General features: G+C 46.1%; 2 protein-coding genes and 3 long non-coding RNA genes across 8 annotated transcripts; 2 read left to right on the top strand and 3 right to left on the bottom strand.

The window, feature by feature from the left end:
* Positions 1-30,678: 30,678 nt before the first annotated feature.
* ADRA1D (adrenoceptor alpha 1D) lies at positions 30,679-90,227 on the top strand. The gene is made up of 2 exons (XM_083756651.1): positions 30,679-32,984; positions 86,141-90,227. Exons 1-2 carry the CDS (start codon positions 32,024-32,026, stop codon positions 86,713-86,715), a joined length of 1,536 nt encoding a protein of 511 aa, XP_083612777.1. The 5' UTR covers positions 30,679-32,023; the 3' UTR covers positions 86,716-90,227.
* A 171-nt stretch (positions 90,228-90,398) lies between these two features.
* On the bottom strand, positions 90,399-92,441 carry LOC310852909. Its single transcript, XR_014568423.1, has 2 exons — positions 92,379-92,441; positions 90,399-91,999 (listed from the first exon to the last, which is right to left on the bottom strand). It is a non-coding gene; the product is annotated as an uncharacterized lncRNA (long non-coding RNA).
* On the top strand, positions 92,371-94,295 carry LOC310852906. Its single transcript, XR_014568420.1, has 2 exons — positions 92,371-92,443; positions 92,887-94,295. It is a non-coding gene; the product is annotated as an uncharacterized lncRNA (long non-coding RNA).
* Positions 94,296-107,729: 13,434 nt separating this feature from the next.
* Positions 107,730-151,853, bottom strand: SMOX (spermine oxidase). Of its 4 annotated transcripts, none has more exons than XM_083756615.1 (7): positions 151,619-151,853; positions 125,168-125,402; positions 117,541-117,767; positions 112,791-112,946; positions 111,708-112,410; positions 109,577-109,737; positions 107,730-108,267 (listed from the first exon to the last, which is right to left on the bottom strand). In XM_083756615.1, the coding sequence occupies exons 2-7, from the start codon at positions 125,373-125,375 to the stop codon at positions 108,130-108,132; spliced, it is 1,593 nt and encodes a 530-aa protein (XP_083612741.1). In that variant the 5' UTR covers positions 125,376-125,402; positions 151,619-151,853; the 3' UTR covers positions 107,730-108,129. The 4 variants fall into 4 exon arrangements, with proteins under 4 accessions (XP_083612741.1, XP_083612739.1, XP_083612742.1 ...); XM_083756613.1 differs by having other exon boundaries at positions 112,791-112,964; positions 151,619-151,837; XM_083756616.1 differs by having other exon boundaries at positions 112,791-112,968; positions 151,619-151,811.
* LOC310852978 lies at positions 108,554-109,541 on the bottom strand. Its single transcript, XR_014568502.1, has 2 exons — positions 109,175-109,541; positions 108,554-109,144 (listed from the first exon to the last, which is right to left on the bottom strand). It is a non-coding gene; the product is annotated as an uncharacterized lncRNA (long non-coding RNA).
* Positions 151,854-218,110: the final 66,257 nt, after the last annotated feature.

The following is a 218,110-nucleotide window of genomic DNA, read 5'->3' on the forward strand; positions in this document are numbered from 1 at the left end:
CTTCACTGGCTGGTAGCAGATCTCCAGGGTTTTAGACAGGGGGCATCCTGGACCTACCAGGGGATGCTGGAGATTGGAGAAGGGATCTTCATCATTATGGACTCTCAGCTGTCCATAGAGGCGCAGGTCAATTCTGTGTCCAGGGCAGCTGTCTACCAGCTCCATCTGGTAGGCAGGCTGAGACCCTTCCTGCCCACAGACTACCTCTCCAGACTGGTGTATGCCCTGGCTATCTTCCGCTTGGACTACTGCAATGCGCTCTACGTGGAGCTACCTTTGAAGGTGACCTGGAAACTACAACTAATCCAGAATGCGGCAGCTAGACTGGTGCCCGGGAGTGGCTGCCGAGACCATTTAACACCAGTCCTGAAAGTCCTACATTGGCTCCCAGTACGTTTCCAAGCACAATTCAAAACACCGTTCCAAAACAAAATTATTGATATGCATAGACCAAGTTTGTAAAGGAGTGGAAAAATTATTGTAAGATTGTTCGGGGGGCCAAAGTAACTAATATATATAACACAAAGACAAGTTCAAAATATATTAAAGTATGTCGCGTTGTGGTGTAGGGAAGTCACAAAAATAGAATGAGATAGACACAGAATGGAAAATGGGAATTTTATCAATGTAATAATTTACACAGTATATTCTGTTTCCCTTAGAGCACATATTCCATGTTATAAAATTAAATGAAATAAAGATTTAAAAAAGAAAATATAGTCCCGTCAAACTTAGTACTCATGAATATGAATAATGGCTCTATACATCCTTATCCCATCCTAATACATTATAAATATTGTATTACATATAGTCTGGTCTTTTTCCTGAAATTTTTAGTTCTTTTTACATACTCTTTTTAGCCTCCATTTTTCAACTGCATCTACCTGTCTTTATCTATCTTTGATCAGCACTGCTAAGTTTGCATAATCAAAACATTGCAAACACAATTCAGATGCAAATCATCACCATCGAGTTTATTTATACATTGCTTCCCCTCAAAATTGTTCAAAGCAGCACACAAGAATGGCAAGCAAATCATCAATATATGGATACCAGAAAAGTTTCAGAATATCAAACACATTTCTTCAATATAAATTTTATACCCACATTAGCGAGCTAGAAAAAACCAAAAACCAAAAACCATTAACCCAGACCTTTGAAAATGCTTAAAAAACCAAAATATTTTAGGGGTATTCTTTTCTGCTACAAACTACGTTTTAATACATTTTGGGGTACCATGATGGTGCCTGCATCCCTAAATCAGTTTTTGTTTGGAAAAGCCATGGAGAAAATCTCTGTCTCTCCCCACGGCATTTTACATTGGCAGAGACAAAAAGGACCCCAAGGGCAGAAATCAATAGACAGAAACCTGCTTTCCTATCTGTATGTAGTGTTTCTTTATATTTGAGGTTGATTCAACAAAAAATGATGTTCCAGGCATATTTGACTCAATGGTACTTTTAAAAGAGAGAATTGGCTAGATGCTGATAACATCTACAAGAAGAGTATGATGTGGACACGCCCTGCGGTGTCTTCTCTATGGTCAGAAACTGTTCACATTAACTTTGTTTTGGAAAAAGCTTTGTTGTCTGCAGATGTTCATGTACTTTTAAATTATATCCCTGCAGAGATTTGGATGGTGAAGGTGGATCCTGCAAGCTCTTAGGGTTGCAAACAGCCTTAAGGCTTTGGTCAACTAACTTTTGCTCAGAGTAGACCCCTAGAAATGAATGGCCATGGCTAATTTAGACCTATTAGTTTCAGTGGGTCTACTGGGTAATTTCTCCTTCCCACCTCAAAATGCACTCAGAGTAGACCCACTAACATTGTTACTAGCTCTTAATTCACACTAGCTCTTAATTCTGAATTCCTTGTATTACTTTACAAAACCCTGAACAACCTAGGCCCAGAGGACTTTAAGGACCACCTAAACCATTATACCCCAGCTCTATCACTGCGATCATCTGCAAGAGCATTGTTGGTGGTCCCCTAAGTTGGCAAGGCTCTTCTGTGATTTAGTTGTGATTCCTGAATTGCAGGGGTTTGGACTGAATGGTCAACACTACAGTTCTATGATTCTATGATCTAACAGTAACAAGAAGCTGAGTCTTTAGTGTCATCATCCTGCACCTACAGCAATAGAAATTCCACAGGTGCCTTCTGCTTGAACCTTTAAATATCTGCTTTAAAAAAAATTATATGCCACCAAACTTAGGCAGCAATTAAGAAAACCTATTTTCATATTGATTTATGATCTCTGAGTCTAAATTTTCTCATGGTCTTTATTGTATATACAGTGGTACCTCGGGTTACATACGCTTCGGGTTACATACGCTTCAGGTTACAGATTCTGCTAACCCAGAAATAGTACCTTGGGTTAAGAACTTTGCTTCAGGAAGAGAACAGAAATCGTGCTCCGGCGGCGCGGCAGCAGCAGGAGGCCCCATTGGCTAAAGTGGTGCTTCAGGTTAAGAACAGTTTCAGGTTAAGTACAGACCTCCAGAACAAATTAAGTACTTAACCTGAGGTACCACTGTAGATGCTGTTGTAAATTGCTATGATTTTTTTTTTAAAAAAAACATGAATAGCAGTATACAAATGTTTTTTGAAATAAATAATAATTTGACCACAGGATAAGGTGAAATAAGACATATGAAATATAATGCACCATTTGATGTTGAAACCATCCATTTACACATCAGAGAAGTACTCTTGAGAGGACTCAAGTGAGGACATAGAGGACTTTTTCTCAGCAATCCGGGTGAGACACATTTTCTTTAGCAAAGCAGGATTTTCTTTGGAGACAAGTGATTATCCATAAAAGTTGGCCACGTGGAAATATCCTGACCTCAGAAGCTGGAGGTTAAGCTGTCCTCTCGGTCAGACTGACACAAGTTACTGGGGGGAAATTCAGACTCAGTGCTTTGCCTAGGGCAGCAGAAAATTCATCTCAGGTCTTGACAGACACTTAAATAAGTCTTGTTATCAACTGGAGACGCAGCTTGGGAGTAAAGAAAGCTCACAGCCTACCTGCAGTTTCTCCTCTTCCCTCACCCATTATTCCTTTTTAAAAACGCTTTATTCCCATCTAGAGATGGGCGCGTATGGAGAGAGATAAGCTGAATCTCATTGAATGGACATGTCGTTCCAAGGGCTAGAGAAGACCAGGAGCCTTCATCAGCCTTGATCAGCTTTCAGTGGTTGCCGCCATCAGCAGGGCTGAAAATGGCCTTCACCTTTCCAGATGAGTGCAGATTAGACCACCTGGCCTCAAGCTTTCAAATATCTTCCTCTGCTTCTCAGTAAGCTTTTATACGCCCGTTTTATCAAACAGTGTGTTAATCTGTACTCTTTTTCCACAAATGAAAAAAGGAGAGGACCGGGCAGGTCAAGCATCTTCATACATCAGGCAACACATGATCTGTATGGTTTGGCAACAGGAATTTCTCCTTTCTGGGGAGAAAAAATAGACACAACCATTTTTCTCCCAGTTTCTTTTCTTCCAGAAATTAAGGAAAGGGTCAAGTGCATCCAGTTTATGAACCAATTTTTGCAAAATAGGTAGGACAACAGGTGTCATCATTTGGGCGACCTCCTAAAGTTTTAACATCCATATTTCAATTATTAGCAGTGTGTTGTTGTTGTTGTTGTTGTTGTTGTTGTTGTTTGTGTGTGTGTGTGTGTGTGTGTGAGAGAGAGAGAGAGAGAGAGAGAGAGAGAGAGAGAGAGAGAGCGCTTAGGAAACTTGCAGCTTCTTCTTTTTTAAAAAACTTTTTTTAATTCAAAATTAAAACAAATCATATTATCCAGAAACATATCATCCTTATTCCCCCCCCTTTTTCCTCCCTCCCCCCACCCTCCCACACAAAACCCACTCACCCCCCGGCTTCCCTCAGTTCCAGTCTTTGATTTCTCTAAGAATGCTGTTTTCTGCATGTTACACAGTTGTATAGCTGATTATCATCAATAAAAAAAGTTTGTGAATGTTTATTCAAAGCCAGCCAAGGAGTCCAGTTCGCTTTGTTGCGTCTTCAAATACTTTGTAAAGGGTTCCCGTTCATCTTTAAAGTCACAGTTATCCTTGTCCCTTAGCTTATATGTCAGTTTTGCCAGTTCTGCATAGTCCATCAATTTTTCTTGCCATGATTTTGTAGTTGGGGTTTCTTCAGTCTTCCATCCTTGTGCTATTAGAACTCACACGGCCATTGGAAACTTGCAGCTTTTGATACATCTGGGGAACTATTTTATCGAAGAAATTCAATAAAACAATTCACACTCCTAAAGGCAGCCCCACTCAAAGTATCAGCTTGAGTCTGGCTTGAACACCTTTCTAGAATTATTTCCTTGTTAGGCAAGACTATCCCATATAATCACATGTCTCAAAGAACAGTTGCAGGTGCAAATAACTGTTTTATAATTTGTGTGTGTGTCAGTTGCAGGTGCAAATAACTGTTTTATAATTTGTGTGTGTGTTGTGTGTGTGTCATCGTCCCCCAATAATCCTGGGAACTGTAGTTTGATGAGATTGCTGATCATTTTGCTAGAGTTCCCAGCCATCCTACAGTTCCCTTTAGAGGAGAAAGGGCAATAGCAAATACACCACTTTTGTTCTGCAGTGTGGCTATGTCCATATACATCTAACTTTTTCATTTCTCTTTTCGCTGTGAGCATTTCATTCATGGTATGTGTGTGTGTGCCTTTAGCCATTCACAAAAATCAGGCTCACAGGAAGGGCAAAGTCCCCAAGCACAACTTGAACTCAAAAAGTGCATTTAGAATGCAAAGTTTCACTCTGTGCTTTCTTTCTTTCTCTCTTCCTTCCTTCCTTCCTTTTTTTTTTTTATCCCTCTGGACTTCCTTTCCCTCTGCCTTGCGGCTATTCATTACAATGGCTGACACAATTGCTTTCTTACTAGGATGCCCAGTGTGTGTAAATGAAATAAACAACTGTCGGCATGGCAAAGAACTCTCTCTTCAGCTTTTTTTTTTTAAGCCGGAATAATAACTTCCAAAGCTACACCCCAATTTTGGAATTTGCTAGGAAAAGAAAAGAGTTGGTGGGAGGGGAAGCAAGGATAAGACCAGGGCAGTTTTTTTCAATCTCCCAGGTGGGCACCATTGCCATTATAAGGGAGCAAGGAAGGTGTTCATGGTGAGTTCCGGTACCTCTTTTTCTAGAAAAATAGCACAGGATAAGATCCAAAAAATGTCCTTATTTTATTTACAATAACTTGGGGTGGTTTACAAGAGTAACACTGCTACACATACACACACACACACACAGAGAGAGAGAGAGAGAGAGAGAGAGAGAGAGAGAGAGAGAGAGAGAGAAATATAAACCAGCAAAGAAAACCAATGTATTAAAAAAGACAAAATGAAAAACCTTGCCAGCAGCACCAGGAAATAATTTCAACAGAGTTTGGACATTAAATTTAAAACAGGCTTCCTCAACCTGGGCCCTCCAGATGTTGTTGTTGTTTTTTGGCCTACAGCTCCCATGATCCCTAGCTAGCAGGACCAGTGGTCAGGGATGATGAGAATTGTAGTCTCAAAACATCTGGAGGGCCGAGGTTGAGGAAGCCTGGTTTGAAAGGTCTGGGAGGAGGAGGTTTTTACCTGACACTGCAAAGATCATATGTTGGGTAACTCTCTGTAGAGGATATTGTTAAACTGTGGAACTCTCTCCCACAGGAGGCAACCTAGATGGCTTCAGAAGAAGGTTAGACTACTCACCACGAAGCCTGTGCTGTCTCTTCACACTTGGAGACAGCAGTGCTTCTGGATATCAGTTGCTGGAAACTACAGGAAGGGGAGAAGGCTCCTGTGAAAATAACTTACAAAAATGTATCATTCTAAAAGGAACTAGTTGCCAAAATAAATGCAATATGTCAAAACAGCAAACAAACAAAAATGCATTTGGGGGGAGAAAATCACGCTAAAATGCTCACAAATTTTCATCCGTATTTCTTAAATGCAAATTTCTGCAGAAATGTGGATTTAGGATTTGAAAATAGAGAACCAAAATGGGCCTATGTATTTCAATAACTGACCTTCAGTTTCATTTTCTTCCCTGTCATCCTTCCGAATCTTAATTTTCCATCACTCCAAGTTGAAATCGGTACATAAGACTCCCCTAATTACTATTTGCAGCTCCCTCTCTTTTCTCTCTCTCGCTCTCTTTAATTATATCTCGTTGCTTCCTGGTTCCATCTTGGAAGCAGCAATGGGATTATCCAACCACCCTGGGAGAGAAAAGGCAGAGGGGAAACATGATGCTAGCTGCCTTTGCCAGCTAATTTATGGACTTAAAAAAAGCAGAAGCAGCAAAAACTTTTGGACGCTTAACTAAATTGAAGCATTTCAGGTTCATTTAACCCTAATCCACCAGAAAAGAAAGCCAGACCTCTCAATTTTCCGCTGGGTAGTGGCTGTTAAGTGGTGTTTAGAGAATTTATTGCTGAACTAAGCATTTCTCCCAGGCTGTAACTCAGAGGGAAGCAGTGTTAAAGGGTGCCCCAAAGTGCCCAAACCCCAACTCTTTGGGGCGGGGTCTGAGATCTTCAGAAAGTTCCATGTATATAGATATAGAGGCATTAATTTGTTCACATGAAGTTGGCAGGTAGTCTACAACTAACAGGACAATCCTGGCCAGCATAGTGTAGGGTGCTGGACTAGGAAATAGGAGGCCAGAATTCAAATTCCCACTTGGCCATGGGCTCTTCACTGTCTCTCAGCCTAACCTACCTCACAGGGTTGTTGCGAGGATTCAGGGAAAGAGCCATGCGTGTCACCTCAAGGTCTTCGGAGAAAAGGTGGGATCTAAATATAAAAACAAATAAGCACAAATGAAACGCTCCTAAGGAAGTCCTATTGAATTCAGTGGGGCTTATTCCCAATTTAGTGTTAGAATTGCAGCCTACGTCATTCAGAGTAGACCCATTGTGATTCATGGGTTTGAGTTACAGATAGGTAGCCGTGTTGGTCTGCCATAGTCAAAACAAAACAAAATTCCTTCCAGTAGCACCTTAAAGACCAACTAAGTCAGTTCTTGGTATGAGCTTTCGTATGCATGCACACTTCTTCAGATACACTGAAGAACATGGGTTTGAGTTAGTCATGACCATGAAGAACATGGGTTTGAGTTAGTCATGACCATGAATTTCAGTGGGTTGACTCTGATTTAGTTGGATACAACCCCACGTTTATGCAAATTCATGTTGTAGGCCTTCATATATCTATCAATGCCCCTGTCTGGGAGCACTGAATTCAATGTGACCTACTTCCTAGTAGACACTGCTACCCATGTGCTGTTCATCAGTTACCAATCCTGTCCTATCTTCCCTCAGGTCAAGACTGGGGCATGCAAAGTCTGCACAGAGGTGTTGGGTCTTGAAGAGCATGGGTCAAGCAAGATTAGTGCAGAAGTCCAGTCTAAGGGCTCGTCCACAGTTCTGTTTGTCCCATGGCTGGAAAGCAGGGGTCTGAGCAGTTTTCCACTTGCCCCATGCTTTCTAGCCATGGGACTGAGAAGTTTAGCCTTTATCCTTCCACTTCCTCCATGGAAACCCATTTAATGCTAAATCAGAACAAACAGCAATTTGTGGAAAACCCAACTGCCATTTGTTCCGATTCCCTGGGGGAAAGCAGCTGGGTATTTGGAAGTGTGGATGAGCTCTAGGGTTATTCTAGAAGTCCCATCTAAATAGCAGTCAGCCTGGCAAACGAGTGCTGAACAGGACCCTGGAGAGCTCCCTGTAAGCCAGGTTAACCAAAACTCTCCAAGAGACGGGTAGGGCCTCAAGACCGTCTTTCTTGTTGGGTTTTAATAACATCACAAGGCCAAAATGGGAGTCCTCATTACTACATACTGCAGTGTAATACTTCTCAATTACAATCATTCATAAAGTCCTGGGAGAACTTCCACAAAATGGACAGCATTTAACCCCTGAAAGACAGCCCCTCAAAGGCACAAGCCATTCAGTTTGTGGAATATATGTTCCTTCTCATCTGTGTATCTCAAACCACACTACATTATCAACAAAGGCCCTCCTCAATCTGTCCAATCCATATTGAATGAATTACTCCAAAGAACAGAGTGTCCTGTTAAATCTCAAAAAGATCAACTGCTTTCATCCATCCCTGCTCATGAAAAGTCTGGAAGTCTCTCAGAAAAATACTCAGGCTGTGTATTAGATCCAACTAAATCCCGGATCCTGAACTGAATTGGGCTGGTGGCCTGTTGACATATTATAATAATATATGTCTGTGGAAATGGGGTTATTGGTTTGTTTTGCTTTTGTTTTGTTTTATAATGTATTTTGTGTTTTGTATTTTTATGTTATGAACCACCCTGTGATTTTTGGGTGAAGGGTGGTATACAAATTTAATACCTGATGGTGATGATTTGGCCAAATTAGGTTGAAGCAGGCCCGTTTCCCCCTCTTTACTTAAGAGTAAGCCCTGTTGCACTCAATGATCTTACTCAGTGCTTTTTTTTCCTGGGGGTACTCAAGGGTACACAGTACATGCACCCTTTTCCTAGAAGGAAAACACTGGTTAAAAGTGTGGCACACAATGTAACAACTTCATGGTGAGTACCCGCACCCTTTTTTTCTAGAAAAAGCACTGATCATACTTCTGAGTAGACCTGCACAGGATTGCACTGTTTTCAAATGGGAGAGAGGATGACACTTTCTGCCCTTGCAATTATTGAATAACTGGGAGACAGGAAGCCTTGCAGAATTACAAACCATCTATTGCCTTTGCCTATTCTTTGGGGGAAAGTTTATATTGGGGGAGAGAAAGGGTTAATAGGTTGACCAATAAGAAAACCCGGAGGCGGAGCCTACCTGTTTTTAAGGCTCAGCCCAGAGGTTTTGATAGTTAGTTCAGTTGTTTCTTGTGGGGGGAGATAGAGAAGTCAGAGTGAGTTAGAGACAGGGACAAGACTGAATAGAGTGACAGTGTTTCGAATATATTTTAAAACTTGTTTGTGTTTGAAATAAACTTTAATCTTCATTGTTAACTCTACCTGACTTCACTGGGGAGCCCTGGGTTCCCCCCCCCCCGCAAAATTGGTGGCAGTGGAAGAATAAAGTAGTGGTGTACAGGTCAATAGTCTGTGAAATGACTGGGGACTCGGTACAAGTGCCACAGCATCCAACAATCTGCAAACCATCCAACAATTTCTCAGTGGCTCCCTCCTCCCACCCATCTTCCTGCTTTATACCTGCATCAGGATGAACCTTTTTGACAGCTCAGGTGCTTGCTTGAAATTCAGCTCTTGCTTGGCAGACTCCTGTAAAAATCCCCAGCTAATCCCATTTCCCCTTCTGCCCTGATGCAGAAGTACCACATAGGAGGGCATGTCTTGGGGGCGGGATGACGAGTAAATGGTCTCATGGCTCATTGACAGATACTATAAAAACATGGAAGTTTCCCCTGGAGACTTTAGAAAGGAAGACACCCTCTGATGAGAAAATAAATGAAAAGACGATTGTACAGCATATGCATTTAAAAAAAAAAAAAAGCAGGAAACCCTGCTTTTGTAGCCATGTCCATAATAATGAAATAAGTTTGCAAATACAATTTTTTTAAAGACTCTGTGGGTTTTCTTTAAAAAAAAAAGCTTTTGTTAAGTATTGTCAGAGGTCACTACTGCTTTACACTAGGAGCCTGTTCATGTATAGCAAGTGTGGGGGCTTTCAGGCCTAGGGGATGAAGGTGGACCTCCAATGCCTCTCTGTCTGGCCCTCTGAACTCTTCCCAGGCCAGCCCCTCCACTGCCCTTGCATTGCATCCTGAGTGCTTTTGCCAGGCTGGAAGGTGTCCTTGAGGTCATGCCTTTTGCTTCTTATGATGGAGGGTGGTTAGAGGTGTGTGACAGTGGAAACTCACCCACTGTACAAAGCCAACATTTGTACCTGTTGCTCTTCCCATGTTTGCTTCTGGCCCTGCGCACCACAGACAGGTGGACCTTGGAAAGCTGCCCAGAAGAGAATATGAACCTTCCCCGCCCTTTATGGGGGACAGACAGAGAAACAGAAGTGCTGGCGAGTTTTGTTTTTTAAAAGCCCCACTCCCAGAGCTGAGGTTTTCTGTGGGTGTTCAGAAGACCCAAATGCCTTTTTTCTTGGGGGAGGGGAACCCCTAAGGATAATGTGTTTGAGTGTGTGCAATGTATTTTCCCTTTTCAAAGAAAACATTTAACTGTTCCAGAAAGTGCAGGGCCTCTGAGAATGGACTCTGCCTTTCAAAACCCCTAGCCAGCATGACCAATGGTCAGGGATGATGGAAATTGTAGTCCAGCAATATCTGGCAAGCTCCACTTTGGCTACCTCCACCCTGTTCTAACCACTACACCCCAGTACTACTCCAGGCAAGTCAACCATATTCCTGCCTCCTGATGGCTGGGTTTCCTTACCCATGCAAGCAGCTACATAGAAATTAATATATGCCACTCATGTTGGCAGGATCCATTCCTTTGGCTTCCATGATCATTTGTTTTAATCCTGCATGGCGCTGTCTAGACGCCCTTGGCACAGGCCTGATTCCTTCCAGCGTGTGTTTGGTTTGGGTCACGCCAGTTAAAATAAAAGCGGTTACCTTATTATCCAAACAACTCTTAATTGTTAAAGTGCAGCGGTGATAGCAAGCCTGAAAAATATTGACTTGAATTCTTTTCCCTGTTTTTAAAAGGATTAAAAGGCTCAGATGAACTTGACCGCTCATCCATTTTAAGAATAAGAGACTTAGCACCAAGCTTAAACCTTATTTTCAAACCCTCCAGGTGGCTTTAGACAAACCCCCCAAACCAGGGCATCTGTTCGCCAACTCAGGACCCGAAAACTGGCAGCTTTCCCCCATTGGCTAGGGGCTTTGTGGCCTGGTCAAAAAAACAAAAGCTGTGCTTCTAGATCTGACCAATCCCGAAGCTTTATACTGCAAACCAATCACAGGGGCTCAAGGAGGCCACCCCTCTTTTCTGCAGCAACTTCCATTAAACAAATGTCCCCCAACTGTGTAAATAAGAGCGGTGGCAGGGATGTGTTTCCTTTCCAAAATGCTGCCAAATATTCAAATGTCATTGGATGGCTCTGTGCCGAAACACCTGAGGGGAAAAGGTTTAACACGGCAAGCCCGGAATTTTGCATTATTGGTGCTAAGCTCTATGAGATGATGGACCTTCAGGCTGTGTAGCAACAGAGGCTGCTCTCCTTTAGTTCCTCCCCAGCTGCAACAAATGTCACAGCCTTAAAAAAAAAACTCCAAATGAGGCTCGTTGTCACTGCAGGCTGCTGTTAAGTTCAAGGCCAAACTAAATTTTAGAGACTCTGCTAGTCCTGGCAGACTTCTTTTTCATTGCATCTTTATCTATTGACTCCCACCCCACCCCCCGGGGCTTATGAGCTCATTAGTGGCTGTAAACTTTAACAGTTGCCTATATTTGTTTCAGCGGAGTTCTAATGTAGTATACTGCCTTGGTGTTTTATGCTTTAAGACAGATAAAAAGAAAGCACTTCTTCAATCAGTGCATAGTGAAGTTATGGATCTTGCTCCCACAGGAGACCATTATAGCCACCAACTTGGAGGCTTTTAGAAGAGGGTTGGATAAATTGATGGAAGAGAGGGCCATCATTGGCTACTAGCCACAATGGCTCTGCTCTGCTCCACAGCTGGGGGAAGAAATGCTTCTGAATACCAGTTGCTGGAAATACCAGTTGCTGGAAGTTGCTGGGTTCCTGTGGGTATCTGGTTTGCCACTGTGAGAACAGGATGCTAGATATGTTCATAAATAAAATAAATATGTGCTCTGAGAGAGCATCTGTGAGAACAGGATGCTAGATTAGATGGGCCCTTGGCATGATCCAGCTGGTTATTCTATGGTGGTATAGACATATGCTCATGAATAAAATAAATACAGTGGTACTTCGGGTTACAGACACTTCAGGTTAAAGACTCCACTAACCCAGAAATAGTACCTCAGGTAAATAACTTTGCTTCAGGATGAGAACAGAAACCGTGCAGCGGCAGCGGGAGGCCCCATTAGCTAAAGTGGTACCTCAGGTTAAGAACAGTTTCAGGTTAAGAACGGACCTCCAGAACGAATTAAGTTCTTAACTCAAGGTATCACTGCGATTTCTGTTCTCATCCTGAAGCAAAGTTCTTAACCCGAGGTAATATTTCTGGGTTAGCGGAGTCTGTAACCTGAAGCATCTGTAACCTGAAGTGTCTTTAACCTGAGGTACCACTGTATTGGATTAAGATGGGCCACTGCCCTGATCCAGCCAGGCTGTTTTTATACACTTAGTATTTGTGTTGGTATAGCTAATTCAAGGGATGCGGGTGGCGCTGTGGGTTAAACCACAGAGCCTAGACTTGCTGATCAAAAGGTCAGTGGTTTGAATCCCCGCGACGGGGTGAGCTCCCGTTGCTCGGTCCCTGCTCCTGCCAACCTAGCAGTTCGAAAAGCACATCAAAGTGAAAGTAGATAAATAGGTACCGCTCCGGTGGGAAGGTAAACAGCATTTCCGTGCGCTGCTCTGGTTCGCCAGAAGCGGCTTAGTCATGCTGGCCACATGACCTGGAAGCTGTACGCCGGCTCCCTCGGCCAATAAAGCAAGATGAGCGCCGCAACCCCAGAGTCGGGCACGACTGGACCTAATGGTCAGGGGTCCCTTTACTTTTACTATTGTTGTGTTGATGTGAGCTTCTTGCAAGAGCTTTTGCCCGTACAGCTGAGCTCTTTTCTTCCTTTCCCTCCATCCTGCCAATGCTGTATGTTGTTACCTGTCTTCTCGCCAATGCTTTCCATGACTCATTTGGAGAGTAAGGCTTTGTCAGGTTGACTCATTAGCTCTCAGGATCCTTATCGGTTGGAGATTAAAAAGATTGATTCAAATAACGGGTATGTGGGGGGGGGGGATGACTCGCTAATGACTTCACATGTCAACTCGGGTAACGGATAGTAAACAACACAGGCAAGCAATCCCAGCCGCACACTTGGGTACAGAACGTCTGCCAAAGCGCGCGTTTCTCCATCGATGCATTTTGGCTGGCAGAGTCCTGCCTCTCTTCTCTCTTGAATGGCGTATAGACCAATCAGATAACTTTGAGAAAAGCTTAAACATAAGAAGAACTTGCTGGATGGCAACTGGCATTCAGAAGCATTGTTGTCTCTAACTGGAGGCAGAGCACAGCCATCCATAGCCTTCTCCTCCTCCATGAATTTGTATATTCCTCTTTTAAAGTCACTCAAGTTGATGGCCATCACAGCCACCTGTTGGAATGGGTTCATAGAGCAAATGGAGGATTCTTTTTTTACTATTACATTTTCTATTTTACAACTTAAAATACTCCTTTTACATCCTTAAGGGATCAAGGCAAAGACGTCCCTTCTTCTCTTTCCATGGTTCATTTTGTGTATCATGAATCCCTGCATATTTTACAAAAACTATACCATTCAGTATTCCATTATTGCATCCATCAAAACCTATTTACATTGTTGAATTTATCTTAACACTCCCGGCGTTTTCAGCTGTACACAGTTATTTCCCATATATTCAATAAACATTTTCCAAACTTCTCTAAACGTATGTTCTTCTTGTTCTCTTATTCTATATGGTGTTTTTTTTAAAAAAAATTATTAATATTATAATGACAAAAAATATCCCACAAACAAAAATTCAAATCATAAATCTTAACTCAATTGACTTCCCTCCACTCCCCCTCCTGGTTTCACTCTATGCTTATTCATGCTCGTCCATAAAACCTTATAATCTTAACAATCCCATTTTAAAACCTTATTCATCTTAATACAAGTGACTTTTACAAGTTCTGCTAATGTAGAAGTCTATACACAACACTTGAAAAATAGGCATTAAACATTTCCATTTTAAAAAACACACACATGCTCACACATGGATTTTAGCCTGAGCAAGGCTCCGTGGGGAACAGCACATTCTGCCCCAAACCAGAGCTAGAGAGACTATGGTTTCCAGTCTGACAGGTCCTTTGGCACAGAGACCCTTTCTAACTTTGCACACTGTCGATTGACTATGTCTTTGCTGCCACAAAACCGACCCCTGAGTACCTGGCCTGCAGATGTAAACATGCCACCACCCTCGGCTTAAAATAATGAACAGAGTCTGCTGCCTTTGATCCTGCTGATTTTCGAAGCAAGCAGTTGGATTGGCATTCAGGCCCAATGATGCCTTTGAAACTGGGGCAATGAAGCCGTTGGGGAGAGGATTCCGCTGGCATGGGGGGCAGAGGTGGGCAGGCCTTGTTGATGCTGCCTCTCGCACCTGCAGGCACGTCTGGCTCTCATCGGAGCAAGCTGCCCGTCGGTGGGGCTGCCAGGCATGCCGGAGGAGAGGGCAGAATCTGAGCCCTGCCGGTGATTTTGAGTCAAACTGCCAGCAGCTGTGGGAGGCTGATTGCCGGCTGATACATTTGATTGCTCAGAAGGGGAAGAAAGCCACGGTTTGAAAGGAGACTGTAGCAGTGGACGAGCCCTTTGCTCCGCCATTCTGCCACTGTTTACCTTCATGCGGCGCTGTCCATTATTTCCCTTCAGGTGGCTAATCGCTCTGATCAAGAAGCCGAGAGATTCTCTCTTCCCGATTTGTCAATTCCACTCTGCTGGAAGCGATGTGCGAGGCTTTTTAAACATTGTCTTGGCTCACAGGTTCTGTGCAGCTTCCCTTATCAGAGGGCCTCCAGCTGAGCGAGCTCTTCATCTGAGTAGGAACATCAGAAGAGCTCTAATGCCAGTGTGGTGTAGTGGTTAAGAGCGGTAGACTCGTAATCTGGGGAACCGGGTCCGCGTCTTCGCTCCTCCACATGCAGCTTTTGGGTGACCTTGGGCCAGTCACACTTCTTTGAAGTCTCTCAGCCCCACTCACCTCACAGAGTGTTTGTTGTGGAGGAGGAAGGGAAAGGAGAATGTTAGCCGCTTTGAGACTCCCTAGGGTAGTGATAAAGCGGGATATCAAATCCAAACTCTTCTTCTTCTTCTTCTAATGGTCCCTGGTCTAGGAAGGGCTATGGCTCAGTGGCAGAGCAGAAGGTCCCAGGTTCAATCCCCGAGGAATCTCCAGGTAGGACTGGGAAGATTCCCAGCCTGAAAAGCTGGAGAGATGCTGCCAGTCAGGGTGGACAACACTGAGTTAGCTTCCTACTCCACCAACAGGAAAGGCACTTGTGAATCAAGGACCTACCACCTGCTTGGGGATAAATAAGACACAAGGACACATGTATTTTAGGTTAATGGGCTAAATGAGGCCACAACTTTATTGATTACAGCATGTGAGTGGTATTAGCTTAGGCATTAGATCATATGATCTATACATGACTCAACCCCGTCCAGCAGCAAGTCATTTTAAGGGTTAACGACCAGTGGGAGGAGCCTGTTGATGCAAATAAAACTGAAAGCTTCCCCCTGATGTCACTGGGGGACGTGCCATAGCCCTAGCCACCAGCAGGGCATCGGGCAGGATCCACGACCGCCAGATCCCTTTAATGAAATACCCAAAATGTGAGGGATAGGTTATGATCATGACCTGCCCTCCAACACAGCACACATATTCCAATGCCTAACTGCCAATACCCAAAAAGTTGTGGTGGTTTGCTATGAGGTAGGTGAAAAACCAAGGTCCTTATAGTTAAAGGTATGGTTTTCCCAGTAGTGGTGTATGGAAGTGAGAGCTGCACCATAAAGAAGGCTGAACGCCGAAGAATTAATGCTTTTGAATTATGGTGCTGGAGGAGACCCTTGAGAGTCCCATGGACTGCAAGAAGATCAAACCTACCCATTCTGAAGGAAATCAGCCCTTATTGCTCACTGGAAGGACAGATCCTGAAGCTGAAGCTCAGACCCTGATGTTGGGAAAGATGGAGGGCACAAGGAGAAGGGACGACAGAGGACGAGATGGTGGGACAGTGTTCTCGAAGCTACCAGCATGAGTTTCACTAAACTGTGGGAGGCAGTGGAAGACAGGAGTGCCTGGCGTGCTCTGGTCCAGGGGGTCACGAAGAGTCGGACACGACTAAACGACTAAACAACAACAGGCGAAAAACCAAGAGGCCGAAGCCAATTAGCCAAATGTATAAAAATTCCTACCAGGCTCCTTGGACAACCAAGGCAACCAACCAAGGTCCATAGCAATGTCAACCATAACGATAAAGGGAGGGTTGGGTGGGTGCCCCAACAAAAATCCGGAGGAAAGTGAGGGCGCAGTGCTGCCATGGCCGCTTAGGTGTGGCTAAACCTCGCCCCCGAGCCAGGCCGATTGGCTGGCGGTGGGGGCACGGTGCGGTAGCTGGAATGGCTGGTGTAGGGGGCTAGGAATGCCCCCCCTGCCAACACGGGATCCAGCTCCCGCTCACAACGCTTCCCCTCTGGAAGGAGGAGAAGTCTTGATAAAACGAGAAGGAGCATCTCCACCCCTATTGTTCAACCCGGACACTGAGGTCCAGCTCCGAGGGCCTTCTGATAGTTCCCTCATTGTGAGAAGTAAAGTTACAGGGAACCAGGCAGAGGGCCTTCTCAGTAGTGGCGCCCTCCCTGTGGAATGCCCTCCCATCAGATGTCAAGGAAATGAACAACTATCAGACTTTTAGAAGACAGTTTTAGGGAAGTTTTTAATGTTGGATGTTTTACTGTGCTTAATGTTTTTAGCTTGTTGGAAGCCACTCAGAGTGGCTGGGGCAACCCATTCAGATGGGCGGCATATCAATATATTATTATCATAGAACTAAAGAGTGGGAAGGGACCTGGCGGTCATCTATTCCTACCCCCTACTGGTGGGCTGGAGGATGTGTGTGTTGAAACTAGTCTACTGTACAAGGGTGAAACTCACACTCATTGAAGGATCAACATCAGAAATGCCTTATTTGGACTATTTATTATTTAAGAAATGCAGTAATTATATTAAATCATCACTCCCCGAACTTAAGAGCAAGGGAAGTCACCCAAAAGATATATAATTTGGCATTGAATAATTGGCTTTTTTATTCTATGATCATTTGGAATGTTTTCTTGTGGTTTTTATTGGATTGTTAAAATGGAAATTTAATTTTAAAAAATTATTAAAAAGAAAAAGGAACTTACACTCATTGTTCCACCCACTTCTTTCTTCTGGTACTGCCCACTACTGGCCCCTGGCCCCTAGAAGGTTGCCCAGAAGGAAATGTGGCCCTCAGGCAGAATAAATTCCCCCAGCCCTCCTGTAACCCTTTCCTCCCCATTGTTACCCTGACAAAAATCCCCTCCTGCAAAATGCCCTTAGCCCAAAGAATGTGCTGGGACTAATAGCAGCTGGCAGGGAAGGGTTAAGCCCTCCCTCCTCGCTCGCTGTGATCCCAATGAGAATCTTCTCCCTGTAGCTGTTTGATTTTTATTTTATTGCGTGTATTGAAATTGCTCTCCCATCATTCAGGCCATACGCAGTTTGGCCTTTCAAAATGCTAAGCTGGGTCTCTGCTGGCACATGGATTGGGGAACTGCTCTGCCCCAACCACACCATCTCCATGGCAAAGCTCCTTCTTTCACTCCCTAACACCCTCACATAGGGCTGGGAATGCACCTTGTCTGTCTGAAACTCTGGAGAGCTGCTGCCAGCCTGAGTTGACAGTACTGAGTTACATGGACCCAACAGTCTCACTTAGCGGAAGGCAACTGCCGATGTTCCACGGCTGCTTCATAGGCTCAGAAGGTGAAGACAGCAATTTGCAATCCAGTTAAAGCAGAAAACCTCAGATTTAAGCTGCTCTAATCCATTCCGCAGTGTTGGGAGAAGTAAATTCCTGAGCTGACATCATGTTTGATGGCGTTTGATGACAAAGTACAAATTGCCTAAAAAACAATCACTCCTGTCGACATCCCGCAGTTCTGTGTTCCGTTCCTTACATGAAGCATATGGAGACTTCAGATGGTGGCCATTTGATCAAATGCATATGAGATGCAAATACAAACATAAAGCAATGGGCTGGAAAAGGGAAGGAACTGACCCAGCCTAAAATTAAACCAAGCAATCACTCACTATACATTCGCACTTCTGTCTCAAGAGCAAAAACAGGATGGAATGCCCCAGAAATACTTTTAATGAAGGTAAACTAGAACATGTTTTTTTAAACAAAGAAGAAGAAAAATCCTGCATATGAATTTGTGCAAAAGATTGTTTCAAGGCTAGTCTTTTGAGGTGTCTAAAAATATAACTGCAAATTTACATAGGCAGGTGGTTTATAGTAAGTCTGACACCTGATCCATCTTTATGCCGAGTCAGATCTTGAGCCATCTTTAACCCAGGTTAGACCCCCTGTTCCATCTTGATGCTGAGTCAGACTAGCTGAGACTTTTCTGGGTGAGCTTGCGTGAGCTCCTGGAGGCTGAGAGGGAGGGTGTGTCAGAAGGAAAGTGAAATGATATTGATTCATATTTTTTAGTAACTTTGTATTAATACAACTTTTTTATATGTAACTGTGGTGTTTTTTTTAATACAGTGGTACTGTCAGGGACGAACCAGAGGTCTCAAGTTCCCCAGAGGGAGGGGGAGGCCTGGGAGTGGAAGGTAATGACATTTGGTCCTGCTAGCTGAGGATGGTGGGAGTTGTAGTCCAAAAACAGCTGGAGACGCAAGTTTGGGATGTTTAATCCATACAATCAAACACCTTAACAGCAAATAAGGGAGGCAATGAGGAGAGAGCAGTTGGAATAAGCCCAGAAAGGGCTGGGGAGATGGAAAGTTCACAGGGAATGCAGGGGTTAAGCTCAGGCTCAGAATCAGGGGGGGAATTTACGACCGCCCTCGAGAAGCGTGTGGTAAAGAGAAGGGCGGAACAACGGGCAGGAGACTTCACCATTTTATGAGCTGTTGGAGTGGCAAACGTAGGCCTCAGCAGAGATCTGAACTGAGTGACTCTGATGGATGAACGATGTGCTAATGACCCATTGTAAATATTGTAAATAAAGACTATAAAATTTGCTCCCTTGGCATCTGTGGTGAAGACATCTGTGGTGAAGAGAGACGCCCACAGCTCTGATAGGTACCTTGGCTGTCAAAAGGCTTAGCTCCCGAACAAATCAGCTCCTGAACGCTGCAAACCTGAAAGTGTGTGTTCTGGTTTGTGAACGTTTTTTGGAAGCCATATGTCTGGCATGGCTTCTGTGGCTTCCGACTGAGTGCAGGAAGCTCCTGCAGCCAATCAGAAGCCACGCTTGGTTTTTGAACAGTTCCAGGAGTTGAACAGACTCCCAGAACAGATTAAGTTTGACAACCAAAGTACCATTGTATTTTGTTTAAGTTGTCTGTTGCTGCTTCTTTTGCGTACTCTGCTTCGAGATATTTTAAAATATATTTAGCAGTATAGAAATTCAATCATCAGCAATCAATAATAAGGACCAATGATGTTAAGGAATGCAGGTGATGGGTTAATTCCATTAGAGAAGAAAGAGCTGACTCATTCTGACTCATTCCTGAGATGCACCTGGCTGAATCTCATGACTTTCCTACCAGTCTTACGGAGCAGGTGAGGCGGGTAACTTTGGGTATAAAAGGGCTCAGATTACAGCATTGGTTGTGGGTTGTTGGAAATGGGTCACTGGTCATTAGCAGGAAGGAGCTGATCATTGCAGAACTGTGGAGATGCCTGAACACTTTGAGAAGAGCTCATCTTCGAAGAAGAATCCAAGAATTGCCAGCCTTCAGGACTTGGAGAATTCTAACCTGCTGCCGGACTCCGTGCAAATTGACTTAAAACTTGTGTGTGGACTTTGTTCAGCAAGGACTCTGAAGTACAGATATCCCTCTGGAACCTGCATAAAGTGTGTAAATATAGAGTTTGTGTTCTATGTGTGCTAAGTAAAGCAACTCTGCTTTAGAAAACTGTTTTGTGTTGGTGAGCTTAACAGCTTTACTGATTTACAGGGTGAAGATTAACACACTCCCCAACAAATTATCCATTTAATTACTGAGTTTGGAGGAGCCATCGGTCTACCTCTGCATAAAGCAATTTCCTACAACAGGCGTAACCAATGTGGTGCCCTCCTGAAGTTGTTGAACTCCTTCTCCTCAGCCCTAGCCAGCATGGCCATTAGTCAACAGCAAACACCTTCCTGCTTAGAAGGATCCAGTGGGCAGGGCAGGACAAGAAGTTTCTTCACAGAGAAGCTGCCTGCAGTTCAGAGGCTCACCACACAGGGCAGCCATACACAGACCCCACACACATTATACTTTTGTTTAAAAAGGGTTCAGCACTGGCAGCTGTTGGAAGAACCTCTGCTGTCCTTAGGAGCTCTCCGTGGTCCTGCAGGACAATTATCCGCTGAACAATCAAAAGGGAAGGTTCAATCCACAGCATTGCTGGGGAAGCCTCTCTATTGGAAGCCTCCCAATCAGTAATGACATGGGATGAGGAACCTATACAGATGCTGTTGGGGTCAGTACCAAATTTATGCACTGTAGCTTAGTGATCCAGTTATGAATCTATATGACTACAAATAGCTAAATTTCAAGTTTTACATACTGGTTAAAAAAGAGAGAGAGACTTATTAAAATAAGAATGTTTTGGCTGCTTTGTTTGTTTTTGTCTTGCCCATGGATAAATATTGTTGGCATCTGTCTGTCTCGAGAGAGAATGGAGTGCATCTCCAGGGGTGAAATCAAACCTCTGGAGAATCACAGCACCTGCTGTGACTGCAGAGGCCGATAACTTGCAACCACTGCCTCCTGCACAAGCCTGGGAAGTGTGCATGGAAGTCCTGAGCTGCCCAGACAACAAGACCACTATGGGCCTCACTTGATGGGGTCCAAATAAAAGCAGAACAATGCGTTTGGCACCAGCTTGGCTGCAGGAGTTGCCGAAACGAGGGGTACAAGATGCCACCCGACCATTTTAGGGACTTCCTATCCATTTTAGTTTACTCCTTATCCTTTTCTTCTCCCAAAGATGCCCCACAGTGCAGTGGGTATGGATGAAAGCATGCAAATATAAAACTTTATTTCTATTTTCATTGTCCTTTCTGTTAGAATAATATAGTTTCTGTTAAAGCTATAAAAAAAAAAGGTAAAGGATCCCTGACAGTTAAGTCCAGTTGCAGACGACTCTGGGGTTGTGGCACTCATCTTGCTTTACAGGCTGAGGGAACTGGCGTTTGTCCACAGTTTTTCCGGGTCATGTGCCCAGAATGACTGAGCCGCTTCTGGCGAAACCAGAGCAGCACACAGAAACGCTGTTTGCCTTCCCTCCAGAGTGGTACCTATTTATCTACTTGCATTTTTGGCGTGCTTTCAAACTGCTAGGTTGGCAGAAGCAGGGACCGAGCAACGGGAGCTCACCCCGTCGTGGGGATTCAAACCGCCAACGTTCTGATCGGCAAGCCCAAGAGCCTCAGTGGTTTAGCCCACAGCTATTAAAGCTATTAAGCCCCAAATATGTAATAGCTTAGGTCCCCTCAGTTGGTGTTTATCCAACCCAGGTTGACAACAACACCTGTAATCCTTAGCTATAAGCCATGATGATTGGGGCTCATAGGAATTTAACAACTGGGGGCCCACAGCTTCCCTACCCCCGCTAGAAGCCCTCAGGACAACTGTGTTCTGGGCTAGGTTATTCTAACTCGCCTCTTTCCTCCCAGCAAGGCATCCCTTGAAGCATTTGTCACTCGGTGCTGACCAAGTCATTCGTCCTTCCCCACCTCTCACCAGCTGGGGTTGAAAAGGCCCTTGGGAAAGCATTGCACTCCCGACATCCTGGTGTCAATGGTCCTCTGTGGCTTTTGGACCAGTTCCATTTGCATCCAGCTGGGCCAGGCACACCGCAGAGCCATTGCAGGCCAAGTGACTCTGACCTGGCATGCCATTCAGACTTCTGTTCTCCTGCCCCCTCAAAAATGTCACTTCTGCAAAAACCCAAGTTTCAGATTCTGAAATCCCACCACCACCCCACACACAAAGAAAACCCACAAAAGTTTATGCAAAGTAAATGCATAATCCATTATTTTGGATTTGCATTGTGTCTTTTAGAGATGGCAGTCAAGAATATCTCGGCTCGCACACAAGGTTTAGCAGGGGCACATGATTCATGGTGCGGGTACCCTCTGGCAAGAAGCATTAATATGAGTACTTAAAATTCTTTAAGTGGGCTGGTGCTAAATGCAACCCCAAGGGGACAGTCCTGGAGCCCCAGGCAAAAAAAAAAATAAAGATGCCTGAAGAAGAAGAAGAAGAAGAAGAAGAAGAAGAAGAAGAAGAAGAAGAAGAAGAAGCAGCTCTGTTAGTTGGTTCAGCCTCAATCTGTGGGAAAAGCAGCTGTTTGTGTAAACAAGGCTCAAGATTAAATGCCTAGCCATTTTCATTGCAATCTGTTGTTATGAAGACTTGCAGCCAGATATAAACTGTCAGGGGCTTGAGATGCAAAAGAGAAGGGAAGGTGGTCCCGGGTGTCTGAAGACAGAAGGCACTCCTAGAAACATGGAGATAGGCAGTGTGCAACACACACACACACACTAAAGGCTTCCCTTGATGTTGGATGGGTAAGGGATGGTGGCAAATTCTGCCCCACTTGGAATCTGGGTCAAACTGGGTCCCAATTGGGGGAGGGCAAAATGATTCCAATCCCAACTCTGAGATCAGACCTAACACGGTTTGAGCATATTCCAGAAGTCCCATTTATAATAGAAGATCTTTAATGGTTGAGCTTGCACTCCCTCTGATGGGCTTCTCTGGATAGAGCTGGACTATCTCTGAAGTGTGGGAGGAAGAAGAAGAAGAGGAGGAGGAGGAGGAGGAGGAGGAGGAGGAGGAGGAGGAGTTTGGATTTGAGCCCCACTTTATCACTACCGTAAGGAGTCTCAAAGCGGCTAACATTCTCCTTTCCCTTCCTCCCCCACAACAAACACTCTGTGAGGTGAGTGGGGCTGAGAGACTTCAGAGAAGTGTGACTAGCCCAAGGTCACCCAGCAGCTGCATGTGGAGGAGCGGAGACGCGAACCCGGTTCACCAGATTACAAGTCTACCACTCTTAACCACTACACCACACTGGGAATGTTCAGGGAGGCAGGAGAAGATATATTGTTTAATGATATCCTTCCTAAATTGCGTTAGCAAGTTCTATGTCTTAGCAGAGTTTAAACATTCCCCTTTAAACGCACAGCGGTTTGCTTGTTGCAGGTTCGTCTGAAACTCTCTATATAAGATTCCTGGTAAGATCCCTTCTTGTCCCTCTTAAAAAGAATATACACGGCAACCTTATTCAAGTGAATATAAAAGTAGTTTACTCACATTCATTCAGTTCACAGTTAGATCACTGAAGGCAGACTTGGGTTACAAAAGTATATATACATGTGGAACTATCCCATAAGGGAGTTAGTCCCAAGTGACTGAATACAGGCAGTCACTTCTGATCACACATAGAGAAAAACAAAATTGAGAAGAGAGGAAAGCAAAAGAACATGTGCTCACCTACCAAGATCAGGCCACACCCACAGCAAGTCACATGCAGAGCGAGTCTCTGAACCCAGCTCAGGAGGAAACAGGAAGTTCTCTCCTAGCTGCTACAAAGCATACCCTAGCATGTCCATTCTGGGAATGTTGCACTTGACTGCTATGTGTTTCACATCCCACATGAAGGATCAGGAACATCACTTGGGGGTGCACCTGTTGCCCTATTTGTCACTGGTGGCACAAGTGGCTTCAGTGGTTAGTAATAATAATAATAATAATTTATTAGTTATACCCCGCCCATCTGGCTGAGTTTCCCCAGCCACTCTGGGCGGCTCCCAATCAAGTATTAAAAACAATACAGCGTTAAATGTTAAAAACTTCCCTGAACAGGGCTGCCTTCAGATGTCTTTTAAAGATTGGATAGCTGCTTATTTCCTTCACATCTGAAGGGATGGTGTTCCACAGGGTGGGCGCCACTACCGAGAAGGCCCTCTGAGGGAACTGCCAGAATGCCCTCGGCGCTGGATCTCAGTGTCCGGGCTGAACGATGGGGGTGGAGACGCTCCTTCAGGTATACAGGACCAAGGCCATTTAGGGCTTTAAAGGTCAGCACCAACACTTTGAATTGTGCTCGGAAACGTACTGGGAGCCAATGCAGATCTCTCAGAACCAGTGTTATGTGGTCCCGGCGGCCACTCCCAGTCATCAGTCTAGCTGCCGCATTCTGGATTAATTGCAGTTTCTGGGTCACCTTCAAAGGTAGCCCCACGTAGAGCACGTTGCAGTAGTCCAAGCAGGAGATAACTAGAGCATGCACCACTCTGGCGAGACAGTTCACGGGCAGGTAGGGTCTTAGCCTGCATACCAGGTGGAGCTGGTAGACAGCTGCCCTGGACCCAGAGTTAACCTGTGCCTCCATGGACAGCTGTGAGTCCAAAATGACTCCCAGGTTGCGCATCTGGTCCTTCAGGAGCACAGTTACCCCATTCAGGACCAGGGAATCCCCCACACCCGCCTGCCCCCTGTCCCCCCAAAACAGTACTTCTGTCTTGTCAGGATTCAACCTCAATCTGTTAGCCGCCATCCATCCTCCAACCGCCTCCAGGCACTCTCACAGGACCTTCACCGCCTTCACTGGTTCTGATTTAAAGGAGAGTTAGGAGTCCCTTCTGGCAGTGACATGACAGCTTTGGCCATTCCTGGATTGGGATAGTCTAGCTACCATAGTCCAAGCATTAGTAATCTCCAGAATTGGATTACTACAATGTAGTCTAACTTCCCTGAACATTGGTTTGGGAGATGTAGCTAATGCAGAATGTCACAGTGATTCTTCTGAAGTGGACACCCTGTCAATAGGAGACAGCTATTGCACTGGCTGCTGATAGGCTACTGGGCCAAGTTTAAGGACTTGAATGAGACCTTGGGGTCATAGTGGACATTTTGGTGGGCATGCCATCCCAGTGTACAGCAAGTGTGAAAATAGCAAATTTGGAAAGGAATGGAAAATAAAACTGCCAACATCATACAGTAATATCGTTGTACAAATCGATGGCATAACTGTATTCAGAGTACCCAGTTCTGGGTACCTCAGCTCAGAAAGGATATTGTCGTGTTGCAAAAGATTCAGTAAAAGGCAACCTTTTCTGATCACAGGGATGGACAAAAGGCTGCAGCATTTGGGACTTTTCCATATACAGTGGTACCTCAGGTTACAGACGCCTCAGGTTATAGACGCTTCGGGTTACAGATGCTTCAGGTTACAGACGCTTCAGGTTACAGACACCGCTAACCCAGAAATAATGCTTCAGGTTAAGAACTTTGCTTCAGGATGAGAACAGAAATCATGCAGTGGCAGCAGGAGGCCCCATTAGCTAAAGTGGTACCTCAGGTTAAGAACAGTTTCAGGTTAAGAACGGACCTCCGGAACAAATTAAGTTCTTAACCTGAGGTACCACTGTATAGAAAAAGCAAGGAAGAGGTGACATGACAGACGTTTATAAAATTATACATGGCATGGAAAAATTGGATAGAGAAAAGCTTTCCCCTCCCCCCCCAGTGGCGTAGCATGGGTTGTCAGCACCCGGGGCAAGGCAAGTAATTTGTGCCCCCTAACCCGTGGATTTGCGCCCCCTAACCCTAACCCCCAGATGTTGCGCCCGGTGCGGCCGGACCCCCCTGCACCCCCCACGCTACGCCACTCCCCCCCCCATAAGTCTAGGACTTGTGGATGTCCAATGAAGCTGAATGTTGGAAGATTCAAGACAGAGAAGAGAAAGTACTTTGTCACACATCACATAGTTGAACTATGGAACTCGCTTCTGCAGGAAGCAGTGATGGCCACCAACTTGGATGCCTTTAAAAGAGGAGTAGGCAAATTCGTGGAGAAGACTATCAAGGGCTACTAGCCACAATGGCTGTTCTCTACCTCCATCGTCAGAGGCAGCAGTGCTTCCAAATGTCAGTTGCTGGAAACCACAGGAGGGGAGAGGGCTCTTGTGCTTGGATCCTGCTCACTGTGAGAACAGGATGCTGGACTAGATGGGCCATGAGTCTGATCCATAAGACTCTTCTTATGTTCTTATGCCCCTGACTTTGATCCATGTGGGAGACACTCCTTGTAGTGTCATATGTTCCTGAGGTCTGTCTTACGTCCCCTGAGACCAGGGTCTTGATTGTGGTGGCACCTGCCATGTGGAATATGCTCCCAATGAACTTCAGATAGGTGCATGCAGTATTTGCATTGTGGTGCCTGCTTAAAACTCACCCTTTGCATGAAGGGTGACCCAGCTATTGTTGTTGTTGTTGTTTAGTCATTTAGTCGTGTCCGACTACTCGTGACCCCCTGGACCAGAGCATGCCAGGCACTCCTGTCTTCCACTGCCTCCCGCAGTTTGGTCAAACTCATGTTCGTAGCTTCGAGAACACTGTCCAACCATCTCGTCCTCTGTCGTCCCCTTCTCCTTGTGCCCTCCATCTTTCCCAACATCAGGGTCTTTTCCAGGGAGTCTTCTCTTCTCATGAGGTGGCCAAAGTCTTGGAGCCTCAGCTTCAGGATCTGTCCTTCCAGTGAGCACTCAGGGCTGATTTCCTTCAGAATGGAGAGGTTTGATCTTCTTGCAGTCCATGGGACTCTCAAGAGTCTCCTCTAGCACCATAATTCAAAAGCATCAATTCTTTGGCAATCAGCCTTCTTTATGGTCCAGCTCTCACTTCCATACATCACTACTGGGTAAACCATAGCTTTAACTATACGGGCCTTTGTTGGCAAGGTAATGTCTCTGCTTTTTAAGATGCTGTCTAGGTTTGTCATTGCTTTCCTCCCAAGAAGCAGGGACCCAGCTATATTGATGTATAAATCCGATCTACTGATTTATGGAGCCTTTTGTACTTGTTTTATTAAAGAAATTTTATTATTGATTCTACGCTATTCACAGCCATGATACTTTTTCTTAATCCTGGCACACCAGGCCCAGAGAGCATTCCAAGTTCTGTTTCCACTGAAGCCCAGATTAGACTGCGGATCTTAGTCTGGAATTCAGGCTAAGTGGAATTAGTGTATTCTGGGATCCAAAAAGTCTTTCCAGAAGGGAACCCAGCAATACTTAGGATGGGCGCTCTGGGGAGAAAGAAGATGGAGGTTTTGCTAGCTGGAAAGAAAATCCTCACTAGATGCCAGGGTTTAAAACAGCATGTGCAAGCCACAATATTGTCATAAAATGCCAGGCCCAAGACACAGCAAAGCGAAAACGCAACGCGGAGAGTTGCTCACAGCAAAGCAGTATCAAATGTGGCTTTTAATATTTTGTTGACAAAAAAAAAAGTACCTCAACATTCTGAAAGTCACATGAATTCTTTGTCAGGGCTTAAAGCAACTGGAACAGTCCCAAGGGCTTTGTTCACCCCACCACTCCCACCCCACACCAGCAGATTTGGAAAGAAAAGATACACAAATCATTAATCTACTTCTAAATGGTTTACAAGACATGCTGCAAAACCAGGCTTTTGAGTTTCCATGCAGCTTCCTTCTTAAGCAAAAACACACATAAACACACTATAAAAAAACCACCTTGGTGTTTGATAGAACCAGCCCTCATCTCTTTGCCATAGGGTGCCTATGAGAACTGACTTCAGGAAAGGGAGAATGGAGGCCACAGTCCCTTCTGGACTACCTTCCAGAGACCACATGACACTGGCGGGTGGGGCCAGGGGCAAAAGTGGGTGGAGCAATTGATGCAATTGATGTATCGCAGGCTGATTTCTACACCCACACCCCTCTGTATCAAAGGAAGCAAGAAGCATTACCAGGGTCCCAGGCAGCCAACGCCTTCAAAGAGGCTGCAGAGCAGGGCCACTAGGTGATGTGGCTGGGGAGAGTCCCAAAGGCCAGGTGGTGAGGCTTAGGGGGCCACATTGATCCCCCCAGGCTTGAGGTTTCCCACACCGTGTTGGAGCATGAAGACATCAGACAGAGAAAGTTGGCAAAGTGCCCAGAATATTTAGATTGGTGCTTAGATTGGTCTCAACTAAGGCCAGGGCCTTTTCAGTACTGGCCCCGACTTGGTGGAACGCTCTGTCACAAGAGACTAGGGCCCTGCGGGACTTGACATCTTTCCGCAGGGCCTGCAAGACAGACAGGACCTTTGGTTTGGACTCAGTCTGACCTTTATGTTTCCCTCCCCTTACAGTTTTGATCTATGGGCTACTTTTAAAATGAGGCTGCATTTTGAATTGAATTTTAACCTGTATTTTAAATTGGGTCCCCCCCCCTTATGTTTCTATTGAAATTTTATTGGTGTTAGCTGCCCTGAGCCTGGCTCTGGCTGGGGAGGGTGGGGTATAATAAAATTTATTATTATTTCATCACCTGCTGCAATATGTGGGCTATTAGGTACAGTGGTACCTCGGGATAAGTACTTAATTCGTTCTGGAGATCCGTTCTTAACCTGAACCTGTTCTTAACCTGAAGCACCACTTTAGCTAATGGGGCCTCTTGCTGCCACCGTGCGATTTCTGTTATCATCCTGAAGCAAAGTTCTTAACCTGAGGTACTATTTCTGGGTTAGCGGAGTCTGTAACCTGAAGCGTATGTAACCTGAAGCGTATATAACCTGAGGTACCACTGTAATGTTAACAGTGCATAGAAGTGTAAGGCCTAACTGGTTGTCCGAGTGCAAAACTGATGGTTTATAGGTCTTTTTTATTTGGTAATGCTGGTGGGGGCTGATGGGACTTGGGAGACTAACAAGTGGAGAACCACAAATGTTCTCCAACCCTTCAGCAGTGAGAGAGGAGTGGGTGACCAGGCAGATGAGTGCTCCCTTCCTTCCCATGAAATCTCACAAGCAGTTAGTTGCCTGATCCATGGAAATGTGTGTTGCCCTGGTTGGTTGGTCGGCATTTGCCTGTCTTGGGAGGCAATGGAGGAGTGAAGTCAAACTGTTGGAAGGTTGCAGCTCCTGCTGAGGCTACAGAGACCAATACAGGAGAGACATGTTTTGTTGCAGCTGGGGCAAAGAAAGGCGACTGGTTTTGCTGCTGCAGATGCACCATGACGTTTCTTCTCTCTTCGGTCTTCACAGCGGTCATTCCTCCTCCAGCCACTGCTATGGATGCACTGTCTGTCTGTCTCCTGACTGTCTGTCTCCAGGCACTGTGGCCGTCTGCAAGGGATTCCCACATGGTGGTGTTGATGCTGCCAGCCTTCACGTCATGTTCGCAAACATATTTGTAGCTGGTGTGCCACGATTTGATTCCCCACCACCCTATACAATTTAACATATGCTTTTTTAGCCTTTCCTGTGCAACTGCACTAATTACTGAGGGGGAATATTGCTTTTGTGCAGCGTCACAGCTGACATTAAGCATATGACAAAATCTATATCAATTAGCAAAAAAAAAAAAAAAAAGAATGCCTTTTAGCAAAGCACAGCTCTCATTTGTTTAAATTTGCAGCTCCAAACTGAGAGAGTGTTCCACCATTTGGTCTGATGCACAGAAAAACAAGTTGAGAAACTTATCAAACTGGTGGGGACCTGGCTTCAAATCTCCACTTAAGCCATGGAACTCACTTGGATGACCTCAGCCACTTTCTCTCCCCCTAACCTACCTCACAGGGTTGTTGTGAGCATAAAATGGGGAGGAAGAGAACCTTTCCTTTGGAGGAAAGTTGGGATATAAATAAAATAAAAGCAAGTGCCAAAAATTTGAAAAGTGTCTAGCTATGAGGCACCCTTTGAGTTTGAGTCAAATGCTCCTTCTGGCCTCCCCAACCCAGATTGGTCTTGGGACTAGATCAGTGGCGTAGCGTGGGGGGTGCAGGGGGGGCCGGCCGCACCGGGCGCAACATCTGGGGGGGGCACTCGCACTCGCAGCTCTCTGCCCCTACTAAAATCCATGGGTTAGGGGGCACAAATTACTTGCCTTGCCCCGGGTGCTGACAACCCACGCTATGCCACTGGACTAGATGACTTGGGTCTCCAAGCACTCCATCCAACTCTAGGGGTCCTTCAAGTGGAGGAAGAGCAAGATATAAATAAAATGAAATATGTTTACATGGAAATAAGATCCATTGATCACAATGAGTCATTGCACAGGGTATAAGAAAATGTTTGGGCAATGTGGGGCGCAGACCTCTGTGTGGTCACCATCACATTGCAATCCTTTGTCACATTGAAATCTGAATCGCAGGCTAAAGTCAGTTGAAGGAGAGGGTCAGAAACTCCCAGGTAAACAAGCAAACCAGCCGTTCGTGACTCTCCAGCGCATGTTCACACGACCATCTGGATGCCCCGGGAACAGCCTGCAACGGTGGGTTTGGCATCAAGCAGAACCCACGTACAAGATCTGCCTTTGGACATGCACTTACGCCTTTAAAAATATATATATATTGTAAGCACAGGAGCTGCAAGGCTTAAACCTGCCGGCTTCCTCCCTCGTAAAGCAAATCAAACAGGTTGCAGGGAGCCCTGCCGAGGTGATCATCCCAGAATAACGGCTTCTCTAATAAACACCGAGGGCTTTGCAAGGGACCAGAAGCGCATTATCGTTAGCGGCAGCGCCGTCGACGACCAGCCCTTTGCTGCTCTCTAGCGTCTCTCGGTCGCCTCGCCCAGGAAATGGAAATCCTTCAATGAAGCTATTTTCGGTATATAAATATATATATATATCTTTAAGGGCCTCCCTCCCACCCACCACCCACCACCCAGCGCGTTATCCCACCGCCCCCGCGCGCTCCGTCCCTCTTTTTTAAAAATTAAGAGGAGTCTTTCCTTTGCCTCCCTCCCGCCTCTCCTGCGCGCGGTTGGCCACCCATCCTCGCTGCCAAACTTGCAGAGCCAACCCCTCCGGCCACCCTACGCCGGCAGAAGGATGCCACAAGCCCTCTAGGAGGAGTTGAGGAAGGCGACTTGCTGGATTTCGCTGCTGCTGCTGCGCCGTAGATCTCGCTGCAGAGAGAGAGGGAGAGGGAGAGAGATTGACAACCCGGGAGACGCCGAGCGCACGAAGCTCCCCAGCGCAAAGTTTGCGCGCCCGGACGCAGCCTACTTTTGCTCCTCTGGCTCCCCAACCGTCACTTCTCTCCCGCTCCGATTGGAGGGGGCTCGGATTTAGCTGCAGAGGCACCGGCGGCGTCTTCCCCGCCGTTCCCCTTTTCTCTCCCTCCGCGCTCCTGCGTCGCATCCTCTGGACCGACAAGCTGGAAGGATGTCCGGGAAACTGTCAAGCAGCCGGGTCTGGACACTGACGACGACGCGACGCTTGCGCCCAGCTCGGTCCTTCTTCCCAAAGCCTCCGCAGCCAACGCATCTTCCTGGATGAAGGACCCTCGATGGGGAAAACAAGCGGGGGGCCGAAAGGAGTTATTTAAAGGAGTAATTTGCTGCCTTCTCACCCCCGGTCCCAATTTTCTGTTTTATTTTTTATTCCTACCCCCCACCCCCGCGTACAGGGGTTGTTGCTGCTCAGCCTTTTTACAAGGGACTTTTGCAAACGCGCGCGTGCGTTGGAGAGGTGCAAGGAGGAACGTCAAATACTTTTTTATCTTATTACTGAGTGGAGGAGGTGGCTGAGGACGAAGGGGACAGCTCAGGGGCCACACACACAAACACACCTGATGGACAGAGAGGTGAGAGGGGGAAGGGAGGGAGGGAGGTGAAAGAGGTAGCCCGCGCAGCATTGCCGGGGGAGGAGGGAGAGAGAAAGCGGGTTCCTTGAGATCCAGCACCTTTGCAAGATGATTTTGCTGCTCATGTGTGTGTGCAAGAAGTGAGAAGAGTAGGGACACAACAGCATCCCTGGTGGCGTGCAGTGACGTGGATAGAGGTCCACCTTTGCAGGAAACGATGGTGTAAAAAAAAAAAAAGGATTGCAGAGGAGGAGAGATATAAGGGGGAGGAAACTCCTCGTGTGCAAAAAGAGAGACTTTTTTCTCTCTCTTGGGAGTGTGGAGTTCAAAATCATTATAGGTGATTCTGGGGATGGTACCAGGGAGAGAGTGAGCCATGCCTGTTGCTCATCTCCTAGGCACCTCCATCACGCTCAACCCATCTCCCATGGAGACCGGCCCCTTTTGAAAAAGAATGACTTTCCCTGACCGGATTAATGCCAGCTTGAATGGGAACCACACGGGAGAAGAAGCCGAGGGGGTCAACGGGTCCTGGGCAGGGGGGGATGTTGACCCCGACAACAGCACCTCCTTGGCACTGAGGTTGACCTTGCAGTCGGTGGGCGTGGGGGTCTTCCTTGCCCTCTTCATCCTCTCGGCCATTGTGGGCAATATCCTGGTCATCCTCTCGGTGGCCTGCAACCGTCAATTGCAGACAGTGACCAACTACTTTATCATCAACTTGGCCATTGCTGACCTGCTGCTCAGCACCACTGTCCTGCCCTTCTCAGCCACCTTGGAAGTTTTGGACCTGTGGATCTTTGGCCGCATCTTCTGCGACATCTGGGCGGCGGTAGACGTCCTCTGCTGTACCGCCTCCATCATGAGCCTGTGCATCATCTCTGTGGATCGGTACATTGGGGTCAAATACTCGCTCAAGTACCCCACCATTATGACTGAGAAGAAGGCGGTCATCATCCTAGTGGTGGTCTGGCTCTCTTCCATGGTCATCTCCATTGGGCCCCTCTTGGGCTGGAAGGAGGAGCCGCCCGAAAACGACGAAACCTGCAGCATCACGATGGAGCCGGGCTACGCCATCTTCTCTTCGCTCTTCTCCTTCTACCTGCCGCTCATGGTCATCCTGGTGATGTACTTCAACATCTACGTGGTGGCAAGGAGGACCACCAAGAGCTTGGAGGCCGGGGTCAAGAAAGAGCGTGGGAAGTCCATGGAAGTGGTGCTCAGGATCCACTGCCGCAGTGTCCTCGAGGACTCCCTGGCCGCCAGCACCAAGGGCAAAGGGCACACCTTCAGGAGCTCTCTCTCAGTGCGCCTCTTGAAGTTCTCCAGGGAGAAGAAAGCGGCCAAAACTCTTGCGATCGTTGTCGGGGTTTTCATCCTCTGCTGGCTGCCTTTCTTTTTCGTGCTGTCTTTCGGTAAGTGAGGCACCTTGACTTCTCTTGTGCGATGTTCACGAGATGTGAGTTCTCTTTTACATGACATCTGTCTTCTCCTCTTACATTGCATCTGTCTTCACTTTTATATTTTTATATGTGGTATGTTTCAATGGTCCTGACTTTATAGATAGATATTTTAAAGTATGTTGCTTACTGTTACATCTTATTTATGATACTTAAAAAAATAAATGTTTTATTGTACATTGCCCTGAGCTCCTTTAGAGGAAGGGTGATCCAGCAATGTGATTAATAAATTATGAATTCCAGTTGCTCCTCAAGGGTGAACTTTACAACCTTGTTAAGTCTACTTTTCTAGGTTCCCTTAGAAATAAAATAGGCTGGCAGTGGGGATAACTATCAGCCATTGTGGGCCATCCAGTAAACCTTGAATCCCATTAGATACTCTGGATAGCTTATTATAATCATTAAATTTTGGGCTTGCCACTCCACCTGTCCAATTAAGCCAGCAGTGGCCTCCCTTGCAGGACTGTTGTTGTTGTGACCCCACAGAATATAGTTGCTCAGAGGCTAGATGAGAAGAGGACAATTCTTTAATTGATTTCCTTATTTGAAACAGTTCTGTCCACCTGCAAGTGAGAAAACACAATCATCACCAAGACCCAACTGCTTGTATATAAAAAAAGTATGTTGATATCCCATAGTAACAGTGTCCCACATGGACATAAATAATCGTACAAAGTTATATAGAATTTTCTCATGTTGCAATGAGCCACACAAGCAGAAAAGTAGCCATACTACGGAATACTGGTACTTGTCAACTAATTGACTGAAAATGCAAATTTTAAACCATGCTTATCATATGGCTCAGTGGTATCCAAACACTCACTGCCAATCTCATCCGAGGCACTTCATTGGAGAATCAGACCCATTAGTCCACTGAGCTCAGCAATGTCTATATTAGAAAGAAGAGGTTCTCTGGGCTTTCAGGTAGGCAGCCTTTGCCAGTCCTACCCGGAGATGCCAGGGACTGAATCTGGCTCTGCCACTGAGCCACAGTCAGCCCCAAACGAAAGCAGCTGCCTTACCCCATGTCAGACCATTGGTACACCTAGCTGGCTGGCAGTGGCTCTCCAAGGCTTCCCACTAGGAGGTGCTGGGGACTGAACCAGGAACCTTCTGCATGCAAAGCACCAAACTACCACCCTTCCCCTAATCTGCCTGGCAGGGTCTTGCTACAGATAGGAGGCGGTGCTCTTTTTCAAAGCACTGCTCAGCATCCGGTGATTCATTCTCATTTGAAAGCAAGAAGCACCCATCAAATTTGCACGGGAGCTGAAGCCCCTTGATGTTGACTACTCCAAGGACTGTGGTGGAATGGGGAGTGGAGAATACCCAGCAGTTTGCTGTCCCATGTGGCTGCACTGCACATTGGAAGGTGCTTCTCCCAATATCCTTTGCAGCCATGCAAAGGATGCCGGGACACCAGGCATTCAGCTGCATGGAAATCCAAGAGAGGTGCCCAGGCATCTTCTTTGCAAAGGCAGGCATCGCTCAGATTGCAGCCAGATTCCTGGTACCTTCGACCGATATCACTGCCTCCCCTGTGAAATATGACAATGAGACTTTCCCTCTTCATTCTGATTCAGGGCAGTCTTTCCAAAGTCACCTGGTACAGACAGGCTGTTGATTTGTTAGTCTCACCCATGCTACAAAGCTAAAACAGTTGGTTTCCACCATCAGGAGGATGCCTCCCCAAAGTGTGATGGGAGCCACAGACCCTGCCAGGCAAAGCCTACCTATTGCACCCCTGCCCCACCCAAGGGAGCCCATTGGTAGCTAAACGGAATCTCTGTGCTCAAAGTCAACAGTGGAAAACAACAGTGAAACATTAGCCCCTACTAATATGTTTCCTAATGGCATATGCCTGTGTTTGGACTCAGAACTCCTCCAAGCAACCTGCTTACTGAGCCAGCATCCTTCATGCAGAGATGAGACTCTCTCTAGTCTTTATTGCACATTGGTTCTGATATGTTAGTGGGGAGGTTATATGACAAGTGTCCATTCTGTATTCATCCCACTTTGCTTTTGAAGTGGTGGTTTCTATTAATCATTTGTTTAGCTCACACTTTTCCTTGTCTCTTTCCTCACTGCAAAAAAAGAAAAGTCTGCTTTTGTTTTGTTTTCAAAGTGGATTTCTTGAGCCAGGGTAACAGAGCACTTCAATCCAATCTACCAAAATTTCCTGGTATGTTTTTGAGAATTATTTTGCTCATAGAATTATGGCATTCTGAAGGCAGCCTAGATAGAGGACTGGACCAGAGAGAGAGACAAGGGACTTTCCCAAGGCCACGAAGTGAATGTGAGACAAAGGTGGAGTCTGACTCAAACACAAGCAAATCTCCCCTTCAGAAAAGAGACATGCCTATCCCAATATTTTCTGCAATCGCACAGTTTGACATGCTAAAAATGCTCCTCTTCACTCCGCCATCAGAAAGTCAATCACTGCAGATCCAAAAATAAATTTAGGAGGCTGGCAGGATCATTACCTTATTCCATCCCACTGACTGCTATGATGCTAATAGGGAGCTTCCATGCTTAGAAGCAGTCTACCCTAGAATGCTTTTATTTATCTCTTTGCTTTCAAGCATATTCAACACCTTTTCATATCAGTTTCAAAAGGATCTTGCAAACTAAAGCTGTGCGCACACTCCTTTTTGCTTTGTATCCAGTATGCTGCCACTGCTGGTTTAGGAACCGGGGTACACATGAACAATAGCCACAATCCATATCTATTCTGTATATATCCTACTGTTTCTTAGGAAATGCTGTTCTTTGATGCATTTTTTCTGTGCAAATGGAGGAAAAGAGCAAGCTAGCTGGGGAAGGGCTGTAGCTCAGTACCTCTCTGCTGCAAGGAATCCTGTAAGAACTGTAGGAGCAGACTGGGAGAAACTCTCTCTTCATTTTTTTTTTTTTACTTTTTTTGTATGCTAAATTCTAACCCTCAGGATTCGTGGATAAGCAAAGAGGAAGCAATTATTCATCGTGTCCACAGATGATAGAAAAATATGCAATGGTTTTAAAATTATAAAAAGGGGATGATTGGATTAAACTAGAGAGGAGACGACTGTCTAGCCCGTCAATCCACTGCTCCCTGTGTCCGGTTTGGCAGAGATGGATTTAGGACAGCGCGGCCGGTTCTGCCACACTGGGTGCCAAGCCTAGGGGGCACTTCAGGAGATCACAACTATGACATAGTGAATGGAGCAGAACAGAAGATGAGAGGCATGGAGGGGCTCCGAATTTTGGGCTTTTACAGGACATTGCTGAAATTTGAAGTCCAAAGTCCGCCCCTCATGAGGAACCTATGGCTCTTCCCATGTTGCTCAACTCCAGCTCCCATCAACCCCAGCCAGCATGGCCAAGCATGATGGCAGCTGTAGTCCAACAATATTGGGAGGACCACTGATTCCCCATCCCTGGTCTAGGCTGACCGGGGGCTCCTTACGCGGAGTCTTTCCTAGCCCTACATGGTGAAGCCCAGGATCAAACCTGGGACATGGAAAGCTGATGCACCACCACAGAGCTATGGCCTCTCCCCATTGTTTGTAGGAGTGGATAATTGCCTCCAATCTAACCATGGTTTGCAAAATTTACCCACGGCTGCACTTTAGACATAGGAATCTGCTTCATACCAAGGAAGGTTGTTCGTTTATCTTGCCCAGTGTTAGCTGAACTGACTGGCAGCATCTTCCCAGGGTTCTCTTCCATGAATTTGTCCAATCCTCTTTTAAAAGCCATCTGGATTGGGGGTCATCACTGCCTCCTACAGAATTGGGTTCCATAGTTTAATTATGTGCTGCATAGCTGTGGTGCTCTGTCGTTTCCTGCTCAAGGTCTGTCCTGCAGCAAGTTGTTCCTGGGCACCAACCCAGCCTAGATGGCCATTGAGGTCCCTTCCACCTCTACAATTTTATGATTCAGTGAATCCCAGCGTGCGGAGGAGCCACAGTGCGCAGCTCCCCCCACCTGATGAGTCCACCTGATGAGTCTCATGAGACCAGGGCCCTGCAGGATCTGATTTCTTTCTGCAGGGCCTGCAAGACAGAGTTGTTCCGCCTGGCCTTTGGCTTGGAATCAACTTGATCCTGTTCCCCTCTTTCCTTTTTCCTTTCTCCTCCTGTGATGGAACTCCTATTTGGGGACTTCCCTGGCTTTTTTCTGGCCCACGTAGGACCAGTCTGGATAGTTGGCCTTGGTGAAGATTTGACGTTTTCATCCCCCAAAAGTTTTTGATTTGAGTTTCTACTGAAAGGAGGCTGCATTTTAATGTATTTTAATCTTGCTTTTAAGTTGTATTTTAATCAATTGTTTTTATACCTGGTGTTAGCTGCCCTGAGCCCGGTCTTGGCTGGGGAGGGCAGGATAGAAATAAAAATTATTATCATTATTATGATGATGATGATGATGATGATGATGATGATGATGCACCTTGGCATGTGTTATCCCCAGGAAAGGAGCTGGGTTGCAAAATCTCCTACATAACACCGTCCTCGTCAACAACTAGGCTGAGCTATTTGGAGAGCTTGCAGAATCTTTTCTGGTGCCTTCTGTGGAAAGTTTGAAATGCCACCTGTGAAGGTTGCTTTTTGCTTTGATGGGTATCTGTAACAGGAGCTGCTTCCCTCCCAACCCCACAGATTCTCTGCTCCCCAGAGTAATGATGCAGTCATCAAGAAGTACCTGTGCAATTAATCAAGACAAGTTTGCCTGGCTAATGAGGCAATTTGGAAGAGCTGTTTGTTCAACAAGGGAGAAATGGCTGATTAGTTGGTGGTCTCCTTTTCCTCCCTGCCTTGGGGGTTAAAGACTTCTGCCTTTGCACCGCCATAAGGGGCACTCAGCATTCCTGTGAAATGACATACTGTATGCAAAAATTATCATTTAGATTTACCCTGATTTTAGTCCCATAATGAGCAGGTTGCCTATGCTTGTGGACTTTGTGCAGATCTCATTCTCACACTTCTGTCTGATTCCACTTATTGCTATCAACCTTCCAAGAAGTCTGCTAGCCTCTAAAAGGGGCATATTTTTAGCCTGGCTGCTTATAAGCTATTTGGAAAGGCTAAAGAAAGAGTGAATCTATACTTAACTCAGATGATGGGGGATAGAATTTTGGAACATGCCATATCAAATGGCAGGTGGGTACTGATTGATTGATTGATTGATTGATTGATTGATTGATTTTTAAAGAACTTGGCTTCTAAAAAGCTAGCACCTAAACCTTTATCCTTGGTGTTCTAGTTATCTGCATGCAGGGAGTTTTCTGCATTCAGAAATGGAACTCAGCTGCATTCTGAACTGGCATAGTCCACAGAATTCATCCACTTCAGTCGGCTACCTAATGTGAGGAAGGACCATGACTCAATGGTGGAGCATGTACCATAAATGCAGAATGCACTGATTCAATCCCCAACATCACTCTCCTCTTTACCAGGATAAGCATACCCAGATCCTTCAACCGCTCCTCATAAGGCTCGTTTTCCAGGCCCTCCTCTGCACACAACCCAGCTTGTCTACATCCTTCTTAAATTGTGGCGCCCAGATCTGGGCACAGTATTCCAGGTGTGGTCTGATCAAAGCAGAATAGAGCTGGACTATTACTTCCCTTGATCTAGACGCTAGACTTCGGTTGATGCAGCCTAGAATAGCATGAGCTTTTTCTGCTGCTGCATTTGGTTCTTCCTGCCTAAGTGCAGAACTTCACATTTGTCCCTATAGTTAGGGATAGGGGTGGCGCTGTGGGCATAGGACTTGCCGATCAGAAGGTCAGCGGTTCGAATCCCCTTGACAGGGTGAGCTCCTGTTGCTCAGTCCCTGCTGCTGCCAACCTAGCAGTTCGAAAGCATGTCAAAGTGCAAGTAGATAAATAGGTACCACTCCAGCGGGAAGGTAAACTGTGTTTCTGTGTGCTGCTCTGGTTCACCAGAAGCAGCTTAGTCATGCTGGCCACATGACCCGGAAGCTGTACGCCAGCTCCCTTGGCCAATAAAGCGAAATGAGCGCTGTAACCCCAGAGTCGGCCACGACTGGACCTAATGGTCAGGGATCCCTTTACCTTTATAATGTATAGTTGACCTATTTTGTTGTTTAGTCGTTTAGTCGTGTCCGACTCTTCGTGACCCCCTGGACCAGAGCACGCCAGGCACTCCTGTCTTCCACTGCCTCCCGCAGTTTGGTCAAACTCATGTTCGTAGCTTCGAGAACACTGTCCAACTGTCTTGTCCTCTGACGTCCCCTTCTCCTTGTGCCCTCCATCTGTCCCAACATCAGGGTCTTTTCCAGGGGGTCTTCTCTTCTCATGAAGTGGCCAAAGTATTGGAGCCTCAGCTTCAGGATCTGTCCTTCCAGTGAGCACTCAGGGCTGATTTCCTTCAGAATGGAGAGGTTTGATCTTCTTGCAGTCCTATACATTACAAAGAAAAGGTGGCAAAATGAGTTGCTAGAATTCTGGACTGTGTGATTTCAGAATACAAAAGGGTTGATGATGATGATTATACAGTGGTACCTCTGGTTACATACTTAATTCGTTCCGGAGCTCCGTTCTTAACCTGAAACTGTTCTTAACCTGAAGCACCACTTTAGCTAATGGGGCTTCCCGCTGCTGCCGCACCGCCGGAGCACGATTTCCGTTCTCATCCTGAAGCAAATTTCTTAACCCGAGGTACTATTTCTGGGTTAGCAGAGTCTGTAACCTGAAGCGTCGGTAACCTGAAGCGTCTGTAACCCAAGGTACCACTGTACTGCCCTATACCCACAGGTCTCAGGGCAGTTCATAAGATAAAATGACACAGGATGGCTCATAATATTGCATCACCCGCTGCCTGTTGCACAGTTTTTCTACATGCAAGGGAGCTTCTTTTTCCATTTGAGGAGTCAGGGGGTGGATGGAGGAGACAGATGACAACATTTATATGGCAGGCGCATCTTAAGCAGATGTCAGTGTCAATGGGATGCTCCTTAATTATGCAGATGGGCGTACTTAAATTCCTAGAAACCCTTGTAAATCTCTGATGAAGCCATAAGGTAGCCCGTTCCCTTCTCTCAAGACGGGCAGAGTGTCCTACCTGGGCATGGACCAGGAGCGAGTGCAGCAAGCCAAACATCTGGTAACTTGTAAGCTTTTAATTGAAAAGGAAAGAAAGAAGCTGGGGAATCTTTATTGCTCCATTTCACGTTCCCTGGGACATATTTAACGGGGACATTTTTATCAGATAGAATAAGAGATAAAAAGTGACTAGGCTATTTTTATACAGTCCGGCGGAGCGGACATGACTCAGCATTTACCTATCTGGAATAAGGATTAAAGGATCTGAGTTGGTGGAAATGAAGAGGCCACAGTTGGCTGGAAAACCAAACAGCGAGAGAATTGGAAGTGGTCCAGTCGCTTGTGCCCCAGGTTCTCTAGGGCTTTTCTGTCTCTGCATCAGCCTGATAGCTGGATGGCCAGGAAATGCCAGCTCAGCAAGGATCAGGTAATGCAAGCGGCCCGATAAGATTTGTCCTGGTCCTATAAAACATCTGGCATTGGCATAGTTGCTCTGATCTCAGGGAGCATGTGTGGAGGTTTAAGTTAAGGCCAGCAGACATGGGCCCCGCTCCATGTATTCTTCATGTGCCTCCTCCATGGGAGGTCCAGAGGGTGGCAACACAAGAACAGGGCCTTATCTGCAGTGGCTCCCCATTTGTGGAATGCTCTCCCCAGAGAGGTTCATTATACACCTTTAGGCGCCAGGAGAAAACATTCCTCTTTAACCTGGTCTTTGACTGATTGAAATGCAATGCCCTTGGGAAGGCAAGGTATACTGGGTTGTTTTTGTTTTATTGTTGTTTATTGTTTTTTATCATGTATTTTGTGTTTTTATGTTCTGATTTTATGCTGTAGCCAACCGGAGACCTCCGGGTTAGGGTTGTATACAAATTTAAATATAGTGGACCCTCGGCTTACCCAAGGGTAACGTAAACTCCGGGTTGTGAAAGCGTCAAACCCGGAAGTATTTTTCCGGGTTTCGCCGCTCGTGCATGTGCAGAAGCGCTAAACCGCACCGTGCGCATGCGCAGAAGTGATCCTCCAGTTGCGAATTCCTCGGGATGCGGCCGGACATCCGGAACGAATCCTCTTCACAACCAGAGATACCACTGTAACAATAACAACAATAACAGCATTCAGTGAACATGTCAGCAAAAACATGGGGTTTTTTCTCATTCTCTCTCTCTCTCATTCACTCTCCCTGCGATGAACTAGCCAGGCCATCAGCTTACTGTTCAGGATTAATGCTGCTTATCTTTTCTAATATTACTTGTGGATGGCTTAGAGAAGGGGTTAAGGGCCATGACTCAGCGACAGAACATCTGCCTTGCATGCAGAAGCCCCAGGGGCAATCTCTGGCACCCCCAAGCAGGGCTGAGAGTGAACGCTGCCAGACACCATGTAGAGCTGCTGCTGGCCAGTGTTGACAATACTAAGGTAGATGGACCTGTGATCTGACTTGCTGTGATGCAGCTTCTTGTGTTGCAGGAGATCTCACTGTCGTTGAGTGTTCTAGATGCATGTTAAGAAAAGATGCCTGATAGGGCATCGTAGACGAGGGTGCAAGTTCTCCTCCCCCCCAGATCACTGTACTAAGTGTCTTCCACGAGTCTTCTGAAGCAGGGAGCCACCTGTACACATAGAAGCTTCAAAGCATGGGACTGCTTTGAAAGAGGGTTCGACAAGCTCTTGGAGGAGCTAATGGCTATTAACCCTGATCGATAAGTTCTGCCTCCACTGTCGGAAGTAGCTTCTTTCTTCTTTGGCGATCACTCGTAGCTGAGTAAGATTGTCTTCCATGAACACAGTCTTAACAGTGATTCCGTAAGTGACTGTGGAGGCCAATTCTGGATCCACACGTCCTTCCACAGTGGGGACATAGGTTTCTGGGTGGGAGTTGATCACGGTGTGGATTTGCCAAGCGTGCCTTCCTCTTAGGACGTTTCTCCCTTTTATCCTGAGTTCAAGTGTCTTCAAAGCCCATGACACCTTTGGTAAAGACTGTTCTCCAACTGAAGCACTCGCAGGCCAGTGTTTCCCAGTTGTCGGTGTTTATACTACATGTTATGTACTGAAATCCTCACCCTGGGCCAGCAGGGGGATACTGTAGATAGTTTTCACTCAGGTCCACATGTGCAAATAAGGAATTGAAAGTGACGTTCAGTGATTGGATAGTTACAGAAAGTTGTTACTGTTGCCTTGTAGTTGAGCTCTATATAAGCAAGTTGGCTGAACCCTTCCAATTCAGTTCATTTCTGGCCTGTGAATAAACAAGAGCTGTCTGAAGAATCGCTGTGTCGTCTGATATGTTCACCCACAACTTAACACTACATTTTTTTTTAGATTTGCCTTGAGAGAGTCTTTAAACCTCTTTTGTTGACCACCAGCATTACACTTTCCAATTTTAAGTTTGGAATAGAGTAGTTGCTTTGGAAGACGATGATCCACACAACATGACCAGTCCAACGAAGTTGATGTTGAAGTTTGAGGTAGCATGCTCCTGAGCACCAGTGGCTGGAAACAACAGGGGGCGGGAGAGCTTCTGTTGCAGTTGGGTCCTGTTTGCAGACTTCCCATAACAGGTATCTGGTTGGCCACCGTGAGAACAGAATGCTGGACTAGATGGGCTATTGGCCTGATCCAGCAGCTGTCATCTTGTGCTCTGATTACGTCACCCCATGCGTCAGGGAGCAAAGACTGTCTGTGCTTAAAACAACAAAAGCATCATGGCACTTTTGAAAATAAACAGAATTTATTTGTTGTTCTGCCGGCAGCTGAAGACCTCCTTATTGCAATAGACTTTGAGGAACTGACTGCTTTTAATGAAAGGGCTGGGGCTGTCCTTTTTTTATTGTAATTATCCGCAATATCGCATAGACTAATAGAATCATAGAGCTGGAAGTGACCACGAGGGTCATCTAGTCCAGCCCCCTGCAATGCAGGAATCTTTTTGCCCAATGCGGGGCTCAAACCTGCAACCCTGGGGTTAAGAGTCTCCAGCTCTACCAACTGAACCATCCCTGATGCGCTGACCCAACACAAGGTGGGTTAATGTTCTTTTAGGTGGGGAGGTGCAGCTGGTGAAATCCAGCTTCTGATTCCGCCATTGTTTACCTGTCCAGTATTCCCTTTGTGTGTGTTTTTAATTGACTCTGCTGGAACAAATAGAATTATCCAACACACTAATTTATTCCCACCACCTTCAGGAATGAAAAGAAAGGGGGCCGGGATGATAAACAGGAAAGCTTCTGAGCCACTCAAGTGATGGTGCCTGTAGAGTTTTAATTGTGAAGCTGTTCCCTGGAGTGGATATATATTCTCTCTCTTAAAGCCCAGCATTGTTGCAGAAATAGATGGACTCAGAAGGGCTAAGCAGCCTGAATTTACAGCCTGCCAGCTGAAAGGGGACTTTTATTTGATGGAGGTATTGTGCCCAAAGAAATATAGCTTGCCATCAAAGCCATTTGTTGTCCTGCACTTTGGAAATGGAATGTCCCCCTTTAAAATGTTTTAACACTGAGCCATCCACTCTGGAAGGGAGTAATTAAATTATATTTGGGGACTATTGCATGGTATATTAATTCCTGATTATACCCCGGCAAGCCGAGAAATAGCAAAAGTTGGTTGGAAAGCTTTGGATCAGAAGGAAGTTGCTTAAGGCACATATGATAAGGCAGGCTTATTTAGACATGCCTTTTCCTAAGCATGGAAAGCTTCCCCAACCCAGTGCCCTCTGGTCTGAGACAGCACAGCCTCGTTGCAGTCAAAAACATCTGGAGGGAACCTGATTAGAGATCTTTAGCCTTTTGGTTTAAGTCATCGAGGATGCTCTAAGGCAGACTGGATTTTCTTGGTAAAGGTAAAGGGACCCCTGACCATTAGGTCCAGTCGTGGGGTTGCAGCGCTCATCTCGCTTTATTGGACGAGGGAGCCGGCGTACAGCTTCCAGGTCATGTGGCCAGCATAACTAAGCCGCTTCTGGCGAACCAGAGCAGCGCACAGAAACGCCGTTTACCTTCCCACCGGAGTACTTGCACTTTTATGTGCTTTAGAACTGCTAGGTTGGCAGGAGCAGGGACTGAGCAACGGGAGTTCACCCCATCGCAGGGATTTGAACCGCCAACCTTCTGATCAGCAAGTCCTAGGCTCTGTGGTTTAACCCACAGCGCCACCCGTGTCCCAATATCTTCTTGGTATTTCCCCCCTTTTTCTCCCCCTTAAAATGACAACCACACAAACAGTCTTGTAAAAAGAAAAAACAGGATAACATTTACTCAGAATACTTGCTGAAGAGAAACAGATACAGCAGATTTGTTCAGGCAGCCTTAAAATGGTAATTCGGTTGCAAAGACATACAGTACTGTACTTAAGTCTAGTTAGAAATGGTGTCTGAGCTTGGAACTCAAATATGTAGATATTCTCATGTTGCTTGCAGAAGAGGAAGAGGGTGTTCCCAAGCAGGTTGGACCTAACAGTGCTGGATTTAGGTTTGACGAGGCCCTGAGCTACTGAAGGTAAAGGGGCCCTTACTATGTCCAGCGCTGTCCTTTGTCAACAACAAATTGTCGCTTTTTTGTGTGTTGAATATATGCTATATGGTAATTTATGGACCTAATAGGTATCTCAAGCCATTTGCACCTGCAGAATGTAGGCACCTGTATATAGAAATGAGCAAACCAGTGATATTTTAGGGAGCAGGCTAGCAGGCAGGGCCCATTACTTACATCACAGGAGCCTACACAATACAAAACACTGTTGCTGTAGGTAGGTTTTATTTTATTTGTTTTTTTATCTTATATTTCGGAAATGTACATCCAGTTTTTTTCCTTTAATTTTTTTGGGGGCCCCCAAGAGAGTGGGCCCCTAAGCTATAGCTTGTTTAGCTTATACGTAAATCCAGCAATGCACCTACACCCTTCTCCTGTCGAGACACAGCAGGAGTGTCTCTCACTGGGGATCATTCAGAGGGAAATCCCCAGGTGTCAAAAAAGGCTGTCTATATATGCCACTACTGCGGCCCTTGTTTTGTTAGCCCCAAAATGGAAAACGAGCAAGGTCCCAGCCAAAGAAGAATGGCAACTTAAACTGATGGAATATGTGCAGCTTGCTGATCTAATTTATAGAATAAGAGGAAAAGGAGAGTATACATTTAAAGAAGACTGGGAAATGTTTATTGAGTATATGGGTGAAAATTGTGTATGTTTGAAAACGTTGGCAGCTTTAAGATAAATTCAACTGTGTAAATAAGTTTTGATGGATGTAAAAATAGAATACTGTACTGAATGACTTAGTAGGGATTTAAGGCATGCAAACTGAACCATGGAAAGAGAAGGGAAGTCACTGATATTTTTAGGTTGTTTAAATTAATATTCTAAAATGTAAAATAGAAAAACTTAATAAAAAATATACAAAAAGAAAGAAAGATATGTTACAGGCCGATCTGAAAATGATGCTCGTTCCTCCCCCATTCCATGCAGACCAGCTGACCGGACTAGCAGCCAAGTTGAGCAGCAGAGGATCTGTTTTGCATGTAGTAGATCCCAGTTTTGGTTCCTGGCATCTCCAGGTACAGCCAGAAGTGACCCTGCTCTAAAACCCTGGAGAGCCAGTCAGTGCAGACAATGCTTAGCTAGAAGGAACAATGCTCTGACTTGTACTAAGGCAGCTTCCTGCTTTCCAGTGCATCTGATTTCAATCCTGGTGACAGGACAGCATTTCCCATCACACCTGACAGCAAGACGCTTGATCAGAGGCCATGCAGTGCATGCAAAGCTCTGGCTCTCCAGTTCCTCCCTACCGTTTCCCACCTGTCCCCCCAGCATCTCCCATCTGAGGCAAGCATCTCATTCTGTCTAATGGTAGGGCCGGCCCTTCCAATGATTCTATGGTGCTTCCATGGGTAGGGAAGATTGAGGGCGGTCCACGGACACCAATAACATCCCCCTCATCCACATGCTCAGCCAAAACTTGGGAAAGAGGGAGATACACAATAATCATTTGCCGCACTTCCCAGTTGTTACAATTTTATTCCATCTTTCCTAATAAACGCCCTGTGAGGAAGGTCAGGTCGCGAAAGATGATGACCGCCTCATGAACATGCTGTAAGCTTTGTGGCTGAGTGCCGATTTAAATTTGGAGATAATCCGGCACTCTCCAACCTCCCCCAGCAGCTGGCAGTCCCCTTAGAAGGTTCCTGTCCTTTGCCCCCTGTTCCCCAGATCGCAGTTCTACCAATCCAAAGGCTGCCACTGCGAAACAGAGAAAGCTGCATTTCATAATGCCCGGTAATTTATTGGCGCAGCAAAGGGCAGGCATGACTCGACTGGAGGAAACGGTTCTTTAATGCTAATCCTTATGGATAGCTCTCTCTGTCGATGCCGTCTTTCACTAATACGTTTGGTCGAAAGCCAGAGAGCTGTAGCCCTCCAACAGTAACACCCACATGCCTGCGCACACAATATCCCGCTGGCAGGTAGCAAAATAGAAAAAGGCTTTTCTTCTGTCTTCCGTGCCCTTCAAGAATTCTCAACTTTGCAACAGAGACAAGCGGACTCTTGGAATAATGCATCTTGCAGAGCATTCTGGTTAACAGGATGAGGAAATCCAGGGAGCCAGAGGGTGCTGGGAATGGGACTTGGGAAGTCAAGATGGTTAATGACCCCATCTTCCTTTTCTCCACTGGAAGCGGGCGGAGACGTTGGTTCTCTTCACTGTGCCTCAGTTTTCCCTATCTGTAAAATGGCAAAAACGTTGCATGCTCCTTGGTGCACGGTGTAGGAATCCCAGTGAGAATAATCCAAAGCTGGCACATTAGGGCCACCTCACTGCTATGCCCTCTCCCCACACCAATCCACATCGCTCACAGTGTGTTAGATGTGTGCCAGGTCAGACCTTTGGACTTGAGTGCAGGGGAAACTTGGAGTCATGTTCAGATAGCTTCAGGTCATGTTCTTCCACCCTAACCTACCTCATAAGGTTGTTGTGATGGAAAAGGGAGACAACCCATGCACCCTGTTCTGAGGTCCTTAGATGAGGGTTGGGCTATGAATGCACTTTTTATGCCTATGGTAAATACTGACTGATAGGTTTTCATTCAATATATTCATCTAGAGGTTTCTGGGCAAGCTCTGGGTACCACATGCTGGTGGTGGATGGGGCCATAGGCAAAAGTGGTTGGACCAATGGATGTGACTTTTACCTTTAAACCCGCCATTTTCTTCTGCTGTTGTACAACCTGCCTCCTTTTTTTGCTCCCCTGCCCTGATTTCATGCAAGTCCAGTTTTGGGAGGATGCCCTACAAACCCTCCAATGGGGGGCTGCGTGATGACAGCCTTACATTGCATGTGCGTGTTGTTACAAATATATATACAGTCATACCTTGGTAGTCGAATGGAATCCGTTCCGGAAGTCCATTCAACTTCCCAAACGTCTGGAACCAAACAGCCAATCAGATGCCGTGGAAGCCATCCCAGACTTTCGGCTTCCGAAAATCGTTTGAAAACCGGAACACTCGCTTCCAGGTTTCGATTGTTCAGGAGCTGATTTGTTTGGGAGCCAAGGCATTGTAGATCCAAGGTACGACAGGAGAGAGAGAGAGAGAGAAAGAGAGAGAGACAGAGCTTTTTTTCTTTAAAAAAAAATGTTTAGGGGTACTCTCATTTTCCTACTCATATTCAAATAAAGCCCCTCCATGAGGCCAAACTTAGATTCACAAAATTTTTAGGGGTATGCATACCCTTGTGTCCCCCCAGAAAACACACACACACACACACACACACACACACACACACATACATACATGTTGGCTGCCACCCCACTATCTGCAAGAGACTGTCATAGCTTTAAGAAATATGATTTATTCACATATTTATACCTTCAGTCTGCATGGAGGGGGTCCAGATCTTATAGCATGGTCATTTCAAGACAGGTTTGTCCCCCACAGCAGTGCCGATCTGGAGTCCAAGGCATCTCCTTCAGCCAACCTGCCCAAGATGGAGCTCTCCTTTTATTCCCTCCCTTCTTCCCAGTCTTTCTTCCTCCTCCTTCTTCCCAGCACACCTTGCTTAAGAGTCTCTTTTCCTGTCACCTGGCAACCTTCCAAATTCCCAGTCCCTGCTCACATCTCAGTACTCTCCCATTGCCAATGGCCCTCAATGTCCCTTTATTGTTTCTTAATAGCTTGGCCAAGTCATTTTGCATAGGCTATCCCAGGAATTCCTCTGCAGCTTGTATTTCACATCCCAAATGATCAAAATCCTACCATTTATTAATTTCTAGGGCTTGGGGGCAGGGGTTCCTCTTCAAATCTGTAACACCGTATATGCACACACATATACAAACATTACACTGCCAACCGTCCTGTGATGCTCAGGTGAAGGGCCAAATATAAAATTAATAAACCAAGTTTTAAAATAATACATATACACAGACAGGTGATAGTCACATATCCCTCTGTCTTTCTTTTATATATATATATATATAATTTTTTATTAACAATTTCCACATAACAAATTATCAAATCAAATCATCTTCCTTATTTCCCTGCTTTTTCCCTCCCCCTCCCTGACGAACCCTCCCTCCCCCGCCCAAGACTTCCCTCAGCTCCTTTCTCAACTCATGTTGTTCTCTGCATACTGTAAAATTGTATACATCCTTTTATTATCTATCTACTATATTAACCCTTAATAAATGTGTGTATGTTTATTCGAAACCTGCCAAGGAGTCCAGTTCATTTTGTTGTCTTTTTAAATAATTTGTAAAAAGTTCCCATTCTTTTTTGAAGTCACAGTTGTTCTTATCTCGCAGTTTGTATGTCAGTTTCGCCAGTTCTGCATAGCTCATCAATTTCTCTTGCCACTGTTCCTTTGTTGGGGTTTCCTCATTTTCCCATCCTTGTGCTATCAAGACTCTTGTCGCTGTCGCAGCATACATAAATAAATTCTTTATTTTCCTTGGCAGGTCTTGTCCTACAATCCCTAACAAAAACGATTCTGGTTTTTTTACAAATGTCATTTTAAACATTTTCTTCAATTCATTATATATCATTTCCCAGAATTTTTTTAATTTCTCTGCATTCCCACCACATATGGTAAAAGGTCCCTTCCTTTTCTTTACCTTTCCAACATATGTTTGACCCGGTTTTATACATTCTTTCTATCTGTACTGGTGTGATACACCATCTGTACATCATTTTCATGTAGTTTTCTTTCAAAAGAGAAGAGTCTGTACATTTTAAATCTATTTTCCACATTTTTTCCCAATCTTCAAGCAAGCAAGAGGCATTATTGCAGTTTGGGGACATATTCCAGGCAGGCAAAAGCACCCAGGGATGTCACAGAGCAGGGCGGGGGGGGGTGGCAGAGGATGGCCTAGGGAGGCTCTGGGGGGTGTTGATAATGACCGCTCCCCACATTAAATGGGGGGCGCCCTTTGCGTGGCCACGCACAGCCCCCTGGACCCTGTGTGGCACCATTAGCACAGGCTTGGCTTCACCTTCCCCAGGTGGGATACCTGGAGGTCTCTGCCTACCTCAGCCAGTTGCCCAATTCCCGCCAAAGTGATCAGGCCAGGAAGGGGGAGGGACCATCCTGCCCACACAATAGGGGGAGGATCTCACCTGGGAATCGACAGTTGGCCCCCACCCTACCCACCCTCAGTTAAGACTTCTTTTGCAGGTTAACCTCTTCTCCACAGGTACGTGGGCGCTGCTACGTCAAGGGCGCTGTTGAAGGGCCAGAAAGGAATTCTCCTGCATTGGCAGGTTTGCCTTTCCCGTAGCAAAATGTCACAACTTTGGCGGTATCAGGCCTTGGGTGGAATCCTTTAGTCTATCTTCCTTATATGGGGGTGGCCGTGTAGCGGTTACCCACACCCCCCTCCTCTTTGTAGCGGCGATACCAGTGTTCCCCATTAAAGGGGTTGTTTTATGGAGAGGCTTTGGCCGTACGCCTAGAGGTTGTCATTGCTCTCCCCTGCAACGGCGGCATAACGGGGGTGGGCTCTCTCTGATTGAACATATGTTCTCCAGAGCCAGCCCGTTCCCCACACACACTCTGGATAACCCTGATGTTCCTCAGATCCCCGGCGGCGAACTGGGAGGGATAAACGCCCAATGCCTGAGCCAAGGTCTACCCACATCTGAAACATTATACAGTCATACCTCATGTTACGTTTGATTCAGGTTGTGCGTTTTCAGGTTACCTCTGTTAGAGTTCAGAACTTAACGGGTTAAGTTGTTCTGAGTAAATGCCTCCCATTCTGACGTAAGGATTCGAAGGTGGGAGGAGTTTTCTCTGTTCCTCTTTGTCTTTGAGGGAAAAGGACGCAGTTTGCTATGGCTGCGAGAAGCCCAGGAGGGTATTTCTGAGAAATGTCGCAATAAAGAACTGTTAATGACAAACCAGTACTTTGTGTGTTTGTCTGAAGCTAAGCGACAGCTTTGCCGCTGTGTTTTACTCTGCAAGGCGTGACGCGACGGAGAGAATTGCCGCAGCTGAGAGGAAGCGCGCCGGACCGCTATAAACTGCAACTTAATTGGGGTCGTAAACCAATTAAGCCTAATTAATCCTAATAACCTCCGGGTTTCACCGCGCGCATGCGCAGACGTGCAAAATGACGTCACGTGCATGCGCAGATGCAGGTTGCGTTCTTTGCAGGTTGCAAATGGGCCTCCGGAACGGATCCCGTTTGCAACCAGAGGTACCACTGTAATGTTGTGGCCAATTTTAATCCAATATTCCGTTGTCTTGAGTCGTTATTCCACACGGGGGCCGCCCAGGGTTTGGGGGACTCTGCCTGTCCACGCAAATAGGCCTGGAGAGCTGCATTTGGACCCAGGGTTCTGCTCCACTGCTCTGGGACAATCTGCTTTAGCCAGGTTCCCTGAGCTCTTTGGTATTTCTGCTCGCGGGGTCTTTTTCCGAGAGAATTATCGTACGGCTTAAGAGGGTGGCTGGCAAGCGGAGCAGGCACAGCGCCAGCCCACTTCGATAACAAGACCGGACGGGATGTTTTGGAAAGTGCCTCCTTTGCATTACCGTTTTTAGCCTTTGATCTGCTTTCCCATTGGAAATATGATGCTTTTTCAGAGGGAGGGTTGCTGGCTTTGGGTCAGAATGCGGAGACAAAGGAGAGTCGTTCCTTTCAGCCGTACGGGGCATTGCTCGTCGTTCAAGAGCTGTGAGTCAGAAATAAGAATAGAAACGTCTTTAAATTTTGAAGGCTTTTCTAAAAAGAAAAAGAAAAAGAAAAAGGGATTGACCGACCCAATATGTTTTATTCAAATGCATTTAATTGCACAGAGCAGCTAGTGGTTCTGAGTATGTGCCATCCAGAACTAGGTGGGCACAGAGTAGGAATGGGGAAATGGATCGGACCACCTTATTACTGGTGCTTGCAAAGACCCCCGCACTGTCCTTTGAAGCCCTGGCAATCACCAAAGAGTCGGGGCTTCAAAGCACCTTTGCAGGCTCCACTTATCAGCTGGTCTGCAAGGTCTGCAACTCCCTCTGGGGCCCAGCTGTGACTTTACTTGCCCCATATATGACATCAGGCATAGGGCAGGTGGACAGGGCTGGGCCAAAGTGGCCTGGTGACCCTGATTTGGCCAGAGGTTCCCCACCCCTGGCGCAGCACAGCACAGATACTCTCCCCCAACCAATCACCCCATGAGCTATGGGGTGGCTCTAAAGGTTTGACTATACTGGGGTTGACATATTTCAAAAAGTAATAACCAGCACACCCCAAAGGTTGTTGAGCCTTTACATAAATGCCAAAAATCGCTTTGAAATCCCATATGGCAACCCTAACTGTGCATGACTTTCATGTTTGTGTGTGACCCCTTGGACCCACGTAAGATAATGGATTTCTGCATATTCTTTCTTGTACACGTTACTTAGCTAGAGAACTGTATCGCAAAATTTGTGCAGATTTCAAAGGGTGGCTGTGTTTCAGTTTGCATTTTCTTTTGAATTGTTACGTTCACCTTCAGACGTGAACTGCACCAAATTTCTCCTCCATCATCCTGATCTGGGAATGGGTGAGGGTGTCGGTTTCATTTTCTTTGAGTTTCTCATTTTTCCTGTCCATATGCCACATTTCCATAACAGTTTGCAGGAGGCCTCTTCCATCGGCAACCTGATCCTTTCAGCTTAGGTTATGAGTTGGGTGCCTATAGTCTAGTTCTGATTTGGGCTGGTCTATCCTGCTTCAGACTGCAGCTGATGTGACTGGATGCTTGTGTGTGTGTGTGCTCACGTGCAAATAGAATTCTAGCATTTTACAGAAGAGAGTTCTAATCTCGCCTTCTCCTTGACCTGCTAGCTTTCTACTTGCAAGGAATTACAGAATCTACCACAAGCGCCACAAGTACACATGCACACTCAGGGCAAGAGATGTGCATGCATGTGCAAAGCCCCCATACAGTCTGACTGAGTTCAGAAACAGGAGATAGAGCAGTGCTTGATCCTCAGCCTTTCACAGTCCTGTGGAAGGGAGTAGAAGCAGCTGCTGACATTTGCAGACCAAACATGCCCAATTAGAGTGTCAAGGAAAGTTCTCAAAACTTGTAATTACAATTGCCCAGGTGCGACTGGCCCCAATCAAAATACGCTTTATGTTTTCCAACCTTTCAAATGTCAAGACCAGTGATCAAGGTCAAAAAATCTTCTGGTTTGGGGTTTTGAAATTGCTTCAGATTTTTTCTCAGAGATAGCATTCTCCCCGAAGCCCTTTCTTATGCCAGAATTGAGGAGAGGAAGAATGTGCCGATAGGAGACTCGTATCTAAGGATAACTGGCAGGCAAAAGTCAATCTCAGCCCACGGCTGTGTGCAATCCTTGCATAGCTAGGAGAGGTGAGATAATCTGACTCAGTCTCTTAGACTGGTGTGGTCAGCTGTCCAGACTAGATGATAGCAGCAGAATCCAAAGCCCAGGTCTTAGCAAAAGAGGAGAGCTCTGAATCTTCTTAGAAAACGTAGCTCCGTTTGCTTTCGTAAGCAAACTTTGCTGGCCGTTTTTCTCCTGGGTCAAATTTCAGTTCCTCATTTGTTAAGTTCAATGTGCTCAATTTCTGCATCCGTTTGCAATGTTTTTATATGAGAAGAACTTTCACGAAAATGCGTTCATTTCCTTGTCTATTTCTCTCAACTGAAAATGCACTTTGGATACACTTTTGACCAGTGCTTTTTTTCCTAGGGGGACACAGGGGGACGCATGCCCCTAAACATTTTGTGAATCTTCCTACTTTTGTCCATTTACTGTATTTATTTTTCCTGATTTGAACTATAAAATGGTGATTTTCTTGAGTCAAAATGAGAGCACCCCATAAGTGTTTGGGTTTTTTTAGAAAAGAAAAGAAAAAGTACTTCTTTTGATTAACAAATGTATTTTTGCACACATCCTTTGGTTGGATAACTGCACCGCAAAATTCAGAGAAGAGTGAACTTCACATATTGATTTGGGGAGTGTGGGTCTTTCTCCCTAATTCTCCCTCTGCCCTGAGCCAACTTCAGGGGGGTGAAGGGAGTGCAGGAGAAGGAACAAAGCCTAAGGAAAGGAGCTGAACATCTGGTCTGATGACTCGAAATGGTTCCCTACCTGCTGTTCTAAGAATATAAGAAGAACCCTACTGGTTGAGATACAAGGTCTACCTCAGGGGTCAGCAAACTTTTTCAGCAGGGGGCTGGTCCACTGTCCCTCAGACCTTGTGGGGGGCCAGACTATATTTTGGGGGGGAAGTGAATGAATTCCTATGCCCCACAAATAGCCCAGAGATGCATTGTAAATAAAAGGACACATTCTACTCATGTAAATACATGCTGATTACCAGACCATCCATGGGCCGGATTTAGAAGGCGATTGGGCCGGATCTGGCCCCCGGGCCTTAGGTTGCCTACCCATGAGATACAAGGTCTACCTCAGGGGTCAGCAAACTTTTTCAGCAGGGGGCCGTCCACTGTCCCTCAGACCTTGTGGGGGGCCGGACTATATTTTGAAGGAGGAAATGAACGAATTCTTATGCCCCACAAATAACCCAGAGATGGATTTTAAATAAAAGCACACATTCTACTCATGTAAAAACATGCTGATTCCTGCACCATCTGCAGGCCAGAATTAGAAGGCCCCTGGGCCTTAGTTTGCCTACCCTTGTCTACCTAGTCCTGCATCCTGGATCGAGGCAGATGCCGCCAGAAAGTTCACATGCAGGAAATGAAAAGAGCAGGGAACTCACCATGAACTTCACCCTGGCTCTCTTAGAATGGCAATGGCGCCCAACTGAGATGGGCCAGAGCTGAGCTCCAGTGAGCTCTGGCTTAAAAAGGAAAAGCCCTGGGAGAGGGTCTTTGACTCCCTGTGACCCCAGGCAAGTACAGTACAGGGTATATTGCATGCAAAGACAGATTGCACAGAACGGTGATCTACTCCCCCTCCACAGATTTATCGAGTCATTTAAAAAGCTGCCCCCATAGCAAGCATCACAACATTTTGCGGCCTTGATGTCTACAAACTAAAGCTTAGTTGAATCGATAAGTGTCCTTGTAGAAACAGAGGAATCTGCATTAGACCGAGTCCATCTAGTTAGGGTTGCCATATTCCCAAAAGTAAAAACCCGGACAGAGTTGTTGAGCTTTTTTTTGGGGGGGGGGGACATCTTTTCATTTGATTTGATCTGTTTTATTTTTCAAGAATTTTTTTTTTTTATAAAAAATAGCCCTACTTCTTGTTGTATGTCCGGGTTTTCCCGGACATTTTGCTGATTCAGCAAAAATTCGCCCGGACGCCATTTTTCTGAGTGACTCCAAGACGTATCTGGATATATATTGAGCATTGCTTTCTGCTTGGTGACCTTCAGGTGTTGTTGAACTAGACCATTGGGCCGGGCGGGGGGGTGTGGTATCCACAGCATATGGGGGGGGCAGGTTGCTGCAGGTTACCTATCATGAGCCACACCACAGCCTTTCCTAACCTTCATATGGTCCTTTGCACTACAACTCCCATCAGCCCCAGCAAATCCAGTCATTGTAGCCTAAAGCAGCTGGGGAAGAAGGCTAGTCCATGCTGCATGGCATTCTGCAGGCACTTACCGGTATTTATTTCTTGCATTTTATATCCCACTTTTTCCTCCAAGTTGCTCCAGGCGGCATACATGGTATATTCCTCCACCCTCCTCATTTAATCGCCACAACAAACAACCCTGTGAGGTAGGTTAGGCTGAAAGGCAGTGAGCAGCTGAAGGTCACTTTGTGAGCTTCTTTGCCCAGTGGAAAATCGAACCTTGGCCTCCCAGGGTCCTAGCCTGACACTCTAACCACTGTGCTTCTTAATGCTATACTTTCCTAGCAAAATGTGATGTGAGCAATGGCCCTCCTTTTGACTGTCCCGATTCGCTTTTCCGTCCTACTTTGTGGAGCAAATGGAATATTTCCTTTGAGCCACACTCTGCCCTGATTCACAGAGTGTGACCCCACACTTCTCTTTTCTTTACACTCCCCCCACCTCCAAATGCCTTTTCGTCGTTCCCTATTAGGAAATGTGTACCAAAAGCTCTCTCTCCTTTCCTCTGCCCTTTCCGGAACCTCTTCCAGGGCTGCGAAGCAACATCCTTTTCCGAGAGCCTTTTGCAACCAGAACTGCTCGTGGCATCCGCGTGTGGGCTGTGTCATAAATTTATATAATGGCATCAGATCTGCTGCTTCACATTCAGTCCTTTTTGCTAACAATATGCTTGCCTTTTCCATTGCTGTAGCAGATGGCTTTGATGTCGTGCTCCCCCCCCCCCGCCCACCAGCCTCTTCAACCCTTTCCTTGGCAGCTATTCAGGAAAAGGACTTAGAATGGGAGCCCATTCTTACACTGGCGCTGCCCGCCGGGTCCAGCTGAAACGCTTAAGCTCTGCAGTTGGAGTTGATATTCCTCCACAGGCCCAAAGTTGCTTTCATACCCTCTTGGTGAATAGATCCCCTGGCCAGTTCTCCTGGCCCTTGATCACAAGCTCAACGTGAGTCAATAATGTGATGCAGCAGGAAAAGGAAATGCTATTCTAGGCTGCATCAACAGAAGTCTAGTGTCCAGATCAAGGGAAGTAATAATAGTCCCACTCTATTCTGCCTTGGTCAGAACACACCTGGAATACTTTGTCCAATTCTGGGTACCACAATTGCAGAAGTGTGCAGAGGAAGGTGATCAAGGTGATCAAGGGGCTGGAAGCCAAGCCATGTGAGGAATGGTTGAAGGAGTTGTGTATGTTTAGCCTGGATAAGAGGAGACTCCCATGGACTGCAAGAAGATCAAACCTATCCATTCTTAAGGAAATCAGCCCTGAGTGATCACTGGAAGGACAGATCCTGAAGCTGAGGCTCCAAGACTTGGGCCACCTCATGAGAAGAGAAGAATCCCTGGAAAAGACCCTGATGCTGGGAAAGATGGAGGGCACAAGGAGGAGGGGATGACAGAGGACGAGAGGGTTGGACAGTGTTCCTGAAGCTACCAGCATGAGTTTGACCAAACTGCGGGAGGCAGTTGGACACGACTAAACAGCAAACAACAACAAGAGGAGACTGAGAGGAGATATGATAGCCATCTTCAAATATCTCAAGGGCTGTCACGAGGAAGACGGAATAAGCTTGTTTTTCCTGCTCTGGAAGGTAGGACTTGAACTCAAGTTACAAGAAAGGAGATTCCGTCTCAACATCAGGATTAACTTTCTGATGGTAAGAGCTGTTTGACAGTGGAACTCCTAGCGAATAATCAGACCTAACTGGTGTCACAATTGACTGCCTAGTGTCCTGAGCTACAGATTGACTATGAAATCAAGGAAGCTGTAGCTTCAGGGCCCCAATCCCACCTAGTCCATGTTGCTTAAAAAAATTGGGTCTAGCCAATCTGATTTGAGTCAAATGGATCAATTTTTTCTCATCTTCATTTCTACTACCCCAACGTTAGAACGTCTGTTGCACAGCTGCTGCCAAGACTATCAGTTGGCCAGTCTGCAGAAGAGTGTCTAAATTCTTCCTGCACCTTGTCTCTTGGTAGGAAGTGAATAAGTCTCTGGAAATGAATAAGTTGCTCCAAAACCAGGAAAAAAAATGGTATTGTGTAAAATTTTCTTTGTGCAGTATGTAGTAGCTTCTCATACAACTTACCTTCTTTGGGCATGAACTTGATTTGCTCAGAAGTGATGCCATTGTCCAGACAGACAATTTGTACCTTTAAGAATGATGGACAGTGATCTTCATATGGGAAAAAAATGGAATTTTGGAACACATTGAAGTATAAGGCAATCTCCCCCCCAACCTGGTGCCTGCTTTTGGATTACATCTCCCATCAGCTTCCAGTCAGCACAGGGTTGGCATAGGCTTTCATCAACTAGAGTCAAATGAAGGCCACAAAAGCTTTTGCCACAATTAAAACACCAGTCTATTAGTATTAGTATTCATATTTGTATTCATATTTGTATCGGTCATATTTGTACCGAGTGGTACCTCGGGTCACAGACGCTTCAGGTTACAGACTCCGCTAACCCAGAAATAGTACCTCGGGTTAAGAACTTTGCTTCAGGATGAGAACAGAAATTGTGCTCCGGTGGCGCGGCGGCAGCAGCAGGAGGCCCCATTAGCTAAAGTGGTGCTTTAGGTTAAGAACAGTTTCAGGTTAAATTAAGTTCTTAACCCGAGGTACCACTGTATTATTAATTGGCTATCCATCTGACTGGGTTGCCTATTTTCACCAGAGAAAAGTTGGAGGGAATGGAATAGGGTGTCCCTATTTACACCAGAGAAATGTTGGAGGGTATGCAGTCTGCTATCTGGCAGTCTGCTGTTCAAAGGAACCTCTGTTTCAGAGCTTTCTGTTCTAAGTTGAGCTTAAAAATGAAGTAGGAGAGGAAGCGAAGACCTTGATGCTGCTTTTCAGCAGTTGGCAGGTGGAGACAGACTGCATGTCTATTTAAATTATAGTCATTATTGCACCTATACACATAAATGCAAATTTTAACCAAATCTGTGTTCTCATTCTGGATCATCTTCTTCTCTCTTGCATAACGCATTGGCCCATCCAATGTTCTGTGCACTGGGAAAATTAGGACAGGTAAAAGAACGTGGGGCTTGTTTTGTTTTTTGCCCGCACATAGGATTTGCCATCATAAATGTAGCGGTGATCTCTTACTGGAACAGCTTTAAATTCTTGGAGCATGATTCACGCAACAAGCTTGCTGCTTGCTAGTGAATACCGGCACATTTTTCCTGGGGGAAAAAGGCACTGGGTATGGGAATTATGCCATACGGGCACACATACGCACATTTGCTGTTTACTTGAGGACCCCAAATTGCTCACTTTGTGTGGGTGCCTCATTCCTTTGAGTCAAGTTCCTTAATAGGGCCTAACGTTTTTTTCTGATGAGTGGCCTTCTCTGAGTTCAGCCTTATTAAAATAGCCCTGTCAATCAAGGGAAGAAATATGAAAACACAAGGCGCAGAGGCCTTTTAAAGCTGTCGACGTCTCCATAGGAAATCTCCCGATTTCTGCTTTTTGGGGCAGACGGAAGATTTAAAGATCGCTCTGTTTTGATGTTGTGGCTCCAAGAAGCCATTTAGGGTGAGTCATCGCCTCGCCTTTCCCCAATGGATGCGATCGCCATGGTGACTGGGTCAAATGACACAGGGAAACAGTAATTGGGGAGAAAGTCCTATTTCATTCATTTGTGCCATTTGTGCCTTGCTAGGTGTCACTGTTGAGTGGACGTTGACAGAAATCTTCTCCTAAGGCGAGGGGTAGAAAACGTACTTGGTTGAAGGTGCCCCGAAGGTAGATTTGGGGGTAGAGGGAAACCCCAAACCTCCCATCTAAGACCTGTTTTATCATGCTACATAGTCTTATCTCTGCTGTGTTTCCCTAAGCCCTGGGGCTGACCTGCCTTAGGTGGCATCTACTCATGATGCAGCATGAGATGGTGTGGGCCTAACATGGATACCATGAACAGACAATCCTACTTCAGATGGAGGTGGTTGCATTTGCACAAAGGCTTCCTCCAAGGAGAAAACTAGCAGACCCTCCTGTTGTCCCTGTTATCCAGGGACAGTCCCGGATTTACAGAAGCCATCCCAGTTTCTGATTTGATCCCAGAATGTCCCGCTTTTCCTTAGAACACAAGGAACACAGGGAACACAAGGAACACAACCTCAGAACACAACTGGCTTGTCTGCCCTGTGCCTGCGATGGCAATGGTTTGAAAGAAGCCATTAGCCTCTTGGACCCATGTGGAATCCACAGTCGCCCACACTTCCAATTGAATGTGGCAGATAATATCAGCATGTCGGTGGGTGATTGCAAAGGAAAGGAAAGCCCCCATCCAATTGGCTGCCAAACTAAAGCTCTTTCAAGAAATGTTCTTGACAAGCAGTCCAACCTTATACCTCTGCAACCATTTGCCTCATTGTTATTTGAGGTCCTTCCAGATTTTCGGGATTGGGTTTCCCCTTTGGGTTAACCTGAAAATGCCAAACGGGGAACCTTTATCTCCCCTTTTAAAAATATTACTTTTCAAAGTGCAGCCATTGTTCTACCTCCTTAGTGGCTGGCAGTCGCATGAAGGTTGTTCATTCAGTCTGTGAGTGTGTTTCAACTCCTTCTTTTTTTTTAAAGGAAAGGAAAAGGAAAGATAATTGCAGGTCCCTGCATTTTTCGAGGGGAAATATTTTACATCGTGCAGACGACCTGTATGACAGCCTGCAGAAAGATGGCGGACTGGAGATTAGTCTGTGTTTGCTAAGTTGCACTCTGTCTTAATTACAGACACCACACGAGACACATAATGAGAAATTCAAGGGGAAATTCAAGGCTTAATCAAGCAGAGGACAGCATGTCAAATAAGAGAACTGGGATCGGATTTGCTCTGTCAACCTTGCTTTGGTGACCTGGATGAGGAAATTTTCAGATTGCCAGGGCTGAGCAGGTTCCGCGGTTCCTCAGAAACGCAGAAAGAGTTCGGGATGTGATATTGAGCATGGAACTCAACTTTGTGAGAATCTCAGCTTTCGATTAAAAAACCAATAATAGTCTAGCTCTTACGGATGCAAATATTGGCTTGAAGGTGTGTGGGCGACCTCAGCTGAAATCCCCAAAGCCAGGAGGTGGCCAGATAAGATTTCAAATGACTGAAGAGGGATGGGTCTTCATTATTCACAGCCCATTCCTGGGATTAGCAAAAAGTAGTATAAATTATCAGGGCTCTCGCTCAATTGGAGACATCTCAGTTAATGAAGCAGATTAGTATTAATAGATTCATTAAGCGATGGCATTTGCATAAATTGGTTATGCAATTTATGCATAAACACTGGTTCTGAAGTGGGGGGATAAATTGCATAATATACTGATTCTGAAGCAGAGGAGCAGACTTTGTTTCATGTACAGAGAGTGAGAGAGATATCATAGCACAAGCAGTTTTTACAAACACTTCTATATTAAAGAATTTCAATTGTTTTAAAAAAATACATTGCCTGATTCAACCTCCAATTCTACGTGTTTCCTTAGTTGCTCATTCTAGCAATGCAATCCCATACAAACTTACTCAGAAGTAAGTCCCACTGGGTCCCATGAGTTTTGTTCCCATATCAGTATCCACACCCACTTCCCTCTCCCCACAGGAACCAAGCCAGATGCTGCTTTTATCCCCTGAGTCCATTCTCCCTCTGAGGGAGGTGGTGACACCAAATTGGGCCTTCTCAGTGGTGGCTCCCCATTTGTGGAATGCTCACCCCAGAGAAGCATGTTTGGCACCCTCATTGTCAGGTTTTAGGTGGCAGGCGAAAATGTGTTTATTCACACAGGGCTTTGATTTTTTTTAATTGGGAGGGTAGTTAGTTGTGTCAGCGGCCTTTGTTGCACTCATCCTTTAAGTAAGGTGGGTAGGATTTGTCTTCTTAATCATATTTTTGGAGGAGTATTTCAGCTCCTGTTTCTTGCTGGTTTTGGATCTGGTTTTAATGTCTTTGTTATTTACATGTTTAATTGTGGAAATCACTTTGAAGCACCTTAGCGCAAGAAGGCAACAAATAAATATTTCTGATAAAAAGGTAAAGGGACCCCTGACCATTAGGTCTAGTCATGGCTGACTCTGGGGTTGCGGTGCTCATCTCGCTTTACTGGCCGAGGGAGCCGGCGTACAGTTTCCAGGTCATGTGGGCAGCATGACCAAGTCGCTTCAGGCGAACCTGAGCAGCGCACCGAAACGCCATTTACCTTCCCGCCGGAGTGGTACCCATTTATCTACTTGCACTTTGATGTGCTTTCGAACTGCTAGGTTGGCAGGAGCTAGGACTGAGCAATGGGAGCTCACCCCATTGTGGGGATTCGAACCGCCAACCTTCTGATCAGCAAGCCCTAGGCTCTGTGGTTTAACCCACAGCGCCACCCACATTAATATTTCTTATATTATTAATAAATAGTCCACACTGAACTCAAAGGGACTTTGTATGACTAGACACACGTATGATTGCGATCCTATAAAATATGCAAGATGGCATAAACCTCAGAATTGTCTATTCAAAGGAAGATGCTATTGGGCATCTGTGTTCAGTGTGCTTAACTCAAGCTGCACTGTGCAAACATGCTCAACGAATTCAACAGAGGGGGCATCCAATACTAGGATCGTTGCCTCTTGTTCATATTGCAGGAGCTCTTCCAGAATAAATGGAAAATGCATCATGAACCAGAGTTTTCCCACATTTGTTGTTAAGGCAAAATTTTGTGTCTATATTGGAGACAGCAAGAAGCAGCATCCAATAAGCTGTTTTAAATCCCAGCATAATGCATGTTAAGCTGCTCTGTGGAAATTTATTTTCCTTACCGTAACAAATGAAAATGGTTCCGTTTCAGAATAAGGAGCTATAATGGCCATTAGCTATTACAGAGCTTCCCATCTCAAAAATAAAATAAAATGATGTGTCTCTGCTAGATATTCTTGTCGCAGTCAGCCAGGGGAAGGGAACCTCTGACATGTGGGTCAAATTAGACCTGACACACCCAATGTTGTATGTGAGGTTGTGTTGGACAGATATGTCAGTGTTTGAAAAAGGTTCTGACCTCCTTTTTACTCCTTTGCCTAGTCCTCAGACCTTAGTTGGCACAAAAGAGTCTTTGAGAAAGAGCGTTCTTGCAGAGTATTGCTGCTTTTATTCTTAAAAAGTCTTCTTCTTCAACCATGACCAACAGCTTTGTCCAGAGATCCAGTGTGGTGTAGTAGTTAAGAGTGGTGGACTCGTAATCTGGTGAACCGGGTTTGATTCCCCACTCCTCCACATGCAGCTGCTGGGTGACCTTGGGCCAGTCACACTTTTCTGAAGTCTCTCAGCCTCACTCACCTCACAGAGTGTTTGTTGTGGGGGAGGAAGGGAAAGGAGATTGTTAGCTGCTTCGAGACTCCTTAGGGTAGTGATAAAGTGGGATATCAAATCCAAACTCTTCTTCTTCTTTATACATATCAAACGCAACCAGCTTTCTACCATCCAACCAACCCACACGCAACACTAACATTGACCACTCTATACATAAAGGTACTATTTGGTGAATGGTAGCATGAGTCATTGTAGGCCGCTGACTCATGCTTACGTAGTTCTTTTAACATTAAAGAAACAGCGGCCAATTTTTAGCTGTGACGAGATAGAGATACAGCTGCACAGGAGGCCCTGAAGTGTGATCAGCAAGCATGGCGATCAGCACTGATCAGCTGATTCCACAGCAAGCCCTGGCAGAATCACAGAGTTATAGAATTGGAAGGGACCCAAGGATCATCCATTCCAATCCCCAGCAAGGCAGGAATCTCAGCTAAAGCGTCCATGCCAGATGGCCATTCAACCTCTGCTTAAAAACCTCAAATGAAGGAGAGTCCACCACCTCCTGAGGGAGTCTGTTCCACTGTCAAACAGCTCTTACGGTCAGAAAGTTCTTCCTGATGTTGAGTCGCAATCTCCTGTCTTGCAACCAGGTCCCAGAATGAAGGTTTGCTATTATTATTATTATTATTATTATTATTATTATTATTATTATTAATACCCTGCCCATCTGACTGGGTTTCCCCAGCAACTGTGGGCGGCTTCCAACCAAATATTAAAAATAATACCGCGTCAGACATTGAAAACTTCCCTAAACAAGGCCGCCTTCATTTGTCTTTTAAAAGTAAAATAGTTGTTTATTGCCTTGACATCTGCTGGGAGGGCGTTCCAAGGGCAGGCACCACTACCGAGAAGGCCCTCTGCCTGGTTCCCTGTAACCTCACTTCTTGCAGTGAGGGAACCGCCAGAAGGCCCTCGGCACTGGACCTCAGTTTCTGGGTTGATTGATGGGGGTGGAGACGCTCCTTCAGATATATTGGGCCGAGGCCATTTAGGGCTTTAAAGGTCAGCACCAACACTTTGAATTGTGCTCGGAAACGTACTGGGAGCCAATGAAGATCTTTCAGGACCGGTGTTATATCATCTCCCAATCACCAGTCTCACTGCCGCATTCTGGACACTCTTCTGCTGGTTACCCACATTTTCAGAACTTATTTTCAACGGAACTGTTTGTAGGTTGTTCAAAGTGGCCAGATCCCAGGCTGAGAAGTTCAGCTTCCCACCCACCTCATCCCACACGAGGCATAATTGAAAAAGGAGCATGCCAAGCATCGCCATATGTCAGATGTGATGTTTGTTCAGGAGAGCAAAGTGGTGCTGAAGACCAGGGATGGATTAACCGCAGAACACACTAGAGGCAGCTCTCTCACCAAGCCTTCTGTATCCTTTATTTCCACTGATTTTGGTTGGTAGGAGCTGCTTCCCAGAATCATAGAAGGTACCCCAAGAGTCATCGAGTCCAACCCTCTGTGATGCAGGAATCTCAGCTAAAGCATCCATGACAGATGGCCACCCAACCTCTGCTGAAAAACCTCCAAGGAAGGAGAGTCCACCTCCTTCCTAGGAAATCCGTTCCACTGTCATTTCTCAAAGGTCTTGCTTCTGAGAGCATTCTCACCATTTGCCGATGCTGGAATGCTATTTTTGTGCTTCTAATTACAAGGCTCCCTTTTCTGGGTATCAAATCCAGCCAATCAGCAATCGTGCAATAACTTGTTTTATGAGCTGAATTTATACGTCCGCCTCTGAGTTCGCTGTGTGGTTCACCAAGTAATTAAAATGCAATCTAAAACAATGAAAAAAAACTATTAAAACTAAAAATACAGTTAAAACACAGATTTTAAAACGAAGAGGGCCATAAAACCTAACTTAAAAAGAAAAGAATCCACTGGCAATGTTTGCTTAAGAGAATGAGAGTCCTCTGGATCGTGGCCTAACTACTCAAGCATTCTGCTCTCACATTGGCCAACCAATGCCCCAAGGGGGGAACCCAAAAGCAGGAACTGAGTTCAGGAACACCCTCCTCTCCAGCAGTTTCCAGAAACTGGTATTCAGAAGCATTAATGCCTCTGGTGGGTTGAGCAGATGAGACTGAGAGGGGGTCCAATGGTCAAGAATGCAGCTTTCTCACCCTTAGATCCCCAGATTGTGTTTCAATTTCTGAGAATGGAGTTCAGAGATGACTTAACCTGAGGAGAAAACAGCAAAGACCTGATGAAGAGAGCACAGCAGAAGTTATATTTTCTGAGAATCCTCCAGAAAAACAATCTCTCAAAGAACCTGTTGATGGCATTTTACCATTGTACTGTTGAGAGTGTATTAATTTATGGTCTCTGTGTGTGGTTTGGGGAAAAACGGTCAGGGGAAAAACAATGCTGTCCAGGGTTGTAAAGACTGCAGAGAGAATAATTGGGTGCACTCTTCCCACCTTGGGTCAAATATAAGCTTCCAGGTGCCATAAGAAAGCTGCAGAGATAGCGCAGGATAGTGCGCACCCCGGAAATGATCTCTTTCAGCTTCTGCCTTCGGGAAGAAGGTCCAGGGTTATAAAGACTAGGACTAGCCGCCTGAGAAACAGCTTCTATCCAAATGCGATTTTGGTTTTAAACGCAGTGTAAGGTAGTCTCTATGGGAGTATATTGTATTTAATTACGGGGTATCAGAGTTTTTAGGGGGCTGGGGACGTGGGTAGCACTGTGGGTTAAACCACAGAGCCTAGGACTTGCCGATCAGAAGGTCGGCGGTTCGAATCCCCGCAATGGGGTGAGCTCCCGTTGCTCGGTCCCAGCTCCTGCCAACCTAGCAGTTCAAAAGCACATCAAAGTGCAAGTAGATAAATAGGTACAGCTCCAGCGGGAAGGTAAACGGCGTTTCGGTGCGCTGCTCTGGTTTGCCAGAAGTGGCTTAGTCATGCTGGTCACATGACCTGGAAGCTGTCTGTGGACAAACGCTGGCTCCCTCGGCCAATAAAGCTAGATGAGCGCTGGAACCCCAGAGTTGGTCACGACTGGACCTAATGGTCAGGGGTCCCTTTACCCTTTATCTTTTTAACCAGGCTGGGATAGCAGGCTTGTTGGTTTTTGAATGTCTGATGTCGATTTTTTCAATTTCATTGTTCTGTATGGGACAATGACAATTAAAGATTATCGTATCGTGTCAGATGTTGAACTACAACTCCCATCACCCCTAGCTAGCAAGGTCAGAGCTCAGGGATGATGGGAGTTGTAGGCCAACAACATCTGGGGACCCACAGGTTGAGAACTGCTGCTATAGAGGGAAGTGAGGGGCGATGGGGCTCATCAACCTGGGAAAATAGCCCATCAAAGAGAAAGAAAACTCTGATCCTAAACCTCCTCTGCCTTGTTGGAGATCTTCCGGAGAAGAAACGGCTGAGGAGTAAACCCGACACAAATCTGGAGTGGAGCTCCTAAGACACTTGGGTGGCTCCTTGTACAGCTCCTTCCAGCAACTCGTGCAGCCAAGCAGGTGCCCAATGTCTTGCTCTACTTTCCTTTGGACCACATCAGCCAGACCAAGAGCGGGGTCTTGTTGTCTGGGCAGGCCAGGGCCTCCATACACACTGCCCAGGCTTGCACCTCGAGAAGGTTGCAGCAGAAGTGGGAGACACCCGTGACTCTTCACCAGCCAGACCCAGCTCTGCCTCTTGGCCTCCTTCATCTACTGCTTCATCTTCTGCCCCTGATCCTGGTCTTCTGTCTGCCACAGACTCTCCCAGCTCACTGAGCCCTGTTATCTCTTCAGCTTCTGACAACTCCTCTTCCCAGTCTTCTCCCACCGCAAAAACCCAGGCTCTTATGCTTCTTCCCTTGGTGGTTCCCCAGCTGGTTCCTCTCACCTTTCCTCTGTGTCCAGCCAGTCCATGACTCCTGGCTACTTACAGCAAATGCAAATAATGATGATGATGATGATGATGATGATGATGATAATTTATTTCTACCCTGCCCATCTGGCTACTCTGGGCAACTTCCAACTGAATACTAAAAACAATACAGTGTCAGACATTAAAAACTTTCCTAAACAGGGCCACCTTCAGTTGTCTTTTAAAAGTAAAATAGTTGTTTATTGCCTTGACATCTGCTGGGAGGGCGTTCCAAGGGCAGGCGCCACTACCGAGAAGGCCTTCTGCCTGGTTCCCTGTAACCTCATTTCTCACAGGGAGGGAACTGTCAGAAGGCCTTCGGAGCTGGACCTCAATGTCCAGGCTGAACGATGGGGGTGGAGATGCTCCTTCAGGTATACTGGGCCGAGGCCGTTTAGGGCTTTAAAGGTCAGCACCAACACTTTGAATTGTGCTCGGAAACATACTGAGAGCCAATGAAGGTCTTTCAGGACCGGTGTTATATGGTCTCAGTGGCTACTCCCAGCTCTGGCCTCACCTGTCACATTGCACTTGCTTAGGTGTTGCTTAGGTGTTGCTGTTTTCCTAACCTTGGAAGGATGCCTGGCAGTCAAAGGTGAACATCAATAGCCACCACAAATAGCTGGTGCATTGGCAGGTGATATCCTTCAGGGCACTGGGACAGCAGATGGACTGGCCTGTAAAACCATTGATTTCAGCAACGCTGATCTAGATTTCACGTGACAATGACAGCATTCAAACACTTCAGCCTATCAGGATACTCGCTTACTGACCTTCAGGTGCACCATGCCTCCCCACCTTGAAAAAGGAAATTTGAAGGAAAACTTGATGGTGAAACTGATTTGCAACTGCAAATCTACAGTCATACCTCGGGTTACAGACAGTTCAGGGTGTGTTTTTTTGGGTTACGGACCACCAAACCCCGGAAGTACCAGAACGGGTTACTTCTGGGTTTCGGCAGTCGTGCATGTGCAGAAGCACTAAATCGTGCTTTGCACATGTGCAAAAGCACCAAATGGCAACCCGCGCGTGTGCAGATGCACTGCTGCAGGTTGCGGATGCTGTGGGTTGCGAACGTGCATCCCGCACGGATCACGTTCGCAACCTGAGCGTCTATGGTAATGAGGTCAACTCTTTGCAAGGTTGTCTTAATGTTCCATCAATTTTGCCCAGGAAACTTTGGTGATTGAGCTGCTGGAAAGTGAGCCCAGAAGGTCGGCCCACATTAGAGCCTATCGCCCAAAGTGTGATGGATGGGTTTTTTTCCCCTAGGGCATTTTAGGGCCGTGTCCTGCTAAGAAGTGGGCAGCATTGGATGCCAGCATCCTCTCCCCAAGACTGAACCCCCTCCTTTGGGCAGAGCTGCAGGCAGGACATGTGTGTTTTGGCCCTCTTCCCATGCTCATGGAGAACACACATCGGGGAGCCTGCCAGGAATGAGCTGATAGTGGCGGCGGCAGTGGTGACTGTGCAAGGGGTCACTGGGAGAGGTATCTCAAGAAAGATACACAGCTTCCCTTGGCTGAAACAGGGAACAGAGTGTTCCCTGCAGGGACTCGGCCCGGATTCCTCCAGCCTGAGCAACTGAGCAGCTTCCAAAAATGCTATTATTGGTCCCCGATGGTCAACGGGACTTTTAAGCAAAGTTTTGTGGCAGTGATAAGTCCTGGTGCTCAAGAGGAGATGGTGGATACATTATTGGGGGAGGGGCAGGTCATCTCCCTATTTTTTTAGACCTACATTTACCAGCTGCTACCCCTATCTCCAATAACCTGTCCTTTTAGGACAAACTTAGGCTAGAAACTCAGACTGTGTACTTACCATACTTTTAAAGCACCCAACTGCCCCCAAAGAATTGTGGGAACTGCAGTTTTCTGGGAGCTGTAGTTTGGCGAGGGGCAAACTGCAGTTCCCAGGATGCTTTGGGGGAAGTCACACCCTTTAAATGCTGAAAAGGTCTTGTCCTCAGGAAATTCTTCCTAATGTTTAACCTGAATCTCCTTTCTGGTAACTTGAATCCATCAGTTCAGGTCCTACCCTCCAGAGCAGGAGAACGCAAGCTTGCTCCATCTTCCATGTGACAGCCCTTGAGATATTAGAAGAGTACTATCATATCTGCTCTCAGACTCCCTTTTTCCAGGCTAAACATACCCAGCTCCTTCAACCGTTCCTCATAAGGCTTCATTTTCCAGACTCTTGATCATCCTGGTTGCCTTCCTCTGCACACATTCCAGCTTGTCACCATCCTTCTTAAATTGTGGTACCCAGAATTGGACACAGTGTTCCGGATGTGGTCTGATCAAGGCTCAATAGAGTGGTACTATTATTTCCCTTGAACTGGACACTAGACTTCTGTTGAAGCAGCCTAGAATTGCATTACTTGTTTGCTTCTTTGCTTGCTTGTTTGCTTCTTTGCTGCTGCATCACACTGGTGACTTTTGTGAATGCCCTGGGAGCTACTGAGTGGCCACACTGATGCTCACGGGCACCGCTTTGGAGACCCTCTTCCAGGTCTCAGGCCCATGTCTTCCCTAGCTCTTCTTTGAACCAGAGGTTCCAGCAATAGAGCCCGAGTCCTTGTTGACTGCAAAGCATGTTCTCTGCTCCTGAGAGCTGACCTCCTTTACTGGCCCGGCCAACTTGCTGGCTGAGTTTGGCACTGGTCTGGGCCAAGGTTGCAAATGCATCAAAGAGCATCACATGAAACAAGGAGGCGCCAAACGAGAGGGAGACAAAGGGAGACATGGCCAAACAATCCCAGAGGAAGTTGTTCATTGTGTACGAAAGCAGAGATCCGTCTCATAGAAGTTTGAAAACAAAGCCTGTTCTGTCTCCCCCTTGGCAGAAGGTAGCCAGCAGGACCATTCAGAGCGTCCTAGTTTTACCCCCTCCCCACACTTTCTCCCCTCCCCACCAATGAAAGAAAAATGGAGCAGCCCTTCTCAAGCTGCTAAACATCTCAGATCAGATCTTTCCACGGAACACTTCCAAGGAAACTAGTTCGCCGGGCTGGGTTCTCTAGGTGGGAAGGAAGATCAACCAAGGACGTGGAGAGAAGGAGATGCCCCTGCCCCTCCCACCCTGTCATCAAAAATTATGGGAAATTATGTGCATTTTTTCACACGGAATCAGCTGGCGAAAAGCTGGGGACTTGGCAAGTCAAGTGTGTTCTTTTTGGCAAGCGCCCCAGCCAAGCCTGAAAAGGGACAGTGTGGGAGCTGTCTCAGCTGGGAGCTGCAAAGAACTCCACCCTCTGGCCACATGGTTCCCTCTTTTGGGGGGCTTCTGTTTTTGCTTTGTGGATCTGGAAGAGGAAGACTTGTCTTCTCCTGTCCTCGGTCCACTCATTCTCTGACTTCCTTGGTGGGTTGGCTGGTTGCGGTTGTGCTAGGCCCGGGGGTAACCCGAGCAACGCAGTCCAGGATCCAGTCCCGAATCAAAGGGTTCTGCAAGGAGTCAGTCCGACAGGGCCAAGGCAGGACACGAGGCAGGAAACCAGGCAAGGACAGGCACAGGCAGGTTCTAGCATACAGCAATGTTGCTCCTGCAACCTGGGGCGGGGTCCAGCAGCCTTTTATCTCTGTCGGGGTAACGGCCGGTCCTGATCCCCCAGCAATTCACCTCCCTGTCTCACCCAAAAGCGAGCACTCCTCCTGTGAGTTCTCAGGTCTCTACTTCTCTCTGACCTGAGTCTCTGCAGCTTGGGAGATGTCGGTGGGTTACTAGACCCAGAGGCCGCCTCAGCCTCCCCTGACCCAACCGGTAGTGGAGCAGCTGTAAGTGATGGCCCAGCTGGAGGCAATCAGGTAATCCCCACATCTGGAGCCAGGGCAGGCTCAGGCCCCTGACTCGGCTCAGCTGGTGCTTGTTGCAGGGGAATCTGTGCAGAGTGGGACTCTTCAGGATCAGACCCCAGACTTGGTTCAGATGATGCCTGAGGCAAAGGATCCAGTATGGACTGAGACTCCTCTGGCTCCGAGTCCGAGCCCAAGTCCCAGGCCATCGCACCGCCTCTCGTCCAATGTCCTGCTCTGACAACTGTGGTCCAGCAGATGCCCTGGGGAAGACTGCAAGCAGAACTGAGTGCAACAACCCTCTTCCCACCTGCAGTCACCAGCAACGGGAGATTTGGAGGAATTTACTGCCTCCAGCGATAAATGCACTGCCTCTGACTTGGTCTTCGACCTCCAAAACCACTTGCAGCAACTCAGAACGGAAATAAAATGGGAATAAGCAGAATGCCATAAGTCAGATCAATGAAACAGACAGAAATATCAGCGTAGAAAGGCTTTTGATTCTGCCGCCCCAAGACATCCCAGGGGCCAGAGGATACATAGAATCATAGCACTGTAGAGTGGATGGGACCCCGAGCTCCATCTTCCTTGTGGCAGCCCTTTAGATATCTGAAGATATCTGAAGATGACTATCCTATCTCCTCTCAGTTTCCTCTTTCCCTGGCTGAACATACTCAACTCCCTCAACCGTTCCTCATAAGGCTTGGTTTCCAGACGCTTGACCAGGGGTAGGCAACCTAAGGCCCATGTGCTGGATGCAGCCCAATCGCCTTCTCTATCCGGCCCATGGACGGTCTGGGAATCAGCTGTTTTTACATGAGTAGAATGTGTCATTTTATTTAAAATGCATCTCTGGGTTATTTGTGGGACCTGCCTGGTGTTTTTACATGAGTAGAATGTGTGCTTTTATTTAAAATGCATCTCTGAGTTATTTGTGGGGCATAGGAATTCATTCCCCCCCCCAAAAAAAAAATATAGTCCAGCCCACCACATGGTCTGAGCGATGGTGGACTGGCCCACGGCTGAAAAGGCTGACCCCTGCCCTTGACCATCTTGGTGCATAGACTAATGCATTTGTTCCCCAGGGGAGGGCGCTGTTGTGCTATGGAGGCTTCCCATAGGCAGCTGATTGGCTGCTATGAGAACAGGCTAATTCCAGGGTTCTTCCTATATTCATTCTTCCCAGAGAAATTTGGCTGAACGCTGCTGAAAATATGAATTTGACGTCCCCTTGGTCTGATCTGGCAAGACTCCCCTCACAGTTTTATCAGGGTTCTGCTGAATTCTGCAAATATTTTGGGGTTGAAAGAGGAGGGGCTTCAGGAGACACAAAATGTTCCCTGAGAAATGGAGTTGCCGTAATTAACCTGTGCTTTTACGTTTTGCTGTTCTCAAGCAGTGGGTTTTTGTTGCTGCTGCTATATTAGTTTTATTTTATTTTTATTTATTGAATTTATATACCACCCTATGCCCGGGGATCTCAGGGCGGTTGTCCAGCAAATCAACAAATAATACACAAGTTTGCTTCATACACCCAATTTTGTAAGCCATTTCTTCTCCCCTTGGTAGAGTTCTGTGCATTATTTTCACGAACATGGGCATTTTTCTCGCAGTTTGGGGTGGAAGAACTGCATCATCGCAGCAGTGGGGAATTGTCAGTTTCAAAGGATAGCCAGCCATGCTTCGGTTTGCATGCTGATTGAGAGAGGGCACATGCCGGATTAGTCTGTGTCAAAACCGATTGATTCATATTAATCGAACCAGAGAGTGTGCAGTTTTCCCCGCAAGCTTCTCTTTTCGCTGGGGATATAGAAAAACGCTTCCTGCTAAAGAGCAAAAGGTGACCCTGGAAAAACTGATGGCAAATCATCCATCCAGACAACTCATAAAAGGGCAAATGCAACGGATGCTCAATCTGTTCAGTTGGAGACTTGGAAAAATAGTTCCGTGATGGCCGAACCTCTCCCAAGACTATTCTGTGTTTGTTTTTCCAGCTTCCAAGTTTCTCCCCTCCCTCTGGTTTTCTAAGAATGTGAACTTGGAGGTTAACCCCTGACCTGCACCAAGTTTCTTGAATTTTGCAGATCTGACTTGGCTGCAAAAAAAAAATGAGAGGAAAATTCGGCTCCAAGCTCCCGTATTATCATGGTCACTTCGGCGCTGTGCTAAAATCACCATTATTCATACCATGCCATCAGAGCATGCAGCAAACATCTGCATTATACATTTAAAGCACCATGGTGCTGCTTCAAACATCCAAGGCTTCCCCAAAAGAATTCTGGGAGCTGTCATTTTTAAGGGTGAGGAGAGTTGTTAGATCCTCTGCTCTCCTGACAGAGCTACAGTTCCCAGAGCTCCCTGAGAAAAGGGATGGACTGGTAAACCCTAGCTCTGGAGGGGGGAATTGGGTCTCTTTTATATATATAATAATAATTTTTATTGAGTTTTCCATATTTAGTCACATTTTATTACCTAAATCTATAACCTTAAACATTGCTCAAACAGAGCATCAACCTCCTTCCCTCCCTCTTTCTGACTTCCAAACATCTTTAAATAAATTCTTAGCATTTCTATAACCACTTTTTTACCTTCTATCTTCTTTTAACATTTCACCTCGTTATATGTAAAACAGCTCCTTATTTTCACATTACGAAACATTTCAACTCAAACCTACAAACGTTTTCAAATGTTATCAATTTTCTTTCATGTAAAATATAAATTTGCTCCATTTGGTTTAAAACATTTTGTCGCGCCGCTTCCAGATCTTCCCCGACAGCTTTGCCAACTCTACGTATTCCACCATCTTTGTTTGCCATTCTTCCAATGTAGGAAGTTCCTGCAGCGTCCATTTCTGGGCCAGAAGTATCCTTGCAGCCATTGTGGCATACATAAACATATTTACATCTTCTTTAAAAAAAAAATCCTCTCCAATTAAACCTATCAAAAATGCCTCTGGTTTTTTGTTGAAATCATATTTTAAAACCGTTTTTTAAATTCATAATATATTGTATCCCAGAAGGCTTTGACCTTGGTACAAGTCCACCAGCAATGACAAACCTAGACAGCACCTTAAAAAGCAGAGACAGCACCTTGCCAACAAAGGGCCATACAGTTAAAGCTATAGTTTTCCCAGTAGTGATGTATGAAAGTGAGAGCTGGACCATAAAGAAGGCTGATCACCGAAGAATTGATGCTTTTGAATGATGGTGCTGGAGGAGACTCTTGAGAGTCCCATGGACTGCAAGAAGATCAAACCTCTCCATTCTGAAGGAAATCAGCCCTGAGTGCTCACTGGAAGGACAGATCCTGAAGCTGAGGCTCCAGTACTTTGGCCACCTCATGAGAAGAGAAGACTCCCTGGAAAAGACCCTGGTGCTGGGAAAGATGGAGGGCCCAAGGAGAAGGGGACGACAGAGGATGAGGTGGTTGGATAGTGTTCTCGAAGTTATGAACATGAGTTTGACCAAACTGTGGGAGGCAGTGTAAAACAGGAGTGCCTGGCGTGCTCTGGTCCAGGGGGTCACGAGTAGTCGGACACGACTAAACAACTAAACAACAACAACAAACAACAAGTCCACCACATATGAAGGAAATTCCCTGGAGGGGGAATAGGGTCTCTGAGTAACTCTTGGCACCTCGAATCCTGACACCTTCACTCCACAACCTGCTCAGCCTTCTTGGCTGAAATGTAGGGAACATGGATCATGTAACAGCAGCAAGGTCTGAAGGTCAAGTCCTGACATGCTCTTGCTACAAGGGGTGGCAGCTGGCAGTACCCGACCTTCGATAAGCACCACCTGGTTTTGCAATTGCAATTTGCTGGAAACAGGTGGGGAAAAGAGAGGAAGAAAACCTGTTTCTCAGACCCAACACACGGCAAGTAACTGAGGGAGGCACAGCAAAGAGGGAACTTCACCACCATGCTTTTTCATTTTTCTAATTTTTTTTTTATGCTGCCATTCTGGAGACTCAAAGCAGAAGGCATAAAAGCAGAACGTAATCATTCTTTAAAAAAAAAAAATAAGAAAGAAAGCCAGCCATAAAATGTCACAATAAAAGCATCAAGAGCAGAAACGCAATTAACTAAAAGGAGAGGCATCAATCACGGGCTGCTTAGAGGCAGTCTAAACAAAACAAGGAAAGTCTCATGACCTCCAAGATGTGGCAGGCCAGGCCGAGACTGAAGCTGACTGAGAGGGGGAAAGGAGTCTGCTTGCTGAAGATGCTTCTATATGCATCATCCATGCTCACACGTACGCGCATGCTGACGCTGTCATAAAGTTTGGTCTCTGTGGCATTTCAGCTGGGCTGGATCGTTCGCGCATGCCAGCTCAGGGATCACCCACACTTCCGTTCCTCCAGCTGCCTTCAAATGCTCTTTAGAATCACAGAATCATAGAGCTGCAAGGGACCACGAGGGTTATCTAGTCCGACCCCCTGCAATGCAGGAATCCGAGATTAAGAGTCTCATGCTCTGCTGGCTGAGCCATAGTGCTCAGTCAGAGCAAACAATTCAGGTTTCCTCCAGATTGTTTTCTCCTGCTCTGGAGAGTAGGATTCGAACCAATGGCTTCAAGTTACAAGAAAGAAGGTTTTTCTTTTCTCTTCTTTTTTAATTTTTTGTTAGGAATTTCAACATAACAATTTATCAAAAAACATATCATTCTCATTTCCCCCCCCCATTTTTCCCTCCCCCTCCCCAAAAAAGAAAAACACCAACCCAACCCAGACTACCCTCGGCTTCTCTCTCTGGTTTTTCAGCACATGTTATTCTCTGCATATTATAAAATTGTAAAGATCCTTAATTTATCTATCTATATGTTACCAATAATAAATTTGTGTATGTTTATTCAAAACCTGCCAGGGAGTCCAATTCAGTTTGTTGTTTCTTTAAGTACTTTGTAAAAGCTTCCCATTCTTCTTTAAAGTCACAGTTGTCCTTATCACACTGTTTATGTGTCAATTCCGCCAATTCCGCGTAGTCCATCAGTTTCCCTTGCCACAGTTCTTTTGTCAGGATTTCTTTGTTCTTCCATCCTTGTGCTATTAAGACTCTTGCCGTCGTTGTCGCATACATGAAAATGTTTTTCAATTTCCTTGGCAGGTCTTTTCCTACAATCCATAACAAAAATGCTTCAGGCTTTTTTACAAATGTTAACTGGAACATCTTCTTCACCTCATTGTATATCATTTCCCAGAATTTTTTAAACTTTACTACAATCCTACCACATATGGTAAAAAGTCCCTTGCATTTCCAACATATATTTGAACCAGTTTTATACATTCTTCCTATCTGCACTGGTGTTATAAACCATCTACACATCATTTTCATGTAGTTTTCTTTCAACAAAGAGCAGTCTGCAAATTTTAAATCCGTTTTCCACAATCTTTCCCAATCTTCAAACATTATATTATGACCTATATCTTGTGCCCTCAAGAAAGGAGGTTAAGACTAAACATCAGGAAGGTCTTCCTGACAGTAAGAGCTGTTCAACAGTGGAACAGGCTCCCTCGGAAGGTTGTGGACTCCCATTCCTTGGAGGTTTTTAAACAGATGTTGGATAGCCATCTTTGAGGGATGTTCTTGCTGAGATTCCTGCATTGCAGGGGGTTAGAATAGAGGACCTTTGGGGTCCCTTCCAACTCTTCAATTCTATGATTCTGTGATTCTATTATCAAATGCTCTACTCCTGAGCTGTGCTTTGCATTTCATATTGCAAGGGGCGGATGTCTCTGAAGGACAGGGGCTGGCAAGGTTATGCTGGGGCCAAACCACAAGCCCCAGAGAGCTTGATTGAGCCCCTGCTCATCCACCTCGTAAGCCCCTCGCGACCAGCATGCGACTGTCCTGTATGTGACCAGGCCATTCAGCTCAGCTCACTTAGCAGATAATAAATATCACCGGCCCCTGTTTTGCCAAAAGACATTTTAATCTGCGGAAGAGCTTAACGGCTCTCTCGGGCCTACGCAGGAGAAGGGCCAATTTCTCCTCCGGTGCAAATTCATTTACTGGGAGCTGGGGGTTGCTTTAAGGATGAACGTGGCCCCAGGGATGAATGGAGCCAAGAATAGCTGCTCGCATCTCTAAGCCTGCGGTGTTCAGCTGGGAAGCCGATCGGTGCATTTCGTCACACGCTAGTAATTCATCAGCCAGCAGCCCGATTCACGGACAGCGAGGCGAACACACGTCCCTGCACAACCAAACTTCCTTCTCCAGCCACGTCGGGGAGGTAGAGAATGAATCAATCTCAGTTTGGTCACGTATCAGGAACGTTGAGCAGAACGCTAGGAAGACTCGTTGTAAGTTACTTCCGGTGGCTAAGAGTAGAGGAAGCCAAAAGGGAGTTTTGACTTGAAGCAGAGAAGCCCATTCATTGTTTCATAAAATCATAAAATCGTTGTAGAATTGCAGAGTTGGAAGGGGCAACGAGGGTCTTCTAGTCCAGCCCACTGCAATGCATGGATCTTTTGCCCAATGTGGGGCTTAAACCCACAACCCTGAAATTGAGGGTCTACCAAGTGAGCTACTCTCAAGCCCTGGGGTCTCCAGGTTTGCTTGGCTCCCTCCAAGTGGTAGGTGCAGGGTTCAAATCTCCAGTCATCTGGATAACTCAGTAGACTCGTAATCTGGTGAACCGGGTTCGCGTCCCCGCTCCTCCATATGCAGCTGCTGGGTGACCTTGGGCTAGTCCATGGGTAAGCAAACTAAGGCCCGGGGGCTGGATCTGGCCCAATCGCCTTCTAAATCTGGCCCGTGGATGGTCCGGGAATCAGTGTGCTTTTTCATGAGTAGAATGTGTCCTTTTATTTAAAATGCATCTCGGGTTATTTGGGGGGCATAGGAATTCGTTCATCCCTCCCCCCCAAAATATATATATACGAAATATATACGAAAGCATATATATATATATATATATAGTCCATCCCCCCCACAAGGTCTGAGGGACATTGGACCAGTCCCCTGCTGAAAAAGTTTGCTGACCCCTGGGCTAGTCACACTTCTCTGAAGTCTCTCAGCCTCACTCACCTCACAGAGTGTTTGTTGTGGGGGAGGAAGGGAAAAGGAGATTGTTAGCTGCTTTGAGACTTCTTAGGGTAGTGATAAAGCGGGGTATCAAATCCAAACTCTTCTTCTTCTTCTAACTATATGCTGTATTTGATGTTTATGGTCTGTAGAATCGTAGATTTGGAAGGGACCACGAGGCTCATCTAGTTCAACCCTCTGTGATGCAGGAATATTTTGCCCGACATGGGACTCAAATCCAGGACCCTGACATTAAGAGTCTCATACTTCACTGACTCAGCTATCCAGGGAGACTTAAAAGGCAAACAACAAAGCTAGGACCATTTCCTAATACTGGAAAGAAGGGAGACAGTAACACGTCATTCATTTTTTGCATTTATAACCCACTTTTTCCTCACATGCACATACAAAGACACACCTACCTTCCTCTCGATGCAGTCAAGCAGTATTCATGGGAACATCCCAGTCAAGCATCTCAAGGCAACACCGCAGCATAGGTACCAACTCCCTGGGGCCTTGGGTGCCCAAGCACCCACAAAATTCCCCATGAAGAGGCCTGTCACCCACAAATTTTGGTGCCAGGGCCGTGCACGCTGCAATGCACCCACAACCCCAGACACCTTCCGTCGTGGGGCCCAGATGGCACTCCTGCTTCCCAGACAGGCCAACGGGTTCAAGGAGGGCACAGGGCAGGGCAAGGGAGGGCTGCAGGCTGGGTAGGGTCCCCAGAGGCAGGCAGAGAGCACTGGAGCTGTGCACCCATCAATCTTTTCTGTGTCAAACTCAGGCGGCTGCCTGCGTTCCTAACTCTGGTGCAGGTGCCATTCAAGCAGGTACCAAAAAGGGAGAGAGAGGGGGCTATATTGGGCACACATTTGCATTGTATTTGCATGCCCCAATTTATATGCACAGAGGCAAAAGAGTTAGAAACAGTTGCTGAAATTGAAGTTGAAGTGCAATCGGTCTGCTGCCCAGGTGTTAAAGTCTTGGTGGGCACCTCTTCTCGGGTCCCCGAACTCTCTGGTCTTTGACAAGGCAGCCCCTTAAAGAGAGGACCCTGCTGAACAGAGGAATGCCCTCCATAAAGCAGGAACACCCAAATGAAAATGAATGTTGTGGATAAGCACAGTTGCTGCTATCGGCCTGAGGATGAATTGCATATATCATAGCCTCTATCTCTTCCCTCCTTCCGAGCCGAGGTCTAGAAAATCTGGCCGGCTTGTCTGTTTTCCAAATGCTTCTCACAGTCCCTTTCTCCCCACCAAAGGGGCAGAGGAAGCCATGTAGAATCAAGCTACTCTCCTGCTGGAATAAACCACTGCTGATTGGGAAATCAGGGTGGACCGGTACAGCCCAAAGTGTTAAGTTGTGGGTAAACATATCAGACGACACAGCGATTCTTCAGACAGCTCTTGTTTATTCACAGGCCTGAACAGAACACAACTGAAGGGTTCAGCCAACCTGCTTATATAGAGCTCAACTACAAAGCAACAGTAACAACTTTCTGTAACTATCCAATCCCTGAATGTCACTTTCAATTCCTTATTTGCATATGCAGACCTGAGTGAAAACTATCTACAGTATCCCCCTGCTGGCCCAGGGTGAGAACTTCAGTACATAACACAAAGCATCTAATTTGGTCAATAAAGACCACAACTGTCCTTCCTCGCTCCAGAAATATTGGTAATATTTTTTTTTTATGTCTCCCAGGGAAATAGCTCTCTGGTGGTCCACCTCTTATATCTGTGGGCCCCCAACCATGGACTTGCTCGACGATGGCAGGGATCAGCTGTGAGCCACCATTTTTACCTTTCCCATAATGCCCTGGAGTGGTGCTACCTCAGGGGCATTGTGGGAAATCCAAAAGGGTGGCTCGCAGACCCGGGGCAGGTGTCAGTGCCTGTGGGCCTTGCCTGAGGATGTTGGACCTGCTTTGCGGGATAAAAAATAAATAGTATTTATTTTTAAATACTATACTATTTTTAAATAGTATAGAGCTGGAAGGGCCTATGAGGGCCATCTAGTCCAACCCCTTGTGATGCAGGAATCTTTTGCCCAGCGTGGCGCTTGAACACAGGGATTCTGAGTCTCTACTGACAGAGCTATCATTGCCCGGAGGAACTTTCAGTCTTAAATTTGCCACACCGCAGGGGCAATGAGGGGAAGGGAAGAAGGTTAAGGGGGGGTTGTTTATTCACAGAACGGTTGGCTTTTGAGGAGGGAGTTGAAGGGGGAGAGCGAAAAAAGAGCATCACCAAGGTATTTTGGGAGTCGGTTCCAGGCTGCTCCAGAATGCAAGTCTGGTGATAAACAAATGCCCTTCCAAAAGGGACTCCAGGCTTGCCAATTGCGGTACAAGAAACCTCTCAAAGATTCTGGCTGCATCCTTGCCTGGGATTCCAGAATAATAGCTCGGCTGTTTTGTTTAAAAGTGTGTGAGAGTGAGCATAACACGTGACCTTCTCTTTTGCGGAATGTGTGAAACAGCATGACAATTTAATAAACAACACAGATTAATCATAGAATCCTAGAGTTGGAAGGTACCCAGTGGTCATCTAGTCCAACCCCCTGAAATGCAGGAATCTCAACCAGATCATCCATGACAGATGGCCATCCAACCTCTGCTTAAAAAGGAGAGTCCACCACCACTCCTGGAAGTCTGTTCCGCTGCCGAAAAGCTCTTACTGTCAGAAAGTTTTTTGCCAAACTTTTGGTCGGAATCTCCTTTCTTGCAACTTAAAGCCCTTGATTCGAGTCCTACCCTCCAGAGCAGGAAAAAGCAAACATGCCACTGAGATATTTGAAGATGGCTCTCAAATCTCCTCTCAGACTCCTTTTTTTCCAGGCTAAACATCTTTCCAAACTAAAATCTCTTGTTAGAAGGGGCATCCATCTTCAATGTTTCTTTTCATTCCCTGGTACGGTTAACAACATACCAGCTCCAAAATAGCTCCAACTTTTATGCAAGGGTGTGCTTTTACTCACAGCCTTACTGGTTAATATTTGCTGTTTAAAATCAGCAAATCACGAAGCTCCCGGCTCTATCATGCAGCAGTGACTACATTATTGCTTGAGCACTGGTCCACAGCATTTGATATTTTCGTTTACATACATTCATTCAAAATAAGATGGGTTTATGAAGCAATTCTATATCCTCCCATCACGCTGACGAAGAATTCTACGAAACAGTAGTCTATATCCGGAATCACTGTTCAGTGTTGGACATCATATTTGCTGAATACACAAAGCTTCACAGCTTGTCTTTCATCGTACAAAGTCTGGTACCTCGCTTCATTTAAAGATTTTCAGAGACTTTGAGACTAAAGATTTCATTTTGGACTTGTTATGGTTTGAAGGAATTCTATAAAAGATTGCTTATTGCGCATGTGCATGGTCATCATGTTGCCTAGACATTGCCTAGACAATCCCTGAAGGGAGCAGGCTTGAAGTCACCACCCTATCACCTGGGATAGCTCAGTGGGTGGAGCATGAGACTCTCAATCTCAGGGATGTGGATTCGAATCCCACATTGGGCGTAAAGATTCCTGCATTGCAGGGGGTTGGACTGGATGATCCTCGTGGTCCCAACTCTGCAATTCTGTGATTCAGTGACTTCAAGCCTGCTGAACCGGTGCTTTGAAGTCCTGAGGACCGTTGCCTGATGTCACTGTGATGGCAGATGCTTGGCCAGAGAGTTTCCCCATCAACCTTTCATTGGGCCAGCAAGGTGTAAGGAAGTTAAGGATTTGGCTCACCCACCAGATCCTGTTCATTTCTGGCACGTAGACAACCCTGAGCTGGAGAGCCGAAAGGTCTGGCTCTGTATACATCATTTTCCTGTGTTTGGTTTGTCAATGCAACTCACAAGAGCTTGAAGCCTGTATTCAGGGTCTACTTATGTTCTTGTGAATGAATATATCACTTGCCCTGAAATCTTGTAGCTTCTGAAAGTGAAGCCCACAGTTCAGACTCCGCAGATTCAGGAGCCCCACAATGTTGCTGGGTGTTTTTTTTCCCTCCCCTCTGCAAACAGGTCCCGGAAGCTCCTTTTCTCAGCCAGCAAACTATGGGTCTGTATTGTGAGATGGTGTTTTCTGTTCTCGCTTTCAGGATTCCGATGTTTCCTTGCCCGCGATGCCAAGCGCTCCCCTCGGAGCTGTTTTGACACCGGGGTTTAGCACCAGTGCCTTGGAAGCGCATGCTATTTACCCATAATACAAATTAACACCGCAGTCACGCAGCGTCATGATTCATCTAAAATTAAAAAACAGTCAGGCTGAGTCAGAGAGTTATTCTTAGAGTTCCCTGGGCAATAGCCACAGAGCCCGGGCAGAGTGCAGGAGAGCCATCTGCTGGACAGAGATGGGCAACGCCACGTGCCGGAACTCCGAGAGGGTTAATGGGGGATTAATGGGGACAAATGGGGATTAATAGACAAGAGAGGATTTGATGCTTGCACAAGAAAGCCTCTTCCAATTATCCAAGAACATCATGCCACAATCAAAGGACTGGCCCTGCTGGCTTCTCAGCCGTTCCGCTTTCTATTTCTGAAGGCAAAACTCCAGGAATGGATAATGGCATTAGGGCGAGCGCTCATTATCACTTTGGGGAGAAGAATCTCGCCTTGAGGTTTCGGCCAAGGCTGGGTTGACACACGAACACCCAGACACAATCCATTCCCAGTAATAACCTAGACCAGGCTTCCCCAACCTGGTGCCCTCCAGATGCGTCAGACTTCCTGCATTTCAGGGGGCTGGATTAGATCACCCTTGGCATCCGTTCCAACTCTACATTGGCGTTTTTTCTTTTTGTTTTTCACATGTATTTTGTATTTTTATATTGTGATTTTATGTTGTAACCGCCCTGAGACCTGCGGGTATAGGATGGTATACAAATTGTTGTTGTTTTCTGTGACTCTACAGACCCCATCTACCCCAGCCTGGGGCCATGCTAAAGTGTACTGATACGATACGATACGATACGATACGATACGAAATGAATCTTTATTGTCATTGTCCCATACAGAACAACGAAACTGAAAAATCTACATCAGACATTCAAAAACCAACAAGCCTGCTATCCCAGCTATCCCAGCCTGGTTAGCCCCCTAAAAACTCTGATACCCCATAATTAAATACAATATGTTCCCATAGAGACTACCTTACAATGCGTTTAAAACCAAAATCGCATTTGGATAGAAACTGTTCCTCAGGCAGCTAGTCCTAGTCTTTATAACCCTGTACCTTCTTCCAGAAGGCAGAAGCTGAAAGAGATCATTTCCGGGGTGTGCACTATCCTGCGCTATCTCTGCAGCTTGCTTATGGTACCTGGAAGCATAGATTTGATCCATGAGGTTTGGAGACGCCAGTCTAGAGTCAACAAATTTAGGCTGCAATCCTAATCTCGCTTATTCTGAAGTAAACCCCACTGAAATTTTGCATGGGGTTGAACCCTGGGCATCCTGTCCAACAGTTCTATGAACCCAAGTGGGACTTACTTCTGAGTAGGGATGCTTAGGGTTGCCCTGTAATTTATTAGATCCCCTTTAGACTCTGGGACAGGTGAAAAAAATCAGGCCCTGGTTTGACATCCCTGACATGAATCAGGGCCTGGAGATTTCGGTCTCTGCATCCCTGGAGACGGAGTCCTCTTGGTTCCCTGTGTATAATAATAATAATAACAACAACAACAACAACAACAATAATAATTTATTTATACCCTGCCCATCTGGCTGGGCTTCCCCAGCCACCCTGGGCGGCTTCCAACAAAATATTAAAATACCGTAATGCATCAAAACATTCAAAGCTTCCCTAAAGAGGGCTGCCTTCAGATGTCTTCTAAAAGTATGGCAGTTATTTTTCTCTTTGACATCTGGTGGGAGGGTGTTCCACAGGGCAGGTGCCACTACCGAGAAGGCCCTCTGCCTGGTTCCCTGTAACTTGGCTTCTCACAGTGAGGGAACCGCCAGAAGGCTCTCAGCGCTGGACCTCAGTGTACAGGTAGAACGATGGGGGTGGAGACGCTCCTTCAAATGACATTATGATCTAGAGGTGAGGGGAAGGGCTTGGAGGGGGCTCCATTTCTGGTGAAGAAGCAGGGGCTGGCCCCCATGGGTGCCATTGCATGAGCAATCCCTCCAGAAACATTAAGAATCACAGGAATGCAGTACCGGATATATGTATAAGCTAAAAAAGCTATAGCTTAGGGCCCCACTCTCTTGGGGACCCCCCCCAAAAAAAAAATTAAAGGGGGAAAAGACTGGATGCACATTTCAAAAATATAAGATAAGAAACAAATAAAATAAAACCTACATACAGCAACAGTGTTTTGTGTTGTGTAGGCTCCTATGATATAAGTAATAGGCCCCGTCTGCTAGCCTGCTCCCTAGAATATCACTGGTTTGCTCATTTCTATATATAGTGTGCCTACATTCTACATGTCAGGATGCGGGTGGTGCTGCGGTCTAAACCACTGAGCCTAGGGCTTGCCGATCAGAAGGTCAGCGGTTCGAATCCCCGTGACGGGGTGAGCTCCTGTTGCTCGGTCCCTGCTCCTGCCAGCCTAGCAGTTCGAAAGCACGTCAAAGTGCAAGTAGATAAATAGGTACCACTCCAGCGGGAAGGTGAACAGCGTTTCCATGCGCTGCTCTGGTTTGCCAGAAGTGGCTTAGTCATGCTGGCCACATGACCCGGAAGCTGTCTGCGGACAAATATCAGCTCCCTCGGCTAGTAAAGCAAAATGAGCTCCACAACCCCAGAGTATTTAACTCAAAGTCGGTTTGCTAAGATGTATAAGACTGAATCAGATCAAGTGCTGGAGATGCAAAGAGATGGAGGGAACCTTCTTTCCGATGTAGTGGACTTGTAAAAGGGTAAAAGAGTATTGGGAAATGATCCATAATGAATTGAAAAAAATGTTTAAATGTACTTTCTCAAAAAAATTCAGAGTCTTTTCTGTTGGGGATAGTTCAGACTGAAATTCCCAGGTGTCAAAAAAGGTTATTTATGTGTGCTATTACTGCAGCCCATGTTTTGTTAGCCCCAAAATGGAAAACGAGCGAGGTCCCAACCAAAGAAGAATGGCAACTTAAGTTGACAGAATAGGCACAACTCACAAACTTAACATATAGAATAAGAGAACAAGAAGAACATATGTTTAAAAAAGATTGGAAAGTGTTTATAGAATATGTGGGAAATAATTGTGTACAGCTGAAAACGCTGGCAGCGTTAAGATGAATTCAACAGTGTAAATACCGGTAAGTTTTGAGGGTTGCAATAAGTTAGATTCAATGTTTGATGTGTAGGGGAGAGGGTTCAAACCCTTTCTGAACCATACAGCACACTGTTTGGCCATGGGCCCCCAGAAGACGAGGCCAGGTGCTCTCGCACAGTGACAGGTGAAACAGATTTTGCTGCAGCATGGATCACTCCAGTTTAGGGTCCTAGCCACCCAGCCATGCCCTCTTGCAGGATATTCCATTTTCTTCAGACACGCTTCCATTTTCCAACAGTCCCCAACACGCTTCCATTTTCCAACAGTCCCCTCCCCAACAGTCAGCACTCCATAGTCACTGAGCATGTGCAGTCTGCAAAGGGATGCAATGTGATCCTTCTGTAAACTTAGGGTTTTCCTGAGCCAAGTGAAACCTTCCACTTCTGCATGAACTGTTCTGGCTCTGCAGGGTCAGCAATTACCCTCCAGACATGACTGTTGGTTGGATGTAGTAATAATAATTATAATAGGGAATAATAATGTTTAGGGAAGCTTTTAATGCTTAACAGACTATTGTATTTTAATATTTTGTTGGAAGCCGCCCAGAGTGGCTGGGGAAACCTAGCCAGATGGGCGGGGTATAAATAATAAATTATTATTATTATTATTATTATTATTATTATTATTATTATTCCCATCTGATTGGGTTGCCACTCAGGGCGGCTCCCAACAAAATACTAAAAACACAATAAAACATCAAACATTAAAAACATCCCTACACAGGGCTGCCTACAGATGTCTAGAAGGGATATTTAGATTCCAGCATTGCTGGGGTTGGACTAGAGGACCATTGGGGTCCCTTCCAACACTACAATTCTACAATTGTATAATTCTAATATTATGTGATGCTAAGAGGGATAGAACTACCTAAACTGTATAAAAATTTATTCATGTGTGTGACTATAGTGGCAAGAATGTTACTTCCCCCAAAATGGAAAGAAGACATCTTAGCAAAGGAAGAATGGATACAAAAACTTACAGAATATGCAGAAATAGCGAAATTTACCAGAAGAATAAGAAATCAAGAGAACAAACTTTTTTATAAAAGAATGGAAATGGTTTATTGAATATTTACAGATAAATTGTAAACAGATAAAAACACTGACAGGATTACTGTAATAACTCGCAACTAAGTAAGGTTATTCCTGCCAACCTAGCAGTTCGAAAGCATATCAAAGTGCAAGTAGATAAATAGATACTGCTCCGGCGGGAAAGTAAACGGCGTTAGTCATGCTGGCCACAAGACCTGAAAGCTGTATGCCGGCTCCCTCGGCCAATAAAGCGAGATGAGCGCCGCAACCCCAGAGTCGGCCACAACTGGACCTAATGGTCAGGGGTCCCTTTACCCTTACCTTTACATAAGATTATATGTTTAAAGAAGATAAGTAAATGAGTAAGTTAAGTTAATTTAGATAATGCAAAAGATATTAGAAATAAATTTAAGGAACCACAGAAAGAGGAGGAAGGAAGTCAAAGACCATTTTTTGCTTTACTGTTTTGTAATTAATATTGTGTTTATCAATATTTTCATTTGTTTTTGTTTTCTTTTTTGGTGTATCAAAAAAAGTATGTCAAAATGACTGTAAAATCAGTGAAAAGTATATATCTGAAAAGCATAATTAAAATGTAAGAGATCAAAATATTCCGTGATGCTAAGGTCCGTGGTCTGACACTGCAGTGCCATTCTTATGTTCTTGCCTTGTTTTCTCTCCCATCTCCCGCCCAGGTTCCTTCTTCCCTTCCCTGAAGCCCTCAGGGACTCTCTTCAAAGTCATCTTCTGGTTGGGCTACTTCAACAGCTGCGTCAACCCCATCATCTACCCTTGCTCGAGCAAAGAGTTCAAGAGGGCTTTCACCCGCCTCCTCAAGTGCCAGTGCCGGAGGAGGAGAAGGCCCATTTGGAGGGTCTACGACAACCACTGGCGAGGGGCCTCCATGAACGGGTCAGGCCAAGACTCCGAGAGGGAGCCCAGGTCCAGGATCTCCACACTCAACGGCTCCTTCATGTTGAACTCGGGCACCTTGGAAAGAGCCAGCAAACGGAGGACTCTGAACTTCAAGAGGTGGAGACTCTTTTCCCCTTTCCAGAAGCCCTCCACCCAGCTGAAGGAAAAAATGAACAGCCTCTCACAGAAAATCCGGGGCAGCTCCCTCAAAGGGGGCGGCGTGGCCTCATACAAGACAGAGGTGGAGTCGGTCTCCATTGGGATCCCCAATGAGTTCATGGAGTGCGTTGAGTACCACATGTATGACGATTTGACGGACTCCGAGTCCTGCGGACTTAAGGAGACGGATATTTAATTGCCAGCAGGGATCTCGGCCCTTTGGGGTTCTGTTTTCTTTTGTCGGTGTCTCTCGCGCGGTGGTTGGCTGTCAAAGGGAGGGGGCAGGTAGACTCAAGTGGGTGCCCTGGGAGCCGAGTGCGGGAGCCCAAGCTTTGAGTACAGAAGGCCCCATGCTCTGTCCCAAGCCATCTCCCGTCCAAGAAGGGTCTCAGGTAGCAAAAACTGAGGAAGAAAATGTTTCCTCCGCCAGATACCTTGGAGAGCCTCTGCCTGGCCATGTAGGCTATACTGATTCAGTTGTGTCTGACTCAGGATAAGGTAGATTATAAACTGTTTGATTTGAACCCGGTCCTTTCCCTCAGCCGTCATCAAACTTGGAATCTGCAAGAAGAGAAGTTGCCACCCGTTCCTTCCACCGGGCAAAGTCCACCAGAATGAAAGGTGGTTGGCAAATGCCCGATTTAAAGCCCAGGTGTGGGGTGCCCCATTTTGTACTGGTGCTCAGAATATTGCGGTCGAATCCACCATGGATCTGGATGGGACCCTTCAAGGTCTACATGGGCAAGTCCAGCTCAATGGACTCCAGTGAGTGTTAGCCTAGTCCATGGAAGAAGTGTTTGTCAGCACAGGAGACAGAGCAGTGAGAAGTATCTGTTTCTCTTATAGGCAAGGGGGTGGTCTTGGTGGGGTGGGAAACCCTTTTTAATCTGTGCCCCCCCAATACTTGGCACCAGGGAAACCCCAAGTATTTGCCTAGAAACCCCGAAATGCATAAATTAATGGCACAAGTCAATAGACGGGTTTTGGGGGGGGGGGTTACATAAAATTGCCCAACTGTTACTCTTTATTCTGAGCTCTTGGTTGCAGAAAACTGCAATTTTGGGCCATGTGGAGTGAAATATACTCAGAGAGTGGATTTCATGCTCTTTATTCAGCTCATAGTGGAAGGGAGGAATGGAAGTTCCCCCAGGATGTCTGCTTTATATACATTATTTACACAATGGGCCCCACGTGATTGGCTAATTCCGGGATTCACCTGTAGGCCAATCAGGCTGCGGATTCACTTCCACCTGGAGCTGGATTGGGTGGCTCCTGTGGACCAATCAGACTGCTGCATTCTGGATCCTATTGTTCTAGGACCAATCGGACTGCTGCATTCTGAATCCTATTGTTCTAGGGCCAATCAGACTGCTGCATTCTGAATCCTATTGTTCTAGGACCAATCAGACTGCTGCATTTTGGATCCTATTCAACTCAGTACATAACATGGAAGCAGGAGAGGTAAGGGCATGTGACCTCAGGCAAGAGGGGGAAAGAGGGTAGCCAATCAGAGAGCTCACAGAAGCTCCACCCCTTGATCCAGAGGGGAGGAGGAACAGAGTCTTAACACAGAATATCTCTTATATGTCGTTGTTTCGAGGGAGAAAGCAAGACGGAGGGAATATCTGCTTGGAGTGCAACTTTCTGAGGGACACAAATGCGGCCCCCAAGGCCTCCCTATCAGGCCCTTGGAACACTCTCCTGGCCACGCCCTCTCCTTAGGCCATGCCCCTCACTGTCCCTGCTTTGCATCCTGAGTGTTTCTGCTTGGCTCAAGTGTGCCCTTGAATTCTGACGATGCCTTTTGCTTCTCTGGATGGAAGATGGAGAGCAATGTGTGTTTGTGTGAATGTGCGGAAACATGCCTACTGTACAAATGTAGCATTTGCATTCATTGCTCCGCCCATCTCTGCCTCTGACTCCGCCCACTGCCAGCGTGCAGCCCTCAGAAAGCTACCCAGCTGGGAAGGCGGCCCTCTGTATGAAAAAGGTTGTCCACCCCTGGTTTAGAGAACAGGAGATGTCCCCATTTTCGAAATTTATTCCTGCAACAAAGTGGTCCAGAAGCTTGCTTTCTAATTGGAGTTTTGAAGAACCCAAATCTGATGTTCTTTAGATTTAAAATAAATGCCGAAAACAGCAGAAATCCTAAAAGCAGATCAAATGTAACTTAGCTGTGAAGTGAGGTCAAGTCAGTACAGTGGTACCTTGGCTTATAAACACCTTGGGTTACAAACACTTCAGGTTACAGACTCCGCTAACCCGGAAGTAGTACCTCAGGTTAAGAACTTTACCTCAGGATTAGAACAGAAATTGTGCTCCGGCGGTGCAGTGGCAGCGGGAGGCTCCATTAGCTAAAGTAGTATCTCAGGTTAAGAATAGTTTCAGGTTAAGAACGGACCTCCGGAACAAATTAAGTTCGTAACCAAAGGTACCACTGTATTACAACAGGGACCTTTTTTTAAAAAAACCAAGGATAAAGACCAGGTCTCCTTAATCCGTTTGGGGAGATTGTCAGCTTCACCAGTGGACTCATTCACACGGCAAGGAGAATTTAACCACCTCCCCTGGATCCCACAATTTGCAAACTACCCAGTATTTCCAATTTGGTTAGGGGAATGTGATAAAATTCACTTTGCCACAATGACTGGGTGTGGCAGACAACCAGACCTCCACATGAGTCCACATTGCTATGACGGTCTGTTTGTATGGAGGCCCAAATGACTATGAGTTGATGACGGTCACTCAACGGTGAGGGGAAATCACTCCGCATATGCTCATGTGTGGAAAGCAATCCCCACCCCACCCAACTGCCAGAAATCTTATTTAGCCAGCTTGGCGCCTCTCGTTGCCCGCATGCTTTCAAGTGACTCTTTGTGGTCATAAGGACTAGAAACTAAGCAAAAATGAAAGCAGAGGTTCGGTGGAAGCACAAGTTCATGCTCAGCACCCAGAATTCTGAGAGTGTTTAGATTTGCACAAAACGGAAGCATCGACCAAAGAAGGAAAAACTGGTAGGACTTGCAAAGGTTGATTCAACCTCTAAACTGAGGTTTACAGTTGCGTTTCAAAGGTAGCAACTGTGATTTTACAGTGAGAAAAGGGAAGGAAGGAAGGAAGAAAGGAAGGAAGGAACTGTAGGTGGATGGTGAGACAGCAAGAAAGGGCTGTGTGTACATTTTTCTATTCCCTTTTCTCTGTGCTGTCACAGCACATGCCGACTGGATGAATTTCAGGCGGCCATTCTGGTGTTTGTCAAAATATTTCCCCCAAGGCAGCCAATAATGTCAGGCAAAAACTGGCCCTGATTGAGCTGACACAACTCCATCTGGTCTGCGTGTGTTTCTGAGATAACATTTGCCAAAATTAATGATTGGAAAGAACAGGCGACTGCATGTAGAACCTCTGAACCCCCAGATTTCTTAAATCCCTGGCAAAATTCCCAATAGGACATCTTGGATCAAAACGTGATTCCTCCCCCCCCCCAACCCCTTTCGTTTTTTTATTTGGACCTGGGTGGCAGCCAGCAAATCATGGCCCATAGCAACTGTGAATCAAACCCAAGCGCTGAAAATAGCATCATAGCCATTGAACGCCGCCTGTAGTTGTTTTCATAAGGAAACAACTTTGACTGGCCATCAAAACCCTGTTGGCGCAGAGTCAAAATTCCACTTGAGGTCAATGGGAAGGCTTGAATGTAGAATTTTATTTTTTTTAAAAACAGTTAATGTGGTGTACTACTAAAATCTGTGGGTTTCTGTTGATTTGGGATCAAAACGGATAGCGTCCATGCAATGCACAGATTTCTGCGCACGATACTTCACAAACATTGAGGTAATAGTCAGGATGCAATGAATATTCTCTAGTTTTGCTCCCCCCCCCCCACCAAACTAAAGATAGACATTTTGGTGGGTTAGAAAGATGTATTTTAAATTACCGGACATTTAGTCATTCCTGCCCAAAGATACCATGCTGTGAGCATGATGATGTCACAATGCTAGATAGCCAATGGTATTTGGCCGTGTGGGGACATGACCGAGGGCAACTGAGGGCAATTATTGGGTGCCATGAGGACAGTGCTTCCTGCGAAGCTTTTGCAGGCAACCATTCTTTTCCCATGACATGAAAAGCTGCTGTAAGATGGGCTTTGCTGTGACTCAAGCTTTCCTAGGCAGCGATATATATATATATGGTGGATGTTGCACAGTGAGTGGAGAAGATAAATCAGGTTCTTAACAGGAATACTAAACATATGCTCTCTCCTGGAGCATTGACTGCTGTGATTGCAATGCATACACAATTGGGGAAGCAGTTCTTTTCTAGTAACAACGAACTGTTTGCAGCTTTGCTAAGCCCCCATGAAACACTTACAATTTGTTAAGGGAATCCCACCCTGCCATCTGTTGCCACAATTGTACTTAGATGCCACTCTGTTTTAAGCACAGAAAGTGTAAAAGAGAGATGATATAAAGTGGTCTGCTTGTATCTGGAGAACTGTGTCCAATCCTAGGTGCAGAATTGTAGCGTTGGAAGGGACCCAACGGATCATCTAGTCCAACCCCCGACGACGAAAGGGAAATAAAACAAAATAAACATAAAGATATAAAACCTGGTCAGCTCGTATTAAAAATGCAATTAAAATCCAACTGAAAATAAACATGCATACAAGTTGATGCAAGCCCTCCAGAGGCCCAAATTGGTATCCACCCAAGACTGGAGTTCATAGAAAATATGTTTTCAAATTTAGCCAGGGTGTGGTGAAGTCCTCAGACTGTTGCTTAATAGATGGTGGGTATTTATTCTTTCAGGCACAAAGTTAAGGTCTTTAAGTGACCGTAGCAGCTCAGAAAATCCACTTTAGTTGTCCTGATACATGCTACAGGGATATGATTGAAAAGTACATGAACATCTGCAAATATCAAAGGTTCTGCCAGTACAAAATTGATACGGACAGCAACTTCAGACCCAAAAGGAGTATATCTGGTGGCATTTTCCGTATCACAACTCCAGCATCTTTCTGTATCAGACAATACTTCTTATAAAGAAATTGTGGAGCCCAATACACCCCAAACATCCATTTTTGCTGGCTCAGTCTCAATTTCGGATCGAGGGAAACATTCTGCATAGATCCGAAAGCAATTTTCCATTGTTTAGCTTGTGTAGCACATTCTAATTCTCTATTCCACACCGCTGCATGTCCAGAGGAGGAGAGCCAGAATGGTAAATAAAGTCCTACAAGGTCCAGTAGAAAGAGATGGGAATGTTTAGCCTGGAGATAGGGAAGATGGGGAAGGGGAGGCAGAACAGCTGTCTCCAAACATCTGAAGGGCTGCCATGCAGATATGCTGATATGCTGTTGGGCATCTCTCTTGCCCCAGAGTGCAAGACAGGAGCCTAATGTTAGAAATGGCAGGTGAGCAGATTTTGATTAAACTTTGGGAGACATCCTGATGGTAAGGTTTTGCAGTGTGGTAGACTACCTTGCAGGACGCGGGTGACGCTGTGGGTAAAACCTCAGCGCCTAGGACTTGACGATCGCATCGTCGGCCGTTCGAATCCCCGCGGCGGGGTGAGCTCCCGTCTTTCGGTCCCAGCTCCTGTCCACCTAGCAGTTCGAAAGCACCCTTAAGTGCAAGTAGATAAATAGGTACCGCTGTATAGTGGGAAGGTAAACGGCGTTTCCGTGTGCTGTGCTGGTGCCGGTTCGCCAGAGCAGCTTCGTCACGCTGGCCACGTGACCCAGAAGTGTCTGCGGACAGCGCTGGCTCCCGGCCTCTAGAGTGAGATGAGCGCACAACCCTAGAGTCTGTCAAGACTGGCTCGTACGGGCAAGGGTACCTTTACCTTTACTTAGACTACCTTGGGGCATGAGGGCTCTCCTTTACTTGAGGTGTTTTGGCAGGCTGGCTATTGGTCAGAAATGTGTTTTGGCAGGCTGTTTTGGCAGGCTGGCTATTGATTCCTTATGTGAAACGGCTAAGGGAGCTGGGCATGTTTAGCCTGGAGAAGAGGAGGTTAAGGGGTGATATGATAGCCATGTTCAAATATATAAAAGGATGTCTCATAGAGGAGGGAGAAAGGTTGTTTTCTGCTGCTCCAGAGAAGTGGACACGGAGCAATGGATCCAAACTACAAGAAAGAAGATTCCACCTAAACATTAGGAAGAACTTCCTGACAGTAAGAGCTGTTCGACAGTGGAATTTGCTGCCAAGGAGTGTGGTGGAGTCTCCTTCTTTGGAGGTCTTTAAGCAGAGGCTTGACAACCATATGTCAGGAGTGCTCTGGTGGTGTCTCCTGCTTGGCAGGGGATTGGACTCGATGGCCCTTGTGGTCTCTTCCAACTCTATGATTCTATGATTCTAAATAGTATACCCACATCTTGAGGTGAGTTTGGATGGCCTCAAGGTGGCTTGCGATGCTGTGGAGTCTGTGAAAATGCTCTCTTGCTAGTTGCTCTGCAGTCTCTTATACGAGAAGGTTCATCACTAGCCGGCACTCCTTCCTATGGAAAGCAGGAGCAAAGTAGCTGCATGCGTCCAGATATTTTGTAGGTTCAGAACCAGGTTTCCCTAAAGATCCCCCACATTGAGCGAGAAAGATTCCTGCATTTCAGGGGGCTGGAATAGATGGCCTTTGTGGTCCCTTCCAACTCCTCAACCCCACCCTTGGATTGTGTCAGCAACCTAACATTTCCGTTGCCTCGAGTGACCAAACATATATGCAGTCATTACGGCCTCAACAGGATCATGTGGAATGGGAGATCACAAGAGTCAGCGCCCAGGTTAGGACTAATAAATAGAACTGTTTCTGCTTGCTTGTTATTTACGTGTCAGGTCAACTTCTCGTAAAATGCTGGTGTGTTAAGCCAAGTTTGTGAATACTCAAAAAAAAAGGAAAATGAAGTATCCAGATCACATTGGCCTGCATCCAGAAAAAATAATAATATTGCAAAGTGGCTGTAGCGAACCTCAGTCTGGCAGGGCGTTGAAGGGATCACATGCCCAGACCTTCTGAGAAAATCCACTCTAGTCCACTTTAACAGTTTAACAATAAAAAGAATCTGCCCATGAATCCAGGGATAGATGCATAAGCACATGAATCTGTGAATGCATATTCAGTGAGTGGTCCAAAGAAGGGTCATGCAGACGTAGGACAGAGCCATGCACACAACCAGCGTTGCTCTTGGTCCTTTTGCTGCGGAAAATTCCCACCGCTGAAGAGGCAAGCCTCTGTTTTGTCGTTCAGAAGGCTTGCCTCTTCTGCAGCGGGAAGGAAAACAGCAGCAGCAGCAACGACCAAATGCAGAGCCCTATGTTGGACAATGGATGTAACATATGGATTGTGTATGTCAGATCTATCTGATACCCAGATTTCCCTCGTCTGCTCAGCACAGTTGACTGAATTCCATACATCAGCAAAAATCTCGCCAGTGATACGAAAGAAAGAAGAAAGCTTCATCCACTGTAATGCTGGACTGATGTTTTATAATCTTTCTATTTTATTGTTTACAGATGTGTACATAGGTGTACATTTCCTTTAATGAATCTTTGGATATTTCATGTCTCGTTCCTCTTTTCTCTCTCCCTTTTAACAATCTGCAAGTGTATTTATTAGCCAGAGTGGGTTTTTCCTTCCTGTCATTTGATGCAAACTCTGCTGGATTGATTTATGTATACCTTTGCAAAACCAGAATGCACATTATTATTATTTTGTTTATTTGTACCAAATACACGCACAACTCTGCCTAAAAAAGAAAAAAAAAAGTGCATTGTTTAAGACGTGACGTGTTCCCCTTTATTTATCAGTTCTCAGAAGAGCCTATTGAGTTGCCCTTGAAATGCAAAGCAAACTCTTCATACAAAACAGCTTCAGAAATATCAAGGGAAGCCCAAAGAGTTATCAGAATGCTAATGACATTTCATTACAGGGCCCAATCGCTCTTTGCAGCTCTGGACAGTTTCATCAGATTGCAAGTGGCAGGGCCATATTTTTAAAGTTCTTTGCAAACAAATGCACTGCTTCTTATAATAAAAAATCTCCAAGCAGTTTACATAAAAACAAACAAACAAAATCCTAGCATTTTTTTAACGCTGTCCCACCTAAAATTCTCCCTGCATATAGAAAAAAAGCACATCAATGAAAGGTCTGCACTAAATATTTCTCCCAGGTGATGTGTTAGTTTATTACATGCAAGGAGAGTTGCTTTTAATTTACATGGGTGAACACCAGTAAACAGAACCACAACCCAACACATACACACACAAGCAGCAACGGAGTCCTGATCCAATGGCTCTTCTGGGTCACATAACCTCCAACATTTCTCCAATGAGCATAGGGATGTCCAGTGCTATTTTTCCAGAAAAAGAGGTACCGAAACTCATCATGAACATCTTCCTTGTTCTCTTATAATGGCAATGGCTGGGGGCCTGGGAACGTCATATTCCATGCTCTCCAACATTTCCCTGATGAAAATGGGGATGTCCCAAGGAAAAACAGGACATTTGAGGATTAAATCTGAAACCGGGACAGCTTCTGTAAATCCAGGACTGTCCTTTGAAAATAGGGACAATTGGAGGGTCTGGGTTCATCAACCTCAGTCTGCCTCACAGCCAATCCCCAGCTGTCTTCCAGCGTACAACCAGTTCTGGGCGTGGGGGTGCCTGTCGGCTTCCTCTTCCTCCCTCATCTCATTTTTGCCCTTGCAGAACCTAGCTGGGAAGAGGATGGGAGCATAACTAGAATTAGAGGGCTCTGCCTATCATTTGCTCTGGCGCCACCTGCTGTTGGGCTCCCTTGTTAGGATCGTCCTACTCAGGTGTAGGACGCTGGCAGAGACACATGCCCAACTGGCATGTTCTCTCCCTCCTGGTTGGTCGTTCAGGAGCTTTAAAAGCTTTCTCCAGCCTGAACATCACAGCGACTGATATTAAGAGGCATTGGCACACTTACGGAACCTGCAGCAGTTCGCGTAACAGACTCAATAGCTCAGCATTTTGGCTAAGCTACTTTTATTTACATATAATACACTCAGAGCACTCTGACTTAGCTCCTTCCTCTTTCTCATCAGACAGCAAAGAGAGAAAGAACAGAGGACAATAGTCCCACATCACGGAAAACAGTGATAAAAACATCCTGTCTCCGTCACTTCCCACTATGTGGAATGAAAACATACAGCGTCATGTGATAGACGACAATCCCATGACTGCAAGCACGGAGCAAGAATCCTAACATCCCTGCCTTCCACCCCACCAGTTGCAATGGGCACCAGCCACCACTGTGGAGGGTCCTGCTCTCCTTGCTTTTCCTCCCCCAAAGCCTCGGGATCCAGGTCCTGACAGCAGGTCCATCACGGCCCCCCAGTGCTGCTGTTTAGCTCGTCCATCTGCTCTGTTGCTTCACTACAGACTTAGGGCAGCTGGGAAGTCGCCTCTGTGCTCTGGAGAAGTTGAGATATATGTTCTTTATCCACAGCCAGAGGTTGTGCAGAGGGCTCTGCAATCTGGTCCACAGAAATGCTGGATTCAGAACTAAATCAGGCTGATTCTGACCAATCCCTCAATCACCCCGAGTTGGACCCACACAGGGTGACCCAGGGCTGTCAAAGTAGGAGTGGGGGGAGCAGTTGGGCTGTTGTATTCTCAATGCACTCTAATTCCCTGGAGAATTTATGGGTGGCTATTTCGTGGGAGGGATTCAAGTGTGTAGTATCAGAGCTTGGGGTTTGTGCAGTTAAAGTGGAGTCGAGCTCTGCCCTGGTACAACCAATACACTTTTTAAAGAAGAAAGAAAAAAGAAATTGCAGTTTGGAAAGGGGAAGGGAAATGTGTTGAAAAGTGTGGGACGAATAAACAACTAATGTGAAGACGTATAAACACCCTGCCAGCCGAACAGGATGAATGCGGGATAACTGCTCATTGTCATATAACTGCTCTGCAAGCAAATCAGAACAAATTGTTCAATAAAGGCTGGTTATTATTAACCAACCACCTCATAAGCTTTGTGAGCATATCAGGACAAACGGAAGACTCATTTTCATACAACTTTCCCATAAACAAATCAGAATGAATTGTTCAATAAACACCGGATATAAACTACGCTTTGTGCAATCAGATGAGGAGGAATCCTCCTTAAATAGGTCATTGCGAGGAGACCTCAATGCTCCTGCCATTAAAGTAATGCCATTGCTCACAAGGATCCTATTGAAGAACAGGACAGATGCATGGATTATGACTGCATCTACCCATGTCATCTTCACAACACCCTTGTGAGGTAGGCTGGGCTGAGAGTGAGTGTCTGGCCCAAGGACACCCAGTGAGCTTCAGAACTGAGCAGGGATTCGAACCCTGGTCTCCCAGGTCCCAGTCCAACCATCTAACCAATAAGCCACAGTGGCTGTTTTGCTGCTTTGTGAAAATCACCACCCTGCACTTGCATTTGCTGTTGCCATGACAGGAAGGGAGCCATAGATCTGCAGCTGTCATGACTAATATTAACAACGAGCTAAAGATTATTAGCACGGAATGAGATGGACCCAACAAAGTCATTTGGACGGTGTTAAATTAACCGAGAGCATCCCTCGAGCAGAATACTAAAAGCCCAGCTCCTCCTTTGCTGCTGCAGGAATCGTGATGGGGAAAATCTCACATGTTACATCTCCAATACCGATGTTCCATCAATGCCACTGTATTTAATGCAGCAAATTAATTTTGGGGTGTTTTAAGCTGGGAGTTATGTAAGCGATTTAGTCTCACCAGCAGTGGCTCAGGACATCTTTCTCTTTGTTTCCATCCCAACCTGCCCTGAAAGCTTAGTGCGGGGGTGAGTCACACTGATTTGGAAACCGAAAAGGAGGATCGCATCAATTGGGAAGCGGTCGACCTTCGCAACAGAAATGCAAAACTCCAAAGTCATATGGGGGGGGGGGGGACACTCCAGGTTCAGAAGTGATATCCCTCTGATCCCCATTGCTGTCAGACAGACAATGTGGGAAGTATGTTCAATTACTATTTGTGGACTTCTCATGGACATCTGGTTGACCACTATGGAAAGAGCACACTGGACTACATCGACTAAGACGTGGGTGACGCTGTGGTTTAAACCACTGAGCCTCTTGGGCTTGCCGATCAGAAGGTCGGCGGTTCGAATCCCCACGATGGAGTGAACTCCTGTTGCTCTTTTCCAGCTTCTGCCAACCTAGCAGTTTGAAATCACACCAGTGCAAGTAGATAAATAGGTACCACTGTTGTGGGAAGGTAAACAGCATTTCAATGCACTCTGACTTCCATCATGGTGTTCTGTTGCACCAGAAGTGGTTAAGTCCTGCTGGCCACATGACCCGGAAAGCTGTCTGTGGACAAACACCGCTTCCCTCGGCCTGAAAGCGAAATGAGCACTGCAACCTCATGGTTCCCTTTGACTGAACTTAACCGTCCAGGGGTCCTTTACCTTTACCTTTTACCAAGAGTGGGCAAACCGTGGGACATGGGAGTTGTATTTCAGCAACTTCTGAAGGGCCACAGGTTCTCTACCCCTGGGTCAGGGCTGGAGTCAGATGCAGGTCAGCACGAAAGATGCAGGGCTCCGTTGTCAGTGAAGCTAACACTGGAAAAGAACTACAGCCCAGTAAAACTTCCCAGAAGGTCTTGCTCCTGTGGAGCAGTTGCCAGGACTAAAGGTCCCTGCCTTCCACCCTTTCTAAGGCTCCTCCTCTTCCAGATGTTTCCCAGTTTCAAACTGTATCTGTGTACCTCTGATTTTTGTTCTTTCCTCTTCATTATTCTGCATATTCTTGGAGACCAGGAGGGAGGGGAGATTGTCACAGCAGGTGGAGACTCCCTGGATTCTTCTGCAGCTTCTTGACGTCCCCCCCCCTTCTGCTTCAGCCTCGGAGTCTGAGCTGCTCCCCGTCACCGGCTCTCCCTGCTCACTAAACCCTGTTGCCCTTCCTCATCCAACACTTCCTTCCCCCCAATCTTCTCTTTCAAATCTCTCCTCGGTGTCCTACCACCAACCCCCTGGCTCTGAACCTTCTTCCTCTGGGGTTTCCCTTGGGGGTTACCCAGCTGGTACCTCCTACCACTCCTCGTCATCCAGCCAGTCCAGGGCACCCTGATTTTAAAACAATACAAGCTTTGTGCTGGTGTTTGATCGCCCTGAGATCTCAAGGCATGCCAGATCTATTGCATCACAATATTATTTGCTATTCCCCCACAGTGAGATTCAAGCAGCGATGTAGCGTGACGGGGGGGGGGGGGACACAAGGGCTGTTGCTCTGGGTGCAGAATTTGGGGGGAGAGCAAAATTTCAAAAGAAAACTGTAAAAAAGAGAGCCCCAACCAGAACCACGGGTTAGGGGGTGTAATACTTGCCTTGCCCTGGTCAATGACCAGTATAAAGTAAGCAGCACATAAGTGGCACACAAAACACTACCAAACCATTCTACGTTCTAAGTCTTATATTAATAATCCAAAAACTGAGAGAGCTATGTACAAGATTTACTACAGAAGCCACAAACAGAAAACAATCAGAAAACTCATTCAAATTGTGTCCAAAAGGAAGATTTAGTCTTTAAAGTTCCTTTAGCCAGGTTCCTGGACACAATTTGAATGAGTTTTCTGTTTGTGGCTTCTGTAGCAGATCTTGTACGTAGCTCTCTCAATTTTTGGATTATTAATACAGTGGTGCCTCGCAAGACGAAATTAATTCGTTCCGCAAGTCTTTTTGTCTTGCGAGTTTTTCGTCTTGCGAAGCACGGTTTCCCATAGGAATGCATTAAAAATCAATTAATGCGTTCCTATGGAAACCGCCTTCAGACCAGGTCCGGGGACAGTCTGTCCCCCGACCTCTTCTGAAGGCCGGTGGGGGGCGAAAGTCTTTGCTTCCCCCCCCCCGCCTGCCTTCCCGGGACAGCGGAGACTTCTCCGCTGTCCCGGGGCGGTCTTAAAATGCTGGCGGGCGGCAGCGAAGCCTTCGCTGCCGTCCCCCAGCATTTTAAAAGCCCCTGGGACAGCGGAGACTTCCCGGGGCGATTTTAAAATGCTGGCGGGCAGCAGCGCTGCCGCCCGCCAGCATTTTAAGATCACCCCAGACAGCGGAGAAGTCCTCCGCTATCCTGGGGTTTTTAAAATGCTAGTTTTTAAAATGCTGGCGGGCGGCAGCGCTGCTGCCCGCGAAGCCTTCGCTGTCGCCCACCAGCATTTTAAAATCGCCCCGGGAGCGGAGAAGTCTCCGCTGTCTGGGGTGATCTTAAAATGCTGGCGGGCGGCAGCGCTGCTGCCCGCGAAGCCTTCGCTGCCGCCCACTAGCATTTTAAAAACCCCGGGACAGCGGAGGACTTCTCCGCTGTCTGGGGTGATCTTAAAATGCTGCCGGGCGGCAGCGCTGCTGCCCGCCAGCATTTTAAAATCGCCCCGGGACAGTGGAGGAATTATCCGCTGTCCCGGGGCGATTTAAAAGCCCCCGGGAAGGCAGGCAGGGGGGACAAAGACTTTCGCCCCCCACCGGCCTTCAGAAGAGGTCCTGGACCTCTTCTGAAGGCGGGCGGGGGGCAAAAGTCTTTGTCCCCCCTGCCTGCCTTCCCGGGAGAGCGGAGAAACGCAGCGCTGCGTTTCTCCGCTCTCCCGGAAGGCAGGCAGGGGGGAGCAAAGACTTTTGCCCCCCGCCTTCAGAAGAGGTCCAGGACCTCTTCTGAAGGCCGGTGGGGGGCGAAAGTCTTTGCTTCCCCCCCCCCCGCCGCCTGCCTTCAAAAGCCATCCGGGATAGCGGGAAGCGCTTCCCTGCTATCCCGGACTGCTTTTAAAATGCTGGCGGTGGGGAGCAAAGCCTTTCGGCCCCCGCCGGCCTTCCTGGACCTCTTCTGAAGGCCGGAGGGGGGGGGAAGGCTTTGCTCCCCACCGCTAGCATTTAAAAGAGGTCCCCGGAGATTTCCCTATGGGCTTTCTTCTTGCGAAGCAAGCCCATAGGGAAATTCGTTTTGCGAAGCGCCTCCAAAACGGAAAACCCTTTCGTCTAGCGGGTTTTTCGTCTTGCGAGGCCTTCGTCTTGCGGGGCACCACTGTATAAGATTTAAAACATAGAATGGTTTGGTAGTGTTTTGTGTGCCACTTATGTGCTGCTTACTTTATACTGGTCTACTATGAGAATTGGCAGCATAGGTTCATTTCTTTAGTACTTGCATTGCCCTGGTCAGTGGCAACCCATGCTACATCACTGGTTTCCAGCTAGTACTTGAAGCAGGATTGCATCCTGATTGAACACACACAAAATGTAATCCCAGTAGCTCCATGAGCAAGGAAGGTCTTGTCCTAGAATCCACGAAGGTCAAACCATTGAGCAAATCTGCCCTTTGCTCGGCCATTTATCCGAAGTTTGGAAAGTGCAACCTTATTTTGGGATTGAAAGTCCTCTGAGGATACAGACCCCTCTTGCTTTGATATAAAGCTGCTGCTACAGGCTCTGCAACCTTGGAATAAGGAGTGATGCAGTCAGAAGAGAGACATTAACTGATTGGTGTGAGCAGTCAGTTGCTCCCCCTCTGCTCTTCTCCAGTTCTCAGTTGTTTCCTTCTTGTGCACAGAAGATGGCAGTATTTGTTCACTTTTGAACCGGTTACTGAAAAGCGGGCATAGGAACAGCTCTTTGGTAGGTAAGAGCTAACCAATTTATTGTTGCAGAAACTTTCACGGTCAAGAGCCATTTCCTGAGAAGTCATCCTTGGATGGCTAGATGGCTAGATGGCGGGGTGTGTGTGTCGGGATATTAAAATATAAAAAGGGAGGCTGGCAAGCAAAAGGCAGAGAAGTGCAAAGTGTCTATGAACTGAAAGCAGAGAGGCTGTGTGTACTTTTGTTACCCAAGAAAATCATTAATAAAAGCAATTTAAAAACAAAGGAAGAACCATACAGAGTTCAGAGGCAGGTTACTTAAGAGGCTGCTTTATACCTTATACGTCCAAGTAGGGTCACTTGAATACATCTTTTATTTTTGGCAATCTTTTCCAGCTGGATCCTAAAAGCCTCTGCCCTAGGTTTTTGATTTTGTATTATTTCTGAAACCTATCTTTTTGTACCGTTTTTATAGTTATTTAAAGCTGGTTTTATGATAGGTTTGTTAGGGACGCGGGTGGCGCTGTGGGTTAAACCACAGAGCCTAGGGCTTGCCGATCAGAAGGTCGGCGGTTGGAATCCCCGCGACAGGGTGAGCTCCCGTTGCTCAGTCCCAGCTCCTGCCAACCTAGCAGTTCGAAAGCATGTCAAAGTGCAAGTAGATAAATAGGTACTGCTCCAGCAGGAAGGTAAACGGCGTTCCTGTGCGCTGCTCTGGTTCGCCAGAAGCAGCTTAGTTATGTTGGCCACATGACCTGGAAGCTGTACACCGGCTCCCTCGGCCAGTAAAGTGAGATGAGCGCCGCAACCCCAGAGTCGGTCACGACTGGGCCTAATGGTCAGGGGTCCCTTTACCTTTACCTTTTATGACAGGTTTGTTAAGTCGCCTTGGCGCATATGTAAAAGGAGATTCATTAATCAATAAAATAAACAAACAAACCAACAAACAAATGTAGCCTAGGGCTGAGAGAACAAAATGGTTAACGTTTCAATGGGAACTCGCCAAATTCACACTTCCAGAAAGGATGAGGACCAACATGCAGCTATCCTTTTAAATTTGCACTTGCTCCAAATTTTGTGAGGTGGTTTGCCATTAAAACATAGAATCATAGAATTACATAATTGGAAGGGATCTCCCAGGGTCATCTAGTCCAACCCCCCGCCCCCCGCAAGGCAGGAATCTTTTGCTCAGTGTGGGGCTCAAACGCATGACCCTGGGATTAAGAGTCTCATGCTCTACCGACTGAGTTTTCAGTTTTGCATTCAAATTTTGTTGTGATCATGAATGCATCAAGTGGGTTTTAGGCATACTATTCTAAGTCTGCCTACACATCTTCTCCATATCAGGATAATAATAATAAAATCACAGAACTGTATAGAGTTGGAAGGGGCCCTGGGGGTCATCTAGTCCAAGCCCCTGAAATGCAGAAATCAAAACACAAGGTGTGTTTGGCACAACTCAGGTACCGCTTCATTGCTGAGTGAACAGGAGGCGGCCATCCAGCATAAGAGGCAGGACCTGGTGCTGACCTACCTCAGCAGCTTATTGTAAGGATTACCAAATTCACTTAAAGACAGAGTGGCATAGTGGTTAGAGCATTGGGGGTGGGAGACCAGGATTCAAATTCCCCACTTAGCCACATAGCTCACTGGGTGATGTTGAGTCAATAACTCTTAACCTACCTCACAGGATTGTTGTACGGATAAAACAGAGCGGGAGAGCACCTTCAACTCCTCGGTGGGGAAGTGGGATATGAACGGACAATAAAATCAGAGGGCTCAAAGCAGTTCCAGAAGTAGCCTATAAATGCTATATGTTACCATCATCACCCTGACATACGGCTTTCGGGTCACCTCTTGAGCTCATGCATTTATTTCTGTCGGTCTGCAGAAGCACCTAACTTTATGTGCCTGCTTGTAAACAATTGCTAAATTTAGCCCAGCGGGAGAAATGTGATCCCGAGCCTAAGGGCAGGTTTGCACTCAGGAAACAGAAAACAGTTCAGCTGATGACTCAGGGCGGACAGGGGCACTGTTTATAGACTCCGTGGGGAGGAGAGGGGGCAGCAAGAACCAGGGGGCAGCAGGGCAAAGTTAAGGGCGGGTGGCTGTCTATTCTATCCCGTGACCGGATACTGCCTCTTTTTTCCCTTGAGGGCATCCAGGAGCAAACCTAGGATCCCATATGCCTTGATGAAGTTCTTTATGTGGCCCTTGTGACTCTCCCCAGCCACACCCCTTCTTCACAGGCCCTGCCCCTCACCACCACTGATTTGACCCTCTTTGCATGTTCATGCCTGGCTGGAATGTGCCCTTCCATTAGGGGGTTCCCTTCCTTCCTGCTCCTTCTCCAAGTTCAATGTCAGAAGCGAGCCTGCCGTAAATCACACGGAGTAGGCGAAGTTAACTCTTTATTAGAAACCTAGGATCTGCCCAAGAGTGCCAGGCCTAATGAGCACAGCAACACTTCCTCAGTTGGTCCCCACCTTCCCACAGTCTCCTCCTCTTCAGGCTTCCCCTCCCTAAGCAATCTGAGACTGTGCCTCCATACCTCCCTTTGCTCCTCCCGTTTCATGCCTCTCATGGTCCTGGGAGACCAGCAGGGAGGTTGCAGCAGGAGACACCTTGACATCTTCACCAGCCTGACTCAGCTCTGCCTCTTCACCTTCCCCCAGCCACTCTCCCGATTTTGATTCTGGACCTCTCCATGCTGCACTCTCCCTTCTCACCAAGTCCTGTTACCTCTTCAACATCCGACCACTCATTGTTGTCCCACCACCAATCCCCGGGCTCTGAGCCTTCTTCCCTTGGGGGTTCCCCAGCTGCTGCTGCCTCCCACCATTCCTCTGCAACTGTGACACTGGATTCTCTTTGAATGTCTTTGCCCAGCTGAATTGTGTCCTTGAACACTTAACAATGCCTCTTGCTCATTTGGAGGAAGGATAGAGAGGTGCCGTGAGCACGGGTGAAACTTCTCCTGCTGTACCAAGGAACAGTTAAAAGTCATTCCTCCACTCTTTTGCCTTAACACAGAGTCAGGCCATTCCTCCACCTAGTTCAGTATTGCCTACACGGACTGGCAGCAGCTTTCCAGGGCCTCAGGCGAGGGTTGCTCTCCCAGCTCTGCCTAGAGAAGCCCAACCAGTCAATGACATTCAAGCCCATTATCACTATGTGAAAAGCTTCTCTGCTTGTTTACCTTAAGCTGTTGTTGCTGCTGCTGTTGCTGGTGTGTGTGTGTGTGTGTGTGTAATTAAATTTTCTGTTTTACAATTTAGAATACTCATTTAAACATCCTTAAAGTATCAATGACTTCCCTTCTTCTTTCCATGGTTCATTCTGCATATCACAAATCCCTGCATATTTTACAAAAACTAAACCATTCAGTATTCCATTATTACATTCATCAAAACCTATTTACACTGTTGAATTTATCTTATTGCTGCCAACGTTTTCATGCTATTATTATTAAGTTTTAAGACATTTAAAAATTTGTTTATTTTGATGAAATTTATATTCCGCTGGCTGTAAGAAAAACTTTTCAAGCGATTCCAGTTTTAGTGCAGCTCCCTGCTAATATTTTCAGTGGAAGGCGGGCTGAGGTGGGTCTAGCTTTCTTGCAACGAAGGGCTACCTCCTTTAAGAAACCCCACACAGCCCCAAATCCAGAATAATAATAATAATAATAATGATAATAATAATAATTTATTTATAGCCCGCCCTCCCCAGCCAGAGCCGGGCTCAGGGCAGCTCACACCAGTAAAATTATAGTAAAAACATAAGGGGGGGGGATCAATTTAAAATACAAGTTAAAATGCAATTTAAAATGCAGCCTCATTTTCATAATAGCCCATAGATCAAAACCATAAGGGGAGGGAAATATAAGGGTCAGACTGAGTCCAAACCAAAGGCCAGGCGGAACAGCTCTGTCTTGCAGGCCCTGCGGAAAGATGTCAAGTCCCGCAGGGCCCTGGTCTCTTGGGACAGAGCGTTCCACCAAGTTGGGGCCAGTACTGAAAAGGCCGTGGCCCTAGCTGAGACCAATCTAACCACCTTGTAGTTTCGGACCTCCAAAGTGTTGTTATTTGTGGACCTTAAGGTCCTCCGCAGGGCATACCAGGAGAGGCGGTCCCTACTGCAATACAAGAAAACTTATGCTTCATTGATTTGACTGCAGACCTGCTGGGCTTTAAAATTTGAACACTCTCGATTAAAAAAAAATAAAGATTCCGCAGGAAAGCTTGCTTTTTCTTTTGGCTGCGACATGCAGCCCAGCCACAGTGACGCTAAAATCCTGGATTTCTCCATTGTTTTATTTGGGCAGCTCCCACTTCCTTCAGCCCTTCAAACCAGCAGCCTTACCCAGACTCTTGCTTTCTGCACACTGCTGCAATCAGAGTTATCACACTCCCAACAGCCATAGTGAGCCGCTTTTGGACCCTGGGCCGAAGGCTGCCGCACACCATGTTACAAAAGCCTCGACGAGACGTTACCAGTTCTAGCTGCCCGGCCCACGCTGAGATGATCTAGTACAGCTGCTTGAGTATGTATTTACTTACGACAGCTCGGATTTCCGTGTTAACTTTTGCCTCGCGCCGTTGAATGGGAACATGTGTCTTGGCAAACATTTGCTTATACAAAAAGAAGGCGGGGGCAGAGAGAGACACGACAGGAGAACCACAGGTAGGGTTCAAAATGCCAAAGCTTTATAACCAGATTAGGACCTTTTTTTTTTTTTAAAGAGACCGCAGCAATAATGCGACGAGAGGCGGTTCTCGCTGATTCTAATAATCTTTGATTCTATGTTGTCTTGTTCATACAATTTTGTACAGACCGATTTTTTGAGCTTGCTGATTATTGATCATCATTTCTAACATGTTTTGAATTGTCACCATTCATCTGGAGATGTAGTGAGGTGCTTCGGGCATCTTGTGGGGAAGCAGTATAGAAACAGATGATGGGAGATGGGACTACAAAGGCAAGCGGGCAGTTTCTGAGCCATTGCTTCATAAACAACGAAACAAGAGGAAGAACGTCAATGCCGTAAATCCCTGGCAGCCACCTCCCTGGACTGATGTTTCATCTCCTTGCAAAAAGCGGAGCAGAAGGAGTCAAAGAAAGGGAGATCAGCTTGCCACACGGCACAACCCCAAAGGGTGGGCTGCAAGGCTAGACGATATATTGATATATCGTCCCAAACCAGTTTGAAGTCCATATCATGATATCGGTTTCATCTTTTTGACCTGGCAATATATCGTGAATCGTGATGTGTGTATGTGTGAATGCTATGCAAATATCACGATACAGGGAAAACCGCGAAGCCAGCCAATGCCTCTACAGAGCTCCATCCTTATTTCAGACATTGTGATATATCAGTATATCGCAATGTGATGTATCACGATGTTTAAAACCAGGTATTGCCCAGCCCTAATAGAACTGCTGTGCATAGCCAGTGTTTCAGCTATGGGAACTAAACTAGCCCAAACAGGACATCATAAAATCTGTTGTCTAGCTTGCTCAACCCGCTCTTGTGAGTCTAGGTAAAGGGTAAAGGGTAAAGGGGCCCCTGACCATTAGGTCCAGTCGTGGCCGACTCCGGGGTTGCGGCGCTCATCTCGCTTTATTGGTCGAGGGAGCCGGCGTACAGCTTCCAGGTCATGTGGCCAGCATGACTAAGCCACTTCTGGCGAACCAGAGCAGCGCACGGAAACGCTGTTTACCTTCCCACCAGAGCAGTACCTATTTATCTACTTGCACTTTGACATGCTTTCAAATTGCTAGGTTGGCAGGAGCAGGGACCGAGCAACGGGAGCTCACCCCGTCACGGGGATTCGAATCGCCGACCTTCTGATTGGCAAGTCCTAGGCTCTGTGGTTTAACCCACAGCACCACCCACGTCCCCTTTGTGAGTCTAGGCACAACAATTAAGGGTTAGAGAGAGAGAGATTATCCGGGCATGGTTTATACCCAAATACAGGGCCCGACCTTCTGTTTCCAAGACAAAGGGGCACAGGAACATGCGAAGAGCCTTGCAGGATCATGCCAATGGTTCAACTAGTCCAGTAGTATTCTGGTCTCACAGTGGCCAACCAGATGCCTGCAGGAACCATGCAAGAAGAACAGTGCCGAAGGCCTTCTGGCGGTTCCCTCCCTGCGAGAGGCCAAGTTACAGGGAATCAGGCAGAGGGCCTTCTCGGTAGTGGCGCCCGCCCTGTGGAATGCCCTCCCATCAGATGTCAAAGAGAAAAATAACTACCAGACTTTTAGAAGACATTTGAAGGCAGCCCTGCTTAGGGAAGCTTTTAATGTTTAATAAGTTATTGTATTTTAGTGTTCTGTTGGAAGCTGCCCAGAGTGGCTGGGGAAACCCAGCCAGATGGGTAGGGTATAAATAATAAAGTAATATTATATTATTATTATCAACCTAACTGCAGCTCTTCCCACCTGTGGCTTCCAGCAACTGCAAGGCTGAACTTGCAAAACCAAATTTGGCAAAGAAAGCAATGCGCCACAGGATGCCATTGCTATGCTTTGACCTAGAAAAACGCTAACAAGTGTGATCTAGACTCGGACAAGCCCCGCTGAAATGGAGCCACACAAGAGCACAGTGGTTATGACAACATTTATTGAAATATAAAAGGCACTTACAATACCAGGGACCTAGGGAAGAGGTGGGGGGGGGGGGAGAGAAGCACCAGATGTGCAATCAGAAATCAAAATTACACCAAAAGAAAAGAAAAGAAAAGAAAAGAAAAAGAGAAATAGCTTTCACTCAGACAGGAAGAGCAACCTTTTCCTGTTGACAGATACAGTACATGGAAATAAACTACCATCAGTCAACTACGGGTCAAAAGAATTAAGACTTTTATAGAGATATATAGATATAAAAAGATAAAAATGTGTTGTTTTTAATCAGTTTGTTTTTTTTAGAAAAGGAAAAAAGAAAGAAAGACTTCTTTAAACACACAACCGTAAAAGGAATCACGAGTTAGTGGTTCAGGCCCCTCTCAGTTTCTGCATTGCAAGAGGTCTTGGTACATTTCGAGGAGGTGATTCGCCTCCCTCTGGCCAGAAAGCAAAGCACCATGGGTAGTGGAATAATACTTCCTGTGGGTGGCCTCGCCCGAAAACATCACCTGCATAGGCTGGAGATCCAGGGAGGGAGGGAGGGAGGGGAGAGGTTGGGGACGGGGGGAGAGAACACACGTCAGGAAAAGGTATTTGGAGAGATAAAAATGTCAGGGGGAGGCAAGGACTGGACACAGGCAAAAACACACACGGAACTGCATGGATGCTGGCGCTTCTCCATTCATGCAATAAAGGGCTTTCATGAGATGTGCAGAGCCAAAGGCGTCTTGAAAGAGAACAGCCCTTTGCAGATGCACACACAAACACAAACACAAACACACAATGTACCATGAACGCATGGTGTTTGGAGGGGGAGACCTGAATGCCTTGGGCAAAGGATACTACTGCCTGAGTGGGGTGTGTTGAACTTTTCAAATTCTAAAAACAAGGGGTGCAAAAAAAAACCACTGTAACATGACATGGGAAGTCAAAAGAGATTTTGGTTGAATTAAAATTTGAGTAAAACGTGTGAATTGCATAGAAAATCAGGGTGGATAAAACCAAAGATTTTTTTTAAAAGAATCAGAATTTTTTTTTAATTTAGATTGTATTTTTAAAATAAAATGCTTTTGGAGGAAAAATCTTTCTAAAGATAGTTTTCTATTTAAGTTAGATTATAGTCCAAAGGCCATTCATCAGGAAATAAGGGTTTGTTTTAAGCTCTGCATGTGTGCTAAAACTCAGTCAAAGTTTTGTTTTGTTTTTAAATTGTTTAACCACATCAGTTAACAAACATGGATACATATGCTATAATGTTATTGCTTTAGTTAAATGAATTGTTTAAATTGTTATTAAGGAAATTATTATTTTTCTCCTTCCAAGAAAGTACAGCAGAAAGGTTGTCCAAATACAAAGAGTTAACTTATTAAACCTTAATAATTACTACTACTACTACTACTACTACTACTACTACTACTACTACACACTGCCCTGATAGTTTATAATATAACTGCATAAAAATACTATCTTAAATAAATGCTATGAGGACAGCTTAGCCCAGCGGTTCCATCGACCAATGTGTAGCTTGGATCCTGCAATCGCCCTTGCATGTTCTTTGGGGCTATGATTTAGGGACTAGAGGATCCGGCCTACAATTCTCAAGCTGTTTTAAATGCTAACTAGAATGGATTTATGTCAATTAATTTGTTTAATATTGGCAATAGGACAGAAAGTGACTGTTTGCCCTTGGTCCTTTCTACTGCACCCCAGACAAAAAAAAACTTGCACCCATCCCAGTTTTAATAATTCGTAGATTTTTTCCTACCCAACGGCCCGTTTTTCAAATGAGCGTTCTTTCAAGGGATTCGTTTCCGGGATAATACTTACAACCGTCTTGGAGCTCTCAGTATAAGGCAGTGGCTTTGCGAGTTTCTCCACGTCCGCTCCACTAGACCCAACTTGAGTGTAAGAATAGGAGCCGCGGAAGTAAGGATTGCTGCCCCACGAGGATCGCAAGATCCGCCGAGGTTTCGGAATGTCCGGATTCCCTAGACCGAAAGAGAAGGCGCAAAGTCGTCAGGGGAAGGGGCCTGGAAAAATAATCCAAGTTCAGCTAACCAGATATATATGGCATGGCCCTGTGAAAATGCGCACACACTTCACTGACAGTCACTCTTGGTGGTTCAGATAAACATTGGATGGATTAATTGAAAGAGTCATGTTCTGGAGGAAATCAGTGTACAGCAATCCATGTTTCTAGTACAGTGGTACCTCTGGATGCGAATGGGATCTGTTCTGGAGCCCTGTTCGCATCCAGAAGCGAACGCAACCCGCATCTGCGCGTGTGCGGGTCACGATTTGCCACTTCTACACATGCGCGTGATGTCATTGTGTCTGTGCATGCGCGAGCGGCGAAACCTGGAAGTAACACGCGCCGTTACTTCCGGGTTGCCGCAGCACGCAACCTGAAAATACTTATCCCGAAGCTACTTCAACCCGAGGTACCACTGTATGAGTTTTTATCTTGAGTTGGAGTATTGAGGGACTGGACTGTAGCAGGTGCATTCTCTGCCATCTCCCGAGATGGGGTACTGTTTCAGGGTTTTTCTTGGGGTCGAGACTTAGTTTCAAAGGTGCCACTTTGATTATGTTCTTGTATTTTTATCATCCGTCTATCTCAGGAGACAACGGAGGGGTGCACCTTTGGGGGTGAAGTCAAACTTTTGGGTTCTTTTTTGGCTGGTGCAGAAATTCAGTTCTCTTGTCAAGTGATACGCTGAGCTCCATGCACCCATTGAAGCAGGCTAAAATCATCTTCAGGAACACACACATAGAGCGCAAAAGGGCAAGAGGCACAGTTGCAGCCGTGAACTCCTGAAAGGTTGGGCAGCAGCCAGAAGATACAGCAATCCTGTGAACTTGAAAGCTTTTGGCTCCCCTGAAATCCAGGCACCTAACATCCGAGGGCTTAGCCGACAAAGGCTGTGTATAAGAAACCGAGTTGCTTTGAATGAGGCACCACTTTAATCAGGTTTACAAAGAGCCGCAGTTGTCAATGGCTCGTAGCCTGCCTGAAGTCCGGGGTGTTTGGACAGCAAATCCAAATAATCCATTATGCTAACGTGTGGGGGAAATCAAAGTCCCCCTAGATAAATAGTTTCTGGGATGAAAGGGGCACCAAGCACAAGTGATCACGAATGGAAAAGATGACAGAGTCTAGCTCTGACCCTGTCCGCAGGCGAAGTTCATGGGATAATTTTCCCAGGAGGAGCCATGGCAGCATTTTCCAAGGTGCGCGCCAGGGTCCTCTGAAATTTACCAAGAGTCCTAAGTACAAGTGGACACTTGGGTTGCAAACATGATCCGTGCAGGATGCACATTCGCAACCCACATCTGCCCGTCTGCGCATGCTGCGATTCGGCAATCCGGCGCATGCGCGACCGCCAAAACCCAGAAGAAACCCATTCCTGTACTTCCAGGTTTCGGTGGTCTGCAACCCAAAAAAACACTGCCTGAAGTGGCTGTAACCCAAGGTATGACTGTAATGAGAAGATCAGTAATGAAGAACGAAGGCAGAACTCAATTGCAGAGCTTCGCACACCCTCAATTAGTACCATCCCTTTAATGCAACATGGTGAACTGAGGCTAAGACATATGTTTGCCTAAGGCAACCCTTTAAGTGTGTAGAAAAGCTAAAATCTGAGCATGACACATTAACCCATAGCGAGACTCATTTTACCATGGTCGCATCCGCACCAGACCTTTAAAGCAGTCCCCTGCCACTTCAATAATCATGGCTCCCTGCAAAGAACCCTGGGAACTGTGGTTCGTGAAGGATGCTGAGTTGCTAGGAAAACCCTCACAGAGCTGCAATCCTCAGCATTCTTAGTAAACTACACTTCCCATGATTCTCTGGGAAAGTCACGACGGCTTTAAATGCGCTGCCGCCCACCCCACCTGGCCCAGCCCTTTCCGCTCTCCGGACCCAAATGCAAAGGCGGTAGGGGCAGCCGCAGACCTGTAAATTTACGCAGCATCTCAGTGCAAGTCTCTGCTACGGTTTCATCATCACATTTCTCCATGATCAGGGCCTCCTCCCCACAGATCCAGCCGCTCAGCACGTGGCCATAGCGCTCGGGCGGGTAGAGGACGTCAAAGCTGCAGATCTTCTTGTACCACATCCCCTCGGGGTAGGTGAGGCTCTCAGCCTCGGCCTCGTCCTCCCACACGAACTGGATGCTGTTGCACTCGGGGCTCCAGAAGGGCTCCTCAAACTCCAGGAAGATCTTGTCTGTGGTGCTGATGCCCAGCTTCTGGATGGCCATCACCTTCTCCTCAGGCAGCCGGGGGTGGAACATGTTCTCGTGGTGCTTCTTCAGCACCCCCAGGGACACCGTCACGATGACGTGGTCGGCCAGGATGAACTCGCAGTCCTCGCACTCCACGCAGACGTGGTAGCCCACGTCCCGCTCCCCCGTGCGGTCGCTGTTGTGGTCGGCCACCCCCTCGATCTCCTTGCTGACCGACTGGTTCCAGTGGATGCACTTGACCGGCTTGTTCAGCTGGATGACCGACTCCGGGATGGCGCGGGAGAGGATCTCCACGATCTTCATGAAGCCGCACGGGATGATGTGGTGGGCCCCGGGGATTTCAGTCCACTCCCCGAATTCGCTGAGCGACACCTCGTCCATGCTGTGGGAGCTGCTCTCGCAACTCTCCACCTAGGGAAAAGCAGGCAGAGAAGAAGGGCTTTCAGATGGGGGCTGTTTTTCTCCTAAGTGCGGCTTACAACAGAAAATCACAACAGAACAAACACAAAATTCGTAACAGGAATAAAGACAAGGACAACCCAAGTAACTCCTCTGTCCAACAACAGATTTTAAAAGGGCAATGAATGTGAATCAGGAAATGCCTGGTTAAAGAGGAATGTTTTCACCTGGCACCTAAAGGTGTATAATGAAGGCACCAGTCAAACCGCCCGGGGCAGAGAATTCCACAACTGGGGTTTTGAAAATCTTAGGCACGTGCCAACTTGCTATTGCCAGCCTATGCTATATGGTGCTGCAACGTCTCAAGGAAACGCTGCCATCGCTGTCCATACCTTAAGGTATTGCTGGATCATGGCAAGTTTCAGCCTCCTGATCGTCTCCGAGTCGTCCGGATCGGCTTTGATGCGCTTGCGCACGACATCTCGCGTGAAGACGCCCACACTGTTCTTGCTCTCGGCATTGACTGGTTTACCACTTTGGAAGAACTCCTGAGTCAGGTTATAGACCTGTCTCGAGACAGGGAGAGGGGACACACAAAGGGGGTTAACAACACCATACGTGGTGGGAATGCAAACCTGCACAGATGTTTCAGGAAATGGTTGCTGGAAAAGTTTCTTTTATTATGAAACAAGCGTATTAAATATGCTTATAGGTTACCAGAAGAACCTACTAGTTATGGACATACAAATATTTTCCATGTTTGCAGCTAGAAATATATTAACACAACATTCTAAAACAGCTACATTAGCAAGGAATGCAATGCGTCAGATGTGTTGTGCGTTCCACGGCTACCTTAGAGCAAACCAGACACTAAAAACAGTATTAAACATAACCAACTGATGAATGCCTGCTTTTGCTCATGTAGATACAGTCGTACCTTGGAAGTCGAATGCCTTGCGAGTCAAACGTTTTGGCTCCTGAACGTCTCAAACCCGGAAGTGAGTGTTCCAGTTTGTGAACATTCTTTGAAACATTCTCTGTTCAAACGTCAGGTGCAGGTTCTGATTGGCTGCAGGAGCTTCCTGCAGCCAATCAGAACACACCTTGGTTCCCAAACGCTTTGGAAGTCGAACGGACTTCCGGAATGGATTCTGTTCAACTTCCAAGGTATGACTGTATAAACTATTTGCCTGGGATTTAGAGGAAACCTAGGGGAAACTGCACATTTACCTTCTAACATAAATACTAATAAAAAATATTTTGCATCTATATAGTGCTTCCTTGAGTGTTGCTGTTGTTGTTGTTGTTGTTGCTGCTGTTGTTTTCTTTATACCCCGCCTATCTGGCTGGGTTTCCCCAGCCACTCTGGGCAGCTTTCAGCATATATAAAAAATAGTAAAATATCAAACATTAAAAACTGCCCTAAACAGGGCTGCCTTCAAATGTCTTCTAAAAGTCAGTTGTTTATTTCCTTGACATCTGATGGGAGGGCATTCCACAGGGCAGGCGTCACTACCAAGAAGGCCCTCTGCCTGCAACTTCGCTTCTCACAGGGAGGGAACCGCCAGAAGAAACTCAAAAGAGTTTCACATATTCAATCACCAAATTGACACCGTAGAAGCTCCATCCCACCCTATAACAAGCTATCCATCAGGCTAACTGGGCCGCAGAAGCAAATGCAATCTTTTAAAGGCAGCAACACAGCCGAGACTGGGCCATTTTAGCCTCAAACAGTGTTGCGATTCTAAACATTCTGAGCATTTTCCATGGACAGAGTTCTTGCCATCCCGATTCGCTCTCCACATGAAACTAGCCACTGGAACATGGATAATAAGCTCTGTGTCAACATGCATGGTAAGCAGAGAGGGGAAAACAACCTTTGATGGCCAGTAATTCGGGGGAACTAATCAGCCAAGGCGGGCGATGTGACCTTGGTCACGTAGCTACAGAAACATGATCAAGGGCCTGGTGTTTCCAACTAGAGGCTGGGCACCCAGCTTCCTCCTCCCACTCCATTAAATGGAACTGGGGGGTTTCACCGGGGACCACCCCTCTTGCTTCGGGGAGGTCAGAACCCCTGGCTTGCACGAAGATATCAAAGTCGCTGCAACCCTTGGCTTCAGCAGAACGCCAGGCAGCTTGCATAAGGCACTCGCTGGCTGTAAGCAGATTGAACGTTCACAAGGAGAACAAACCCACATTAAAATACATTAAGTAACTGGGCAGAGGCTCAATTAGCCACAGCCTGTTTTTGACTGCCCTTCCCTTTTCCTTTTGTACAAAAAGGGCCCACTTTTTAAAACTTCAAACACTTATCTGAACCAATTGCTGAAGAACCCCAAGTGGAGGGAGTAGGGGGAGAGCTTAAGTCAGCTGCATGACCCTAATGCCCTGCATTTTGAGTGGCGCTAGGAATGTTCTAAGAGGATCTAACTAATACGTCTCCAAAGTAGCCCCCATAGCTTTTCGCAGGCAGGCTCAGCGCTGGAAACCTCTAAGGCTAGAGCCCTTGGCAGACTTACATGGGAGGGAGCAGCACAGAACTCAGAGGGGCTTCCTTCCGAGTAAACACACACAGGACTGTGGAACACAGAACTGTAGAGCTGGAAGCGACCACGAGGGTCAATGCAGGAATCGTTTACCCAACATGGGACCCAACACACACATATATGAGAAACCATCGGGTGAAAAGGACAGATATCAAGTCTGGCTCACGGTACAGGGCTTGACCCCTTCATGTTATTTTAAGTACGTTTCCGAGCACAATTCAAAGTGTTGGTGCTGACCTTTAAAGCCCTAAATGGCCTCGGCACAGGATACCTGAAGGAGTGTCTCCACCCCATCGTTCTGCCCGGACACTGAGGTCCAGCGCCGAGGGCCTTCTGGTGGTTCCTTCCCTGTGAGAAGCGAAGTTACAGGGAACCGGGCAGGGGGCCTTCTCGGTAGTGGTGCCCGCTCTGTGGAACGCCCTCCCATCAGATGTCAAAGAAATAAACAACTATCTGACTTTTAGAAGACATCTGAAGGCAGCCCTGTTTAGGGAAGTTTTAAATGTATTGTTTTTAATATTCGGTTGGAAGCCGCCCAGAGGGGCTGGGGAAACCCAGCCAGATGGGCGGGGTATAAATAACAAAATTGTTATTATTATTACTATTATTATTATTATTATTGCAAAGCAGGAAACCCAGATCTGACTCTCCACTCAGTCTTGTCGCCGAGCCTCAGTTCAGCGCAGCCACGTATTGGTGCTTCAGAAACAACGCTGCCTCCAGCTGTGGAGAGAGAGCTATTACACTATTTGGTGTGATTCCAAATGATCCTTTCCCACTTTCACATGCACAGGCAGCAAAGCGCCAATTTATGAGTGATGGAGCTCATGAACTGCATCTCAACTTCTCTACCTAATCCACTTTCTCGAGGACCCGAAGAGGATAAAATGAGACAAAGCACAGTAAAGCAGATTTGCACGAGTCAAGAAAGAGGACCTCAGAAAACCCTGAAACTTGGACAGGAGGAGTATCAGGTGGGGGCTGGAACTGTGGCTGACCAAAGGAGGATCCGAAAGAGAAACCCAGCAGGTCAGCAGAGACAAACTTAAGAGCAACAGTCCCAAGTGCATCATGACGGATTGCTAAGGTCATCAGACTTTCCTGCGCCTGTACGAACAACTGCAGGCTAGAGACCGCAGATGTACCTTTCCCTGTTTATATGTTTGTTTTGCAACAGGGAAAAGCTTAAATAAAAACATATTCAAAACAACAACAACAACAATTGCAAGCTGGAGAATCTGTTGTGCACACCACACAAACTGCAACAGTGCACACATCACATGCACAACCACACACCCACATTTTCCCTCCCCGCACGCAAAATGACAATTAAGTGGGGAGCTAGAAATGAATTAGGCCTGGAAAACGGTGTTTTTGCTCTCGTCCACTCTTAACTGGAGTGGCACGTGGGTGGTGCTGTGGGTTAAACCACAGAGCCTAGGACCTGCCGATCAGAAGGTCGGCGGTTTGAATCCCAGTGATGGGGTGAGCTCCCATTGCTCGGTCCCTGCTCCTGCCAACCTAGCAGTTCGAAAGCACGTCAAAGTGCAAGTAGATAAATAGGTACCGCTCTGGCAAGAAGGTAAACAGCGTTTCCGTGTGCTGCTCTGGTTTGCCAGAAGCGGCTTAGTCATGCTGGCCACATGACCCAGAAGCTCTACGCTGGCTCCCTCAGTCAATAAAGCAAGATGAGCGCTGCAACTGGACCTAATGGTCAGGAGTCCCTTTACCCTTTACCTTTACTCTTAACTGGGGATGGGGGTAGAACATGACTGTCTGTAGAGCATAGCTGGGGAGGCAAGAGTTAACGCCAGTTGCAATTTCCAGGAAGAGCCCTCTGTCTTACACACACTTATACACACACTGCAACAATTAGGCTAAAAAAAAAGACCTTCTGTTGGCTTCAATATAAGGCCAGCCCCCAGTTAACTGAGGAGAGACACAAACTGCAAAGGGTGGGATGTTAGAAGTGGGAAGGAAAGAGTTAACTACCCCCAGCTGAGACACACACCAGCACCAGTAGGGGGGAAATGCCTCTCCTTGATTGTTATTAGACCTGAAAGAAGCCTTCTCTTGCAGTCAATTCAAAGCTTCTTAGGCTTCAAATTATGGCTGGGAGTGGGGTCGCCATTTCTGGCACATGGGGTTGTGTTTTTTTGTCAGGGGGATGATAATAAACACTAAAATACAATAACCTATTAAACATTAAAAGCTTCCCTAAACAGGGCTGCCTTCAGATGTCTTCTAAAAGTTTGGTAGTTATTTATCTCTTTGACATCTGATGGGAGGGCGTTCCACAGGGTGGGTGCCACCACCGAGAAGGCCCTCTGCCTGGATCCCAAAAGAACTCCATTCCCTCATCCCTCTGCCATCATTACGCTTCAGAAAAGCCTTGTGCTGATAGCAGGAAGCTTTGTTCAAGCATAATTTCAGCGGGGGATATTACATTCAGATGTGTCCCTGTGGGGGGAACGCACCTCGGCGACCCCGTCTTTGAAAAGCTCCCTGGTCAACCCTGAAACCGTGCAAACACCTCTGACAGGTGGGTCTGTGCTGCCTTCAAATTTGCTTTAGTAACTCATCGGCGACAAACCTCGTTGTATAAATCACTGAATTCTTCAACCACATCTTTCGGGATCCTTTGACCGTTGTTGGTGAGGTGATAAGCCACCCCATTCTTGGAGTACAGGCTGATGCGGCCCACACTCCTCTCGCCATCTGTCGTCTCTTCGAGTAAGCCATTATCTTCTGCTAGATGATAGATGGGGTTTCCATTGGAACCGTGGATCCACGTAGCTCCCAGTTCAAAAGTAGCGTTTTCTATGGAGGGGGGAGAGAAGGAAGTCCTACGTTAGGATGCTATAATAATAATAATAATAATAATAATAATAATAATAATAATAATAATAATTTATTATTTATACCCTGCCCATTGGCTGGGTTTCCCCAGCCACTCTGGGTGGCTTCCAACAAAATATTAAAATACGATAACCTATTAAACATTAAAAGCTTCCCTAAACAGGGCTGCCTTCAGATGTCTTGTAAAAGTCTGGTAGTTGTTCTCTTTGACATCTGATGGGAGGGTGTTCCAAAGGGCGGGTGCCACTACCGAAAAGGCCTTCTGCCTGGTTCCCTGTAACTTGGCTTCTCGCAGCGAGGGAACCCTCGGCGCTGGACCTCAGTGTCCAGACAGAACGATGGAGGTGGAGATGCTCCTTCAGGTAAAGGCAAAGCCAAGGGCTGTCACGGAAAACCAGCTGCAAACAGAGATGGTCCCCATGTCCTCCCACTGACCAATACTAGCCTTTGCCATAAGGACCTAAGAAGAGCCTGGCTGGATCAGGCCAATGGCCCAGCTAGTCCCGTATCTTGTTCTCACAGTGTGTGAACAGTTGCCTATGGGAAACCAGCAGTCAGGATTGGAACACAGAGCCCTCTCCCTTCCACACAGCAACTGGGATTCAGAAGCACTGCTGCCTCCTGGCTAGCAGCCATCAATAGCCCTCTCTTCCTCCATGAATTTGTCTAATCCTCCTTTAAAGCCATCCAAGTTGGTTACCACACCTGTGTCTTTGGGAAGCAAGTTCCAAAGTTTAGTTACGTGAACAAGTACATTTTATCCATCCTGAATCTGTCAACACTCAAGTTTCCTTGGATGTCCATAAATTCTAGTGTCTTGAGGAAGAAAAGCTTTTCTCTATCCACTAGCTGCTGGATAGCTCAGTTGGTAGACCATGAGACTCTTTCCTTATTCTTATTCTTCTTCTTATTATTACTATTACTATTTATATACCACCCTATACCCGGGAGTCTCAGGTCAGTTCACAGAATAAATTCAAGATATAAAACCACAAAATACATGATAAAAATAAAAACAACCCAATAGAGTCCCCCCACCCAAAAAGAAAACACGTTTTAAAAGGGCACAGTATATAAATCAGATCAAGCAAACGCCTAGTTAAAAAGGAACATTTTTGCCGGGCACCTAAAGGTGTATAATGAAAGCACCTGGCGAACTTCCCTGGGGAGAGCATTCTACAGATGGGGAGCCACTGCAGAGAAGGCCCTGTTCTCGTGTTGCGACCCTCCGGCCTTCTTGAGGAGGAGGCACACAAAGAAGGGCCTCAGAAGGTGATCTCAGGGTCTGGGTAGGTTCATATGGAAAGAGGCGGTCCTTGAGGTATTGCCGTCCTGAGCCGTTTAAGGCTTTATAGGTCAAAACCAGCACTTTGAATTGGGCCTGGAAACTAATCGGTAGCCAGTGCAATCGGACCAGGATCGGTGTAACATGCTCAAACCGTCTTGCTCCAGTGAGCAACCTGGCCGCTGAATTCTGCACCAGCTGAAATTTCTTAATCCCAGGGTTGTGAGTTTGAGCCCCACGTTGGACAAAATATTCCTGCATTGCAGGGGGTTGGACTAGATGACCCTTCCAACTCTATTGATTCTATGATTCTATTGATTCTATGAATTTCTCCATGCCACACATAATTTTGCAAACTTCTGTCCTGTCGCCTGCTACTCGCCACTTCTCTGTACGGAAAAGTCCCAAATGCGGCGACTTATTGCCTTATTGTGGAAGGAAGAGTGTTAAGGTATATAGAAGTGTATATATGGTTAATTTGAATATGTTATTATTGAATATTATTGAAGATGTATATTATTGAAGATGTATATTACTGAATATTGTATACCCAATGTATCAGCCACCTGGGGGGTTTCACTGTTTGTGTTTTGGTGGTTGGTAAAAAATAAAATTAAAAAATAAATAAATAAGGGAATTCCCATGCGCACTGAGGCGGGGGCATCCATGAAAGTGAGACCCTCGCTCTGATGGCGGGACCATCGGCTCTGCCACCATCCACCTTGCCTTGCAAAGATGCCAGGAGCGCCGCGCGCCCGGGGATGCTCACGATGGCTTCAGAAGTGCCGAGGACACCGGCTGAAACATCCTCGTTTCCGTACAGCATCAGATGTGCAAAGCAGAGAAGAGGGACGAGTCAGGCTAAAAATAACCGGGGCCACCTGTAATGTTTACTAACTCATTAAGCCAGAGTCCTCAAAGCAGATGAGCTTGGTGCAAACGTACAACATCAAAGTGTGACGTTAATCACATCCTTTTAGACAACAGATGCTCCTCCTGACTAAAAGACCCCTTGGAGGCATGGAGAGGGAAAGTACGCAGTCTCCTGCAATTAATGCAACAACTACCGCAGTCGTGGGTATGTTTTGCTGCCGTTTTTCTTTTCCCTGAGCTGGGAACAAATGCATATTTCCAGAGGAATATAACAAAACATGGGACGCGGGTGGCTCTGTGGGTTAAACCACAGAGACTAAGGCTTGCCGATCAGAAGGTTGGCAGTTCGAATCCCCGCAACAGGGTGAGCTCCCGTTGCTCGGTCCCAGCTCCTGCCAACCTAGCAGTTCAAAAGCATGTCAAAGTGCAAGTAGATAAATAGGTACTGCTCCAGCGGGAAGGTAAACGGCGTTTCCGTGCGCTGCTTTGGTTTGCCAGAAGCGGCTTAGTCATGCTGACCACATGACCCAGAAGCTGTACGCTGGCTCCCTCGGCCAATAAAGCGAGATGAGCGCCGCAACCCCAGAGTCAGCCATGACTGGACCTAATGGTCAGGGGTCCCTTTACCTTTATAACGTAACAACCCTGCGCCCCCCCCCCCCAAGGGCGGGAGTTTTCTGCCAGAACTGCCCTTGTGTAAGGCTAAAACGAGGCCTGTGCAATCACAGGAAGAAATGGGGGTGGGGGCCAGATAGGTCTCACGGGAGAGGTTTGAGATTACCAACAGGCAGGGAGTCCCACCTCACTGAAAGGTTTCTTGCAGACGGGGAACTGTAACAGTGGTTGTTGCCACGCCCTTTGGCCCTACAAGAACACTGAATTTTGTGTGTGAAGTTGTGGGTTGCACAGAGCCAGGGCAGTACAGTGGTACCTCGGGTTACATACGCTTCAGGTTACAGACGCTTCAGGTTACACACTCCGCTAACCCAGAAATAGTACCTTGGGTTAAGAACTTTGCTTCAGGATGAGAAGAGAAATTGTGCGGCGGCAGTGGGAGGCCCCATTAGCTAAAGTGGTGCTTCAGGTTAAGTACAGTTTCAGGTTAAGAACGGACCTCCGGAACGAATTAAGTACTTAACCCAAGGTACCACTGTACAGACTCCCCAACGTGCAAAAGCAAGGAAGCGCACAGAGTCCGCTACAAAATCTGGGCAGCTGTGCTGTTTTTTGAGGCTCCTGCCCTCTTGTGTGCAGAGCAGCTCCGGCCTTCTATATATAAAGACCACAGCCAGGAAACGTCCCGCAGGTGTGCTGAGTGACGCGATGGCTCCCTTAAGGGCTCGGAGCATGGAGCACTTCCCTTCTGTCTGGCAGCACACCCTGCCAGGGGGGCTATTTTTGACACGGCGTATTGGCAGTGGACGACCCACTTCCCATCCGCAGGCCGGTGCCAAGCGTTCAGCAGCAACTCCTGAATGAAAAGGCGGATGCTGGGCTTGCAAGGCATCCTTTCCCCTCCACTTCCCTCAGATGTTCGGCTTTTAATTTACTGCTGGTGTGTTTATCGACTGAACCACAGGGCGTGATGTCGGGGCTTCTGCAAGGAGCAGGAAGTGGGGGGGGGGTGGCCTAGGGCCCCTTTCTCCGGTGATTATAACAGGGGCACGGCCAAATAGTAAAGGAAACCAGCTCACTGCCATGAGAAAGGCAGAGAAGGAAGTCATTTGCAGCGCAGCCAGGACATGCTCTGCCCAAAGTTCCCCCAGAGCATCCTCCCGTTGCGGCTCAGTGGTGGATCAGCTGCCTAGCATGCGGAAGGTCTCAGGTTCGATCCCCGGCATCTCCATGCAGGGCTGGGAGAAACACACTTGTCTGAACCCCTGGAGAGTCCATATAGACAATACTGAGAAAGACGAGCGAATGGCCTGACTCTGTGTTAAGGCAAAAATGTGGATGAATGACCTGCCCGAGGACTGTCTCACCAGAGTGGTGCATGCTCTGGTTATCTCCCGCTTGGACTACTGCAATGAGCTCTACATGGGGCTACCTTTGAAGGTGACACAGAAACTGCAACTAATCCAGAATGCGGCAACTAGACTAGTGATAGGGAGCGGCCGCCGAGACCACATAACACCGGTCTTAAAAGAGCTACATTGGCTCCCAGTATAGTTCCAAGCACAATTCTAAGTGTTGGTGCTGACCTTTAAAGCCCTAAATGGCCTCGGCACAGGATACCTGAAGGAGTGTCTCCACCCCCATTGTTCTGCCCGGACACTGAGGTCCAGCGCCGAGGGCCTTCTGGTGGTTCCTTCCCTGTGAGAAGCGAAGTTACAGGGAACCAGGCAGAGGGCCTTCTCGGTAGTGGCACCCGGCCCTGTGGAACGCCCTCCCATCAGATGTGTAATGGTTATATGGGGTTGCTCGTGCGTAAGTTGCCGTCACTCCTGGCTAGGTAGCCTGGTTAAACCTTTCCTGGCTGGACAGCCCTTCACTTCGTGGCTGTTCAGTCGCTAGCAGAATCCGTCAGTGGGCGTTTCTTGAACTTCTTCCAGCAAAGAAGTTCTTTGACGCCTACTTTCCCTGCACGGAAGTCTTCTTCGCAGGGTGGGTGTGGGTAGCGGAGGACCTGTGCTCTCCCCCGCTGGTCTCCGGCAAAGAGTCCTGGAGCCCCCTCTCCGATTCCCCCACCCGCCGCCCTTTATCCCTGGTGTTACGCTGATTTCCTTCCCCAGCCAATGAGCTGCCTCTCTCCCTGCTTGGCCCTTCTCCGGCATCGCTTGGGAGCCCTGCCTCCACTTCTGGCTCCGATGTCAGTTCCCTGACAAGATGTCAAGGAAATAAACAACTATCTGACTTTTAGAAGACATCTGAAGGCAGCCCTGTTTAGGGAAGTTTTTAATGTCTGATGTTTTATGGCTTTATTATTTTTATTATCACTAATTCTACTAATTCTATTGGGAGCTGCCAAGAGTGGGCAGGGTATAAATTTATTATTATTATTATTATTAGTAGTAGTAGTAGTAGTAGTAGTAGTAGTATCATCATCATTCTATTACTTTAACTGTTCCTTGGTACAGCAAAGTTTCACCCATACTCACGACTCCTCTCTATCCTTCCTTCAGCATTTCAGCTGGGCAATGACAATCAAGGAGGATGCAGAATATAGCTGGCATCTTGGATGCAGAGGAATGGTGGAAGGCAGTAGCTGGGGAACCCACAATGAGTGGTCGGAGGGGGAAAGCGGAGAAGACTGGGGGGAGGAGGAGCCAGAAGCAAAAGAGATAACAGGGCTTAGTGAGCAAGAAGAGTCTGTGGCAGAGAAAAGCCCAGAATCAGAAGCTGAAGCAGGAGAACAGGGAGGCCGAGGATGGGTCAGGCTTTTAATTTCCCCTTCCTGCTGCAACAAGCTCCTCTCCCTGCTGGCCTCTGAGAACCAGGAGAGGCATGAAGAGGGAAGAGCAAACACAGACACACAGGCGCAGTCTCAGATTGCATGGGGGGGGGGACCCTGGAGAGGAAGAGACATAGCCGGCTGTGGGGAGGCCAGGACCTATAGTCTCGGCAATGGCTTCACGGGGCACCACCTGAGTTGCTGTGCTCATTAGGCCTCGCACCCCTATGCAGATCCTGTTTGCTAATAGTTCACTCCAGCTTTCTCGGTGTGATTTACCGCAAGTTTGCTAGTCAGCTGGTGAGGATTAGGAATGTGGGGCACGGCTGAGGAAGTGAAGGGAGCGTCCCAAAGGCCAAGTGGAGGGGTACATTTGGCCCCTGTGTTCCCCGCCCTGCACTGACTGGCAGTGCTGCTCCAAGGTTTCATAGAGAAATCTTTTTCATCCCTACTTGGAGCTTCCGGGGACGGAACCTGGGACCTTTGGCACTCAGGTGCTCAACCACTGAGCCCTAAGGATGATAGATAGGTCTCTGTTAGCCCTTCCGGATAGCCAGCCAAAATAAAAAGAGGCTGGCAGGTATATTATGGAACAAGCACAAAATATTATCCTCAGCCTGTAGATCAATCCCTACACACGGACAGAGATGGAGGGGAGTGTGAACAGCCCATAATATGAAAGAGAGCAACGCTTCACACATCTGATGATGTGGGTTTCAGTCCGGGAAAGGTTCTGCCGCCACAGATCAGATAAGCCTTTAAGCAGTCACAAGGCTCCTTTGTTTTTGCTGTAACAGACTCAACACCGCTCCCCTCTGGAATGCGTGCAATTTATAGGGACACAAACGCGGAAGGAGTGGGGGGGCGTTTACGCTGCACGTCGCCATTCTGGCCAATGGTACGGCTTTAGATTTGCATGCCAAGCTGGCTGCAGCAAGTGCAGCTCAAAAACCCACATGTGAAAACAAAGAGCATTTGAGATAACAACTACAATGATCCTTGTGCACCGAGACGGGCGAAATAACTTTTTTTTTTTTTTTGAAGCAAAATGAAATGGAAAAGGCACGAGGCCATGGTAGATCCTGGGATACTTTGCGGAGCCAAGTGAACTGGGCATAAAGGACTTCACCCTCTAATAAAACACTCTGTTTTGCTAGGAAAAGAGAAGAAGAATCTTCCTACATTGTTCGGATTGGACAAATTCACAGAGGACACATCGTTCAGCTGTAGCAAGCAGGACATTAAACAAAATGTAGGGGGTTTCACTCCAGCCAGCCAGCCAGCCAGCCAGCCAGCGCCTCCTCTGAGTCACTCCATTACGTTCCTGCCACCCCTATCCCCACAGCATTCTACAGCCCCCGAACTCACTTGGTCCTCCTCTGTGGGTTATTTTTGAACCTCCACCCCTTCAATACTGTCTTCTCCTCAAGATGTTTTTGTACTTCTGCCTACTTTGGGGTTTCCCCACAAGCCTTGCCTGCCAATTCCTCCCTCTCATACATGGATAGTGCCGTTTCTGGCTACATAAGGAACAGCACAAACTTCGGACAATCATATATAGGGAGAATGACAATAGCTCAATGCCCCCAGGTCCAGAGGCAGTAAACCTAAGTGCAAGGGGCACACACCATGGAGGGGGGGGCGCTCTTGGCTGTCATGCTCAGATGCCCATGAGATTCCCAGAGACTGACCACCATGAGAAACAGGTCACAAGGGCTAAACGGACCTTAACGTTGAGTCCTCTTCTTATGGTGATTATGCAAAGGCCGGTCAAGAACCGGAAGCCACGTTGCAAGGAAATGATTCCCTTACCGAGCTTCACGCTTTGTATCCTGCCTCCGATTCGGTCAGACGCTTCGAGGACAGTCACATCCGTGAAACCATTCTCCAGGAGGGTTTTTGTCGCAGAGAGGCCCGCGAGCCCAGCACCGATAACTACTATTCGCGGCTGTCGCTTTCTCCGTAGGCCACTACTAAGAGGATCATCAGTGCTGTCTGCAGATATTTCACTACTTTGCATGCCGTCCAAGCTCTCTTTCTAAGGAACCTGCCAAAAAAGGGGACACAAAGTAGTTTCGGAGCATTAGGCTGGCAATTTTCTCTTCCTATCTCCCTCTTCTCCCTTCCCTTCAGGTCGCTTTTCAATCTCCCTGTTCCAGCGCAGCAATAAATTCTGGAGAAACACTGGCGTCCCAGGACTCGAGGATCCCGAAACAAGAGCCAAACCTTCTCAATGGGAGATACTGAAAGGAAAGCAAGACTGGCCTGGAATATAAATGCCTCTGATTCTGCGGGAATGAAAGGCTTGGTGGATACAAAAGCATCCACCCGGTCATCAAAGATGATATTTTCAGAAAATTCACATGCATTTTTGCCCTTGCATGTCTTTTTATAGACATATAGACCCTCCCGAGGTGCCAATCTTGCGGTAGAGGAAAACCCAGACGCCACACACACACATTCTATGAAAAACCTGCAGAGCAAAGGAATGATTCAGCCTTCCTTCTGCCTTTCTGGCAACCGCAAAGCATAAGCTTTGGGGCATAAAGATAAGGGGCATGGCAGCTGACCTGGTTGGAAAAGAGCAAGGAAGCTAAATATGAAAGCACACAGCCTCTTCACACGAGAAACTGTAGCTGAGCATCTATCAGTGCTAAGCTGTAGGCAGCAGGTGGAGAGGACCTCATTGTCACAAGGGAAACACACAGAAATATTTCAGGGTCCAAAAGAGAACTTATTAACCAGGGACCTTGCAGTAAATTCTTTTAACAACCCTTCCTACCTCCAGGAGGGTCAAACAGTTGGGTGAAGAGGACTGTGGGTGAGGGCAGCCACACACACACACCAGAGCCAAAGGCAGCTCATGAGACATGTGCCCTTCTCTTCCAGGGTTTTAAGCTGGCAGCAAATGCAGACATGAACAGCCCCACACCCACTAAACCCCCTGCTTTGATGATGCCGGCTTGAAATCCCCCCTCCCCCCCCCAAAAAAAACCCACATAGGAAAAATTGGCAGGCCATAAATACAGAGAAGATGCCCATACCCCGCCCCACCCCATTCTCTGATCCAGACAGGGAAGAGTCCGTTGGTTAGACACAACCCTTTCCTCGATCGCTGTGCAAATCCACAGGAAAGACAATTGAGGACACTGTGCCAAAAAAAGGTCTGAACTTCTAAAACAAGTTAAGTGGCATGTAAGCTAAGTTGATGATAGGGCCTTGGAGCCAGGAGCATTTCAAGTTCAAATTACACAGTGTGCCACGCTTATGAGTGCATAAAGAGCCACACAGTAGCAGAGAATTCTGAGCTGAAACCTGGAATAGCCTGCCCATCTAAAATCCCACCCAGTTGTTGGTTATCCGAGGTGCTGCAAGATACGAGGTCCTCCCTGCCTGATGAGTCCTGAGATGAAGGGAAATTGTTGTGGCTTTCTGGTCTTGGGCTATTGGTAGCCCAACTAGTTCTTGCAGATCTATGTAGTGTTATTGCACCCACAACGGCAAAGCCTGCAACTCCGAATGGAGAAAACACGTAAAAGGGCACAGCATTTTGTCTCCCAAGATTGCAGCAACTCAAGGGGCCAAGCTGTGAGAATGTCTGCGGTCCTCTTTTGTGTTGGGGAAGAGGAAGTTGTTGGTTTCGCTGGGACAAAGATATCACAGGAGGAGTTGTGTCAGGGCAGGCTGAGGCCTGGGAAAATGTTGCAGGCAGTACAGTGGTGCCTCGCAAGACGAAAAGAATCCGTTCCGCGAGTCTCTTTGTCTAGCGGTTTTTTCGTCTTGCGAAGCAAGCCCATTGGCGGATTAGCGCTATTAGCGGCTTATCGGCTTAGCAGATAAGTGGCTTAGCGGCTTAGAAAAAGGGGGGGAAGGGGGGGAAAACCCACAGGAACTCGCAAGACATTTTCGTCTTGCGAAGCAAGCCCACAGGAAATTCGTTTTGCGAAGCACCTCCTAAATGGAAAACTCTTTCGTCTAGCGAGTTTTCCGTCTTGCGAGGCATTCGTCTTGCGGGGCACCACTGTATGAACAGATCCCAGAGACACGTCAGCTGAATAAAGGCTGCAGGGCTAGACACTGGGAGTGGGACTAGACGACCCTCGGACTCTACAATTCTATGATTCTAAGTAACGTCTTACAGACATCCCATGTGGGTGTTGAAAGTTGCTCGAGACAGGGAGCTTGTGGAAGACAGAAAAGAAGAGCCAGAGTCAGCCTCCCAGGTGTGAGGTGCAAAGGCAAAAGCAGAGAGGTGTTAAGAAAATGTTTTCTTTCCCCTTCCTCTCTACGCTCTGCTGTTTTTTCATTGGCCCCCACCTGTTTGTACCAATTTTTCAAAAGCTACGCAAATATAAAAAAGGAAACCAGACCACGGCTGGCAAACACATCACGCTTCTGAAATGCCATTTGTGCAATTTCCTGTATCAACCAAATGCGACAGATTTGGGTTGTTTTTAAAGGCGGTGTTTTCACAGCCTGCTTCATCTCACCCATCTTTAGCCAACAAAGCTGGAAAGTAATGGAATGAGGCGATCAATACAAGCATTGCGCTGAGAACATCAAGGGCCAATTCAATCAGTGAGACAAGCTCTGCTTGCCCAAGACATCCGTGAGTGCCACAATGAGATGCTGACATCAAAAGAACCCTAAAAAGAAGTTGTTGCATAAGTGCCATCAGAAGCCAAAGGAGGAATGTGAAAGCTTGGACCAATATCAGCAGCACCCTGCAGAAAGAACTATGGGGCTTGGCTTCAAAACAAACTGAAGGCTTATCAGGTTGCATTAAAATGTAATATTGCTGTTTAAAGCGATAGCTGAGGACTCACATTTTGAGAGAAATTTAAAATGCTTTCAGGGTGCCCAGCACATACAAGGTACACCCACACTGGGTATTTTCCACACAACTAGTTCTGCGGGTTAGTGTGAAACTGTAGAAAGAACTAGGGCTTGCCGATCAGAAGGTCGGCAATTCAAATCCCCGCAAAAGGGTGAGCTCCCGTTGTTCGGCCCCAGCTCCTGCCAACCTAGCAGTTCGAAAGCACACAGTGCAAGTGGATGAATAGGTACCGCTCCGGCTGGAAGGTAAATGGTGTTTCCGTGCACTGCTCTGGTTCGCCAGAAGTGGCTTAGTCATGCTGGCCACAAGCTGTACGCTGGCTCCCTCGGCCAATAAAACAAGATGAGCGCCACAACCCCAGAGTCTTTCGCTACTGGACCTAATGGTCAGGGGTCCCTTTACCTTTACCTTAATGAACTTGCAAATCAGCCACTCATCTGGTTACCTGCAGCAACTGGGAATCACCTCCAGGAAACCAAGTAAGGAACTTTCAGCAAACTGGAAGAAAGTTGGTTCTTTTTCTCCCCTCTCACCACCTAGGCATTCCATGTGCCACAAATGACAAATATAATTAGGGAGGGGGCCTGGCAAGTTTTGTAACCATTTCCCAACTTGCTAAAAGTTCCAAAGGCCTGGAGAAATTCTATTCCACTATGATTAGATTAGCCGGTACTCAGAGACAATGCTATCAGCTCCATTACTAACAGGAGTCCAGCCCGAAGTGAGTTAAAAGTCGCATCTGACTCTCAATCCTATCTGATGATTCCTATAAGGCCACCTGGAAACTTGAGAAGATCACCAGGAAAGGAAAAAGCAGAAGAAGTTGCCCAACTAGCCCCCAAGCATTTCCTGACAATCAACCCAAGGGTTTGGCTGGGGAGAGGAGGTGTTTTCGAAGGAGGGGGTGCGGAGAAAGGCCAAGGAATGAAAAAGCCTCCTTAAAAAGTCCAGTGTAGACATTACTGAGCAAAACAGTCTGATTCCGCATAAGGAAGCTTCCCATAGAAATCTGTTCTATTTCATTTCCCAAAGTGGAAGTCAATTCTTGGGGAGCTTGGTGCTGATTTCCACGCTCATGCTGAAACTGCAGAACTGCAAAACTGACATGGCTCCAGCACCAAGGCCAATTCAGGCTCCGTGCTTCTATTTTTTTTCCACGGGCTTTTTAAGCTAACAGTGGCCCGTTGCCTGCTCCAAATCTTGCAGTTGGGAAGGGCTACAAAAGTGAAGAATGGCATTTTTGACCTGTAAAGGAGGGGGGTTGCCCTTCCAGCCAGCTCCCACCATTTCTGTTCAGGTTTCATCCACCCAAATGCAGAACACAAACATACAGAGCGAGTTCTACAAATATGACACGCACGGATCCTGCTTAGGCAAGCTAGCCCAGGAGCAGCCCGGTCCACCCTGTCTGGCATTCTCTTTGAGGAAAAAAGCTATTGGGAGTGATGAAATCTTGGCGCTTTATGCAGCCAGTTTGCAGAAGGCAAACAGTTCTGGATCTGGCCAGCGCCTGGGTAGATGACTGCCGTGGGAACCCCATATAACAGCCTGGAGTTCTGTGTTGAAAGAAAGGCAGGATGGGAATGTACTAAGCCATTATCACCTCACTGGACCTAAATCGTAGGTTGTCTCTTTAGGCAAACAGCACACTGCCTGGAAGAGAACGCCGTGTGCTCTCACCAGTGGGCAACAGAAGCGCAGAGAGACATGCAGGATCCTGCCTTGCCTCTCCCTCCTTCTGAAGGCAGCCCTCCAACCTCCAGGAACGACAAATAAAACATTTTGTGCAATGTCCCAGGTTAATCGGCATTCCACAAAGGAAGCCTGGGTGAATCCCAGACACCTGCTATTCTGAACTGCTGCAGGCTGCGACTCTTGTCGCACTGAACGTGTCAGCCAGAATTGTTATATGTAGGGTTTTATTAGTTTTCAAAACTTTATTGCAAAGTTAAAACAATAGTAAGAGAAATATGGAAAAGAAATAAAGGGAAGGGGGGACACACAAGGTTCACGTTACCTCATAAAAACAAAGTCATTCTCAAGAGACTACACAATGAATTAGATGTTACAACAAAAACTGGCCTGATACAGAGAGAAAACAAGTGTTGTGAATACCATATAAAGCCGTATTTCATCCCTTGGATCCTTCATCCTATGGATTTTGCACCCCGAGATACCCTTAGTTTATGAGTCAATTTCTCAGAAATAAAAACAAACGCTACCATGTTGAACGAAATGAGAAAAGCCCAATGACTTGTCCCAGCCCGGTGATACGGTCAAATGAGCAGCTAGCAAAACGATGAGTGGTTTACATGCTAAGTCTGTCTTTGATGCATCCAAAACTGTCACAGTTTGGGTTCTAAAGGGCTACTGTTTCAGAAATTTCCTTTATCACCTCTTCCCAAAATTTGCACACGTGTTTGAAAGACCAGGACCCTATAGCTGCATTTTTAAGGTGCAAGTTTACTCTCAAATGCTTCATAGTAGCCAGCTTTGTGACAACCCTGTAATATGTCACTAATACGAAGGATGAGCGATACTGACCTACCCTTGGGTACCAAACGAATTCATGGCAAGGAACCTAGGGAGGCTTAGATCCTGTCTAAAATATACATACTGAGTCAGGGACGGGTGCATATTAAAATAAGAGAATCAAAAAAGCCCGAAAGTTCATCCCCTTGGACTGGGCTGCGTCATTTTAAGGGGCAAAACTTAATTTTTGCACATTTCTTAAATGAAGGGTCTTAAAAATATGTTTTTGGGTGTGAGGAATTAAAATCTGCTGTTACTTTTGTGACTGGACAACATTTAGCTTAGTAAGTTTATCTTTGATGAAGAAGCACATAAACTGCTTTCAGAAAACCAGTTTTAATTTTACCTTCAGAAAATGATTAATTGATTGCTTGGTTGGTTGATAAACAAACACACATACATACATATATAACTACAAATACGTCGCAATCATTCTTAATGATTTCTATGCAATTTTACACGCATCACACTTGCCAAGCAAAACTAAACTATATTAATTTAACCGAAATATCTTTTGAACTCCCCAAGTCCTGTTACAACTTTTTAGCGCCCCACATTTGGGGAAATTTGAAAGTTGGGAAAGTCAACATTTCAGAGCAGGTTGCAGAATGTGAGGAACGCTGAGGAAGTGAAGATGCTAGCAGGGTGGCCGTCGGGAACCACAGTGTGTGAAAAGGGCAAGGGAAGCTTCGGTGAACTGAAATTGTTTCACGCTGTAGATCCAGTGCTTTTGACTTTCAATGCTGGCTGTTTAAGAGGGACAAGAAGTCCATTGCGGAGGATGCAACTGCACTGACACAACCCACAGGGGCAAGTTTTCCAAACGCTTTCAGGCAGGGGCATGAGAAACCGTTTGGCCTGAGAGCTGCATTCCCTTCTCAACAACCTTCTGCAGGACATGGGATCATGCAAGCAGCTGGCAGGGGCAGAGCAAACAATCCAGAACAAAATGAATTCAAGCTTCAAGGAAAACATTTCAGATCCTTCTCTATGTGACAGTTTGTTTCCCCCATAGTGACCTACCTACTCAATTTATAGAGCTGCCCCACAGAAGGAAGTACTCTAAAAAAGCAGGGTGGTGTAGTAGTTAAGAGTGCCGGACCAGGACCTGGGAGATCAGGGTTCAAATCCCCACTCCGTCAGGATGCTCACTGGGTGACCATGGGCCAGTCACGGCCTCTTGAGCTACTTTGAAGGGTTGTTGTAGGGATTAACTGAGGAGGGGAGTGAGCCACATGTTCCCTGGGGCAAAGGGTGGGATATGAATGCAATAAATAAGCCCTTCTGCTTACCTGCTTGAAGATGGATGGGCCAGCCAGATGGAGATGCCAGTAGCCAGCTTGGCATCCAGGTATCTCCACGTGGTCACAATTGGACCAGTGCCAGTTGCAAATTGCGCCTGGCTCCTGGGGAATTTCTAGCACCGATAAGATCTACATGTGGAAGTCCCACCGCTGAGACGGTAAGCAACTTCATTGAGCCGCCTCAAAGGCCTAAGTGGTGGAAATGGCAGGATGCGAAACTGTTTAATAAACACATTCCGACGAGGAAATGTCTTTACGAATGATTTTTTTGAGGCAGACCAGCACGATCACAGGAAAAGTGAATCGGGCATGAAATAAATAACAGCTGGGATGGAATATTATGTTACAGCTGATGTGCTGATTATTTTTTTTAATGTATTTATTTATTGAAAATGTTTTAAAGCCACCGTTCATCAATACATGATATCAGGGATGCAATCATAAAATTCTAAAACCAAAAAACACAGGCAATATAAACACAGATAAAAAAGAGGTAAAACACAGGTAAAAATAACAGGCTGTTTATATATATATCAGGAGTTTTATCTGCTTATCTGTTTTCCTGCTGTTTTAATTGATGTTTGACTGTTTCCCAGCCTGGAACATTCAGACACAGGATGTTGAAATTCAGACTGTAAGCTTGTCAGGGCAGGGCTCTATTTGTCTTGTCTGCGGTAAAGCACCCTGTACTGTCTTGACTCCCACCCAATACAGAATAATAAGCTCATCAGCCAGGGATGGCGTCAGCTTCTAGGAAACCATTGGGCATCTCTGCCCGAGAGGGCCCCATAAGCAGACCAGATGTGGCAGAGCCTAGAGGCACATGCAAACTCAGAGAGTGCCCCCTGTGTTCTCACGAAGAAAACAAAGAGGATTTGGAGACGCACCTCACATGTGGGGCTTAGCCAGACGGGGCCTAGACTCAAGCGAGAATCAAGAACGCAAGAATCATGAATGCTCTTGGGGAGTGGGCCCCTTAACTGCTGGGGGAGGTCCTGACAGATGCCCAACTCTGCCAACCTCTGGCACCGGACGCCACACAGGCAGCTTCTCCCACCAGCACTCACTACTTGAAAGGAGCAAGAGAGAGAGGAAATGAATAAATTCTGGGCTGAAGAACTATTAATATAAATGCTGATCAAAGCCTTGCAGATTCCCACCACTGCTCTCCAACTCGTTTCACTGGTGCCATGCCCCTGGGGCAAAACGAACTTGTTCCTAGCTGGCCAAATCACCATAAGGCCACTTTCAATTCCAGCGCACGCATACACAAAACCCCAGTGAAGTTGTTGACAAGCAGAAGTTTATTTAACAAGCCACCAAGCGCGTTGGCATATGGTCTGAACGCTTCCGACTACGAGGGTGGAATTGATTGCTACCATATGGGCAGAGCATATTACCTGCCCTGGGGCACTTCCAAAAACACTACTCAGAACAGGCAGAAGCCTCCAAACACTCAAATTAAGGCATGTTCTGCCAGGTAAAGAGGCATAAATCATGTCTTTGGAGAACTCAAATAACCCCCCACCTCCCGTCACTGGGCATGCTCTACAAGGGCCCTCAGATCTCAGAAAACGACGATACGTAAGTGGCCCAAGTTAGAGGAACCTCTGGCAAAGCAGCACATATGAGGGCCAAAAACTGGGTTCAGGGCCTGGTCACTTAGCAGCAAAAGTGGAGCTCATTATCCAGTCCATTATCCAGCTGGGGATTAGGAAGACGAGAGAAAGAGGCAGGAGCTGCAGTCGAAATCCAAAAGAAAAAGGACGCCATAGTAAGAAAAGGAAACAGAACTGGAGAGATCAGCCCAGGCAAAAGCGGAGGAGCAGGCACGGCTTGTCTCCACTGTGTGTCCTGCTCAGAGTAGACCCACTGAAAATAATGGGCACAGTGCACTTCGGTCCACTGATTTAAATGGGACTACTCCAAGAATAGCTTAGTTGGATACAGCTCTCTATGTGCAATCTCTTCAGCAAGAGGGGAAGGATCCTGCAGCAGTGGGTCTCCTGCACTGGCAGGGAGCCAAACTAGGGGGCGCTCTCTTTGAGTTCCTTCATCCAACTCTATGGTAACATGGGTGAAACACGTAATATTTGGAAGTCTACGGAAATGTTTAAAAAGTGCCGGGCTGGGTTCAGCTAAGTTGCTGAGCTAATGGAAGAGTATAACTAAGTCTGGCTGGTGCAATAGGGCTTTCTCCCCTGTTCTTTGTCCCCTATGACCCCTGCATCCTCCCCAAATCTGCTTAGGTGGGGAGATGCCCTGGGAGAGGGCACAGTGGGGAGGAGAGGGGAGAAGACTCAGTCTGATAAGCAGAAATGCTCACACTGATAGAACAATCGCTTTAGCACAACACTGACTTCCACCCATCAACTCCATGGATCAGCAACTGGTGAGTCGGGTCCTAATGAAAGGTTGATGGCATCACTGTTCTCCTTTGTTTAAGTCATTTCAAAAAGAAGTATAAAGACAGTAGTGAGCAGAAGAGGGGGAGAAATGCACAGAGGGGTAGCCAGTGTAGGCCTCCCCAGTTGTTTTGGACTTCAACTCCTAGCGTCCCAGATGATTGGCCATGTTTAGTGGGACTGATGGGAGCTTTCGGAGGACATTGCATTGGCTACCCATGTTCTACAGACCGGGTCGTCTGAGGTCTGAAAACACCCACTGGTCTATAATGCATTATTAGAAGAAGTCATGTTTCAAAGGAAGGAACACTGGAGCAAATTGGCTCTCAATGAATGTGGTGGCCATTTCTTTGGCGTCTTACTGGCCAACCATTCTGACCTGCCTTGTTTTGAGCAACTAACCGTAGAAACGCTGACCTAAAAGAGAATGGGCGACTTTCCCCGGGGTCAACTTCCTTATTATTTCTTAAAAGGGAAGGGAAATTTGCACATGAACGAAGTCTTTCCAGTTGGACTTTCTGCTCTCTCTTTTTTAAAGACTCGGGAGGAAGCAAAGTCTGCCAGTCTATAAAAGGACTTTTCGTCGTCCTTCACAACCTTCTCTGGGAAAATGAAAGGTTACCCGCAAAGGGACCGCAGGGCTGTGACAGGACACTCTTTCCTTTGCCAGCGTCACCCCAGGGAGAAAGGAGAGGGATCAAAGACCGGCCTTTTCCACAGGCTGGTTTTGGGGCGGGCTGGCAGCAATTCTCAAGTGAAGCCTTTTAAAAAATAAAAAAAAAGGCAGCATCCAAAACTGCTTAGTTCAGCAATGCTGAATTGTGCTGGCTTGTTTGCGCAGTCATTTAAATTTTAAAATGAACAGTTGCTGCTCAACATTGTGACTCAGCTGAAAATAAAAGGCAGGGACAAATGTGAAATCAGCTGGGTATGAGGAAGAAGCGAGGCGGGTTGAGTTCTCAAGATGCTCAGGGTCTGGAAACCAGCGAGAGGAAACGGCAGGTGCCAATACACACACAGCTGTCGCACGGAACACTTTCTTCAGAACTGCTGGAGATCACGTTTTCCCAGCGCTCTAATCACAATATTTACCGGGAATGTGCCATTCCTTTTCCCAGGCCAGTCAGCGCATCCATCGCTATTCAGGAGAGCATGCAGAGCCCAAAGTCTCCCAGGCACGTATTCCAAGAGTGTTAAGAACATTACAAGAGTCCTGCTGGGTTGCAGCAAAGTTCCATCAAATCCAAATTTGTATTTGCAACCGAAGCTGGGCAGATGCCACCTAGAAGCTCTGCCCTGTTACTGGCTCCCAACATTGTCAACAATTTAAGAAGGATGTTGACAAGCTGGAACGTGTGCAGAGGAGGGCAACCAAGATGGTCAAGGGGCTGGAAACCAAGCCTTATGAGGAATGGTTGAAGGAGTTGGGTATGATTAGCCTGGAAAAGATGAGACTGAGAGGAGATATGAGAGCCATCTTCAAATATCTCAAGGGCTGTCATATAGAAGAGGGAACAAAGCTTGTTTTCTCCTGCTCTGGAGGGTAGAACCCAAACCAAAGGCTTCAAGTGACAAGAAAGGAGATTCTGACTCGGCATCAGGAAGAACTTTCTGACATTAAGAGCTGCTCAACAGTGGAACAGACTCCCTCAGAAGGTTGTGGACTTGGAGGTTTTTAAGCAAAGGTTGGGCGGCCATCTATCATTGATGATCTAGTTGAGATTCCCGCATTCTGTGATTCTATGTAGCGCTTTGGGCAGTGGTTCTCAACAGGTGTGGCGCCCCACACTGGTGTGGCAAGAGAGAATGGCAAGTGCAGGGGTGGGGGGAGAATCAAGGCCAATCTACAGAACATTTAAACATTTCAGTATAGTATAGCACAGTATAAAAAATATAATTGCAGACTAGGGAAAGGTATTTTTTTCAAAATGAGAGCAAGAGCATCAAATGATACCGAGGACAGTCCTAGTTGTGTTTACCAGTGTATTTATTATCAATTAAGAAATCAGTGTGGCACAGGCTTTTTTTTATTCTGAAAGTGCAGCCCAGAGAAAAAAGTTTGAGAACCACTGACTTAGCAGTATACCGCTTCTTGAGCACTGAACTTACATGAGTGACAACTGTTAATCGACTTATCCTCCATGATTTATCCCAACCTTTTCCCCAAAGCCATCTAAGCTGGCGGCCGATCCTGACACCTTGCAGCAGAAAATCCCAGAAGTTAAGTAAAGATAAGTTCTTCCTTGGGAGCTTACGATAAGCAATCGTTCACCATTTTATGATCACTTTAAGTTTTGTTGCCAGGTATTTTTTTTTAAAAAAAAATGCATTTTTCTTTTTTGGTTATTTTAGAAGCAGAGATCTCTCCCAGTGCATTGCTCCAGCGGGCAATGCCACCCCAACTCAGCACAGGCAAATGCCTGACTGTTTCATGTGACTTTTTCCTTCCCTTTTAATTTTATTTTTCAAGCTGTTTGCATCCCTGCTCAGGTGCTGGAGAACTCTTACCCTGATTTTTCCTTTTTTAAAGAGCTGGTGTGCAGAAATATACGAGTAGAGCTCTCTGCTGCCAAGCCACAAGACACAGCCGTCCATCATTTGGCAATGGACTGTGGATACTGCTCTTCGAGCACTGGATCACACCCAGGTTCACATGTAGCACAGAGGAAAAGATCCAGGAATTTTATATCACCTGTTCCAAGGCAAATTTAAAGACAGACGCCACCAAACACCATGCAGATGAACAGGCTTCTCAGCTGCTGCGTGGCAGACCTTGAAAGATCAAGAGGAAACAAGTGCAGCCTCAAAGGAAATTAAACCATTACACCAATCCAATCTTCAAAGCCACCTTTGAACTAAGATCCAGATGCTTTCTGTGCTATGAAGGGAGGGGATTTGCAGGAGGGGAGAAGAGTAAGCCTCATGTGGACTCAAATACTCAGCTGTGCCGCTGGGATGTTTTGCAGGTGGCCAAATTGAGCAGCAGGGATTGTGAAAGAGTTAAGAGCAGCACTGCATTGTGGTTTGGATGTGGGTGGGCAGCAGATCAGTGGTGGAGCACATGCGGCGTATGTGCAGAAGGTCCCAGTTTCAATCCCTGGCCTCTCCAGTTCAAGAGGACCACAGTAGCAGACCTCTGGAGACCCTGGAAAGCCACTCCAGACACAGCTCAGCAAACTTGGCAGACCCATTCCCCCTCCAGATTTTCTGCACTACAACTCCCAGCGAGCCTCAGCAAGCAACACTGCTGGCTGGGACTTTTGGGAGTTGTGGTCCAACGCACCAGGTTGGGGAAGGCTAGGTAGACAATACTGGGCCAGATGGACCAGCAATCAGGCCCCACATGCACTATACATTTAAAGCAGCATCATACCACATTAAACAGTCATGGGTTCCCCCAAAGAATCTTGGGAACTGGAATCTGTTGAGGGTTATTAGGAGACCCCTGTTCTGCTCAGAGAGTTACAATTCCCAGAGCAGTTTAGCTATCAACCCCTCTTCCAAGGGAACTCATGCTCATGTAGTGTGGATGAGATGGGCTGCAACAGGAACTATGGGTAGCACAAACATTAATGCAGGGTTCAGCAAGCAACTGATTCAGTTTCCTCCCTCTTGGGTACAACAGAAGCAGGACAGGTGCAGTTATACAGCATCTAGCACTGCCCCAAACCAATTCTCATGTAATAAAAGCCTAGATCGAAAAGTAAACGTTATGACATCCGATTACCATGACATAGCAGTGGTCATTGTGGATTTTGCCTTGGAGCAATGCTTCATCACAGCATTAACAGATGAATGTTAAGGGCCAGGACAAGAGGTCTCCGTTTCTTAATACAAAGACCTTTGTAGAATATTCTAAACGAAGAAAAAGGCTCACCTTTCCCCAACTCCAAGCTGGAGACAATAGAAGCTAGTAGATATGTACAAAGAAACTGCAGTTTAGAGACTTGAGGGAAGTAGAGAGGGGTGGGGAAAAGATAGCTTTGAGTTCTGGAAAGGACCTTTGCAGGGAGTGCCTCAGGAGGGATTCCGAAGCGCAGCAGTGAATCTGCTGTAGGGAGTGCTTAAACTATCTCGCCCACCTATGCTCAGCTTGTATTTTTGTTGTTAAAAACGCAACTATTATGGAAGCACCTTAGAGCTCCAGTCGGGATAGCTCAGTCAGCAAAAGATTCCTGCATTGCAGGGGTTTGGACTAGATGGTCCTCGGACCCAAATCTGCAATTCTACGATTCCGTTATCTCTCCCCCCGGAAAAAACTAAACTAGCTTAAGCACTGTGCCCCTAAAATGTCACACTCTCTGGGGAAGAGTAGTGTGTGTAACAGTGCCTTGGCATTATTATTATTATTATTATTATTATTATTCATTACTTTTTTGCTCAGAGCAACTTACCAAAAAAAAAAAGTATGCACACATACCAAAATTTCCTACAATCACAGGTAACCCTTAGGCGTAACTCTTAAGCTCCCAAACTCACTGGTCACAACCCCTGAACCAAGCCAGGTTCTCTTAACGTTTCTGAGTAGGTCTCTAAAATACAAAGTGCTGTGGTTTTGTGTGTGTGTGAGTCACTGCAGAGAAAACCCTAAAAAAGCACTTACACATGCGTTTGAAGCTTTCGACGAACTCCTCCAGGCTGCAGCAGTCAGGTTGGAACCAGATTTAACCATGCTTACAGCAGACCCACCGAGATCAAGGGGATTTAAGTCAGGGATGACTATGCTCAGTCCCACGGATTTCAACAGGCCAACTCATATGACTAAACCTGGGTATAACCCATTGTTTCCAAAGTCTCGGGCTTTTTCTACAAGTATAGCTGAGCATGAGAAAACGAAGGCGCTTCGAAGAGAATGTATAGCAGAAAGTGACACGGGTCCATCCATTAATTGCAACGCTACAAGAAATTCCAAAGTTGCAATATGCGGCAGGGCAGGGCTGCCATGCCCCAACCTGCAACTTTCCCCCACATCCCAAGTTCTGCAGGGATATGTAGCTCAGAGGTTCCACTCTGACTCTCCTTCCAAGTCACCTTCTCGATGTATACCCTAAATAAAAGCATGCATAAGGGAAGTCGGACCAAGAAGCAGCCCACAGGTATCCATCTACTTAACAGGCATAGCCCTACCTTACCTTACAAAGATGTTCTGAAGAGAAGCGAGATAAACAGCATCACCCTGCACATTGCACTTCTAATGGGAAACGTTTTGGCAAACTTCGCTGCGCTGCCGAAAGCCAAGCAGTTGCTGTTTTCCTTTCCCCGGAAAAATGCTCTCTTGCTTTGAAGACAACCTGACTTGTCTTCGAACGCAGCCGCTTCTTATGCCCTCAGAAACAGCTCCTCATTGTAAATACACCGGAGTGGATGTTATCTGATTATGCAATCATATCTGATCAAAACCCTGCTAAATTCTTGGCTTGCAACCACATTACTTGGCAATACATCCCATGTGTTAATTAGGTTATTTCCTTTTGGTATTTTTGAACTTGCATTTTAATACCAACTGTTGTACGCCAAACAGGGCTGTTTTGTTCCTCTGCCTTTTATTTTCCCCTCTTAAGAGTAACCAAAAAGCTTCTCAACTTCTCCTTTTGTTCACGCTCAATGTTCTTAGAAAGGAGTTATGAAGAACTACAAAAAGCAACGATTTCTAGATTCTAGTGCAATCAGATCTTTACAAGCCTTAGAATGCACCACTGATTTTTTTTTTTGAAAAGCATTCAGCAAACAAATGTTTACTTGCCAATAGTGACAACCAAATTTACAGCCTACTATTCACCTGTATTTCCATGTTCCCCAGTTGGCCTCTCTTAGCCTCCTAACGGGCTATTTAAAAGGAGGGGAGCCACTCTGTCCTTCCTAACCTTTGCATTTTGATGCTGGTTGCAAAGAAAGGGACTTTCCTTCCGAAAAGAGCATTCCAGGCCTCTTAACTCACCTGCCTGGATTTCCTATTTGCCTATGTCAGGCAGTTCAAACCATGACTAGTTTAAAAACTATCTGACCTCATAGCTGCAGGCAAAGAACATAAACTAGTACACAACCAGCATTCCTACTTCTTCTGAAGCTGGACAAATTACAATCCTAAATAAGCTTTGAGAGAGTTACAATCTTGGTGGATCAGGGGGATGCTATGGACGTAGTTTATCTTGATTTTGGTAAGGCTTTTGACAAAGTCCCCCGTAACAGACATATTATTTTTTGCTCTTTTGGCATCTTGGGAATTAACCAGTTTTAATGTGGCATGGTATCCATTCTTAAGGATCCATTCTTAAGAATGTATCCATTCTTAAGAAAATCAGCCCTGAGTGCTCACTGGAAGGACAGATCGTGAAGCTGAGGCTCCAATACTTTGGCCACCTCATGAGAAGAGAAGACTCCCTGGTAAAGACCCTGATGTTGGGAAAGATTGAGGGCACAAGGAGAAGGGGACAACAGAGGACGAGATGGTTGGACAGTGTTCTCGAAGCTACAAACATGAGTCTGACCAAACTGCGGGAGGTAGTGAAAGACAGGAGGGCCTGGCGTGCTCTGGTCCATGGGGTCACCAAGAGTCGGACACGACTAAACGACTAAACAACAACAATGTGGCATGAGCTTCAAAGGCAACATCTATCTCCACCCGAATCATTTTAAGCTGCTAAAAGGGCTAAGCTCTGCCCAACCAGGCAGAAGAAGAAAAAATGAAAGTCACTCAGGCCTTCTAGAACATCTCATAACACTCTGTGCATAGAACTCACTTGGGTTTGCCCCAATGCTTTCTAAGGCACTTCCATTTTATGGCTTTCAGGTACAGACCGGCACATGTGTCATATTGAAACTTCCATTTTTGTAAGGGGAGATTTTGTTTATTACATTTATCACATTCCTCTCACTGGGCCACGGATTAGCTGTTCCAGCTGACTGTAGGCGGTCTCTGGGTTCTGTTACATATTGCTACGATCACCAATGTTTCATTTTCCAATGCACTTTTCTGCTGGTAAGGTGACCCCCTAAATAAAGCCGCATCTTATAAAGGCGCTTCAGAGTGGTTTGCTAGGCTCAAGGCTTCAAGAAGACCGCTTAAGTGTTCTGCTAGCACCCCATTGCTAGCTATGACAGGTTGGGGAATCTCAGGCCTGGGAGCTAAATGGGGCCCTCGAAGTCCACATCTGCCCCCTGGAATTCTCCCCAGACCACATCTTCCCTGGCAGGAGGTCCCTGCCTTGTGCTAAGCTCCAGAATACTGCCCCATAATTCTCAATATTTCACTTTTATCTGCTGAAATGAGGATCGTCCTCCTTGAATAGCCTAATTATTCGCACACTGGCAGCATGCTACGTGAATTAGATTAGGTAATTCAACAGGCGCCTCTTCCAAGAAAATGTTTTCACTCCCAAAATAACAAACATCAAGTGTGTGTGTGTGTGTGTGTGTGTGTGTGTGTGTATAAAGACCAAAGCGTCACCAAGCAGCTCCTCTTCATTTTTATGGGATGTTTTAAAAAAACAGACCTAAATAACATGTTTTGGGCCTTTGATGCAGAACGTTAATTGGGACTGCAGCTTTCAACCTGCAGCAGAGCACTTCCGGGGTTTTGCCTGCAGCCTTCTGAGGCCGTAAACCCGTGGAAATGCTCGGCTATTTTAAGCAAGCAGAAAATGGTGAAAGGTGTGTGGCCTGTTGTGCAAGGCATCAGCCATAAGCCACACGGCTGTCGAACCTCCTTGGAGCAAGCCTCACCCCCTTTTTTTGTAGTTTATCGACTTTGGTTTACTTGGGAGCGTGGGATTTGTTAGGTCAAATGGTGCAGGGTAGATTGCCCTGGCCTCCTGGCCCTGCTGCCAAACTCACTCAGCTGCTTGTCATCCGTTGGGGTTCTCCTTGAGCTCATGGAGTGGGCTCCCTCCTCCCTAGATTGCTCCAAATTTAAATCCCTGGCTAGCTTCCCCCTGCTGATAAGGCAGCTAATTAGATCAGGTGGTCCTCATTTGAATAAAATACAAGGAGGGGTGGCTCAACTACTATCCAAATTTGAAAGGAATTTGAAAGAGGGCAACCACCTTAGCCCCCTGGGAATGGGGACTGTGTTGTGTTTTTTTTAATCAAGGGAGTGATAAGGATGGGGGGAGGGAAATCACATGCTTAAACTTTTTTAAAAATCCCCTTTAGAATATCTAACATTTCAAGGAGACTGCTGACTAAAGCTTCTTCCCCTTTCGATGCACAGAGAGCTTATCAGCAGTTTGAAAATTGTACACTAGGGCAAGAGTTGCAACATAGCACATAGCCGTTGATGCCCCTGCAACAGTAATGTGGTTCTTTGGCCATTTCCTGCTCTTTTATGCTTACACAACAAAAGGCAGAGGATGCTAAGGTCCCATCCTGTGGACAGAGGGGATCACAGTCTAAACCCACAGCACCCCTTGGAGCCTGCTGACATAATCAAGGACCACCTCTCTCCATATGAGCCTATGTGGACCCTGCAAGGATAATTTGAGGCCCTTCTTCAGCTGGTACAGAATTCAGCGGCCAGGTTGCTCACCGGAGCAAGACGGTTTGAGCATCTTACACCGATTCTGGTCCGATTGCACTGGCTACCGATTAGTTTCCGGGCCCAATTTAAAGTGCTGGTTTTGTCCTATAAAGCCTTAAACGACTCAGGACCGCAATCCCTCAAGGGCTGCCTCTCCCCATATGAACCTTCTTGGACCCTGAGATCATCTTCTGAGGCCCTCCTTCGTGTGCCTCCTCCTCGAGAGGTCCGGAGGGTGGCAACATCAGAAAAGGGCCTTCTCTGCAGTGGCTCCCTGTCTGTGGAATGCTCTCCCCAGGGAGGTTCGCCTGCCGCCTTCATTATACACCTTTAGGCGCCAGGCAAAAACCTTCCTTTTTAAACAGGCCTTTGGTTGATCTGATTTACATCCTATGCCCTTTTAAATGTGTTTGTGGGAGGGGAATTTATTGGTTTGTGGTGGTGGTGTTTTTATTGTGTTTTATTGTGTTTTTATTTATGTTGTGAACCTCCCTGAGATCTACAGATCCAGGTAGGTATTCAGATTTAATAAATTATAATATAATATCATAGGGATACGGGTGGCGCTGTGGTCTATACCACTGAGCCTAGGGCTTGCCGATCAAAAGGTTGTGGTTCGAATCCCCGCGACAGGGTGAGCTACTGTTGCTTGGGCCCCAGCTCCTGCCAACCTAGCAGTTCAAAAGCATGTCAAAGTGCAAGTAGATAAATAGGTACCGATCCGGCAGGAAGGTAAACGGCGCTTCCGTGCGCTGCGCTGCTTTCGCCAGAAGCGGCTTAGTCATGCTGGCCACATGACCCGAAAAAACTGTCTGCAGACAAATGTCAGCTCCCTCGGCCAGTAAAGCGAGATGAGCGCCGCAACCCCAGAGTCGTTTGCGACTGGACTTAACTGTCAGGGGTCCTTTACCTTTTAATATAGTATCATATAAAGACAGGACTACACCAAAGTACTAGTTCCACCCACTTTAACTGTAAGTTTATGGAAACGGAATAACCTAGAAATGGTCTCCACAGCAACCCATGATCAAGACTCCACATACCTGGATGCCTCTGGGTGACTGTAGTAGCTAGCAGCTCTGACAGCTGCTACGGCCACTCACAGGCTGACCCTTTCCAGCAATCTCAACAGCAGCATAAACCAACCTCTGTTAGGACCCGGAGTCTTCTTGCAACAGAGAAGAACTGGTTCGTATGACTTCCACAGCACCCTTATTTCTCTTTGCTGCCAGACCAAGCAATAATACTGCTCAGAGGGCTGGGAGAAGGTGCTCAGTGGATGCTACAGGCACTCAGAGGCTTCAGATATTCACCTTCGTGCATACCTGCATGAAGCAGCCTGTAACTCCAGGCCCTGCGTCACACTAGGCAAAAACTGCCGCAATGATATGGGGTTGGATTACAATAGCAAGTGGTGATGACTGCCCACTTACATAAATAAATGTTCCCTACATAGCGGGAGAGTGCTTTACAGCATTACCAAAACAAGATCCCTGCCCCAACAAGCTTACACTGTTAAGGTATGACTATAAAGTAAGAAGAGAACAGAAAAGAGGCTATTGGGAGAAGCAAGCATAATAAGGTGTGTGTTTGTTGAGGTTTGCTGTGGTTGTAGAAGAGTGGATTTTAAGCAAGGGCTTTGAAGAAAGGTGGGCCCCAAAGAGACGTATTTTCTCAAAACACAAAGCCCTGTGCTCAACCCCTGCGCTTGATGACTGACTGCCTGCCCTGCACAGAATGCCTTTGAAGCTGTGTCTTAATACAACTAGCTTTTCCAGGAGACCAGCAAATCCTTGAAGTAAATGGAAGAGGAACCACTTTGGCTGTGGGGCACCACCAGGTATTTTTTCACCGTTCAAATACGCTTCGATTTGTAACAGCACACGTCTGCTGTGGAAATTACCGATGAGATATGCACAAGCCTCTCCCTCTCCCTCTCAGTAACAGCTGTCACAAGGTCACCTTTCAGAGGAGGAGGAGAATGTAAATGGGTAGAAAAAGTGGTTCGTGTAGAAAAGAAAGATTCAAAATGCTAAGAACCCTGGCTTAGAAGCTAAAAAGTACCTAAAGGAAATGGAATCCAGGGGCCACAGCAAATATTACAAGATCAGATTGCATCTAAGACCCTAATGTCAGAGACAGACTCTTTTCTTCTTAAGCCTGGAAAGGGGAACTGTTGGACAATAAATGCATCCCCCCCAAAATATTGTCCATGCTTGATGGGGCTGGTTTTCCATCTCTAAGTTAAATGCAATGAAATAAATTAATTAAGGCTGCCATCCTATGCAAGCATACCTGTACGTCTCATTGAACTCACTAAGACTTACATGCAAGTGGAGATGGATAGGGTAGCATTGTAAATTTAAAAGCCAAACCCCTTAGGCCAAAATATACATGAGATAACATCAATCATTAGGTTCTCTCAATTGATCTTAAGTTACAATACATCCCACTAAATGCTCTCAAAATATGGTTGGGCATTTAACCCATCAAGAAATAATGTGGTATTGGGTATTCCAGCATCAGTTAAAGACAAGGATTTTTAAAGCATTTGTTTTATTAGAACAAAAACTAAATACTTCCGTCGTCGTGCATGCTAATCACAAAAGCAAAATAGTTAACTATGGCTGTGTTGCAATGAAACCAAGCTAAAAATGTGGTGAAACTGATAAATGCAGTCACATTTACTGCATAATATAGCGTATGGTTCTGGTCCCTCCATCTCAAAAAGATTATCAGAGAGTTGGAAAAGGTGTGGAAAGAGGGCAACTAAAAATTATCAGGTAGCGGAAGCTAAAGTGTTTAGGGTATTTTGTTTTTTTAAGAAATGACTAAGGGGGTGCAAAAATTATGCATAGCATGGAGAAAGTGAACAGTGAGAAGTTTTTCTCCCTCTCTTGTAGTACTAGTTCCGCAGATCACACAATGGTACTGCCCGCCAATAAATTCAGAACAAAGTTGAATATTTCCTAACACAGCACAATAATAAATTTACCAAATTTGTTGCCGCAAAATGTGACGAGGGCTATAACAGCTCAGATGACCTTTACAGTAAAAGGGAGATTGGACAGATTCAGATAAATGGAGCCTCCCAGATTTTGAGGCAACATGAATACCACTTGCTGGGTGGCAACAGGGGGCAAGGACTATTGCCTTCAAGTTCTGCCGTTGGGCTTCCTGGCAGCTTCTGCCTAGACACAATGGAAAAACAGAGTGACAGACTAGATGGGACTTCAGTCCAATCCAAGTGGGTTGCTCTCATATTAAGATTTCCACTGCTGCTCAGTGTTTGCCTGACTTGGGGGAAAGATGCCCTCACAACTCTCCTTGCTGGCAAAATATAAAATCATGATGAAATGTCGAGGGCAATCCAACAGCAGAACATCCATGCCTTCGCAGAATATTGGCAATATCTGACCCTGATCATTAAAAAGGTGGCCAACTGACCGGTCAACTGACAGTATTTGACCTATCAATTGACTTAAATGTACTGACCTTTTCTCGAAATGTTAATGTATAACAAGAGGAGCAGGAGAGCAGGAGTTTAGATGCTCAGTTAGATTACACTCTCTCAGAAAACCAAAGCCTTTTTTTTTTTTTGCTTCCATTTTTAGAAGACACCAAAACACCATATCCAAGTGAGAAAATTGATTTAAAGCCTGGGTTCAAAAGATATTGACATCCCTAAGCATAAACATTATTTAGCAGTCATCGAGCGACTGCAATTTTCCACTTTTAACTAAAACATCAACTGGCAGCATGGTCCTAAGCATTTATGCAGAAATATATTCCCCCAGAGTTCAATAAGGCTTACACTCTAGCAAGTGTGTTTAAAATTGCAGCCAGATTGGTGCAGCTGTTTTGATTCAGACATTGTGTTTTGGATAATCCACCAATATTAGATTAGATTAGATTAGATTAGATTAGATTAGATAAATTTATTGTCATTGTCCGTATATACACAGTATACACAACAACGAAAATCAAACACCCAAGACCGGATTCACATACACATTCGCACATATCTCCAACACTCTCATCCTATTCAGACATAATCTATTAGAACATAACATAATCCAGAATATAACATAACCTATTAGAAGCATAGCATAACCTAAAACCTATCTCATTCCTTACTACTCACTGCTTGCTATTTCTTACAACTGGCCCTGAGATCATTATTTAGTGCAATCAGAGCTCTTGGATAGAAACTATTCAGAAGGCGTGTGGTTCGTGTTTTCATTGTCCTGTATCTTCTGCCCGAAGGCAACAGTTCAAAGAGGTTTCAATATGCTGTTTAACCAAGTACCTCCAATCAACACATGTTTAAATACTGTAATATTTTAAATATCTAACCAGCTGTAAACAAGACTGCATTCTTTCAGCTGTAACAGATCAGCTGTGGTAATTCTGTGCAGTCCTTGGGCCAGCAGCCCTTGTGCTCTGAGCCCAATCTGTAAAATGGAACAAGCATTCTGATCCACCTCCAACCATTAGTAATGCATTACAGTATTATTTTTTAATACTGTACATAATACAGTATTATTTTTACAGATTGTCACCTATCCTGCCAGGGCACTGTTTGAAAATGAAAGAAAGCTCAATACATAGCACAAAGAATGATCAGTGTCAATACAAAAACAAGATATAAAAGAAGCACGAGCTGTTTCTACAACCTACCAAATTCTATAGATTGACTGTGTCCTTAACTTAACCCCACACGTTATTATTTAACGTGCTTCACACCAAGCAAAGCAACACTATGCAAACACGAGATTAACAGGGTGAAAAGGAGGACAGCCTTCTGACCTAAACTTTGGTCTTAGTAGCAGATGAGAAAGTAAAAGAGCGGATTAATAGGAAGCTCCCTTATACCTTAATACCTTGTTGGGAGCCTCCCAGAGTGGCTGGGGCAACACAGACAGGCGGGATATTATTATTAATTATTATTATTATTATTATTATTACCCAGTCAGCACCACCCACACAGACACACAGTCTGGGTTTCAGAGATGTGAAGGATTGAACCTGCAACCTTCTGAAGCCAAAAGAGAGGCATTATCACTTTCCCAAATGAGCGCATACACAGAATACTAAGAGGTCAACTACACATGACATGCAAGCATGTATTAATAGGGTGCTTTTCTTTCTTTTTATCTTTTAAAAGCAGCACCCCCTAACACCATCACAGCTCCTTCCCTGGTTCCACAAGGTTATTTTTGCCTTATACCAATGGTGTTCAGGTGCTAAGCAAGAGACCGAGGCTGCAATCCTGTGTGTGCTTGCTTGACAGCAAGTCCCATTCAACTCAGTGGAACTTATCAGTCAATGGACTACGCTTGGGCTGCACATGTTTATACGATCACGATATCATCCGCAACAAGGTCTCCAAACACACCCACGTTTATTGACTCAACTCTAGGAAATCCAGGTGTATCAAAAGTAAGGTGGAATTAACCAGCTGTTCCTTTGTCTGTTATCGACAGCAATTCAGGTTCTTACTGGGAGAATAAGGCTGCAAACCTAAACCCACTTGCTTCCCAGTAGACATATATAGGTTTGCACTGCACGAGAGTGTTACCAGGATGCCAGGAGAAAGTTGGATGTAGCCAGTAAAAAACAAAATAAGAGCCAATGTGCAACACCTCAGCTCCTTCACTGTAAAGTCTCAACTGCCTAGTCCATATATCTGGGCCATTTTACCCCTTATTTTTATCTGTATTAATAAAGCATCATTAGCATGACTGAGATTACCTATGTACAAGTGCTTTGAAAGGTGTACTTGAAATGTGCTATGTAAATCTTAGTATCCCCACATGCAACAAGGCTTGGGCTTGATCCACACAGGGAGACACCTTTTCTCAGCAAAGCAGAGCTGAAAAATGTGTGCGCTTTGTGGGTGCCCCCCACCCACCCACTTCCATGGTTGCTATTTTCACAGTAACCCTAAAACAATGCTGTCACACCGTGCTTAAAAAGCCCAAAAACCTTACGCAGCTGCGGCTGCCAGAACCTATACACCTCCCCATACAAGCAGGCTGAGCCTTACATGACTTCCCCCCCCCCAAAAAAAAGGTCCATCGTGCTTGAATTTGTCTTCCAATGATTATTAGCAATGACAGGTAAAGGGCACAGCAGATAGCATCACTCTGGATGTTGGGGGGGGTTGAGGGATAACAAAGGAAAACGACACACACCTTCAAAGCCCCATTTGCGAGGTTCCAGGCTGACCGCACTGGACTAAATGCGACCAATGGATTAAGTTCGTTATCAAACGTTTAATGGAAGATCTTGAGTATGCCTCAGACTTATTTCCCCTCTTGTCTGCTTTAACTGCGCTGCTGTTTTCATATACATCAGCAATTTGAGCAGGCTGAACTACAACCCTCTCGCAGATGAGGCATTCTCTGGAACGTTTCCATCAGCACATAATGCTGTACATACACCCGGCTAGCACATTATCTCAGCACAAAGCATGCCAGGCTGATGCCGCTGAAGCCAGTGACGAAACCCTCCTCTAGCAGTCTTATTGGGGGGGAAAGCAAGGCTTTGTTTGCAGATGTCTGCCTTCTTTCCTTCCTTCAAATCCATACACACACACACACAAAGAAAAGCACAACAGTGGGAAATCTACCACTTGGCCAATCTCTCCTACTATGCTCAATGATTCCTTCACATTTTAGGCAAACGGGATACCTAATATTACCGGGGTGTAAAGGAGAAATCAGAAAACACAGAGTCACACACCCCTTAAGAGTGTTGCAGCATTGACAAATACCATCTACCTATTAAAGAGCAGCACAGAACATCACATTTGTTCTGGTTTTAATATAAATTTAGTGGGGGCAGGGAATGAGCTTGGTGCGTGTGAATTTAAAAAAAAACCCAAACCCTCTTTTTCTGCTTTTGTGTCCATCATTCTGAACGCATGCATCCCTTGCAGAAGCAACCCAGGGCATCTGATTGTAAATGAGCGTACACATGTTATCTTTTAGAAACTGACTGCTCTCATATTTCATCTTTTGTGACATTTGGAAGGGGGAAGAGAGAGAAATAATATCAGAGGGCAATTAATGGGAGGATAAAGAAGTCTTTATTCTCTGGGAAAGGGCTGGGTATGTTGTTGCTCTTGCTATTGGAATCTCACATGCTCTCATGCAGACAGAGAAAGAGGAAATGATCCTGAAAAAAGGCAGGAGGGAGGGAGGGAGGGAGGGAGGGAGAAAAATAGAGAGATGTGTCATTAGGAACTAAGGTGAAAAGAAAAGGAAGGAGATCCTCTGTGGGTGTAACTAGCAGGGAGGTTTCTGGTCCCCAACCCGAGCCCTCAAACAAATGGGGTGGCACTTGTCTGCAGAGTAAGGGACAAAACAAACATCTGCCCCCATGTACCCCCCCCCCAAAAAAGTATACACACAACCTTGAGCTTCAGGGAGGCTCAGGAATCATTTACAAAAGGGTTTGCTCATCGCCTTAAAGAATAACAGCAGCACCCCAAGCACACCACCCTACCTAATGGGAAAATGGGAGATACTGGGGGTAGGGTTTTCAATACCTGAAACAATACGGGGAATGCTATTCTCCTCCCCCCCCCCAAAAAAAAAAAATTACATTGGGGAGGGGTGGGAGAGAAAGGGGAGGATAGGTACCTGCAGTCTCCAACAGGACCCCTCTGCAGTCTAGGCTCCCAAGCAGATTCTGGGGGAGGAACTGTGCAGCAACAACAACCCCTCTCCCCTTTTAAATAAAAAAAGAACATCCCCATTTCTCCCACCCACCCAAAGCGAAAATCCTAAGAAGTGATCAAAGTGAAAGGGGAAGAGGGGAGAAAGAGAGCTTTGCTACCTCATATGACAATAGGTAAAACACACACACACAGGGACATGAGACTGAGGAGATATTGAGGAGAGGGGCTACATAGCCCATCCCCCCCAAAGAAATAACTGGAGAACTCTCCCCCCCCAGTCTGAAAATTGTGGGGAGTTTTATTGCCTCTTGCGAGAATAAGGCCACCACACATCCCCCATCTATCAGAAATGGGGAGGGGGTCCCCCCGGAATAATAGAAACAGGACTTCACCCACCCAAGCTGAGGATAAAGCAGAGGGGAGGGGGGCGCCTTTACTGCCCGACGGAAACACACACCTAGATCTAGGGGGTGTCCCTAGACAAAATGATAACGAGACCCTTCCCCAAAACTGTGGGCAGGAAGGGCCCTCTCCTCCTAAAGGTTCTCAATGGGCACCCCAATATTTGGGGGAGCCCCCACATTACGGTCCTCAATAGCACTGCAAGATTGAGGGGTGGTCGTCCTCAGAATGCTCCTCAAGATCACCCCAGGATTGGGGTGGGCACCTCACAATTTGGGGCGTCCCTTCACAATGATATTATCTCCGGGGTACCCCAAGTTTTGGGGGACGCCCCAGAACGGTCCTCGAGAGTACCTCGGGGTTTCTTTTGGGGGGCGCCTCAAGGCTGCGGAGAAATGAGTGGGGCGGGGGCGCCCCTGCCTCGCGGGAGTAGGGGGGCCCTTCCCCCTCTGCCCCCCAATAATGAGCAGAGAAAGCGGCTGCCTGGAGGAGGGGGCAGAGGAAGGAAAGGAGGAAGGGGCGCCCCTGGAGGAGAGGGGAGTGGGCTGGTGGGTGCCGGGCACCCCGGGGTCCGCCTCTACCTCTCTCTTGCGGTGCCGGGGGAGAAGCGGGCGGCCGGGCAGGCGGTGGGTCGGTGGGGCGAGCGGGGCTCTCGGCTTCGCTGCGGGCGGTGCTGGCGGCGTCGCCCTGCGGACCCCGCGACGACGGCAGCTGCTGGCTCTGCGGCGGCGAGGCGACGACCGGCGGCCTGCCTGCTCCTCGGCGGCCCGGCCTCCTCCTCCGCCTCCGCCGCCGACCACGGACCGCCCACCGCCCGGCTCCTCCTCGCGGGCGGGCCCGCCGCCGCCGCCGGCCCGGCTTCGGGGCCCGGCCTGGCTCCGAAGGACCTCCATGGCGCCGGCAAAAGCGGAGAAACGGAGCCGACGGAGCCGCAGCCAAGACGCCTCTCTCCTCCTCCTCCTCTGCTTCCGCGCGCACGGGGGTCCCTGAGCGCGTGCAGAGTTCCCCCGCGTCTGGCGGTGGTTTGCCGGCCACAAGGGCCCTTCCTTAAGACCAAGGGTAATCCAGTCCTACGGTTGCCACCCATAGGTGCCAGCTCCTTGGGGGGGGGCACCCACAAAACTCCCCACCCCCCACGAAGAGGGGCCGGGCACCCATGTGTTTTGGCACCCACCGGGGCACCCACCTGTCCTGTACAAAGCAGGATTGTCCTGTATTTCAGTGTAAAATATATTTCAGGTCTTTTCTTTCTTGCTTTCCTTCTCTCTCTCTCTCTGCCAAAATAAATATAAAAAAATAGAAAATTGTCCAGTTGGTCCTTAGAGACCAACTAAGTTTGATCTGGGTAAAAGTTTTCATGTGCATGGATCTTTTCCTCTGTGCTACATGTGAACCTGGGTGTGATCCAGCGCCGGGAAAGCAGTATCCATGGTCCATTGCCGCATGATGGATGGTTATGTGTTGTGGCTCTGCTAAGTTCAGGATTCCCTACAAATGCATGTGTTTGAAAGAGCGCGTGAAAGGTCAAGTATTTCAGCTCTGGATAGCCAAGCACAGACAGATTTACCAATTCATGTATGGGTGTGTGCTTGTGACAAATTCCAGGACTTTTGGACACCCATAGTCGTCGTCCCCCCTTAAATTGGGTAGGAAGCCTGTGGTCCTCTATTGTTATGGCTTTGGACCACAGTTTGCATCATTCCATGACCATTGGCCACTCTGACTCGGGCTGTTTGGAACTGGGGTCCCAACTGCAGAAGAAGTAGTTTGGATTTGATATCCCGCTTTATCACTACTCTACGGGGCGCGGGTGGCGCTGTGGGTTAAACCACAGAGCCTAGGGCTTGCCGATCAGAAGGGCGGCGGTTCGAATCCCCGCAAGGGAGTGAGCTCCCGTTGCTCGGTCCCAGCTCCTGCCAACCTAGCAGTTCTAAAGCACATCAAAGTGCAAGTAGATAAATAGGTACCACTTCAGCGGGAAGGTAAACAGCATTTCCGTGTGCTGCTCTGGTTCTCCAGAAGCGGCTTAGTCATGCTGGCCACATTACCCGGAAGCTGTATGTCGGCTCCCTCGGCCAATAAAGCGAGATGAGCGCTGCAACCCCAGAGTCAGCCATGACTGGACCTAATGGTCAGGGGTCCCTTTACCCTTTACCTTTATCACTACCCTAAGGAATCTCAAAGCGGCTCACAATCTCCTTTCCCTTCCTCCCCCACAACAAACACTCTCTGAGGTGAGTGGGGCTGAGAGACTTCAGAGAAGTGTGACTAGCCCAAGGTGGCTACATGTGGAGGAGCGGGGAATCGAACCCAGTTCACCAGATTACGAGTCTACCGCTCTTAATCGCAATTAATGCAGAAGCACCGACCTTGCCTGCTTTGCTCCTCCATCCCTACCCACCTCCACAGGGTTTATCATCCACATAGCGTGCACTCTCAGCAGTTTCCCCCAGAAGAGGGGGGGGGCGGCCAGGGGAAGGGCCTTCTCTGTGGCAGCCCCCAAATTGTGGAACTCACTTTCCTTGGAAGTTGTGGATTCTCCTTCCACTTCCTCCCTACAGAGGTGTGTCTACCATTTTCACTGTACAGCTTCCAGCATATGCAGGGGCGCCGACTTATAAAAAATATTGGGGGGGCCCAAGACCCGAAAGGGGCGAGCCCCGGGCTGCCCCGACCTTAAGTGAACCTGTGAGGGACCGCCCTTTGCGGCAGCCGATTGGCTGCCGCCGTGGGCGGTGAATATTCATGAGCTGGGGGAATCCCCGCTTCTCGCGGGGCTGACGTCAGCCCCGCGAGATTGTTGATGGGTCGAGAGCCCGCAACCCCACCCCCTCTCTAGATCGGGAGTGGCTTTGTTTTAACTCATTACTGAATGTATTTTAAAAGGTAACTATCGTCAAACAAGGAAAATAAAAAATACCAACTTAATTTTGTGATTTTACAAAGCATAATATAACTAACAATTTTCTTAAATTATTGGGGGGCAGAGCCCCCCCAAACGAATTTTTGAGGGGGCTCGGGCCCCCTCAGACCCCATGGAGTCGGCACCTATGAGCATATGCTGTAGAATTGCCTCTTTACCTTGGCCTTTGACACGTTAACGTGTTTCGTTTTTGTGGGACCTGCCTGTTTCATTGAATTTATACCCTTCTCTTCAATGTTTAATGGTTTTACTTTTAGAATCATAACAATTCTGTGTGTTTTCATAGCTGTACTATATTGTGTTAGTCTACCCTGGGACCAGGTGAGAAATCTTACAAATAAGCTTGTGCAGGGAAAATAAACCACAATCGTGTTAAATCCGGACAGGAGTTTATTCACTCCCAAGAACACCACGATCTGTAGACAATGTTTGTTCTTGGCTCGCTAGTCAGTTGTCTGAATGCTCAGACCTAAGACTTGCTTGTAGCTTGCTTGCTTCTCCTTTGAGCAACTGGAGAGTAAAGTGACCAAGATCAGTGCATTTACATTGCGGTAAATCATTAACTCTGATTTTACCATGATGTGTGAGCTGGTCAGGTGCCTCAAAGCAAGCATGGGAGTTCCTGAAGGTGCATCAGGATCTGCAGGTAATTTCAGAATAAATCAGTCATTCCAATCGTTTGCTGAAAGCAGCAGCAAAAATACTTCCTCTGAAGGTGGAAAGCTTGCAGTGAAAACCAGGAGTGGGTTTTTGCAGGACCGGACTGTGCACTCAGCTCTGGTGCTGTTCAGAGGCAGCCTGTTCTATAATTCTAAGAATATACCCCACCGCTGTATTCCACCTGCATCCAACTGGGGAATCTCAGTGATCTAGTAACAAAAAATATCCAGTTTGAAGTCTGCCCACCTATGTATGACTCAGGCAGGGCACATGCAAAGATGCCTTTCCCTTAAATGTTTTTTCTCCTCTCCAGAAAACGACCTAAGGACCTGGTGACTCAGAGCACATCCTTCTCACTGACTATCCTCTAAGCGGGATTTTGTTTCTCCCTCCTAGAGGAAACAAAAAGACCCAAGGATACAGCTTCAGAGCATGCACAAAGTGCCATTCCCTGGGGTAGAACCAGTTCTTTCTTTGTTACATCTGTTGCTTGTTTCTCAAGGACCTCAGAGCGACGTTTTGTACTAGTAAGAAGCCTGCAAAGAAGTTAGGCAGAGAAAGAGTGACTCACTCAGCAAGCGTCAGAGCTGAGGAGGAAGTTGAATCTCAGTTTCCGGCATCCAAACGCAGTGCGCTCCAGTTATTACATCACACTTCATTCAAAGTGTGTTTCCTACCAAAGAAAGGACCTAAGGACAAGTGCCTCTTAGCATGTTCTGAGTTCGCCCTAGGTCTGTTTTTAAAAACAGAAGTTTAACAGCGGGATCTACAGCAAAATGTCACCATTTATCCTCACCTAAGAAGAGGACGCGAGTGGCACTGTGGTCTAAACCACAGAGCCTAGGGCTTGCCGATCAGAAGGTTGGCGGTTCGAATCCCCGCAACGGGGTGAGCTCCCATTGTTCAGTCCCTGCTCCTGCCCACCTAGCAGTTCAAAAGCACGTCAAAGTGCAAGTAGATAAATAGGTACCGCTCCGGCGGGAAGGTAAATGGCATTTCCATGTGCTGCTCTGGTTCGTCAGAAGCGGCTTAGTCCTGCTGGCCACATGGCCCAGAAGCTGTACACCAGCTCCCTTGGCCAATAAAGCAAGATGAGCGCCGCAACCCCAGAGTCGGTCACGCCTGGACCTTTAAGAAGAGTTGAACCTGGGCTAGCTCAGTCGGCAGAGCATGAAACTCTATCTCAGGGTTTTGGGTTCGAGCTCCACATTGGACAAAAAGATTCCTGCCTGGCACGGTTGGACTAGATGACCCTCGTGGTCCCTTCCAACTCTACAATTGTATGATTCTCTTATTCGCCTGTTCAGGGTTCCAGGCAGGCAGGCCCTTCTCCAGGATATTCCATTGCATTCCCGGACATTCCATTGCATACATGCCTTTTCTATTTTTTCTTTTCCAACTGATAGCCAACATTCTGTGGCTACGGGGCGTGATCAGTCCTTGCTGGGCTCCTTTTGGGGAGATTTTCGCCCGCTTAGGTCTTTTTCAAAGACTTTTTGTACTTCCCTTAAGCAGACCTTCTTGATTCTTACTGGCCCCATTTTGGCTCCAGTCCTGTTGGCCTGAGGTCACTGTTAGAGGGACTCTTTCTTTCCCCTGCAGATGTATGCACAACAGATTAAAAAAAAAGGAGGTTGCTGTCAAAACATCTTTGGACTAAGCACACATTACCGGCATAAATGCAAGGAGGTCAGGGAGTTTTCACGCTGTGTTTCAAATAGCAATTGCACATCATGATAGACATCGGTACTGTTTGATGCGGTTTCAAGTCACCCACTGTCTAGCCACACCAGTGGGTGAAGAAGTAGCATGGGTGTCTTCATATTGCTTACATTTTCAATTCAGATTAAAGATCATTTGGGAAAGAGGGTGGGATGCATCAGATCACAGCATTTCTTGAGATACAGGATAGATGTGGATTGTGGGTGATGCTGTGTGCACACAGTGCCACAAACCAACGGTGTGAGCACGCTGGATGCAGAGTAAATGGGAGCATGCACAGCCTTGGCATAAATGTGCATTGTTTGACAGTGTGCTTATGCAAACTGGGAGAGAGAACCAATCGCACAAGTCACAAGAGACTAGGGCCCTGCGGGACTTGACATATTTCTGCAGGGCCTGCAAGACATAGCTGTTCCACCAGGCCTTTGGCCAGGGCACATCCTGACCCCCTCCTTTGGCAATCCTCACAGAACTCTAGCCCAATGGTTGCCATTAATCTGATTTGAACTGATTTTATAATGAAATGATTTTAGAATGTTGTATCATTTTACTGTTGTTAGCCGCTCTGAGCCCGGCTTTGGCTGGGGAGGGCGGGATATTATTATTATTATTATTATTATTATTATTATTATTATTATTATTATTTTGAAGGTAGCCTCATCTTCTAACAGGAAGGATGCTTATCAGGTAAGGAGTGGTGTCTTGAATCCCAGTTTGAGGGGTGGGAAAAATCTGGGTGTGGACAAGATGCAACATTGCAGGACGTTAGTTGACTGTCCCATTGCCACATCACCCTGACCTCATCAAACTGCATTGCCACATCACCCTGACCTCATCAAACTCCACAGTATAACCTCTGGAATTTCTTAATTCTCAGATTTTTATCTTGGCAAACAGCATGCATTAGTACACAAACGGCAAAATTGTTAGGACTCCGCTGAATACAAAGTTGTCATTTCTCTCTCTTTTCTAAAACAGTTCAGTGCCAAAACCCTTTCAGGCAGCATAAAATGAGTCATTGTGCATGCCAGAACCAATGAAAGATTATTATTTTTTCATACAGGTGGATGGCTTATTTCCATTGGCAGCTAAGTTGATTTGAAGAGAATTCCATGCAGATCTAAAACAGATTTTTGCAGGTCCCCAAACAGTAATCTACAACTGTCCTGTAAGGTAGGCTAGCACAATTACCACCATGCTATAGATGTGGAGGTGGAGATGAATTGCAGCTTAGATAATGGTTTGCCTAATGACACTAGGGATGCGGATGGTGCTGTGGTCTAAACCACTGAGCTTAGGGCTTGCTGATCAGAAGGTCGGCAGTTCGAATCCCCGTGATGGGGTGAGCTCCCATTGCTCGGTTCCAGCTCCTGCCCACCTAGCAGTTTGAAAGCACTTCAAAGTGCAAGTATATGAATAGGTAACACTGTGGGAGGTAGGTAAATGGCGTTTCCATGCACTGCTCTGGTTTGCCAGAAGCAGCTTATTCATGCTGGCCACATGACCCGGAAGCTGTCTGTGGACAAACGCCGGCTCCCTCGGCCTATAGAGTGAGATGAGCGCCGCAACCTCAGAGTCGTTCGCAACTGGACTTAACTGTCGAGGGTCCTTTGCCTTTACCTTTATTGTCACTTACTAGATAAATATACTTAGGATTTCTGTGCAAATAGTATTGCTGAATGCAGTGGGATTTCCTTCCAGGTAAATCTTCATGGGCCCAAGCTGCATTTCATTTTGCTGAGATTTGAACCCAAGACTTTGTGTCTCATAGCCCACGCTCTTGCAGCGCAAGCCTTGGAAGTAAGTCCTGCCGAGCTCAACCAATGACCATAGCTCAGCGGTAGAGCATCCTGCGTTGCATAAAAAATAAGTCCCCCAGTTCATTCCTGGCATGTCCAAGTAGTTCTGGAAATGTCCTCTTCTGGCAACCTGTTTCCAGTTAGGTATAGATGGAGCATTGATATGACTCTATATAACACAGTTTCCCATTTCCCTAACCCCAAGAAAGTATTAGCAGGATAGTAACCTTACCAACTACAGGACAGTTCCAGGCATCCTGTTCATTGAGCATTCAGCGTGATTTGTTTGCAGGGAGATAGAGGCTGTTGGCTATTTAAGGAGCATTTGTTCTGATTTGTTTGCAGAGAGGCTAGATGACATTGCATCAGAGTAGGTGCTATTCTGCAGTTCTCCCAACCGTTGTGTTCCTTGTAGCAAAAAGCCTGATATTTTGGCAAAACAGCTCCAAATCAGCTTTAATTGCGCAACCCTAATATACCAGCGCATGACTGAATCCCACCCCAAACGGCCTGGAAGTGCCCTATATAGTTAAGGATGTGGTTGCACCTACCTTATCAAACAGCAGTGGTTTGTCCTGGTATGAAAATACTTCGCTTCTTCTGTATGGTCCACGCTGGCACTTGTGGAGTGAACTCCTCGGGCTGAGAAGAAAATAGGACACCAAACCAGCGCTGTCTGGGGCAAACTCTGCGGCGGCAGGAGCAGAGAAGAAAATGTAGCGCCAGCTACTGCCGTTCGGTGCAAACGCTACAGCAGCGAGAGCAAAGCCTGCAGTGATCCCAGTAATTCCAGCAATAAACTGGCAATGTGAGCACACCCATAGGAATCAGAAACCAGGCGAGCTAGCTTGATCCTGGTGAAATGTGTGGCTAGTATTGGTTGGGATGATGGTGTATTGAGGCCGAGGAGATCATCTGTTTTACTTTGCGGTGCTAAGCAGCATTTTGCAAATGACATGATACCTGCTCCCTACCGATCCTACCAGAATTTCAAACCGCCAATGATTCCTCCAGGGCAGGGGGGAAGTTTAGAAGGAAAACGGCACCGCCTTGATATCCGAAGCTTCTCCTTATTTATAGCACTGAAGCGCTTGAAGAAAGTTTCATTCTTCACTCAGACATGCCCCTCTGATTCGCAGTCATCTCTAGCATTGCCAAGAATGATGTCACAAACAGCTGAGACGGGGAAAGGTATGAAGATGGAGAGAGGCAGACGTCACACTTCAAGAGAGGCCAGCGTGGGTTTTCCACCGTCGGAACAAGCCCAGCTTTGCTGCCTGCATGACAGATGTGCGTTCTTCAAGTCAAATCCTCGGTCAGCTCTCATTCTCTCCCCGCCAACCTGACTTTCAGCTGGCCCATCCAGTTCTTCTGTGCCTTTTCTGAAGCACCACATGCACATTTGTACATCTTTCCGTCAGTTGTTTATTAAGATGAAAAGGGATCATTTTAAAAGCTGTTGAAAAACAGCTCCGGGGACTAGGAAGAGATTTCTTGATGATGTAACCAGTGCCAATCCAATGGCCTTGTTTGCAGCCGGCCTTTTTTGTAGTAAACACCACCCCCAGGGAGACCCATCTTCAATGTTTTGGCTCCAGGAAAATGTGTTTTTGTTTTTCCAGACCTTTCCTGGGCCAACCTTTGGTCCAGTATGTTCCCATTCCTTGGACTTGTCCTCCAGTCCTTTGGTCTCTTTGGGTGTCCTGGACCCAAGTTGTTAAGGGACTTGTGAATTAATACAAGAACCTTGAACCTGCCCCCCAAAGCACATGGCCAGCCAGTGCAAGGCTTTGAGCACCAGAGCTGTGCTCTGGTGATAGTCTGTCGCCACCGACAGTTTAGGCACAGCTTGTCGCAACAGCTGGAACCAACAACCCCAGCAGGACAGGAAAGGAAGTTGCTGAAATGCAGAGACAAGCTGGGTGGAGCTGTCCAGGTAGAAAGAACAGCTGGAGGGTCAGAGAGCAGACGGGATTCTTTGGGCGTAGCCCTCTAAAGTCTCGCAAGACAGGTCCCGGTGACAAGCTGCTTTGGAGACGGAAACAGAGAAGGAACAAAAAGTCGTCCACTCTGCATCTCCAAAAGTGTTCAGCTGCACTTGCACAAATGGACACCTGATGCTTGACTCAGCTTAAGCACCACCTAATGGCACAGCCTGGAGCCAAGTTACTTCTTGGTGCCACAGAGCCACATCGCTATGATTGCCAGGCACAGCAGCAGTTTGTGCTGACACCTTTGACAGTGGTGGCGCATGGAGGGAGGGAGCGATGTGGGACAGGTGTGTCCAGAGGGCTGAAATCCCATTAGAGGAGGTTGATATAATCTACTCTTGGGGTGTAGGGTTGCACCAGTGCAGCAGGTTCTGTTGCTCACTGTTCATTTTCACCTGGCTCCCTTGGAACCCGCTCAGCGTTTAGAAACCCTTTCTCTCCCAACACCAGCCAAACTATACTACTTATCCCACCTGATTTCCCAAAGAAAATCAAGGCAGTTCACGAGGGCATAACACAGCGATATACAGTGGTACCTCTGGATACGAACGGGATCCGTTTCGGAGCCCCGTTCGCATCTGGAAGCAAACGTAACTAGCGACGGCATGTCTGCGCACGCGTTGCTTTTCGCCGCTTCTGCGCATGCGTGTGACGTCATTTTGATCGTCTGCACATGCGCGAGCGGCAAAACCCGGAAGTCACGCACTCCGTGACTTCCGGGTTGCTGCGGAGCGCAACTCGAACGCGTTCAACATGAAGCATATTCAACCTGAGGTATAACTGTAAAGCACATAGATAAAGGTAAAGGGACCCCTGACCATTAGGTCCAGTCGTGATTGACTCTGGGGTTGCGGCGCTCATCTTGGTTTATTGGCCGAGGGAGTCGGCGTACAGCTTCCAGGTCATGTGGCCAGCGTGACTAAGCTACTTCTGGCGAACCAGAGCAGTGCATGGAAACGCCGTTTAACTTCCCGCCGGAGCAGTATCTATTTATCTACTTGCACTTTGACGTGCTTTCAAACTGCTAGGTTGGCAGGAGAAGGGACCGAGCAATGGGAGTTCACCCTGTCGCGGGGATTCAAACCGCCAACCTGCTGATCAGCAAGTCCTAGGCTCTGTGGTTTAACCCACAGTGCCACCTGCATCCCGTAAAACACACAGGAGCCTCCAAATTAAACCCGAATCATAGAATTGTAGAGTTGGAAGGGACCTGAGGGTCATCTAGTCCAGTGTTTTTCAACCACTGTTCCGTGGCACACTAGTGTACCTTGAGATGTTGCCTGGTGTGCCGTGGGAAAAACTGGAAAAATCAAAAAAATTAAAAAATGAAGTATTTTATAATTTTTCATATTTCTGTTTACTTACTATTTCATAATAAAGTAATTATAAAATACTTTCTTTGTGTTTATTTGGTTCCTATTCAAGAGAATTACTTTATATATAGTCAATATAGGCACAGAGTTAAATTTTTTAACATTTTCTAATGGTGGTGTGCCTCGTGATTTTTTTAATGAAACAAGTGTGCCTTTGCCCCAAAAAGGTTGAAAAACACTGATCTAGTCCAACCCCCTGCAATGCAGGGATGTCATCTCGATCATACATGACAGGTGGCCGTCCAGCCTCTCCTTAAGAACAACTTTTAACAGAGAAATCCGAGTGCTCCCTTGGACAAAAAAGCAAGGACACCAACCAGGAAAATTGGAGCAAAATAGCAGCCAGTAGGCTTGGTCTTTATTCAAACTGTCGCGACAGGACTCCAACTCACTGCAAGAAAAAGCAAGATAGAAGTCCCGAACAAAAGAGCCCCCAAACTTTTATTAGCTGCTAATCCCCATGTTACACACACCCCCAAACTACATCATGGTTACATCATGAAAGGGGAGGTCTGGTGGCAGTAATCTGAGCATCCTGGACCCTGCCCCATGGCTCTCCTTGCCCTCCACCAAACACCCATCAAGTGTAACAAAAGAGATATTTACATTTCCCTGTTTCCCAGCCAAGTTAATCACACCCTTTTGTCTTCATCTGGGGTTGTTATTTCTGGAATGGCTACCTGTCTGGCACTCAGGTATGAGGATGCCAGGAATTATCACTCAGGCAGAGGGGCTGCTGAGGAGCTGAGCTCACATGTCTATATGAATTTCTGAAGTTTTCCCAGTGAGCCAGTGCATAGATACATTTATCAGTGAATTGTATCCTGGTATCCTGCAGCAAAGGCACTTTGAATAGATAGGAAGAAACTGTGATGAAGTGTTTTATGGGGACAAATCACAAAAGCCACAAAAGTGATTGTGCTGATTTTGGTAGTGGGCTGCATGTGAATGATATCTGCTGGAGGGGCAACCCCCACCCCCAAACTATACATAAATTCCTGCAACACCTCCAAGGAAGGAGAGAATTGTTTTAAATATTAAAAGTTAAGGTCAACTTAATGGCCTATCCATGCCTGGCCACATCTTATAAACTTCTGCCAAAGCGATTCTTAGGTTCTGTGAATTAGGTTCTTAGGAATTCTGAGGTCTTAGATATATGTTCAATGTTCATAAGTGTACCAACCAAGAATGTACATAGATCAGCACAGGAAGACCAACCTGGAACCATTTTTAATTCCCAAACTGTCCAAATGTTTTCTCTGCAAGGTCAAAGGAAAATGGAAAAGCCTCCCCATTGTCTTTTCCTTCACAAATCCTGTCTTAAGGGTATGTCTGTGTTTGAATAGGGTGTGAGCCTGTGTCCTGGCCCAGGAACTAAGTATTTATCATTACAAAAGACTGGCCAGGCTACCCAGGCAATCCAATCTAGGGTACTGTATCCAATCAAGTAACCTGCCAGACAGGAGATAAACAACAACAGGAGAAAAAAACATTCAAATTTCTGTTTTAGACCGCCTTTTCTGTGATGTACGTATGATGTATCTGAGGGGTGGTCTTAGGTTACACCCCTTCTGTGATGTATGTATGATGTTCCTGGGGGTGGTCTTGATCTACAGGGTGGCAATTTCAAAAGTCTATATAAGGCCTTGCGCGCCATTGTTCTGGGTTCCTCCTCCCTCTTTCGTGTGGTGAGTGAGGACCCTGTTGCAACAGATCAATAAAGATCAGGCTTACTAGCTACCGTATTTTTCGCTCTATAAGACGCACCAGACCATAAGACACACCTAGTTTTTGGAGGAGGAAAACAAGAAAAAAAATATTCTGAATCCCAGAAGCCAGAACAGCAAGAGGGATCACTGTGCAGTGAAAGCAGCGATCCCACTTGCTGATCTGGCGTCTGGGATAGCTGTGCAGCCTGCATTCGCTCCATAAGACGCACACACATTTCCCCTTACTTTTTAGGAGGGGAAAAGTGAGTCTTATAGAGCAAAAAATACGGTACTTTGCTTCTCAATATTCGGTTGGCCTCTGTTATTTTCTCCTACCAATAGGGATCCTACATAAGGACTATGTATGGGCTCTTGGATACCTCATAAGGGAAAAGGGCAATTTTTGTTTACAACAGTTCCAACCACATCCCAGCTCTGCAACTCTACGATTCTATGCACCTGGGCCTTCCCTTCGAGGTGCACATCCCTGCTACCCATTTAGGGCAGAATCTGACATTATAAGGCAAAAAAGGGTGTGCCCTTTGACATCCCTACAAGAAGCCTTTCTCCTGCTTGTGCCAGAGTCAGGGCTACTGAGGGCGGAAGCATCACATGAGGCCAGACCCTCCAAGTGTCCCTATTTTTCCAGGGACAGTCCCGGATTTACAGAAGACAGCCCAGTTTCTGATTTGAGCCTGGAATGTCCCGTTTTCCCTTAGGACATACGTATTTCCATCAGAGAGGGTATGAAGCTTTGTGACCCCTGAATCAAGGAGATAAGTAACTGTGCAGCCTTTAGAAGACATCTGAAGACAGCCCTGGAAGCAGGAAAGTTGCAGTCGGTTTAGATCTTGATTTACTGTACTCCACAATAACCTAGTGAGGTAGGCTGGGCCAAGAAAGCAAAGGACTTTGGTGGAGCCTAAAGCTACTTAGCAAACGTCAATGCTCCACCAGAGATCTGATAAACATTCTATGACCTTTTAAATTATTTTTATTGTCTCTGGAATTTTTTATAATGTTTTACAGTCATACCTCAGGTTACAGCCGCTTCAGGTTGTATTTTTTCTGGTTACGGACCGCCGAAATCCAGAAGTACCGGAACGGTTTACTTCCGGGTTTTGGTGGTCGCGCATGTGCAGAAGTGCTAGATCGCGCTTTGCACATGCGCAGAAGCGTCGAATCGTAACCTGTGCGTGCGCAGACACACTGCTGCGGGTTGCGAACGCTGCGGGTTGCAAACATGCATCCCACACAGATCACATTTGCAACCTGAGCGCCCACTGTATTACATTTATATATATAAATATTGGAATCTTCCCAGAGTGGCTGGGGCAACGCAGTCAGATGGGCGGAGTATAAATAATAAAATTTTTGTTGTTGTTGTTGTTGAATAAAGGTAAAGGGACCCCTGACCATTAGGTCCAGTCGTGACCAACTCTGGGGTTGTGGTGCTCATCTCGCTTTACTGGCTGAGGGAGCCGGCGTGCAGCTTCCGGGTCATGTGGCCAGCATGACTAAGCCGCTTCTGACAAACCAGAGCAGCGCACGGAAACACCGTTTACCTTCCCACCAGAGTGGTACCTATTTATCTACTTGCACTTTGACATGCTTTCAAACTGCTAGGTTGGAATAGGATGTCCTTATGTTCATCGGAGATGTGCTGGAGGGTATGTGAGGCTGCCAGTTGTAGCAGCAGCTCCATGCTCCTTGCAAAGCGAGGCACAGCACCATAGCAAGCTGCCTTTCAATGAATCCGACCACTGGTCTATCTAGTTCAGTGCTGTCTGCACTGACTGGCAGCAGCACTCCACCTTTCCAGGCAGGATTCTCTCCCAGTCCTACCTGAAGAAGCCGGAGGATGAACCAGGAAACTTCTGCGCAAGATGCACTGGGCTACATCCCTTCCCAAGAGCGCTGCTGCCGTTAGTTCCTGATCAATGCTACCTTCCTCCAAGATGCAGAAACGCCTGACTTTCGAGGGGAAAACACTCTCTTAAAGAGTTTCAGATGACACTTTCCCCCAGCCCATACGGAAAAGATTTTCCTTTGCCGCCGGCTGGGTTATTTTAAAACCCTTTTGGCATCGCACTGATTTGGCCAGGTCTCTCCTTAATGCCTCGCATTGTTCACACACACGCATAAACACACCACTCGAAAGCTTGCTTTGATTAAAAGAAAAGGGCTTGTCAAGCTGCGGGCCTGGAAGACTACGAGTCGCCGACAGGGCAGCCACGTGTCAGCCAGCGAAGACAGGAAGTGCCTCCTACTTGACCTTTGCTCGCAGTAGGAAAAGGAGACCGTTTCGTGGCAGGTCATTGAAGTGATCTAATCATTTTATGGCTTCTCCAGTGCAATGCAATCAATTGCACATGTGGGCTCTCGTCTCTCCAGTTACGTCTAAAGCAAGGCTTTATGTAGGTCAGGAAGAAAAGCAAGCCCATGCCATGCTCCTTATTCCAATCATAGGAACCAACTTGAAATATACTCGGAGTCCTGTAGTGATTTCATGCTCTTTATTGCAGCTTGTAAAACAGTGATTGAATTGCACACTAAACCTTAGGCTTTTATATACATTATTTACACAATGAGTCCCATCTGATTGGCTGATTCTGCTTCCCTCCTGGAGCCTGATTGGTGTTTTCCTGCAGGCCAATCAGTTGTTGCATTCTATGATCCTACCAGCCTAATAGGCTAATTACCATATTTTTCGCCCCATAGGACGCACTTTTTCCCCTCCAAAAATGAAGGGGAAATCTGTGTGCATCCTATGGGGCGAATGCAGGCTTTCGCTGAAGCTTGGAGAGCGAGAGGGGTCGGTGCGCACCGACCCCTCTCGCTCTCCAGGCTTCAGGAAGCTATCAGCAAGCCTGGGGAGCCCGCAGGAGTTCCCTCAGGGCTCCCTAGGCTGCGGATAGCAGCCTGCTTCCCGGAGCACGGGGCGCGCTGAAGCAGAGCACCCCGCACTTCAGGCAGATATCCGCAGCCTGCTGCCTGGAGCATGGGGCGGCCTCCGGAGGGCGCCCCGTGCTTCGCGCAGGTGTCCACAGGCCTTGCGAGCCAGGCGGGAGTTGCCACGGGCTCGCAAGGCTTGTGGATAGCAACCTGCTCTGGGGGCTGGGGTCGGGAGAAGCGAAAAATACGGTAACTTCCTCCTGGAGCCTGATTGGTCTTTTCCTGCAAACCAATCAATTGTTGCATTCTGGGATCCTACTTGCCTATTGTTCTAGGATCCAAGCTTAGTACATAACACAACTCCTAGGGGCTAAGGGGGTCTTTCCCCCCCTAAATTATTTGAGGGGGCTGGGCCTCCCCAAAGTTGATCGGCATTGCCATTCAAATAGTATGCATGCACCACGTCATGCGATCGGTTATGTGGGGCGGGGCCTACCTGTCCCCCCCCCCCCCAATATTTTATTCAAGTTGTCACCCCTGATTCCAAGGAATAGGAACAGAGGCGGATTTAGGGCAGAGTGACTGGTTCCAGCGCACTGGGCACCGAGCTTAGGGGGTCACCGCAGAGCATCAAAACTATGGGATCACAAATTGAACAGAATGGAAGGTGAGAGGCGAAGGCAAATTTTGGGTACTGCTGAAATTTGAAAGACCAAAGTCCACCCCAGTTTATCCTAGTTTATTGAGGGTTTGTCAGAATTTTGTGGGGCACAGAGACTCGAATTTGCTTGCCTGTGTCCTGGGTCTGAAAACCAGCAGCGCCATGCACCTTCTGATTTGCGTTTAATCCAGTATGATAGATGCCATTCTCTTCTCTTAAGCTCATGCCGAAGGGCTGCTTGCAGAAGTTTCTCATGGCCCATGGTACCAGGCCTGGCTGCACATTACTGTGCCATAGTACCTAGCGTCAAGGAATGATTCCCTTGCAGAAAAATAAATAAATGGACAATATACGTCATCCCCCAGTCTCCTTATGGCCGCCTTCCAATGCCCCAGGTATCAGCTCTGGAGGTAAACAGAGGAGGAGGAACCTATTTGTAGTTGCTTAGCAACTAGAAGGTGTGGGCCTCTGAGTCACTTCCTGGGTGAGTGGAGGATGAAGGATCTCCTGCGGTTGCTTGCCAACCACAAGGTGAACCTGGAAAATTTGGGGGAAGATATGTTCTTTAATACGTGTAGGACAAGTGTCAGAAAACTGCACCCATCATGACTTCCTGGCACATTTCAGCCATTCCTTTATAGAGACAGTAGCACATCCTTGGCCCGCCATACATTTTGAACTACAACTCCTATCAGCCAGTTCCAAAACATCTGGAAGGCGCCAGGCTGGCAAAGGATGTGGTAGTTCAACACTAGGCTGAAAACAGATTGAAACTCAATCCTCTAAACACCTGGGTAGGCTAACTAAGTTCCAGGGGCCGGATCTGGCCCAATCGCCTTCTAAATCCGGCCTGCGAACGGTCCAGGAATCAGCGTGTTTTTACATGAGTAGAATGTGTGCTTTTATTTAAAATGCATCTCTGGGTGATTTGTGAGGCATAGGAATTTGTTCATTCCCCCCCAAAAAAAATATATATTCTGGCCCCCCACAAGGTCTGAGGGACAGTGGACCGGCCCCCTGCTGAAAAAGTTTGCTGACCCCTGCTCTCAACATCTGGGTAGGCTTGTCTAAGCAAGGATGTTTTTAGCAGACACCAAAAAGACTGCAGCAAAGTCGCCTGACTGGTGTCCATAGGCAGGGAGTTCCCAAGGACAGACACGGCAACGTTTAAAGATCAAGTTCTTACAAATGCAGAATGGGTATTACAGACCCTCCAAGTTTGACTATTTTCCAGGGACTGTCCTGGATTTACAGAAGCCGTCACAGTTTCTGATTTGATCCTGGACTGTCCCGCTTTTCCTTAGGACATCCTTATTTTCATTGGAGAAGTGTTGGAAGGTATGGAGTTATTCGACTCCTGAGCCGTCTGAAGGCAATCTTGCATAGGGATTTTTAAAAAATGTTTAGTGTTGTATTGTGATTTTTTTTTTCAAAATTTTTATTAGGTTTTTTTTAATAAAAGAGATACAAAAATGAAAAACAGCATTGTTTGTGTCTTTACAAAATTTCATGACATCTTTGGACTTCCTCGCGTCATCCGCTCGCACTTACATTGTTCATAAAAGCAAATTACCATCTTATTTGTAATCTTATAACCAATCATTACAATATAGTCTAATAATACTCATCTAATTTAGTGATGGCCAATTGTTTATAATCAAGCATCCTTCTTAGCATTCCATCAAATTACAATAATTTTGTAAATAAATCTTAAATTTCTTCCAGTCTTCTTCAATCCTTTCTTCTCCCAGGTCTCGAATTCTGCCAGTCATTTCCGCCAGCTGCATATAGTCCATCAGCTGCATCTGCCATTCTTCCAGCGTGGGTAGATCTTGAGTTTTCCAGTTCTTTGCGATGAGTACCCTTGCTGCCGTTGTTGCATACATAAAGAAAGTTCTGTCCTTCTTTGACACCTTCTGGCCGACAATACCCAGAAGGAAGGCCTCTGGTTTCTTAGTGAAAGTATACTTAAATACCTTTTTCAGTTCATTATATATCATTTCCCAGAAGGCCTTCACTTTAGGGCAAGTCCACCAGAGGTGAAAGAATGTTCCTTCATTTTCTTTACATTTCCAACATTTATTGTCAGACGAGTGGTATATTTTGGCAAGCTTAACTGGGGTCATGTACCATCTGTATATCATTTTCATTATATTTTCTTTCAAAGCATTACATGCAGTAAAGTTTAGCCCAGTGGTCCACAACCTTTCCCATTCCTCAAACATAATGTTATGCCCAATGTCCTGTGCCCACTTTATCATAGCCGATTTAACCATTTCGTCTTGTGTGTTCCATTTCAACAGCAAGTTATACATTCTTGAAAGTACCTTAGTCTTAGGTTCTAACAGTTCAGTTTCCAACTTCGATTTCTCCACCTGGAACCCTAGCTTTTTGTCATTTTTAAAAACTTCTTTAATCTGAGCGTAATGTAACCAGTCTCGCACTTTTTTCCATACTCTGCAATTTCCAGTTATTTCCATCTTTTTCTAATATTTCCCAATATTTTGGCCAATTGGCTTCCATATTGGGTCTTTTTCGGGCCTTAGCTTCCAGAGGTGAAAGCCACCTTGGGGTTTTATTTTCCAATAAGTCTTTATATTTTGTCCAGACATTAAACACTGCTTTTCTGACAATATGGTTCTTAAAGGCCTTATTGATCTTAACTTTGTCATACCATAAGTATGCATGCCAACCAAAATTATTATTAAACCCTTCCAGATCCAACACATCAGTGTCTTCGAGAAGTAGCCAGTCTTTTAGCCAGCAGAAAGCTGCGGCTTCATAATACAACCTTAAGTCTGGCAGGGCAAAGCCCCCTCTTTCCTTTGCGTCAGTCAGTATCTTAAACTTAATTCTGGGCTTTTTGCCCTGCCAGACAAATTTAGAAATATCTCTCTGCCACTTCCGGAAGCATTCCGTCTTGTCTATAATCTGTAGTGTTTGAAACAAAAACAACATTTTTGGCAATACATTCATCTTAATAGCAGCAATTCGGCCTAACAAAGAAAGCTTCAATTTTGTCCAACTGTCCAAGTTTCTCTTAATTTCAGACCAGCATTTTTCATAATTTTCCTTAAATAGACTCAGATTTTTTGCTGTTATGTTCACCCCTAGGTACTTTACCTTTTTCACCAATGATAATTCTGTTTCTCTCTGAAACTGTTCTGATTCAATATCTGTCAAATTTTTCCCCAACACCTTAGTTTTCTGTTTGTTTAACTTAAATCCCGCCACCCGACCAAAATTGTCAATCAATTGTAAAACTCTTTTTGTACTAGATTCCGGCTCCTGCAGTGTCAAAACTAGGTCATCTGCAAAAGCTTTAAGTTTATATTGTTTCGCTCCGACCTGGATCCCTTGCACCAACCGGTCCCCTCTGATCAAGTTTAAGAGCACCTCCAGGACTGAGATAAATAACAAAGGGGAAATCGGGCAGCCTTGTCGTGTTCCTTTTTCAATTTTGAACTCTTCTGTTACCACATTATTAACAATCAATTTTGCTTTTTGTTCTGAATATATTGCGTCAATCCCATTTTCAAAACCCCTCCCCACTCCCATTTCTTTTAAATTTCCCTTCATAAATTTCCAAGAGATGTTGTCAAAGGCCTTCTCCGCATCTATAAAAATTAGCACTGCTTTAGTGTTTATGTCAGTTTGCAAAAGTTCCAGGACATCAATAATGTTCCTTGTGTTAGCAAACATGTGTCTGCCTGGGAGAAAGCCTGCCTGGTCTTTATGAATTACTTGACTTAAAACTCTTTTAAGTCTGTTTGCCAAAACATCAGCAAATATTTTGTAATCCACATTTAAAAGGGAGATGGGGCGGTAGTTCTTGAGCTGTGTCTTTTCAGTTTCTGATTTTGGTATCAATGTGATGAACGCTTCTTTCCACGATTCTGGCGCCTTCTTTCCCTCCATAATTTCATTGCTGACCTCCAGCAGTGGTTGGATCAAATAATCACTTAATGTCTTATAGTACTTGGAGGTCAAGCCGTCTGGCCCTGGAGATTTGCCCAATTTCAAGTTCTGAATGGCATGTTCAATCTCTTGTCGTGTTATTTTGCTGTTCAGGAGTAGTCTATTTTCTTGTGACAATTTTTTCAATCCGTTTTTCCTCAAAAATTGTTCAATCTCAACTTCATTCTGCGGCCCTTGAGTATATAATTTTTAAAATATTTTTGAAAACACTTTCTAATCTCCACGAGGTTCTGTATACTTCTTCCTTCAATTTCCAAATTTGTTACTATGTTCAATTTTTGTCTCTTCTTCAACTGCCAGGCCAGCAGTTTCCCACATTTATTTGCCGATTCAAACGTTTTTTGTTTCATTGATTTAATCTTCCATTCTATTTCCTGGTTTATCAGTTTTGAATATTGTGCCTGATGAAGTTTAATTTCTCTCAAAATCGGCTGTGACTTCGGATTGGCTCTTAGCTTCTTCTCTAGTTCTTTAATTTTCTCCAGAATCTTGTCTTTCTTTTCATTTTGTGTCCTTTTCCTTATGGCATTCTGTTGTATCAAGAACCCTCTCATCACAGCTTTGCTTGCGTCCCAAATTGTTCTTTTTTCCACCGCGGTGTTCAGGTTTATTTCAAAATAGTCCTTTATAACTTTTTGGGCCTTCTTAATGATCTCCTGATTTCTAAACAAATTGTCATTCATCTTCCATCTAAAGGAGCCGGTTGGTAATAATGTCATGTCCATTTTCAAAGCATTATGGTCGGAGCATGTCTTTGGGCAGATTTCCACTTTCCTGACCTTAGGTGCCAGACCTCTAGTAATCCAAATTTGGTCGATTCTTGTCCAAGTCAGTTGAGCCTCAGAGAAAAATGTTCCTTCTTTTCCTAGGGGGTTCTTGATTCTCCATATGTCAATCCAGCCCATATTTTCTGTCATTTCCAAAAAAGGTCTTTGGTAGTCTGCCATCTTTGGTAACTTTTTGACTTTGCGACTTATCCATGTTAGTTGATACAATCCCATTCATATCTCCCATCATTATGATGTTGTCATAGTCCAGATATTCCAGCATGCTTTCATGCAACTTCTTATAAAATTCCGATTTCCCATCATTTGGTGCATAGATTCCTAATATCAAAATTTTTTCTCCTTGATACTGTATTTCAATTGCCAAAATTCTGCCATGTTCATCTTTAAATAAGAATTTAGGTGAGAGGCTCTCTTTTGCATATATCACCACCCCTCTCTTCTTCACTATGTCTGAAGATATAAATTCTTGGCCAAGTCTCTTATTTATCAGCACTTTTCTGTGGAGCCTAGTCACGTGGGTTTCTTGCAGGCAAATAATGTCCAATTGTTCCTTTTTTAATATGTGAAAAATTTTCCTCCTTTTCTCCGGAATGTTGCAGCCATTTATATTCCAACTCAGAAGTTGCAGAGACATCCTGGATAGATCTGGTTATTTTTCTGGGGGTGGTACCTTTTTCGCTGAATCTTCAGGATCCAAGGGTGCAGGTACCTCTGGTGTTTCGGGCTCCGATGGTAATCCAAGTTTTTTATGAAGGTCCTCTCCGTATTGGTTCAGAAATTTGTCTCTGTCTTCCAATGTTCTAATTTTGATCTTCCTCCCTCTGAAAGTAAAAGATAGTCCTTGTGGAAAATCCCACCTAAAGATGATGGCGTTGCTCCTCAAAAGTCTTGCTAATTCCAAATATTCCGATCTCAAATCCAAAAGCTGTTTGGGAACGTCCTTGTATAACTCAATCCTCTTATCTAAAATGTCCAGTGACTTTCCGTAGTGTAGGCCCAGAATCTTGTCCCTCTCCTCCTTTGATCTCAGTGATATCAAACAGTCTCTGGGCTTGTCTTTTTTTGTCAGTCTTCCAAGTCTGAAAGCTGATGTAATCTTAAAGTCCGTCTCTTCTAGGTTCCAGTGCTTGGAAAATATTTTGGTCAGAAACTCAGCCAGGTTGTCCTCTTCCACTTTGGGTATCGATCTAATCCTTAAGTTGGTCTCCCTACTTCTCAGTTCAATCATCGAGAGATAGGTCTGGTGTTCACCAACTTGTTTGTTGAGTGGCCTCACCTCTTTTTCTAACTTTCCCAGCCTTTGGCTAGTGTCTTCAACCAATTTTCTGTTCTCCCCTGTAGCTCCCTTCAATTCTGCAATTGTTTCCACGTTCTGTGCCACTTGTCCAGCTAATTTATTTAAACATTCGGTGTTTTGGTCTATTTTAAAAGTTTGCTCATCAGCTTTTTTATCCAAGGATTCCACTTTCTTATCCAAAGATTCCAATTTTTCATATATTTTTTCTAAAATGGAGGCAGCTGTTCCTGAGGCCATATCTTCCAATTGTAGTTCCTCTGTTTCTCCTTCGCCTTCTAAATCCGGCCTGCGAACGGTCCAGGAATCAGCGTGTTTTTACATGAGTAGAATGTGTGCTTTTATTTAAAATGCATCTCTGGGTGATTTGTGAGGCATAGGAATTTGTTCATTCCCCCCCAAAAAAATATATATTCTGGCCCCCCACAAGGTCTGAGGGACAGTGGACCGGCCCCCTGCTGAAAAAGTTTGCTGACCCCTGCTCTCAACATCTGGGTAGGCTTGTCTAAGCAAGGATGTTTTTAGCAGACACCAAAAAGACTGCAGCAAAGTCGCCTGACTGGTGTCCATAGGCAGGGAGTTCCCAAGGACAGACACGGCAACGTTTAAAGATCAAGTTCTTACAAATGCAGAATGGGTATTACAGACCCTCCAAGTTTGACTATTTTCCAGGGACTGTCCTGGATTTACAGAAGCCGTCACAGTTTCTGATTTGATCCTGGACTGTCCCGCTTTTCCTTAGGACATCCTTATTTTCATTGGAGAAGTGTTGGAAGGTATGGAGTTATTCGACTCCTGAGCCGTCTGAAGGCAATCTTGCATAGGGATTTTTAAAAAATGTTTAGTGTTGTATTGTGATTTTATATATGTTGGATGCTGCCCAGAGTGGCTGGGGCAACCATGTTGAGAGCCAGTGTGGTGTAGTGGTTAAGAGCGGTAGTCTCGTAATCTGGGGAACCGGGTTCGTGTCTCCGCTCTTCCACATGCAGCTGCTGGGTGACCTTGGGCCAGTCACACTTCTCTGAGGTCTCTCAGCCCCACTCACCTCACAGAGTGTTTGTTGTGGGGGAGGAAGGGAAAGGAGAATGTTAGCCGCTTTGAGACTCCTTAAAGGGAGTGAAAGGCGGGATATCAAATCCAAACTCTTCTTCTTCTTCATGTCAGATGGATGGGGTATAAATTGTAAAATTATCATTATGGAATGGGACGTCCCTATTTTCATCAGAGAAATGTTAGAAGGAATGGAGATATACGAGCCCAGAACCTAGGAAATAAGTAAGTATACAGCCTTTAGAAGACATCTGAAGGCAGCCCTGTATAGAGAAGTTTTTAAATGTTTAATGTTTTATTATGTTTTTATATATGTTGGAAGCTGCCCAGAGTGGCTGGGGCAACCCAGTCAGATGTGGAGTATAAATAATAAAGCTATTATTATTATTATTATTATTATTATTATTATTATTATTATATCACCAACATCCCTATTTTCACTGAAGAAATGTTGGAGGGTATGACAGTAACACAGAGCTTTCCAAACTTTTCATGTTGGTGACACATTTTTTGGACACGCATCATTTTGCAACACAGTAATTCAGTTTTACTAGCAAAGTGGAGGTTAAATTAACCCCTTTCAAGCCCCAGGAGGAGCATTCATGCGACACACCTACACACTACAGCTGACACACTAATGCAGCATTCTGCACTAACTGCAGCTTCTGGGTGTAGGTTTCGTTTTGGCATGGAAACTGCCTTGGTCACCTTGTAGGATGCCCAAGAAGCAGGGTGTGTGAGAGAGAGACACTATTCATTCTCCTGGATCTCTGATTTAACTTTCCGCACAATCAAAAATGAAACCCTTCTGAAGTGACTGTTCAAAATGGGTGCAGGAGGTCTTGCTCTGAGGTAGTTCCACACCTTTTTGGATGGTCACATTCCTGATGAAGAAGGAGACAATCCTTCAGATTATCCTAGTCCGAGGCTGTTTATGAATCCTTCTACACGAGTCTTAGCTACCTCATGAGAAGAGAAGACTCCCTGGAAAAGACCCTGATGTTGGGAAAGATGGAGAACACGAGGTGAAGGGGACGACAGAGGACGAGATCGTTGGACAGTGTTCTCGAAGCTACGAACGTGAGTTTTACCAAACTGCAGGAGGCAGTGGAAGACAGGAGTGCCTGGCGTGCTCTGGTCCAGAGGGTCACGAAGAGTCGGACATGACTAAACGACTAAACAATAACAACAACACGAGTCCACCTAGCCTTTTCCCTCGGGGCCATCTCAAAAGTATTGCTGGGTACCATCCACTTCAATGTATCTCAACCTGGGAATGTCATAAAGAAGAAAAGGATAGTTTCCAAGGAATATAGCTAAGAAATTCATTGCAGGAAGTAAAATGGACTGATCTTCTGCCGCAACTCAGAATAATATTTAGCACAATGGTTTATCCAGGTCTTCTTGCTTCACCACTGAGACCAACCACTGCAGTTTGTGATTTGCTAGCCTACTTTGAGTCAGGAAATGCATTTCCGTGGCCGGAAAAACATTCTAATTAGTCCACTCTTTCCCACTTTAGAAACCACCATACACACAGTTACATTTGGCAAACACGTGATTTTAAAGAAGATTGGAAAATGTTTGCAGAATACTTAAAAATTCAGTGTATATATGTTAAAACACAAGTAGGATTTGAGTATGAATAGCAGTGGGGGTGAACTTTTTCTTTTGTGATAAGGTGAAGGTACAGAGTAACTATAATATGCAGCATAAATTGAATTTTGGGGAAACCACGGAGGAAGGGAGGGGAAGTCGTAGGTGGAATGATTGATTGCTAAATTTGAAATGTTGTTGAATGGTTTTTTAAAAATATATATATTTAAAATTATAAACATTTGGCAAACATGGATTGACATCTACAGTTGCACCCGTGACTGAACACATACACAAACAAACATATTGTGTATATAGCAATACATGCATGCAAGCGCTTCAAAGGATTGTCAGGTACAGAACCAAAATATATTTGGTCCCGAAAGTTCTCCTCACAAGTGAAAACTTTCATGTCAAATGTCTCCAACATGCTCTTGGAATATTTGCCAAATATTAGACGTCTGTGTTTGACACTTGAAGGCAAATATCATATGTATTTGATAGCACTCTCAGAAATGGACATGCAATGGCATTAGTAACTGACAGTATTTCTCAGCAGACATGCAGTGGTATATAGTGCCAGGGGGGCATTTGAAAATTTATGGGATTTGATGCTTGCCAAAATCAAAATACTGACAAAGTACTGATAAATCTCTACAACATCCTAATTTGGAAACATAAGTTCTTATTCAAGATATGACTCTGAATTACAGATTCGGCATTCAAACTCTGGCAAAGGTTTAAATTTCTCCCATTTTTGAAGATTCATACATCATTCTTTGAAGGTCTTTCTGATGTCTTGATCACTTTTGCAGCTGCAAAATATACCACAAGAAACACTTATTTGAGGTTTAAAAGAGGAGCTACATGGAAGTAAATAAAATTGCAATGTAAAGCAGAAAACTGCCCTTGAAATGCTCAGGTGTTCCCTAAAACAGGTCCTATAATTGCAACTGCTTGAGTCATAAAGACACATCCTTCATTCTCTTGCCAGGACTTCTTTTATATTTTAGTCCCTTCCTTAGATGAAGTTGCACCTAACTTCTGCATTTTCAAAAAATTAAGTGCTGAAGCAAACTTTCTACCCCATCCCTGCAAAACTAACTCCTTCAAAATTTCTGACCCTGCTATTTAGTTTCATTCCATTCAGGCGGAAAATTCCCTTTTCCCATTGGCAGCAGGTCTCATCTCAATCCCTGGACATACAAAAATCGACTCTCCACTGTCAAGCAAGCTCCTCCACCCCGGCAGTAAGACACAGGCGCATTCCTTTCGAGGGTGCCGCGCATACCCTGACGTCTTGTTGCTCTGGAAACTGTCCCTGGACATCCTTGTCCTTTGCAACGTGTCATGCCGAGGACACGAAAGGTTATGAAAGCATCTCTGGCATTTAGCAAGGAAATTGTGCATCTGGCTGGCCAGATTGGGGGGAGTGGAGGGAGGTGAATCCTGACAAGGCGGAAGTAGTGTTTTCGGGGGACGGGTCAGGTGGGTGTGGAGGACTCCCTGGTCCTGAATGGGGTAACTGTGCCCCTGAAGGACAGGTGTGCAGCCTCTCATTTTGGACTCACAGCTGTCCATGGAGGTGCAGGTCCATTCTGTGTCCAGGGCAGCTGTCTGCCAGCTCCACCTGGTACGCAGGCTGAGACCCTCCCTGCCCGCAGACTGTCTGGCCAGAGTGGTGCATGCTCTGGTTATCTCTTTCTTGGACTACTGCAATGCGCTCTGTGTGGGGCTACCTTTGAAGGTGACCCGGAAACTACGACTAATCCGGAATGCAGCAGCTAGACTGGTGACTGGGAGTGGCTGCCGAGACCATATAACAGTGGTCCTGAAAGACCTACATTTGTTCCCAGTACATTTCCGAGCACAATTCAAAGTGTTGGTGCTGACCTTTAAAGCCCTAAACGGCCTCGGTCCTGTATACCTGAAGGAGCGTCTCCACCCCCATCGTTCAGCCCGGACACTGAGGTCCAGCGCCGAGGGCCTTCTGGCAGTTCCCTCCCTACGAGAAGAGAAACGTCAGGCCAGGGGCACACTGTGGCCTCAAGACCTCTCTTCCTGGCCCCCAGGAAGACTCTCCACAGGCTACGCACCCCTCTTCAGCCACACTCTCTTTCCCCAGGCCACACCCCTCAACCAACTTTGCAATGCAACTTCCTCAAGTGTTCCTCAAGTGAATATGTCCTTAAACTTGCATTGTGACTTGGCTGGATGGAGGGCTGTGTGAAAGCATGTGGAAGCAAGTGGCCCAGCTGTGCCCCTACCTGAACAGGGATAACCTCTAGGTTACATTACTGCAATGCGTTATATCTGGGATTGCCCCTGAAGACAGTTCAGAAACTTCAGCTGGTGCAGAATTCAGCAGCCATGCTAGTCACTGGTGCTCAGGTTACGAGCGCAGGGAAAGACAGTGATTTTATACTGTAATCCACCTGTGATCCTCGCTTGAGGTGTTGTGTTCAAACCAGGTCGAGACATCTTTAGTGTATCAGATTCAAAACAGATCAGGGGAGGGACAGATACCAAAACCTACTGCTTGACTACTCCCCCATTTCTGAGTTTGTTACGTCTCTATGTTTCAGGGCTGAGAAAGATCGTAGCTGAGACACCAGAGTAGACAGACACTCCTGGGGTAGATGGATGAATCATCTGGCTCAGAATTTGGAATTTTATGATAAAGGAATAATGTGGTCAGGTGGAAAAGAAGGAAGAGCTTCTGCAACCAGGAATGGAAGAATCTGTCAGTGTGAGTTCTGCCCAGTTCCTTCTTTTTTCCAGTCTCAAGTCCAGTTGGACCACCTTCCCACACCTGTTTGCAATTCTTTTTAAAGCCCTTACAAAAATTTGTCAGAAATCTGGTGCATGTTTCTCCTCATATGCCTTTTTCTGAAGATAGTTTTGCCTCTTGCAATGCATTTTTGTACGTTATCTTCACCAATAGGATGCATTTTGCGCATGCGTTCCCATGAAATATTTATTTTGCGTACGCACAGTTTGTTTTATTTTTGGTTGGAGAATTGCATTGCAAAATTAAGGGAAGAGCCAAATTTTGAACTCAAGTTGTGCTCAGATTCATATATTTCTTTCGGAAAGTGCAAATCAGGTTGTCTCACATTAAAATGTGAACCCCCCCCCCCCCAATTCAATCCCACCGCCAACTTTGATAACTGAAAGGGACAGCAGCAAGAATACTTATTGCAAAGTACTGGAAGACACAAGATCTACCCACCCGGGAAGAATGGCAGATGAAGGTGATGGACTTTATGGAACTGGCGGAAATGACTGGCAGAATCCAAGACCAGGGGGAAGGATTGGTGGAAGAAGGTTGGAAGAAATTTAAAGTTTATCTACAGAAATATTGTAAAATTAAGGAATGTTTGAAGGAGGCTGGAATGAAGTTATGTTGCTTTAGCAGAAATATTATAAAGGATTAAGTAAAAATAGATTGTTAATGGATGAAAGGAGGAAAGGTAAAGTTATATTATATTAAGATAAATTATAAGATAAAAATTGGGAAAGATGGAAAGGATTTGCTGAAATAGCTAACCGAACTAGAATACAAAAAAGGGAGGTGCGAGGAGGTCAAGGAAACAAGCAAATGAAAGATAAGTTATGAGAAGTTTTGTTGTGTTTTTTTTTCAACTGTTTCTATTTTTCTGTTGTTTATAATCTTTTTTTTTCTATTCTCTTTTTTTTTCTTATTGTGATGTGATGTTAAGTGTTGGTTTAACTTGGTGTTTTTTCTTTTTCTTTTTGTAACCTTTGAAACTTTAATAAATATTTTTTTTAAAAAAAAATGATAACTGAAAGGGAATTTCAGGATTCGTAGCTCACATGAGAAGCTATGCCTGCTAAAATCCCCTCTTGTGATCGCAGGAACCCTCTGCATCCCTCGCATCTGCCCACTCTAGTAACAAAGGACTTTGGAAAATGAATGCAGTAAATGTTATTCTTTGCAGATGTCCCTCTTGAAACCTGATAAACAAACCTTATTCTTTTAAATGCCATTCCATGTCACTAGAGTTCAAAACAGAACATCTTTGTTACTTCTTCTTTTGGTTCTTTTTCTTCTTCTTTTCCGAGATGACTGAAGACAGGGACGATGACCCTATCTGTGGCTTCCTCTCTGGAGTTTCAGCAGCTGGAGCAAAAGCTGGCCAAATTTGCAACAGCTGCCTTAAAAGGGAGTCACTGCCAGCCTCTGTTCCAGGAAGCAAACTCATGGACATTGCCACAAACCTGACAAGGCCAAAGGGCTTCTCCTCCCCTTCAGATGTTGTCCTTTAGTTAAGACCATCCTGGTCCTACACACCGGTCTTCTCCAACCTGGTGCCCACGCCCAAGTTGTTCTGGGGACTACAACTCCTACGCTAGGTAGGGGCTGACATGAATTGTAACCCAAAACATCTAGAGGACATCAGGATGGCAAAAGCTGTTGTTAAGGGTCTCCCCAGCCAAAGGAATACACAAAGCAGTTAATTCCTTTGGATTGGAATCAACTTGATCTTCTTCCCCTCTTTCCTTTACCCTTTCTCCTTCTGTGATGGAACTCCAATTTGTGGACTTCCTTGGCTTTTTTTCTGGCCCACGTAGGACCAGTCTGGATTGTTGGCCTTGGTGAAGATTTGCCGTTTTCATCCCCAAAAAGTTTTTGATTTGAGTTTCTACTGAAATGAAGCTGCCTTTTAATGTTGTATTTTAATCTTGTTTTTAAGTTGTATTTTAATCAGATTTTTAAATGTATTTTTATTATAGATTTTCTTGATTTACAAAGGTTTGTGCAATGACTCTCGTGTTTTTTTTTCACGTAACACTTTTTTTTTACAAATCGGTTGCATTTGTTGAGACATTAGGAAGAATAGAGGGAAAGAGGTAGAGGGGGGAAATATAAGTGGGGGTGGGGTCGGGTGGCATTGTTTCTATTTAATTAATATATGTGGGGTTTTGTGTCAGCATTGCTTGCGTGGGTCCTGTTCACTTGTGCTCCTTTGGTGGTGAGAGAGGTTGGGGTTGGCCTAGGGTGTGGCTGTTCATTTGTGGTTGGCTGTGGTGGTCTTTGTTTTCATGTGTGAGTGGGGTGGGCGGGTGTTTTGGATCAGGTTAGTCATATTGATTCATGTGCTATTGGTGGATTCTTGTCATTGTCTTGTTGGGCTGTGTATGTGATAAAGGGGAGCCATACTGGGGTGAAGACATCTTATATTTGTCTCCGTGTCAGTTTCAGTTTATTGGTTAATTTTTCTAGTAAGGCTGTTTCCCATACTATTTGGTACCATTGGTCCATGCTTACTCCTGACAGGTCTCTCCAGTGTCTGGTTATGGTGCTTCTGGCTGCTAGGAGTGGGTGGGTTATGAGTTCTTTGTGGTGAAAGTGGGCATTGTTGTCTTGGAATATGTTTAGTAGGGCCATTTCTGGGGTGATTTCTAATACTTGCTTGGTTATTTTACATATTTCTCATATGACTGTTGTCCAGAACAGTTGGATTTTGGGACACGCCCACCACATGTGGAGGTATGTGCCTGTGGAGGTAGTATTTTAGCCGCCCTGAGCCCAGTCTTGGTTGGGGAGGACGTGGTATAAATAAAATTATTATTATTATTATTATTATTATTATTATTATTTATTATTATTATTATTATTATCAGAGCAGACACTTAAGAGTAGTTTCTATGGCATCAAATAACCACACACACCAGTCATGGTCTGGCTGGATGCTGAGGATTTGTGGGAGGCACCAGCTAGGGACCCCCCAAGGGAAAGGAAGCTCAGAGCCAGGGGATTGGTGGTGGGGCAAAAATGAGTGGTCAGAGGGAGAAGAGGGAGCAGACTGGGACAAGGAGGTGTCAGAAGCTTAGTCGGAGGCAACAGGGCTTAGTGAGCAGGAGGAGGCTGTGGCAGAGAACAGTACAGGCTCAAAAGCAGGAGAGGAGAGGGGCCAGGAGAGAGGGATGAGGCAGGCTGCTGAAGAAGCCAGGGTATCTCCCCCTCCTGCTGCGACCAGCTCCTTTCTCCCAGGTCTCCCAGAACATGCAGAGAATTGAAAAGGGCAGGGCAATGAGAGAAGACAAAGGAGCCTTAGACTGCTGGGGAAGGAACCAGGAGAGGAGCAGTAGCAGTACGCAATAGTTGGCCACTGAAGATGCTGGTCTAGTTGTGCATTTGGCATGAGAGCAGTAGGCTCTTCTTAAGTGTGTGCATGTGTGTCATTTTAGGGAGAGAAACTTGATTTCTTCCACGATGGGTCTTTAAAATACAGTGGTACCTCGGGTTACAGACGCTTCAAGTTACAGATGCTTCAGGTTACAGACTCCGCTAACCTAGAAATATTACCTTGGGTTAAGAACTTTACCCCAGGATCAGAACAGAAATTGTGCGGCGGCAGTGGGAGGCCCCATTAGCTAAAGTGGTACCTCAGGTTAAGAACAGTTTCAGGTTAAGGACGGACCTCCAGAATGAATTAAGTTCTTAACCCGGTGTACCACTGTATCTTTTGGGGTGTGCAGAATTCAAATCTGCTATTATTTTTGTGACTGGACAACACTGAGCTTGGGAAGTCTACATCAGATGAAGAAGCACATAAACTGCTTTCGGAAAACCAAACAATTTTAATTTTGCCTACTGAAAATGTCATTGAATGCTAAATAAATAATAGTATTAATAACAATAATATAACTGCTAGTAACTGGTGAGATTTCCATGCAATTGTGACTGTTTTATGTAAGATAAGCTGTTCGCTGGAACAGCTTCATAAGAAGACGGATGACATGACTTTTAAAATTGATAATTTGGAACAGAAAGTGATTAATTTGAGTCAAAAAGCAAGCACCAACACAGAAATAATTCAGGACTTGTACAGGAATCTACTTTGGCAGGACAAATGGTGGAGGAGAAGGAGGAGAAGGAGAAAGCTGCTGTTGTTGAACATAAAGTAATACAAGCGGGATCCTTAGCTTTACAGAAGCAAATGGACTATAAGTTGAGGCCTTTTATGATGGAATCTAGAAAAAGTCAGATTTTGAGGATTGGATCCCGGCTTGGACTGAAGAAGGAAAGTTGGAAAGATCCCTCTATGCAGGGATTAACTGACTTTTGGGACATGGACTTGGGCCTGGAGGAGATTGAAGTTTTGGGGGCCTTTGGATTTGGAGGCATCTTGAAATATGTCCTGAAACACTTAATGGATCTTAGCTTCAACTATGGAAATTTGGCTGACCTGTCCAGAAGGAATAAAAGTATTGTTAGGTTGGAGTCTCCCTGAGATTTGCTCTTTAGCATTAAAGAACATGAAGAAGACCTGCAGAAGGGACTTGGAAAAGAGTTAAGAGCCTCGGACATAAGATCCCCAGGTTGATGGACTATATGGAGTTGACGGAAAGGACTGGCAGAATCCGAAACCAGGGAGAGGAGATGGTGGAAGAAGATTAGAAAATTTAAAGTTTATATATAGAAATATGGTAAAACTAATGAGTGATAGAAAAATGGTGGAATGATATTTTATGGACTTAGCAGAAATGTTATAAAGAGTTAAGCATATATAAGTATTTTAGTTTTAATGGAAAATAAGGTTAAAAAAATATGTTATTTACAATATGATAGAAAATGGAGAAAGATGGAAAGGATTTGCTGAAACAATTAATAGAAGTGGAATACAAAAAGGGAGGTGAGAGGAGGCCGAGGAAACAAGGGAATGAAAGATAGAGTATGGAAAAGGGATGATGTATGTTTTTTAATTGTTTTTGTTTTGCTTTATTTAGGGTTAGGGTTAGGGAGTGGGTTTTGTTTAGTTTAGTTTAGTTTAATGTGTCTAGCTTAATGGGTTTAGGTTGTGTTTTGTATTGTCTATATATTATATCTCCACCCCCATCGTTCAGCCCGGACACTGAGATCCAGCGCCGAGGGCCTTCTGGCGGTTCCCTCATTGCGAGAAGGGAATCTACAGGGAATCTACGGGCAGAGAGCCTTCTTGGCAGTGGCGCCCTCCCTGTGGAAGGCCCTCCCATCAGATGTCAAAGAGGTAAAGAATTACCTGACATTCAGAAGACATCTTAAGGCAGCACTGTTCAGGGAAGTTTTTAATATGTAATGCTGTACTGTTTTTAACACTGATTGGGAGCCGCCCAGAGTGGCTGGGGAAACTCAGCCAGATGGGTGGGGTATAAATAATAAATTATTGTTGTTGTTGTTGTTGTTGTTGTTGTTGTTGTTGTATTTTTTCTCTTTTGTCTTCTTTTCTTTCCTTTTCCTTTTTTGCAATCTTTAAAAGTAATAAAAATTATATTTTTTTTAAAAAAAAGAGAGATTTCCATGCAATTTTATGCACATTTAACTTACAAGCAAAACCAAATGGTATTAATTTGATTCAGTCCTTTAAGGTAAAGGGATCCCTGACCATTAGGTCCAGTCGTGACTGACTCTGGGGTTGCGGCGCTCATCTCGCTCTATAGGCCGAGGGAGCCAGTGTTTGTCCGCTGGCCAGCATGACTAAGCCGCTTCTGGCGAACCAGAGCAGCGCACAGAAACGCCCTTTACCTTCCCGCCGGAGCAGTACCTATTTATCTACTTGCATTTTGACGTGCTTTCGAACTGCTAGGTTGGCAGGAGCAGGGACCGAGCAACGGGAACTCACCCCATCGCCGGATTCGAACTGCCGACCTTCTGATCGGCAAGTCCTAGGCTCTGTAAACGCTGCTGGTACACATCTGGAAGTTGTTAGACTAAGTGCCACACTATTAACCAGTGCTTTTCTTCTAGAAAAAAGGGGGATGGTACTGCATAGCCTTGAGCACCCCCGGGAGGGGGGAAGCACCAATTTAACCAAAATATTTTGAATTCCCAAGTCACGTTACAACTTTTTTTTAGCACCCATCACTTTTGGAATTTGAAAATTCAACACAGCCTAAATCTCACGTCCTTCTGCACATGGCTCTGGTGAGCAGATCTGGCAAAATACGAAGCAGATCCAATAGCCCTGACATCTATATTAAGCACACACAGAAAAAGAGAGAGAGAGAGAAAGAAAGTGCTCTTAAAATATACTGCTTTCTTGCAACATAACCCTAAATATATCCAAGGAGTGAGCCTTGGAACTGTGTGCATTTTGGCCTCTGCTTTCGTCCCCAAATCCCACTCGGCCCGGGAACAAAACCCTTCCACAGAAAGCAGATTAGACTTGCCGAAAGCCTTGACGTTGGAACGGTGGGAAGCCAAAAGCTCTGTAGTCAACAAAAGTTCAGGTCGAACAATTCCAGGCAAATGCAGTTTTTCTTTCGCTGAGAGGTGCCCTGGAGGGAGATGGGCCTGCTGCCAGGGTTTTTGTCCTTCGCAACCCGCAGGCTCCGCGCTTTTGGGGCGGAAACACTCAGCGCAAGCCTCTCTTGCAGTTTTACAGCTTAGTCAGCCGCCGCCGAAGGGGGCACGTTTAACCTTTTAAGGTCACTGCCAGCAAGGCTGAGCAAGCACGGGCACGGGTTGCTCAAACAAAGCTCCAGGAAGAACCTGCTTGCCCCACTGCACAACACAGCCCTACAGTTTGTGACCCAAATTCCTATAGCAGGGATGGGGAGAACCTTTCCTCAGATCAAGGGTCACATTCTCTTCTAAGCAACCTTCTGGGGGGCCACATGCTAGTGGGGCCAGAAGCAAAAGCTGGTATCTAGGATGCTAGCTGAGACCCTGCCTGCCTGTGCCCTGTCGTGCCAGAGTTGTACATGCCCTAGTTACCTCCCGCTTTGACTTCTGCAGTGGGCTCTATGTGGGGCTACCTTTGAAGGTGACTCAGAAACTACAACTAATCCAAAATACAGGGGTACTGAAATATACTCGGAGTCCTGGCATGATTTCATGCTCTTTATTGCTGCTTGTAAAACAGTGATTGAATTGCCCCCCCCCCCCAAACCTCAGGCTTTTATATACATTCTTTACACAATGAGTCCCGTCTGATTGGCTGATTCTGCTTCCTTCCTGGAGCCTGATTGGTCTTTTCCTGCAGGCCAATCAGTCATTGCATTCTATGATCCTACCAGCCTAATAGGCTGATTAACTTCTTCCTGGAGCCTGATTGGTCTTCTCCTGCAAGCCAATAGGTTGTTGCATTCTGGGATCCTACTTGTCTATTGTTCTAGGATCCAAGGTTAGTACATAACAGGTACCCTGGTTTTTGAACGTCTTTGTTGATGAACATTTCGGCTTTCGGACCCCGTAAACCCGGACGTAAATGCTTCGGTTTTCAAATACGCCTCAGAAGTCGAACATGAAACGTAGCTTCCATATTGAGTTTTCCGAATTGAGTTTTCCATTTTGAGGCTTTCGTACTGAGTTTTCAGTTTGTGAATGTTTCAGAACTCGAACGGTCTTCCGGAACGGATTAGATTCGAAAGCTGAGGTATCACTGTATGGGACTGGTCCTACAGGATCTATACTGGATCCCAGTACGTTTCTGAGAACAATTCAAAGTGTTGTTTGGCCCTGCATACCTGAAGGAGTGTCTAAACCCCCATCATTCAGCCCAGACACTGAGGTCCAGCTCTGAGGGCCTTCTAGTGGTTCCCTCCCTACGAGAAGGGAATCTATGGCAAGAGTGCTCATAGTGAGGAATTGAAAAGGAAATAAGGTGGTGGGTGGGAAAGGGGGGATGTTTGGTTTGGTCTGTGAATTTTTTTTATATTTCTGTATTTTTATTTTTATTTACTTTTGGTTTCTTCTGTTCCTTCTATATTTTTTGTTTTTGGAAAATTAATTAAAAAAATAAAATTGGAAAAAAGGTGAAAAAAGGGAATCTACGGGCAGAGAGCCTTCTTGGCAGTGGCGCCCTCCCTGTGGAAGGCCCTCCCATCAGATGTCAATGAGATAAGCAGCTATCTGACATTTAGAAGACATCTTAAAGAAGCTCTGTATAGGGAAGCTATATGTTTGATGTCTTGCTGTGCTTTAATTTGTTGTAAGTGGCTGAGGGAACTGATGGCTAATGTGTTGTTGTTGTTGTTGTTGTTGTTGTTGTTGTTGTTGTTGTTGCAATCTGCATGCACACTCTTCTTATTTAAACAAACATTAAGGGCACTCTTGCCCATCTGAAGATTCAAGCTCTCCCCCTGGAGCAGGCCAGCCCTAGAGTTCTGGCACCCCTAAGCATAGGGTGCTGCCTCCATCCCATAACTGCAGCATCTAGACCATCACTCGGGTCCAACAGCATCCTGAGTGAATTGCAACTGGAACTAGGGCAGACGCAGCAAATGTCTGTGACTCTTCCAGGATTCACTTTGTCTCCTGCAATGTGCTCCATTTGACAGTTATGAAACAAACAGTCCCCAGGCTTCTGGTATTTACAGGAAGGGATGTGTTTATTGTCTGGTCCAGAATCAGGAAGGGCAACCATTCTCACCCAGCCAGGAACATGCACCTGTTTAGAAAGGCAAGTGTCTGTTTGCGTACATCCTTCCAATTCGGAAACTCTTGTTGAGCAAAGATCCATGTAGAGAAGAGCATTGAGGGATGGGGTGCTTTTCAGACTGAGGTCCATGTTTCCTGCTGCGCAAACATCTGGAGGCCGCATGTTCTGGGGGCAGAGAACTCCATCAGAAGTGGGTGGCCTACGGGCTGGAACCACGACTCAGGTCAATGAGGAGTCAAGCAGACCCGACTCTACGGAACTGCCCGCCACAAGAAATTAAGCAGGCACTAGGGACGCGGGTGGCGCTGTGGGTTAAACCACAGAGCCTAGGACTTGCTGATCAGAAGGTCGGTGGTTCGAATCCCTGCAATGGGGTGAGCTCCCGTTGCTCGGTCCCTGCTCCTGCCAACCTAGCAGTTCGAAAGCACGTCAAAGTACAAGTAGATAAATAGGTACCGCTCCAGCGGGAAGGTAAACGGTGTTTCCGTGTGCTGCTCTGGTTCGCCAGAAGTGGCTTAGTTATGCTGGACACATGACCCGGAACCTGTACGCTGGCTCCCTCGGCCAGTAATGTGAGATGAGTGCTGCAACCCCAGAGTCATCTGTGACTGGACCTAATGGTCAGGTGTCCCTTTACCTTTACCCCTAGTGAGTTTCAGATGTCTGGAGAAAACTCTTTCATTTCAGGAGGCCTTTGCTCTCCAAATGCTTCCCATGTGCTTTATTTTTCTGAGATGGTAAATCCTTGAGTTTTTACATTTTGAAGGTTTAGTTTCTGTTTTTAATCTGTATGTGTCGAATATGCTATTGCTGTAAGCCAACTTGAGACCTACACAGTGAAAATTGGTATACAAGCATTTAAGTAAGTCCTGCACTGGAGATTCCCTTTGATATGATACGATATCTTTATTGTCATTGTCCCTTGCGGAACAATGAAATTGAAAAACTACATAAAACTACATAAAAACTACATAAAACATTCAAACCCCCCTAAAAACTCTAAAACCCCATTTTAAAATACTCTATACTACAGAGACCCCTTATGCTGCGTTTAGAACCAGAATTGCATTAACGTAGAAATTGTTTTTCAGGTGGCTAGTCCTGGCCTTTATAACCCTGTACCTTCTTCCAGAAGGCAGAAGCTGAAAGAGATCATTTCTGGGGTGCTACACTCCCAAATCCTCCAAGTGTCCCTATTTTCCAGGGACAGTTCCAGATTTAGAGAAACCATCCCAGTTTCTGCTATGATCCCGGAATGTCCCAATTTTCCTTAGGATACCCCTATTTTCACTGGAGAAATTTTGGAAGGTATGGAGTTATCCGACCCCTGAGCCGTCCGAAGGCAATCCTGTATAGTGAAGGGTGTGTGGGGGTTTTTAAATGTTTAATGTTTTATTATGTTTTTATATATGTTGGAAGCTGCCCAGAGTGGCTGGGGCAACCATGTCAGATGGGCTGGGTATAAACAGTAAAATTATCATTGTGGAATGAGACTCCCTATTTTCATTTGAGAAATATTGGAGGGTATGCAGTCTACCACATTCCACTGCCTCGTTTCCTCCCAGCCACCTTCTGCGTTGAAGGACTTTGCTTCTTCACAGGGGAAGTAATTCAAGGTCAGAGACAGTTGTAGCTGATCGTGCCTCTTCAAGTCATCCTTGTTCCTCTCCACCCTTTCCTGTTTTCAGATCCTCTGAGAAATATCTCCATTGTCTGTCTTGACCTTCACCATCCATCCCTTTCTGCTTCTGATTATTTCTGACTCTTGAATTCCCAGAAGAGAGAGGGGGCTTCTTAACACTTTTCTTCCCCGGGTGACGCTGAGGCCACCTCTACTTTATGAAGAGGGGAACAAGCCTCCTTTCTCTCTCGCTTTTTTTCATTAAAAAATCTATTTTTATTTATACTTATCAAAAGATATACAAAACTTCATACCCAATAAAAAGTATCTTTTTATAATACACCAGAATGAAAGAAATATTATAAATATCTAATCTAAAAAGAAACAGGAGTGGAGAAAAAGAAGAAAAGGACAAAAAAAGAAAGAGGGGGAAGGAAAAAGAGACAAAAAGAAAAGAAAATGGAAAAAGATAAAAAGACTTTTGGTTCTCTGTCTGTCAGCTTAGTATTCGCACACGAATATCCAACTATTATATTTTATATAAGCCAATATCTTTTCAATCTTGAAATCCAGATGTTACAAGTTCATTTTCTATTTCATGCAAAAAGCCCATAAGAAATTTTTATCCAAGTTGTTTATAAAAAATATTGAATAACAACAGGCCCAGGGCAAAACCCTACAGCACCCCACTTGACACTTTCCCCCAGGATGACAAGGAACCATTGATGACCACTCTTTGGGTTTGGTCAGTCAACCAGCTACCAATCCACCTAACATTTACTGTATCCAGCCCATGTTTTACCAGCTTTTTCACACGAATATCATGGGGGTCTTTGTCAAAGGCCTTACTGAAATCAAGATACACTACATCCACAGCATTCCCCTCATCCACCAGGCTTGTAACTCTATCCAAAAAAAGAAATGAGATCTGTCTGGCCTGACTTGTTTTTGAGAAACCCATGATGGGTCTTAGCAATCGCAGCAGCCTTTTCTAAGTGCTTGCAGACTGACCATCAAAGCAGTACACAGGATAAAATCACAATATAAAGACACAAAATCAAAACAAAACAACCCAACTCATTTTAAAAGGGCATCTAATTATCTTCTCTAGGACCATTCCTTGAACTGATGTCAAGTTGACCAGTCAGTAGATACCTGGGTCCTCTCCACTCCCCCCACCCCACCCCATGGCCTTTTTGAAGATGGAGACCTTTGCTCTCCTCCAGTTTGCAGAGACCTCACCCGTTCTCAAAGAATTCTCAAAGATTACAGACAGAGGCTCTGAGATTACATCTGCGAACTCCTTTAGTATCCTTGGATGCAGTTCACCAGGCCCTGGAGATCTGAATTAACTTAAAGCAGCTAGGTGTTCCTTTACCACATTTGTCCTACCCGTACAGCTCCCTCTCTGCAGTCAACTGTGCTGCAAACTCTGGGGATGGATGATGCTATTTTGGGGATCAACACGCAGAGAATGAGTTTGCTGTTAATCTGTAGTAAGGCCTTCTCGGTAGTGGCACCCGCCCCGTGGAACGTCCTCCCACCAGATGTCAAAGAGAAGAACAACTACCAGACTTTTAGAAGACATCTGAAGGCAGCTCTGTTTAGGGAAGCTTTTTATGTTTAATAGGTTATTGTATTTTAATATTCTGTTGAAAGCTGCCCATTATTATTATACCCCAAACTAGGTCTTTGACCCGGGGAAATAAAGCCTAGTTTCGCCCCTGGTCTGTAGGCTACCATGTTTTCCTTTACTTCTATGAGGTTGCAGGGGCAGAACTCCCCTAATCTCTACATTCAGGGAAGGTTTAGAATTTGAGTTAACTCTCAAATTCATGATTTTTATTTTTATTTTTTGGTTCTTTAGTCGTTTAGTCGTGTCCGACTCTTCGTGACCCCCTGGACCAGAGCACACCAGGCCCTCCTGTCTTCCACTGCCTCCCGCAGTTTGGTCAAACTCATGCTGGTAGCTCCGAGAACACTGTCCAACCATCTCGTCCTCCGTCGTCCCCTTCTCCTTGTGCCCTCAATCTTTCCCAACATCTTTTCCAGGGAGTCTTCTCTTCTCATGAGGTGGCCAAAGTATTGGAGCCTCAGCTTCAGGATCTGTCCTTCCAGTGAGCATTCAGGGTTGATTTCCTTCAGAATGGAGAGGTTTGATCTTCTTGCAATCCATGGGACTCTCAAGCATAAACTCCATGGGAGTCTCCTCCAGCACCATAATTCAAAAGCATCAATTCTTCGGCGATCAGCCTTCTTTATGGTCCAGCTCTCACTTCCATTAATTTAGCAAGGGCTGGAAATGACACCAACTAGATTGGGCCCAAGCTTGCTGGTTAAATGCCAAGCCCCCTCGGACTTCTGCTACTGCTCGGCAGAAATTGGGGTGGACCGTAACACTACCCTGCTCCACTGAACAAATTCCACAGAGAGGGAAGGAGGGGAAAAGAATTCTAAATCCTACAGCTGAGAAAGCGCACTCTCGATAACTCTGATTTTCTCCTTTAATCCGTTTCAAACTTGGCAAGAATGGGAATTAGCAAACAGCCATAACAAACCCAGTGCGCCGCAGCTTATGTCAACAGGAGATGCGGAATTACAAAATTGCTCAGGAGAATGCAAGGAATTTCCTGAAGCTGCCAACCCTCCTGGCAGGAGCCACATATATATGTAAGATGCGTAAGATGTCAGCATTGTTCTGATAAGATTCAAAATCAGAAGAGATAAAAGTATTTACCGGTTAAGGCCACGACACCATTTAAGCCCTATGTTGCACAAAGAACCATCTGTAATGAACTGGAAGAAACAACAACCCTCTCAGTTGTTTTACATGTTCCTTGTGATGAAGGTTGTTGTTGTTGTTGTTGTTGTTGTTATCCTGCCCATCTGAGTGCCTTCCTTCCAACCCTTAAACTGTTTTAGGCAGCAGATCCTGTTCACACTTCCCCAGGGTTACATCCCATTCAGCAGGGCTTACTTCTAAGTAGACTTCCAGCCGTGCAACTTCATGGTCACGGGCCCCATTTATTTATTTAATTATTTAGTTGAATATTTATGCTCTGCACTCTCATAAAATATATCAAGGCAGCTCATAGCATGAAATCCGATAAAACCAACCTAGGAATATCAATAGGGCACAATTACAAATGTCAATAAAACCATCAGTAGATACTTCCCCTTCATGGGAAGACAGTCTCCAGTGGATTGAGTGGATGGGACCAAGCTAAAGATGCTCTCTTGGCTTCTAGCCAAGAGAGGACAAATGGACTGTCTCCTTATGAGATAGTTTCCAGGTGTATGTTACTTTTCTAAGCTAAGTCTGCCTTCTGGGATCCGATTGTGAACAGAATGTGAGTAAAATCTTTTTATACTTTTATAGAAGACTGTGTCGTGTCTTATCTTTTATGAGGGAATAAGGAGGAAATACCAGAACAGTTATTATAGAGGCTTTAGCGAGCCTGAGCTAACACATCCGCTGTGAGTTTAAAAAGGGAAATGTTACTCTGCTAAATTGTGAACTTGTTAACACAAGTTGGAAAAGCTATAATCAAACAATATATCCTCTCCTGCATCCCTGAACATTCCCACAGCATGGAGGACTCTCTAGGAGATGGGCAAGGAGAGGAGGCTGAGGAAACACTCCACAAGGGTGAGAGGCTGCCAGCTCTGCGGGTAAGGGGTGACACAACTGGGCTCCTGAGAATGCAATTGGCAAAGGGAGCCGTGGACTCAAAAAGGTTGAAAACACTTGAGATAAGGGATTTTCCACAGGTCAGGGCTCAGCCCTTAGTGAAGGCCCCTGGAACCCCCAGGAAATGGGGAACCACCAGAAATGACCCTTCAGAGGATCTCAGAGATGGAGGTAGCGTAGAAGGAATCAAATGGTCCTGACGACACATTGGGCCAAAGTTGTTTGGGGCTTTGTGCAGCTCTGCCAGTAACACGCCCTCCAATATTTATCCAATGAAAATAGGTACATCCATCATCATCATCATCATCATCATCATCATCATCATTGATATCCCATCCATCTGACTGGGTTGCCCCCAGGCACTCTGGGCAGCTTCTGACATATATATAAAAAAAGAAAACATTAAACTAGGCATAGGCACATTTTTAAAAACAGTCGTAAGGGAGAGCTTATTGTTAGGAGTTTCCCAAATGTCTCTGGGCAGCACTGGAAGCCTCGTGTGCACATAAATACGTGTGCACATGCACAGAGGCCCTTTCATGAAAGGCTGCTGAAAGGGGAACCCACACAAGTCACTAGCTATTCATTCTCACCACAGTGCAGCTTCTCAGACCAGCTCTAGGTCTCACCGTCCTGAGCCAAGAGGCACAAAGTCACTTTGCTGGTTCTAGGAGGGGAAGAGTGTTTTTTTTTTTTTTTTTGCATTCTTCAAATCAAGAATACACACACACATATTGTTTTCACCTTTTACAAATATTTTAACAAAAAATCGTAACAAAAATTATCTCCATTTCTTTCAACTTCCGTCCCCTCCTTTCTGCGGTTACTTAAGTTCATATCTGTCAGGGGCTCAGGAGCAGAGGCATAGGGAAGAGGGGAAATGGAGAGCGAAGGGGAAGAATCCGAGGGGAGCGTAGGAGAAGAGGACAGTGGGCCGAGGGATTCCATGAGCCTCTCCAGCGAATCGGAAGATTCACAGAAGGGGGCGCCAGTGGCCAGGGGTAGGGGGATCCCAGGGGGAACGCCCCAGGAGCGAGGGGGGAGCAGGGATTCCCAGAGCAGTAGTTGGAAATCAGGACCAGCTTCCCCACCAGAGCAGAGTGGGGGGGAAGGGTCCCAAGTATCGGGGCCAGTGCATTCCCCAACAGGGAGAGAAGACGAGGCAGGGCTGACCACGCCTCCATCGGAGAGTCGGGCAACGGAGGGGAGGTCAGATCCGGCCAGTGTCCCAGAAGAGGGAAGCAGCGACAGAAGTAGTGTAACGGTTAGGAGAAAGGTCACTGGGTTGGCGCGGGAGGCAAGTTCAAATGTACAGGAGCGCGGGACAGCAAAGAATGAGGATTGGGAACCGGGTCCTAAAGCCCGCCAGAGGCAGGGGGAGGAGCTAAGCGACTCAGCGTCGGAAGAGTCCAGAAAGGGCAATGCCCCAGCGGGCAGGAGGACCCAGAGGAGGAGAGAGCAGCAGAAAAGGTGGAGCAGGGCTAGGATCTTAAACTGGTGTCAGAGGGGAGGAGACTCAGACGGGACTTCGCCGATCTAGGGTTTAAGACGTAGGGCTGCACGCTGTGGCTTTGAAATGGAAACTGAACTTCAATAAAGACTTTTGTACATTACCACAGCCTAGCGCTGGTCCTCTGTGAGCTGGGACCTAGAGGCAGCTCTGACAATATCTTTTTATCCAATTCAAACCTGTTTACTAATTTCCCCTTATGTTCCCATTCAATTATTTCTTACTGCACGAGTTTACGTCAATCCTGCTAATATTTTAAGTTGTTTACAATGTGTCTTCAAATAATCAACAAATTTTCCCCATTCTGTTTTTAAAAGACTCTCTTCTTGATTTCTTATTCTTCCCTTAAGTTTTGCCACTTCTGCAGAGGCCATTGACTTTGCTCGCCATTCATTCTTCCTTGGGTGGGACAGTATCTTCTGCACAATATTACTGCACAAAAAGCAGCCTGGCAGCTGTGGTTGCAGACATAAACAGATATTTCCCCCCTGGTCTTTTCTTATATCCTGTCCTATTATCCCATTATTATGGGATAATATTATCCTATTATTAGCTTCTTCTTTTTCTTTAGTAAAAGTTACCTTCAACATTTTTTTTTCAGTTCCTTATAAATCATTTCCCATCATTTCCCAACCATATGCAGTTGATGGAGAGCTGGCTAGAATTGCACAAATAAAATCCAAGCAAGGTGGAGAGATTAAAAGCTCTTTTTTTGCACCAGATCAGCTTTGGGTTACCTGGTACAGAAATAGCTTTCCCTCCCCCCCTTTAATGTTTTTATAGCAATTTCAATATAACAACATATCAAAACATATCATATTCATTATTTTTTCCCACTCACCCCCCAAACACTCCTGACTCTGATTTCTCAACCCATATTATTCTCTGCATGTTATAAAATTATACAAATCCTCACATCTGTCTACCATGTTATCAATCAATAAATTTGTGTGTGTTTATTCAAAACCTGCCAAGGAGTCCAATTCATTTTGTTGTCTTTTTAAGTGATTTGTGAAAAGTTCCCATTCTTCTTTAAAGTCACAGTTGTCCTTATCTCACAATTTGTATGTCAGTTTAGCCAGTTCTGCATAGTTCATCAATTTCTCTTGCCACTGTTCTTTTGTCGGGGTTTCCTCATTCTTCCATCCTTGTGCTATCAAGTCTCTTGCCGCTGTTGTTGCATACATAAATAAATAAATTCTTTGTTTTCCTTGGCAGGTCTTGTCCTACAATCCCTAACAAAAATGCTTCTGGTTTTTTAACAAATGTCCTTTTAAACATTTTCTTCAATACATTATATATCATTTCCCAATTTTTTTAAACTACTCTACATTCCCACTGTTATGTACTGAAATTCTCACCCTGGGCCAGCAGGGGGATACCGTAGATAGTTTTCACTCAGGTCCATATATGCAAATAAGGGATCGAAAGTGACGTTCCGTGATTGCATAGTTACAGAAAGTGGTTACAATTGTGTTGTAGTGGAGCTCTATATAAGGAGGCTGGCTGAACCCTTCAGTTCATTTCTGTTCTGGCCTGTGAATAAACAAGAGCTGTTTGAAGAATCGCTGTGTCGTCTGATATGTTCACCCACAACTTAACACCCACCACATATGATAAAAAGTCCCTTCTTTTTGGTACAGAAAGAGCTTTTAAGCTCTCTGCCTTGCTGCAGTGGGGGGGGGGGGGTAAGGTCAACTGAGTGCACCAGCTGTGGAAGGCTCTTAGAATCATAGAATCATAGAGTTGGAAGAGACCACAAGGGCCATCGAGTCCAACCCCCTGCCAAGCAGGAAACACCATCAGAGCACTCCTGACATATGGTTGTCAAGCCTCTGCTTAAAGACCTCCTTGTGAGACCTCACAGGGCAATCTGCGCTCCCGCTAAAATCTCACACAAGCACCTCTCTCCTTCCAGAGCTGACGCCAGAGGCGGATTTCGGGGGGCATGACCGGTTCACCTGCATTGGTGCCACGCTGGAAGGGCATCGCAGAGGGGACTGCAACGATGACAGGGGTGCCAAATTTTTGTGTTTCAGAGGGCGCTGCTGGAATTTGAAAGCCCAAAGTCTGCCACTGCTGGTGAACCAAGCAACCTTGCCCTTCACCCCAACAAGACTTAAAACACTCTTTTCATGCTGGGTCTGCTTGGGTTACCGAGCATGAAATGAGCTTTTTCTCTCCCCCTCACCCACTAGCTGTGGGACAGCTCCAAGGGTTTGAGTATACAGTGGTACCTTGGTTCTCAGACTTGAACCGCTCCAAAACCAAGGCGCACTTTCCCATAGAAAGTCATGCATAACGGATCAGTCCGTTCCAGACTTTTAAAAACAACCTCTAAAACAGCAATTTAACATGATTTTTACTCTCTAACGAGACCACTGATCCATAAAATGAAAGCAATAAACAATGTACTGCAGTCACACAATCAATCAATCAGTAGCTGAACTGGGTTCCACGCAGGCACAAAAACGCAAAATAAATAGCAAAAACAGTGTAACACTCAAATCAGAAGCGTAACACTCAAAACGGAAGTGTGGCACTCAAACTGGAAGCGTAACACTCAAAATGTAGCACGTTCAGCTTCTGAAAAATGTTCGCAAACCAGAACACTTACTTCCGGGTTTGCAGTGTTTGGGTTCCAAGTTGTTTGAGTACCAAGGCGTTTGAGAACCAAGGTACCACTGTACGTGATTTTCTCGTATATGCAGAACCCCTGGAACTGAACCCCCACCTAAGATGTGTCCATACTGTACTGATCTAGACAGACAAACAGTATGGCCCGGGCTCAGGTAGCTTGCTGTGTTTTACATCCAGCAGAATCAAGCTTTTCCTGGACTGTACCACTTCAGGCAACAGGGGTGTGTTGGGGAAAAGGTTTTCCCCCTCGAATGCATCCATTTCCTACCTACGGTGGGAGGCTTTGTGCCAGGGAAAGGTTTGTCGCTGGATTCTGCTGGCATTCGTTATAACCCGAAGACAGGTTCCGGTCAGCATTTCAGGAGAATTGAGGAGCTCAACTATCCCATTTCAGACTGCAGATGGACAGTTTCCTCATTGAAGGCTCCCTTTTTAGCAGGATAGGGGACATGAGTGGCTCTGTGGTTTAACCCACAGAAGATCAGAAGGTCGGCGGTTTGAATCCCCACGACGGGGTGAGCTCCCATTGCTCGGTCCCTGCTCCTGCCAACCTAGCAGTTCGAAAGCACGTCAAAGTGCAAGTAGATAAATAGGTATCGCTCTAGCGGGAAGGTAAATGGCGTTTCCGTGCACTGTTCTCGTTCACCAGAAGCGGCTTAGTCATGCTGGCCACCTGACCCAGAAGCTGTACGCCGGCTCCCTCGGCCAATAAAGCGAGATGAGCGCCGCAACCCCAGAGTCGGCCACGACTGGACCTAATGGTCAGGGATCCCTTTACCTTTTACCTTTTAGCAGGATAAAGAGAGCAAAGCAGAAAACAGGTGTACTGTTTGGGTTTTGGTGAGGGAGCATTAAAAAAAAAAAGCCCACCCAGTTGGAGGGCAAGTGGTTCAGTCCTTGCAAATCTTTCCCATTTCGCTCTGCCAAGAGTGTAGCACGAAACCTGCCTTCTGACTCAGCCCTTCTTGAACTAGCCAGGTGGCCTAGAAGGGGAAAACCAGGGCTTTCCCCTCACATCCTACCTTGGAGGTGCAATGCAGCTTCTCTTTTCTGCCTGCCAGCTTAATGAGGACGGCGTTTTCCACCCACAACAGATGGAGATCAGCCTTTGCTGCAGGCAGGATGGCTACCTGGGAATTGGGAGCGTGCAATTTCTCTCTTTTGGAGCCATGAGTCACTTTGCTTCTCTCATGCTGAATCAGGAAGGATCTGAGAGTTCCTGTCCCTTTCCAGCCCTGTACATCTCATCTCCTTAATAGCTTCCTCTACCCTTCAGTTAATTTATCGGGCGGCGGAGAGGGAGGGGCACCTCCGGCAGATTAGAGGTTTCCGAAATTTCTCATGAATTGAACCAGCTTCCCAGCTACCGGGAACGAGAATCAGCAGCCACTTCGCTTTGGCAGTTATGAGGATCAAATGAACACTTTCCCCAAACCACACCAGCCATTTAGGAACATCAGAAGCTGCCTTATCAGGACATTGGAGCCATCTAGTTCAGTATTGTCTACACTGACTGGTAGCAGCTATCCAGGGTTTCAGGAAAGGGGCACGATTCTCAGCTAGGGGTGCCAACTTGAATAAAATATTGGGGGGGGGCAGGTAAACCCCACCCTGCATAATTGATCATATGCAGTACATGCACACCATTTGAATGGTAATGTCCATTAACTTGCGGGGGGTTGGGGGCTCAAATATTTTATTGAGCAGAGGCCAAAGGGACCTCAACACCCAGGAGTTGGTTCCTATGTCCTCAGCACATCCTCTACCCCTGAGCTGTGGCTGTTCCTCTACAGCAGGGGTCAGCAAACTTTTTCAGCAGGGGGGCAGTCCACCATCCCTCAGACCTTGTGGGGGGCCAAACTATTTTTTTTTTGGGGGGGGAATAAATATGAATGAATTCCTATGCCCCACAAATAACCCAGAGATGCATTCTAAATAAAAGGACACATTCTACTCATATAAAAACATGCTGATTCCCGGACTGTCCGCAGGCCAGACTGAGAAGGTGATTGGGCTGGATCCGGCCCCCAGGCCTTAGTTTGCCTACCCATGCTCTACAGCCCGTCTGCCCAAATGCTATTTGCATGAGCAAAAGTCTAGTGACCATGTTAAGGGAAGTAATAGTCACACCCTATTCTGCATTGGTCAGTATCTCTCAACGTGATGGAGGACAAGGCACCAAGGGAGGAGAGAGGGGGAGGGGGCAGGCAGGTGGGTGGGTGGGTGGGTGCATGGGCATGGAAGGGCTCAGCCTCCTCCACCCACTCAAGATTGCGGGGCTTAGCCCCATCCCAGCATACATGGGTGGCGCTGAAGACATCTTGGCCCTATAGACGTGGCTCCTATGGCTGTGATTCTTTGCTCCACAGCTCGCAAGAAAAGCCACCTCACCCCACCCCACCCCTCTCCTCCACCACCACCACCCTCCACCCCACCAAGAAAGGGGAAGGACCATACAACAGCACCTTGTAAAGCTGTAGTCGAGTTTAAAGCCAGAAAATCAGGTAGCTCCGATGCAGAGGAGGAGGCGCCGTGTCCTCAGCTAACCTCACAAACGCCTCCCTGACGGCACAATGTCTTGTGCTTAGCTTACTAAGCTGGTTTTCTCAAGGGACAAAGGGAAAGCTTGTTCTGGTGTTTGGTGATTTGGGTCAGCGCTTAAGAAGAGGGAGAAAGCATGAATGGAGGGAAATAAGAGCCCAGTTCTCTTGCTTGTCTGTGTGCTGCAGTGCAAAGCTTGCAAAAGTGGAAACCACCTCAACACTTGGTTAGGGCGCTGGGACTGGTGGCCTTGGCAATGGCAGCAAAGAGGCAGACAGTTCCTTGAGAACTGGTGCTCACAATCCCACTGGAGGCAGAGGAGCCATCTCTGCTGCAGGAAGAACAGCAAGAGGCTGGTGGGAAGAGCTGGAGAAGTTATAGGATTGCCATCTCCCCCCCCCCCCCCGTTACAGCTCTTATCCTGGACCACGGGCGCAGCGTGGAGTTGCCATGACCCTGGGAGCACAATTTTGAGACTGCGCCTGTGTGATGCTAACTTCTCCTCCGTCTTTTTCATGAATCTCCTGGTTCTGGGAGACAAGGAGGGGCTGGAGCTTGTCGCAGCAAGAGCGGGAGACACCCGTGTCTCTTCACCAGCCTGACTCATCTTGGCCTCCCCTCTCTCCTGCTTCAGCTTCTGCCTCTGAATCTGAACTTCTCTCTGCCACAGACTCTCCCCGCTCACTAAACCCTGTCACAATACAATAATATGATAATCTTTATTGTCATTGTCCCATACAGAACAATGAAATTGAAAAATCTACATAAGACAAAACCCAACAAGCCTGCTATCCCAGTCTGGTTAGCCCCTAAAAACTCTGATACCCCATTTTTAAATACAATATACTCCCATACAGACTCCTTACAATGTGTTTAAAACCAAAATCACATTTGGGTAGAAACTGTTTCTCAGGCAGCTAGTCCTAGTCTTTATAACCCTGTACCTTCTTCCAGAGGGCAGAAGCTGAAAGAGATCATTTCCGGGGTGCACACTATCCTGCGCTATCTCTGCAGCTTTCTTATGGCACCTGGAAGCATAGATTTGACCCAAGGTGGGAAGAGTGCACCCAATTATTCTCTCCGCAGTCTCTTCAGCTTTGACACCTCCTGTTCCCAGCCACCTCCCTCTTCTCCCTCAGGCCACTCATCATTTTCCCACCACCAATCCCCTGGTTCTGAGCCTTCTTCCCTTGGGGGTCCCCCAGCTGGTTTCTCCCACCATTCCTCTGCACCCAACCAGTCCATGATACCCTTCTGGGAAGCCCACAATCAAGATGTGAGCACAACATCTCTTTCCTTCTTGGCTTCTCCAACAACCAGCATTCAGAGTATGCGCCTGGAGGTAGCGCATAGCCAACAGGGTGATGGCCTTTGATGGAAGTGTGGAGGCTGGAAACAAAGCCAGCTCCCAACCTGTCAAGGAAGCGGATGCCGGCTTTAGGCACCTTCAATAAATCAAGACACCTTCCACCAAACTCAGGAAGCGACCCATAAACTTCCCCAGTGGCACGTCCATCAGAACACAAACATTTCCTCCCACCCGCCTCTCCAGTGGCTTCCTCTAGAAACAACAACAACACACAAAACGCTTATTTTAGACGACACGGTTGAAGCCTGGGAAAGAGGCCTGGGAAAAGGAAGACCCGTTTCCTTGTCCACCTTAGGCTTGGCTAAGGTTGGGTTGTGCCTCGGAGAAAAGCAGGCAGCTCCGATGACTCGAGGGTTGCTCAGCCCATCGCCTGACTTGCCCTGTCACATGCACCTTGCTAGCAGTGGCTGAGGTTGTGACTGTATCAGGGCCACGCCAGATAGGATGGTGCGCCGGTGGGTGCCTAGGGTGTGCCGACATAACCGCAGTGCGCACATGTGATGTCAGCATGCCCCGCAGTGTGCTGATGTCACTTGTGCATGTTCTGGCAAGCTGGTGATGTGATGCAGGCATGCCCCACGGCATGCATGTGCCACCAAGTAGAACCTGGGGGAGAGTTCTTCACTGAATATTTGTGGGTTCCTGGGCCCCCACAGCCCGGCATAGGTGGTGCCTATGATCCCTGACCATTGGCTGTCCTGGCTGATAGAAGAAGGAGACTAGGAACATCTGAGTTTTGCTGTTCCTGTCCCATGCCACAGACATGATGAAATTCTTTTCTGGAAAGCAGTGGCGTAGCGTGGGTTGTCAGCACCCGGGGCAAGGCAAGTAATTTGCACCCCCTAACCCGTGGATTTGCGCCCCCTAACCCTAACCCCCAGATGTTGCGCCCGGTGCGGCCGGCCCCCCCTGCACCCCCCACGCTACGCCACTGCTGGAAAGGCTCCCAGGAAAGGAACTAGGCCGGTAGTTCTCAAAGGCTGTGGCATTTCAACGCAGTATGGTATAGTATCAAAACAATTCTTTTCATTTGCAGACCCTTTCTGAAATGAGAGCAAGAGCAAGGTTTCTTTGTGTTGATGAGGAGACTAGTGTTTCAAATTAAAAGGTAAAGGTAAAGGGACCACTCACCTTAGGTCCAGTCACGAACGCCTCTGGGGTTGTGGCGCTCATCTCGCTTTATTGGCCGTGGGAGCCAGCGTACAGCTTCCGGGAGATGTGGCCAGCAGGACTAAGCCGCTTCTGGTGAACCAGAGCAGCGCACCAAAATGCCATTTACCTTCCCCCCGGAGTGGTACCTATTTATCTACTTGCACTTTGACGTGCTTTTGAACTGCTAGGTGGGCAGGAGCTGGGACTGAGCAATGGGAGCTCACCCCGTCATGGGGATTTGAACTGCCAACCTTCTGATCGGCAAGCCCTAGGCTCTGTACCTATTTATCTATTTGCACTTTGATGTGCTTTCGAACTGCTAGGTTGGCAGGAGCATGAACCAATCAATGGGAGCTCACCCCGTCACGGGGTTTCAAATTAGACCTACTATAAATATAATATAAATCTATTAAATTTATATTACATAAATGTAAATATAAGTGGAAAAGCAAGCTCACATCCTGGTGTGATAGGAGAGGATGACAAATGTGACAGGGAGATTCAAGGACAAGCAAAGAATCATTTAAATATTTCAGTGTCGTATAGTATCATCTTAAAATATGTCTTTTTATTTGCAGAATATGGAAAGATGTCTTTTCAAAACGAGAGCAGGAGCATCAAGGGATACTGAGGGCAACCCTAATTGTGATCGAAAATCGCAGTTCAAACTGAGTGCTGGAGAATTGCATGGGCTATTCTTCTACAGCTCTCCGCGACATATTGTTGTAAACAGGGATTTCCAACTCCGACAAAGATGAAAAATCAGAAAAGAGAAAGGCTTCTTTGTGCTGATGAGGATGAGAGTTCATCTAAGTCTCAAATTAGACCTAATATAAATAAGAATACCCAGCAAGATCAAGCTCACACCTCTCATTGAGTTTGTATGTGTCAGAGCCACCCGAGATCCCAGCTCACAAGAGACCAAAATCCAGTCCAAGTTATATACAAAAGGTTTTATTGAAGAACATTGTTGTCGTTACATCCAAGCTCCGTGGCTCAGCATCTGTTACCCTTAGATGTTTGAAGTCCCCTCTGAGTCAGTCCCGCCCCTGCACCAGCTTAAGAGGCTTGTACTGCTCCACCTTTTCCTCTCCTTCCTTTTCCGCAGGGTCTTCCTGCCCCCCTGTGCTCCCTCCCTTCGGGACTCCCCCGAGGCTGAGTCTTCTGCCGCCTGCTCCCCCCTCCTTCGTGCTTTGGGACCAGGCTCCTCCTCAGGGCTCTCCTCATTTCCGCGCGCCTCCACATTTGAACTTGGCGCGCGTACGTTGCCTCTGACCTTCCTTTCGACCGTTACGCTACTCTCGGTACTACACTCCTCCCCTTCCGGCAGGACGTTTTGCTCCGAACTCCTTCCCCTCTCTGCTCCCTGTTCTGCTCTTTCTGACACACTGGCAACTCCACCCCCTTCACTCCGTTCCGACGGAGAGGCCGGTCCCGATCTCCAACCCCCACTGGGGATTCCCTCTTCGTTCCCCTGCTTCTGACTGCTTCCCTCTCTACTGCCCCTTGGCCTGACCAGGGGGGCTCCCTTTTGGGAATCCTCGGATTCACTTGACGGACTCACTGACAACCTCGGGTCGTCGTCCTCTTCCTCGTCACCCTGGGACCCCTCCCCCTCGCTCTCTGTCCCTGAAACCCTGACAGTATGCATATTTAAAATATATAAAGTGATACCTCAGGTTAAGTACTTAATTCGTTCCGGAGGTCTGTTCTTAACCTGAAACTGTTTTTAACCTGAAGCTCCACTTTAACTAATGGGGCCTCCTGCTGCCACCACGCTGCCAGAGCATGATTTCTGTTCTCATCCTGAAGCAAGGTTCTTAACCTGAAGCCCTATTTCTGGGTTAGCAGAGTCTGTAACCTGAAGCATGGGCTATTCAGTGGTAACCTGAGGTACCACTGTATGTATGTATGTATGTATGTATGTATGTATGCGGCTCATCCTTAATTATATTTTGGGAATGATTCCTGTTCCTTTGTAGCTGCATCATTAGACTTTATTGGGCAGCCAAATGCAGGTTATAGCCAAAAACAAACAAATGAAAAACAGACAGGTCTCAAAAACATATTTTTTTATAGTTTCTGAATGTCCCATGGTTATATTATGAAGTAATTGTGCTCTGTGTTATAAATCAAGCATGGCTAGGAGTCGTTTCTTTTTGTTTCCCAATGTGTCCCTTATCAATAAAAAAAAAATCGGTGTGGCACAAGCAAAGTGCAATCCAGAAAATAAAAGGTTTGAGAAGCGCTAAACTAGAACCATATTCCTGCATGGATGGCTTATAACACAAGAATGGATATCCAAGAGCAGTTTGACAGTGAAATGGATGAGCTTGGAAAGGGGTGGAATCATCTTCATGGTAGGGTTTTGAAGCTGGGTGGAGATTCTTCAGCAGCAATTCCTGCATTTCTGGGGCTTGGACTAGATCCCTATGATTCTGTGCAATCAGACCGTTGGACCATCTGGCTTAAGAAAAGCTTGGAAGATGCTACATTAGGTCCTTGTTTCTTGTAGCATTTGGTACAAAAGCAAGCAGATCAGCAGGGTTTGAAAAGTGTGTTGGCAAGACTGATGGGAGGCAGGCCTGCCGGTGCCTGCTAGTCGTCGCCTTCGAAAATAGAAACACTCATTTTTCCCCCCTCAATAAGATCTGTATTGTTTTAACTTCAAGACAGTTGTTGTTGTTGTTGTTGTATCTTACTTACCCCGCCTATCTGGCTGGGTTTCCCTAGCCACTCTGGGTGGCTCCCAACTGAATATTAAAAATAAAATCAAACATTAAAAACTTCCCTAAACGTGGCTGCCTTCAGATGTTTTCTAAAAGTCAGATAGTTGCTTATTTCATTGACATCTGAAGGGAGGGCGTTCCACAGGGCAGGTGCCACCACCAAGAAGGCCCTCTGCCTGCTTCCCTGTAACCTTACTTCTCACAGGGAGGGAACCGCCAGAAGGTCCTTGGAGCTGGACCTCAGTGTCCGGGCTGAACGATGGGGATGGAGACGCTCCTTCAGGTATACTGGACCGAGGCCATTTAGGGCTTTAAAGGTCAGCACCAACACTCTGAATTGTGCTTGGAAACGTACTGGGAGCCAATGAAGGTCTTTCAGGACCGGTGTGCTATGGTCTCGGCGGCCACTCCCAGTCACCAGTCGAGCTGCCGCATTCTGGATTACCTAATGCCTTTAACTGGTAGCCCACTGGCAGCCCTTGCAGTGTCCTATGTGCTTTGAACCCACCTTGCACCTCCAAATAGCTAAGGCAACCACATTCTGCACTGGCTGCAGCCTCCAAACCATCTATGTACACAGGCAGAGAGAGAGAGAATGTGTTACGGTAGGTGGTTCTGCTCCTCAGAATTTTAAACTCGGTCAATACTCCACATCCAAGCAATTTCCTGCCTCGTGAAAACATCAGGAGTTTTAATTAGCGTTCACAAGCCGTTAGGCTTCCTCTGGAAATGGACATCCCAGGAGTTCAGAGTGTTAATAATTAGAGTCAGGTTCTTTCTGCTTTCCTGATCCTTCAGTGACCTCCTAGCCTCATTTGGGCTTCATTTGCAGTTATCTCCAGAGCGGCTTAAAATCCTAGAATTCGGTGCTTCCCTTACAGCTCCCTGAACAAAGGGCAGCAGAATAAGAAAGGGATGGAGTGGTAGAGTCCAGGTAGGAGCCAGAACGGGCTGTTCTACCTACAGATCAGAGTCTTAGCCAGTTGCTCCTCTGTGTAAAACTAAGAGCTGGGTGAATCTGCCCATTTCTAATCTTAAATTTCAATTCAACACATTTCCACACCAGTTTTCAAAAGCAAATTGAACATCTTTCTCTAGATATACTGGGGGGCGTGGGTTGCATGCGGTTTTGCATAACGTACCCATTTCAGCAAGCCGTTTCCCATAATATAATGCATTGTGATGCTGTTTCCAACAATCATTTGAGCATTTCCTTTGGAAAACAGAGGGAATCAAACAGTTTCTCCATCCCAGGGGTGCAGCAATATAACTGCTAGCACATTTGCAAAGCTAAGCAGGGTCCAGTATGATTTCAAATTGGATGGGGGACCAACTGTGTGTTGAGATTCCTGCATTGCAGGGGGTTGGGCTAGATGACCCTCAGGTCCCTTCCAACTCTACAATTCTAGGATGCCATGATTCTATACAGCAAGGACAGGGAGCCTGAGGCCCTTTGGGTGTTATTGGCCTAGACCTCCTACCATCCCTAACCATTGGCCATGCTGGCTATGGCTGATGGGCAACACCTGGAGGACCCACACTCAAAACCAAGTATAACCAAGCTTCACAGCAGTATCAAACTGGCCCTCATTGGAGACGGTATACTGGGCTAGAGAGACCGCTGATCAGATCAGGCAGGGCTCTTTTTGCATCCACCAGCATGTGTTTTTTTTTGCAAAACATCTCACATTAAAGCAAAACATCTCACATTAAAGATTATTTTTAACCTTGACAGCCAAAGAACTCGCAGAAATATGCCATGGAAACAAATAGTAAACGTACGCATCCCACATCGGGTAGATACCTTCCCGTAGTCTAGGTATGTTAGTTTAGGTATGTTAACTAATAAGAATGCAGAATTTAGGAAACAGCAAGCAGATCAATGGGGAGATGAGTTTCTCCATTTGGGGAAAGGAGAAGCACACAAACAAATGAAAAATGGGTAAGGGCCTGGCGACTTTAAAAGCATATTTGCATTCAGTGTTCAGGTTTTATTATATGCAAATGAGGAGGCTGGTTATTGGGATTGTGGTAGTTGTGGAAGGGAAAAATAGCCCTGCTGTTATGCAGAAGAAGATCCCTTCTTCCAAGCTAATATTTGCATTGGCAGCCACAGTGGTGGTGGGATTTCCTCCCAATGCAAATATGTACTTACTTAACTTACTTAAGGGTTTTATAGCTCGCGTTCTGCTATATGCCTCAAAGCGGTTTACGGGGGAGGTGGGACGCGCAGAATGAAACAGGCAATATCTGAAATTAAAATCATAGACTGGAGCAGAACGCTGGAACGACTGTTGCAAACGCTGGATTACTGCAGTGCCCTCTCTGCGAGGCTACCCTGGGGGGTGCAGCGGGTGCAAAATGCAGCAGTTGGGCCGCAGATTGGGGCAGGATCTCACCCCACTGCTGAAAGAATTGTCAACTAGCTGCGGAGCTAAGTTCAAGTACTGGTTTTGGCTTGCAATGCCATCCATAACTTTGGATACCTAAAAGATCATCTTAAATCTTCTTCTTCTTCGGTGATCACTCATAGCTGAGGAAGATTGTCTTCCATGAACATGGTCTTAACAGTGAATCCGTAAGTGACTGTGGAGGCCAATTCTGGAGCCACACGTCCTTCCCCAGTGGGGACATAGGTTTCTGGGTGGGAGTTCATCACGGTGAGGGTTTGCCAAGTGTGCCTTCCTCTTAGCGCATTTCTCCCTTTCGTCCTGAGTTTGAGTGTCTTCAAAGCCCATGACACCTTTGGTAAAGGCTGTTCTCCAATTGGAGCTCTCGCAGGCCAGTGTTTTCCAATTGTCAGTGTTACAGTACATTTTTTTTAGATTTGCCTTTAAACCTCTTTTGTTGACCAACAGCATTACACTTTCCATTTTTATTTTTTTTTTCAATGCATAATTTTTATTAGTTTACATAATTCAAAATACAAAATTAAAATATACAGATTCAATTATTACTTTCACAGATTTTTAAATGTGACTTCCTTCAACCTTTCCACAAATCATCCATACTAATCTTTTTTGTATTTTCGCAGTTCTTAGTTTGTAATGCCATTATTCATCCTAGTTCTCCCGTTTCTCTTTAGACAGTACCCTTTACTTTTTACAGAGCTCCTTTAAAACCCACTAGAGTTATCTGTCCATTGCTTAGATCTTCCAGATAGTTCGTGAAATTTTCCCAATCTTTAGTAAACCTCTGATCCTTTAAATATCTGATTTTCCCCGTCATCCTATCCATCTCCGCATATTCTAGTAGTTTTGATCTCCAATCCTCAATTGTCGGTAGACCCTCTGATTTCCAATTTTTAGCCAATAAGACTCTTGCTGCCGTTGTTGCGTACTGGAACAGCTTGTAATCTTCCCTCTTTATCTCCCTTCCTACCAATCCCAGCAGAAAGGCCTCTGGTTTTTTAACAAAGGTGTATCTCAAAATTTTCTTCATTTCGTTATATATACTCTCCCAGAACCCTTTAACCTTCTGGCACTCCCACCACATATGGTAGAAGGTCCCCTCCCTTTTCTTGCACTTCCAGCACTTATTACAGGATCCATACATCCTAGCTAGTTTTACAGGGGTCATATACCAACGGTAGAACATTTTCATTAAGTTTTCCTTCAATGTCACACAGGCAGTGAACTTAAGATGGTATTTCCAGAGTTTTTCCCATTCTTCAAAGTAGATGTTATGGCCTAAATCTCTTGCCCAGTATGTCATTACTGACTTAACTTCCTCGTCAATTAAATTCCAATCCAGTAACTGATTATACATTTTAGACAAGGTTTTTATATTATTGTTCAATATCTCATTTTGGAATCTGGAATTTTTATCGGCATATCCTTTGTCTTTAGTATCTTTCCTAAACATGTCATTGATCTGGAAATAATGCAGCCAGTCATGGACTTGGTCTTTAACCGTTTCGTACGGCTTCATTTTCCACTTTCCTTCTTCTTTACACTTTCCATTTTTCTTCAACATCAACTTCGCTGGACTGGTCATGTTGTGCAGATACCTGATGATCGTCTTCCAAAGCAAGTACTCTATTCCGAACTTAAAAAAAAAAAAAAAAAAAAATACACTTTCCATTTTTAAGTTCGGAATAGAGTACTTGCTTTGGAAGACGATCATCAGGTATCTGCACAACATGACCAGTCCAGCGAAGTTGATGTTGAAGAAACTTTGCTTTGACACTGGTGATCTTTGCTTCTTCCAGTACACTGACATTAGTTCGCCTATCTTCCCAAATGATGTGTAAAAACATTTGGAGACACCGTTGACGAAATCTTTCGAGGAGTTGGAGATGGCGTTTATAAGTGGTCCATGTTTCACAAGCATATAGTAAGGTTGGTAGTACAATAGCTTTGTAAACAAGCATTTTGGTTTCCCTGCGAATGTCCCACTTGCTGACTTTGCAGGAGGCCCTTTGGCAGGTACCGTCTTATCTGGTGGCAGGTGGAGGGTTTGAATTTCCAGGTGGGCGAGAGTACCAGAGTGAGAGAGTATCCCCACATTGTTTAACATCTACATGAAACCGCTGGGTGGGGTTATCCGGAGGTTCAAAGTACGTTGTCAGCAATATGCTAATGACATTCAGCTCTATTTCTCCTTTACGTCTGCAGGTGAGCCAGTGGAAGTGCTGGACCAGTGTCTTGCCTCGGTAATGGACTGGATGGGAGCCAACAAACTGAATCTCAATCCAGATAAGACTGAGGCACTGTTAGCGGGTGGTTCCCTAGACAAGATGGCTGCTATTGATGGGGTTACACTTCCCCTGAAGGAGCAGGTTCATAGCTTGTGGACACCCCTGGATTCTTTGCTGTCGCTCAAGGCTCAGGTGGCCTCAGTGGCCCGGAGTGTCTTCCATCAGCTTCGACTGGTGGCCCAGCTACACCTCTATCTGGACAGGGATAGCCTAACTACTGTTGTCTATGCTCTGGTAACCTCAAGGTTAGATTCCTGCAATGCGTTATACATAGGGCTGCCTCTGAAGATGGTTCAGAGAAGGACAGAACTTTCTTTAAGTATGCCACAACAGCAGCAAGAATACTTATTGCAAAGTATTGGAAGACACAAGATCTACCCACCCTGGAAGAGTGGCAGATGAAGGTGATGGACTATATGGAATTGGCGGAAATGACTGGCAGAATCCGAGACCAGGGAGAAGAGTCGGTGGAAGAAGATTGGAAGAAATTTAAAGAATATCTACAGAAATATTGTAAAATTAATGAATGTTAGAATGATGTTGGAAAGAAATTAAGTGGTTTCCAGCTGTAATGCTTTAAGAGAATATGAAAAAAGGGTTATAAACAGGTAAAAATCTAATGGTAAGGATTTGCTGAACCAACAATTTGAAGTGGAATACAAAAAAGGGAGGTATGAGGAGGTCCAGGAAACAAGCTAAAGGAAAACAAGCAATGGAAAATCTGTGTGTTTTTAACTATTTTTATTTTGTATTTTTGTTATTATTTTTTTTCATTTTTATTGTAATACTTTAAAAAATCTTAATAAATATCCTTTAAAAAAAAATGAAGATGGTTCGGAAACTTCAGCTGGTGCAGAATTCAGCGGCCAGGTTGCTCACTGGAGCAAGACGGTTTGAGCATCTTACACCGATCCTGGTCCGACTGCACTGGCTACCAATTAGTTTCCAGGCCCAATTCAAAGTGCTGGTTTTGACCTATAAAGCCTTAAACGGCTCAGGACCGCAATACCTCAAGGACCGCCTCTTTCCATATGAACCTACCTGGACCCTGAGATCATCTTCTGAGGCCCTTCTTTGTGTGCCTCCTCCTGGAGAGGTCTGGAGGGCGGCAACTCAAGTACAGGGCCTTCTCTGCAGTGGCTCCCCATCTGTGGAATGCTTTCCCCAGGGAAGTTCACCTGGCGCCTTCATTATACACCTTTAGGCGCCAGGCAAAAACCTTCCTTTTTAAGCAGGCCTTTGGTTGACTTAATCAACATCCCATACCCTTTTAAAATGTGGCTCTTTTTGGTAGGGTTATTGTTTTTATTTTTACTTTATATCTTTTTATGTGAACCATCCTGAGACCTCTGGGTATGGGGCGGTATATAAATTCAAAAGATAAATAATAAGAAATAATAAATTGGAGCATGCTCCAGAGGTTAGGACCTGAACCAATGGTTTCAATTTATAAGAAAACATCAGGAATAACTTTATGATGGTAAGAGCCGTTCAACAGACTCCCTTGCGAAGTGTTGGACTCTCCTTCATCAGAGGTTTTTAAGCAGAGGTTGGAGGGCGATTTGTGATGGATGCTTCAGCTGAGATTCCCGCATTGCAGGGGGTTGGAATAGATGACCCTCGTGGTCCCTTCCAACTGTACGGTTCTATGATTCTATGGAAGGTATAATAAAAGAAAATCTGCCCTTATTCCCTTATGGGGGACACAAGAGCCCTTATAGAGCCCTTGTAGGTTCTCCATTGGTCGGAGAAAAGAACAGAGGCCAACCAGAGAATATTGAGAAGCAAAGCAGCTAGTAAGCCTGATCTTTATTGAACTGTTGCAAAAGGGTGCTCCCCTCACATGCAGGAAATGAGGAGGGCCCCAAACAAAGGTGTGCCCACCCTTATATAGACATTTTAAATTGCCCGCCTTGGAGTCCAAGACAACCCCCAGAAACATCATACCTACATCACAGAAAGGGCTGTCTACAGCAGAAATCTGAGTGCGTTGTTTACCTTCTGTCGTTGTTTATCGCCTGTCTGGCAGGTTACCTGTTAATGCTTACTTGATTGGAAACCCTGGGGAGCCTGGCCAGTCTATTGTAGTGACAAATACTTCGTTCCTGAGCCAGGTCACAGGCTCACCCTATTCATACACAGATATACCCTTAAGACAGGTTTTGTGAATGAAAAGACAATGCGGAGGCTTTTCCATTTTTCAGAGACAACATTTGTTCAGTTTGGGAGCCAAAATGGTTTCAGGGCTGTTTTCCTGTGCTGCTTCAGACATGTGGTTTATATATTTATGTACGTGTTTGCTTGGTACGTTTATGAACATTTATTATATATATAAGACCTTATTTTTTTTTATTTCAAAGGAAACAGCTCCTGTGTGCACACAGAGTTCCTGGCATTCCCCAAACTCCGAGAACTGGGGAGCTATTAACAAAAGGGATCTCTGGCACCCGCAAACTGTTCCCTCGACTTTCTTTTCTGTTATCTGGGCGACATTCCACAGCTGAAGCGACTCTCCTGGGCAGTCTCTTATCAACCAGCTCAAGGGCCTGATAAAACACTCCCTCTGAGGCACTGCCATGCTCGGCCTCTCAGCCAGCTTCCTGGGCTTTCTTCCTGTTTGGATTAAAAATAAAAGCCCAGCTGAGAAAGCACAATAACTCCTCGCACAGTCCGGAGAAACTGCCTTGCAGCCATTGCAGCTTTCAGGCACAAAGGTTGCTTTGTGGGAACGAAGGAGAGAACCTTCCCCGAGACAAAAGGAGACTTTCTTACCCAGAAAATCTGGCCCAGGCGACAGAGGCTCTCCTCACGCGCCCCCAAGCAAGTCCCACACAGCTCAGACCACGTGAAGCGGCTCGGTCGCACTAATTCATGCAGGACAAGGCTATCAGTGGCAACTGGGCGTCATGGTTGTGAGACTGCGTTATTTTAACAAGAAAATAGGGATCTGCTTTATGCCACTGAGATACAGCCCTTTCCTCTGCTTGTATTCAGCATCTAGGAACCAGAGCATTACAGTGGTACCTCAGGTTAAGAACTTAAATCATTCTGGAGGTCCGTTCTTAATCTGAAACTCTTCTTAACCTGAAGCACCACTTTAGCTAATGGGGCCTCCCACTGCCACCCTGCCACCGCCGCATGCTTTCTGTTCTCATCCTTGTTAACGGAGAAATCTGAGGGCTCCCTTGGACAAAAAACAAGGACACCAGCCAGGAATACCAGAGCAAAACAGTAGCCAGTAGGCTTGGTCTTTATTGAAGACTGTCACGACAGGACTCCCACCTGCTACCAGGTGAAACAAAATGGAAGCCCAGAACAAAAGAAGACCCCAACTTTTATTAGTTACTAATCCCCCAAGCTACACCCCTAGAACAACATCATGACTACATCATTGACACATCACAAAAAGGAGGGGTTGAGGGAGGAGTTGTGGAGGTAAACCTGAGTATCTTGTCACCTGGCTGGTTCCTCCTTTCCCCCTTCCCCATGAGTCATTTCCAGAGGACAAAGGGGAGTTGGCAGTTTCCTGCCCCCAGAGGGAAGATCTGATCATTGTCCTTTGTTCCAGTCCATGTTGAATCCACTCCCATATGCAAGTCCTTTGTGACCTTGATGGGACCATCAAGGTTGTCATGCCAACTGGGTAGGGCTCCTGAGTATGTGTTGGTACGCTTAAGGGATTATGACCGTCCTGTATCAAAGCATCCCCCTTTGATACTCCTTCCTTCATCGAGTAAAATAAAAGTGGACCGGTGTAAATCCGATGTACGGTTGATTTACTATGAATTTATAACAGAAACGTCATGTATGCCATGTGTGTGTGTGTGTGTGTGTGTGTCGTGTTTGTACAAACTGAATGATTGGGGGAGGTCTGCAACATCTTGAAGCAAAGTTCTTAACCATAGGTACTATTTCTGGGTTAGCGGAGTCTGTAACCTGAAGCGTCTGTAACCTGAAGCGTCTGTAACCTGAGGTACCACTGTACCGCTATTGAAAAAGAGCCCGACCACCCCAAACTTCCTATGGCTAGTGCTAGACATTGAGAGACCCCAGATAACCAGCTTGGTGGATGAGGGGAATTGCTGTGGACATAGTATGTCTTGATTTCAGTAAGGCTTTTGACAAAGTCCCCCATGATATTCTCGCGAAGCTGGCAAAATGGGGGTTGAACAAGGTAGCTGTTAGGTGGATTGGTTGGCTAACCAAAGAGTATTCATTAATGGTTCCTCATCATCCTGGAAAAAAAGTGACAAGTGGGGTACCACAGGGTTCTGTCCTGGGCCCGGGGTTGTTCCACGTCTTTAGAAATGACCTGGATGAAGGAACTGAGGGGTCACTCATCTAATTTGCAGATGACATCAAACTGGGAAGGGCAGCTAATGCCACAGAAGACAGAATCAGAATTTAAAATGACCATAACAGATTGGAGAACTGGGCGCAAGCTAACAAAATGAATTTCAATAGGAACAAATGTTAACGTTCTGCACTTAGGCAGGAAGAACCAGATGCACAAATATAAGATGGGGGACACCTGGCTTACTAGCAGTACATGTGCAAAGGATCTAGGGGTCTAAGTAGGCCACAAGCTTAAGATGAGTCCACAGTATGAAGTAGCAACAAACAAACAAGCAAAGCTAATGCTATTCTAGATAAAGTTAAAGGGACCCCTGACCATTAGGTCCAGTCGTGGCCGACTCTGGGGTTGCGGCGCTCATCTCGCTTTACTGGCAGAGGGAGCTGGCGTACACCTTTGGGGTCATGTGGCCAGCATGACTAAGCCACTTCTGGCAAACCAGAGCAGCGCACGGAAACGCTGTTTACCTTCCCGCTGGAGTGGTACCTATTTATCTACTTGCACTTTGACGTGCTTTCGAACTGCTAGGTTGGCAGGAGCAGGGACCAAGGAACGGGAGCTCACCCCATTGCTGGGATTTGAACAGCCAACCTTCTGATCGGCAAGCCCTAGGCTCTGTGGTTTAACCCACAGCGCCACCCATGTCCCTAATGCTATTCTAGGCTTTATCAAAAGAAGTATAGTGTCCAGATTAGAGAAGTAATAGTCCCACTTATTCTGCCTTGGTCAGACCATATGTGGAGTCTTGTGTCCAATTCTGGGCACCACAGTTTCAGAAGGATGCTGACAAGCATCTGAGCAGAGGAGGGCAACCAAGATGACCAAGGGGCTGGAAACCAAGCCTTATGAGGAACAGTTGAAGGAGTTGAGTCTGTTGAGCATTGGAAAGAGGAGACTGAGAGGAGATATGATCGCCATCTTCAAATATCTCAAGGGCTGTCACATGGAAGAGGGAGCAAGCTTCTTTTCTCCTGCTCTGGAGGGCAGGACTCGAACCAATGTCTTCAAGCTACAAGGAGGGATATTCTGATTAAACATCAGGAAGAACTTTTTGATAGTAAGAGCTGTTCGACCGTGGGATAGAAGGTGGTGGACTCTCCTTCCTTGGAGGTTTTTCAGCAGAGGCTGGATAGCCATCTGTGAGGGATGCTCTAACTGAGATTCCTGCATTGCAGAGGGTTAGACTAGATGACCTTTAAGGTCCCTTCCAATTCTATGATTCTATGATTTTTTCCCCTTTTCTGGCACCTCAGTAATCTTCCATGCTCTGCTGCGTCACAGATCTCGAAGCCAGATCCTTTCGAAATCCTAGCCAGACAGTAACTAAATCGGCTGGTAATTTGTTTGCTCAGCATTCTGCCAGGCCACATGAGTGTAACTTTAGACGGTCTCCAGTTTAAACATCAAAGAATACATATGTAAAAGGAAGAAAAAGGAACTCCCAATTACATATCTTAAGTGAACTTTATGAGCTAACAAAAACAACGTTAAAAGATGTTGAACGTTCAGGGTGAGGGTGCGAGGAATCCATTTCTGGACTTTGAAGGTAATGTCTTAAAAGTTTCACTCATTTATTTGCAAGGGCTAGCGACCGCATATCTAATCCTGACCCCTAGCGGCCATAACTAAGCATTTCATTAAAACCTCATTCATTCTGACACAAAGGAGTCTCTGCGCTTAAATTTTGCTGTCTCGCTCCTGACAACCCTACAGCCGCTGATTTGCTACGGGGTCAAGTTCAAGGTGCTAATCTTGGCCAGTAAGGCCCTATTGTGGCTGCTGCCCATTGAGAGTGGCATAGCGGCAATCAAGGAGGCCAACAGTAGGGGGAGCCAGAGGCTATAATGGGCAGGGGCAACTAATTCTAGATTTGTCCCCATCCTTTCAAGTTCTACAGGGATGGAGGAATCGGAAGCCACCGCCACTCCCTGGGCTACTTGGAAGTAAGACAGCAAGAAGGTGAGAACTAGCGGAGGGCAGACCCAGAAGGGTTGGCGTGCCCCATTCTGCCGCCTGAGGGCTGTCCTGTCACTGCTGCTGCCCCATCACTGTTGCTGGAGAAACAGCGCCAGCATCATGCGCTCCATGAGCTCCCACAAGATTTTGACACCACTTTTCCGCCTTCTCATAAGTGAGGCGGGTCTGAGACTGAGATTGGTGGGACCCTGCCCCACTGGGACAAAACAGAACAGACTCCACTGTTAGGGGCTTGACATCATGCTGTTTCTCCAGCCCCAGAGATGATGATGATGATGATGATGATGATGATGATTAATTCTTTATACCCCGCCCATCTGGCTAGGTTTCCCCAGCCACTCTGAGCAGCTCCCAACAGAATATTAAAAATAGAATCAAACATTTAAAACTTCCTTAAACAGGGCTGCCTTCAGATGTCTTCTAAAAGTCAGGTACAGCGGTACCTCTACTTATGGACGCGATCCATTCTGGGGTGCCATTCGCACCCTGAAAAGTTCATAAGTAGAGCGCTGCTTCTGCACATGCATGTGATGCAACAGAGTGCTCCTGAGCATGAACGAAGCGGCGAACCCGGAAGTAAACACTTCCGGGTTTGCTGCGTTCGTAACCAGAAAAAAGGCAACGTGAACCTAACACAACTGGAGGTATGACTGTAGTTGTTTATTTCCTTGACATCTGATGGGAAGGCGTTCCACAGGGCAGGCGCCACTACCGAGAAGGCCCTGTGCCTGGTTCTCTGTAACCTCACATCTCGCAGGGAGGGAACCTCCAGAAGGCCCTCGGAGCTGGACATGAATGATGGGGGTGGAGACGTTCCTTCAGGTATACTGGGCCAGCCAAGGCCATTTAGGGCTTTAAAGGTCAGCACCCACAGAGAGCAAATGCGAGAGGTGTTTTGATTCCCCCATCAGCACATGTGGCCAGCAGTGGGTGTGCTTGGCTTAGCAGGTTGTGGATTTCATGAGCCTGAGGTAAAGAGAAACCAGGATTTCAGCCCGATGAGGTTCCCCAGGTTCTCAGATCCGCAAAGCCTGAATACAGCAAACACCACAATCCCCACACACTTCCTTGAGCTTAACCCCCTCCTCCCCACCCACTTCTGATTTAAACATGAAAGCAGCATGGTCTGATTCAAAAGCAAAAGGTCAGGAACCACCTTGGTGTCTACTGTTTTTATCCCCCCCAGAGCATCCAGGAAAACTTTTCCCGTTTTGGTCGTAGCTTTGAGCAGCTGGGTTTTGTAAGTCTGAAGAGAAGATTGTCGCTATTACGAAATCGGGAATCCTCCCCCAGAACATCACGACGGTGCAATTGTACAAATTCTGCTCTTCAAAAGTTCTCGGTTGAAAATGCATTTGCATGAAGAGGTATGCCCCATAAGAGTAAATCAAGCTTCTTTTTGCAAGTGTATTTTGAGCCATCTTGACAGGACACCCACAGACCGATCACAACAAAACAAGCGGACCGCCTTCCCTCTCTTAAGTCGTCGCAGTCTCGCCTTACATCCCATGACCCGGGTTCAAGTTTCTTGGCTGCTCCCTCTGAGATCTAAAGAATCAGCGTTGGGGTGGATCGGACGACGCAGAAGATGGAAACGTTCCCATAGTTGATGTAGGGGTTTTGTAAATGTGATGTGGGGAATAAATATAACCCTCTGCAAGGAGGGTGGAGATCTCTGGGCAGAGATCAGAAAAATATCCTGATTCACAACCTCAGATCTTCCTACTGCAGGTGTTAAGTGAGGGCTGAAGATCACCCAGGCTTCTAGCTGGTCACTGAGAGGACAGGATGCTGCACTAGGTGGGTCTTGGGTCTGATCCAGCATCCAGCTCTGGTGGGTATCTGGTTGGCAGCCTTTCTTGGCCTCTGCTGTGTGCTTTCATCATATGGGGGGGCGGTTCTTGGGGTCCCCACTATCTCTGTTAACAGTATTCCCCACTCTTCTGCAGAAAAGGATATCTGCAGAGTGAGAATCGGCCAATCAGCCAATTTCAGTTTCTCTCCGTTTTTCATTTCCTACCCGAGCATCCAGTTCCCCACATTTCCACACTTGTTAGCGAATTTTTCAATTCTGAACGAAAATGTGCCAGCACTTTACTGCGAATTTCTCCTAGCACACACATTTTTGACGCAATTTTGCCAAATATACTGCATTTCCATCTGGGGATTTGTTTGTTTTTTTGCACATATATTGCATTTATATGCAGACTTCATATGCACCCTGCCACCTGGGCATTAAGGTGTCTCTTTGTCACACTCCTGCACAAACCTTGGCGGCTGCTGCTGTTGTTGTTGTTGAGGCAACTGCTGCCGTTGTTCTAGGATATCCTGTCCTGAGAGAAAGGACGATGTCTGTGCAAAGAGAGGAGAACAGAGGAAGGAGGACAGTGATTGTCTTCCAAAACTAAAACATCCCATGGGATTTTATTCTTTAGTAGGAGCTGGGGAAACATAAGGACTCCCCCCCTCCATTCCCTTTCTTTGTTCCCACCCAGTACCGGATTTACGTATAAACGAAACAAGTTATAGCTTAGGGCCCCACTCTCTTGGGAGCCCCCAAAAAAACTTAAAGGGGAAAAAACTGGATGTACATTTCAAAAATATAAGATAAAAAAACAAATAAAATAAAACCTACATGCAGCAACAGTGTTTTGTGTAGGCTCCTGTGATGTAAGTAATGGGCCCCGCCTGCTAGCCTGCTCCCTAAAATATCACTGGTTTACTCATTTCTATATATAGGGTGCCTACATTCTGCATGTATGCAGAATGTATGTATGTATGTATGTATGTATGTATGTATGTATGATGTATAGAAGTGAGAGCTGGACCATAAAGAAGGCTGATCGCTGAAGAATGGATGCTTTTGAATTCTGGTGCTGGAGGAGACTCTGGAGAGTCCCATGGACTGCAAGAAGATCAAACCTCTCCATTCTTAAGGAAATCAGCCCTGAGTGCTCACTG

This window comes from Podarcis gaigeae (genome assembly GCF_964106915.1).
Source record: "Podarcis gaigeae genome assembly, chromosome: 9".
Lineage (NCBI taxonomy): Eukaryota > Metazoa > Chordata > Lepidosauria > Squamata > Lacertidae > Podarcis > Podarcis gaigeae.

Bases quoted from the DNA above. Each gene is read 5' to 3' on its own strand.
- SMOX (XM_083756613.1), bottom strand. From the start codon at position 125,375: ATGCAAAGTAGTGAAATATCTGCAGACAGCACTGATGATCCTCTTAGT. The intron at 109,738-111,707 runs GTCTGCGGCTGC...CTTTCGGTCTAG, and splicing joins GATGCTGCGTAAATTTACAG to GGAATCCGGACATTCCGAAA. The intron at 108,268-109,576 runs GTAAGTATTATC...CTGGATCTCCAG, and splicing joins CTGAGAGCTCCAAGACGGTT to CCTATGCAGGTGATGTTTTC.
- ADRA1D (XM_083756651.1), top strand. From the start codon at position 32,024: ATGACTTTCCCTGACCGGATTAATGCCAGCTTGAATGGGAACCACACG. The intron at 32,985-86,140 runs GTAAGTGAGGCA...TCTCCCGCCCAG, and splicing joins CTTTTTCGTGCTGTCTTTCG to GTTCCTTCTTCCCTTCCCTG.